The sequence below is a fragment of the Cervus elaphus genome, chromosome 18 (genome assembly GCF_910594005.1).
Source record: "Cervus elaphus chromosome 18, mCerEla1.1, whole genome shotgun sequence".
NCBI classification, from domain to species: domain Eukaryota; kingdom Metazoa; phylum Chordata; class Mammalia; order Artiodactyla; family Cervidae; genus Cervus; species Cervus elaphus.
The window spans coordinates 107,390,721-107,652,547 of record NC_057832.1 but is presented as its reverse complement, the minus strand read 5'-3'; the positions used below and the strand labels follow the sequence as shown (position 1 = coordinate 107,652,547).

General features: G+C 42.7%; 2 protein-coding genes across 10 annotated transcripts in view; both read left to right on the top strand.

The window, feature by feature from the left end:
• The first annotated feature begins 44,717 nt into the window (after positions 1-44,717).
• Positions 44,718-176,017, top strand: CREB3L2 (cAMP responsive element binding protein 3 like 2). Its single transcript, XM_043872774.1, has 12 exons — positions 44,718-45,242; positions 122,484-122,700; positions 140,649-140,824; positions 142,265-142,352; positions 147,056-147,240; positions 149,249-149,395; positions 150,541-150,599; positions 152,342-152,410; positions 166,045-166,144; positions 166,424-166,550; positions 168,218-168,434; positions 170,356-176,017. Exons 1-12 carry the CDS (start codon positions 45,141-45,143, stop codon positions 170,429-170,431), a joined length of 1,563 nt encoding a protein of 520 aa, XP_043728709.1. The 5' UTR covers positions 44,718-45,140; the 3' UTR covers positions 170,432-176,017.
• A 29,523-nt stretch (positions 176,018-205,540) lies between these two features.
• Positions 205,541-261,827, top strand: part of DGKI (diacylglycerol kinase iota) — a 489,355-nt gene continuing 433,068 nt past the window's right edge. For all 9 annotated transcript variants that reach the window (XR_006334812.1, XM_043871570.1, XM_043871568.1 and 6 more), the window contains exon 1: positions 205,541-205,950. Coding sequence is in view for 8 of the 9 variants with exons in the window: in XM_043871570.1 (XP_043727505.1) it covers positions 205,556-205,950 (395 nt within the window). In the remaining variant the exon portion in view is untranslated. The remainder of the gene's footprint in view (positions 205,951-261,827) is intronic.

Below are 261,827 nucleotides of genomic sequence, written 5' to 3'. Positions count from 1 at the left end.
TCTGAAGACTGTTAAAAATGGAAAGAAGTAGCAGTTAGCAAAACAAATAAGTTTATTATAGTCTTCCTCCAAAGGATTGTGCTGTGTGTGAGAGTTTGGACCTGGTGATCTTAAAGATGACTGTCCATGTGGTTAAGTAGCTTGAAGTTTGTCTCTAACTGTCTTGTCTTCTCTCTAGAACAACCTAATTCTTGCTTACATACACATGATCAGCCAGTGGACACAGTAATTTCAACTGGGTTGGGGCAGGGTGGAATATGGGGAGTAGTTGTCTGCAATAATCATTTGTAATTTAATCCAACAAACATTTATGGTGCACCTTTGGGTGCTGAGATGTTGACTATGTATATGTTTCTTTTGTAAAAATAGTTTATTTTATTTCTGATTGTGCTGCGTCTTCGTTGCTGCGTGCAGGGTTTCTCTAGTTGCAGTGAATGGGGGCTACTCTTTGTTGCAGTGCAAGGTCTTCTCATTGTGGTGGCTTCTCCTGTTGTGGAGGTACAGATCGAGGTACCAGGGCTCAGTAGTGATGGCACATGGGCTTAATTGCTTCAAAGCATGTGGAGTCTTCCTGGACCAGGAATTGAACCAGTGTCCCCTGCTTTGGCAGGTGATTCTTATCCACTGTACCACCAGGGAAGTCCCCTATATATATCTTTATTTATTTTTCTAATTTTTGACTTTTTTGGTGTTTAGCTCTATGAATTTTAGCACATATACCAATTTTTGTAACCACCATCACAACTTGGATAGTGAAAAGATTCTATAAACCCAAAGAACTCCTCATGCTATTTATTTGTAATCATACTCTCCCCTACCCCCAATCCCTAAAAATCACTGTCTTCCATTGCTATAGTTTCATCTTTTGCAGAGAGGGCAATGGCAACGCACTCCAGTACTCTTGCCTGGAGAATCCCAGGGATGGGGGGAGCCTGTTGGGCTGCTGTCTATGGGGTCACACAGAGTCGGACACAACTGAAGCAACTCAGCAGCAGCAGCATCTTTGGAGAATATCATGTGAATTGATCATATATAAATAGTATATATGTATTTTTTTAACTTTTGGGTCATCCCGCATGTGGCATGTGGGAGCTTAGTTAGGGAAGTCCCAGTATGTGATCTTTTGAGATTGGCTTCTTTCACTTAGCATAATGCCTTTGAGATTCATCCAGGTTGTTGCTAGTATCAATAGTTTATTTGTTTTTATTGCTGAGTAGGAATTTATATATACAGTACCTATATGTGTGACAGTTTGTTTCTCTATCTGATATACATTGGTTTGTTTCCAGTTTTTGATGATTGTGAATAGTGCTGCAGTAAATATTTGTGTACACACTTTTGTATGAACACTAGTTTTCATTTCTCTTGACTAAATACCCAGGAGTGGGATTGCTGGGTCATGTGATATGTTTAACTATGTAGGAAGCTGCCAAACTGCTTTTCAGAACAACTACATCATCTTGCATCCCCATTAGCAATGCATAAGAATTTCTATTTTTCCATATCTTTAAGCATTTAAGATTGTCAGTGTTTTTAAATTTTAACCATTCTGATAGCTTTGTCATGGTATCTCATTGTTAATGATGTTGAACACTTTCATATACTTATTTGCCATCTACATATCCTCGTAGTGAAGTGCCTGTTCAAATATGGGTTCAGTGCCCATTTTTTAATGGAACTGTTTGTCCGTGTAGTCTCGAGTTTTAAGATTTCTTGGTAAAGTCTTGAAACATGCTCTTTACTGAATACATGGTTTACAAATATTTTTTTCTCAGTATGTAGCTTGTCTTTTCATTCTCTTGACTGTGACTTTCATGCAGCAAAAGATTTTAATTTGATAATGTTCAGTATTTTTACATTGTATTTTGAATTTCATATAAAAGAACTCTTTGAACTCTAGGTCACAAAAGTTTTATTCTGTTTTATCCCTAAAAGTTTTAGATAGTTTCATCTTCTCCATTTAGACCAATAATCCGTTTTGAGTAAATTCTTGTATAATTTAGCATATTTAAGTAGAAGTATTTTGTTTTACATAAGGGAATCCTACTGCTCCAATTCCATTAGCTGAAAATATTGTGCTCTTGTCACTGAATTTCTTTTGCCCTACTCTTAAAAATCAAGGGTCATATTTGGGTAAATCTACTTTTGGACTTTCTACTTTGTTTCATTGATTTATGTATCTTTTCTTTCACTGACACCACATTGTCTAGATACTTTTAACTTTATAAAAGGCCTTAAAATCATGTGGTGTAATTTCTCCAAACTTATTCTTTTCCAGAAGTGCCTTAGCTATTCTTATTTATTTAATTCCTACATAAATATTAGAATCAGCTTTTATTTGTCTTCAAATGTCCTGCTAGAGTTTTTTTTAATTGAGTTAAATCTGTAGATCAATTTCTTATTCTTTACTACACTGAGTCTTTGAATCCATGAAGACAGTATTTCTTTCTATTTATTTAGGTCATCACCATTTTGAACTTCAACATACACATCCTATATTTGTTAGATTTATATCTAACTATAGGTATAAATACTTATTTTTTAGAGCTATTGTACATGGCATTTTAAAATCCTGTTTCCAACTGAACATTGCTAATACATAGAAATAGGATTAATTTTTATGACTTCAATCATTTTGAGTTTATTGAAACTTGAATTTGTTTTTGTTGCCTGACATACTATCACAAAGAATATTCCATATGCACTTGAGAAATATATGTAATCTGCTGTTTTGGTCTTCTGTAGATGTCTTTTAGACATAGTTGGTTCATAACATCATTCAAATCTTCTATTTTTAAACTGATCTTCTGTCTAGTTGTTTTATCTATTTTTTGGAATGGGGTATTGAAATTTCCAACTGTTACTGTAAAACCATTTCTTCTTTCAATTACATCAGTTTTTGCTTCATATATTTTGTGGTTCTTTTGTTAGAGGCATATGTTTATAATTAGTATATCTTGACATGTTGACCTTTTTGTCAATATGTATTGATAATGCCTTCCTTTGTCCTGTAACAATTATTGTCTTCAAGTCTATGTTGTCTGATATTAGTATAGCCACCCCAGTTTTCTTTTGGCATTTTTTGCATTGCATGGAGTTTATTTCTTATATTTTCAGTCTACTTGTGTCCTTGGATTTAAAGTGAGCTTCTTTTTAGCAACATATATTTAGATCATTTAAAAAACTCTATTCTTCCAATCTCTCTGTCTTTTTTTGAATGTATTGATTGATTTATTTTTATTTTTGGCTGTGGTATGTCTCTGCTGCTGCACTGGGGCTTTCTCCAGTCCTTGCAAGCTGAAGCTACTCCGGCTACTACAGCTACTTAGTTGCGACGCAGTGGTTTCTCTTGTTGAGCACAGGCTCTCGAGGCAGGCGCTTCAGTAGTTGGAGTTCTCAGGCTTAGTTGCCTGGAGGCATGTGGAATCTTCATGGATCAGGGATAGAACCCATATCCTCTGCATTGGCAGATGGATTCTTAACTACTGGACCCCAGGGAAGTCCACTAATCTCTTCTCTTTCACTGGAGGGCTCAATCCATTTACAGTTCGAGTAATTATTGATAAGAAAATATGTACTTCTGCAATTTTGCTGCTTGTTTTCTTTCTGTCTTATTGTCTTTTTATTCTTCAGTTACTCCACTACTGCTTTGTTCTGTGAGTGATTTTTTTTCTAGTTTACTGTTCTGATTCCCATCTTGTTCTTTTTCTGTATACTTTAAAAGGTGTTTGTTTTTATTTATTTATTTTTGATACCCTTTAGTCTGCTTGAGCTGCTATAACAAAACCTCATAGACTATATGGCTTAAACAACAGCCGTTTATTTTTCACAGTTACAGAGACTGAAAAGTACAATGTCAAGGTGAAGATACTGGCAGTGAGTTTCTGATGAGAGTTCTCTTCCTGGCTTGCCGATGTCTGGCTTCTAGTTATTTCTTCACACGGTGGGAAAAAGAGACAGAGAGAGAGGAGAGGAGAAGGAGCACACTCTGGTCTCTTCTTATAAGGATATAAACCTCATCAAGAAGACCTCATTCCCATGACCTAATTACCTTCCAAAGATCCCATCTCCAAATGCCAAACACATTGGGAGTTAAGGCTTCAACCTATGAATTTTGGGGAGACACAATTCAGTCCATAATAATAGTTACCCTAGGGTTACAGTTAGTAGCTTAACTTATAAGAATTAAGTTGGAAAAAACCCTGTAAGAATCAAGTTTGAATTAGTACCAAGCTACTCTCAATAGTATATAAAAACTCCAGTCCTTTAAAACTCCATCTCCTCCCTTTATGCTGTTATTTTTACAAATTACATCTTTGTAAATACAAAGATATTTTGTATCTTGTATCTTTGTATTTGATAATACATGTATTTGATAATGTATTTGATAAGATGTATTTGATAATACATCTTATACATCATGGATCAATTAACATGCATATATAATTATTGTTTTAATTATCTTACAGTCATGTAGAAAAAAAGAGAAGTTATAAACAAAACATGCAGTTCTACTGGTTTTTATATTTATCTGTTTAATATGTAGATACATTTACTGTTGTGTTGTTTATTTCTTCATTTGGCTTCAAGTATCCCTTTATCTTGTAGCCTGGAGGACTCCCTTCAGCATTTCTTATAGTGCAGGTCTACTAGTAATAAGCTCCCTCTGTCTTTATCTGGCAATGTGCTAATTTCTCTTTTTAAAGGGTGGTTTTGCTAGATATAGAATTATTGGTGAAATTCTTTTCTTTCAGCCCGTTAAATATTTCACCCTGGGACTTCCCTGGCAGTCCAGGGGTTAGGACACTGTAGTGGTTGCAGGTTCAATTCCTGGTCTGGGAATTCAGATCCCACATACCACCTGGTATGACCAAAAAAAAAAAAAGGTAAATATGTCACCCCACTGCCTTCTGGCTTCCAGTTTCTACAGAAAAATGGGCTATTAATTACACACAGTGTTTCCTGTATGTGATGAGTCACTTTCTCTTGCTGCTGTCTAGATTCTCTCTGTCTTGGGGATTTGACTATTTGACGATCCCTGGTGGCTCAGATGGCAAAGAATCTGCCTGCAGTGCAGGAGACCTGGGTTTGATCCCTCAGTTGGGAAGATCCGCTAGAGAACAGAATGGCAGCCCACTTCAGTATTATTGCCTGGAGAATCCCATGGACAGAGGAGCCTAGCAGGCTATACAGTCCATGGGGTCACAAAGAGTTGAACACGACTGGGTGACTAACACTTTGACTTCTTAAACTGGATGCCAGTTGATCTACCTGTACTTTTAATCTCCAAATTTTCTATTTTTTTCATTTCTATAATTCCTACTAATATTCTGTATTTGGTGAGACACATTCTCCTCTAGTTCTTTCTCCATGATTTCCTTTGGTTCTTTGAGCATATTTAAGAGAGTTGATTTAATGTCTATGTCTAGTAAGTCTAAATGCCTATGTGTCCTCATGGAGAGTCTATTAATTTCTTTTTTCTCCCCTGTAGATGAGCCAGGCTCCCTGTTTAGTCACATGCTTTGGATTCTCCTGGTTTGTTTAGACCTGGAGATTTTTAATGTTAACATGTGGCAACTCTGGAAATGAGATTTTCCTCCTCCCCAGTGTTTGTTTTAGCTGCTTCTTGTTGGCTGTTGCTGTTTGCATGTTTTGTGACTTCCCAGACAATTTTGGTGAAGTTGGTATTATTTGGTATGTGAAGAAATCTGTGTTCCATTAATTTTGGGGTCACCTGTTGTTTTGACAGCGTTTCTTTCAATGTTTGGAGGAAAAAGAAAAGAAGAGAAAATACTCTCTTAGTCCTTGCAGATTGGTTCTGTATTACAGCACTCCTTCAGTGCTTGGCCAGGTTGCTTACAATTTTGCCTCAACCTTCACTCAAGGCTTGCTCAGAGCCTGAAGGCCAGTCAGAGGTGAAAGCCTGGAGTCTTTTCAGGCCTTTTTTATCTTTAGCACGTACGCAGTACTGACACCATGTATATCTGATTCCCTGGTATGCACAGGAGCCTTTAAAAATTCCCTTACCCCTAAATATCCCTTTTCCCAATCTGTTGTTTCCTAGGCTTTTCAGTTTGTTTGTTGCTTGTCCCTTTAGCTCTTTGAGCCTGTCGAAGAGAGTTGATTTAATGTCTATACCTGGTAAGTCTAAATGCCTAGGTGTCCTCATGGACAGGGTCTATTCATTTCTTTATTTTCCCCTGTGGACAAGACATTAATTGTTAATTGTTGTTTGTTACTATTATCCCTAGCCCATGGCTGCTACAGCCAATATTTCTGCCTTGAAATGCACATAGCAAAAGCCTCCTGATTAGCCACCTTATCGCTAGAAATGCTTTGAATCAGGCAAAATAAAGGCAAGCCCTTCAGGGAGCCACTAGACGGGCTGGAACTCCACAGCCAAAATTCATTTGAATCAGTTCTAATGAGATGGATGAAACTGGAGCCCATTATACAGAGTGAAGTAAGCCAGAAAGATAAAGACCAATACAGTATACTAACGCATATATATGGAATTTAGAAAGATGGTAACGATAACCCTATATGCAAAACAGAAAAAGAGACACAGATGTACAGAACAGAATTTTGGACTCTGTGGGAGAAGGCGAGGGTGGGATGTTTCAAGAGAACAGCATCGAAACATGTATATTATCTAGGGTGAAACAGATCACCAGCCCAGGCTGGATGCATGAGACAAGTGCTCAGGCCTGGTGCACTGGGAAGACCCAGAGGAATCGGGTGGAGAGGGAGGTGGGAGGGGGGATCGGGATGGGGAATACATGTAGATCCATGGCTGATTCATGTCAGTGTATGACAAAAACCACTACAATATTGTAAAGTAATTAGCCCCCAACTAATAAAAATAAATGAAAAAAAAAATTCCTAGAAAATTCTTTGAGAAATTCTGCAGTGCTCCCTCTGGCCATCCTGTACCCAGAACGCGGGTGCAGTCCTCACAGCTGGCATCACACATGGGGTACAGGGCGTGGTAGGTAGGAATTTGAATCGTCATCACTGTATCTTCCTGCAAAGCAGCCGCTTCTTTCCTTATCAAGCTTCCCCCTGGTTGTAAATTTTGACTAGACACCAGAGTTCTGCAAAAAAAATGATTCTGACAGCTTTTACCAGCTCATCTCAGTTTTGTTTGTTTGTTTGTTTTTTATAAAGGGACAGCATTACTGTGGTATTTCAGTCTATTCATTTTTAAAAATCTTTTTATTTATCTGTTTGAGATTGGATTACTTCTGTTTTTCAAGTTCACTTTATCTGTCCTCTGTCATCTACTCCATTCTGCTACTGAACTCATCCATTGAGCTTTTTCTTAAGTAGACTTTCTTTTTCAGAGAAGTTGTAGGTTCACAGCAGAATCTAGCAGAAAGTACAAGTTTTATGCTTCTCCTTCTATCAACACCCCTCCCCCACCCCAGAGTGGTACATTTGTTACAATCGAGGAATCTGTTTTGACACATCATTATCCACTGAAGTCCATGGTTTACATCAGGGTTGACTCTTGGTGTTGTACATTCTATGGGTTTTGAAAAATATATAATATTATGTGCTCATCATTATAGTATCATACAGAATTGTTTCACTGCCCTAGAAATCCTCTGTGGTTTGCTTACTCACCCCAACCTCCTTCCTAGTCCCTGGCCACCACTGATCTCTTCACTATTTCTGAAGTTTTTGCTTTTCCAAAATGTCATATAGTTGGAATCACACAGATTTTCAGATTTGGCTTCTTTTATTTAGTAATACACATATAAGAGTGTTCTACATCTCCCCCACACACCCGGTGTCTTTTCACGGCTTGATAACTCATTTCTTTTTTAGTCAGTTCAGTTCAGTCTCTCAGTCGTGCCCTATACCTGCTACTATTTACTCTTCAGAGTCCTGGAATAACTTCCTCACATACTATTTCATGTTTGAAAGCTGTTTTCAGTGGGAGAGTCAGATAGAATATGCTTACTTCATCTTACCTAGAGTGAGAACCCTCACCTATTCCTAAAATTAATTTTTAATTTATTACACATGTTGACTAAATTGATGTGAATTTACATATTGGATTGCTTTTCTTGTGAGAAATAGCTGAAGCTACTCTTTATATATCGACACTTTCAAAATAAATTGACCTAGTTTAAAATAACTCATTTTCATTCAGTAAAAGAACTGCTTGTGAATTATTACTTTGCTGTTATGAATTCATGAATAATTTTACTGATTACAGTAATGGTTATTTTTGAGTATTTACTATGTCCTTTACATGGGTTTTCTCATTATTTAATTTTCACAGTTTTATGTGATGTGTGTCCTGAGTTGTACAGAATCCCCCAAAAGCTCATGCTCACCCAAGCCCTCAGTGTGTGACCTTATTTGGAAATAGAACTTTTGCAGATATGATTCATTTAGTCATAATGATATAAAATAACTTATTTACAAAACAGAAATAGACTCACAGATATAGAAAACAAACTTCTGGTTACCAGAGGGAATAGTGGGATGGGGGGAGACAAATTAGGAGTTGAGGATTAATGTACACAACACTACTCTGTGTAAAAATAGATTAAAAAAAAACAAGTACTTGGTGTATAGCACAGGGGACTATATTCAATGTCTTACAATATTCTATGATGGAATATATATGTACATATATATATATGAAACTGAATCACTTTGCTGTATACTTGAAGCTAACACAGCATTGTAAGTTAACTATGATTTTTAAAGTAGTAAAGCAAAAAAAAAACAGAGAGATAAAGTCATAATGGATTTGACTGAACTATAATCCAATGACTGACGTAAGAAAACAGTACAGACACTTGAGAAAGAATGTCATGTATTGATAGAGGCAGAGATTGGAGTATGGATCTACAAGTCAAAGAATACCACAGATTGTTGGCAATCCTCCCTCATAGCTCAGTCGGCAAAGAATCTGCCTGCGATGCAGGAGACTCGGGTTTGATTCCTGCATGGGGAAGATCCCCGGGAGAAGGAAATGGCAACCCACTCCAGCATTCTTGCCTGGAGAATCCCATGGACAGAGAAGCCTGGTGGGCTGCAGTCCATGGGGTCACAAGACATGACTGAGTGACTTTCATTAAGAAGAAGAAAAGGGTTTCTATCTAGAGCCTTCAGAGGGAGTACAGGCCTGCTGATATCTTAGTTTTGGACTTTTAGACTGCAGAATTCTCAAAGAATAAATTTCTTTTGTTTTAAGCTACCCAGTTTGTGGTAATCTATAATGGCCACCTACAGAAACGAATGCAGTTGGGGATATTATTATAGGAAGGATCTTGAGGTCAACACAATTTCCTTGTCAAAAACTGCTGAATAGCAGGAAGAATTGTCAGTGTGTCTGACTCCAGAGCTCACACTTTTGTTTAATGCCCTCTGGTAAACCTAAAGGAACTGTACTGTTGACAAATCAATCAGCCACAGAAAGTCTTTTAGAGACAGTGTGCTAATAACTAACTTATCTGACAGAAAAAATGCCTGAAGAACTATGGACAGTGGTTCTTAACATTGTACAGGAGGTACTGATCAAAACCATCCCCAAGAAAAAGAAACGCAAAAAGGCAAAATGGTTGTCTGAGGAGGCCTTACAAACAGCTGAGAAAAGAGAGTGAAAGGCAAAGAAGAAAAGGAAAGATATACCCTCCTACATGCAGAGTTCCAAAGAATAGCAAGGAGAGATAAGAAAGCCTTCATAAGCGATCAATGCAAAGAAATAGAGGAAAACAATAGAATGGGAAAGACTAGAGATCTCTTCAAGAAAATTAGAGATACCAAGGGAACATTTCATGCAAAGATGGGCACAATAAAGTACAGAGATGGTATGGACCTAACAGAACCAGAAGATGTTAAGAAGAGGTGGCAAGAATACACAGAAGAACTATACCAAAAAGGTCTTAATGACCCAGATAAACACAATGGTGTGATCATTCACCTGAAGCCAGGAATCCTGAAGTGTGAAGTCAGGTGAGCCTTGGGAAACATCACTATGAATAAGGCTAGTGGAGGTGATGGAATTCCAGTCAAGCCATTTCATCCTAAAATGAAAGATGATGTTGTGAAAGTGCTGCATTCAGTATGCCAGCAAATCTGGAAAACTGAGCAGTGGCCACAGGACTGGAAAAGGTCAGTTTTCATTCCAATCCCAAAGAAAAGCAATGCCAAAGAATGTTCAGACTACCACTCAATTGCACTCATCTCACATGCTAGCAAAATAATGCTCAAAATTCTCCAAGCAAGGCTTCGACAGAACATGAACCAAGAAATTCCAGATGTTGAAGCTGGATTTAGAAAAGGCAGAAGAACCAGAGATCAAATTGCCAACATCAGTTCAATCATCCAAAAAGCAAGAGAGTTCCAGAAAAGCATCTACTTCTGCCTTATTGACTACACTAAAGCCTTTGACTGTGTGAATCACAATAAACTGTGGGAAATTCTTCAAGAGACGGGAATACCAGACCACCTGACCTGCCTCCTGAGAAATATGTGTGCAGGTCAAGAAGCAACAGTTAAAACCAGAGATAGAACAATGGACTGATTCCAAATTGGGAAAGGAGTATGTCAAGGCTGTATATTGTCACCCTGCTTATTTAACTTTTATGCAGAGTACATCATGAGAAATGCTGGACTGGATAAAGCACAAATTGGAATCAAGATTGCCAGGAGAAATATCAATAACCTCAGATATGCAGATGATACCACTTTTATGACAAAAGGCAAAGAGGAACTAAAGAGCCTCTTGATGAAAGTGAAAGAGGAGAGTGAAAAAGTTGGCTTAAAACTCAACATTCAGAAAACTAAGATCATGGTATCTGGTCCTGTCACTTCATGGCAAATATATGGGGAAACAATGGAAATAGTGACAGACTTTATCTTCTTGGGCTCCAAAATCAATGCATATGGTGACTACAGCCATGAAATTAAACGATGCTTGCTCCTTGGGAAAAAAGTTATGACAAACCTAGACAACATATTAAAAAGCAGAGACATTACTTTGCCAACAAAGGTCCAACTAGTCAAAGCTATGGTTTTTCCAGTAGTCATGCATGGATGTGAGAGTTGGACTATAAAGAAAGCTGAGTGCCGAAGAATTGATGCTTTTGAACTGTGGTGTTGGAAAGGACTCTTGAGAGTCCCTTGGACTGCAAGGAGATCCAACCAGTCCATCTGAAGGAAATCAGTCCTGAATATTCATTGGAAGGACTGATGCTGAAGCTGAAGCTTCAATACTTTGGCCACCTGATGCGAAGAACTGACTCATTGGAAAAGACCCTGATGCTGGGAAAGATTGAAGGCGGGAGGAGAAGGGGATGACAGAGGATGATATGGTTGGATGGCATCACCAACTTGATGGACGTGAGTTTGAACAAGCTCTGGGAGTTGGTGATGGACAGGGAAGCCTGGTGTGCTGCAGTCCATTGGGTTGCAGAGAGTCAGACACGACTGAGGGACTAAACTGAACTGAGTGACTAATTCAAATTCATCAGTTAAAATCAGTCAGCCACAAAGAAGTATTTTAAATATACCTGGCAAATGACTATCTCAAACAAGTCTTAGTTAAATGAAAATAAATTCAGACCTTCATATATATATATATATATATATATATATATATATATATATATATATATATATATAAAAGATGCTTATAATGTGAACTAGAAACTATTATCATTGTAGTCTGTTGATAGAAAAATCCTTGCATTTGATCAGATCAAAGTTTCCTGGATAGCTAATATCAATAATCATTGTAACAACAAAAATGGTGATAAAAATATCTTGTGTATATCGTATGTCAGGGGCTTTGAAAGTTGCTCAGTTGGGTCTGATTCTTTGCGACCCCATAGACTATACCATCCATGGAATTCTCCAGGTCAGAATTCTGAAGTGGCTAGCTGTTCCCTTCTCTGAGGGATCTTCCCAACCCAGGGATTGAACCCAGGTCTCCTGCATTGCAGATGGATTCTTTACCAGCTGAGTCACCAGGGAAGCCCAGTGAAAGTTGCTCAGTGCTTTACATGGTCCCATTTAGTAAATTATTTAGTGGTGCTATTGGTCAAGGACCACTAGGAAAATATCTGTAGACAAATGAAGTCAGTATCATAAGCTTCCTGTGGCAAGACTTGCAATCTGCGGGGAAGCACAGGATATATTAGAAAGGGCTCATTGTAGGAACTGGGCATCTGCTAGGTAATTTGGGGGGCAGGCTTGAGGATGCAGGTGTGTGTCCATGCGTGCGTGCACCTTCATAAAGGCAGTATAGTGATTGGGTACTTTAACAGTTTTTTTCTAGGAAGCAGAAGGAACAGAACGTGGATAGAGCTGCCATTGGAAAAAAAATAAGAGTTGCTCATTAGCTGAAGATGGGATATTTGGTAGTTTTTGTGATTGCCTAGTGACTCTGTTGTTATTGTTCGGTTGCTAAGTCATGTCCAACTCTTCGTGACCCCATGGACTACAGCATGACAGGCTTCCCTTCCTTCGTTATCTCCAGGAGTTTGCTCAAACTCATGTCCATTGAGTTGGTGATGCCATCCAACCATCTCATCCTCTTTTGCCCCTTCTCCTCCTTCCCTCAATCTTTCCCAGCATCAGGGTCTTTTCAAATGAGTCAGTTCTTCACATCAGGTGCCCAAAGGATTGGAACTTCAGCTTCAGTATCAGTTCTTCCAATGACTATTCAGGGTTGATTCCCTTTAGGATTGACTGGTTTGATCTCCTTGCTGTCCAAAGGACTCAAGAGTCTTCTCTAGCACCACAATTCGAAAGCATCAATTCTTCAGCACTCAGCTCTAGCGTCTCTTCTCAGGCATAATTACGTGATGAACTTAGTTTCTTCTTATTCCATGAAGAGTCCTCATTTGGTTTTGATAATCTGAAAGTATTTAGATTTAGTAGGAGAGCAGTATTGCCTAGCGGTAGAAATAGGCCAGCTCACAACTGATAGGTATTGGGCTGGTTTTTGTGTTTTTCTTTCTTCAGTCCCTACTTCTTGACAAGGACCAACAAAGTCAGGCTATTGTAGTTGTTCAGTTGCTCAGTCGTGCCTGAGTCTTTGTGACCCCATGAACGGCAGCATGCCAGGCTTCCATGGAATATTAATCTTTGACATTCAGAACTTCCCCACTGTCAAAATTCTTCTGGTTCGATTGTTTGGGGAATGTTACCTCTAAGTTGGACAAGGGTTGATCCCTCCTGATCTTCTGTTGTAGAATGAATTTTTTAATCATCTGATATTAAAGCGCTATACAGTTTCATTTAAGACTCTAGACAGGATGCATTGATCAACTGGGATTCAGGCAATTATCAGAAAAATTTTTATCAGTTTGTTATAAACTATTCATCAAGGGGTCTAGATGACTAAACCCAAGTCTCAAAAAATGTGCTTAAAAATCTAGTTGGACAGAGTGAAGTAAGCCAGAAAGATAAAGAACATTACAGCATACTAACACATATATATGGAATTTAGAAAGATGGTAACGATAACCCTATATGCAAAACAGAAAAAGAGACACAGATGTACAGAACAGACTTTTGGACTCTGTGGGAGAAGGCGAGGATGGGATGTTTCGAGAGAACTGCATGTATATTATCTATAGTGAAACAGATCCCCAGCCCAGGTGGGATGCATGAGACAAGTGCTCGGGCCTGGTGCACTGGGAAGACCCAGAGGAATCAGGTGGAGAGGGAGGTGGGAGGGGGGATTGGGATGGGGAATACATGTAACTCCATGGCTGACTCATGTCAATGTGTGACAAAATCCACTGCAATGTTGTGAAGTAATTAGCCTCCAACTAATAAAAATAAATGAAAAAAAAAATCTAGTTGGGTCTATTGTAGCATTTATGTATTTGCATCATGATATATTTGTTCTGACATAAACCCTCTCTTGGTTAGTCAAGAAGAAATCAAGGGATATGTGACTGTCTCTGAATTTAAACCATTTAAATTAAGGGACATGAATTTGAGCAAATTCCAGGAGATCGTGGAGGACAGAGGTGTGAGGCATGCTACAATCCGTGGGGTCACAAAAAGTCAGACAAGACTTAGGGATTGAACAAAACAATGGGCCTCTAGTGGTACTAGTGGTAGTATCCACTAAGGAATTATACTTTGGGTGGGGGGCGGGGGGCACAGGTTCTATGGACAGTAAAATTTTGCTTATCTCAACAGGAGTGCTTATCTTAACTGGGCCCTAAGGGCAGACATATTTTGAGTGAAGTTAACCAATTTCTACCAAGCAGGATACAGCGACTCTGAAGAGAGCACACTGACCTTTGCAGTGAGGGTGGTTCCTATTTCTCAGTAAACTAGGTTTGGTGGGCAGGGTTCAATGATCTCACAAGAAGTGTTTGTTTGTGTGGATGTGAAGTCCAGTTTTTACAAGGTTGATGGTTGGATTCATAGGATGAGATTCATATTATGAACATGGATTCATAGTATGAGATTCATATTATGAACATGGATTCATAATTTGAGATTCATATTATGAACATGGATTCTCATGAGTTCTCTAGTGTGAAAGAAATTTTAGATGAAGTCTGCATAAGGAAGTCTATCCTGATTAATTTTTTTTTTTTTTACAAATGGCTATTGATCTACCAATTAGATTTACAGCAGTGCTATGGTCTGAGAAAAATGCATAAGAATGTTTTGTCTCTCCTTTAATGGCACCAAAAGATCACAGGGGTTTAGAAGGAAGAAAATGAAATATTAGGATGCTTTTGTCATTTTCCAGGGAGCTACAATGTATGCTATGAGGCAAGATTAGTGAAAAAAAATCAGACTCAAAGAAAAAGGGCATGAGTTCCCTGAAATTGAATCTTGTTTCAAAGATTTGAGCAGAAACTGTCTACTGTGTGTAATCATTAGTTTCAGCTGAGGGTTTTGAGTCAACTGTTATTTGGGGGGATTGTCTACTTCTGGGAGATTTCAAAGAACTCTCAGCTTGAGGTCTACCAATGAAATGGAAGTCTGATGATTTAGAGTAACTGGGGTAAGTTTTTTTAATGAAAAATATGAATCCAAGGATCACTTCCTTAGAGTTTTATTATTGTGTTAATCATTAATGGTGACTGATAAGGACCTATTTGTTGGAGCCAAGGCAAATCTCCCTTTGTTATCTTTTCCAGAAGACTCAGTCTTCAAATTTCAAGTCATTCAGAGATTCCTTCTGTGGTTAATTCGGAAAGGCCACTTTCTGTTTCTGTTTAATGATAAGATTAGTAATATCAGCTTGCCGTAAGGCAAAGACAACGATTAGAGTGAAATTTCCAGTCTTTTAAAATTTCTGACAATTTTCAGTTTTAGAATTCCTTGGCTTTCTCCACATTTTTGTAAAGATGAAGGATAAAGATAATGAGTAAAAAGCAAAATTCTTCAAAGTTCTTAATTGTCTAAGAAGAAAAGTTTAGTCTATCTTAAAATAAGCAAATAATGATAAAAGCATAGTGATCAGATCAATATTTGCTCTTTTATTTCATGCTAAAACAGTTACCAGGATGGCCCAGGTAACTGTTATTTGAAATGAATTTTCTTATTGAATCTGGGTGCATAACTTGCTTAACAACTGCTAATTTTTGTGTTTAAGTATGAGATAGTAATAGAAAAAAATTAAATTAGGGTTACCAAAAGGTTCATTATTATGTTTGTTTGATTACTGAAAGGATTCACAGGGCTCAGTTTATACTCACAGGCAACAAATATAACAAAATAAAAGCTATATGTATTATATATTATAGCAATAACAGCAGGAGAAGTATATGCACTGGGGGTTGGGTAGGCTGGGGATCCTGGTTGCAGGCTTCCTTTCCTCTTCCACCACTGAGTTGCCCAGGATATATTTTGTCTTTAGGTTTTGAACCTTCACTGCCATGTGTGTGAAGCACCTTGGTGCCACCTCGGTGCCAAATCCTGTCCCAGCTAAGCTGGTTGGTGGCCCAGGCATATTCAAGCAGCATGATCACTCTGAATTGGCAACTCCCAAATCAGGCACAAGTTATAAATCCAATTATTGCTGAACCCTGCTGATAGGCTGGTGTCTCTGTCCCCAAGTTACTCAAATCCATGGTTACAGAAACTTTACTAGGTTGGTACAAAGGTAATTGTGGTTTTGGGCCATGAAATTTGAATCATTATAACTAGGCTCAAACACATCTTTATTAATCAAGATGGGAACCATTACAATCAACACATTTTTTGCCAATGAGAAATAATCTTGTTTATTCCTGTAGCATAAAAAAATCTATGCTTTGGGATTTGATGAACTCTTGGAAAGCGTTTTTTGCCTCCTGTTGGAAGTCTTTTCCCTTCAAAAAATTGTTGAGATGCTTGAAGAAGTGGTAGTCAGTTGGTGAGAGGTCAGGTGAATATGGCGAATGAGGCAAAACTTCGTAGCCCAATTTGTTCAATGAAGCATTGGTTGTGCAACATGCAGTCATCAGGTGTTGTGAAGAACTGGGCCCTTTTCTGTTGACCAATGCTGGCTGCAGGTGTTGTAGTTTTCAGTGAAGCTCATCAATTTGCTGAGCAGACTTCTCAGACATAATGGTTTCCCCATGATTCAGAAAGCTGTAGTGGATCACACGGGCAGCAGACCACGAAACAGTGACCGTGACCCTTCTTGGGTGCAAGTTTGGCTTTGGGAAATGGTTTGGAGCTTCTTCTCAGTCCAACCACTGAGCTGGTCATCGCTGATTGTTGCATAAATCCACTTTTCATCACACATCACAATCTGATCAAGAAATGGTTCATTGTTGTTGCATAGAATAAGAGAAGATAACACTTGAAAATGATCATTTTTTTGATTTTCGGTCAGATCATGAGGCAGCCACTTATCGAGCTCTCTCACCTTTCCAGTTTGCTTCAAATGCTGAATGATCATAGAACGGTCAATGATGAGTTCTTTTGCAACCTCTCATGTGCTTCTAAGAGAATAAGCTTCAGTAATTGCTCTCAGTAGGTCCTTGTCAACTTCTGATGGCTCACCCCTGCACTTCCCATCTTTAAGGCCCTCATCTCCTTTGCAAAATTTCTTGCAACAACACTGCACTGTACACTCATTATCAGTTCCTGGGGCAAATGCATTGGTGATGTTGCAAGTTGTTTCCACTCTGCTGCTTTATGACCTGTCTTGAACTCGAATAAGAAAATCGCTTGAATCTGCTTTTTGTCTAACATCATTTCCCTAGTCTAAAATAAATATAAAATAAATAGCAAGTAATAAGTCATTAAAAAGACAAAAAGTGAGAAACACGCATTAAAATGATCTATAAAACAACCATATTTATTTAAGAATGTATTCCAATACCAAATGGCAAAGTTGAACACTGCAAAACCACAATTACTTTTGCACCAATCTAATACATCATAGTCCATCCTAAAGGAGATCAGTCCTGGGTGTTCATTGGAAGGACTGATGCTGAAGCTGAAACTCCAATACTTTGGCCACCTCATGCGAAGAGTTGACTCATTGGAAAAGACCCTGATGCTGGGAAGGATTGGGGGCAGGAGGAGAAGGGGACGACAGAGGATGAGATGGCTGGATGGCAACACTGACTCGATGGACATGAGTTTGGGTAAACTCCGGGAGTTGGTGATGGACAGGGAGGCCTGGTGTGCTGTGATTCATGGGGTCTCAAAGAGTCGGACACGACTGAGCGACACTGAACTGAACTGAACTGAATACGTCATACATCTCTTAGTGTTGCCAAGAGTCACTATCATGCTCCCAGCAGTTTTGGAAATAAGCATTTGGCTAATTCAGATCACCTGGGATTAATCCAAAGGGACTATTCAAAGGTCCAGATAAGGCACAGGTAATCCTTACACAGATTAAACAATCAAGGGATTTTTCTTGGGAATTCCCTGGTGATCCAGAGTAGGATTCTGCCATTTTACTGCTGAGAGTCCAGGTTTAATCCTTGGTCTGGGAATTAAGATCCCACAAGCTGTGGTGCATGGCCAAAAAACAAAACAAAACAGTCAAGGGATTTTTCTTGCTCAAGTGTGGAAGGGGATTGCTGGGTTCCAGATGCTACAGTTATGGATAGTTTGATATGTGAAGAAGAATCAATGATGACAATAACTTGTCTCTGGGCCTTTAATTTATCCTATAAACATATTATAATTATTTCCAACTGACAAGTCATTAAAATCCAGGAAATCAATCTTTTAATACAGAATTACTAAAAAGCAAAGATATCACTTTGCCAACAAAGCTCCATATAGTGAAAGCTATGGTTTTTCCAATAGTCATGTATGGATGTGAGAGTTGGACCATAAAGGAGGCTGAGTTCAAAATTGATGCTTTTGAACTGTGGTGCTGGAGAAGACTCTTGAGAGTTCCTTGGACAACAAGGAGATCAAACCAGTCAATCCTGAAGAAATTCTACCCTGAATGTTCATTGGAAGGACTGATGCTGAAGCTGAAGCTCCAACACTTTGGCAACCTGATGCAAAGATCTGACTCACTGGAAAAGACCCTGATGCTGGGAAAGACTGAAGACAAAAGGAGAAGAGGGCAGCAGAGGGGATAGCATTAGATACCATCTCCAACTCAATGGACATGAATCTGAGCAAACTCTGAGAGACAGTGAAGGACAAGGAAGCCTGATGTGTTGTAGTTCATAGGGTCGCAAGGAGTTGGACATGACTTAGAGACTGAACAACAACTTTACCAGCCCTCTATTTAATAATATGTATGTTTCTTTTAGCCTGAAAAGTATACAATTATTGATATGTACTAACATTAATACATTTTATTTATTCATAATTAACCTGGGAATGCAAATTTTCGTTTTGATTTATTAGATTCCCTCCTACCCCCCACTTTTTATTTTAAGTTTTGTAAACAAGAGTTTGTACAGTTGTTGCAACTTAATGAAAATTTGGAGAATGCCCCAGCAAACCTTACTATTTTTATCCAGTTTTTAAATTAAATTTTGTGGTACTCAGTGGTCTTTTCAGGAAACTCAATGACACGTTAGTCATCAAAAGACATTTTAATTGAAAAAAAAGTCCCAACTTGGTACATCGGAAAGGACTCATGAGACCCCCCAGAGTCAAGTCAGGTGATGCTTTGATTTAGAGGTGAAGGACAGAGGGCAGCAAGCAGTGCAGGCAAGAACGACAGGTCGGAGAAGCAGCCCCCCAGACGCAAGCTCCCCAGGGTACACATGCACACACATAGCATGCCTGGTGTCCTGACAGAACCACCAACATCTGAGGGGTATCTTAGCCTCGGCTGGAGCTCAAGACCAAAATTCCAGAATGGATGTTTATGACTCTGGCCAGCTAACTTAGCTGATTGGGCTAGTTGCACATCATCAGTAAAGAGACTGATCTTGGGGATAGAGCTGATTTCTAAGTGAGTTTCTTTCTTTAACTCACAACCATAAAATTGACCCCTTTTTTGGCCAAAAGTCAAAAATATCATCCAGGACTTCCCTGGGTGGTCCAGTGGTAAAGAATCCTCCTTGCAATGCAGGGGACATGGGTTCCAACCGTGGGTCAGGCAGGGCAACTAAATCTATGTGCCACAACTACTGAAGCCTGTGCGGCCTAGAGCCTCTGCTCTGCAACAAGAGAATTCAAGGCAAGGAGAAGCCTTCACACTGTAACTAAAGAGTATCCCCCGCTCTCTGCAACACAGAAAGGCCTGCACGCAGCCAGGAAGACCCAGCGCAGACCAAAAAACAAAAAAATGTCATCCAGGAGATCGAGATAAAAATAGCTTTTCCATTCCATCTGTAAAGCAATTGTATTGTCCGTATAGTTTTATTTTTCTGAATTTGGGACCCACATTTGAGAAAGGCAAATCAAGAATGTCTAGAGGATAAAAGTTCTAAGCATAAGACATAAGTTTCTAGAAGCAAGCACAAGTTATAGGGAATGTTTTATATTGTCCAGGCATTATTTTTAAAGCAAATCACAACCAGAAGCAACCATTAATAGAAACTGTAACCCCTTATAAGCAATAAGAGACTTTTTAAAACAATGGTTTCAGGGTTTCCCTGGTAGCTCAGTGGTAAAGAATCCTCCTGCCAATGCAGGAGACACGGGGTTCATTCTCTGGTCCCCAAAGATCCCACATACTGGTGAGCAACTAAGCCTGAACGCCACAGCTATTGAGCCTGTGCTCCGCAACAAGAGTTGGCACTGCAATGAGAAGGCCCTGCTCACCGCAATTGGAGAAAAAGCCCACAGAGGAACGAAGACCCAACACAGCAAAAGTAAGTAAGTAAATAACATTTTAAAAAATGGTTTAAGAACATGCCAGAATTAATGAGGGCTGACAGGGAGGCCTGGCGTGCTGCAATTCATGGGGTTGCAAAGAGTCGGACACGACTGAGCAACTGAACTGAACTGAACTGAACAGAATACTATGACAATAAAAAGACATTTTTAATAGGAAAAAAAAGTTCCTTTTTACTATGGCACAAAATAACAAGTCATTTTACAGAAAGACAACACACATTGTAATTTTCTTCTTTGGATCAATATTCATGTAATAATTTGTAATAAAATAACAGATTTATTAACATGTAAGTATTTATATGTAAGTATTAAGGAAACTATAAACAAGGTGAAAAGACAGCCTTCAGAATGGGAGAAAATAATAGCAAATGAAGAAACAGACAAAGGATTAATCTCAAAAATATACAAGCAACTCCTGCAGCTCAATTGCAGAAAAATAAATGACCCAATCAAAAAATGGGCCAAAGATCTAAACAGACATTTCTCCAAAGAAGACATACAGATGGCTAACAAACACATGAAAAGATGCTCAACATCACTCATTATCAGAGAAATGCAAATCAAAACCTCAATGAGGTACCATTACACGCCAGTCAGGATGGCTGCTATCCAAAAGTCTACAAGCAATAAATGCTGGAGAGGGTGTGGAGAAAAGGGAACCCTCTTACACTGTTGGTGGGAATGCAAACTAGTACAGCCACTATGGAGAACAGTGTGGAGATTTCTTAAAAAACTGGAATTAGAACTTCCATATGACCCAGCAATCCCGCTGCTGGGCATACACACCGAGGAAACCAGATCTGAAAGAGACACGTGCACCCCGATGTTCATCGCAGCACTGTTTATAACAGCCAGGACATGGAAGCAACCTAGATGCCCATCAGCAGACGAATGGATAAGGAAGCTGTGGTACATATACACCATGGAATATTACTCAGCCATTAAAAAGAATTCATTTGAATCAGTTCTAATGAGATGGATGAAACTGGAGCCCATTATACAGAGTGAAGTAAGCCAGAAAGATAAAGACCAATACAGTATGCTAATGCATATATATGGAATTTAAAAAGATGGTAACGATAACCCTATATGCAAAATAGAAAAAGAGACACAGATGTACAGAACAGACTTTTGGACTCTGTGGGAGAAGGCGAGGGTGGGAAGTTCAGAGAGAACAGCATTGAAACAAGTATACTATCAAGGGTGAAACAGATCACCAGCCCAGGTTGGATGCATGAGACGGGTGCTCAGGGTTGATGCACTGGGAAGACCCAGAAGGATGGGATGGAGAGGGAGGCGGGAGGGGGGATCGGGATGGGGAACACATGTAAATCCATGGCTGATTCATGTCAATGTATGACAAAAACCACTACAATATTGTAAAGTAATTAGCTTCCAACATATAAAAATAAATGGAAAAAAATAAATAAAAAAAGACACATAAAGATATTAAAATATACCAATAAATGATAAATGTAAAGGTTTTAATTTTAGTCTTAATATATAATTAATTTATAAGCATATTAAATAAAATTATGTTTATTATATTGAGTTTATAACCTTAATCTTGTGCAACAATTTCTTTGATGAATAGACAAATTAAATTTATTATCCTGTCTTACTATTTGTGTTTTTCTACATTTACTGCTAAGCCTATAAAGATTACCTCTACATAAAAGGCTGTGTGTGTGTGCATGCTTAGTTGTGTCTGACTCTTTGGGACCCCGGGGACTATAGCCTACCAGGCTCCTCTGTCCATGGCATAATCCAGGCAAGAATACTGAAATGGGTTGCCATTTCCTACTCTAGGGGATCTTCCCAAACCAGGGATCGAACCCACGTCTCCTGCGTCTCCTGCATTGGCAGACAGATTCTTTACCACTGGGCCCCATGGGAAGCCATAGCACACATCAAAGCCTAGGAAACCAGAATAAAAACTTGTCAATATTATGTGACTGATCAGTTTGGGTGGGCATCTGTTATTTGCCTAGGGCACTTACCATCTTTGGGAGGCAATCTTCCCTCTATCTTTTTGAAGTTGGCTGCTTTAATTAGTCACGTGGTTATTATAGAGGCTGCTAATCACAGTACTTTTCCCATTTTCCTGGCCAGTGTCAATTGGTCCAGAGTGTAGGCACATAAAAGTAGCTGCAGTCAGGATCACTGCCACAAAGAGGAAGATGATCTGAGAGAATGTAACCGGCAAGCAGAGAAGAGCAGTGACAAGCAATGGAGAATGTCCCGCTTGTGTCTGCACTCCATGAGTCAGGTATTCCCAAGGCCCACCCAGCCCCTCTTGCTGCTACATGAACTAGAAGAAAGTATGGAAGAGGACTCACAAGGAGAGAGCTGTGAAATATAGGAAATGTACTTGGCAAAAAAAATATATCAGGGTGGTTTTTTTTATTAGTAGACAATATAAACATAGACAAGGTTTGAAAGATTCAGAAAATATTTTTGCATCATACAGGATATAACCCATTACGTATGATGTTTGTTGTTGATTAGTTGTTCATTCATGTCCGACTCTTTGCAACCTCATGGAGTACAGCCCTCCAGGCTCCTCTGTCCATGGATTTCCCAGGCAAGAATACTGGAGTGGGTTGCCATTTCCTTCTCTAGGGGATCTTCACAACCCAGGGATCAAACCAGCATCTCCTGCATTGGCAGGGAGATTCTTTACCACTGGGTCACCAGGGTGGTCCATGCATGTTACCCCTATGCAAAATTTTCTTCCTGATTTATTCCCAGGTATTTACAGCAAGGGCAAAAAGTAATTCTACATGATTATAACAGTAATGTTTATGTAGCTGCATTGTGATAATGCAGTGTGACAATTTCCCTGGGCATTGTTAAGAAAAGTTACATAAAACTTGGAAATCGTATGGGAATATTGTTTAAAAGGGGCTTCCTAGGTGGCGCTAGCACCAAAGAACCCACCTGCCAATGCAAGAGACACAAGAGACATGGATTCAATCCCTGAGTCAGGAAGATCCCCTGGAGGAGGTCATGGAAACCCACTCCAGTATTCTTGCCAGGAGAATCCCATGGACAGAGGAGCCTGGTGGGCTACAGTCCATGGGGTCGTGCAGTCGGGCATGACTGAAACAACTTAGCACACGTGCACTGTTTAAAAATTTCCTCCAAGAGTTATTTTATTTTCCATTTATTTTTATTAGTTGGAGGCTAATTACTTTACAATATTGTAGTGGGTTTTGCCATACATTGACATGAATCAGCCATGGATTTACATGTATTCCCCACCCCGACCCCCCCTCCCTCCAAGGGTTACTTAATTCTCTAGGACTCTTTACTATTTGATAAAAAAAAAAGTCTAAGAGTTGAATTTACATGTTAACTTGTAGATTTCTGTTAGAAAAAATAACTCCCAAAATTATAGTTGTATTGCTCTGTGGGACATTAACCAGTTTTGTGTCTAAACCAGCAATTGTTTTCCTAATTTTTTAAAATGTCTCTCCTCATGGATTACTTAAACCTTTGTTTTTAAAATCTTTGTGGACTGAGGAAACCAGATTTGAAAGAGACACGTGCACCCCCAATGTTCATCGCAGCACTGTTTATAATAGCCAGGACATGGAAGCAACCTAGATGCCCATCAGCAGACAAATGGATAAGGAAGCTGTGGTATATATAAACAATGGAATATTACTCAGCTGTTAAAAAGAATTCATTTGAATCAGTTCTAATGAGATGGATGAAACTGGAGCCCATTATACAGAGTGAAGTAAGCCAGAAAGATAAAGAACATTACAGCATACTAACACATATATATGGAATTTAGAAAGATGGTAACGATAACCCTATATGCAAAACAGAAAAAGAGACACAGATGTACTTTTGGACTCTGTGGGAGAAGGCGAGGGTGGGATGTTTTGAGAGAACAGCATATATATTATCTATAGTGAAACAGATCACCAGCCCAGGCTGGATGCATGAGACAAGTGCTCGGGGCTGGTGCACTGGGAAGACCCAGAGGAATTGGGTGGAGAGGGAGGTGGGAGGGGGGATCGGGATGGGGAATACATGTAACTCCATGGCTGATTCATGTCAATGTATGACAAAACCCACTATAATATTGTAAAGTAATTAGCCCCCAACTAATAAAAATAAATGAAAATAAAATAAAATCTTTGTGGAACCAGCTGTACCATTTTATTTGTTCCCTTCTTACTAGGTGAAAGAATCTTTGATATTATACTTCATATTATACTTATATATTATATATAATATATATTATTATAGTTCATATTATACTTGTATGAGTCATATTTTCAACATTTTAAAAATTATAGTTTGACAGTATATTTGTGGAAAATCAGTTCAGTTCAGTTCAGTTCAGTCACTCAGTCGTGTCCGACTCTTTGCGACCCCATGAATCACAGCATGCCAGGCCTCCCTGTCCATCACCAACTCCCAGTGTCTACCCAAACTCATGTCCATCGAGTCGGTGATGCCACCCAGCCATCTCATCCTCTGTCATCCCCTTCTCCTCCTGCCACCAATCCTTCCCAGCATTAGGGTCTTTTCCAATGGGGCAACTCTTTGCATGAGGTGGCCAAAGTATTGGTGTTTCAGCTTCAGCATCAGTCCTTCCAATGAACACCCAGGACTGATCTCCTTTAGGATGGACTGGTTGGATCTCCTTGCAGTCCAAGGGACTCTCAAGAGTCTTCTTCAACACCACAGTTCAAAAGCATAGTCCTGTCCTTAAATTTGGTGCCCAAATTTAGGGGTAAAGGTAAATTTGTTTTAAGTAATACACTCAACAAGTGGTCACTCATTATGTAACACAAGGCTCTGGAAATTAGAAGGGCTTTTTTAGCCACTTTACTCAAGATTTTATGGGAGACTACTAGAAAGAGCAAGACCATGATGCTAGTGTAGCGTTTGAGTCTCTCCAAATATAGAAGAAAAATTCCCCATGTTCAAAATCTAAAGACAATAAAAATAAAACTCTTGTGTGTCATCTATTTAGGACATTAATTAGGGTTTAGGACTGATGTTCCTAACTAGGAACAGTTTCTCAAAAAGAATTGAAGAACATAATAAAGGGCTTGAAACAATGAATATTCTTTTTAGAAAATGATACAAATGAACTTATTTACAAAACAGAAACAGACTCACAGACTTAGAGAATGAACTTATGCTTACAGGGTAGGGCTGGGGGGAGGTGGGGAAGAGGGATAGTTAGGGAGTTTGGGATGGACATGTACACAATGTGATATTTAAAACAGATAACCAACAAGGACCTACTGTATAGCACAGGGAACTCTGCTCAGTATTGTGTAACAACCTAAACTGGAAAAGAATTTGAAAAGAACGGATAATATGTGTGTGTAACTGAATCACTTTGCTCTACATCTGAAACTAGCACAGCACTGTTAATCAATTATATTCCAATATATTACAAAATAAAGTTTTTAAAATATTGAATATTCAGATTAAAAGAAATTAAAATGGCCCTTAAACATATTAAAAGTAGTTCAACTTCTCTCACAATAATAGAAATGCAAATTAAAACTAAATCGATATTATTTTTCACATGTCAGACTGGAAAACATCTGCCCCATGAGAGGCTGTGTCTGAGAGGCAGGCACTGCCACACTTTGATGAAGGGTATACAAGAGGCACACCCCTACGTACCTCTAGGGAGGGAAATTTGGCAATGTCCAGAAAAATCACATACACATGTACTCATCAATCTAGCAATTACTGTCCTGGGAATATAGCCACAGATACAATGGCAAAGACATAAAATTATGTGTGCATAAGTGTATGAATGTGAGAGTTGGACTGTGAAGAAAGCTGAGCGCTGAAGAACTGATGCTTTTGAACTATGGTGTTGGAGAAGACTCTTGAGAGTCCCTTGGACTGCAAGGAGATCCAACCAGTCCATCTTAAAGGAGCTCAGTCCTGGGTGTTCATTGGAAGGACTGATGCTGAAGCTGAAACTCCAGTATTTTGGCCATCTCATGAGAAGAGTTGATTCACTGGAAAGACCCTGATGCTGGGAGGGATTGGGGGCAGGAGGAGAAGGGGATGACAGAGGATGAGATGGCTGGATGGCATCACCGACTCGATGGGCATGAGTTTGAGTAAACTCTGGGAGTTGGTGATGGACAGGGAGGCCTGGTGTGCTGTGATTCATGGGGTCTCAAAGAGTCGGACACGACTGAGCGACTGAACTGAACTGAACTGAACTGAAGTATTCACTGCATAAATTATTCATATTCTCAAAACACTAGAAAAAAATCAAAAGACCTATGTGACAAGGACTATTTTGCTGGCTCCATGGCTGAGTCTTCAGTTGTCTATTCCATCTTTATTTAGCTAGATGCTTCTGGTTGATGATTAGACATCAACCAGAAGACCATGACTTGTATGAACATAAATCTATTGACATGCTTTCTTTCCAAATAAATATGATCTTTGGTCAGAGGCACTGCTGTTTGGTAAGTAATTACAATACAGGAAGATTCTGTAAATATTTCTATTCTGGAAGAAGTGCTGTGAGCAAGGAATGCATGTCTCAGCCAAAGTGTCAAATTTCAATGAGGACACTGTCCCCTCTTTGGTAGAAGTGGTCTGGTGTAGTCAATCCATTACCGATAAAACCAACACAGTCCTCCAGAGAATAAATTAATTTCTGCCTTTGTCCTGTTTGGTACTAAGAAATAGCAGCTCATTCTCTAGGCATCTATACAACTATACAACATCTAGACATCCCTCATGAGACTGTTTCTCCTTTCACACAAAGTGGGCAACTAGATATATTTGTAACATTCCACCCACTGGGAGGATTTTCTTTCACCTATATCTTCAGGGCTACTCTGGAGTAAGACCATAGTGTAGCAGTCATCCTGTAAGCAGGCATCTTAACAAGGGTGCATTTTACTGTATTTAAATTACACTTCAATAAAATTGATTGAAATGTATCAGTTGTAACCTCTTCTAAGAGGTTTAATTTTACTCCATTTACCACTCTTGTGATTTTTATATCATTGTTATCATGTATTTAGAAGATTCTTTAGAGGCCCTTGAACTGCAAGGAGATCAAACCAGTCAATCCTAAAGGAAATCAACCCTAAATATTCATTGGAAGGACCATTGCTGAAGCTGAAGCTCCAACACTTTAGCCACCTGATGTGAAGAGCCTGCCTTTTGAAAAGATGGCATTTACCTTTGCTTTGACTTTATATGGGGCTTCCCTTGTGGCTCTGCTGATAAAGAATTTGCCTGCAATGAGGGAGACCTGGGTTTGATCCCCGGGCTGGGAAGATCCCCTGGAGAAAGGAAAGGCTACCCACTCCAGTATTCTGGCCTGGAGAATTCCATGGACTGTAGAGTCTGTGGGGTCACAAAGAGTTGGACACTACTGAGTGCCTTTCACTTGGCTTTATATGATGTGTATTAAGTAAATGTGACATTGATCTGGGAGTAAATGTGACCCTATTCCAGGATTTTGGGGCCAAGGGTCAGGTAACTGAATAAATATAATTGTGAACACTTTTTTTTTATAAACTCTGCTGAATAATGCAATGTTGTAGAAGAAGGAAATGTTTTGTTGAACAGGACCTATAATAATTGACTTATGTCTATGTCTTTCTTAGAAATGAACTCTTAGGGGTGAGGTACACGGTCTGGAAAGTTTTGAATCCTCATTGAGTGGCATAGTTTCTACTATATAAAAGAGGCTGGAAAAAAGATTTATTTGAATTCAGTTTACACAGATGATCCAGCCTTTGAATAATGAAGCTTAGAACTTCAGAGTTGGAATAAACTTCGAAAACATGTTGCAATATTAACAGAATAACACAGTACTAATGTCCTAATTGTTATTCTTAAAATTTTTGGCCTCCTGAATGGTTACAATTGGTTGCCTATACGCAGTCAGTGCCTTTTGATTTTGGAAGAGTTGTTGTTCAGTCATGTCCAACTCTTTGCAGCACCATGGACTGCTGCACGCCAGGCTCCCCTGTCCCTAACTATCTCCAGGACTTTGCTCAAATTCACGTCCACTGAGTCTGTGATGCCATCCAACCATCTCATCCTCTGTCGTCCCCCTCTCCTCTCGCCTTCAATCTTTCCAAGCATCACGGTTTTTCAAATGAGTCAGTTCTTCTCATCAGGTGGCCAAAGTATTGGAGTTTCAGATTCAGCATCGGTCCTTCCAATGAATATTCAGGACTGATTTCCTTTAGGATTGACTGGTTTGATCTCCTTGCAGTCCAAGGGACTCAAGAGTCTTCTCCAACACCACAGTTCAAAAGCATCAATTCTTTAGCATTCAGCTTTCTTTATAGCCCAACTCTCACATCCATACATGACTACTGGAAAAAAACAAAGCTTTGACTAGTTGGACCTTTGTTGGCAAAGTAACGTCTCTGCTTTTTAATATGCTGTCTAAATTTGTCATAGATTTTCTTCTGAGGAGCAAGAATCTTTTCATATCATGGCTGCAGTCACCATATGCATTGATTTTGGAGTCCAAGAAAATGAGGTCTGTCACTGTTTCCATTCTTTCCCCATCTATTTGTCATGAAGTGATGGGATCGGATGCCATGATCTTAGTTTTTTCGAATGTTAAGCTTTAAGTCAACTTTTTCACTCTCCTCTTTCACTTTCATCAAGAGGCTCTTTAGTTCCTCTTCAGTTTTTGCCATAAGGGTGGTGTTATCTGCATATCTGAGTTTATTGATATTTCTCCTGGCAATCTTGATTCCAGCTTGTGCTTCATCCAGCCCAGCATTTTGCATGATGTACTCTAAATATAAATTAAATAAGCAGGGTGACAATATACAGCCTTGACATACTCCTTTCCCAATTTGGAACCAGTCCGTTGTTCCATGTCTGGTTCTAACTGTTGCTTCTTGACCTGCATACAGATTTCTTAGGAGGCAGCTAAGGTGCCTCTGTTATTCCCATCTCTTGAAGAATTTTCCAGTTTGTTGTGATCCACATAGTCAAAAGCTTTAGCATAGTTCATTAAGCAGGAGTGGATTTTTTTTTAAATTCTCTTGCTTTTTCTACGATCCTGTGGATGTTGGCAGTTTGATCTCTGGTTCCTCTGCCTTTTCTAAATCCAGCTTCAACATCTGGAAGTTCTCAGTTCACGTACTGTTGAAGCCTGGCTTAGAGAATTTTGAGCATTACTTTGCTAGCGTGTGTGATGAGTGCAATTGTGTGATAGTTTAAACATTCTATGGCATTGCCTTTCTTTGAGATTGGAATGAAAACTGACATTTTCCAGTCTCATGGCCACTGCTGAGTTTTCCAAATGTGCTGGCATACTGAATGTAGCCCTTTCACAACATCATCTTTTAGGATGAAATAGCTCAACTGAAATTCCATCACCTCCACTAGCTTTATTCATAGTGATGTTTCCCAAGGCTCACCTGACCTCGCACTCCAGGATTCCTGTCTTCAGGTGAATGATCACACCATTGTGGTTATCTAGGTCATTAAGACCTTTTTGGTATAGTTCTTCTATGTATTCTTGCAACCTCATCTTAACATCTTCTGCTTCTGTTACGTCCATACCATTTCTATCCTTTATTGTGCTCATCTTTGCATGATATGTTCCCTTGGTATCTCTTGAAGAGATCTCTAGTCTTTCCCATTCTATCGTTTTCCTCTATTTCTTTGCATTAATCACTAAGAAGGCTTTCTTACCTCTCCTTGCTATTCTTTGGAACTCTGCATTCAGATCAATATATCCTTCCTGTTCTCCTTTGCCTTTCACTCCCTTTTCTCAGCTCTTTGTAAGCCCTCCTCAGACAACCATTTTGCCTTTCTTTTTCTTGGGGATGGTTTTGATCAGCACCTCCTGTACAATGTTACGAACCTCTGTCCATAGTTCTTCAGGCACTCTGTCTATCAGATCTAATCCCTTGCATCTATTTGTCACTTCCACTGTATAATCGTAAGGGATTTGATTTAGGTCACACCTGAATGGTCTAGTGGTTTTCCCTCCTCTCTTAAATTTAGGTCTAAAGTTGGCAATAAGGAGTTCATGATCTGGGCCACAGTCAGCTACTGGTCTTATTTTTGCTGACTGTATAAATAAATTTTTTTTTTAAAGGACACACCTTGAAGGGCTCCACGGGGAGGTCAAGGCAGGATGCAGGCCAAGAGGGCAGGGCAGGACCTGGGGCACATGTCCTCATTAGGGTCTATGGGTGGAAAGCTTGGGGTTCCCAGGCTGAGGCCAGATTGGTCAATTCAAACACAGACAAGTAAGGTTTTGGTAAGCTTCACAAGGATCTTATGTAATGGGCACCCAATGGGAAGGTGCTGGGAGGCAGGGAAAAGTGCTTAGTACAGGGTAGTTGGGGAAGTCATATCAAGAATTTACTTTGCTTGTGATTCTGCAGGCTCTTATCTAAGGCGTGCACTCACAGGAAGGGCTGGTGCTGGTTCAAAGCCTGTGCAGCAGCTCGGCCAGACATAATGGATGCGTCAACATCACGGACTCCTTTAGACTCAACACCTTCTCTCTATTTTCATTACCCATCTGTTTTCCATCCTTCCCACTTTTCCCTTTAAAGCCTTAGCATGTTAATATAGGTGTTTTAAACTCCCGGTTTGATCATTACAACATCTCTGCCAAGTCGGAGCCTGGTTCTGATGCTTGCTCTGTCTCTTAAAAATGCGTTGTCTTGTCTTTCGCCTGCTTTGGAATGATCTGTTGAAAACTAGACACAATGTGCTGGGCTAAAGGTATGGGAGTAAACAGGCCTTTAATGTGAAGTTTTAGGTTTACCTGGCCAGGGGTTAGGCTGTGTGTGCTATTCATTGTCCCTGTAGCTGTCAGAGGCTAAAATTTCCTCAGTGTCCTTGTGTTTGCTTCACCTACTGTCTTTGGGTTCCAGGTCTTCTTAAATAAGGCCTGAGGCTTGAAGCTGTAACTTGTTATTACACAAGAGCCTTACTGATGTGGAGATAAGGTACTGGGGGAGAAAAGTTTCTTTTTTCCCCCCAAAGATTTATTTATTAACGTCTTTATTTTTGCTGTGCTGGGTCTTCACTGCTGCGGGCAGGCTTTCGGACTTGCAGGGAGCTCTGGCTACTCTCTGCTGCGGCGCACAGGCTGTTTGGGTGCAGTAACCGCTGCTTACCGCCTCTAGAGTGCTGGCCTGGGAGCTGTGATGCTTAGTCGTCCCACAGCAGGTGGGATCTTCCCAGACCAGGGATCCAACTTGTGTCCCCTACACTGGCAGGTGTTTTTTTGTTTTTGTTTTTGTTTTTTAACCACTGAGCCACCACGGAAGTCCAAGAGAAGCTTTCTATAGTGCTATGACTAGGTATCCATGTTTTAGAGAGCCTGTGCCCTGGGGATGTGACCTTCACAAGTACATCTCAGTCTCCCTTCCTCCTTGGGTAAGACAGGAAAGCTAGAGGGGCTGGAATCCGTTTCCCCAGGTCAGTTAGGCTCTGATAGAACAGTTTGTTTTTGTTTTTTTTTTTTGAGATCAGGCCTTGTTAGGAAACACAGACTGCTTTCTCCCTTGCCTTTTGCCAGGAGCATGAGAGAATTTTTCTCTTACCTTCACTGTAAGAATTTGGTTGAGCCTGTGGAAGTAAAACTCATAAAAATGTGGGGATTCCCCAAAGATTCCTCTCCTGCTCTGAGTTTTTAATTCTTAAACTTGTCCACATTGAGCCTCCAGAAATCCACAGTTACAGTGTAGAGTTTCCCAGGACTGTTTCCTGTAAAAGATTTTACTTTAATAATTTGTGGTTGTTTGCATTTGCCCCTGTCTCCAATTTGGAGGACAGCAGTTTGCCCCTCAGTTCTTTGGTAGATATAAGAAGACTTGTTGAATTTCAGTTTGTTAAGCTTTTCTTTTTTAAAAATCCTTTTAAAAAACGGTTGTACTTTTAAAAAGCTCAACATTGTGTTAGCATCAGGTGAACAACAAAGTGATTCAGACATGTATGAACATATGTATATATGTATGTGTATATATATTTCAGATTCTTTCCCATTATAGGTTATTACAAGACACTGAATATGTTCAATAAAGTTCCCTGTGCTACAGGTTAAGCTTCTTCTTGTGTGGCTAGGAATGATGACTTCTAAGCTCCTTACGTGCTAGACTGGAAACCAGAAGTCTCTCCACAATTTTTACTACAGTGGGACATTACATACTGTGTTCTCTTTAGCAATTCCATGTTGCTCAAATAGGTGGCAGTCTCACACATTACTAAGAAACATGAATAAGAATATTCACAAGAGTACACAAAATAGGGGACTTCCCTTGTGGTCCACTGGCTCAGATTCCACGTTCCCAATGCTGGGGGTGTGGGTTCAATCCTTGATCAAGGGACTACATCTCACATGACTCATCTAAAGATCTCGCATGCCTCTACGAAGATTGAAGATCCCAAGTGCGGCAATTAAGACCCAGCATAGCTAAATAAATAAATAAGCCTTTTTTTTTTTCTTAAAAGAGAGTATCCATAACAGGAAAAACACTGGAAACAATCAAATGTTAGTGACAGAAGGATAAATGTCTTGTGGTATACTCACACGATGGAATAGCACGCCTCAGTAAAACTGAGTGAACAGCAGCTACACGGAGCTGCATCACGAGTCTCAGTAATATAAGAGAACGGGGGGAAAGAGCCTCAGAGAAGAACAAATAGTAAAGATATCCTTTTTCAGAAGTTGAAAAGCCAGCAATACTAGAATGTATATTACTTGGGGCAGATTATCTGTATTTCATTGATTGTAACATGCAAATTGAGGGAAAATTTTTGAAAGAGAAACACTGGAACAACAAACTAGAAACAAAAAAAAATAGTTCCCTCTAGTGGAGACAGTGATAGTTTGGTGTCATGGTGAAAGGCTTTGGAATAAAAGCAAATCTCCTGTGAGTACGTATGTATTTTTTTCCACAATACAAGCTACTACACAAGAAAGAGGCTCTCATGGTACTAGGGCAATTAGATAACTATATTAAAAAATTAATCTTTATATAAAAAATTATTTTCCTTATTTATTTGTTTGTCTTTCCCCAGACTTTAAACTTTTTACTTTGTATTGATGTGTAACCAGTTAACAATGTTGTGGTTGTTTCAGATGAACAGCTAAGGGACTCAGCCATACATACACATGTATCCATTCTCCCTCAACCCCTCCTCCCATGCAGGCTGGTACATAATATAGAGCAGAGATCCATGTGCTATACAGTAGGCCTTTGTTGGTTATCCATTTTAAATAGAGCAGTATGTACATGACCTTCCCAAAGTCTTCCCCCCCCGGCAACCATAAGTCATTTTCTAAGTCTGTGAGTCTCTGTTTTATATGTAAGTTCATTTGTATCATTTCTTTTTAGATTCATATGAAGACCCTGATGCTGGGAAAGACTGAAGGCAGGAGGAGAAGGGGATGATAGAGGATGAGATGGTTGGATGGCATCACCGACTGAATGGACATGAGTTTGAGTAAACTCCTGGAGTTGGCGATGGACAGGGAGGCCTGGCGTGCTGCAGTCCATGGGATCGCAAAGAGTCGGATTCAACTGAGCAACTAAACTGAACTGAGCTGAACTGTTGGAGAAGACTCTTGAGAGTCCCTTGAACTTCAAAGAGATCAAACCAGTCGATCCAAAAGGAAATCAACCCTGAATATTCCTTGGAAGGACTGATGCTGAAGTTGAAGCTGCAATACTTTGGCCACCTAATTCAAAAAGCCAACTCCCTGGAAAAGACCCTGATGCTGAGAAAGATCGAGGGCAGGAGGCGAAGGGGATGACAGAGAATTAGATGGTCGGATGGCTCAATGGACAAACTCAATGGACATGAGTTTGAGCAAACTCCAGGAGACAGTGAAGGACAGGGAAGCCTGGCGTGCTGCAGTCAATGGGATCTCAAAGAGTCAGACCAAACTTAGCAACTGAACAACTCTCCGAACCCATCACTGAGTTTGCTGGCTGCAATGTTCTTCTATAGCCACATGGTGGCAGTGTTGTAGAAGTAAACAAAATTCTGACTGAAACTTCAATTCTTGTCCTTTGGAAAGATTGAAGGCAGGAGAAGGGGACAACAGAGGACGAAATGGTTGGATGGCATCACCGACTTGATGGACATGAGTCTGAGCAAGCTCCAGGAGTTGGTGATGGACAGGGAGGCCTGGCGTGCTGCAGTCACTGGGGTTGCAGAGTCAGACATGACTAAACTGGGTTGAACTGTAGTTCAGAGGTTTAGTTTCAGGTTGATTGTGTCTTCCATCTTCCTTCTGTCAATCTCTGGCCTCCACCACCTTCTCTTGTGACATATCAGAAAGAATATCCCAAGGTAAAAGCCCCTACACTGGTTTGAGGCAATAATCAGGTCAGTTCAGTCGCTCAGTCGTGTCTGACTCTTTGCCACCCCATGGACTGCAGCACGCCAGGCCTCCCTGTCCATCACCAACTCCCGGAGCGTGCTGGAGTCATGGGGCAATAATATAGCATAGCAAAGTCTTATCTTTTAGGCCTCCGTCTCTTCCCCATCCCTTCAAGACCTTTTATTTCCCTGCTCTTTTCTGTCCTCCACACCTGGCACCCCATCCCCTCTCTCTGGGAACTGGGCGCTCTGTAGGCTGTCAAATGCAATAATCAGAGCCTAGTCTTCCAGTACTAGGAGAAGGTCACTTATTGGGAAATTCAAAAGAGAAAGCCATGTTAACCCATTTAATATATGGAAATGGAATAAATGCTCATCAATTGGGGAATAAAATGTGCTTTATCCTGTTAAAATAAGACAACAGGCCCCAAATGAAGTCACTTATGCTAAGGTCCACCAACGTGAGACAACATAGATAGAGTTTCTGCTTACCCAGAAATGGAATCTCCTGATTAGCATTCGTTAGGTAAACTGCCTTAAAGTAACCTCACCATAACCAACCTGGTTTTTGGCCTAGGGTAACTTCCTTGTTCCTGCTCCCTTTTGTCTATATAAGTCTTTTGTCCTGTAGAGCTCCCCGGAACTCCTTCTTATCTGCCAGCTTCACTAATGCCAGGTTCAAATCGCTTTTTGCTTAAGCAAACTCTTAAAAATTTTAAATATATTTCAGTTATCTTTTAACAGTCCTGTTTTTGTAAGTCATTAACAAAAATACATTAGATCTGTATTGGAAGAGTAGGAGGGTTTTCAAGATCTCTTGTTAAGTAAGAAAAGCAAAATGCAGGGAAGTGCGCATAATTCAACAATGACCAAGTTCCTCCATATGCATGTGTATTTGTACAGAACTATATGAGCATAATGTAAAGTGTGGAAAGGTACATACAGGACTGTAACACTGTTTACATATGATGGTATGGGAGTACAGGGAGAAACAATTTTAAAAGACCTTCAGTAGAAAAGATTCAGGTTAACAATAGCATGTATAACATCTTAATGACATTTAAGTTACATTTTCCCTGTGGATATATATATATATGTGTGTATGTATATATTAACAAATATATGTATATACATATTTTTGAGCTTCCCTGGTGGCTCAGATGGTAAAGAGTCTGCCTGCAATGCAGGAGACCCTGGTTCGATTCCTAGGTCAGGAAGATGCCCTGGAGAAGGGAATAGCAACCCACTCCAGTATTCTTGCAGGGAGAATTCCATGGACAGAGTTCTGGAGGGCTACAGTCAATGGAGTCAGACACAACTTAGTGACTAACACTTTCAGTTTTCATAAATATATTCATGAGTGCATGTGTGTGTGGCTTAGTCAGTTGTGTCCAATTCTGGAAACCCACGGACTGTAGCCCACCAGACTCCTCTGTCCATGGGATTATCCTTGAAAGAATACTGGAGTGGGTTGCCACTTCCTTCCCCAGGGGATCTTCCCAACAAGGGATGGAACCCATGTCTCCTGTGTTGGCAGATGGATTCTTTACCACTGACCTCCTGGGAAGTACACATATACTCAAACATACACACCTATATCTAGGTATACACACATCTAGCTTTTCCTATATGTTTTCTACCTTTTATATTGTGTCCAGCTCTCACACTGAAATTATAAAAGTATTTTATCTTGAAACAGCTGTTTCCTTTTACACTCATGTCCTTCATCCATCTGAAGTTTATTTCCACATAAGTTGTAAGGCAGGGCTTATAAAATTTTATTTTCACACAGTTATCCAGTTGGCTGAGAAAACATTCTCTCACGTTTTAAAAGAAGCTGTAGTTTATTAGCCAGTTCAGTCTCAGTGGCAAATTACCAGGAGCATGAATTCAGACAGTGATTGAGAGGGAGGGTGTAGCTAAGATCTGAGGGGAGCAAAGTATAGCAGGGCCAGTGACACGTGGCTGCAGCTGCCCGCATCTCTAGCAAGTCCTCTTCTTCACAGTGGCTCTGCCATCTTTGATCTTTCCAGGATGGGAAGAGGTTTACAGATTTACTAGATTTTCCAAGGGTAGCCTGCTCTCTAGGCTTTCCTAGCCCCCTCTCTCAGAGTTGAGAGAGAGAGAGACAGAGAGGAAGAGGGGAGGGGGAGGGAGAGAGAGGGAGGGACTGAAGAGGGGAGGGAAAGAGACACTGTTTCCTAGGCTTCAGGCAGAATGGCAGCACCCAGGACCCCCCTCAGGGACTATTCTCTGTCAACAAGCAATTGTTTCTAAGGGTCTTATATCCTCCAACCCTTTCTAGCTCACTGTCTCCTCAGGGCTGACTCCTGTGAGGTTTACAGCGTCTCCCTTCATCTCCTCCTCTTGTGTGATTCTTTATCTCAGTGCTCAGGATTCTCACACCACTTTTTTTTTTTCAGGATCCCTCAGGGCTAAAGGACCCCATAACCAATCCTGTAATCCCTGGTTTTCTATGGAGAGATTCTCCCAGATATCATCTCTCTTCTGGGTGCTATGTGCAGGAAATAATAATGACTGTGAAATGGAAAGACATCATTTCTAGTTAAGTAATGATAACTGAAAGAAATCCTCAAAGCTGGACACTGTCTTTGTCAAACTGAATATGATTCGAACAGGGAGAAGTAAAAGAAGGAACATCAAGTAGCAGTAAAAGTTTGCTCCCATTCCAAACCAGAGTTAAGGGATAGAACAAATTAAAACAGGATGAAAACTCTCAAAGGATGGTTGAAAATCAAGAGTATTATAGAACAAAAAAGACGCTTCTTCAGAAACTTTAAAACCATTAACATGGCCTATTCAGAGATCATTTATTCATCAAGAATAGATAGGAACAAGATAATATGGGCTAAGAATGCGTGCATGCTAAATTGCTTCAGTTGTGTCCTACTCTTTGTGATGCTAGGGACTGTAGCCTGCCAGGCTCCTCTGTCCATGGGATTCTCCAGGCAAGAATACTGGAGTGGGTTGCCATGTCCTCCTCCAAGGGATCTTCCCCACCCAAGGATTGAACCCATTGTAAGATGTCTCTTACATCTCCTGCATTGGCAGGTGGGTTTTTTACCACTAGCACCACCTGGGAAGTTCCATGGACTAAGAATGCCCCTGCCTTTAACAGCAAAAAGGATAATGTGGCCATCAAGCCATCAGCCAGTACAGCCCTTTATGGTAAACACTGAGGGAACTCAGGATGGGAAAAAAACGAGTTACTGGCCTTAGATAAGGTGCATACCAAAGGAAGGATTTCAATGAGTGCCGACTCGCATCTTCCCACACATAGAAACGTGCTAAAGTCATTAATTTGAGATATCTGGTTTTCTTTAATGGTAATTTTTTGATGTTCTGACAGCCTAGTTTTTGTTGTAAAACACCTATGTATTCTGGCTCCTCCTTTGCCTCTTCAGAGCAGTCCCACAGAGCTTTTTGAGCGGTTGCCTCTCAGGTGTATCCTCAAAGTTTGCCAGATAAAACAGGATTATCAACTTTTAGGTTGTGCATTGTTGTTGTTGTTGTTCAGTCACTAAGTCATGTCTAACTCTTTGTGACCCTATGGACTGCAGCATGTGAGGCTTCCCTGTCCTTCACAATCTCCTGGAATTTGCTCAAATTCATGTCCATTGAGTCAGTGATGTTATCTAACCATCTCATTCTCTGTCACCCCCTGCTCCTTTTGCCTTCAATCTTTCCCAGCATCAGGGTCTTTTCCAGTGAGAAGGCCCTCTCATCAGGTGGTGAAAGTATTGGAGTTTCAGCTTCAGCATCAGTCCTTCCAATGTATACTCAGGACTGATTTCCTTTAGGATTGCTGATTTGATCCCCTTGCTATCCAAAGGACTCTCAAGAGTCTTCTCCATCACCACAGTTCAAAAGCATCAGTTCTTTGGCACCTAGTTTTCTTTATGGTCTAACTCTCACATCCATACATGACTACTAGAAAAACCTATCTTTGACTATAGGGACCTTTGTTAGCAAAATGATGCCTCTTCTTTTTAATGTGCTGCCTAGGTTTGTCTATGGCTTTCCCTCCAAGGAGCAAGTGTCTTTTAACTTCATGGCTGCAGTCACTGTCCATAGTTATTTTGGAGCCCAAGAAAATAAAATCTGTCACTGCTTCCACTTTTTCTCTTTCTATTTGCAATGAAGTGATGGGACTAGAAGCCATGATCTCGTTTTTTGAATGTTGAGTTTTAAGGTGACTTGTTCAGTCTCCTCTTTGACCCTCATCAAGCTCTTTAGTTTCTCCTTGCTTTCTGCCATGAGAGTGGTATCATCTGCATATCTGAGGTTGTTGATATTTCTCCTGGCAATCTTGATTCTAGCTTGTGCTTCACCCAGCCTGGCATTTTGCATGATGCATTCTGCATGGAAGTTAAATAAGCAGGGTGACAAGCATTATTTTTCAGTCAACAATAACAACATAGGAGGATCCTGAACTCACCTCCTCTTATGTATGCACCAAATCTACAGCTACACATGGAACAACTTCCTCTGAAAGAAACCCCAAAGGAGCTGAGTGACTCCTGCATGTTGAGCAAACAAGAAAAAACCCACATCAACATGGACAGGAGAGGCTGAGACACAATCTTCTCATAAACTCACACCCAATGCAGTGACCCACAATCAAAGGTTGGGGGGTGTCTCACAACCTGAGCTTCCCCTTGAGGAGTGAAGGGTTTGAACCCCACATCTGGTACCCCAATTTTTAAGACCAGCATCTGAGAGATGAGCCCTCTAACATCTTGGCCTTGAAAGCCAGTGGGGTTTGTATCCACAAGCCCCACAAAATTATAGTGAACTGAGAACCAGTCATTAAAAGGCTCACATGAACTCCCCTGGCTCCCCTCCAGGACCTAATGTTAAAGCAGCTCCTGAAAACAATCAAGCAGCTCATGAAGCAGTCCTATTTGCTTATCTTAAAGCTTTGGAGTGAGGGGCAGGCATCTCATCTAATACTCATCTAGGGGGCTATGAAATACTTTCCAAGGACACTGGTCAGCAGGCACCATATTTGAGTTTTTCCTCTGCTTCACTCCAGCTGCCAGTATCTCCTGGAAAGCAGTTTGTGAACCTGTCTGATGGGTGCCCCAAATTTTGTGGTTGCACTGAGGAGAGACCTCTTGATCACCAGGCTTTGGTTGCTAGTGAGTCTTCCACTTTTGGGTCCCACAGAACTGTGTCAAATAGACAGCAAGTTCATAATCAGTTATGGCCTTCCCCTATGAGGGCACAGTGAGGTGACAGCAGACTGGAATGCATCTCCAGTCTTTCTAGGAGTTTACCTTGATAGCTATGGCCGGAGGAGTAGGTTTCTAATTAAACACGTCTAGGGACTGATTACAGAGACTAGGGAGGCCAGCAAGTGCCACCTTCACACTCACCCTCTGCTCCTCCCCAGGCTGTCTAGTCTCTAAGCAAAGAGCTGTGTATATGTCTGTCTCACTGACTTTCTGTGGTTGTTAACCAGAAAACACATCCCTTGATAGCCAGCCCGAGGGGAAAGTGGGGCTTGTATTCTTGGATTCAATGAAATGGTACCAAACAAAGAAACAGTTCTTAACTGGCGATTCCCCAAGGATCAGTGTACAGAGAGCAGACAGAAATGCCCATCTCCGGTCTTTCTGTGAAATTTGCATACTTTACAAGTGCTGCCTGAGAGTCTGACTTCCAATCAGCCTGCATCTAGGTGCTGACGGAGATCCTTCCCTTTGATATTGACAGGGCTTGGCACAGCTTCAACCACTGTGAACTACTAAGAATAAAGTATGCTGCTTAGACAATCATAATGGTTTGAGAGACATCCAAGAGTTAAGGCAGAGTTGGATAATAACCTTCCTACAGGAGGCCACTCCTTCAAGACTGGGAGAGATGGCTGCTCTAGCAAATGTATAGAAACTCGTACAGACTCACACAAAGAAGAAAGAGTATGCTCCAAACACAAGAATAAGATAAGACCTTAATGAAACAAAGATAAGTGACTTGTCTGATAGAGTTCAAAATAATGGTCATTAAGCATCTCACTGAGCTTAAGAGAAGAATGGATAAACTAGAGTAAGAATTTCAACAAAAATAAAATATAAGAAAGCACCATATTGAAATCACAGAACTAAGAATACCTGAACTGAAAAGATACAATAAAGGGCTTCAACGGCAGACTAGATCAAGTGGAAGAAAGGATCACTGAACTCAAGACAGGTCAATGGAACTCATCCAATCAGAGCAGCAAAAAGGAAAGAAAAAAAAAAAAAAAAGAGTGAAGACAGTCTAAGGAACTTATGGAACAACAGCAAGTGGACCAACATTTGCATTATGGGGACCCAGAAGGAAAAGAGAGAGAGAGAAAGGGGCAGAAGCACATGTGAAGAAATAATTGCTGAAAAATTCCCTAACCTGGAAAAGTAATAAGACATCCAGATCCAGAAGCCCAGAAAGTTCCAAATAATATGAACGCCAAGAGACCCACATGAAGAAACATTAAAATCAAAGTGTCAAAATTTAAAGACAAGGAAAGAATCTTAAAAGTAGCCAAGAGAAAATCAATTTGTTATATACAAGGTAACCCCCATAAAAGTTTTAGTAGATTTTTCAATAGAAACTTTGCAGGCCAGAAGGAAGTGGCACAATATTCAAAATGTTGAAAGAAAAAACTTCCAATCAAGAATACTCTTCCTGGAACAACTGTCCTTCAGAACTGAAGGAGAGATAAAGAGATTTTCAAGAAGCAAAAGCAAAAGGGGTTCATTGACACTAGACTGGCCTAACAAGAATTATGAAAGAAATTTCTCTAAGCTAAAACAAAAGGGTACTAACAGGAAAACAGAAGACAGTAAAAGCACACCGGTTAATCACTTAAAAAGCTAGTATAAAGGTTAAAAGACAAAAACAGTAAATAATTGCAACTACAATAATTTTTAATGGACACATAAGATTAAAAGATGTAAACTGTGACCAAAAACAAAATGGGGGGGGGTGGTAAATGTAGAGATTTAGAAAGAATTCAAACTTACATTGTTATCTACTTAGCACTGCTTTCTGTAAGCCTGATGGCAATCACACAGCAAAAACACAAAAGATAAAGGAATCTAAGTATTGCTGTTGTTTAATCTCTAAGTCATGTCCAAATCTTTTTTGATTCCATGGAGTGCAGCCCACCAGGCTCCTCTGTCTATGGGATTTCCCAGGCAAGAATGCTGGAGTGGGTTGCCATTTCCTTCTCCAGGAGATCTTCCCAAACCAGCGGCTGAACCTCTTTCTCCTACATTGTAGGTGGATTCTTTACCACTGAGCCACCAGGGAAGCCCCATCTAAGCATGCCATTATAGAAAACCAAATAAAGACAGACAAATACTGTATGACCTTACTTATGTAGAATCTAAAGAAACAAGCAAATTCATGGAGACAGAGAATAGGCAGGGCTTTTGAGTGGAGGTCGGTAGTGAAATGGGTGAAAGGGGCAAAAGGCACAAAGTTCAAGTTATAAAATAAGTAAGTCCTGGGGATATAATATACAGTGTGGTGACTGTAATTAAACATTGCGGTGATCCTTTCACAATAGATACAAATATTGAATCATTATGTTGTGCTCCTGAATTTGATACAGTGTGATATGTCAATATTAATTCAAAAAAACAAAAACCAATAACAAAACCCAACAACAACAGACAGGGGAGCAAGGGCTGCTACTTTTTAAGGGATGCCAGAGAAGCTGAAAAAGAGTCAGCTAAATTTTTTAAGTCCTAAGAATGAGAGGGAAAGGGACAAACTCTAGACTCAAGATGTAGAAGAAAAAATGTGCCAGTAAGAAGTCTTCTATACAGTGAACAGAAGGGTACATGAAATAAAGGAGGCTGAAAAATCTCACCACTGGGGACTGTGCTACTACTGTGGCAATAGAGTTAAATTTAATCAAGCATTTAGGACACCAACTATTATACTACTGATTTTATGAAGGAAAAACTCCGTGGCTTAAAACAATATAAACTTACTGCCTTTAGTTGGTGTGGGTCAGAAATCTGGGCATGGCATAGCTGAGTCCTCTAGATCTGGGTCTCTCACAAGGCTGTAGTCATCTGATGGCTCAACTTGGGGAGGATTTGCTTCCATATTTACTCAAGTGGTTATATTAGCAGGATCCAGTTACTTGTGGTTATTGGATTGAGGGACTCAGTTCCTTGCTGGCTATTAGATGGACATCTTCCTCAGTCCCTTGCTATGTAGGCTTCTCCATAGGGCAGCTCAGAGCAAGCAAACAAAAGAGGACGAGAGAATGAGGAAGCCAGGAGCCAGAATGTTTTTTGACATCTCATCACTTTTGCCATATTCTCTTTGTTGGAAGGAAGTCCCCAGGTCTGACCCACACTCAAGGGGAGGCAGTTATAAGAGGGTGTGAACACAGACAGGCTGGATCATTGGAGCCATCCTAGATTCTGCCAACCACATGGGCAAAACCAGGGTCTGACTCTGCCTAGAATAGAAATGTTTGACAGATAAGTGTTTGTATTCCAGCATTAAGGAGGGTGTACATGTTTCTTACCTTGCTTGCTTATGTTGAGTGTTATGCTAAGAAAAATTGAAGAAGTCCTTAAAAATTGAATAGGTGATCTAATGAAAATGACGTGGTGAAGGAGTTAGCAGATTGTAAAATAAAAACCAAGAACTAAGAGAAAGAAAAAGAAAACTATTATACAAAGGAAATGTGGGCCAACAAAGTAGAATTCTACTTAAGCACTGTTATATTAATTAATTTATATTTTAAGCATTAAAATATTCTCAAGCGACCCAAGAGATAGGTCCAGACAAATGGAATAGTTCCCATGATAAACTGCCTTATAAGGACACCCTAGAGTCCTAAGACAAAATTAGAATGATCCTATCCACCAAAAAATATTTGTGAAGGTGACAAACCTCCACACTGGAATGTGTCATTGTAAGAAACTTTTAGGGACAATTTGCAAAGACTCCCTTATATTTAAAATGAGCAAACTATGTACGCAAGCACTTTGTTTCTTTAAAAGGAGGAGTCTGAGAGGAGGAAGAAAAATCACAATGTTGGGGGGGGAATATTTTAGAAGAGGCTTTTTCTTTCCCAATCTAGGCCTGTTGGCCTGGGCCCTGCCCATCTCTGAGGCCCCCTCTCCCCGCACTCAGGGTTTAGCACCTCAAACTGCAGCCACATGTGTTTCCTTGCCTGTCAATTAAAACAGCAGCTTCTCCCCTAACCTCACTTCATTCAGGTCTGTGCTCAAACCTCACCTACATACAAAGAACTTCCCCGACTACTATCTAAAATATCATTCGCTTCTGTGCTTTTGTTTTTCTTTATAGGAGTTACCACTTTCTGACATGGGTTTCTTTACTTGTTTACTGCCCGTCACTTCCACTGAGTTAAGACTTATATCACCTGGAAAAGAAAGCCGTTGGCTCTCCTCAATAATGTATGTAGGGTAAATAAAAGAATAAAATAAAATAAGAGCCCATAAAAAACACGACAGGAGAAGAGCCTAACAGAAAGTGGGAGGAAAATGTGAGGAAGGACGAGCAATTACAGTTTGCCAGATATATGCTAATCTAAATTCATGCACGAGAGAATATTTGTATTTGTGTGCAACGTGTGACTTATTTTTTAAATGTTCTGAAAGAGTCAAATAAGCTAATCTACTTGAAAATACTTAAGACAGAATTTAAATCTGCGCTCACAGCACCACGGTCTTCCAGACGCGCGCTCATTTCTCTGATTTTCTCAGGAGACTGAGCGCACCCTCCCTCTTATAAAATGTATTCTTGTCGCTATCTGATTGGCTGTCCCTCCCAGGCTCTCCTTTCTCGTTGGTTGTTCCCCCTGTCCTTCACTTCCGGATCCAAGCTCTTCATTTGTCTGCTGCCGCAGACCGTGGCTGCAGGCGGCACTTCAGCCGGAGTAGTTCCCCGGTGACGTCAAAGGCGCTGTCTGCCCACATTCCAGGGCATGGGCGGGGACTTCCCGCAGTCCCTGCCTTTGGGCGGAGAGCAAGACTTTTGATTGGATAGGGCAGCGAGGTGATCATCCGATTGGTCCCCGCTCTGGAGGGAGGTGGAATCTTAGCTGCGTCCTGGAGCAGAGCTGAGGAGCCCTGGGGAGTCTCAAAGTTTTGAGTCTGGAGCAGTAGCGGAGAGTGGGCTTATTGAGAGGGGCTTTTCTTGGGATGAAAACTGATCTCCTGCCTTTATTTTGGATAAACACCCTGGTTTATTCTCCTCAGCCTACGATCTGATCTCTGGACAATCTGTCTCCTCAGGAGATTCTCAGATCTTCGAGGACACTGGACCCGGAGCCCTTGGCAATTCTCTCTGAGGCAGAGGAGCGAACGTTTTGCTTCCTAAGTGATAAGCTACACGCATACGCACGCACACACAGGCACACACACAGGCACACACCCTCACTCGGAGGCGGATCTCGCCCTCCGAGGCCGCGCAGTCCGCTCCCCTCCTGCGCTCAGCATCCTCGGCCCAGCGCGCCTCGGACCACCATGGAGGTGCTGGAGAGCGGGGAGCAGAGCGTCCTGCAGTGGGACCGCAAGCTGAGTGAGCTGTCAGAGCCCGGGGAGACCGAGGCTCTCATGTACCACACGGTGAGGACTCGGCGGGCCGGGGAAGGGGCGGCTGGAGCGGGGGAATTGTCATCAACGGAACAGCTCGGGACCAGGAACTGGGAAGGGAGTGTTTGGGAAGAGCCTTCCCAGAATGGAGCAGTCTGGGAGAGGTGTGGTTTTTCTAGCTGAAAGGTGAAGGTGGGCCGCTGGCCCTTTAAAATTTTTGATAACAGTAACGACCCTTTGTGTTCCTTTAGCAACTTATACTCTTCCCCGAGGGCTTTTCACGTCTGCTATTTCATTTCCTATTGCTCCATAAAGCTGGGGTAGATGGTTTGATCATCTGTTTCGTTTGCTACTGATTTTTGTGGGAAGCTTTAAAAAAACTGGACAAAACAAAGTAGCAGTTTCTTTCCTTCGCGGTCATATTCTCTCCCTCTCCTTTACTTTTTGGTTTGTATTTTAAGAAATATACCTCTGTGTATGTGTGTGTGTCTTGAAAAAAGGCCCCTTCCTTTTAGAAGAAAGACTGCTTTATTTGACTCCTTGAACCATGCAGCCAAGAAGTCTGCTTCCTCCTCCTTCAGAGGAAAGATCAGCAAAGGGGTATGGAAAATCTGAGACAGTGCACATTTCGGAAAGGATTTGGGGAAGGTGGGACAGCTCATCAGTTCCTTGCTCAGCCTTATGCCCCAGTCGACCCCTTTGGGCATTAAACTCTCATAGAACACACACATTTCTTTAAAAGTTTTCAATTTTGAGTGTTCAGTATTAAATTTGCAACATGAAATTTTGTTTACAACAGCCAGCACTGAGACTATGACTTTATTGTGAGATCTCTTTGTTTCTATTTTCTTTTTACAAATGCAGATTTTGTATTGAGAGAGGGAGGGAGAAATACTAATAAAAGGAGAAGCTTGGCTGTTGCCTCTTTATGATTCTTTTAGTGGGGTCAGTGCCAGGATATTTGAAACTTTTGCAAAATGGCCTGCAGGCTCCACCTCTCTGGCCTTGGCCTCTGGCTGACGTTATTTTGGGAAAAGGGAGGAGGGCCTCCCTGTGATTCCCACCAAGGCATTTGTGGTGGCTGAGAATGGCTTGTTGAAAACAGGCCAAGGGCAGGCTGAGAGGGAGTGGAAGCCCATGCTGGCTCAAAAGCCAGATGTGTGGTGTGATCTTCTGGGCTGGGCTGACCAGCCTGTCCCGAGCAGACCACGTGGGCTGCGTTTGGACTAGGGGGCCCAGATGTGCTTCCTGTTGCCAAGATAGAACTGAGAGTGGGTTGGCCCTCAAATATCTCCTGATAGTATCTCCAGATGTTTCTCCTGAGGAGGGCCACACTTTAACCATGTGCGAGGGGCAGCTCTTCTCTTTTGTCCTCATGAATGCTGTGAAAATGTCTCATCCAGCAGCTGTAATGCTTTGGGTTGTCTTTCTGCTGGTGGGATAAATTATGTGCAGCGTCCACATTCCCTTCCTTGCGCCTCAGGACTTATTTGTGAGATCTCAGGGTTTGAGATGCTACGTGTGACCATGGCATTAACTCCAGGCAGAACTGCTCGGACTGGCTCACATCTTTATGCACAGTTTCAGGAGTAAAGACCTTACCTTTTTCTTTGTAGTAAGAGCTTCGTTTTTGTCTGTCATTGTGATGAAGCAGTGACGGGTGATTATTTTTCTTCTAATTTGATTTTTTTTTTCAATTATTTTTTATGTCTGCCACTTAGGGACTTGTCTCTCTTCTGGGCAGCTCTCATATAAAATACCACTTGTCATTGTTGCAAGTCATGGCCCACAAACTGAGTATATGAATTAGTGTTGAAAGATGAGATTTAGTAGCACAGAAGACTGGATTATATTCCTTCTAAACTAAGGGGAGTTTGGCAGAGATTTCAAAATAGATAACTTTCCCATCTGTTTCTTGAACTCTGTTGAGTATCCAGTTGCAGAGCTGGTTATTATTGCCATTAGTGAAATGGCCTGACCTCCAATTGGAAAAAGGGTGGCCTGATTATGCATTCATTCAAAGATTTATTTGTTCTTTCAGTGAATGGTTGTTGAGTCTCTTCTATGTGCAAAACACTGCTCTAAGCAGTTGTTGTTCAGTTGATAGTCATCTCGGAGTCTTTGCAACCCCATGGAACTGCAGCACACCTGGCTTCCCTATCCTTCACTATCTCCCAGAGTTTGCTCAAACTCATGTCCATTGAATCGGTAATGCCATCCGACCATCTCATCCTCTCTCACCCCCTTCTCCTCTTGCCCTCAAGCAGCTGGGGATTATCAGTGAACAAAAAAAAAATCTCACAGTGCTTGACCTTGAGAAGCTTACACTCTATGCGCGTGTGTGTGTTCAAGGAAAGATAAACAATGAACAATAAGCGTAAGAAGTAAGAGATATAGTATGCCGGACAATAAAATACTATGGAAAAATGAGAGTGAGGTAAGGGGGACAGAGTGAATTGAGTGATGACAATAAGCCTCCCATGCAAAGTGGATCTGAACAGAGGCTTGAAAGAGGGGAGAAGGATCTCAGCAGGTTGAAAAACCAGAGCAAAGGCCCTCAGGTGGGAGTGCATCTGGCATGAGCTTATGGTATCATCACCTTCTGTTTTAGATCCCCCCATTTGGGTCAGTTTTTTCCTTGCAAATGCAGGTTACTCCTCAGGCAAAGTGCCTGTTTTTGGAAAGGCCCACTGAAACTTTGCAAGTTGAGTAGATTAGGCATCACATAGGGGGTAGAGAGCCTGCAGGGAGGGAAAACTGGTAAGGTAATATAGTTACCATCTATTGAACATTTATCATCTGAAAGGGAGGGCTAGCTTCATAGGCCTGCCACCCGTGCTGTCCCACAGGGCCCCGCAATCTGATGCTATGCTGTCGCCATCTTGAAATCCTTAATAATCTTTGAACAAGGGGCTCCACATTTGGATTTTGTATCAGGTTCCATAGATTATGTAGCTAGTTCTGATGAAAGGCATTGTACTTAATGCTTTACAAAAATGATATCTCAATGGAACTTCCCTGTCAGTCCAGTGGTTAAGAATTCCTGCTTCCACTGCTGGGGCATGGATTTGATCCCTGGACTGGGAACTCAGATCCTGCATGTCCTGCGTTGTAGCAAAAAAAAAAAAAAAAACCAACAAAAAAAACCCTCAATGTTCTAATGAAGGAGTTGTTTTACAGATAAAAAAGCTGCAGCTTAATGAGTTGAAGCAAATTGGTAAAGGTCATTTAAACAAACTCAAGTCTGCCTGCCTCCAGCACCCAAGTTCTTGCCCACTGTGCTATATGAATGAAGGATCTAGACTTAAAAGGAACTGAGTCAGGGGATGGGAAAGGATATTTGGGGAGTCAGAAATTGCTGAGTCTGAAGGCAGCTAATATTTAACCAAGGTGGCAGTGCAGCCACCAGCCCTTCCTAGTGTGATCACTCTTTTGCTCTAAATAGGGATTTAGCTACTACATGCATGATTGCTAATGTCTGTTTGGCAAAACTGTCACCTACCTGATTTTAAAAACAGAAGTTGCCAGAGGCTGGGATTGTCACATCTCCCAGGCACCTTCTGTGAGCCATCAGGTGCAATGAAAGGAGTACATAGATTGAATTTGGACTTGCTCATTAGATCCTGAATTATTAGAGCCTTGCAGTTCCTCTTGAAGCTTAAAAATTAGTTCCCATACAGATGATGAGATATAATTTTAAATCAGTGAGTACTTCTTTTGCTGCTGCTGCTACTGCTAAGTCGCTTCCGTCGTGTACTTCTTTTGGATACAGGCTAAAAGTGATTTCATAAAAGATGGCAGATATGAAAATGAGGAGTGTGTATTTTATGGTTTCAAATCATTGTAAGACACCTTGTCAAATTCCCCTTAACCTGCTGGAGTATTGGACATTTTTAACGTTGATGTTGTGTTTCCTCTAAGATTCTGTGCAGATTACACTTCTGGAAATTTACTGTGGGATTTTGCAATTTAAAAAGCAAAACAGTCTATAAATCATATCTATACATATTATTATATATACCAACTATATCTGGGATATAGTCCCTTGGACTGCATGGAGATCAAACCAGTCAATCCTAAAGGAGATCAGCCCTGACTATTCATTGGAAGGACTGATGCTGAAGCTCCTATATTTTGGCCACCTGATGCAGAGCTGACTCATTGGAAAAGATGCTGATGTTGGGAAAGATTGAGGGCAAGAGGAGAAGCGGGTAACAGAGGATGAGATGGTTGGATGGCATCACCGATCCAATGGACATGAGTTTGAGCAAACTCCAGGAGATAGTGAAGGACCGGGAAGCCTGGCGTGCTGCAGTGCATGGGGTCGCAGAGAGTCGGACATGACTTAGCAACTGAACAGCAACAACAATATCTGGGAGGATGCTCAAGAAACATAATTAATGATTTTCTAGTAAGGCGACTTGAGGGACTAGAGGTCAAGAGAGGGAGGGAGAGAGAGGGAGTTGTTTTCACACTATTCCTTTTTTTTTTTTTTTAAAGGAAAGTTATAGTAACCATAAAGTATCATTTATTAAATGGCTATTTGTATTTGATATCTAGCCAAGATCTGGAATATTCTTTGGGGATAGAGTGGATTTTGTGGGTCTGCTAGGTCATGTTGTCTTTTTTTTTTTTTTTTTTAATTAGTTGGAGGCTAATTACTTCACAACATTTCAGTGGGTTTTGTCATACATTGATATGAATCAGCCATAGATTTACACGTATTCCCCATCCCGATCCCCCGTCCCACCTCCCTCTCCACCCGATTCCTCTGGGTCTTCCCAGTGCACCAGGCTGGAGCACTTGTCTCATGCATCCCACCTGGGCTGGTGATCTGTTTCACCCTAGATAATATACATGCTGTTCTTTCGAAACATCCCACCCTCACCTTCTCCCACAGAGTTCAAAAGTCTGTTCTGTATTTCTGTGTCTCTTTTTCTGTTTTGCATATAGGGTTATCGTTACCATCTTTCTAAATTCCATATATATGTGTTAGTATGCTGTAATGTTCTTTATCTTTCTGGCTTACTTCACTCTGTATAATGGGCTCCAGTTTCATCCATCTCATTAGGATTGGTTCAAATGAATTCTTTTTAATGGCTGAGTAATATTCCATGGTGTATATGTACCACAGCTTCCTTATCCATTCATCTGCTGATGGACATCTAGGTTGCTTCCATGTCCTGGCTATTATAAACAGTGCTGTGATGAACATTGGGGTGCACGTGTCTCTTTCAGATCTGGTTTCCTCAGTGTGTATGCCCAGAAGTGGGATTGCTGGGCCATATGGCAGTTCTATTTCCAGTTTTTTAAGGAATCTCCACACTGTTCTCCATAGCGGCTGTACTAGTTTGCATTCCCACCAACAGTGTAGGAGGGTTCCCTTTTCTCCACACCCTCTCCAGCATTTATTGCTTGTAGACTTTTGGATAGCAGCCATCCTGACTGGCGTGTAATGATACCTCATTGTGGTTTTGATTTGCATTTCTCTGATGATGAGTGATGTTGAGCATCTTTTCATGTGTTTGTTAGCCATCTGTATGTCTTCTTTGGAGAAATGTCTGTTTAGATCTTTGGCCCATTTTTTGATTGGGTCATTTATTTTTCTGCAATTGAGCTTCAGGAGTTGCTTGTATACTATTCCTTTTGTACTGTTCAAAGTTTTACCTCCTGAAAGTATTTAGGGATTGAATAATGACAACTTAAAGGCACCACATAAAACTGGACTAGAGGTGATTTTAGCTTCCATTTCCTTGTAGGGATGGGGATCTGATGCTCGCTTAACACTCCCAGAATTGGGGAAGGCCTTGGGTAATGAATAGAGGAAGCAGGTGTGCTTGGGGGAAGAAGGGCTTTGAGGCTGGAAGATTAGCAGTGGATTTGTGTATGATACTCCATGCTCCTGGTAACTTTCTTATGGCTCAGTTTAGCAGTCTGAAAAACAGGGATTTTATCAATGTTTACAATGATTTTTTTTTTTTAAAGGTATATAGTTGGAAATACCAAGTGTTTGCAAAGATAATGACAGAGGTTCTGCTTGGTATTTTATTATCTTACTGAGATATTTCTGAGCTTCCCTGGTGGCTCAGTAGTAAAGAATCTGCTTGCCAATGCAAGATTGGTGAGTTCGATCCCTGGATTGGGCTGATCCCCTGGAGAAGGGCATGGCGACCCACTCCAGTATTCTTGCCTGGAGAATTCCATGGACAGAGCAGCCTGAAAGGCTAGGGTCCATTGGGTCGCAGAGTCAAGACACAGCTTAGGGCCTAAACAACTACAACAAAATAGTCGATTTACAATGTCGTGTTAGTTTCAGGTAGACAGCACAGAGATTTATTTATATATATAATTTTTTTTCTTTCTTCAGATTCTTTTTTCTTATAGGTTATTACAAAATACTGAGTATAGTTTCCCATGCTATAAGTAGATACACACTACTGTTTTATTTATAGCAGTGTCTGTTAATTCCAACCTCCTACTTTAGTTCTGCTCATTTTAAATGCTAAATTTGTGTAAATCGAGTTCTTTGTAGAATTATTTAGTGGTTATAGTGCTTAAATTTTATATCCAGTTGGTTCTTAAAGTTAAATGACTGAGCCCATCAGATATCTGTACCACATCTTCTTCATTCATTCATCTGTCAGATGGCCATCTACCTTGCTTCTATGACCTGGCTATTGTGATACAGCCAATTCACTTTGTTGTACAACAGAAACTAATTCAACACTGTAAACAGTTATAATCCAATAAAAGAAAGACTGAGCCCAGAGGGTTGTAGGTGGGGAGTGAGTTAAGAGGAGGGTCCTCCTGCCTGGGGTGAGAGTGTGAGGCCATCTGGCTTCCACAGCCACAGTGACTGCTGGAAGGCAGGTGCTGACCTCAGAGGCTGGTGCTTTCCCCTCCCTTCTGGTGGCCCAGAGACTTGATAGGGCTCCAGTGGGATATGGGAGTTTTTACTGTGATGTCCATCTCTAACTGTTGGTCCCTGGTCAGATTCTGTGCGAGACTCTGGGTCCTCATGAGTGAGAAGTCATTACTTCTGGTCATCTGACCTCCACCAGCTGAAGAAAGGTAATGAATTCCAGTAGGAGACAGAATTGTGAAGTCAATAGATTATGTCTTGGAGGCCGTATGTCACCTTTCTTCACCTTCACTCCTTTTGTGTTTCCCTCACTTCTTGGACCCCAAGTGCTTGCAGTAATGGTGTTCCCTTTCCAGCTCCTTCTCTTTAATTTTGCTCTCAGGAAAGATTTGATAAGCTTAACACTAAAAATATTAATATTCATAACACTTAACATGTGACCCTCTAAGTGGGCATTTATATTTAACAATAATTACTTCAGATTAAAAGGGTGAATCTCTAAATGCAGAACCCAAGGCAATAGCCAGGTAGAGGAGGGGAGAAGTATTTGGGGAACTCCCTCCACAAGGCAGCCTTGCATTGTGTTACTGATTTAGTGATGATTTAAAGAATTTTCTTTGACGTGGTGAAAAGTTTTTGACTCAATTATATTATTTCCTACAACGTTGTTGTCATGGGGTTGACATGGGTTGGGGGAAGATGGGTTTGGACACGGTTCTAGAAGATGAGAGGGTAATGCTGAGTTTTGTACTTGTTCACTTTCTTGAGAGATCCCTGAGTGATAATCTTCTCTTGAACTGTGATGTGAAGTTGCTCTGGCAGGAGAAATCAGGCCTTGCATCTAGATTAATAATCAAATTAAAGGACAGTGCTTGTAGCTGTGAGCAACTGAAAATTGATTCAGATTGCTTACATAATGAAAGTGAAAGTAAAAGTTGCTCGGTCGAATCCAACTTTTTGCAACTCCATGGACTGTATAGTCCATGGAATTTTCCAGGCCAGAATACTGGAGTGGGTAGGCTTTCCCTTCTCCAGGGGATCTTCCTAACCCAGGGGTCAAACCCAGGTCTCCTGTATCGCAGGAGGATTCTTTACCAGCTGAGCTACCATTTCCTACATTATAAGTGATTAATTATGTTCTGTTGCAAGATGCCTAAAAGTATAGCTACATGTTTGGCTGATTTGTGAGCTCCTCAGTGTCATTGTGGACCTAGATTCCATCTCCAGGTTTCATTTTCAAGTTGTTGGTGACTAGAAAGCAACTCATACCCATATGAGTCTCAAGTATTCAAGATGACAATATCCAGAGGAAGAAGAGAGGTCGTGCCTTGCCTGTGTCTGTTTTTGGGATGGAAGAAACTTTTCAGAAGCCCACCAACTGATTTCTTTAAACTTTATTATCAATGGTTGGCTGACATCATCATTTCTAAATCCCAATGGCTAGAAAGGGATTTACCTGATTGGTTTAAATGCAACCAGCATGACCATTTGTAATGATCATTGCTAAAATAGTCTGAGTTGCTAGACCTTTCCTTCATGAAAAGGTGTGTTCCTTTAGCCAATGGTTGTTTTCCTCATAAAGATGGGCTAGCAAATGTAAGAAGTTTTGAGACTTTTAAATATGAAATAGCTCTGCATGCATGGGCTTTCCAGGTGGTTCAGTGGTAAAGAATGTGCCTGCTGATGCAGGAGACTCATGTTTGATCCCTGGGTCAGGAAGATCCCTTGGAGAAGAAAATGACAACCCATTCCTGTATGCTTGCCTGGGAAATCTCATGGACAGAGGAACCTGGTAGGCTATAGTCCAGTGGAGTTGCGAAACAGTTGGATACAACTTAGCAACTAAACAACTGCAAGGCATGCAAAGGCTGTCATGGAGAGGGTACTGCTGTGTTCCAACTCAGGAAGGAGGAAATGTAGAATTACCTATATTATCTGAACTCTCTGCGTCATGGTCAAATATCAGGGCTGGAGGGAACTAGCCGAGCCTTATTCATGATCACCGTGCAGGACAAGAATGACTTGCTCTGTTTGAGGTCCATGTAACCTCATCTCTGCAGGCAGGAAGCTGGATGTGTTTTCCCAAAGAAGTGTTTTTTTCCAGGTGCACATGGCTGTTCAAACAGGGATAAGGTCAGAGTGTGCTTGTTTGCAGCTTAAACTGCCTGCCTCATCCTGGCATGACTCTGAGCTCTCTGTGGACTGTCTTGGGGCAAATGGCCTAAGGCCTTGGATGGGCATTTGATAGGATTGAGGGCCTATGGCTGCAGGGTGTCTGAATTGCCCAAGTGAGTGAGTTTATGAATGAAGGAGTAGTGTTTACATCCCTACCTCAGTAGAGGCAAGACTGAAAGGAAATGGTGAAATCCATCATTGGTGGCAGCCTTGAGTGTATTCCCCCCATGTGGCTCACCACATGCCCTTCATGGCTCTTTCAAGTGAAGTACCACGTGACCTCATTTTTTCCCCAAATGGAAGTGTCTGAGTTACTCGCGAGGCACTTAGGAGGTGATGGCCCATTTATCTGGGGAGAATCTGAGGCCTTGAACCAAAATGAGAGATGCTTAGCTGTAACACAAGTTCCTTGAAGGCAGGGGACATGACTGTTTTTTCTCTGCTCCCAAACTGATGCTTAAATTGGAGCTCTAGTGCTTTGGCCACCTGATGTGAAGAGCCGGCCCGTTGGAAAAGACCCTGATGCTGGGAAAGATTGAGGGCAAGAGGAGAAGTGGGTGACAGGATGAGATGGTTGAATGGCATCATTGACACAAGGGACATGAGTTTGAGCAAACTCCTCAGTAGTGAGGAGTGAAGGACAGGGAAGCCTGGCATGCCACAGTCCATAGGCTCACAAAGATTTGGACGTGACTTAATGACTGAACAACAGCAACAACCAAGTTCACAATGCTCAGAGATTTGTGGTACTTGTTTAATGCCTGGTTACATAGAGGGAGGCAGTCTTGGAGAAGCTCGATGGCCTTGGTCTCTTCTGTTAATGTATTTTTTTTAAAACTCTGGATGCTTGTGAAAGCCTCTGCAAGTCTGAAAACTTAATATGAAAGTGAGTTGGGTAGTTTGATGTCAGTGACTTTTCTTGTTTAGTTTTGAGAACAAGATGGGAGGTGGGGGGTGATTGTGTAACAGCCCCAGTTTCCACTAGAGTTGAAGGCAGCGTTGTGAAAGGGGTGGGCCTTTGAGCCAGGCAGACTTGGAACCCAGGGCCACTGTGTCTGGTGACCTTGGGCAAGTTCCCTCTCCTCTTTGAGGCTGAGTTTCTTCCCACATATCCGCCAGGCCCATAGTGGGCACACTTTTTCACCCTCTCCCCAGAGTCAAATGTCTTCTTTCTGGGGAGGAGGTGTTCCCATCGCAGGAGTCTGACATCATTCAGGAAGCTCAGGGACCTGTAATTATTCCCTCTCACGCATTTTCATTTCCTCTCCTCCTCAGTTTCTGCCTTCTGCTGTAAACACAGGTCTCTGCCTTGAACACATGTTTGCCAGATGCTATTGGCCCCCTTCCTCTGCTCAGTTTTTCTCTGTTGTTTACTGCCAGGTTTTCTCAGACAAGGGCTGTGGCCTTCACTTCCTCACTTTTTACTTCGGCCTCCTGTATTTTCTGGTTCCTACTGCTGCCTCAGGGGTCTGCAACTTCTCTCCAACCGCTGGATCCACTAATCTCTTCATCCCTACCTGCAAGGCCTCATGGAGACATTTGGCGATATTGACTGACCACATGGTCACCTTGTAACTCCTTTTTGCTTTGGCTTTGGTGACACCTGGAACGCTTCGTGTTTCCTCCTTTGCCGGCTGCCTAACCATCTATTAAATGTGAGCGTTTGGTACTTGATCTTTTGTGCTCTCTTGGGCTCCTCTATTAGCTTCAGTACAGCTGGTTCTCAGATCTTTACATCTGTTAGTTGTCAGTGGATGGAAACTGGGAGATCTTTGGAATATGACCCAAGATTCTTCTGGGCCATCATGAGCTGTCGAGCAGCTCTGGCTGGATGACTTTTGAATCTTCCTGTTGCGGGACTTTGAGAAGAGCTGGGGACACTTTGATCCCCCTGATCATCGCACCCCTGTGATCTTAGGGGATGTTTAGTGACCCGGCTCTACTGAAGAGTAAACCCATGAGACGCTCACAAGTCACCGCTGGGACCCAGCTGTTTCTCAAGTCAGTGTCACCCATCAGATGCAGGCTGGGATGGGCTTGTGCTTATTCCTCAGCTTGGGAAGCCCTTTGTGGTGTTCCACAGTGGTATGTCTAATTTTTTTCTGGGACTAAGTGGAAGGTCCATAAGAAAGTCAGACATCACCTCTTATATCGTGTGCCATTGATCCCTTGGGTGTGTGTAAATGCTGTCAAGCCCAGTTGCAGTTGCCCCGTGTTGAATTGCCTGCCTTTGAGTTGCTCTGTTCTTGTGTATCTAAACTTTATTGACATTATTGAAGAGCTTTTAAAGAGTTGAGATGGGTTACTCTGAGCTACTCAAACGTCTATGCCTCTTTCTTCTTAGAAGTATCTTGGGAAAAAAAAAAAAAAGAAGTATCTTGGAAGAGAGTTTTTCTTTGGTAAACTCACTATAGTACAAGTTACTTCATATCCTCCTCCTTGGGTTATGCTGCTCTAAAATGCAGCATTTGTATTACGGTCCCAGAGGTTCCTTTTAACTCCACTGTTCTGTGCTGAGTATCGTGCTCCCACTCTTGATCTTTAAAAAAGGGTGATTTAAAACAGCAACAACAAAGTTCAGTTGATTGCTTCTTTCGTTTGGGTAACTCAGTGGATATAGTTTTGCATTTCATAGCTTCTTGTCTTCTGACTTAAAAACCTTGCCTCAGTAAAATCCAGACAAAATAAAGAATGGAAAAACAGAGAGGCACAGAGGTAGGAACATTTTTTTTTTAACATCAGAAACACACACACACATAAAACCCTCTTCAGACTTCTTGGCAAGTAAGAGGAGTCTGGGGAAAAAAAAACCTACAAACAGTTTTCTAGTCGTCTGAGTGGAAAATCTTGTTTTTCTTTTTTTTTTAAATAACATTTCATATCTTGGAAATGTCTGAATAGTTTTTGTTTAAAGGGAAATTCCTTTTGGCTGAGAAAGAGCCTGCAGGATTCAAACTGATAGGGCTATGTTTTTAGAAAACTTGAAGGAAACAAGGATTCGTGATGAAAATGCTTTTTCACCGGCCAATTGTGATAAACAGAAATTTAAATCCAAGGTTACCAGTCATAGCATTTGAACGGTTCAGCCATTAACTCCTTCCTTCCCCTTTCTTCCTGTCTGTACATCCTGGGGAAACATCTCCCATTGCTGGTCCTTCCTAAAGGAACTTAGTGATTAGTGAACTGCTTTTCTAAGGCTATGTGTTCTAGGCAGGAGAGTATGCATTCTTGTCCTCATGGTTCTCCCAGCCGAATGGAAAGGAAGATATGTAAATAAGTAATTAAATCACAAGTCATTAAATACCTGGTGTATGCTTTGAAGCCATATTCAAAGTCTTTCTGGAGCATATAGGGTGGAGTAATGGATCTAAAGGAGATGAAGAATTGGAGAGCCTCTCATGAAAAAGATGATGTTTGCATTGGGTCCTGAAGTATAAATAGGAGTTCTCTGGGCCATAGGAATAGTAGGTACAGAGTAGGACTGTATAAAATGTCATAGTTGATTCTGTGACTTCCAAGTCATTTTTTTATCATTTCAGGTAGGTTGTTCTGTGGGGAGTGTTGGGAGATAACGATAAGATCGTACCAAGTTTGCCTGCTTTGTTAACCCATTTGGATATTCTTTTGTGGGCTGCAGGGTGGGCAGCTGTTAAGACTTTTAACTGAAAAAGAGGGGAAGAAATGTGTTTTCGCAAGGAAACCCTAGTGGTTATAAAGGATGGGTTGGAGGGGTGAATTTGTGGCAGCAAGATGATCTGCTGGCTGGTTGTGTCCTTCACGAAAGTAGGACAGGGCACAAGAGGGCCTTGACCTTGTCCATACAGAGCAGCGTACGGATGCAAGAGACGGTTAGGAGCTGGATGCAGAGACTTGGTGGCAGTGGGCCGTGAAGGGATATGGGCGACGTCCTGTTAGCTTTTTGTTTGTTGTGCCGCACATCATTCAGGAGCTTAATTCCCCTACCACGGATTGAATTCATGTCCCCAGCATTAGAAGCTCAGAGTCTCAACCACTGAACCACCAGGGAAGTCCCAGCATCCTGTTTTCTGATGTAGCAGACAGAGTTGATGGTGCTGCTCTTGGTCAAGAAAGGAGGAGTTTGGTGGGGAAGAAAAGGAGTTGAGTTGTGGACATGGCGATATGGTGTGTTCATGGAACATTCGGGAGAGATATCTAAACGGCGTTTGGAAACATGGGTCTGGAGTTCTGGAGAAGGGTCTGGTGATGCCGATTTGAGTGTTATGAGTCTCACGGGGGAGAAGTGAAGCCAGTAGTCCAGGGAGATCAGGGAGAGAGTGAGGAGTAGGAGAGCAGGGCTGAGAATGCAGCCCTGGGGACCTGGGGAGAGTTAGCAGAAGAGAAATCTGCAGATGGCACGCAGAAGGAATCAGCAGAAAAAGTGGAGAAAATCCAGGAAAATCCCATCACAGGGTCCAAAAGAGGGGAGGGTGGCTACAGAGTGGTCAAGATAAAGAAGGACTGTGTGTTCTTCAGCGGCCCGCCGAGCCCTGGACCACTGTGTGGTGTCAGCTCAGGGCGGGACCGTGTCCGGAGTCGCCAAGGCCCCGGGGGTCTATACCTGTGGGCGGCTCTGTGGCTTTGTGCCGATGGAGTGGAGGCCTTGCTGCCAGCCGAGAGCAGAAACTGCAGAAGGGCGGGCTCTGGGAGTAAATATGCGTGGTGGATAATCTATACAACAGTGCCTCTTTCTTTCCTTTTGTTTTTGTAAATTTCATCCTCAAAATTAGCCCTGGAGACTGTCCTGGTGCCTGCGCAGTATTACAGAAGTCCTCTCTTCATTCTCTTCTGACTGAATCCCTGTAGTCCTGACATTGTTCTCATCCTTGAGGAGGAGTTCATGTTGGCGTCCCTTTGTGCATCTGTCATTTACGGGTCTCAGGTTTTGGGGCGTGTAGAAGGAGGGTTCTCTGGACTCTTGATATCTGTATAAGAGGGTTAACAACTGCAACATTCGTTGCTCAGTTGTATCCAACTCGGGCTTCCCTGGTGGCTCAGCTGGTAAAGAATCCACCTGCATTGCAGGAGACCTGGGTTTGATTCCTGGGTTTGGAAGATCCCCTGGAGAATGGAAAGGCTACCCATTCCAGTATTCTGGCCTAGAGAACAGTCCATGGGATCACAAAGAGTTGGACACGACTGAGCGGCTTTCATTTCACTTCATCCAACTCTTTGCAATCCCATGGACTGCAGCCCGCTAGTCTCCCCAGTCCGTGGAATTTCCTAGGCAAGAATGCTGGAGTGTGTTGCCATTCCCTTCTCCAGGGTATCTTCCCCACCCAGGGATTGAACCCAGGCCTCCTGCATTGCAGGCAGATTCTTTACTGTCTGAGCCACCAGGGACTCAGAGAGTTTGAAATTTATCAAATGCCTGTGAAGTTTGAGCATTTTCCTTTCTATATTTCTGCTGACTCTTCCAAATGAGAAAGTATCACGTGGACACAGTAGTTGCCAAAGACGAGTTTGATCACAGAGACATCAACACTATTCACATGGTAGAAAAATACAAAAAAAACCAAATTGGCCCCATTTTTAATGACATAGTAACAGGGGGAAGGTGAGGACAAGTGGTTTTTGTAATAAATGTATGAACCCAAGGGCTTTCCAGTGAGAGGGACATTAAAATAAATGATGCCGCTTCAAAGAAAACATGCAGCTCCAAGCAGTGCCTGTTGTTTCAGGACCTACAAGGGGAACTCTGGGTGGGGGACATCCTCCAGTCCTCCCCATGCCCCCTGCATGCTGTGGCTCAATGCTGTCTTTACTCTCTGCTGCCCTATGTCCAGGATGTCATTTTCAAGGCCCTCAAACCTCCCCGGGAGGTGTAGAACAGGAATGGGAGGAGGACTCTGCTTCCAGGACTGAAGTTGGCCCAAGAAAGAAGAAAGTAGAGGAAAAAAAGAGAATTCTGCATCCTGACTGCACAGGGAAGAAGCAGTGGGGTTCAAGTTAAAAAAAAAAAATAGACAACTTTTTTAGAACAGTTTTAGGTTCACAGACTTCCCTGGTGGTCCAGTGGTTGAGAATTGCCTTGCAGTGCAGGGGACACAAGTTCGGTGCCTGGTTGAGGAACTAAGATCCCACATGCTGTGGGGCCACTAAGGCCATGTACCGCAATTAGAGAGCCTGGGTGTTGCAACTAAGACCCCCTGCAGCCAGCTAAATAGATAAGTAAATCATAAAAATAAAAAATTTTATGTGTTTCCCCAGTGGCTCAGATGGTGAAGAGTCTGCCTGTAATGTGGGAGCCAGGGTTCAATCCCTGGGCTGGGAAGATCCCCTGGAGGAGGGCATGGCAAGCCACTCCAGTATTCTTCCCTGGAGAATCCCATGGACAAAGGAGCCTGGTGGGCTACAGTCCATGGCGTCGCAAAGAGTTGGACATGACTGAATGACTAACCCACTTTAGGTTCACAGCAAAATTCAGCAGAAAGTACCGTTTCCATACACTCCCTGACCTCCGCACACCACACACAACCTACCCTAGCATCACCATCCCGCCATTACATACTTTTGGAATGTGGATTCATAAGCCAGAGTTACCTGTGACAGCTTTTGATTTTAACTTTGTTTTTTACAATTAGTCGCAGACAAGCTTCCTTTTGTAATCCCAACAAGAAGCCAGGTTGGTCCAAAGAGCCTCAAACCTGTATTTGTGAGAGTGTGTGTAGGCTGTTTTTTGTTTCCTTTGAATAAAAATTTATTTTAGACAAGTTAGGAGCAGATGTAAAGATTTCAGTTGTTGTTGTTCAGACACTCAGCCATGTCTTACTCTTTGTGACCCCATGAACTGCAGCACGCCAGGCTTCCCTGTCCTTCACTATCTCCCAGAGTTTCCTCAAACTCATGTCCATTGAGTCAGTGAGGCTACAATTAAAAACTTAAAATATGGTGTGTTTCCCTCCCCAACCTCTGCCTCCTTCCATTTACAGGTGGCTTAGGAGCTGGGCATTGGAAAGGAGGGTGGGATTGAGTGGGGGAAATACTGTAATTTTTGGTAACCATAGAACCTGAAGGCAATCTTTGTAGCTATGACTTTTAACTTCCTACCACCGTGAGGTGGTATTCATTTCTCAGGCATTACCAGGAGTTGTTCTGGTTCTGCTCTAGATTTTCAAGTTTTCTTCCAGGGCTTCCTTGCAGCCCATGACCTACATTTGGGAGCAGCTGGAAGGCCTAAGACTGTGGGCTGAGGAGGCCGAGGAGGTCAAGCCCAAACCCAGATAGAGACCAGCTGGACCCCCTGGGGTTCCAGGACATCATGTTCTAACTGAAGGAGCCAGTGACCCTGGCAGTCTTAATGTACACATACATTTTGTTCACATTTTCGTGTTTGATGAGAAAGAAAGGCAGAGAAGGAGAAGTAAAAAAAAAAAAAACTATTTGGTGTTTCAGCTGTGTTTACACCTTAGGAACATGAGGTGGGTTTTAAATCAAAAGGAACCCAGTGTTTCCTTTCGACTTATAGGAGGAAACTGAAATTAAGCTTGGCCCAGCTGAGAGGTGGATGGTTGAGCAGATTGAATATGATGAATTTTCAGCTTTCTTATTCCTGCTCTTCCTGTTTCTGTTGTAGATTCTGAATGTCCTGTTGTCTGCTGATTGCTCAACCACTGGGGCAGAGGGCTGGTAGGAAAAAACAGGGATTTTGTAGTCAGCACTGACTTCACTGTCCTCATCACCACCAACCAAATTATTTATTCAGTGCTTCCCAGTGCTGTCAACTTGGCACCAAGAGAAAATGATGTTATCCGCCCGGGTCCCTGAAGTAATGGAGGAGGCCCATCACAGCCCAGGGGCTCTGTGGGCTCCAGCCCCCACTCAGGGCAGTCCATAGACGCACTCTCGAGAAACTACCAGAACACTGGCAAACATATCATAGGGATCCAGTGAATTATTTGCTGAGTGCATGAATGAATGATTCTGGGCTTACGATCTGGCACTGCCTACCCTGGGTATCTTTCTGAGGCTGTTTCACAAGGCCATGATAGAGGATGAGTGATATGATGTAAATGAAGTGTCTGTCTCCAAGCCTAGTACATGGCCTCTGCTTAGGAGGTAATAGGTTCCTGTCCTCCATTTTTCTTTTTTAAATTAAAAAAAATTATAAAAAATTTTCTTTGGCCTTACCATGCAGCATGTGGGATCTTAGTTCCCGGATCGGGGATTGAACCTGTGCCCCGTGAACTGGAAGCATGGAGTCTTCACTCCTGGGCCACCAGGGAAATCATATTTTTCTCCTCTGGTAATTTCAGGGAGGCATAGGAAGGAAACACTTGTTAAATTCTAATCAAAAGGAACAAAATTAGTAAATAGAATAAAGCCTCTCTAATGTGACCTAGTTATTTTGTTTATTTTCTCTAGTTTTATTGGGATATAATTGACATATAACTTAGGAATTTCAGATGTACAACATAATATACATATATATATATTGCAAAATGATTACCAAAATAAATTTGGTTAAATCATCTCACAAAGTTACAATTCTTTTTTCCTTGTGATGAGAACTAGTATGATCTACTCTCTTAGAAACTTTCAAATACCTAAGACAGTATTGTTAAATAGAGTCACAATGCTGTAAATTATATCCCCAGGATTTATTTATCTTTTAACTAGAAGTTGGTACCTTTTGACCACCTTCACCATAATGTGGCCTAATTGTGATGACTTTTAGGTGTGGGGGGTGGGGGAGAACCCTAGAAGTTTAAAGGAAAAAACCCTAAAAGTTTTTTCAGTTCCTATATGAATCTTTTTAGGCTCAAGGCCTGGTTTTGATTTGCATGACTGGGTTCACACTTTGATTTTTCAGGCACCTGCTTCTGCAGAACTGAAATTCTGTGTAGGTTTTGAGGAGGTGGGTTGGCGGCAGGTGTTAACATTCTTCAAGTCACAAGAGGGAGGGCATGCAGGGGCTGGTCCGTTCGCTATTCCTGCCTTTGCCTGAAGCAGCCATCTGTGACTGAGATTGCTTACACTGCTTTTTAAAAAAAAACATAAAGAGCATTTCTGGGGCTGATTGTGATAAAGTTAGGAATTCATTTAATAGGAAGAGAGAGGGAAAGAACGGTAAGTATGGTGTGGGATAGCAGTAAGGCTGTCCACTGTGACACTGTCTGGCTTCTGGGCCTCCCAGCCGAGCCACTGTGAGTTCTGTTGGTAAGCTTCAGCAAAAGGTGTTTACGCCAGGGTCTCTCCTTCTGACCCATGACCTGAACTGACCTTCCAGAGGATTTAGTGTAAGTAGTTTAGCGAGGGAACTTCCTCTGACTCTGCTTTTCTGGGAAGCAGAATTCAAAGTTGGTTTTCTCTGACTGCTTCTTTTTAAAAAGTGTTTATTGGAGTGTAGTTGATTTACAATGTTGTGTTAGTTTCAGGCATACAGTAAAGTGAATCAGTTATACATATACATGAACTCATTCCTTTTTAGATTCTTCTCCCATATAGGTCTTTACAGGGTATTGTAAAGAGTTCTCTATACTGCACAGTAGGTCCTTATTAGTTATCTGACTGCCTTTTATGTGGACCAACTAGCATTCAGTCTATCAGAAGGTCCGTAGAGGTTCTGGCATGTGACTGGATTCACATCCATAATACCTCGTTATTTTTGGGGGTGGGGGGCAGCTTCAGTAGAACTTTGAGAGGGAGCTGTTAGAAAACCTGTGTCCAAATCGTCATCCCCTCTGGAAGGTATAATTTTTATTTAACAAACGCACACAAAACCCATGGCTGATGATGGAGTGAACACCGCAGAGAACAAAACCCTTAGTTGTAGAGGCTGACAAGTGTGAATGAGTTACCTGATGGTTCTTCTCTATAGAGCTGCTTTATTGCAAAACGGCTGGCAGTTTGGGAGACTGGTTAGCCCTTCACTGGTTTTTCATGAAATGCAGATGATTTTCATGGAGAAGTTTGTTCTTTGGTATTTGTCAACCAAAAGAAAAATATCCTGGTAGGTAGATTTTTATTTTTTTTTTCCTGTTGCCCTTTTGAGAAACTATTGCCTAAGCCAAATTTAGAAAAAAGTAAAACAAAACCAGAAACACAGGTTTCAAGATTGCAAGTATATATGTCACTTGGCTTCAAAATATAGTCATTGAAATGTGTCAGGGGGACCTTCTTATCTTATGAACCAAGAAGTCTTTTATTATTTGTTTATTTGTGGCTATTCTGGGTGTTTGGTGCTGCCTGTGGGCTTTCTCTAGTTGTGATGTGCAGGCTTCTCACTGCGATGACTCCTCTTGTTGTGGAGTGTGGGCTCTAGAGCCTTCAGGCTTCAGTCGTTGTGGTGCACAGGCTTAGTTGCTCTGAGGCATGTGGAATCTTCCCGGACCAGGGATGGAATCCGTGTCCCCTGCATTGGGGATTCTTAAGCACTGGACCACCAGGGGAGTCCCCAAGAAGTCTTGATGGAGGCCTTTTAAGATTGGTGTAGTGGTTGAACAGTGTCAGTGGGGCCTAGGATTGTCCCATCTTTTCATTCTGCCATCTTTTCATTCTACATTGCCTCCTGACTGCAAAATGATTACTTCATCTCCGGCATAACGTCAGCCTCCCTGGCAGAGAGAAAGTGAGAGGGCAAAGCAGAGGAGGGTAACACTTGTATTAGAAAAGCCAAGGCTGGCTGCACTTCCCTGGTGGTCTAGTGGTTAAGGCTTTGAGCTGCCAGTGCAGTGGGTGAGGGTTTGATCCCTGGTCAGGGAACTACGACTGCACATGCTGTGTGGCTCCACCAAAAGATAAATATGAGAAAAGAAAAGCCAAGGCTTGCTCTGAGGTCCCCAGCAGAATTCCTGTTAGGTTTCACCAGCCACCCCTCATTGAAGAGAAGCCAGGAAGGTGCCTTAGCTGGACACCTTGTTACCCTGAACAAGATTAGCATGTCTGACTGTGAGGAGGGAGGGTGGGATGGATACTGAGTGGTTAAGCAACAGTGTCTGCTGTACCACAAAAGAACATTTTCCCAGACTTATAGGATCCTAGGTCTGGTGGAGCCTTTGGGATGGCCGAGGACAACCCTTCTTGCCAAGATAAGGGAGCTGCTTCATTTTCTTCTGTAATACTTTGGCTCCATGTGCGCCAACCCCTCAGTTGGATTTTGGGCACTCCTGGGCTGAGCTTCGCATCCCCAGATGTGTAAACTGTGCCCAGAATGTGAGTGTCTGTGAAGTCTCTTTCACGGGAGAGGAGAGGGGCAGGGACAGGGTAGTGTGTGTATGGGAATCCAAAATTCTGATTATACCTTCTCAGGAAAAGCAGCCAGCCAACGATAATTACTGGGCCGCCTCTGAGTGAGGAACCTGGGATCCGGCTTCCTGGAACGCTCGCTGAAGCCATGGAAGACTCAGCTCTGCCCTAGGGGAGCAAAGCCTAGCAGGGCTCTCAGTTCAACGGCACATGTGTGATGAGTGGGGAATGGTCTTGGCAGACCAAGGAGCCGGGCCAGGAAGACAGCCTGGAGGAGCTGGCTTTGAGCAGGGCTTTGTAAAGATCTGTTATTTGGTGGAGAGCGATGGTATGTAAAAACACTGATTTGAGGGTAAACAGCTTTGCCAGGTTGGAGCCATTTAATAACACCAGCCTGTGTAGCCTGGTGTGTTTCCTTTAGAAGAGCAGCCTTGAGTCAACAGAGTTTATGGTGTGTGCAGAGAGGGTGTTATGTTAGGCAGATTTACTAGAATATGTCAGAAAGACCACTAGCTCTGTGCTGACTTTCCCTGTGCATTTTCAATTTCAGGCTTCCCATTTCCCAAGGACTGCCTGGCAGCCCTGACATTTCATTTCTGTCCTTGCTTCTCATTGCTTTATTATTCCTTCTTTCCGGGGTGCAGCCAGGCTCCACGGCACTGAATCTGTGGGCCCAATAGTGCGCTGGAGGGCATCCTGATTGGAGTCTCAGCCTCATCACCTCATCTCACCCTAATTACCTCTCAAAGGCCCTGTTTCCAAAAGCCATCACACTGGGGCTTGGGGCATTACCGTATGAGTTTTGGGGTGTCCACAGCACTGGGGGTCCACTGGAGTGTCACGAGGCTCCTACCTGACAAGTAGGGGGGACCAGGGCAGTGTGTTTCCTGCTGGAAGAAACCTGTAAGAGTTGAAAACCTGTAGAGTGGCAGTTCTTTACAGCTGAGGTCATGGACTCAAGTGGGTCTGAGAACCTCCTGGAATGCTCTTCAGGGTATTGTAGGTGTAGTGCATGATGTACATTTTTCATCACATTTTTAAAAGAAATTCAAGACCCAAAATGTTAAGAGCTACCGTCCTGGAGATTATGTTTCTAAAGTGAAGGCTGAGAGGAGTCAGGTCTGTGCACAGCCAGTGTCCACTGTCAGCATCCCGAGTGCACGGATGAGGACCTCTACCAACGCCACACCCCTGCCCCATGCTGCCCACCCCCGACCCCAGCATTCCAGAGAAGCCCTGCCTGCTCCTGCTGTGCACTAATTAGACGCTGGCTGCTGACAGGGGAGCTCTTCTCCCAGAAGCTGCATTGTTTGTACACTAAACCCTTTTTCTGTTTTTTTTTGGGGGGTGGGGAGAAAAGCCTTTGGGTTTTTTTTTTTTTTTTGGAGCATGTGTAAAAAATGAGTGGCTTGCATCATAAGCCAAAAAAAAATCTTGTTTATTATAAAGATATTTCATGGTATTCTCAAGATTCTGACTCAAAGTAGACAAAAGTTGAAGCAGTCTTTTCTGATCATAAGGGAAAGCCCATATATTCATTCATCATAGCCAATGCTAAACCCCACATTGCTCTTAATTTTTTTTCCTTCCCTACTTCCTGATCCTCCCAGGAAGGATTTCTTCTCTACATGTAGGAATTCTTCTCTACATCCATTTTGAGTTTTATTTGACTTCATATTATATATTTGTTTCAAGCCATTTGAATCATTTTGGAAACATGGTAAACATAAATACCTTTTAAAAGCACAGACCTGCCTAGAATCTGACTGGCTCACTCCTGACCTGGGCACAGTCCCTGAAGGATGCTGGTGGCATTGACCTGGGTCCTATTCCCCATCCCAGCTTCCTTCTTCTCATCTCCTTCTTGTCCTTCTTTTTCTCTTTCTATGTCCTTTGCTTTCCTGGGTCTTTCCTTTCTTCTCTGATTGTGCCCTAACTCTGCCACTGTTTCCAGAGCTTTGTTTAGCCCTGATGGTATGAGGACCGACAACTCAGGGTTTGGAATCTGTTATTTGATTCTCCTGCTTCATTGCCAGAACCTGTGGTCCCAGCTGATGGTGGCATTCGGGAGGCTGTCACATTAATGGTGTGCATTGTTAAAGGTGGACTGGAAATTGCAGTATTGACTTTCCAAAATATTCAGGAGCTGAAGACCCAGAAGGCGCATTGTGGAGTAACTGGACCAACATATAAATAAAGAGCAGAAGTGGTGAAGGGGGGAGCTGGTTGTTCTTAGAGGTCACTGAGGAGTTTTACTGGTTGACAGTGGAAAACTTCTTTCCTATTTTGCTTTTCTTGTTATTTCCCTCCACCCCCTTCAGTTGGGACACTGGGGACCTCTAGGTTTAACAGTTCTATCACCTACATTGAGCAAGCCTGGTCCCCTGGTTTTGGAAATCTGGATCTAGGTTTGCTAGTTACTGGTGTCCGTAATGCTTGGCCCTGGGCATCAGCAACCCTTCCCACTCCTTTCTCCAGATGTGTTCCTACAGACCTAGAGGTGTGGCTCACCAGTCTAGGTTCTTATGGGGCCACTGGCCACCTCCTTGGTTGGCCTCACTCCCCAAAGTGTTTTAAACCTGATGAACCCCTTGGAATCATGAGGTTCCTGCTGTGACCACCTCCATTGCCTGTAGCAATGGTTCTTGGTCTTCACTACACAGCACAATTACCTGGGAGCTTAGAAAATATCAACCCCTGGGTCCCAGCCTACGTGATTCTGATCTCCTTGGTTTTGGGATGAGGCCTGGGCAGCAAGATTTTTTTTAATAGCTTCCCTGGTGATTCCAAAATGAAACCAAGGTCGGGAACTGTTGACTGGGGGCCTTGCTGCTTGACACTTGGTCCATGGACTGGCGGTATCAGCACCTCCTGGGAGATTGTCCCCGATGCAGAATCTACTCCAGACTTTCCAAGTGATAATCTGAAGATCCACAGCTCCCGGCTGGTTCCTGTGCACGTTCAAGTGTAAGAACTATGGGCTACCTTGGAGGGGTAGGCTCCCCACCCAGAACACCACAGCAAGTGCTGGTGCCAGATCTGGTTAGAAGGACCCCAAGACACTGGCTTTCCCTCCATGAACCTTTCTTGGGGGTCGGTTCTATATGTGAGTTAGATTCCCTCCCATTCCTGACCAATCCCTTTTCTACCTGTCCCCTTGGAAGTCCCAGCGTATTTCAACAACAGGGATGCAAGGGTCTGGTCTGAAATTGGAGGCCAGTGGAATTGGTTGCAGTCTGTGCTTCGGGAAGCCTTGGCGTGATGGCCTGACCTTGTGGTGGTTTGCTTGGTCAGCCCAGCAGTCTGCCCTGTCCTGACCCTGGGGGATGGAAGTAGGGAAATCAGACTAAAAACAGAAGTTTCAGGAAAGACCAAAAGAGAAAACAAAAACATGCTAGAGCTGGGATGGTTAAAACAGAAATGACAGGTGCACAGCGGAGATGTGACTCTTCCCCGCCCTTGCCTGCAGCAGACATCGCCAGCTCCTTTACCTTCTGAGCTCACACGAGACCGACCCTAGTTTCCCTGCCTATAGGGCACTCCATGCAGGCAGTGCCAATTCCTCAGATTTTGCACTTAAGATACAACTACTGTGAATTTTCTTTTTCCCGGAGCAGCAGCATTTACTACTCCAAAGGTGATTCTTGGGTTTCTGAGCACAACTTTCGAGTTCTCACATATCTCCCGAGATGCTGTCAGCATCTTTGGCTTCAATTTGCTGCTCTTGTATCTCTCAGCCCTTACAGGCAATTGGTAGAACGAATGTCCATGTCTCTGAGATTGTTGTTCTTTTCTCTGTCCCACAGGTCTTTCTGGAGCAGCCCTTGCCGCAGGGCTGCAATGGGCTGGGACTTAAGGAGGCACACACTTAATGGGCACCCAGCCTCCTGCCTCATTGCCTCACCCCTACCTGGTTCCTTTCTTTCCTCATTACTCAGCGGGAATAGCAGTGGGTTGGGTCATTCCGCTTCCTGACCCCCAGCATCACTGCCTGACCAGGGTCCTCATTATTTGTGGTTTTTTTATTAATATTTATTTTTATTTGACTGTGCCAGGTCTTAGTTGTGACACTCAGGCTCTTTGATCTTTGTTGCTGCATGTGAACTTTTAGCTGAAGCCTGAGGGATCTAGTTCTCTGACCAGGGATTGAACTCAACACCCACCCCACCCCCCTGCCCCTGCATTGGGAGCTCAGAGTCTTAGTCATTAGACCACCAGGGTCCTCATTGTTTGAACACAGTGTGATTTGACTCACTAACCTTCATGTAGCATCAGTGCTGTCTGTTCCCACCTTTCTGGACCACTTGCTTTTATGTTGACTTGAACTCAGGAATCTGGCAAATAAAAGACTGAAGCTGATCAGGGAGACTGTAGGGGCTAGCCAGGACTGGAGAGACTGGGGGGCAGGGTGGCGGGTGGAATCAGCAGCCCCTCAGCTCCGATAGATGGTACCAGATGGGAATGTGGGCCCAGTATTGACAGATGATTTGGTTTTTAAAGAAGCCAGAAATACAGATTTTTCTGTAAATCTCTTGCTTTCTAGAAGTTGTCCTATACCCCACCACCAAATTAAACCAAGCAACAAACAAAAAAACACAAAATTGAGGTAAATCCTTATGGGCCATTCAGAGATAAATCTTGGACTCCCCTCAAATTCACAGAAATTGAGCAAAGGCTCTAACATGTGTAAACTGAGCTGCCTTGGTGAGACTGACTGAGGCAGGACTGTCCAGGTTGCAGTTTATCTGTGTTACATTTGAAAGTTCTGTTTCTGTACCCATGGGAGATGCTTCTGAAATCAGAACCAGAAATGACATCAGGACATTTTATTTGCTTTCTCCTGCCTGCCTTTCAAGCTCATCTTTTCCATTATTAAGTCTGTTTTAAGAGAGATTATTTATCTGACCTTGCTTTTGATTTTTCTTTAAAGTGCTTTCGGATTACAAAATGTGGCCAGAAACCAGGTCATTTATATTTTGGATTCATTAAGCTCAATAGTCTCTAATTTATCTTGGCCTCATTTGCTCCATTTATAAAGTGGAATGATAATGCCCACTGATTTCACAGAGTTGGCTTGAGGATTAAATGAGATTTTTATGTAGGATCATTTGAGAAAAGGTTGAGTCCTCCCTAATTGTAAAGTACCAAATTCTAATTAAAAGGCACTGCTGAACATGGTTTCTGCATTTCTTAAACAAAACAAAGTTTATTGGTGTTGTTGTTAATACATTTAATCAGCTTATCTATCTATCCATCCATCTATCTATTGTCTATTCTCTATCATGAAAGTAATATCCTGGTTTTTCTGATAACTACTACTGATTATATGATTAGATGTCCAGTGGGTTACACCAAGATTCTTGCCATAGTCTCTGTCATTCCTTTTCCTGGATTCCTATAGGCATGATCTACACCCACTGTTTTACTTTGAAACAGTCATGTTGCAAAACCATTTCCTATGTATGCTCTGGGCCTCTGTGAGAACAAAACTGGAGATGCTGCTGCTACAAGGACTGCTGCCCCCAGAGTCTTCTGCTCCTGGATCATCTGGACTGAAAAACCTAGCCAGGGTTTTTTGCTAATCCTCCATTCTCTCCTGTTGGTAGATTTTGAGAATACCTACAACCCCATCTCCAAGCAGACTTCCACTGTACATTGGAGGCAGAGTGAGGGGGAAAAGGATGCTATCAAGGATGAAGGGAGGCAGGGGCCATGGACCAATGTGCCAGCTCAGGGAGAGTCTTTAGACCTGAATTTCCCCTACTGCAGCCTCGGTTCTGGAGAAATTACGGCAAGTCCTTCCAACCCACCCCCACATCCTTTGCCCTTTGTGCTTGTCTATGCTTGGTTGTGTGTGTGGTGTGCTGAGGGTAGCAAAGCTTGTTGCATTCTTTTGCCCCTGCCCGCTGGCCTCTCCCACCCCCACCTGCCAGGGCTCATGGGAAGCAGATATATGCTCTCACCAGTCTTTTTCCTACATGTTTGAATTACCTGGGGAGACTGGAAAAAAAAAATACTGGTGTCTGATCCCCATCCAAGATTAACTAAATCAAAATTTCTGGACATGGGGCATATGATTTTTTTTGAAAGCAAAAACTTTTCATTTTTTTTTTTAAATGAATTTCGACTTGTAGAGAAGTAGAAAAAATAGTGCAGAAGTTAGTGTCAACAACTCATATGGCCATAGTATAATTATGGGAACTAGGAAATTAATATTGATAAAATATTGTTAACTCATGTGCAGATACTTTTTCAGATTTCACCAGTGTTTCTACTGATGTATTTTTTTTTTTCTGGTATAGGATCTGATTCAAACTTCCACATTGCATTTAGTAGTGATGTCTCTTTAGTTTCCTCCAATATGTGACCATGTTACATTCTTTCATGATACATTTCCTGACACTTTTGTGGATAACTGATAATTATTTTGTAGCACATTCTTCAATTTGGGCTTGTCTGATATTTTTTTTAGAATCAGTTTGAGGTTAGGGGCATAAGGCTTTTTAAAAATAATTCCCAGATCAGGTCTGTATTTATCCTGAAGGTCTGTAATTTACTATATAACACATAAAAAAAAATAGATTAGAGTGATCGATGAATAGATTGGTGGGTAGGTTTGTGGTCAGGCAGGAACGATGGAATGTTAATGATAGCATCAAAGTGGTAAGCATACAGTATTCATTATAAAATTCTTTCAACTTAGCTCAGATTTACATTTTTCAAATTAGAATACTGGGGGGAAAGTTCCCTGTTTCTCCAGATGATGATGAATTTGGGGCTGATGCCTCGCAAGGCTTGATGGTGAAGATGAGTAGAAAGAAACCATGTCTGTCCGGTGGGAAAAGAATGTAGGGTCAGCAGGTCTTAGCCCATGCCTGGTGGCTGGGTGGCCACTGTATATTTAGAGAAGTGACCCCAGCAAGGCCCCAGAGAGACGGGAAGTGAGAGCACACTCCTGTCTGAAAAAATACCCATCTGAACCCTGAACTTGGTTAATTGGAATTCTGAGTGGCATTGATTCACATATGAGCACAGAGAAAATAGATGTTTTTGAAAGATGCTGACTCTTTTATAAGAACATCTGGTTCTTAAGTTCAGGAGCAGAGTGTTGGAGCTGGAGAAACCATTGAGGGTCATCTGGTCAGCTTCCCACTCAATGTCTTTCCCAGCGGCCCTGCGCTGAATTGCATTTGATTTATGCAGCTGGATAGAATGAGTCTAAGGTCACTGTTTTGAGGATGAAATCACTTTTAATTCCAGCAAATGAATATAGTTTAAAACAGCTTTCCTAGGAGAAAAATAAAAGCTGTCTTGTGCAAAGCTTGCTCGCCTCTCTCTCTCCTGCTATTTTAAAATTGGGCGTCAAGGCAACAAGAAATGAAGAGTGCCTTAAGGAAAAGTGTGTTGTGTGATGCTTGTGTTTTACTTCTCACTGAGTCATGGGTCCCGGTCCTCCCTGAAACGGGCAGAATGAAGTCTCTCTCTAACTTCCCTGCTCCCCAAGCTTCATTCCGCTTCTAAGGGCTACAGAAGCAAAGGTCCTTCTGTTCTGCCCGTGGGGCTGGGGAATAAGTGACAAAGGCCCTTTAAGAGAGAGAGAGGGTGAGAGCCCTGCAGATGTGAGGTTACAGTGAGTCAGCCAGGCCCCTGGGAGCCGCAGCCAGCTTAGTGCAGAGGCCTGAGTACGGGGCTCATTTGTGGGTTCTGGAAAAGAAATTCCCTGCTGATTATGGGTAGTGCTGAGCTGCCTTCCCCAGCCTCTTGGGCTCACAGAGAACTCAGACAGTCTGTTCTCCTGGACTTTTTGAAGCTTTGTTATAGATTTTACTCCAGTCTGGTCCTGTCTGTACAACTCCTGGCCTCACTGAGCTTTATCTGTAACCTTTCTTTCAGTTTCTACCCCTATGAAATGCAGAGAAATTTAGTTGGAGAAATGTTAGCCTGGAAGAGTCTCCAACCTCTTCCAGAGTTTTTGTTATTGTTGTTCAGTCGACAAGTCATGTCTGACTCCTTAAGACCCCATGGACTACAGCACGCCAGGCTTCCCTGTCCTTCACTATCTCCCGGAGTTTACTCAAACTCATCAATGATACCATTCAACCATCTCATCCTCTGTCACCCTCTTCTCCTCCTGCCCTCAATCTTTCCCAGCATCAGGTTTTTTTCCAATGAGTTGGCTCTTCCCATCAGGTGGCCAGAGTATTGGAACTTCAGCTTCAGCATCAGTCCTTCCAATGAATATTCAGAAAAGATTGACTGGTTTGATTTCGTTGCTGTCCAGGGGACTCTCAAGAGTTTTCTCCAGCACCACAAAGCATCAATTCTTCGGCTCTCTGCCTTCTTTATGGTCTGGCTCTCATATCCATACACGACTACTAGAAACTTAAAGAGTTTACAGTAACTAATTTTTATAGTGTTTTACGTTTTAAAATCCATTCATAGATATTCTCGCGTTATAGTCACCCAACCTTTTCAAAGGGTTAGGGGGACTTCCCTGGTGGTCCAGTAGCAAAGACTCCATGATCCCAGTTACAGGGTGCCTGGGTTCCATCCCTGGTCAGGGAACTAGATCCCATAGGCTGCCACTAAGAGTTCAGATTACACAACTCAAGATGCCTCAACTAAAAATCCCACTTGCTGCAACAAAGATTGAAGATCCCTCATCCTGCAACTAAGACCCAGTGCAGCCAAATAAATAAATAATTAAAAAATAAATAAATATAAGGGTTTGAGTACCTCAGGGCTCAATGCTGAAACATCATCTCTTCCCACTCTGTAACCATTCCTTTGGCAACTTCTGTCTTGTCAATTACCATCTATATTATGATAGGACTGTCATTTATATCTTTAGCCTGGATCTCCCTCTGAGACCTGATTATCCAGCTGCCAGCTGTCTCTCCACTGAGCTATCTCAGAGTTTCCTCCATGAAATGCATCAAAGACTGAATTGATACTTCTGTCTCCCAGGCTCCACCCCAAACCTGTTCCCTGTCACAGCATGTGGTACAGCCATCCATCCATTGGGACAGGCCAGGAACCCAGGAGCCATCCTTGATGTCATCCTCTCCCTAAACCCTCAGATCCAATCTGTCACTCAGTCCTATGGACTTTCCTCCTAAACGTCTCAACTCCATCCACTTCTTTCCATCTCCCCAGCTGCCTTTTAAGACAGTGAAGCCCCCATCTTTTATCAGGACTACTGCAGCACCCTATTTACAACTCTCCTCACATCTCTTTTGCTCTCTTGCCTTCCCATCGTCCCTGAATTTGGAAGAAATCTTTACAAATTGCAAATCCAAATAGGTCACTGTCACTCCTTAAACCCCTTCATGACTTTATACTGCTGTTGTGATATAAACACAATCTCTAACAAGGCCTACAACTCTTTCTGTGGTTTGACTCCTGAAGAGCTCTGCCCTGGCAGTTTGCACTCCCGTTTTTAAGTTCTTTAAATATATTCCTTCCTGCCACAGGGGCTTTGCGCTTGCTATTTCCTCTGTTTGAAACGCTCTTCCTCCCCTCCCCACTCTGCCCAATTAACTGCTACTTGGCCTTTGTCATTGTTTAGTCTCTAAGTCATATCCGACTCTTTCGGCTGAGCTCAAGCCTTCAACAAACTCTCCTTGCAATTAGAGGTCTGGTTCCTTTCTTTCAGAGAAGTTATAACAATCTATCTTTCATATCCATTATTTTGATTGATTGACATCTTGTCTCTGAGTAGTGTAAGTTCCAGTTGAGTATGAATCAGTTTGCTTTTCACCACCATTCTACCCCAGTCTCTGTCACACAGAAATATTTGTTCAGTGAATGATCCCAGTAGGTTAGGTAGGACAAGCCTACTTATTCATATTTTTTTAACACAAGGAGATTTTTTTTTAAGGCAGACACTTGGCTTTATTTCTTTTCTAATCAGTTCCTTCTACCATCATTTCTTTTTCCCAGCTGATACCAGCTTCATCCCAGTCTTCAGTGATGAGCAATCATTGGTTTGAAAATGCTTCCCAGAACATCAGTGCCAACTCATAACATGTTTTTAGATTGCTGGAAATCTTGTGAAAACTTGCTTCTTTCACTATTGGAGAATTTATCTGTGACTATGGTTGGGAGAGTCATTAATTAGAAGTTCCATATGGATAATTGTTTAAGTTATGAAAAGTGGGTTTTTAAGAGGAGGGCTTTTCTTTTTTTCATACATTTCTTTCACTTCTTTTCTTCCTTCCTCTATCCCCCTCTTTCTTTCTTTCTTTGCAAATATTTGTTTATTTGGCTGTGCCAGGTCTTAGTTGCACCATGTGGGGTCTAGTTCCCTGACCAGGCATGGCCTCTGGATCCCTTGCACTGGAAACAAGAAGTCTTAGCTGCTGGACCACCAGGAAAGCCCCTTAAAAGGAGAGTTTTGAGACTGAATTGTGAATCTCTGGCTGACTGAGGCCTGACTTGCCATTCTCACATTTTGCCTGCGTCCAGGGTCTCAGATCCTTCCTATGAGCTCTCTGAGAGAGCACAGCGGTGCATCTGGTACCAGTCAGGCCCTCAGCCGCTGCCTTCCTGACTTTGGAACGTCTCCCATTATCTTTTGCTGCTGGGTCCCTCTGGAGACCATGGAGAGTAATTTACTCCGTCTGTGCTTTCTTCTAGCTCCCAAGGCCCATGCCTATCTCCATCGTGTTCAGAGAGAAAAGGTACCTGTGGACCACTGTCTAAGAAACTCTGTGTTTCTTGCTGTTGTACTACACTGACTTAGTAAAAGCTTATCGACTTTGAGCACACACCTACTGTGAGCTTATAGATTCAGAGAACAGGTGTGACCTCTACCCCTTAGGACCTAGGTCTTCTACCTAAGGACATATAGGGATAAGGCTCTTTATGACTGAGTTTGTCATTAGTTGAGGGGTTTCAAACCATACTAGCCTATTTCTTCCCATTTTTAGTGTGTGTTCATGTGTCTGTTTTCTCATGTATAAATATTTTTGCCCCTTGCATTGCAGTGTTTTTGGGGACATTCCCCAAATCAAACAGGTGGACTCTGTTGCCAGAGTGTCCATATGGGACCTGGCTGGTATGAAAATCCACGCTGTGTTGATTGATCCACAATGTGTTTATTAATGACTCTTATGGGTACCTGGTGTTTAGTTCCCTTAGGTGATTGTGGAATTCAAAATAAGAAATCTGCCCTTATTCTAGATTCATTGTTTTGTTTTTTCTTTTCAAGAATTATTATTATTGTTCACTACAGAAAGAATATTACCCCATTATAAAAGTTGAAATATAAAAACGACATCTCTTAAAAACTCACTCTCCCCCAACTACTATTAACTTCTGTTGCATTAGCATTCAGAGATGTTTTTCTATGAATATTTCTTTTATATACTACAATTCAAGTTTTTCATAAAACTTTTGTGTCATACTCTTTTATATTCAATGATAGACATTTAAAAATTTTAATACTTCTTATCTATTACTTTTTAATGCCGGTCTTTTTCATTGTGTTTATATTTTAGAGTTTCTTAACAAATATCCAAGTGTTTGAATTTTTTTCTCTTTAAAAGAGATTGGGGGACTTCCCTGGTGGTCCAGTGGTTAAGACGCCATGTTTCCACTGTGGGAGCATGGGTTTGATCCCTGTTCAGGGAACTATTAATAGAATCCCCACATGCCACACGGTATGGTCAAATATATATATATATATATAGAGGTTGGATTAATTTTTAAAATAATTTTAGAAAGGTTAAAAGAGACAGAATATGCATTATAAACATCCTATGGCTTTTTGTGACTGTCCAGAGAAGTCCATGATTAGGCTCAGAAGGACATATGATAAGGTGGTTTGCAGCCATAAAGGAGACCCAGGGTGTTCTGGTTGTAGGAAGTAAGGGCTAGAGTCCTGCACATACCCAGACCTCAGAGCCTTGCCTCAGAGAGAGTGAATTCTCTGTCCTGTATGATAACCTGTATGTCATCCAAAACTTTAAAAATATATATATTACTCAAATTCTGGGAATAAGTGGTCACCTTTAGGCTCTGTGTAGACTTGATTGTTTTCTTTTAGATTTGCGTGTCTCGGTATTTCTGCCAACTGAATTCAGGGACTCGGTTGGTTCTGATGTTGCAAACATCCCACTCTGGAGGCTTTTAAAAAGATATGGATATTCGGAAGAGTCTCACACTGCGGCCCTCAGTGTTCAAGTTAAGTGCAGTATAGGTGGATGTGCGCTGCCTAATAGCTCCTCTGTCTGCTGGAGAGATGGCTGGAGGAGAAGTCTGTTCTGAGAACAAGGCATGGGCTGTTGCTTCCAGACATTCTTTCTTCCTGGAGGACACAAACGTGGTGTTTAACGGCCACTGGCCACACGCCCACACTCCGGCCCGAAGGAATGTGCTCTGTCTGGGCTGCACTCCAGTCGTCAAGGCAGTTACTGTCGGGAGGGAGAAGCCAGCTCTCCAGGTCCTCGGCCTGAGCTTCTCCTGCCGAAAGAAGGAATGTGTTTTGACTTCGGACTTCCCACCCCGCCCTTTCTCTGGTTCCATGAACTGTCCTGCTTGCACAGGAAGCTTCAGTTTTCTTCCTTACAGCTGCTCTTTCTTCACTACAAGGGCTTCACCTGAATATAATGTTAAAATACAGAATTCAGAAGAAACACAGTTTGGTAGAGACACCACCCTACCCCCCTGTTAAGAGCTGTAACAAGTAGATCAATTCCAGTATCTGGCACAGGCTGTCTTTCTGGGCTTGCTTCTCTGTGTTTTACTTAAGAGAAAGAGAGAGAAAGAAAATTTTAAAACAAAATAGTTTATTTTTTATTTTTATTTTTTCATTTATTTTTATTAGTTGGAGGCTAATTACTTTACAATATTGTAGTGGGTTTTGTCATACATTGACATGAATCAGCCATGGATTTACATGTATTCCCCATCCCGATCCCCTCTCCCACCTCCCTCTCTACCCAATCCCTCTGAGTCTTCCCAGTGCACCAGGCCCGAGCACTTGTCTCATGCATCCAACCTGGGTTGGTGATCTGTTTCACCATAGATAACATACATGTTTCGATGCTGTTCTCTCGAAACATCCCACCCTCACCTTCTCCCACAGAGCCCAAAAGTCTGTTCTGTATATCTGTGTCTCTTTTTCTGTTTTGCATATAGGGTTGTCGTTACCATCTTTCTAAATTCCATATATATGTGTTAGTATACTGTAATGTTCTTTATCTTTCTGGCTTACTTCACTCTGTATAATAGGCTCCAGTTTCATCCATCTCATTAGAACTGATTCAAATGAATTCTTTTTAATGGCTGAGTAATATTCCATTGTGTATATGTACCACAGCTTCCTTATCCATTCATCTGCTGATGGGCATCTAGGTTGCTTCCATGTCCTGGCTATTATAAACAGTGCTGCGATGAACATTGGGGTGCACGTGTCTCTTTCGGATCTGGTTTCCTCTGTGTGTATGCCCAGAAGTGGGATTGCTGGGTCATATGGCAGTTCTATTTCCAGTTTTTAAAGAAATCTCCACACTGTTTTCCATAGCGGCTGTACTAGTTTGCATTCCCACCAACAGTGTAAGAGGGTTCCCTTTTCTCCACACCCTCTCCAGCATTTATTGCTTGTAGACTTTTGGATAGCAGCCATCCTGACTGGCATGTAATGGTACCTCATTGTGGTTTTGATTTGCATTTCTCTGATAATGAGTGATGTTGAGCATCTTTTCATGAGTTTGTTAGCCATCTGTATGTCTTCTTTGGAGAAATGTCTGTTTAGTTCTTTGGCCCATTTTTTGATTGGGTCATTTATTTTTCTGGAATTGAGCTTCAAGAGTTGCTTGTATATTTTTGAGATTAGTCCTTTGTAATCTCAAAAATATACAAAATAATAGCAAAATAATAGCAAAATAGTTTATTTTTTAGAATTCTATTTGGGCAATTTGAGTAGGGATAGTAATAGTAATAATGGTCTTCCCAGGTGGCCAGTGGTAAAGAACCCACCTGCCAATGCAGAAGACATAAGAGACATGGGTTTGATCCCTGGGTGAGGAAGATCCCCTGGAGGAGGGCATGGCAACCTACTCCAGTACTCTTGCCTAGAGAATGTCAGGGATAGAGGAGCCTGGCGGGCTATAGTCCGTGGGGTTACAGAGTCAGACACAACTGAACATGCAATAATAATAAAATTAGTAGTAGTGGTAGTGTTAGTTGCTCAGTCGTGTCTGACTCTTTGTGACCCCCATGGACCATGTAGCCCACCAGGCTCCTCTATTGATGAAATTCTCCAGGCAAGAATACTGAAGTGGGTTGCCATTCCTTTCTCCAAATAACAGTAATAGTTTTGTGAATAGCTAAATTTCATTTAGCTCTTGCAATCAACCCCTGGGGTTAAGTCCTAATTTTGGCTGCATTTTACAGGTGAGGAAACTGAGGCTTTGAGGGGGTTAGGTACCTTGTTCTGCTCATTAGTGATAGATGGTGTCCTAGCCCAGGCAGCATGAATCCAGGGTTGGATGAGCCTTTAATCCCCACAAAATAGTGCCTTCAAGGCCAGTAGGTAAGGCTTATGGAAGTTTTGCCCCTTAGGTAGGGGCTAATTTGTAATTTTTCCCCCTACACTTCCTGTTTTGAAAAATTTCAGACCTGAGAAAAGTTGTAAAAGTAGTATGATAAAGTTACCAAGCATTAATATTTTACCCTTTTAGCTTATTTGTCTTTCTGCATGTGTATGTGTGTGTATGTTTTGTTTTGTTTATGCTGACCTTTGAAAGTTAACCGAGACATTGACATTGTCTCTCTAAATACATTAGCAGGTATCTTTGAAGAATAAAGACAAGCTTCTAAACAACCTCAATGAAAATCCTATCACTCCAAAACATTTAGCATTGATTTACTGCTGTTTTCTAATGTGTCCATGTTTAAATTGCTCCGGTTGTTCCCCAAATGACCTTTATAGCTGGGTTTTTAAAAAACCCAACATCCAAAGAAAAATCAGACTTTGCTTTTATGGTTTGTAATCTTGATATCAGGCACATTCTCTTCTCAGACTAGGAACAGTTTGCTTTGGCTTAACTAAAAGACCAGGGACTCTGCAGCACTTCCAGATTTTCCTGCCTGTCCTGACTAAGCAGTCTCACAAATGACCTTACTTGACACATGTTGTTTTACTGGGTACCCTGTCCCCTTCTTCCTGCTCTCTCCTCAGGTCTGCTTTTGTTTTATTTCTTCTCCTTCTCTTTTTGCCTTCCTCATTTTCTTTTCTCCCTTCTTCTCCTTTTCCCTGACGCTTCCCCCACCATAATGTACACAAGATGTGGTGTTAAGAACTATAATTATTTCGTGCCTCAATCTAGAAGCTGATCGTGTGGCAGGTAGGAGCCACTAGATTGGATCTTATATATGGGTTGGGATAGAGACCAGATGATGGGGTCAAGGAGGGTGTGATGGGGGACTGACCTTGGATAGACCCTGTTGCAGGGGCTCAGACAGCCTCTTGGCACCACATGAGGCTAAGAGGAGGTGAGAAGGGTCAACTCCAGTCCAGGGAAGTGTCAGCAGTGGGAGATAGGAAGAGGATGGGGTGTGCCAAAATGGGAAGAAATAGCATGGTTGTGAATTGGGAGGACTGTAGACTTTAAAGTCAGACAAAGAGCTTAAAATAGCAAGACTTTACCAATGAGCTATGTGATTGTAGGAACATTATTTAACTTTCTAAGTCTCATGTTCTTTACCTACAAATGGGAACATAGAGCTATCTTACAGCTCTATGTTGAAGGTTAGAGATAATGCATGTTAAAGCCAAGATCTAGCATAGAGTTGTTACTCAATAAACTGCATTTAAAAAGCCCACCTGACAATGCAGGAGACGTAAGAGATGTGGGTTTGATCCCTGGGTTGGGAAGGTCCCCTAGAAGAGGAAATGGCAGCCCACTCCAGTATTCTTGCCTGGAGAATCCCAGGGACAGAGGAGCCTGGTGGGATACAGTCCTTAGGATCATGAAGAGTTGGACACAACTGAAGCAGCTCAGCACACCGCACGGGTATTTACAAGGTGGTCGTGTAAATGGAGTTCTGCAGTGAAGGGAATCCCTGCTGGGTGACAGTTGTTACGTTCAGGCAGTTTGAGGCTGAGCTGTCAGTGGGTAGAAGAAGGTCATTTGGAATGGAGTTCATGGCAGGCTGCCTGTGATATAAGGCAGGTTCCAGTGATCAGAAGCACAATTCTTTGGGGCCTGGGGTCCAGAAGAGAATCCTGTTGCCAGAACCAAACTGTCCCATTAGGTTCAAATGAAGGGTGAGGGTGATTTGTTGTTGAGCCTTCTGGAGCATCTTTTGTTTGGGGTTAGCATTAGGGAGGAATTGGGGCTTTGGGTGGAGCCACTGTGAGGGGGCTGGGACTCACACTAAGCCTGGGATGTATTCTCTTTTAGAACTGCTGTTGATGGGATGACACTATTACATTAAAGAGGCTCTTCTTCCTGGGTACTTGGCCCAAATTGCCACTAGGTCGATGATGATACCTTGATAATGAGTCCAGAGCCCAAATTGTTGGGTTGATCTAGGTTTATTCCCCTTCCATCTTAGTGAGAGCTGCCATAATGAAATACCATAGTCTGGATTGGTTAAACAACAGACATAATTTTCCCTGGTTAAGAGAAAGAGAACAAGCAAGCAGGCTGTCTGGTCTCTTCTTATAAGGGCACTAATCCCATCATGAGGACCCCACCCTCATGACCTCATCTTAACCTAATTGCCTCCCAAAGGCCCCATGTCCAAAAAACATCATGTTGATTATTAGGGCTTCAACATATGAATTTTAGGGGGATGCAGATATTCAGACTATAGCCCCTGTCTTCCACACTTCCCAGACACTTGAGAGTCTGTATATAATGAGAGATGTTACCTTGTGAAGAGTGCTACTCATAGTGTTACATGGAAGCAGAAAAATTATTCAGAACCACAGTTCTTGCAGCTTGTCAGTAAAAAGCCTTTAGAAGGAAGCTCCAGTTAACTCTGATATAGGTTCTTTACTCCGATCTCTCTTCTTATACTTTCCTTATTTTTATTAGTATTCATTCCAGAGTCATGAAATTGTGGCAAAACATGTTATTGCTTGTTCTTTGTAAAATCTCCAGATTAAACTTTCTATGGCCCAAAGTGAGGCATTATGCCACTTCTCTCCAAAAGATTAGCTTATTCCAAGCTTTCCCTCTTCTGTTTGAGGCTGGCAAGAATAAGCAAGCACTTATGTTTTTAATTTAAATTCATTTATTTTTAATTGGAGGATAATTGAATTGCTTTACAAAATTGTGTTGGTTCCTGCCATATACCAACATGAATGAGTCATGGTTCATATATATGTCCCCTCTCTCTTGAATCTTGCTCCCACATCCTACCCCTCAAGGTTGTCACAGAGCACCTGATTTGAGCTCCCAGCATTATACAGCAAGTTTGCTCTGGCTAATTTTGCATATGGTAATATATATGTTTCAATGCTACTCTCAATTCCTCCCATCCTTTCCTTCCCCTACTATGTCCACAAGTCTGTTCTCAAAGTCTGTGTCTCCATTGCTCCATTGGCAAGTGGGAGCCAGGATATACACTTGCTGGTCCATTAAGTACAAGTTTGCTTAATGGTAATTTTAAAGAAGATAAGGGGACTATTTACACTTTATAGGATCTGTTTCTGCTGGAAATTGTGATAAATTTTTATTTTGATATTGTCATCATTTGCTGACTTTTATTTTTTCTTTCTTCAGCAAATATGCCAAACAATGAGCAAATAGTCTAAAACAAACACCCCACCAAAAATAAGAGGGGAATGATCATTTCTATTTTAAGACTATAAAAACACATCAAGTAATACTTGAACATAATTTTGCCCGTATCAGAAATTACATAGTATTTCTAATGATCCAGGGGAAAAAATTAGGTAAGCTCCATGGCCAAAGACTAATATAAATAAAATTTGTGAATAATTGGATTAGAAAACAATTTGAATTTAATCTGTAAAAAACATGAACAGGAAAGCACAGATAGGGAGTCATGTGACACCAGAGAGTAGTTAGAGAATTTCAAAGAATGTATCCAAAAGACAGAAGGATTGCTGCTTTATCTTAGGACAAATACAGGGAGGACCATTAAATTGTAATGAGGATTACCAAAGTAAAGTATGAGTTTCTAGAGCGCTAGAGAGAGGTAAGTCCACTATAGATGTTTGAAAAGTGAAAAGCTTAACATTTATCGCTGGGAAATATCTAGAGCTTATGATTAAGCAGGTTCTTGAGGAATGAAAGAAAGCAGTGCTGGCTGAGTAGTTGCATGGATTTGCTAAGAGATAGTCAAGAGAATGTATATGTGCCACATCTTTAGCTATTCCTCTGTTGATGGACATTAGGTTGCTTCCATGTCTTGGCTATTGCAAACAGTGCTTCTGTGAACCTTGGGGTGCATGTTTCTTTTGGGATTATGAGTATATGCCCAGGAGTGGGATTGCTGGGTCATACAGAAGCTCTACTTTTGGTTTTTTAAGGAACCTTCACACCGTTCTCCGTAGTGGCTACACCAATCCACATTGCCACCAACAGTGTAAAAGGGTGGAATCTAGAAAAATGGTACAAATGAACCTATTTGCAAAGCAGAAATAGAGACATAGATATAGAGAACAAATGTATAGGCAATGAGGGGGGTGGGGGGGATGGGATGAAAGGGGAGATTGGGATGGATGTATATACATTATTGATACTATGTATAAAACAGATAACTAATGAGAATTTATAATGTAGCCCAGGGAACTCCACTCAATGCTCTGTGATGACCTAAATGGAAAGGAAATCCAAAAAAGAGGGGATATATGTGTAACATATGGCTGATTCACTTTGCAATATATCAGAAAGTAGCATATTGTAATATAACTATACTCCAATAAAAAATAAAAATTTACATCTAATACAAATTTTTTTTTTAAGTAGAAGAAAAAGAGAATGTAGATTCTGGCTTATAACTAAAGATGAGGAGGTTCTTTAGGAGGGCTAAGTCTATGCATCTTTCGTATCAGTAAATCAGAAGACGACGTAGACCATATGCTTTTTACGACTTTCTCTGGGGTAGAAGGTTCTGGATCAGGAAGAGGAGTAAAGGAGGGGGCCGGTGTGAGGGAGGGAAAAAAGGAAGGAGAATAGAGGATAGAAGACCCAGGGACTCATAGCGAAAAGGGACTGCTCATGTCCCAGAATCAGTGTTCACAGTTTCCTTGCTGGCTTGGCAGGTGGGATACACAGGCCCGTGGGAGAGAAAGCAGATGTGTATGTGAGTGACGGGGAATGGTGAGCAGGGGAGGGGTGGGAATTCACCTATTGAATAAATATTTATGGAGTACTCACTTTGTGCTGGGTGCTGCATTCTGGATGCTGGGAGTGCAGCAGACAGAGGTCCAGCCCTCCTGGAGCTGACACGCCAGTGAGGGAGAGAGAAAAGAAGGGAATTAGATAAGTACTTAATTTCTTGGGCTTTCCAAGTGGCTCAGTGGGTAAAGAATCTGCCTGCAATGCAGGAGACCCAGGCAGACACGAGTTCAGTTCCTGAGTCAGGAAGATCCCCTGAAGGGGGGCATGGCAGCTCACTTCAGTATTCTTGCCTGGAGAACCCCATGGACATGAAGCCACTTGGCATGCATGCATGCCCCTAATTTCTCAGGAGGTGCTAGTGTTATGCAGAACAGTAACAGCAGGGTGGGCAGTGGCTCATTGCCCAGGGTGGTCTGGGAAAGCCTCTCTGAAAATGTGGCCTCTGAGTTGGAAGCTGTGAGGATGAAGGAACACTCAGCCTGATGTGTGTTTCCCCAGAGGAGCCACAAGATCAGAGAATAAATACTGAATCTTTCTGTAGGGCAGTCTTCAAAGACATTCTCAAGTCAGAACCACAGCCAGAGTTAGAGGGAGATGGCTTTTAGTTTATCATGTGACAGTGAAATAATTCATGTTGCTCTGCTCAGCCGTGGTCCCCTCAGCTGCATGAGGGCTTCGTCTTCAGGCTCGGCATTGGCACTGAGCCTGGGTTTACATTGGAAAACTGCAAGAAGCCCTTTGACCTGAGCACTGTCTGGTTCTTTCCCATTTGGAGGACCAGAGTTCCTTGACTTTGGCGTTGACTTTTGATGTGGTGGCAGATGGGAAAGTGGAGTGGGGCCTGGAAGTGAGTGGGGGTGATGGGAAGGAGAAATGAAGAGCTGGAGACAGGTTTGTGGAGCAGATTGAGTTTCTGAGAAAGGGGCTCTGTGGGTCAGATAAATTAGAGCGTCAGGCATAGAGGGATGGAGTGAGCTGAGCAATCCGGGTGTGAGGAGGGCGTCACTGTCATCGTAAGATCAGGTGAGAGAGGCCTGGAGAGTGTGCTGCGTGGGAGGGGCATGGGGGTGGGGGTCTTTCAGCAAAGGATGAGATTCCCCAAGGTTTTGGGCCCTTGATGTGGGCAGAAACAGTTGACTCAACCAGAGAGACTCAGACTCATCTTTGCTTTGTCCATAGAGGGGGACATCCCCCTTTGCTCCGCCGGGGTGGTATTCTCTCCCTGGTTTTAATTCAGAGGATTTGTATACTTTCCCCCATATATGCTGGCCTGATCCCCAGAAGACTGGACTAATCAGTTAAAATTGGGAAAATTGGGGACAAACATTTAAAACGTTTACATCTTTCCCCTCTGGTTTATAAACAATTTGGAAGAAGGAAATAAATTTAATACAGAACATAAGATTCAGTTATGTTATTGTTTAGAGGTAGATTTACTTTTTTAAATCTGCCCTTCTTTTGGAGTAAAAGAGATAATTTACTTTTAAGTTTAAAATAGTTAATAAAGAAGTTTCTTTGTTAATTTAAATAAAATGTATGTTTGACTTTAGTAGTGGTTGTGTTATGCAATACCTTTCATAAATGTGCATAGTCAGCAGGCTGCATTTTTGTGAATTTTAGATATTCCCCTTCTGATATCTTCACACAAGTATACTTCACGTTCAGAGAGGATTGGGCCAATGATGTCTTTTATTGATGGTTTCAGACAAACACACCATGAATTCTAACCGTTGTATATTCCTGCTTCTTTCTTTCTAAGTGATAAAAAGGTTTTGGCCAAAATCAGTACAATTCCAGTTCTTTTGGTAGAATTTCAGTTTGCACAGCCACTTCTTTCTCTTTTATTCTTTTTCACACACACTCTCTTCCCCTACATTTATGCGTATATCTAAATACATATTTTGAATTGATTTATAGTCACTGAATTTTATTTATTTATTTACTTTTGGCCATACCACAGGGCATGTGGGGTCTTAGTTCCCCAACCAAGGATCGAACCCATGTTCCCTGCATTGTAAGGGTGGAGTCTTAATCACTGGACCACCGCTATAGTCCCTGGATTTCAAGCTTCCTTTCTCATGAGAAGCCTATAACAGGTCTCACTGTCCCATGGAGGCAATGTTACATAATGGAAAACTCATGAGCTATGTAATCACACAGTTAGTGGTTTAAATTCTGACTCTCGCACCTTCAAACCAAATGACCTTGGCAAGGTAATTAACTTCTTTGAGCCTTGCTTTACAGCTCTATAAAATGGGTCTAATTATACTCACCAAAAGGAGCGGTTGTGTGAATGTACAATATCATGTTTTTAAAGCATCTATTGAGGTGCCTCCATAAGTGGAAGTTACTGCTGTTCCTTTTGTTCTCGTTAGAAAACTACAATGGGGAATACAAAGTAATGGGAATTAGAAAAACTAGGGAGAGGGAACACAGAAGAGCACACTTCTGAGAAATAAAGGGAATGGAGTGAAAGTGAAACGTTATTGAAGTGAAGTGGTTTACTATTTGATTTTCTGCTGCACTGGTAAATTAGTAGTAAAATTACTTAAAATTTTAAAATGTTGTACCTTCTTCCCTCACTGGATAGTGAAGGAAGCACTTTCCCGAGGATAATTTCATTTGGTCTTTGTGACTTTGATTTTCATCATGATTTCATTCACCTAAGTTTGTAGACTGTCTGAGAAATCAATGGTCTGGTTGCCTGTTTTCAAGGAGTTGAATGCCATTCAGACATATGTTCATCTCTCCTAAAAAGTTTTTGAGACTGATATATGAGTTTTTGCTGCTAATAACTGGTCAATAAATTAAATGATTTAATAACATACAGCCATTTTATTTAGTCCACAGTTCTGTGGACCAGCTCAGATGGATGGTTCTGCTGATCTCAGTGGTGCTTGCAAGTGAGCCCATGTCCAGTTGTTGGTCAGCTGGGACGCTCTCCTTCTGGATGACTAGCTGGAGGAAAGAGGAAGGGAGTGGTGGGGACACTGGACCATGGGTCTCCCATCATCCAGCAGACCGGCCTTGGCTTGTTCATACAGTCGATCGAGTTTCCAAGAAGGAGATTGGTGGTACCACAGATTCTTGAGTCACTTCTGTCCAGTTTCAGAAGTTGGACAGTATCACTTCTATCACATGCTCTTGGCCAGAACAACCTAAGAGGCCATTCCAGAATCAATGAAGAGAGAGTGCTTGCTTAGTCGCTTCAGTTGTGTCCGACTCTGCGACCAAATGCACGGTAGCCTGCCAGGCTGCTCTGTCCATGGGATTTCCCAGGCAAGAATACTGGAGTGAGTTGCCATTTCCTTCTCCAATGAATGGAGAAACAGAGGCCATTTCTTCATGGGAGGATCTGCCCAGTATTGACATTTTTGCACCCCTCCCCAGATGAGGACGATACAGTCCTCATTAATAACTCAATTACAATTCCTTGGAGTCAGTAGGTTTTCTCAAGTCTACCACACTATCTTCTGCTTTACTTTTTGTCCTTTCTGGTTTTTTTTTTTTTTAATTATTTGTTTATTTCTTTATTTTTGGCTGTGCTGGTCTTCCTTGCTGGAACTTTTCTCTAGTTTTGGAGAGTGGGGGCTGCTCTCTAGGGTTGCAAGCACTACTCATTGTGGTCCTTTGTTGTTTCTCTTGTTGCAGAGCACAGGCTCTAGGACACCTGGGCTGAGTAGTTGCAGTTTCTGGGCTCTAGAGCACAGGCTCAATAGTTGTGGTGTATTGGCTTAGTTGTTCCGCAGCTTGTGGGATCTTCCCGGATCAGGGATCAAACCCTGGTCAATATCTCCTGCATGGGCAGGCAGATTCTTTACCACTGAGACACCAGGCATGCCCACTTTTTGTTCATTTTGGTTTTTGCATGAATTGGTATTCATGAAAAGACTGAAAAAAGATGCTGAAGTGATTACTTCCCTTTGATTGCGGCCAGAGCTCGAGTTTGTAAAATTCTGGCACCGGGAGATTTTGACCCTGACCCTGCTTGGATTTCATCCCTGAGCAGATCCGCTCACCCGTATCTAAGCGGAGGTGGGGCAGAGCGGGGGCAGAGTCAGCTGGATGGCCTTGCTGGAGCCGCTCAGGTGGCCCAGGTTCAAGAGCAGCTGTTGCATTGTCCTCTGATGCAGGAGGTGTGTGGGCAAAAGAGCCTCCCTGCATACTTTACTGGCTTTCTTGGAATGTCTAGACATTACTTTGCAGCAAATGCTAAGCAGATAAGTTAGTGCCTTAAATAAAGTTATTTTGAGTTCTCTTAAATCCATCAGATGATCTCAAGCTGCTGGGTGTGTTTTGAGTAGCTAAAGAGTAACTTTCTGATTACTTTGAGGGAGTAGAAACTCCATTCATTTTCCCCAAATACTACACTTGAGTGTAGAACCAAGCAAGAGCCAACTTGCTGATACGAAGAGCCGACTCCTGGGAAAAGACCCTGAGACTGGGAAAGATTAAAGCAAAAGGAGAAGAGGGTGGCAGAGGATGAGATGGTTGGATGGCATCACCGATTCATTGGAGTTTGAGCAAACTCCAGGAGATATGGAAGGACAGGGAAGCCTGGTGTGCTGCAGTCCATGGGGTCACAAAGAGTTGAACACGACTTAATGACTGAACATCAGTACCACTCTTGAGATCTCAGTGGTTTGTCTCTAAGTCCCAAACTTAATGGAGTTCTGTTTGTTTTTTTCTTAAGCAGGAATGCACTTTTCTACTTTGTATTAGACCATCAAGTATGTTAGCTGTGGCCTTGGCCTTGTATGCCTTGGGTAACTCAAACCCCCTGATTGTCTACTGACCTATAAACTCGAAACTCCATGGTATTCCTACTGACCCCAGGGAAATTCATGAGCAAGGAAGGAAGAGGAAGGATCAAGGAGTTGCTTGAGTCTCTCAGTGACCATGTGGGTCAAGTACACTGATGACCTGGATTTAGGAGAAAACCAGGAAGTGATTGATTCAGTTTAACAGCTTGTCAAGAGGGTAGGGCCAAATATAGAACATGCCAAACATTGCACTTTGAACTTTCTGGGAGGAGATGCTATATTGTGATCTTTATTCCTCCTCGTATGACAGCAAAAGTTAGTAAGCACTCATCGGAGGTGTTTTTACTCAATGATCATTAATTCCTTTGCAGAGAAAAGAGATACAGGTCATTGCATTTACCACTCTCCCTTTATGCCTAATTGTCCTTTTACGGGTGTGTTCTTTGAAGAAAACTTATGAGGCAGGTAAATTGAATGGATTAAAAATTATTTGAATTAGCAAAGTATTCTTCACTTTCCAAAAATGAAGAAAAACTATCTGTCACCACTTGAATTTAAGGGTTCTTCATTAGTTGAAGGAATGGCCTGGTTGTTTAGGTCGCAATTGCTGTACTTCTTTTCTGGTGGGAGGTTAGTCAGGACTAAGTCAAGATTTTCACGGTGAAGGGTAATACCCACTTGTAGAACTAGGCAGTTCCGTAAATGGTCAGGAGGCGGTACAGAAAGTAGGAAGACAACAGGGCATGACTTTTATCGGGTTTATCAAGCATTGATTCTGCCCATGTCTAGGCAGTGTGTTAGATCCTGTGGTCACATCCTTGAGGTGGGGTGGTGGGGAGGAGGGGGGTGGAATAGTAAAAATGCACAAATGATAAAGGTAGTAAGAGAAGTATATGAGGGGCTCTGTGTGCACTTTGATTGCGACAGGGGTGAGTGGGAAAAGATTGGGTTATAAAGTCAGAGTTTCCCAGGAGAGGAGGGAGTTCTGGGCTACAGAAATCTTGTGTCTAAAGTCAGACAGATGGGGGACTTCCCCGTCTTAGTCCAGTGGCTGTCTCCAATGCAGAGGGCCCAGGTTCAGTCCCTGGTCAGGGAATTAGATCTCACAGGCTGCAGTGAAGATCAAAGATCCTACGCACCATAGGTAAGGCCCAGTGCAGCTAAACAAACACATTTAAAACATAATAATAAAGTCAGACAGATTTGATGAGCACTGTGCTTGGGAAAATCCACATCACTCTGGCCGGCTAGACCAGAGCAGGGCCTGTGCCAGTGGAGGGGCAGGAAGAAAGAAAGACAAAACATTCTGAGAATTTTAATGTGTATAGGAGTGGGGGAGGCAGGGGGAATTGGATTAAATTCACATACACAGTTTATAGAAAGGTCTCTATTTTACAAATTGAAATGCTGCTCACTTTTAAAAGCAGCTCTTCAACAACTAGGCTAATTGAATTTAACTGCTTCCCTGTAAGCAGAGAATTCCTTTTCCTAGAAAAAGGGGAACAGATTATTCTAGCCCCGGGGAATGTTATTTCATCCGTTAGATGGCCTGACTTTTCAGGTGAAGCACTGTGCTCTATGTACTGATTGTAACATTCACAACCTGGATATTGTGAAATATGAATTAAAATGGAATACCTGTCATTGTTAATTTTTGCTGTTTCGATGTGGCATTTCTGGGTTTGGGGCTTCTCAGAAAATATTCAATGACACTCTGTTTGATGGCTTGTCAGGGCCCCCAGATGAAAAATGTAGAGGGACATGGCAGCATGCAGTGGACCGGGTAGGCCTGAGAGCTCTGGTGAATAAGAGAATGCTGTTTTATAGAGAGGAAATTTGAAAAATGGTTTTATAGTTAAACCATTTGAAAAATGATAAATAATTGAACCAAAACATTTATTTATATTGAAACTGCACACACCTAGCAATATCTTTCTGTGGGGTGGCACAGAGTCGGACATGACTGAAGCGACTTAGCAGCAGCAGCAGCAATATCTTATTCTCTTTACACAATGACTGCTTTTTCGTTTTCCACTTACATGCAGGAAACAACTGTGTGTAAGTAATCATAAGGCCTTTTGGGGCTTTTCTGACTCAAAATTTTACATTCCTGAGGTGAATTGACTGTTCCGTCTCGCCACCAAATACCTGGCATCTTTTGGTATTCCGTGGCAGCAGAGTCTGAGTCCTGGAATCACATGCTTTGGTTTGTGTTGGAAGCATCCAATCAGGAATGCTTTCAGGTAAGGAATCCGCCTGCCAATGCAGGAGACCCGGATTCAATCCCTGGGTCAGGAAGATCACCTGGAGGAGGAAATGGCAACCCACTCCAGTATTCTTGCCTGGAGAATCCTATGGACAGAGAAACCTGGTGGGCTATAGTCTGGATTGCAAAGAGTTGGACATGTCTGAGCACGCACACTCCAAGTGAATTGCAAAGTACAGCGAGAGAAGAGAAATCGTACTTGCAGCTGGGATGTGAGTGTTCCCAGAGACCCTTCCTCTAGCTTCGGGGAGTTGCTTAACCTTTCTGAGCTCCTGTTTCCACTTCCTATGGCCTCTGCCTCTTTGAGTGGGGATCTGGTGTTACCTGCCACATTTCTGTGCTTTTTTGAAAATCTGAAGCCAACACAGCAGATTGGAAAATATGGCGGTACATTGTTCATCAGCTATACCCTAGTACAAAATGTTTTTGATGTTACAAAAAAAGAAAAGAAAAATCTGGTGGTGGGTTTCAGGGGTGCCCATGACATTATTTTCTGAATTACTCTTTTTCAAATTATTTCCTAATTAAAATAAACTTTCATCAGAAATTATAAGTGAAAGTGACGATACCTTCATTCATGTTTCTAGGCTCAGTAAGGATTTTTGGATCCAATGTTTATGTTGAGCTTGTGAGCCTTTAGGAGATGAGAGAGGTGGCAATGCTGAAGAATCAATTCTGTAGTTGTCATTGTCACACTTATCCTGTGGCTCTTAAGAAACTACTGTGAGGCTTTGCTTCTATCCATCAGGCTTTTGCTGCTTGCTTTTTAAGGGAAATGTCTGTGAACATGTGCTTTTTCCGTGCCTGTTTGATGGCTTCTTACTCTACAAAGATGGAAAATGAGCAAAGATTGCTAAGAGAATTTCTAATGATGGCTTGGTAGTGTATATGCTTATCCATTTACAAGAGACTTGCAGAGTGAGAATTAGGGGTCAGGAAGGTAGTTGGTTTCTCATGGCCGTTGATGGTTTACCTCCAAGTATAGAGTATAATGGGCTTCCCTAGTGGCTCAGTAGTAAAGAATCTGCCTGCCATTGCAGGAAACGCGGGTTCCATCCCTGAGTCGGGAAGATCCCCTGGAGAAGGAATGGTAACCCACTCCAGTATTCTTGCCTGGGAAACCCCATGGACAGAGAAGCCTGGTGGGCCATAGTCTACAGTGGGCTATAGTCTAACGGGGTTGGACATGACTTAGCGACTGAAGAACGATAGGGTAAAATGGTGAAAGAATGGTGTCTTTACCAGTGGCTTGGTCAGAGGAATGCTCTGCTTTATTTGATATCCAGAAAGAACCCAGATGCCAAGTGTGGGGAGCAGGGTGGGGCGGCTCCATCGTTGCAGATGCCGGCTCCCTGTAGTATTAGAGCAGGGACACGGAGGAGCGGGCTTTCCTGAGTCTGCGCTCTCTGTGACTCAGAGTGTGGGGTGACTAAGTACCTCTGCTCTTATGCAATGTCTGCAGTGTTCTTTCTGCTTGTTTGTAGGCTGAGCCACTGTCCCAGTCTGCCTGGGATTGAGGAGTCTTCTAAGAGGCAGGATTTTTAACACTAAAACCAGGAAAGCCCCGGGCAAGTTTGGGCAGTTGGCAGTTGGCTCTCCTCCCTTCCGGCCACACTGCCAGCCCCCTCTCTCTGGCCTCCCGTCACTGCCACACCGTGCAATGAGCCTCCCAACACCTCTGTTCACTCTTCCAGGGGCTTTGCACACGGCGGCCTGGTGGTGGTTGATCAGTCACTCAGCCGTATCCGACTCTTTGTGACCCCATGGACTGAAGCGCGCCAGGCTTCCCTGTCCTTCACCATCTCCCAGAGTTTGCCCAAACTCACATCTGTTGAGTCAGTGATGCCATCCAACCATTTCATCCTCTGTCATCCTCTTCCCCTCCTGCCTTCAATCTTCCCCAGGCCTGGAGAGCTTGATAAAACACACAACCCGTTTTTAAAGATGGGGTGCTCCTTAATAGTTCAGGTTGAAGTCTGACTGTCTTTGTAGGGGGTGGCACCACCCTGTGATGCTCTAGTTATTTCTTTGCAGTGCTTTTCCTACTGCTGGGCATTTGTGAAAATAGAAAACTGCAGTTAGAGCAGGGAGCACACAGGTCCCTGTTCCCTTCCTTTTTCTCCTGGAGAACTATCCACTGTCCCAGCTGCAGGTGCAGGTAGAGTTGTAAACTGTGAATTCTGTCCCTAGGATTGATGACTAGTCTTTTCCTCTCAGGAAAAGGAATATGCAGTTGTAAACCTGAAAGTCCTATACTCTGTCCCTGGTGACTGTTAAATGCTACAGGTCATTTCACAATTTTAGTTGCCATTTTCATTATCCCTCAAACTTAAGTAGAACAAATACAACCTGCATCTTGAGATCAAAGGGCAGAATCTAGTTATGCTTGTGGAACTTTAAAATCCGAGTCCACAAGGGGCCTCTCAAGGGTTTGATCTTCTCTCTTTTGAGAGGGACTGGATTTTTTCTTTTTCTCTGTATATGATTCATCAATTAAGTTCTGTTTGTTATTCCATGTTTGCTGCTCACAAACCCCTGCTTCTTTTTTCCTCCTGGCAAAGTGACATGGCTGTGTGATCTTACTGGGCCATGTGAAAACCCATGATCTTATCAAGCATTAAGCAGTTGCCTAGAAACCATCATGCAAACAGGATTAAATGAAGCATTTTTTTCTATATTACAGCTGCTTTCTGACTAAGATGTGATGTCAGGAATAGCTCAGTGTACACCTCTTTATGGTCTTAAAACCCAGATAAGTGAAAAACATTTTTTCAACAGAGGTAAAATGATTGCTTCATACTCACATCTCAAGATGGTCATCACCAACCCTAATCTCACCTTCTCCACCTCCCTCTCCCCCGACAGACCTCCCTTTCTGGAGGGTCACGTATTGGAGATTATGGGCCCGTTTTAAAGAACATGAGCATAAACCTACAGAAAGCTCAGACTCTTACTGGCCCATCGGTCCCTTGGACCTCAGCCAGACTGGAGTGTGTGTAGAAGAGTTTTCAAAAGCCTGTTGCAGGAATTTGGTCATGAGGAAGGAATGTGTTCTGTGGAGCAACTCAGTGATAAGCAGGTTTTCAGCAAAACATCACCAGGAGCTAATCCTACTTTAAATCAACTGCAGTGAATTAGAGAGAACTAAATCTCTAACTCTGGACCCTGTTGTCTCCCAGGAAACAAACTGGGATGGAATCAAGCAACATGGAGAAGTATAAATTGAAAGGACTTGTTACAGGATTGAGGTATTCCTAAACTCACTTTGGATTAAGATAGACAAGCAAATGATGACGGCTGGCTTGGGGTTAAAGGAGAAAAAGGAATCAGGAAAGCCTGAGTCAGTAAGTCAGCAAATATTTATTGAGCTCCTCCTATCTACCCCTAGGCCCTTCTAGGTGTGGTGGGGGGTGGGGTGGGTGAAGTGATTATCAACAGTGAGTAAGATGGACAGTCCTGTATGTTCCAGTGAGGGGGCAGGGGTCAAGCAATAAAAGCTGGAACAGATAAATAAGTTCAATAATTTCAGATAATGGTAAATGCCATGAAGACGATAAAACAAGGTCTGTGACTACAATTGGAAGTTATGAGCCCTGCCTTTCCAGGGTGATATTTGAGCTGAGGGGCTGAGAATATGAAGGTCTTAGAGCGATGCCATATTGACAGTGGGGAAGCAGAGAAGGAGGTTGAGTATATAACAGTGAATAATTTGTAGAAATCAAAAACACCAAAAGAATCTTCAGCGTTGTTGGATAATAAATCAGGTCCCCATACTAGGAACATCTTTTTCCAGCTTCTCAGAATAGTGAACCAAACTCACCAGTCCTCCAGATGGTTTTAATTACCTCTGCTGCTGCTGCTGCTGCTAAGTCACTTCAGTCGTGTCCGACTCTGTGTGACCCATAGACGGCAGCCCACCAGGCTCCCCTCTCCCTGGGATTCTCCAGGCAAGAACACTGGAGTGGGTTGCCATTTCCTTCTCCATTGTGTGAAAGTGAAGAGTGAAAGTGAAGTGGCTCAGTCGTGTCCGACTATTAGCGACCCCATGGACCGCAGCCTACCAGGCTCCTCCATCCATGGGATTTTCCAGGCAAGAGTGCTGGAGTGGGGTGCCATTGGCTTCTAATTACCTCTGTGGGCTTGCCTCACATAGATTAGTCTCAGAATTGACAATATGGACTTTTGTGTTTTTCTCATAGATACTAATGGTGGGAGTTTTTTGTATTTAAAATTTTATTATTAAACCATGAAAATAACATATTACCAAAGTTGGAGAAACAAGAAAGCTCTTTTATAATTATGCAAACCCAGAAATAGTTTTATGTTTTGTATATTCCCTCCCAGTCTTTTTTCATGTATCTGGTTTTAGATAGTTAACAAGTAGCTATTTACTTGTAATGTATGACATGATAAATATAAGTAACAATGAGGTGTGTTATATATGAAACTTGAATCCTGAGTTCTCATCACAAGAAAAAAGTTTTTCTGTTCCTTTAATTTTGTATCTGTATGAGATGATGCATATTCACTAAAATTACTGTGATAATCATTTCATGATGTATGTAAATCAAATCATTATGCTGTATATCTTATACCTATGTCAATTATACCTCAATGAAACTGGAATAAAAAATACGTAGTCCTGTAAATACATAGCAGACATTTTACCACTCTTCCTCAAATTTATGTTAATATTCTATATTTACAGATTTTAGTGACTAAATATAATCCATTCTTGTTTGGGAGGCGGTTATGTTCTATAAAGTCCCTGTGAATAGTGAATCAGTGAATACTGAATTACTGCTCCTAGGGGAAATACTAGGTTAGATTCCTGAGAGCCTCTGGTCTCACATTTTCATGAACTGATCAATACATTGCCTTGTTTCCTGTGTCTGTTTAAAAAACCACCTTACTCAAAACACATACATGTATGTTCTTCACTTTTTTTCCAGATCAATTATTTGGCTCTGCTGGGTTTTAGTTGTGGTATGTGGGATCTACTTCTCTGACGAGGGATCAAATCCGTGCTCCCTACATTGGGAGTGCAGAGCCTTAGCCACTGGACCACAAGGGAAACCCCCAAATACATATATTTTCGATTCATTAACATTGAAGTCATGCCAAGAGAACTATAGCTCATACCTGAACAAAGCTTATCTAACACAGGCAGTTTTTCCACAGGGAACTTTGCAGCTTTCTTCAGTTTAGAAACCCTAGCCAGTACTTCAGCATTCTACATGGGGGCCATTTTAAACAGTGTCATCACCCAAAAAAAGAACAAAAGTGTGAAAATGTGGCACTGAATAGACCGTGAAAAGGATACTTGTTTATAGTATGAGCCGAAAGAAGGCAGAGTGTAGCCTTGTTCAACCTCAGCTGAGAATGTGCACTTCAAGAAACTCAGATTTCTGTTTCTCTGTGCATATTAGTGAATGATCATGAAAGCACCACAAGTATTGATTCGGGGGTTACAAATAAATGTTAGCAGGTAGGCAAATTTGCAAACATGGAGTTTGTGAGTAATGAGGGTCGGCTATATGCTGTTCTCTTGACTGACCGTGCCATGATTAACTGGACCATAAATGACTCACCGTAGACGTATATACAGACGTGCTTCTGCTCTGGCATTTATGGAGCCTCCCTGTTTCTCCTTACTCTCCACCCCAAAAAAGCCAAATCCTGGAACAGTCCTGCTAAAGAATAGCTCAGAAGCCCGGGATAGGTGAGAAACAGCCCCCTGTCTGAGAGAGGATAATGGTAATCATATCATCTTACAGTTACAAGGGCTTTACAGTTTGTGAAGTTCTTTGATGTGGTCTGTGTAATTGGATCTTTACAAGGACCCAATAAGGGAAATGGAACTGTTATCTTCATTTTCCCAGAAAGAGACACAAATGTGAATTGATGGTACACATACTTGGCCTTACCTGGCTTTCTGAAATGACTCAGGCATTTTGCCCTCACCAGATGCCCAGAGAAAAGATATCTCGTTGGAAAACAGATTCTGTTCTGTGGCCTACAAGTGCATGACAAATCCACCTACATTTTCACCATGGAGGGTTGAGAGGCAGATAGTGTAGCGGAAAGAGTGTGGCTTTCACAGTCGGAGGAAGCGGTTTGATTCCCTGATTCTGCTCCTTCTTCACCTGTGCAACATCAGCTAAGTTGTCGGACCTCTCTGAGCTTACATTTTTGCATTGGTAAAATGGGGTTAATGACATTACTATTACCTAACTCACGCATTTGTTGTGAAGATTTAATGAAATAATATATTTAGCCACTTTCCTCATTATACCTCTGATGGTAAGAACTGTGTTGACAAGACATTTATTGATAGATCCTTAGATAAAATCTATAAGTGTCTTGACAGTAACCTCTGTTTCCTAACAATTCTGCCTGGAGATTACCCAACCACTAATAGACCCATTAGCAAATAAATAGTGCGCATTGACTTCTGTATCAATGACTGTCTTAACTAATGTCATTTCCATAACACAACATTTTCCCCCTGTGGAAGAAATATAAATGTTTCAAAATAAACATTAATGAAGTCTCCCTTAGATTTTTTTCTAATCTTGATTGGGATGTTGATAAGATTTATGTACATGTAAATTTGTGTACATGTTGAACAAAGTGATGGGAGAGGCTTGCTGCTCATAGCAGACTAAGGTTAGATACATGATATGGGAAGAGGTTTGTGCAAAACTGGTAGCTGTTTTATTGATGGGAAAGTGACATAAAGGGAAGTGACTTGTACAACAAGACCCCCAAAGTAGATTAAGCTTTCCCAAGCAGCCAGTCTTTTGGAGTATTAGAGTTGGGGGGAGGGGGAATAGGAAAAGATTCTTTTCCTGATAGCTTTGCAATGAAATGAATATGTGGGTGCTTTGTAAAACGTTTTGAGATCCATTTTACACTTGCAGCACAGTTTCCAGCACATTCTTTTTTAAACGTTTGTGCCGCATCAATAGAAAAGGAAACCATAAGGTCCCTGTTAACCCCGCCATGTCAGGGGTGATGGGGTCAGCAGTCTGAATGCTAAACTCCACGTCCAAGTGGCTGTTTCTTTCTGAACTTTGATAGCTAGTATCTGCCTAAGAGAAAATGACGTCTGCTTTTGCTAGTTTGGCCTTTAAGATTCCTCTAGGACCAGTGATCTCTGGACCCTGATGTGAGCTCTAGATTAGATAGAGGAATGCCTTCACGTATAACTTGTTTGAGATTTTTCCAATTTTTGCATGGCATGTGCAATCTTCCTGGACCAGGGATCGAACCCATGTCCACTGCATTGGCAGGTGGGTTCTTAACCACTGGACCACCAGGTAAGTTCCTAGGGAATTCTTGTATTGAGGTTAGTACACATTTGAATAACCGAGAAGACCCTCTTAGAGGTTAATATTTACCTCTATGGATTGACGTTGGCCAAAGCAAATCATTATCCTGTTTTCTCCTGTTACGTTCAACGGGATTCTGCAAATAAACAGTGATAGTGAGAAGTCTAGTAGGGAGATGGAACTTAGACACTGAAGTTTTATTACATTTATTTTCTTACAACTTTATAGGGTATAATTATATAGGAGACAGAGGAGCTGCAGGTAAGTTTTGGTCCCTACCATGGTGCTCCTTTGGCTACTAGCTAGATGCCACTTAAGCAGTAGCCAAGAAGAATAGGTTGGGCATGAATCTATTAGTACCGGTTATAGAAATCATATAGAACCTTAATGGACTAGTAAACATGTTTTAAGCAGTTTTCATAGGCTTTGGGCTGCATGATAGCATCTGTTATGCAGAGTTCTGGAATTCAGCACAGCTGCTTGACACACAGTGAATTCTTAACCTGTCTTAGGTGAATTGAAGCCATGGGGCAGAAAGTAAGAGTAAGACACAGGAGCACAGAGGTCTGGAAGATGGTGAGTGAAGCACAAATGTCTTCTAAGGTCCCTAGCATGAGGTCTCAGGGAGGAATCATTGAGGTCAGATGGGGAAGTTCCTTGTTCATCCCTGGAGCCAGAAACCAGAGAGGGAGGACCTGGGAGGGAGGCTCCAGGGCTACTAAGGTGCCAACTCAAATGCAGTTCAGGCCAGAGGGAACCTGGCACAGTTGCAAACCTCCTGCAAAGACCCGTCTGGGGAGGGAAGCGGATGTGGACATGAACGTTCCAGGAGTGACACCAGCCAAGCCAGGCTGTGCCCAGCCTTTAGTTAGAGCAAGAAATGTGTCCTGTATGTGTCTACTTTCATTGCAAAAATTCCTTCTTCTTCCTTCCCTTTATTTTCTTGTAAAAGTTTCTTTAAAAAAAGAAAAAAAACTTCTAAAAAAAAATCAATTTGACCTTTGCCCATCTATCAGGAAAAAGAGATTTATCCAGACCTAGATCCGTGATCTGGGAGGTCAGGTATGAATTCACAGCCACTGAAATCTAAGCCTGACTTCCCAAAAGGAGTGTACAGAGGGCGGGGAAGCAGAGCATTGGGTTCAAGAAACCAGGGTGGAGTGCCTCCGACAAGTCATCACCGAGTGGGCCTCACTCCCTCGTTTGAGGCTGCCTCCAAGGATCACAGAGGATTCTTTCTTCCTCCACATAAATAGCCTCACAGGGGGTAGACAGGAAGAAGAGAGAGCATGGGTGAACGCGTGGACAGCCACGTGAGCATGGCCAAGCGGCAGGGGTATTTGTTTTCTATTGCCATGTAACAAATTATCACAAATTTACTGAGTTAAAACAGCAACATGTATTATCTCACACTTTCCTTGGGTCAGGAATCTGGGTACCACTTAGCTGATTCCTATCTCTGAGACTCACTTGCCACACTGCATTCAGATGTCAGCTGGGAGCTGGGCTACAGTCCCTCTGAGCTTGTGGTTGTTGGTAGAATTCAGTTTCTTGGATCCGTAGACCTCTCGGTGGCCTCTTCTTCCAGGCCTGCCGGAGAATCTCTGACTTCTAGACCTTCTTTGAAAAGGCTTGCCTGATTAGGGCAGACCCACCCAGAATAATCTCCTTTTCGAGTAACTTAGAGTCAACTGATTTGGGACCTTACTTACATCTGCAAAATTGCCTTCCCCACAGTGTAACCTGGCACTCACAGGAGCCCATCCATTATATCCCTGGGCCACATCAAGAGGACCTTATGAGGTGTGTCCAGCAGGGAGCAGGAATCTTGGAGTCATCTTAGAGTTCAGCCTCCTACAGAGGGCAAGAGAGAAAGTGAGCAGTGCTTGTCTGTTCTCTCCATTTAGTGACTGTAATTTGGGAAGGGGTTGGAGAGCAGGATCAGAGATATTATTTTAGGTGTTTGCAGCCCCAAGTCATGAGAGAACAGAAACTACTGCTAAGTACAACCTAAGGATAAAGACTTAATTGTGGTAGCTCCCAGTGGAAATTTTTATTTATAAAAGAAAAATTGTTATTGATTAGGCAAATTGTTAGGAGCTGTTTCAGGGCCCAGCCTGGTAATGAGAGGAGCTCTCTGCAAGTGTGAGGAGGTTTTATTGCATACAGAGCTCCTGATGAGAGCTGTTGTTAAAGACAAACCCTGCGCATGACTTGTGGGTAACCACGCTCGTTGGACAAAGGCCCAGCTGTTGTGGGTCCTAGTTATTCTCAACAAGGAGGATAAAATTAGAGAGGTGGTTTCTGTCCATTTAACATGTAAAGTGTCAGGAAAAATGGGGTATGACTGTCCTGCATATGGGTTCATCTTTTAAGCCTGTGCCTGCCAGTGGGTTATTTTTTTTTTTTTTAATCAGGAACAAAATATAAACTATCTATCTTCTGTGCAGAAAATGTTGTCTCTAGTCAGCTGTCCTTACTATTCTTAGTTCCCTGAGAACTATTTAAACCAGTTCTCACTTAATTTGATTAAATAGAGTCTGTTTTTTTTTTTTTAAACAAACAAATGCTTTGTCCCTCATTAGAAACTCATAGGTTTCTATTATACAAAATATATCTAAGAACAAAAAACCATGTTACACTCTGCAGAAGAACTGTCAACATTTTGCCGGATATTCATCCACACATTTCTGCATTCTAGCATTTATAGACAATTCTACTATATAATAAGAAATGGGAAATTCAGTTTTTGTAATATATTTTCACTTTGATATATATGATGAACATTTATTAACAGCCTTCCACAGTAATGTTTTTAACAACTACTTTAACAACTGCAACTAACCAGAAATACTGTAATTTGTTGAAACAATCTTACATGGGCTATTTAAAGCTTTAGGTAGATAGATGAGCGCTCTTAAGTCAGGGTTATCCACCTTGGATCGGTAGATGCTTCTTAGAGGTTGTAATGCTGTTGTCTTCATCCAGCGTTTACTTCGTTTACCTTCATTCGTTAGGTGCTCTAATGTCGTTGATGCTGCGCTTGCTGCTTACAAAGGCAAAACTTGTGCTTTATGTTTACTTTTCCCCGGGTCTGTTCCCAAGGCTACGTGTAGAGTTTTTAAAAAGCTCTTTTGTGAGCTAGAAGCCCTAATAAACAAACCGCTTTGTTGAGACTGGAGCACTAGCACTGGCACAGTTTATTAATTTTACTGCACGTTACAGACATCACGAGTCAGCGAGGTTGTCCACCTGCACCTCCGTCCTCCGCACAGGCTGTGTGCAGCCGTGTGAGTTGCTGTTTTTCTTTCCCCTTCCCTTCCAAAAATCTGTTTAAACAAAGGTGAGGAAAGGATCGGTTTATTACAAACCCAGACTTTAAAAGTCAGTTACAGGTTTAACCAATTAGAAACCTGAGCTTTGCAAATGTTGAGAGTATTAGGATGAATAGGGAAAGGGGCACTCAGATCTTGGTGGGGCCTTAGGCAGGGGAGGGAAGACAATTCAATGACCCAGATGGTTATCAAGAGAATTTTTTATAGTAATGTAAACAGAGCCATGGAAAGCTCTTGAATCGACATAGAGTTTCCTCATAATCCAGCTGCTATCTATTGAAAGTCAGCTTGTTTTGCTTTTAGAAACACATGGTAGCATTTTTGGTTGGCATCATGATGGGGAAAGGAAACCATTAGCTTTTGGTGCCCAGGGACCTGTGATGGTCAGGACAAGGCCAATCAAGGAAGAATCTTTTTACCTAAAAGTCCAGCATGGTCTGGTCGAGAGCCTCAAGCCCTTTGGAAATTTGATTTCTTCAAAGGAATGGAAAAGAAAACAAGAATTTATGGCCATACATTTTTTTTTTTTCTGGAGCTTCCTAGAAATTGTCTGGTCCTTTCTCTCTCTCCCCCATTTCTCATAGATGGCCTGCAGAGCTAAGGTTAGAAGGATATTGGTCCGTTAAAGGAGATGTGGGTCAGGAGAAAGCAGCACAGATCTTTTTAAGTCTATTTTTCTCCATCTATACTTGGCCTGTAAAAGTTGAGTCATATTTTCTGACAAAAGTCTGTCTAGTTGTTTGTCTCATAGACCAGCTGTTCAAAGGCAGAAATCAGCCAATACTGCCCAGCTGTTAACTCAGCCATCCTCAGGGGAACTCATTCTTTGCCAAAAGAGTCTCAGAAAAGGCCAGAGAGAGGGGAGTTGCAGGGAACACTGACTCAGGCTCAAAATTTGTTTTCAGGCTATTTTATTCCCTTCGGTATGTGAAAGCAGAGGCCACCTACATCATAGCTGGTCTCAGAATTTCTGTCAGAGCTACGGGGGCTTGGGATACTAGCTGGTCCTCCTCTTTTATTTTATATTCTAAGAGACCCAGAGAGGTTAAATGACTTGCCTGAGGTCACAGAGCCATGTAATGTTACAGAGCTGGATCTAAACCCAGGCTTTTTGATTCCAAATAGAGTGTTCTTTCTACTACACCAGCAGCTACCCTTTTGACTTTTTATATTGTTTATTCATGAAGCTTTGCTGACTTCCTTTCTAAAATATTCCTCCACCCCCACCAAGGCATTGCATCATTGTTTCATTCAAACCTTATGTCATTTCTGAGACCATTGGGTTCATGGGCAACAGAAAAGAATCTTTTAAGACCAAAAGGCAAAGGCTCCCTGTTCAGGATGCAGTAAGCAGTTATCCACCACTGTCCAATCATGAAAAAAAAAAAAGTAGAAACATTGTTCTGTATTCTCTGTGGGAGAAAAGGATTCAGTTAAGCTATTTGTTTTAATATGTGGTGTTTGTACAGTTTCCCACAGGGACTGCAGAAAATCTTCACTTTGCTTATTCTCATAACAACTGTTGACTGGGGGAAAAAAAATGCACAACCTAAAAATTGAGAGTTATGTTTTATTCGGTGGACAAAAGTGAGGACTTAAGCCCAGGACACCGCAAGAAGAGTCAAGAAAGGGAGTTAGGGTATTCAGGAGATTTTTTGCAGCAGAAGACCAGGTAGTTGAACATCAAAAGATTACTGTTAATTAAAGAAAACCGGAAATCTCAAGTTAAGGAATTCAGACTTTTCTTTGTGTGGGAAGATGCAAGAGTCTGGGCCAACTGAAATCACTCCTTTGATATGCACCTCAATGACTTGGGGCCAGTATCCTGTGTTTTCTCCTCCTGGGTTTCCTTGGGGGTTCTGCTGGAGATGGCTGCAGCAGCTGGCTGCTAGATGGGCTTGGCCGTGAGCAGCCCATTTGTTTCCACCCAGGTTTGACCCCTGGATTGGGAAGATCCCCTGGAGAAGGGAATGGCTACCCTCTCCATGGAGAATCCCATGGACAGAGAAGCCTGGAGGGCCACAGTTCATAGGGTTGCAAAGAGTCCGACACAACTGAGTGACTAACACTGTCAGTTTCACTTTTTTTTTTAGTTCCTTCAGGCTCAGTGTGCGGGCAGCTGTAACATGATGTCTTGATGGCTGCAACATCCTTACTTTACTGATAGGGCAGGCGACGTTCTGGTTCACACAACTCTGAGATCACCTGATTCCACTTACGGTCTTTCTTAGAAAGAGAATATAATATCCTCTTTTTTTTCACCTTCTGTAGATGATCTTCAACTCTTACAAGGTCAGTTGAAGAGGAGGAGCAGGGCTCTAGCTGGGTGACAGGGACTATCTTGGTGGCAAAGGTACTTAGAGGGATTCCTTTTGGAGCACCTGGACTCCAATTCCAGAGCAAGATGAGAATCTGAGCCTAGCCATCTGTTGAAAAGGATTTGGCCGGCTGCTGCTTAGACCAGGGTCAGGAGTCTTTGAGCATGTCCAGGATGTTTTCTCACAACCAAGATGCTCTATTTTTCTCCCTCTCTGTTGATGCTTCATCATCAAAGACTCTCAGCTGCCCACCGGCTGATGATCTCATTCTTCTTACTGGCCTACTTGGGATTTTCTTTTTATTTTTTCTTTGTCAATAGTACTACCAAAGGGGGAACTTGATAATTCATTTTGACTGTGACCAGTTTTCTTATAAACATTTGAGTGAAGGTTTAAAAAAAAAAATTGTAATTGCTGGTTAAAAATGAAGAAAAGGCACTGAAGAAATATATGAATGTGATCAAAATGTTGATGATGGTCTACGGTGGACTTACAAGGAATGTGAGAGGTGTTTGAGACTGGAGATATGGGCTTGGTCTTCAAAAAGGGGAAAAGGAAGAAATATCAATTATGAATGATGGGGACTTTCCTGGTGGTCCAGTGGCTAAGACTCTGCACTCCCAGTGGAGGGGGGGCTAGTTTTGATCCGTGGTCAAGGAACCAGATCCCACATACCCCAACTAAAAGAATCCACATGCCACAACTAAGACCTGGTGCAGCCAAAGAAATAAATTTATAGAAAGTAAATATTAAAAAAAAATTTGAATTGTGAATGATGAACTGAACTTTAACCCTCTTAGTAAGCAAATGGGAAAACTAGAATCTAGGATGAGATCACTAAGAATAAATGGTATTTAATGAGCCTCATAATCTTTTACAGTGTTAATAGGCTGATCAGAGACATATTTAATAATTTGTCCCAATTTTACCAGGGCATGTGTTAACAACCACAATAAAACAGCTATCATTTACTCAACTCTTATTAGTGAAGGGAACTTTTCTAAGTGAGTAATGTCAAATTTCGTTTCATTTTTGGGAGAGGAATGGGTGATTTAGAACCTAACTATGTCTTTTTTTAAAAAAAATAGTGGAGCTTGCCTTTCTAAATGCTCTGGTTTCTAGTGATGGGACTGGCCCAGCTTGAAGTAGACAGTGTGGGTAACAGAGAGCTATCCGGTGATTTTTTATTCCTTACTGTCCCCAGATGCCCTGTCCTGACCAGGCTGTTGAGTTTCTGTATTCTAGTAGCATTTGGAGAGGAAAAAAGAGTTGGTTACCTCAGTTGGTTGAGTTTTATAAGAGGAAGGAACAAGCAGGAGCAGACGGCCAATGGGAACCATGCTTCGACTAGTGGCCATTGCTAACTGCCTAATCAAGATGGACATAACTCTGTGGATGACCGTGAAGTAACTTTCATGTTCACAGCCCACTAATGGTTCTCTGCCAGTTTTCACTTACTATGGTACCATGTTGTGTCTGGATCAGACTATATCTCCATTTTATCTTCACAACAATTTTGAAAGGCAGAATGTATTCTCCCTAATTTTGGGTGGGGCAGGAAGCATGGGTGATGTGCCCAAAGTGATTACTGATAATTACAGAGCCAATCCAGCACATGCGTCTTCTGACTAATTACTCCAGCACATAAAATATTCCTTCAGATGGTTAAGATTCTCTGATGTGTTTCAGCAGGCCAGCAGGAACATGAGTGTGAGATCTGACAGAGAGAGAATCTAAGTGGCTTTAAGCCAGAACCTGTCTGGGTCTCCCAGTTTGGATTTTTTCCTTGCTCTTATCTCAGGGTGAAGGAGTACTTTCTGGCAGTGAATCATCCCTGTGCATTTATGAAACAAGGCAGACAATTCCTCCTACGTCTGAAGTGCTTTCTCTTTTCTCCTTCATGCATTCTAAGGATGAGATTACCTCAGTAATTCTTACGACATAAGAATAACATCACAAATAAACAATAGCTTTCGAGGGAGTATGCCATTTCTTTTCATAAAAACTTTATGGGCTCTTCTAATTTTTCATATCTGATATCTTTGGCATTGGATCTTGATTTGGAGACAGAATTCTGTAATTGCAAAATATATGTCCTATTCAGAGAATTCTATGGAAGACATTTATGGGACCCTCTTCAGTTATCTATTTGGTAATTCTTAATGATTAGGCACCATCTTTCTTACTACAGAATCTATAGTATCAAGGAGCTTCCCAGGTGGCACAGTGGTAAAGAATCTACCTGCCAATCCCTGGGTCAGCAAGATTCCTTGGAACAGGAAATGGCAACGCACTTCAGTATTCATGCCTGGAATATTCCATGAACAGAGGAGCCTGGTGGGCTACAGTCCATGGGATTTCAGAGTCAGACATGACTGAGCAACTGAGTACCCATCACACACACACACACACACACACACACACACACACACACACACACACACACAATTAAGAGTTCAGCCTTCCACTCTGATTTCATGTACCACCCTGCACCTCAAGGTCATTTCTCAAATTAGAATGACCAAGAAGCCTCAGATGACTTCATGTTTCTTCCTGCTTTGTCAGTCCATGATTTGGAACCTGTTATAATAATAGGAATTGTTCGTGGAATAGCAAAATCCCAAGTTTTAGTTATTTTAGAGTAGGACTTCCGTTCAGTTCAGCTGCTCAGTCGTGTCCGACTCTTTGTGACCCCATGCACTGCAGCACGCCAGGCCTTCCTGTCCATCATCCACTCCTGGGGCTTACGCAAACTCATGTCCATCGAGTCGGTGATGCGATCCAACCATCTCATCCTCTGTCGGCCCCTTCTCATCCTGCCTTCAGTCTTTCCCAGCATCAGGGTCTTTTCCAATGAGTTAGTTCTTTGCATGAGGTGGCCAAAGTATTGGAGTTTCAGCTTCAGCATCAGTCCTTCCAGTGAATATTCAGGACTGATTTCCTTTAGGATGGACAGGTTGGGTCTCCTTGCTGTCCAAGGGACTCTCAAGAGTCTTCTCTAACACCACAATTCAAAAACATCAGTTCTTTGACGTGCAGCTTTCTTTATAGTCCAGCTCTCACATCCATGTATGACTACTGGAAAAACCATAGCTTTGACTAGATGGACCTTTCTTTTAATTTCACGTCTGTAGTCACTATCTGCAGTGATTTTGGAGCTCCAAAAAATAAAGTCTGTCACTATTTCCATTGTTTCCCCATCTGTTTGCCATGAAGTGATGGGACCAGATGCCATGATCTTAGTTTTCTGAATGTTGAGTTTTAAGCCAACTTTTTCACTCTCCTCTTTCACTTTCATCAAGAGGCTCTTTAGTTCTTTGCTTTCTGCCATTAAAGGTGGTGTCATCTGCATGTCTGAGGTTATTGATATTTCTCCTAGCCATCTTGATTCCAGCTTGTGCTTCCTCCAGCCCAGCATTTCTCATGATGTACTCTGCATATAAGTTAAATAAGCAGGGTGACAGTTTATAGACTTGATGTATCCCTTTCCTGATTTGGAACCAGTCTGTTTTTCCATGTCCAGTTCTAACTGTTGCTTCTTGACCTGTGTATAGATTTCTCAGGAAGCAGGTCAGGTGCTCTGGTATTCCCATTTCTAGGGTAGGACCTAAGAAGGTACAAACAATGAATATCTTAGCCTTCACTGAGGAATATGAGGGAGTGTCCTGGGTGTTTCCTGGTGGAGTAAGTGAAGTGTTATTTATGGAAGGTGTGTGATGAAGGAGGGAAAACGGAGTTGTTTTCTGCTAGGAGAGTGGAGAAGGTTATGTTTGTAGCGGGGGCAGGAGACCCAATTAGAAGAGCCTGACTAAAAGCAGCCTCTGAGTTTGCTCATGTAATGAGAACATAAAAGGGTTGAAACCTGCACATTGAAGGTAAAGGACAGGAGGAGTATCAAGCAAAGGATAAGACGTCAATTAGGAAGAAACTCTTCAGGGACTTCGGGAGAGAGTGAGTAAGAAATTTAAATCTATTTTTTAAAATCTTTTTTGACTGTGGAGAGTTTGGACTCTTGAGTTACATTGGAGAGTTTTAAGTGTGGGAAGTTAAAATCAAACGTTTTGTTGGCTTTGGCATGTAGGATAGATCAGGCAGAAAGCCCTGCTGGGTCACCAGCACTCTCATTGAGAGTATGCAGGTAGACTCTGGATTAGGGGTCAAAGTGGAGAAGGCAGAAGGGAAGACTCATTTGTCAAGACGGCTGCCTCTCAACATCCCAGGTCTTTGCTCTCCCACTGCAGCTGGAGAGAACAGAAGGGCAGACTTTGTACTGCCTCAGCCTTGAATGGTTTGCTTGATCATGGTTGTGAAGGGCTTGTGTTTGTCAGAGGAATTCAGCTGTTTAGCATAAGAGGCAATAGAAGGACTCTGGAGGACAGTTTGAGTTTCTCAAAACAAATCCAAGATGACTACTCCATCTGATATGGACCATGATTTATTTCTAGAATGGTTCTGTCTGCTCTGAAAGGACCCTCAGGATTTCCTCCCTTAATATAAGGAGGGGATTGCGTTGATCTCAGCCTCACATTGCCGTTCAAGAAGCATTTGACCATCAGGAATCTGATCCCTGAGTTCTCTGTGTTAGTGATGGGGGAGGCAGTGGGCTGTGCTGAAAGTATATGGGCATGGGACCCAGAAAGCAGGAATCTTGCCTTGTTGCACTCTGCCTGACAGTCTCCAGCTGTCCACTCTGGATAATCCTTGATCTTGCCAAGATCGGATACAACAGTGATGTGGAAGTGTTTTGTCATATGTAAACCATTATGTGTTGAGCATGGGAGATGATATTATTATTATTATTATTATATTTTCTTGATTTTTTTGTTCCTATGAGGACTGGTTAGATACTGTTAAGCCACAGAAGGAGAGACCTTTACCAAGCTAAGTCTAGTTTGGGTTCAGAAAGAACAAAGAATTCTATTTGGGGGCATTTGCAGCAGTATATATAAGTAAGTCAGGAAGTAGGTAGATTGAGTTTCTTTGTGCCAGCTAACTCTGAATCTCCTAGTTTTCTTTTGCCAGCAGGAGCCACCCATTGGTGTTTTTCTCTTAATCTCGTTAACTGATTTGTTTGTATAAAATGAAATGATGAATTTTTTTCACATTAAATGTTAAGCTAAGAGCTGCTGTAGACCATTCAGGATTGATTGCATTTGGAGAAAGGGCATCATTACCTTTGTAATGATGAAGAATGATGTTCAAGAGGAATTATTTAGTAGTATTGGTGCATCTCCCTTGACACACACAGTGTATGTAAAACTTCATACTTCCATAATTAGTAAATTAGGGGTAACTCTTTTTGGAAAAAAAAAAGAATATATTCTACCAATGGATTTATAGCAGGTTTCCTTTTAGTAAGCCTCCCCAGTGCCTTTATAATTTGATCGACCTTTTCCACATACTTCTTTTACAAAGAAAGCCACATCTGGATATGACAAATCAAAATAAGCATGTTATGGATTTGGGCTCTTTAAAAACCAATTTTTGCTACTGCTTGTAATATTTCAGTAAAGGCAACATCACTTCATCAAAGAAATAAAAGCCTCCCAAACCTCTTGTGTAATAGAGTTCCAAGGCTCAGCTCCCTCCTTTTTTTTTTTTTAACATATAGAGAAATATATAATGTACCTAAATTTTGGTATCAGAAAAAAATTAAGTCCCCTTGAAATTTTACTGTAATAAGGTTTGACTTGTGAGCCTTTTTTTTTTTTCCTGTGACTTTGAACAAATGGCCTTTTCTTCTTCGGGTGGTCATCTGGCCCTTTCCTGTGTATGTGTGCAGGGCAGGAATCCCCTCATGTCTAAGGTGGCTTTCCTTGAAGGTGGACCCCTGGCAGAGGAGTAGACTTTGGACTTGGTCAGTAGTCTCTCCTCTCGTCCCTCCCTGCCTTCCTCCTCTCTCCTCTCCCCTTCTTCCCCCTCTCTCCTTCCACTCCCTCCTTCTCTCGTCCCTTTTCCCTCCTCCACAATACAGGTGAACAGCGTTCTGCTGGAGAGAAACCTTCGTTTCTAAAGTGAATTTGAGGTGTGCCGTCAAAATTACTTCCCTGCATTTCTTTGAGGCTTTGAGGGTTGTCAGCATGCTCACTATATCCGTGACTGATGTTTTTGTAGCTTGCTGTGCTCTGGGCAAGGCTTCTAGCTACGATTTTTCAGTAAAAACCCTCTTCCCCTGCCTGAGATGGAGCCTCCAGCCAGAGGCCGGCAGCGGAGGCAGCGGGTTTCCAGGCGGGCCTGGAGAATAGCATCTTTGTGGGGCGCGGGCAGCGAAGCCCGAGCCTTGGACCAGGGCCCCTCGCAAGGAGCGGTCAACTTCTGCTTGCAGAACCTGCGCCCCGCCCGATTCACTGCCCACGGGAAGGGGAACAGGCAAAGCTGAACAAACGCAGGGAGCAGCAACAGGGCGTTTCCCCTCGTCTGTCCTTTTCCTAAGTTGCAGAGCTTTTCCATTTTAATATCGCCTGCCACATTTTAGAAAATTAGTGTAGCAGAGCCGAATAGATTGTTAGCAACAACCGATAATGCTCCTTGTGTTATTACACTCGCTCTGCTGGGAGTGTCTGCCGGGAATCCATGGAACCCTCCTGTCCATGGAACCCTCCTCTCCATGGACAGGCTCGGGGGTGAGTGTTTCCCACCCTTGGCATGTAAAGCCCGTGGACATTTTTCCACCAGGAAACTTCCATTAGATTCATCAAAATGGTGAGAAACTACTGACCAAGTCCAAAGTCTACTCCATCACTTCCCCTCACTTTCCAACACACACACACGCACACACACACACAGGGTCACATAGACATGCACACACATAGAGTTTTACGGACGAGGAAAAAGAATTCAGAAGAGATGGGGGTGGTAACCAGTCAGGTGTAGGCTGGGACCAGATCTCCTGTCCCTACTCTGATCTGGCACAAAATTGAACCCACCTCTGGGGGACAGAATTGCATTAGAACCTGTTCTATGAGCGCAGTAGTCACAGGATATAGCTAGATAACTCACATCACACTTCAGGACAGTCCTCTCTTTATAAATGCCCTTTAAGCGTCTTCTGTTTCTCCCTTGCCCAGCCTGGGTCTCACTCACAGTAGCTGCTCTCTCTGTTGACTGAGTGAACCTCCGTGGTGATAAGATTCTTATAAAACTAAGATAGATTCTTAGTTTTATACAGCCAGTTCTTTGAGCTCAAGAATTATGAATCCTTCATCTTCCTCCTGCTCTGCTTGCCTTCCTCACCCCATAATCCTGGCTCCTGGGGCAGTTGCCAGCAGGAGACAGTCCAGACTTAAAATCCCTCACTCTTACCTTGTAAGTTCCTTCTGACAACTACTGACCTGCAAACACAAGTGTCAATGCTTAGAGCTAAGGGTAACTTTGCATAAAATTAGCAATTTATGTAAGATTACTTCTTGAGAAACCTATATGAAGATCAGGAAGCAACAGTTAGAACTGGACATGGACCAACAGACTGGTTCCAAATAGGAAAAGGCATACATCAAGGCTGTATATTGTCACCCTGCTTATTTAACTTATACGCAGAGTACATCATGAGAAACACTAGGCTGGAAGAAGCACAAGCTGGAATCAAGATTGCTGGGAGAAATATCAATAACCTCAGATATGTAGATGACACCACCGTTATGGCAGAAAGTGAAGAGGAACTAAAAAGCCTCTTGATGAAAGTGAAAGAGGACAGTAAAAAAGTTGGCTTAAAGCTCAACATTCAGAAAACTAAGATCATGGCATCTGGTCCCATCACTTCATGGGAAATAGATGGGGAAACAGTGGAAGCAGTGTCAGATTTTATTTTTGGGGGGGCTCCAAAATCTCTGCAGATGCTGATTGCAGCCATGAAATTAAAAGACGCTTACTCCTTGGAAGGAAAGTTATGACCAACCTAGATAGCATATTAAAAAGCAGAGACATTATTTTGCCAACAAAGGTCCGTTTAGTCAAAGCTATGGTTTTTCCAGTGGTCCTGTATGGATGTGAGAGTTGGACTGTGAAGAAAGCTGAGTGCCGAAAAATTGATGCTTTTGAACTGTGGTGTTGGAGAAGACTCTTGAGAGTCCCTCGGACTGCAAGGAGATCCAACCAGTCCATCCTGAAGGAGATAAGTCCTGGGTATTCATTGGAAGAACTGTTGCTGAAGCTGAAACTCCAATACTTTGGCCACCTCATGTGAAAAGTTGATTCATTGGAAAAGACTCTGATTCTGGGAGGGATCAGGGACAGGAGGAGAAGGGGACGACAGAGGATGGGATGGCTGGATGGCATCACCGACTCGATGGACATGAGTTTGAGTAAACTCCGGGAGTTGGTGATCGACAGGGAGGCCTGGTGTGCTGCGATTCATGGGGTCACAAAGAGTCGGACACGACTGAGCCACTGAACTGAACTGAACAACTTTAAAACATTTTATTTATTTATTTATTGACTGTGATGGTCTTTGAAGCAGAAGTAGATGTTTTTCTGGAATTCCTTTGCTTTTTCTATGATCCAGCAGATGTTGGCAATTTGACATCTGGTTCCTCTGCCTTTTCTGAATCCAGCTTCAACATCTGGAAGTTCTTGGTTCACATACTGTTGAAGCCTAGCTTGTAGGATTTTGAACATTACCTTGCTAGCATGTGAAATGAGTGCAATTGTGCAGTAGTTTGAATGTTCTTTGGCATTACCCTTTTTTGGGATTGGAATGAAAACTGACCTTTTCAAGTCCTGTGGCCACTGCTGAGTTTTCCAAATTTGCTGCCACATTGAGTGCAACACTTTAACAGCATCATCTTTTAGGGTTTGAAATAACTCAGCTGGGATTCCATCACCTCCGCTAGCTTTGTTCGTAGTGCTGCTTCCTAAGGCCCACTTAACTTTGTACTACAGGATGTCTGGTTCTAGATGAATGATCACACCATCATGGTTATCTGGGTCATTAAGATCTCTTTTGCATAGTTCTTCTGTGTATTCTTGCCACCTTTTCTTAATAGCTTCTGCTTCTGTTAGTTCCATACCATTTCTGTCCTTTATTGTGCCCATCTTTGCATGAAATGTTATCTTGGTACTACTAATTTTCCTGAAGAGATCTCTAGGCTTTCCCATTCTGTTGTTTTCCTCTTTTTCTTTGCATTAATCACTTAGGAAGGCTTTCTTATCTCTCCTTGGTATTCTTTGAAACGGCATTCGGATGGATATAGCTTTACTTTTCTTTTTTGCCTTTAGCTTCTCTTCTTTTCTTAGCTCTTTGTAAGGCCTCCTCAGACAACCATTTTCCATTTTTGCATTTCTTTTTCTTGGGGATGGTTTTGATCACCACCTTCTGTACAGTGTTACCAACTGTCTGTAGTTCTTCAGGCACTCTGTCTGTCAGATCTAATCCAATAAATCTATTTGTCACTTCTACTGTATAATCATAAGGGATTTGATTTAGGTCATACCTGAATGGCCTCATGATTTTCCCTACTTCTTTCAATTTAAGTCTGAATTTTGCAGTAAGGAGTTCAAGTTCTGAGCCACAGTCAGCTCCCAGTCTTGTTTTTGCTGACTGTCTGGAGCTTATCCATCTTCAGCTGCAAAGAATATAATCAATCTGATTTCAGTATTGACCATCTGGTGATGTCCATGTGTAGACATTAAACCCTATTTAATTTTGATGGTTTTTATTAAAAAAAAGCTTTTCAAAATATTGACTGCTATGCCAGTGAAGCATTAGGTGCTTTACATGCATTATTTAATTAAATCATCATAACAGGAAGCTGGTACTATTGTTATCCTCACTGAGGAGCAAACTGAAGTTTAGAGAACTGAAGGATCTTCATCAGGTTTGCACAACTAGGAGCCAGGATTCAAATCCAGTTGTCTGGCTTCAAAGCTGTGCTGCTTCAGTATCATATGGACACTGTTAGGACTGGAATGAAGGTGTTAGGTATTAGAATAAAGGGAAAGAAGACTTCACAGGATGATTGGGGCCAGGTTGCATTAATTTAATGCAGGAGCATTAAATGTCAGGTCTTCAGTAATGGGGAGACAGACTTTGAAATGAATTCATAAAAGAACTCGCATGCATCTTCACTGAGGAGATGAGGAACGCTCATGTCATGAGACAGAGGTTTGACCCAAGCAGGAAGTTTCTTCCAACTTGGAGAGTCTGTGACTTTGAACCCTTTGGCAGAACTATGCTCTGAAGCAAGTACATACGTCCATCTTTATTGCTGACACCCCATGGAAGTGATACCAGGAGACTCTCAATCTAACAATCCCCTGACACAGTTCTAGACTTTGAATGTTGAAGACTGTTCATAATGGGTGAGGGAATGGGCTATCAGTGAGTCTGTCTGTCTGTTTTTAAACTTCAGTCTCTGCTATGTGTCAGCTTTAGAGGCTGGCCTAAACGGTGGGGCATTCTGTGGTAGAAAGGGTGTAGACTTGGGGACTGGCTAGACTAGGGATGGAATAGTAATTCAGCTATGCAGTGCTAACCGTGGGCAAGGTACCTAACCACACTGAGCCCTAGTTTTCTCATCTATAAATGGGGACAAGCCTATCTTATCAGAAAGCACCTACCTTATGTTCCAAAAGTCAAGAACTTAGTCCGTAGGATGAGCCTACCACCTGATCCTGTTAGCATCTTCATTAATGATCAGCATCAGCATCATGTTTTCACCCTGGTTAGAATTTCTCCATGGGGTTAGATTGTGAAGCTTAGACACCTCTTTCCTAGGAGAAGCAATGTGGGGAAAGTTTGTTCAGTTTGCAGTAAGAAGATCTATGTCAAGTCCAAGCTCAAATAGTTCACGACTCTGACCCTGGACAATAGGTTTAAAACCACCTTCCCAGGATTGTTGTAAATGTTGGTTGAGGGAAAAGCTGTGAAAACATTATAAACCCATAACCTCTTAGACAGAATGGTAAAACTCCATTATGCCATAGCTTTGAAAGAATTCAACTGACATTTCATAACCCTTGATCTACTACACGAGTAGTCCTTTGCTCAAGTGTTTCTCAGCAGAAAGCCTCCATCTTTGAGGCTCACTTTGCTCGTTTCTCTGGTGTTCAGCCTCTAGGACTGTATGCCCTTCTCTCATTGGCGTTAAAGTGGTATGATTCTGGCCTGATCCCTGCATGGCCTATGGTGTCTTGACCTGTCTACTGAGTCTTGGGCCCACTGCTGCCAGGGGGACCCAGCTGGAGCTAATTTGCTGGGCTGAGTCACTGCGTCTGGTTGGGACAAGTTGGGCGTATTTTTTCAATCTCAAGTGTCTCTCTGGGACCTTCTCCTGCTTACCCCTTTGCTGAGTGCCTCGGCGTAGGTGGTGGTTGAGCACAGTCGCTCCCTTCTTTTGGGGAGCTTCGTTTTCCGGGGTGAAGGTTGGCATAATGTGCTTGGTAACAGCCTTGAGTTCTTCAGGACTCCCTGTCATTTAGGGCTAAATTGTTTGGTGACATGATAATTGCTACAGAATCCAATGTGAAGGGAGGTCAAGGATGGTTAGCCCAGTGAAAGAAGGTTTATTACTGCTTATCCAGGGGATGTTCATGAAAACATTCATTAGTGCTGCTCAGGAGAAAGAAAATAGTGTCAGCAGAGTAGTCCAACCTGGCAACTTCCATGGGAAAGCACGGACAACCAAAGAGAGCCTTGCCTCAGGATAAAGTGGGATTCCAGAGGCTTAGCTGGGCTCGCACAGCCGGCCAGGGCTGACACTGCAGCGCAAGGATGGAATTGTGGCTTGAGAATGCAGGGGTTGTGAATTCAGGACTTGCTTTTGCATTCTCCATTGTGTCATTTATTTCTCTTTTAGTTTCCTTAATTTCCGTCTTGAATTCTGTCAGATGCTTGCAGAGTATTTGCCATCAGGCAACAAGTAAATTTGTCTTTGGGGATCTGCTAGGGAATCAGACCCTGGCTTCAGGTCATCAGTGAATCAGAGAACCTGGGTTCTAGTCTTTTCTCTTCTTTTTTTATGGCTGTGTGGTGGCTTCTCTTGCTGAGGGACATGGGCTGTAGAGTAGAAGGGCTTCAGTAGTTGGGGTGTACAAACTCATGTCCCCTGCATTGGAGGCAGATTCTTAACCACTGGACCGCCAGGGAAGTCTCTGGGTTCTAGTCTTAACCTTAAAGCTGTTCCACTCCTTGCCATGCAAGGTCTGGTCCATGGGTGAGCAGCATTACTTGGGAGCTGATCTTGGGCCCACCTGCATTTGTGAATCATCTTCTATGTCTTAACATCCCCAGCTGACTCATCTGCACATAAAAGTTTGGTCAAAGTGATATGGCTAGAGAAGGCAGGGCTTTTTCTATCTTCTTCTTTTTTTTAATATTTAGCCTCAGGTCTTAGTTACGGCCCTTGGGATATTGCATTGTGGTGCCTGGGTTCTCTAGTTGTGGTGCGCAGGTGTGTTTGGGCTTAGTAGCCCTGAGGCATGTGGGTTAATAGTTCCCTGACCAGGGAACCAAGAACTTCCAGATGTTCAAGCTGGATTTAGAAAAGGCAGAGGAACCAGAGATCAAAATGCCAACATCCACTGGATTGTAGAAAAAGCAAGAGAATTTCAGAAAAACATCTACTTCTGCTTCATTGACTACACCAAAGCCTTTGACTGTGTGGATCACAACAAACTGGAAAATTCTTAGATTGGAATACTAGACCACCTGACCTGCCTCCTGAGAAATATGTGTGCAGGTCAAGAAGCAATGGTTAGAGCCAGATATGGAACAATGGACTGGTTCCAAATTGGGAATGGAGTACATCAAGGCTGTGTATTGTCATCCTGCTTATTTAACTTATATGCAGCGTACATCATGAGAAATTCTGGGCTGGATGCAGCACAAGCTGGAATCAAGATTGCCAGGAGAAATATCAATAACCTCAGATATGCAGATGATACCACCCTTATGGCGGAAAGTGAAGAGGAACTGAAGAGCCTCTTGATGAAAGTGAAAGAGGAGAGTGAAAATGCTGGCTTAAAACTCAACATTCAGAAAATTAAGATTATGGCATCTGGTCCCATCACTTCATGGCAAATAGATGGGGAAACAATGACAGACTTTATTTGTTTGGTCTCCAAAATCACTGCAGATGGTGACTGCAGGCATGAAATTAAAAGATGCTTGCTGCTTGGAAGAAAAGCTATGACCAACCCAGATAGCATATTAAAAAAGCAGAGACATTACTTTGCCAACAAAGGTCCTTCTAGTCAAAGCTATGGTTTTTCCAGTAGTCATGTATGGATGTGAGAGTTGGACTATAAAGAAAGCTGAGTGCTGAAGAATTGATGCTTTTGAACTGTGGTGTTGGAGAACATTCTTGAGTCCCTTGGACTGCAAGGAGATTCAACCAGTCCATCCTAAAGGACATCAGTCCTGAATATTCATTGGAAGGACTGATGTTGAAGCTGAAACTCCAATACTTTGGCCATCTGATGTGAAGAACTGACTCATTTGAAAGGACCCTGATGCTGGGGAAGATTGAAGGTAGGAGAAGAAGGGGACGACAGAGGATGAGATGGTTGGATGGTATCACTGACTCAATGGACATGAGTTTGAGCAAGCTCCTGGAGTTGGTGATAGACAGGGAAGCCTGGCATGCTGCAGCCCATGGGGTTGCAAAGAGCTGGACATGTCTAAGTGACTGAACTGAACTGACCAGGGATTGAACCGTCATTCCCTGCACTGGAAGGAAGATTCTTAACCACTGGGCTACCAGGGAAGTTCCTTTATCTTCTTATTTATTATTTTGTATCCACAGGACCTATCTAAAGTTTAGCATACAGTGGTTGCAAAATCCATGAATCTTTCTCTGACTTTGAGCATGTCCAAACTGCTAGGGACTTTGTAAACTTTCAGGGACTTAATTGTAAAGTGGTGTAAAGAGAGGGCTGGTGAATGGAGTTGGTGTCAACCTTCAGTGTTTGAAAAACAGACATGAACATTTGAATGACTGATGATGGCAGTGGTGGTTTTATTTTTTTTAATTTTAATTTTTAATTAGAGGATAATTACTTTACAATATTGTGATGGTTTCTGCCATACATCAACATGAACTGGTTTTAATATGGCTATCTTTGGCCTAATAAGTCAAAAGCTCTGAAGATGGGTCATAGGATTTCTATGTTGTAAAATTCCCTGTTATGTTCAGTAATATTTATTACAGTATCATACATAAAAACAATCTTTAAATGTCCCTTAAGAGGAAATGAATAGATATAATGTAATACAATTCAAAAATCTAAAGTAAAGAATAGAACTACACATATAAACATTAATAAGTCTAAAGAATTTTTTTGAGAGAAGAAAGTTCCAGAGGAGGTGTAAAGTATGGTACTATTTAAAGTTAAAAAAAAACCTGTGTGTATGTAATGGAAACATACTTATGTAGCAGAAGTATCAAGTTCTAGATGGGAAAAATAAACACCAAGTTCAGGGCATTAGTTAACTTTGGGAGAGAAGGGGATTAAATGGGAGCTTCATGTTTTATTTATTTATTTTTTAAATAAAGAGTAAAGAAATAAAGGTTGTAGTAGCAAACTTGGAAAAAAAGCAACATGGAAAAAAATATTTTTTTGAAAAGGTATTATCATCATTATTACTCATTATCATCATTATTCATGTTACTATTCTCTATACTTTTTCTGAATACTTAAAATATTTCATTATAAAACAACTAAAGCAAAATCCTCCTGATAATTGTGATGCAGACAGTTGGCATTCTTTCTAAGGGGATTTTAAATATGTAAATATTTTTTCACTTGGCTGCATCAGGTCTTGGTTGTTGCACACAGGATCTTCACTGCTGAGTGTGGGATCTGTTTCAGCATCAGAATCATTTTAGTTGCAGCCTGCAAACTCTTAGTTGCTGTATTGTTGTTGTTGTTTAGTTGCTAAGACATGTCTGCCTCTTTTGCCACCTCATGGACTGCAACCCACCAGGCTCCTCTGTCCATGGGATTCCCCAGGCAGGAATACTGGAGTGGGTTGCCATTTCCTTCTCCGGGGGATCTTCCCGACCCAGGGATCGAACCTGCATCTCCTGCATTGGCAGATGGATTCTTCACCACTGAGCCATCTGGGAAGCCCCCACCTTGTTGTTCAGTCGCTCAGTCGTGTCTTACTCTCTGCGACCCTGTGGGCTGCAGGCGGCAGGGAAGCCCTCATGCTTACTCTTAGTCGTAGCATGTGGGGTCTAGTTCTGTGACCAGGGAATGAACCCGGGCCTTCTGCTTTGGGAGCTTGGAGTCTTATCCACTGGACCACCAGGGAAGTCCCTCTCAGGGAATTCTTGCCTTAGATATGTCTAAGGACCTTTCAGTTTTAAATATGTTTGTGCACAGAGAACTCTTACCCAACCACCCTCTCTTGTTCTCTTACATGACACATGCCTATTAGGATGTACCCGAGGTCTGTGGCTTCTCTGCATTCTGTCCTGATGAAATGCAGCTTTTCTCATGTTTGTGCTGTTGGTGAAACCCACCTATCTGACGCTGCTTTAAGGACCTCGCCTACAAGGCCTCTTCTCTGTTGTCTTCTGTTTTTTCTGGAAGGGGGCGGTTCTGACCTACAACTATCCTAACCTTAGAGCTCTAACCTTAGGGTCACCTCCTGCCCCCACCTTCCCTAAGCCACATTCATTTTCATAACACCTTCACTGACCCTTCAGTTCCATGGTAGGACTTAGTTGCCCTGTGAATCTTACAAATTTTCATCACCTCCCCCCAAGTATCATCATTTGCAATCAGTTCTCTTATTTCTCTACCTGCTTTCCAAACTTCCTTAAGTGTCCCTGAAGTTTAATCAGTAACGATGACACTTGTTGGTCTATGACTCAGGGAACGTTTAGAAGGCAGAAGTGGCTGTAACAGCTGGTGTCAACCAAACTTTTAAATTAAATTAGTTTAGAATTATTTTTAATATACTCTGCCGCATGAGTTCTAAACCAAGGGTAGGGACTTCCCTGCTGCTCCAGTGGTTAAGACTCTGCGCTTCCATGAGGGGCTCACTGTCAGTTCCTGGTGTGGAGCTAACATCCCACATAACCTGTGGCCAAAATATTCTTTAAAAAATTATAATAAACCAAGGGTGAGGAACTTCCCTGGTGGTCCAGTGGTTGAGACTTTGCCTTCCAAGGCAGGGGGTGAGCGTTCAGCGCCTGGTTGGGGAGCTAGGATCCCACATGTCTTATGGTCAAGAAACCAAAATATAGGACAGAGACAATATCGTAAATTCAGTAAAGACTAAAAAAATGGTCCACGTTAAAAAAATAAATAAATAAACCAAGGGTGGTCTTCCCCTTACTCCCCCCAGGGCTATTTGACAGTGTCTAGCAGCAGCAGCAGCAGCAGCAGAGACATTTTTGGTTTTCACAACTAGGGGAGTGCTACTGGCCTGGTGAGGGTAGAGGCCAGGGATGCTGCTAAACACCCCAAGGCACAGAACAGCTGCATCCCCCATAACAAGGAATTTGCCATCTAAAATGGCAGGAGTGCTGAGGTTGAGAAACTTGGCTCTATAGACCCTCATATGATGAATATCCCTCTATCAGTGAGGCAGAATGGATGGGGCTACAGTCCTATAAGTGTGGGGCTGTGGAACAGGGAGTGCGGGATTCCCTGCGGGGCTGTGCAGAGACCATTCCTGTTTCATCATCCTGGCAGGGTGGGGGCTAGGGGGGTGATGCTGTTGGAGATGGAAGATGGGAAGAGATGAAGTAGATTAAGGAAAAACTAGAGAGGAACAAAGTCCAGGTACTTGGGAGAATAGAGGAAAGCTTATTCGGATGCCTTTGAACTTGGCACTTGGCTATGAATAACACTTTCATGCTAGAGAAATGCAGGATAGCTTGCTTATTTTCAGATATTTCCAGTGTGAAAGGTGGTAGATAGTTGCAGTCATGGCCCCGAGTGACTCATGCCATCCTGTTTCCACCGGCCTGCAGTGTGATTCTTGCCATTCCTCTGTTCAAGAGGTGGTGTCTCTTTTCATCCCATGAATCTGGGCTGGCCTTATCACTTGCCTTAACCTGAAGAATGTGGAGGGAGTGATGTTGTGTGACCTCTGGGGCCATTCAGCTTTGGCTTTCTCCCTCCAGGAACATTTCTACTGTCATGCGAGAACTCCCCGCCTGATAAAGCCTCTTTGCGGGAAAGGCCCAGGCACCCAGTGTCCCAGCCCAGCCCAGCCCCCGCCAAAATTCCAGCTCATTGCATCTCTGCCAGTGAACGCAGATGAATCAGCGTATCCACCCAGCCAACCCATAGCATAGTGAGAAACAATAAATCGTGGCTATTTTAAGCCACTTGTCTTTGGGGTGGTTTGCTACACAGCAATAGATAATTGGACATTGTGCATGAGTGACTTCATTTGGATGTTGTTAGAAGTTGTGGATATTTTGGTGTTAGAACATGTGCGAATGTGCTAAGTCACTTCAGTTGTGTCCAACTCTGTGCAACCCTATGGACTGTGGCCTGCTAGGCTCCTCTGTCCATGGGATTCTCCCGGCAAGAATGCTGGAGTGGGTTGCCATGCCCTCCTCCAGGGAATCGTCCTGACCCAGGGATTGAACCGCGCCTCTCATGTCTCCTGCATTGGCAGGCAGAATCTTTAGCACTGGCACCACCTGGGAAGCCCTTGTGTTAGAATATGTGTGTAAATATCAGACCATGGTTAAAAGACACTGAGTTCTTCCTCCTTTGCACTTGTAGCACTTCTCGGAGCTTCTGGATGAGTTCTCCCAGAACGTCTTGGGCCAGCTCCTGAACGACCCTTTCCTCTCAGAGAAGAGTGTGTCGATGGAGGTGGAGCCGTCCCCGACGTCCCCGGCGCCCCTCATCCAAGCTGAGCACAGCTACTCCCTCTGTGAGGAGCCACGGGCCCAGTCGCCATTCACCCACATCGCCGCCAGCGACAGCTTCAATGAAGGTAAACCCAGAGTGGGGGAAGCGGCTGGGACCTTGGCACCTTTGGCCCTGAGCTCCTTGCGGGTGCGGAGCGTGTGTTACAGTATCATCAGCACGCGCTTCAGCCACATACCTGCTGTGTGTGGCCTGTGCTTGGGCCCTGGGGAAATGCAAAGAGGCACAGAATGTAGCTCTACCTGAGACTGTGTGCTCTGGGAATTTGCTAGAACTGAATGGTACTAATTGCTCTTTTTGACCCTGTGGACTGGGCATCAAAGCATCCTTTCACATGTCAGGTTGGCCTCTCTGGTTGATAACTCCAGTACATCCACCATTTCAAGAGATCATGCCATGTTTGTTTTTTTTCCCTGAGAAAGAATGTTTATGACCACTCTTCTCCATAAACACTTCTTGGGTATCCTCTGGACCCATTTCCAACATGTTTCCTTAACCCCATGTATAGGAGATCTTGGCAAGCATTCCTAGACTTTCTCGTTGGTTACCCTTTCATGCCCATTATCAAGGCCATTAGCTTGGTATGTGTTGAGAGTTTAGTTTTCCTGGTCTTAGAGATGTTCACATGTTTTTACCATTACTCCATAGGACTTTAGTTGGTACAGGCTCTATGAAACTTTTAAAATTGAATTTTCTATGTTTGCTTTCCTAGAAGTATAACCACCTATTTTAGTATCTTGAGTAAGTTTTGAAAACTGTATCCTCTAATGCTAGTTTGGCATATGCTCTCTTCTCCCGGCAGGATGGCAGAGTGCAGGATAGTCCCTAACTTGATGTCCTCTGTCTTGACCTAGATGTCCCCTCCCCTCCTATACCGCTCTACACATGACATGTCTTGTGAAGTGACTACCTACAGGATAGGGTGCCTCCTGCTTCCTTGGGTTAAAGGCACATGCCTGTGTTCACTTCACAAAGAGGCCATTAGCTTTGTGGGGGTTTCCCTTCTCCAGTTGGGGCTCTTAGATCTATCACATGCATGCATGTGCATGCTCAGTTGTGTCTGACTCTTTCAACCCCCAGGCTGTAGCCTGACAGCCTCCTCTGTCCATGAAATTTTCCCAGCAAGACTGCTGGACGAGGTCACCATTTCCTCCTCCAGGGGATCTTCCCGAGCCGGAAATTGAACCCACGACTACTGCGTCTACTGCATTAGCAGGCAGATTCTTTACCATTGAACCACCTGGGAATCCCTCATAGATCTACTACTGTGCTGTATGTGGGAAACCCAGGTTTCCCATATTGCAGATGGGTTCTTTTACCAACTGAGCCACCAGGGAAGCCCAAGAATACTGGAGTGGGTAGCTTATCCCTTCTCCAGAGGATATTCCCAACCCAGGAATCAAACCAGGGTCTCCTACATTGCTGGCAAATTCTTTACCAGTTGAGCTGCCAGGGAAGCTCCTTAGATCTACTAATGACCTCTAACAGAACCAACTCTGGGATCAGTAAAACATCTTATCTTGGGACGGAGAATGCTGCAGGTTTTTTCTTTCTCAGGCTTATTCTTCTTTTGATTAGAGGTCTACCCACAAACAGCCCAGAAACTTTGGCCTTCTGTCCTCAGTGAAGGGATGGTCCCAAATCTGTGGGTGAGTTCTTTCCTGACTGGACCCTTTGGAGCCCTAACTGTATTCTCAGATTTCTCCTGATGAGAGGTTAGATGCATGATGATCTAATCCTTCTTCTCTGTGGTTTCTCTACTGTCCCTGCCTCAACAAGGGAACAGGGTGAGGGGAAGTCCCCTGGGAGGGACGGAAGGAAATACAGCTGAAATAATTCGAGGATGTGGAGCTGTTCTGAGGGTAACATGAGATGATGTGTTTAAAGAACCTGGGACAGTGCCCACCACATAGTATTTCAGTGACTTAGTGTTTCTTCCTTCTCTCCTCACCTCCTCTTTCTTCCTCTGTTGTTGCAGAGTTGTTATTGTTCGTTTTCCTGATCCCCTTCTTTTCCTACTGCTTCTCCTCCTTTCACTCTTTCTTCTCCCCTCCTCTGCTCTCCATCTTTTTTCCCCTTTCAGTTTCTTATTAAATCATTTCCAGGAATGACCTCTGTTCAAATTCAGGGATATGGTCTCTGTTATGACTATATACCCTTCATTTTATTATAACGTGGAGGACAACTATAGAGAGTCAGCCTTTTTCTGCATTTTAGCTTAGATAAACTCATGCAGTCCCTGCCTTAGTTGCTTTTTTTTTTTTTTAATGGACTGTAGCACTAGATGGGAGATTAGACTAAATGACCTTTAAGATTTCTCCCAGTGCTGAGGTTCTGTGTGGATGTGGTTTCTGTTTAATGTTTGTAACTGCCTTTGCATATGGTTTTCCCATTCTCTCTCTCTCTCTTTTTTTAATATTCTTTTTGATATGAACTATTTTAAATGTCTTTATTGAAATTGTTACCATATCGTTTCTGTTTTATGTTTTGGTGTTTTTGGCAGTGAGGCAAGTGGGATCCTAGCTCCACAATTAGGGATTGAACCCACATTCCCTACATTGAAAGATAAAGTCTTAAACACTGGACTACCAGGGAAGACACTACCCATATTCTCTTTACTGGTTTGCCTCTGTTATTTCTACAGTTCCTTTGATGCCTCTATTTCAAGCCCTACTTCCCTTTGTGGAAGTCATTTCTAATACCTCTTGTATAGTTATTTACTGCTGTGTTAACAGATCTCCCAAAATTCGTGGCTTAAACTAGCAATAATCATTTATTACCTCTCATGATTTCTGTGGATCAAGAATTCAGGACTTGCTCACATAGGTGGTTCTCGCTGTTGACTGAAAAAAACTCACAACTTAAAAGTTGAGAATTATGTTTTATTTGATGGACTTTCTGAGGACTGAAGCCTGGGATACAGCTTCTCAGATAGCTCTGAGGTTCTGTTCCAAAGAGGTAAGGGAGGAGTCAGGTTATATAGGAGTTTTTGCAACAAAATCCAGGTAGTCAGAACATTCAAAAATTACTGTTAATTAAAGAAAAACCAGACATCTCAAGTTAGTGAATTTAGCATTTTTCTCTGTTTCGAGAAGATGAAAGATCCTGGGCTCATTGAAATCATTCTTCTGATATGCACCTTAACTATCTAGGACCAGTAACTTGTTCTTTCCCATCCTGAGTTCCTTCATGGCTCACTGTGTCCTCAGATGGTAGAAAGTACTGGAGCCCTGTGGGGACTCTTTTACAAGGGCATTAATTTCATTACGGAGGGCGTCACCCTCATGACCTAATTATCTCCCCAATGCCCAACCTCCTATGACCATTACTTTGGGCATTAGAATTTTAGCATGTGAATTCTGGGAGGACACAAACATTCAAACCGTGCTAGCAAAAGGAGAGTTGACATTTTAACTAAGATAGACAGGGAAGGCCTTTCTTTAAAGGTAGCATTTGAGCAAAGATCAGCAGATGAGGAAAAGAACTAGGTGTATGTGCAAGAGGCTTCTAGGCAGAGGGGATGGCCCTGTGTCAGGGGTGTGATAACAACATAGCAACACCTCTGTTGTATTCCATTATCTGTGGAGCTAGTCAGCCATGCAGCAGCCTTGGTTCTAGAATATGCAGATCAGAGCTGGCCTAAACAATCTGGGCAACTTTCCGCTTCAAATCCATGTTTGCTGAGCACTTACCATGTGTTCTAGATACTTGTGAGACAATGATAGTAAAACTTGGTGTGTACTAAGTCCTTCAGCCATGTCCATCTCTTTGCAACCCTATGGAGCCCGCCAGGCTCCTCTGTCCATGGGATTCTGCAGGCAAGAATACTGGAGTGGGCTGCCATGTCCTCCTTCAAGGGGATCGTCCCAACATAGAGATCGAACCCACATCTCTTTATTTCTCCTGCATTGGCAGGTGAATTCTTTACCACTAGCACCACCTGGGAAGCCCAGTAAAACTTAGATTCTTACCTCAAAGTAGCTCAGAGTCTAGGGAAGATACCATGTACCCCAATACTTGATCAGACTGAATACAAGCAGTGTCCTGAGAGGAAACTGTAGCAGCTCAGAGAGAGAGCATGCCCAGTGATGATCACAGGAAAAGTTGCAGGAACAAGGCAGAATTTCATTTGAGCCCTAAAGTGTTGAGTAAAGTTGAAACAGCGGTGATGGTTGGAGGGAAGCAGATAGTGGACAGAGGGCTAGGACACTGATTCTTCTAAAACAAAACCCTGAGTAAAATGATTGCAAATAAGCAGGTTTCCAAAAGTTCAGGATCCCCTCCTCTTCCTGATAACACTTTTTTTTTTTTTTTTGCTTTCTAATGCTAATCAGTATACATGTAGCATAAAGGAGCCACCTACTTATAGCTTAGCGTGGGGAGAAATGATCAATATTTTTCAGGAAGCTTTCTTATCAGACCAAAGCGCACAACATTCACCTCCCCCATCTGGCCTTTCCTATTTAGAGGTGCCATAATGCCATACACAAGGAATGTTGCCTGCCGTATCAGTCAACAAAAGGTGTTGTGGCCATCAGCCAGACTATGCCCATTAAGGAGGTTCAGGATGGAAAAAAGCAGGATACTGGCCCTAGATAGTTAAGGTGCATATCAGAGGAATGATTTCAATGAGCCCAAACTCTTGCATCTTCCCATATAAAGAAAAGTGCTGTATTCATTTACTTCAGGTGTCTGGGTTTCTTTAAGTCACAGTAATCTTTTGATGTTCCGACTACCTGGATTTTGTTACAAAAAATTCCTGTACATCCTGACTTATCCCTCACCTCTTTGGGGCAGTCCCTCAGAACTGTCTGAGAGGCTGTCTTCTGGATCTAAGTCCTCAGAAATCTGCCAAATAAAACAGATTTCTCAACTTTTTGGCTGTGCTTTTTTTTTGGACCGCACTGCAATAGGCTGTGCTGGTAATTTGCTGAGAATAGGTACAGTGGGTCAGATATATTTTGCAAAGAGTTTCTGATCACAGTTCATCTTAAGTATCAGTTTTTCTCTGAGTAAAGGCTTCCTATGCTAGCAAAACCCCTTTTGTATGCAGGGAATAATGAGTGTGAACAGTAACCGTTTGGAGTATGTGAAATCAGAGGTAGGCAGTGTGCATGAAGGAGCTGGGGAACTTGCTGAGGAAAGCATTGTGCAGGTCTTGGCTTCAATTGTTTTTCTGAGTTTTGTGTGGATAGGCAAATGTTTGGGAACAGAACGATTTGATTCATTTGAATCCCAGTTGGCATCTGCCTTAGGGAGGATTAATTCACAAAGATCCCTCTGGAGTCTGTGTTCTGTTAAGCAGATTGCTTTCCTGATCCAGGAGGATGATATTTCTTTAGGAGACGCATAAATAGGCAGCAATTTAAACATTACTGTTTGCATTAAATTTAATATTCTTCATCGTTTGCACTGTCTAAACAGCCTAAAGCCCAGAACTAGGAATCCTTGTTTCTAGTGATGGTTAGTATTTCATTGTACCTTGCAAAGTCAGTGATTCGAATCTTCTTGTCCTGTTTTAAAGATTAAAGGGAACTCTTCTGTAATTGCGTCCAAGCCTGAAACAAAGTGATAAGCTAAACAGTTCAAATGAGACTCTCAGTTTATTAGGATTTTTCTTTCTCCTTCTTCCTCCCTTTTCCCCTCTCTTTTTCTCTCTCCTACCATCATCCTTCTTTCTTTCTCCCTTTGTTATCTCCCTACTAACTCTTTCTTTTCCCTCTTCCTCCCTCCTTGAACCCTGAGCCAACTATATTGGGCAAATGTAGGTGCTTTTATCCTGTTTGTCTATCATGTTCTTCAGTTGAACAGTTTGAGACCCACCGCTAAAATTGTATGCAAAATTTGGGGCTGACAATATTTGTCAGTTTTTCTGCTGGGGACATATATAACCTTTTTTTTTTTTTAGATCCTCAACAGAGCCTGTGACCAAAAAAAGGTTGAGAAACACTAGTCTAAGATTACATTGGAGTCATCTGTCTTCGGGGCTGAATTTGACTGTAGACTTCTCTGAAACACTTGAACTAAAGAACTTCACATGGTTTGGCAACCACAGGAGCCGGTTCTAGGAATGTGGGCTCGGCCTTTTAAACCACCAGAAGAGACATCCTGCATTCAGCTTGTTCATTTCTGCCCATGATTAAGGCTGCTAAGCAGGGTTTTCTGTTCTTTTTTTTTTTAAAGTGAAGACTTTATAAAGAGATAAGCAGAAGCACCCAAGTAGATTGAGGAATGAAAAGCTTATATTTAAATGACCCAAGTTTTGCTCCTTACCAGCTGGAGGATATCTTCATGAGCTACTCTATTTTGTTCATGTTCCTTTGTAATTGGGGGGCTAGGTGTTTATTTACTTTTGTTGGTTAATTTCAGTCTTCTTCCCAAAGAGGAAACCTAGAGCTGGATGAAGGCTGTACAGAGAGAACTAGACATGGCCCCTGTCCTCCAAGGTGGTATGAGAAACAAGTTAGAAAATATACAAAATGTCAACAGACTCAGAGGAGAATATACTAATCCAGAAGTGATCTATTAGCACCATGCACAAGTCAAGGTAACTTTATTTTGGGTGCAATAAAGAACTCTAACTGTGAATCTTCCCGTTCTACAGACAGTGGAACCAGAACATGAAAAATAATCATCTTCCTTCTGGCTGGCCTGGCTAGGCTTCTAGAGCCAGCAGGGCATGGAGTGACCGGGTGCACTGGCTTAGTATGGATATTCTAAATTTATGGTGTTATTTCACAGGTGTCTGTGAAAACAATAGTCTGTGAGCTAAAGATGAACAGATGCCTGATGGAAGGCGGAGACTCAGCAGTTGATGAGAAACAGGGCCTTAGTAAAGTAGAGTGGTGTTTTTTCAGAGACTTGAAGAAGAAAAATGATGGCTGATGATGCCAGAGCAGGGAAGATATGCTTGATATAGCAGTCTGGGGAGAAACGGAAAGGTGTATGCCATGCATGGCAAAGAAAAAATGGATTTTGCAAGGATTCGATGAAACCCAGAGCAGGACTAGCACAACATCGGGTATGCTGAGTAAAGGGTAGAGATGAGTCACGGGTGACTTAGGTTTTCTGTTTGCAGTGGTGAAGACATCTTGATGTTGAAATGTTCCAAGGCCTTGGGACCTGGGAAAGAAATCCCCAGAGAGATGACAAAGAGCTGTATCTTCATCACATTTGATTAGAGCTGCTGACAAGAGCATGGGTCTAAGCCGTCTTAGAGGGCATAGATTCTAGGGTAAAAAAATGCAGACATATCTGTCATTTACCTACAGGAAGTAGCTGGGTCCCCTGGCAAGGATGAGGTACAGAAAGAACCTGATGCATTTGGGGTGGACAAGCAGAGGAACAGTCTTCTTTTCAGAGTCTGAAACCTGGACTAGTGGTGTATGTTCTTTTGCTTTTCATCATCCATTTGAGATTACCTTTTATTTTCTTTTGCTAACTGGTATGGGAAATACCTCCTCAACTTTTTAAAAGTGAAATAATGACTTCTTTGTTTGCTTGGTCATTGAAATGTTAGAATAGTATAAGAAAGCAATATTTATAGCTCAGTTCAATCACTCAGTTGTGTCTGACTCTGCAACCTCATGGATGGCAGCATGCCAGGCTTCCCTGTCCATCACCAACTCCTGAAGCTTGCTTAGACTTATGTCCATCGAGTTGGTGATGCCATCCAACCATCCCATCCTCTGTCGTCCCCTTCTGCTCCTGGCCTCAGTTTTTACCAGCATCAGGGTCTTTTCCAGTGAGTCAGTTCTTCCCATCAGGTGGCCAAAGTATTGGAGCTTCAGCTTCAACATCAGCCCTTGCAATTAATATTCAGGACTGATTTCCTTTAGGATAGACTGATTGGATCTCCTTGCAGTCCAAGGGACTCTCAAGAGTCTTCTCCAACACCACAATTCAAAAGTATCAGTTCTTCAGCAGTCAGCCTTCTTTATGGTCCAACTCTCACATCCATGCATGACTACTGGAAAAACCATAGACTTGACTAGACGGACCTTTGTCAGCAAAGTAACGTCTCTGCTTTTTAATATGCTGTCTAGGTTGGTCATAGCTTTTTTTCCAAGCAGCAAGCGTCTTAATTTCATGGCTGGAGTCACCATCTGCAGTGATTTTGGAGCCCAAGAAAATAAAATCTGTCACTGTTTCCACTGTTTCCCCATCTATTTGCCATGAAGTGATGGGACCAGATGCCATGATCTTAGTTTTCTGAATGTTGAGTTTTAAGCCAGCATTTTCACTCTCCTCTTTCACTTTTATCAAGAGGCTCTTTAGTTCCTCTTTGCTTTCTGCCATTAGGGTAGTGTCATCTGCAGATCTGAAGTTATTGATATTTTTCCTGGCAATCTTGATTATAACTTGTGCTTCATCTGGCCTGGCATTTTGCATGATGTACTCTGCATATAAGTTAAATAAGCAGGGTGACAATATATCTAGTTCTAACTGTTGCTTCTTGATCTGCATACAGATTTCTCAGGAGACAGATAAGGTGGTCTGGTATTTCTATCTAAGAATTTTCCACAGTTTGTTGTGATTCACAGAGTCAAAGGCTTTGGAGTAGTCAGTAAAGCAGAAATAGATGTTTTTCTGGAACTCTCTTGCTTTTTCTATGGTCCAGTGGATGTTGGCTATTTGATCTCTGGTTCCTCTGCCTTTTCTAAATCCAGCTTGAACATCTGGAAGTTTTCGGTTCACATACTGTTGAAGACTCACTTGGAGAATTTTGAGCATTACTTTGCTAGCATGTGAAATGAATGCAATTGTGTGATAGTTTTTTGTTTTGTTTTGTTTTGTGTGTGTGATAGTTTGAACATTCTTTGGCATTGCCTTGCTATCTAGCATTAAACTTGGGAAAGACTCTGATGCTGGGAAAGATTGAGGGCAAGAGGAGAAGGGGTAGACAGAAGATGAGATGGTTGGATGGCATCACTGACTCAATGGACATGAGTTTGAGCAAAATCCAGGAGATGGTGAAGGACAGGAAAGCCTGGCGTGCTGCAGTCCATGGGGTCACAAAGAGTCAGACATGACTGAGCAACTGAACAACAACAAAGCATTAAACTTACTCTGTTCACAAGTAAGAGTCATAATTTTGGTGAAGAAAAGTGTATACAAGAGGGTTTTTTTTGGCATGTATACACTAAGTAAATCTTTTGAAATCAGCCATTTGCTCCACAGATATTTGTTTAATGCATACTCTAAACACAGTTTCCTATGGGAGGACCTGAGATACCAAATGCAGACCACAGATAGAATTTAGCAGTTCATCTCTGGGATCAATTTGTTTGAATTGGAATCTGGGTTCTGCCGCTTACTAATGGTGTGAATTTGAGCAAGTGGCTCAACTCTTGTGTTTCTTTCCTGATCTTTAAAATGGAAATAATTTTCATTATACTCAACCTTGTGCTATTGTTGTAGGGATTAAGTTATTATATATTATACATTTATAACAGTGCCTGGCAATTAGTAAGCACTAATAAATATTAGCTCTTGTCATTATTGCTTTGCTCTTGTTATTATTGCTTTATGCAGATTGCCACATAATTCAGTACATAATTTACCAACTGACCACAATATTAACAACCAGAATAAGTGAAAGAAGCTGTAAACACAGGCACAGAAAGAACACGAAATCAGGAAGGTAAACATGAAGAACGGGGCCTGGCGCGCAGCTCTCAAAACATTTGAGCTATTACTGGCTGCTCCTAAACTGGAATGCTTCACCTTAGCAACAGTGGATTAGGAGTCCATATAAATGAAGGTGAGAAGTATAGGAAGAACCAATATTGCACTTTTTTTAGTGGCTAATTATGGGCTCAAAATGACGTTAATTGAAGAATACTCACTTTTAGCAGAGATGTTTCATCACTGATCTCTTGCAAAGCATTATGCCAGAGGGAAAAAGAGCCCGGGCTGTGGGACTGGTTGGCCTGGGTGTGCAACCCTATGCGGTTGGCCGCATACGTGCTAGGGGCTGTGTACCAGCCCCCAGGGGTGACATAGGCTGAGGGGTTTAATCTCTTAGTGTCCTTGTCTATAAAACGAGAACGATCATAGTGCTTGCCTTCCAGGGTCACTCTCAGGGTTAAATTAATTACTATATATCTAAAGCACTTAGAACAATGTTTAGCACGTAGTAAACACTCATAGTTAAGTGTTCGCTGTTTTCACTGTTTTCAACACTTCCCCATACAACTCACACTGGAGGTGATTTCATTGTCCAGGCACTCAGGGAGGGACCCTGGGCAGGCAGGCGTCTACCTTCTGTCTGAACAGTGGGCTGCAGTTTAGTCTGGCTCTTTGATACATTCACCTGCTTTCCTCCCCTCTCCTGGCTTCCGGAACCCAGCCTTGGCGTTTTTCCTTTAAGAGATGTTTACGCCAAAAATGGGTCAAGATTTGCCAATTCTGTTGAAGAAATTCACAGGGCAAATGGTGAAGTATGAAATACTGAAGGATTTAGACGAGGCATACTTACTTAATTCACAGACATTTCTTTTTTACTTTAGACATATAAATAGCTAATGGGTGCATATGTGTGTATATCATTTAGGTGGTATTTGCCCTATGTAATTTCTCTTTTTAAGAGTACACTGACATACCATATTGATAAATATAGTGGTATTTGCCCTATGTAATTTCTCTTTTTAAGAGTACACTGATATACCATATAGATAAATGTATATCTGTGTGTGTGTATATACAGATATATATGTATTATTTATATAATATATAAAATGACACATATATAACTCATATATATAAAATATAAAGATACTTTCTACTCCCAATTTAGAGTTTAACCTCTTCTTTCCCCCTCCCAGGAATCAGTTTCAATTCAGTGCAGTTATTTATGGAAATGATTGAGGACCTGCATTTTGGTGTTACCTCTAGGTTAGCTTTAGCTTGTGGGCTTTTTAGCTGCTGTCTTGGTAATCTCAGCATCCAGCCCCAGTGCTCACAGCTGCTTCCTTTCGTCCTTGAATGTGAAGGACTGGTCATCACGAGACAGCAGCCTGTTTTTGTTTTCTTGCTGACAGCTGAGTGGTGATCCCCAGGAAATCTGCCAGTCGAGCTTGGCCTTTGATAGCAAGCTGTTTAAATAAAATCAGGAGATGTGTCGGCTGTGCTTCTTACTCTCCACGGTGCACTACTGGCCTTATTGGGTCATGTTTTCCTTCTTTTTTCTTTTTTTTTTCCTAGCTGTGCTACATGGCATGTGAGATGTTAGTTCCCTAACGAGGGATTGAACCAATGCCCCCTGCAGTGGAAGCTCAGGGAAGCTCAGGGTCTTAGCCTTTGGACGGCCAGGAAAGACCCAGGTGATGTTTTCCTCCTGAAATGAAACTTAAAAGGCATATAGATATAGTTTAGGGGAAAAAAAAATTTTTAATCAATATCTGAGCTTTAGAAGTTTTACAAATTTGAGTATGTATAGAGTGTGCACTGACTCTTATTTTTGTAGTTTTATCAATAACTCAGCCATCTAAGTTCTATCAATAACTCAGCCATCTAAATTCTAAGCTATGGTGCTCTGCTGATCTTTTGCCAGTGAAATAAGACTGCGAAAGTAAGGTCATATGGGAAAAGTGTAATACATATTCTACTGATTCCCTTTCACTTTATCTTCTGTCATACCTCAGAGGTTATATGTGTCATTTTGTTTTCTCAGATTTGATATTTATTTCCATTGACAGACAGAGTACAAGCTAACACCTAGTAGTTCAGAATGACAGCTACTTTTTTCTAATTTCAACTGCTGCTGGAATGTTGTTCTCAGCAAACTTCTTACTGGCTGACCTTCTTCACCTGAAGTCATTTATTTTATGATTTAACTGGTAGATCGGATCAATCTACAAATATTTATTGATATGGTTTACAGTTGGTGGTTTAGAGGAATTATTATGGGAATATGGTTCAGCTATTGTGTTGCCATAGGGTCTGATGTGATGGATTTAATTTCTTGTGTATATTGATACTTTCAGCTGTGTTATGTCAGCCAGCTATATTCCTGAAAAACAAACCACTCCTAAAGTCATTAGCTTTTGTGAAAAAAAGTTTTTATTGGAGTGTGGTTGTTTTACAATGTTATGTTAGTTTCTGCTGTACAACAAGTGAATCACTTGATTCAGTGATTCACAAGTGAATCACTCGGGCCCCTCCGTCCATGGGGTTTTCCAGGCAAGGGTACTGGTGTGGGTTGCTATTTCCTTCTCCAGGGGATCTTCCCTGACCCAGAGATCGAACCCTGGTCTCCCGCATTGTGGGCAGGCGCTTTGCCCTCCAAGTCACCAGGGAAGTCTGAATCAGCTATAGGTATACACACATCTCCTCTTTTTTTGGATTTCCTTCCCATTTAGGTCACCACAGAGCACTGTATACAATCCCCTGTGCTATACAGTAGGTTCTCGTTAGTGATTTATTTTATATATTGGTGGCTCAGATGGTAAAGAAACCACCTGCAGTGCAGGAGACCTGGGTTCGATCCCTGGGTCGGGAAGATCCCCTGGAGGAGGGCATGGCAACCCACTCCAGTATTCTTGCCTGGAGAATCCCCATGGACAGGGAAGCCTGGCAGACTGCAAGTCCATGGAATCACAAAGAGTTGGACAGGACTGAGCAGCTAAATACACAGCACACACATCAATAGCGTATATATGTCAATCTCCCAATTCATGGCACTCCTTTTTCTCCTTGGTATCCATACATCTCCATCTATATCTCTATCTAAACTCCTTAGCTTTGACAACAATTGTTTATTATTATAGTTCACACGTTTGTGCCTTGACTAGAGGTTGGCTCATTTAGGTGGGGTTAGGGGCAATGACTGGTTTTTACTGGCTTCAGCTAGATTTACTCACATGTCTAAGGCTGAGAGTTGGCTGATTTTGGCCAGGCTTATCTGGGGACAATTCTGTTTTATATGTCTGTCCTCCTGGGATCGGTAGATTGTCCTAGCACATCTGTCTCACTGTGATGGCAAAGGCACAAATATGTGAGTTCAACTGTGCATTTCAAAACTCCACTTGTATTAGGAAGCTCATATCCTTTTAGCCAGAGCAAGTCAGGTGGTCAATCTCAGGCTGGGAATTAGTCCCCAGTGGGAGGGCACTGCCAGATTACATGGCAGAGGATATGGATAAAGGGACAAATGAAGAACTGTGGAGCCAATTATGTGATTTATAACATATGTTAAGGTGCTCACTGACTCTAAGTCGAGGGGCTCTGAATGGGCCCCTTGACCCACTAAGGCTTCTAGTAATTACTGTTTTGTGGTATAAAGTAGAGCAGGCAGAAGCAGGCCATGTCCATGTGCAGTCATCCAGTGATGATAATATTCCCCGTACAGGAAATTTAGAAATAGTATGAAATTGGGGGAAAAAATTATTCATGTTCTGAGTTATTCTCCAGAGATCTTTCTATCACTTTCCTCATTGAAAGTGAAGTCGCTCAGTCATGTCCGACTCTTTGCGACCCCATGGACTAATGTAGCCCACCAGGCTCCTCCGTCCATGGGATTCTCCAGGCAAGAATACTGGAGTGGGTTGCCATTTCCTTCTCCACTTTCCTCATTAATAGTGCACAAATCTATATGTTTTTTCTTAATACTCTGTCATAAATCTTTGCCTTGTTATTAAAAAGCCTTTAACATGTAACATTACTGGCTGCATAATATTTCCATGGTATGCTGCTGCTGCTGCTAAGTTGCTTCAGTCATGTCCAACTCTGTGCGAACCCATAGACGGCAGCCCACCAGGCTCCCCTGTCCCTGGGATTCTCCAGGCAAGAACACTGGAGTGCATTGCCATTTCCTTCTCCAGTGCATGAAAGTGAAAAGTGAAAGTGAAGTCACTCAGTTATGTCCAACTCCTAGCGACCCCATGGACTGCAGCCTACAAGGCTCCTCCGTCCATGGGATTTTCCAGGCAAGAGTACTGGAATGGGTTGCCATTGCCTTCTCCTCCATTATATGAGTACACCCTAAGTCATTAACCTTGCCCTTCCTTTTTACTGTTTTGGTTACTTTCAGTGTCTTGTGATAATAAATAATGCTGCAATGAGCATATTTGTGCAAAAATGTTTATGTGTTTACTTGTTTCTTTCATGGATCGAGAGACCTGAATTTTGCCACTCATTTGCTGTGTGGTCTAGACCTGCATGTTAGGTACCTCATTGTAAGATCACATATCGAGCTTGATGGCCTTAAACTTCTTTCTAATTCAAAAAAATATCTTTCAAGGGAGAGTAATAAATTGCTGTTTTGAACTGGAAGCAGGCAGGCAACTCCAGCTGTTTGTCACCAAAAAGCTCAGGAGAGGAGTGGAAGCTTCTTTGGGCTTCTCTCTTGGAAGAGTTCAGGGAAAGTTTTGTTTCATAGTTCACATAATTATGGTTTGTCCTTCAGTCTCCATCTCTGATACAATAAAGATTATATTTACATAATTTTTTTTTTAAAATAGGAGTGTAGGGCACTAAGCATTAAGAATATAAACTATCTTGACCTACTTAATGGATATGTGCTTTGAGAATGGTTTAGCTTATTGGAAGAGCTGACTTCATGACCTGTCTTCATTTTGCTTGTCATTTTGTTTATTTTTAAATAATTTTTTTTATTTATTTATATTTGGCTGTACTGGGTTTTCATTTCTGCACGGGCTTTTCTCTAGTTATGGTGAGCTGGAGTAACTCTCCAGCTGAGGGGTGTGGGCTTCTCTTGTTGTGGAGCATGAGCTCTGTGGCACATGGTCTTAAGTAGTTGTGGCATGTGGGCTTAGTAGTTGTGGCTCCCCGGCTCCAGAGCACGGGCTCAATAGCTGTGGCACACAGGCTTAGTTGCTCTGCGGCATGTGCAATCTTCACTGATCAGGGATCGAAACCATGTTTCCTGCACTGGCAGGCGGATTCTTTAGCCACCAGGGAAGGTGCGCTTATAATTTTGTCTTTGCCTTTTGTATTTATGTTTGTCTTTTCTTTTGTGCCTTGTGATTTACCTGTCATCACAGTGATCATAACTGCACACCCATGGGGTCTGGCCTTATTTCACCATTTCCTGGTAACTGCATGTGACCTTTTTCTCAGTGATGCCTCCTTACTGTTTATTTTCATATGTACCGAGGCTGTGTTTCATCTTGCTATCTCTCTTCCAGCCTCTGCTGGGGATAAATATTGCTCAGTGTGGACAGGCTGTAAGTGCTGACAGGTGGAGGTATGAACACATCACTGTTGAGTGGAGAAAGTGTAATCTATGCTCTCTCTGTCTCTCTAGCTGCTCCCCACATCGGTCCTGAGCATGTCCTCCTTGCAGCTGACAGAGACTCCCCATTCCTAAACTCCTCCTGAGAGCAGTGTTAGAAACTTTATTTGGGACTTCCTTAGTGGTACAGTGGATAGGAATCCGCCTGCCAATGCAGGGGACACAGGTTCAATCCCTGGCCTGGGAAGATTCTGTATGCTGTGGAGCAACTACGCCCATGTGCCGCAGCTGCTGAGTCTGTGGGCCCTAGAGCCTGTGCTCCTCAACAAGAGAAGCCACTGCAATGAGAAGCCTTTGCACCACGACTGGAAAGTCGCTCCTGTACACTGCAACTTGAGAAAGCCCACACGCAGCAATGAAGACCCAGTGCAGCCAAAAATAAAAATACATTAAAAAAAAAAAAGATACTTGGTTTGGCTCCTCATCCAGTTGCCCCCGCTGCCCCCAAGCTGAGCTGGGGTGCCCATCTGGCCAGCAGGACTCTGCGTCCAGTACAGTGTGGTCTCCATCCTCTGACCACCTTCAAGAGGCCTTTTGTTTCCTGCCCCTCCCGCTCAGCCAGGATGTGGTCCCCAATCCCCTGGGAATGATGGGACTCCTCCACCACCCCAGAGCGCTCAGCAGCTCTGGAAAACCAGCTCTAAAAGTGAAACGTCATCAACCAACTGAAACTTTGCCCGTCTTTATTTTACCCCAGGAAATATTAATACATTGGGGCTGGAATATTTAATCGAGTCAGTTATAAATTGGATTTGGGGGAAAATCATTTTCCTTGATGCAGATGAATCTAACTTTCCCCTGAAGGAAGTTACTTATGAAATACAACCTTAATCACTGCAAGCTGTAGTTTTTGGCTTCCTTGCCCACCCTTCCACTGCCCCTTGATGGTTGAGTGATGTGATGTTCATGTACCTTTTCATAAGAAAACTTGAGCTCTACTCTTAAGTGTGAAATAATTCATAATGTGAATGACTTTGCTGCCCTCTACAATAACAGTTCACGAGGGTGTGAATGTATATGTACATTTTAATAAAGCGAGGGAGCATATCTTGGCTTTATTTCAGTCTCGTTTTAGTTAACTGGCATTGGGTGAGGAATGCCTCTGGGAATCTCTGACTTGTTTTCTCTTGTTCCACACCTGCTTGCAGCCTCCTTGCTATCCCCTGCCCTGCCCTTCCCACTTCTTTTCCAGGGCTGCGCTGAGGTACCTGCTCTCAAGTAACTTGGTAGAAGTGCAGGGTACCGTGCGGGCTCCTGGGAGAGTGTTGCTGAGTGATGGAGGTGCTTCTGTCCCATCACTGCTGTTCCTTTGTTGCAATCCCCAGGCCTGTGATCATTGCAAAAGCCAGAGGCCAAGACCAGACTCGGCAAGGGGCCGCTCTTCCCTCTGGATTTCATGCATTTCAGCAACATGTTTTACAAACTCTGAAGTTTCTGAGAGGGCTAAGTACAGTTCTGGAAGTCTAGAGCAGGTGTAAGTGCAGTTGTTAGGGAAGCAGACTGGGACCAGCAGTGGGGAGTGAAAAGAAAAAAAGAAACAGATAAGCATCCGCTGGGGAGAAGGGCAGAGACCTTCTAACCATTGTCTCTGGTCCTGTGTCCTGAGACCCTGGTTGCAGTCATTCACTCTTTCCTTCTTATTTATATTTTTTAATTGTAGAATTGGCCAAGAAGTTTGTTGGGGTTTTTCTGCAAGATGTTATGGAAAAACCCAAACAAACATTTTGGCCAACCCTATACATATATATATTTCTTTTTTTTTTAATATAGTTGCTTTACAATGTAGTGTTCGTTTCTGCTGACAGCGAAGTGGATCAGCCACATGTATACATGTAACCCCTCTTCCTTGGATTTCCCTTCCGCTTAGGCCAGCACAGAGTCTTGAGTAGAGTTCCCTGCGGTATGCAGTAGATTCTCGTTAGTTACCTGTTTTATACATGGTAGTGCATATGTGCCAATCCCAATTTCCTGATCCACCCCCCTCTTCTTTCGTATTTTTAGATGTACTCATTTATTTATGAATAGATAATGGATTCATTTGGTTTGAAAACCAGAAACTATAAAACACTACACACTGAAATTGTCCCTTTTATCCTGTTCCCCATCCTCCCAGTCTCCTTCCCACGGTGCCCAGGGAGCTTAGTTTCTTTCATATGCTTGCTTCCAGAGTTGCCTTAGGCGTCCTTACACTCAAGTGAATGAAAGCATAGATTCTTACTGTGCCGGTCGTTTGTTCATCCATTGATCGCCTCTCTCATGGTCTCATTTTATTTCTTTTAATTCTACTCTCAATAATTATTTTTTTTATTAATTTGTCATAGTTTTGGTTGTGCTGGGTCTTTGCTGCTGTGTGCGGGCTTTCTCTAGTTGCAAAGCACAGAGGCTGGTCTCTGGTTGCGATGTGAGAGCTTCTCATTGCGGTGTCTTCCCTTGTGGAGCACAGGCTCTAGGCACACAGGCTTCAGCGATTGCCGCACATGGGCCCAGCAGTAGAGGTTCTCAGGCTCTAGAGCACAGGCTCAGTAGTTGTGGCTCAGGGGCCTAGTTGCCCCGAGGCACATGGGATCTTCCTGGACCAGGGATCAAACCCGTGTCCCCTGCATCGGCAGGTGGATTCTTATCCACTGAGGCACCAGAGAAGTCCCTCAATAATTCTTTGTTGGAGGTGTTTTTGAGGAGAAAGGTCAGTGGTCACTTGTTTTACTTCTTCCTGATGCCCTCAGCAGATTTCACGCAGTGTGCTTGTCTTTTTCCCACAGATGAGGTGGAGAGTGAGAAATGGTACCTGTCTCCAGACTTCCCACCAACAACCATCAAGACAGAGCCCATCACGGACGAGCCACCCTCAGGACTCGTCCCCTCTGTCACGCTGACCATCACCGCCATTTCCACCCCGTTTGACAAGGAGGAGCCCCCTCTGGAAATGAACGCTGGGGTAAAGTCACTTTTCTTCATAAAAACAGATTGGATCAAGAGATAACAGAGCCTCATCCTCCAAAAAGGCATTTAATCTTTTTGGAGCCAGTGGTTGGCTATGTAACTATATATATATGTAAAAGTGCGTTTATGTCTATATCCAGAGCATGTCATTTTGGGGTCAGCATTGATTATATCGCTTCCTTTAAAGGCATTGTCCAAAAAAACTGGTAGCAAGTCTCATTTCGGTTTTTCTGTGAATGCTATTACAAAATTGAAAAAGTTCAGGGATATCCATGTTGGAAAAACATTCTCCCTGGAATTGATTTTTGAGCCAGTGGAAAGGGAGTGGTTACAGCGATGGTGCTATTCATAGCTTTCTGGGCTGCGGCAACGAGGAATGCTTGCTCCTGTGTCATGCTTTATTTTCCTAGTGCTGTGCAAGCTGCCCTGAATTCAGGGGTTTCCCAGCTACCAATTCTTATTGTATTACCCGTGGAAAGTGTAAGAAATTGGGAGTTGCTCAGTTCCATACTTGTAGCAAGTAGGATTTAGTTTTACTCCACCTTCTCTCTAGGTATTTTGATGTCTGATGATGGACCAGGGTGATACTTGTACATCTTCTTCTGGATATTTGGAATCCAGTCCTAACTTTCCTTATGCTCAAAGCCACAGGTTATATTACAGTGACTCCACTGACATTCTCTAAGTCGTTTCTCCTCTGAGCGAGGTAGAAGAGTCCAGGAAAAGGTAACACACCAAGGCTTGGCTGCATCCTCACCCCTTGTGCTGTTTACCTTCCATCCATGGGGGAGATGAGGGCAGATGAAGATGAGGCGGACAGAGCACCTCTATGCTGCCCTCCATAATTCCTTTCTCAAAAGCTACCTGAGTCTGTTTATAGAATGAGGTTTCTGGAGTCTATTAGTCTCCTTGCTCTATGAGATTTTAGTTTGGATTTTATGCAAGTCACTAAGAAAGGTCAGAGTCATGGCCTTGCTCCTATGCATGGGCCAGATACCTTTCCTCCTTTCCCTACCCAGTGTTTTCATGGTGATGTGTTGTCGGTTGTCAGGAACCTGGAGAGAACGCACGCAGCTGGATTCACACAGGTCCTCCTGCTGGAGGCCTGTGACCTTTTAGGAATGTGCCAGACTAGTTTTGTGGTAAAGTGCCTTTACAGTACCATAGATGCAATAGAATGAAGCGCTGACAAGTGAGCCCTGGGTTCTTTATTTGAGAATTCTGAGGGCTCCATCACCTGTACTGCCAGGTTTGGCAATGGGGGAGGGTTAAGGACTAAAATACCTCCCGGTCCAAGAAGCAGCCTGTGCTCAGCCAGACCTCACCAGCCCTAGCACAGCCCTAGGAGGGAGACAGGATGACGAATAGATCCCCGGGGTATTGCTTCGGGTTTGTTATTGGCTTTTAAAAACTGTGTTTGAATTTCTTTCTTTAGGTTGATTCCTCATGCCAGACCATTATTCCTAAGATTAAGCTGGAGCCTCATGAAGTGGATCAGTTCCTAAACTTCTCTCCCAAGGAAGGTCTGTCTCCTCTCCCCTTTGGATTAACAGGCGTGGGTGAGCCACCCAGGGAAGGTGGGGACTGTTGACTGTACTGAAGGCAGAGCTTGTTTTATGAAATAGCTGTTCCTGACTCTAAATACAAACTTTGAAAGCTAAATTGTATTTTCCCATATATGTGTATGCTTAATTTTCAAGTAGATCAACTTTTACTCCAAGCCAGGGTGACTTTACAACATGTTTATAGACTCTTGTGACTCCGGTGTTGACAAGGGAACACGGGAACCCCTGCCCTCAAGCCATCCTATGAATAAAAGCCAGCTCCCTGCTCTGGCGTGATGATCAGTACGGACCTAATGGGCATTTACAAAGCCAACTTGCCGGCTTAAAACAAACTCTAATTTTAAACCCTGTGTGAAGTGGATTCACAGTTTATCTGTCTGGCAATTCAGTATTTTTAAATGTTGATTTTCAGGTGGCTCAGCTGGTAGAAAATCTGCCTGCAATATAGGAAATGAAGGTTCAATCTCTGAGTCAGAAAGATCCTGTGGAAAAGGGAATGACAACCCACTCCAGTATTCTTGCCTGGGAAATCCCATGAACAGAGGAGCCTGGTGGGCTACAGTTCCATGGAGTCATGAGAGTTGGACATGACTTGGCAACTAAACCACCACCAACCAGCACCACTCCTCTATTCCTGCGTCTCTTCAGGCATCTTGCATCTATTTAGAAATAAGTGGTGTCAATACTTGAAATGGTCACACTCTCACTTTTTTCTTTCCCTGTGTCAGTTTTTTCCTTGTCCCCTGTGAAACCCATGGGTAGGAATTCTGAATGCAGACCCCTAAGTCTCATAGAGTCTAGGAAGCTCTCTCAGCCTTTTTAATTGATATACTTTGCCCAGCTCCTTAATTCAGTGCCTTAAGACACACCATCCCCTCCTTTTTTATTTATACTTTCAGCCCATGGTTAAAAGGATAGCTCATCGATGTGATAAACAAATAAGAAACTAGTATACGCGCTTGTCATGGGAAAGGTATCCATGCTATGTGGTGGACATAATGTGCAGATGTTACAATGTATAGGAGCAATGCTCACATAAACAAAGTCTACTTCATCCTACCAGAAACATACTCAAGATTTATCCATGACACTTCAATCAAGGTTGGCACTTAGCTTTGTCATCAGTAAAGAAAGGATTCAATTTTTTTTTTTTTTTTTTTTGGCCATACAGCATAACATATGAGATCTTAGTTCCCTGACCAGGGATTGAATCCACACTCCTTACGTTGGAAGTGTGGAGTCTTAACCACTGGACTGCCAGGGAAGTCCCAGGATTCAGTTTCTATAATTAGTAATACTGACTAAAATCCATATTGAGACAATATTTATTTTCATCGAGTGATACACATTTTAGTGCTTTTCAGCTTTAAAGAAAGTCATTCCTTTCATTTTTGTGACACTGGTTACAACTGTCAAATACATTTTGCTCTTTCAATCTGTTTTGCCATATGCTTCTGAAAATGTCATCACCATACCAGTGAACCTCATAGTGGCTTCAGAATCTCGGATCTCTAGAGGAGAAAAGTTTCAGGGTCCTTCCTTGAAATGGCCATCTTTCCTCATCATCCTAGATGAAGAGGGAGGAGGAAATTCAATATCCTTGAATGCAGCGGGGCTTCTAGGCAAAGTGGCTTGTTGTCCCCACCCCGTCAGGAAGTAACCCAAGAACCACATTTCAAGTGAATTTAGAAATCTGATACTGAGGCCCTTGTGACCAGGGCAGTAGCTCTCAATAAATGCGTAAGAGGCGATTCGAGTTTGCTTCACTTTTCCTGCCGTGCCATTTCCATTTTTTTTTGGTGGAGCACCTTCTTCTTGGAAAGGAGAAAAGTAGAAGAATACTCTGGACTGTGCCCAGCCCGGAGAAGTAAACTCTGGTACTCTTGACTAATTCTCCAGACTAATAGCTCTGCATGGCAGACACCAGGAGCCCCTGTGAGGTTTTTCTGCTCCTGGGTTTTGTTTTGCCTTTGTTTCTTATTTGCTTGTTTGTTTATCATGGCTAAAAGATAAACATTGTTAAAATTCAGTTCAGTAGCTCGGTCATGTCCAACTCTTTGTGACCCCATGGACTGCAGCACACCAGGCTTCCCTGTCCATCACCAACTCCCAGAGCTTGCTCAAGCTCATGTCCATTGAGTCACTGATGCAGTCCAGCCATCTCATCCTCTGTTGTCCCCTTCTCCTCCTGCCTTCAGTCTTTCCTAGCATCAGGGTCTTTTCCAATGAGTCAGTTCTTCCCATCAGGTGGCCAAAGTATTGGAGCTTCAGCTTCACCATCAGTCCTTGCAATGAATATTCAGGACTGATTTCCTTTAGGATGGACTAGTTTGATCTCCTTGCAGTCCAAGGGAAAAATTGTTAAAAGATAAACTCTAAAAAATTAAAAATTTCAAGCGCTATTTGAGCAAAAATTAATTAGACTTTTCAGCGCCAAACTGGTTAGAAGTTTCCACTGACAAGAGCTGGGGGGAGACTTTTATAAAGAGAATGTGGAAGCAAAGTAAGGAGATTATTGATTGGCTCTAACTTAAAACTTAGTTGGCTGTTTGTGACCAGTTGTCCTTAGATTCCGGCCTGGTAACCTTGAAGCATTTACAGGTTTGGATTTTGGTTTGCCTGTGTAAGTGGCCAGAGCACTGGAGACAACCCAGGGAACAGCTTCCTTGCTTATTAATTGACCTGACACTGCAGAGTCCCACAGGTCATCATGGTGTTGGGAAACCTTACTTAACACTCTTAGGACTCCTTTCTAGGTGAACACATATTTAAGACGCCTACCTACCCTCCTTACCTGCCTGGAAGCATTGGCCAAAGAGTTGACAATAGAGATGTCTGGGATTGTTTTAGAATATTCTTTAGCTTTAGGGAGTGCCCGTGGACTCTAAAAAACCAGGGAGCTCTATGGCAGGGTAGGTTAGAAAGAGAAAAGAGACGGGTTAGCATAAGAAAGAGGAAAAAGTATGTGCTGTGAGTAGGGGTGGGACAAAGTGAGGAGGTGACTGAGAGAGATGCATCACCTGTGATTCCCTGGGACAGTCGGTGTTTCAGTGAGCAGAAGAGCCCCATGCTTCCAGCTTCTCACCTCCAAAGGCAGCTCTGGGGGTGCTTTTTCTGAGGTGAGTAGCTGTGTCTCAGAAAGGCTCCTTCCATCTACAGTATCTCAGGCAGGAGGCCTTTCCACGGCCCCAGGCTGTTCTCTGGTCAAGCAAGTCCAGGTGTGTATGCACCGGCGCCCCACCCCCCCCACCCCCCCACCCCCGCCTCCCGCCCCTGCCCCCGGGCTCCTTGCCCAGTTCAGAGCCGCTGTACTTGGGGCTCTGTTGTCCTGGGGGTCCCAGGAGGGGTGCAGGGTGAAAGGCTTACCCAAGGTTGCATCCCTTGGCTCAGTAACGGCTGTCAAGGTATTCCAGCGCAATGTGAAGATTTGCAGGTCAGAAAAAGAGTGAGACCCCCAAAGCCCGTTTGTCAGGTTGAACTCAGAGAGGATTCTTCCTTTGGAACCCGTCTCAGCTGCCCTGAAGGTGCATGAGCAGCACTGACCAAGGCTCCAAGGCCTGGCAGAGATGGGTGTCTCCCTGGGGAGAGGTGAGGGATGCTTGATGCTGGGGGACGTTGAGGGAACACCCTCCTCCCCTCATTTATCTTCCAGTGCCTACTTTTCTATCCACAGATGGATTGGGTGTTATCTGAATCAAGAATGCCTGGCATCTGGCCTGTGGGCCCTGCCATGCACATTCCTGCAGAAACAAATGAGCTTTTCTCAAACCCTCATGGGCTCCTTGCTTCTGCTAGTTCTTTTTTGTTTTTTTAAGATCCTGATGCATTAAAGTGGATTACAATCTAACTATGGAAACTATATGAAATGAAGAGAGGGAACGTTATGTCAGCATCATCCCTGCCTATTGTAATTTCCCGTGTCCCCATTTTGTCATAATTTTATTACTTTCTTACATATTTTCCCGAGTTTCTTTATGTAGTTACAAGCAAATAGGGTCTGTATTCTCTCTCTCTCCTTTTTCGTACAAAAGGAAGGCTACTTTATACACTGTCTTGCACCTTGATTTATTTCTCTCATCTATAGGTTGAGACCAGCACACAGTTATGTCACATCTACTGAAACCCCTATTGACCAAAGTAAAACTCAAAAATCCACTCCAAAAATTTATCCACAACGTGCTAAGTCGCTCAGTTGTGTCCGACTCTTTGCGAACCTATGGACTGCAGCCCGCCAGGCTCCTCTGTCCATGGGATTCTCCAGGCAAGAATACTGGAGTGGGTTGCCAGGTCCCCCTCCCGGGGATCTTCCCAACCCAGGGATCAAACTGAGGTCTTCTGCATCGCAGGCGGATTCTTTACCAACTGAGCCTCCAGGGAAGCCCATTATCCATAATAAAGCCAGAAAATCAAGCCAAGAAGGCACCTGCCTTAGACTGTATCAAGAACTTCAGAGTTAGAACCCAGTAATTCAACCTACTGTTTTTCAAAAGAAACTCTTAAATTTCACCTTAACGGGACATCTTGGAGGCCGTTCCATGTCCACTCAGAGAGATTCCTCATCCGTTTGTTTGACTGTCCTGGGCTGGATGTTGAATGTTTGAGTGCCCCCACATCCTGCTTCGTTGCGCCCTGATGGATGCAATCCGTTCTTCTCCCCTCAGCCTCTGTGGACCACCTGCACTTACCGCCCACTCCTCCCAGCAGCCACAGCAGCGACTCCGAAGGCAGCCTGAGCCCCAGCCCGCGCCTGCACCCCTTTGGCCTTCCGCAGACCCACAGCCCCGCCAGGGCCCCGGCACGGGCTCCCTCGGCGCTGGCCAGCTCCCCACTCCTCACTGCTCCTCACGTGAGTGTCCCCGCATCCCTGCAACCCGATCCCCCCATCCTGTCATTTGGAGCGTCACCCAGCGTGGCTGCCATTCAGAGCCACTTGGCTTTTCTTCCTGTGGGAAGTTTTCAGTCTGATTGCTAAAGCTGGGGGATGACAGACTTAGAGAACATTTTCTAAAAACTGCCTGTGATCTCATCGTGCTAACACATTCTTTTCCTTTTCTGTGCATGCTTCCGGTTTTTATTCATGTGCTTATTTTTTATAGCTACAACCATGAGGAATAAAAATGTTGTCATTCTTCTCAAAATTATATCACAAATATTTATCGTCAACTTAGGCAGTCTTTGTGACCTAGGATAGGAAATAGCTTATTTTTTAAATAAACAATCTTCGATGAACTGAAAAATTGCTCTGAGATTAAACATTTTGATGTCTAAAGCACAAGCATATAATTTAACCCTTTTGTCTGTGGTTCAGCTCTTAACCCAGTGACTCAGGGTGGAACTCATGAGTCATTTTTCATCCCTCACATATATAATTTCTCCAAATAAGAAATAGGGATATATAATTAATTTTGCATTATTCTGAATACTCAATTGATTTCTCTGAGGCTTTAAAAATCAGTCAACCTTACTGAGTTTATAATATCACATAGAGCAAATTTGAATGAAGTGAGATATGTAAAAATTCTAGAAGAGCTGTCTATCAATTAGCATAACTTTGAAAAGTTGAATGCAGTCTGTCTCAGAAACTCAGCAAGTTCTTAGATCTATGGCCATGTTCTTATTTATCACTATTACTGAGGGCCAGTGGGTTACCTCTTTCCACTCCATCTTTACCTTCTCACCATTAACCCTTCACTCTTTTGATTACTGAAATAGTGTTCATTCTATGGGTCTGTGGGTCCTGCCACAATGATTTCACTATACATGGTCATGGATGAAATCCTCCCCATGTCAGACCTTGGTTCGGCATCAGTGCTGTGCTTCCCTACTATCTGTTGGCATCAAGCCCTCATACCTCTGCTGGCTACTAACACCCTCTGTATGTGCCCAACCTGCAGCAGCTTCAGGAACTCACCCCCTCCAGGCAGAGTGGCTTCTTCTGTTACTCTTTACAAGGCTGCCTTTTGTTGGAAAGTCCTTCTCTGTGTAAATTACCCCTTCTTTCAGGAGGCCCAGTTCAAGTCTTATCTGCTACCCTAAGCCTTCCCTTATCGCATAGACTCACACAAGTGTTCCCTTTCTTCATATTATTAATGCACCTGGAGTGAATATCACAGTCTAGCATTTAATTGCTCTCATTCTTTCACATGTTTCAATTCAGTCTTGGTCTCATTAGCTACTTAAGAGATAGAGTTCATTTTGATTCCTCCATGCATTTAACACAGAGCTAATATGCAATAGGTACTCCATTTATTGACTGATTGTAAACACATTGTCCTAGTATGGATGACGTGGGATGAGCTACAGTTGTCATCTCCACTGACAATGGATAGTCTAGGACAGTGCTGACCAGAGACTGTCGTGGAGCAAGCCTGACAGTATGTCCCTGGGAGTCCTAACCCTTTAGCTGGAAATGGAGGTTGAGAAGCGGCTCCTAGTGTGTAGAGAGCAGCTTGCAAAATGGCCTTTTCAGGAGAACAACAAAACTTTCCACAGAGCTCCAAGTGAATTCCTCATCGCTCTGAGGACAGGAAACCTCCAGGGATGTAGGAAATGGAATTCTATCCTTTAATTTCCATGTTTTAGCCAGTGGGGTACTTCGTGGGAAATAATGGGTGGAGGTTTCTTTACCTGTTCCCTTAAATTATAATCCTTGGGTTGTAACACTCACATGGGCATCTTTTCCATTTTTTTGCTTCCACTTCAGAGTGCCCATTTCTCACCCAAACAGACGGGCGTCCTTTTCCCTTAGTTGTTTGCAAGACATCATAACAGACCCTCCTTGCCCCTCAGGAGGCTTCCCTCCAGTGCACCCGGCTGCTCCTTTTTGACCCTTTTCTGCTCCTTGGTCTGCACAGAAGCTGCAGGGATCAGGCCCCCTGGTCCTGACAGAGGAGGAGAAGAGGACCCTGATTGCCGAGGGCTATCCCATCCCCACCAAGTTGCCCCTGACGAAATCGGAGGAGAAGGCCCTGAAGAAAATCAGGAGAAAAATCAAGAATAAGGTGGGTCCCTCAGATGCAGGCACTTCTGTGAGCAGTGATGTGAGCAGAACCAAGCCACGTGCCTGTCCTCCCTTCCTGGTGGCCAACACTGGCCTGGCCCTTGGTGTCAGGACCAAGGCTTGGCCCTTTCTTTCTCCAGCCCTGCCATCCATCTTCTGGTCAGTGGGCCCCCAAATCGGGTGTGCACACTCCATGATGCTCAAGATAATCTATTCAGGCATGGGAGGAAAATATTAGAACTCCTATTTACATTTAAAAACATCTCAGCCTTTAAAATTTCCATTTTATGATATATACAATATTCCCCCAGTAGGCGTCTATGCAATTTATAAATATTTATAAATGATAATATTATAACTAAATAAATATCAATACATTATGGGTGTTTGCTTAATTTTTTTTCTTGATAGATGTTTTTGTTAAGAAATTCTGCAGGCTCTTCTATACCTGGATTTAGCAGTTGCCTAGTCTTGGGCTACTGTTGTGGGAATAAGGGACACAGAGGTCCTGGGGCATGGCTCGGGTGTGGATAGAGCAGGAGAGGGGAGACTAAGAGGAAGAAGGAGAGGGCTTAGAGTCATAATTCTTCACCCACGTGCAGAACCACAAGGGAATTTTTGTGTAACTAACCCCGACTGGCTTATATTATGTATTACAGTGACCCAACTAGGTCCGCAGAATTGAAATCATTTTTCTGAGACTATAGAGATGGTTCATGATGTACATGTTCTGGTCTGACTCCTGGACTAATGTCCTTCTCATTGGGGGCCTAGTTTGTTGAAAAGTAGATGAGAACATAGACCAGTTGAAACCAGGGGGGACAGAAGAGGTGATTAGTAGATGAGCCAGCAGTTTAAAGAAATGGGAAGTGGCCACGGAAGTGAGCAGGGCTCCTGTGATTTCTGTGCTCATGGCCTCCTGTCATGTGGGTTTACTGCTATGTTGCTGTTCAGTTGCTGAGTCGTGTCCAACTCTTTGCAACCCCACGGACTGCAGCACGCCAGGCTTCCCTGTCTTTCACTCTCTCTGGAGTTTGCTCAAACTCATGTCTATTGAGTCAATGATGCCATCCCACCATCTCATCCTCTGTTGTCCCTTACTGATACAGCTGGAACATAATCCTTTCTTCTCCCCTTCCATTGCAGATTTCAGCCCAGGAAAGTAGGAGGAAGAAGAAAGAATACATGGACAGCTTGGAGAAAAAGTAAGCCTCCTGCCAAACTTGTTGTGTGTTTTGAGCAATTCACATAGAGCAATGTGAGTGCCCGGGGCCCCTGATTTCCATGACAAGAGGGTTCAGTTTCTCACCTGGCTCCCAGCGAAGGCTGTTGGTTTTTCAGCTGTGTTTTGCCTGCCACCTAGTGGTTTTTAGGGGAGAAGCTTATAAATCTAGTAAGAAAGAAAAAGTACAACTTCCTTGATGGCTCAGATGGTAAAGAATTCGCCTGCAATGCAGGACACCTGGGTTTGATCTCTGGGTTGGGAAGATCCCCTGGAGGAGGGCATGGCTACCCACTCCAGTATTCTTGCCTAGAGAATCCCATGGACAGGGAAGCCTGGCGGGCTATAATCCATGGAGTCGCAAAGAGCCAGACTTGACTGAGCGACTAACACACTTCCACTTTCGATCTTAGTAGGCATTTGTACAGCACTGTTTCCAACCAAAGGCCCATAAGACCTTGAAGGCTTCCTTTCAAATAAGTACAAATACAAAACCGTCATGCACATTCCTGGACTCCTCAGAGGAGAGGTGCTGTTTTGGTAGAAAAGAATCCAGGGCTAATTAATGAATTACCCTTGGCCACACTCCCTTGCACACTAGAGAAAGCAGCAGGGGATATAAGACAAGTTGGCGTTCTTATTTTCTGCCTGCTGTGATTCATGTTATAGGTGAGTGGTTTTGCACAAAAACATTTGAAGATACCTTGTGTTATTCTGAATAGCCTGGAATATCAGGAGGGCTGTTAGAAAAACAAATTAAAAAACAATTTTGTATTACCCTAGAAAATAGTTCCCATCTGACAAACTAATATCATTTTAAAATGGGAATGAGTCCCTGGACCTAGAAATGAATCTTTAAGTATATCTGGTGAGAGGTTGGTGGATCCTGGCTGGTTTTTGAAGTTCCTGCTGAAAGTCAGTGTTTCTTCCTCTTGATTTAGGTTTTGCTAATAAGAATTATTACCAGTCATTGTTGAGGTATCCGGGGTCAAGATGTTTCGATGAAAATCTCTTTATGGCCTCCTTGGGGCATGCCTCCTTGAGCACCTGGGTTCCTTATCCTGAGGTCCTAGGGTCTTGTCCTTTCCTCTCCCCCTGCCCCAAGCCCTGTCAGTCTTTCTGGTCAAGAGCACAGCTAGCAGAATTCAGTACCCATCACATGGAGGGAGAAGTGTGATGAGCATTGAGAGCCATAGGGAAAAGTCAAGAGGAATCAAGTTTGAAAAACCCTATAAGAAGTTCAGGCTTCCCTGGTGGCTCAGATGGTAAAGAATCCACCTGCAGTGTGAGAGACCTGGGTTCAATCCCTGGGTTGGGAGGATCCACTGGAGGAGGACATGGCAACCCACTCCAGTGTTCTTGCCTGGAGAATCCCCACAGACACAGGAGCTTGGCGGGTTACAGTCCATAGGGTCGCAAAGCGTCGGACACGACTGAGCGACTAAGCACAGCACATAAGAAGAATACATTGTGTATCATCCCTATTTATTTCCCATTATTGAGCCATTTGTTACTAATCTCTTTCTCTCTCTCTTTTTTTTTTTGTGTGTGTGTCCTCACCCTTTTCCCCAGCTCAGATTGGCCTAGCTCTCTTCCTGATCTCCCTAGAGTAGTTGCTTCTCTGTTTATTTTTTCTCTGAACCCCACCTGCCTCCATCCTAGCTCCTGGCTTAGTGCTTGTTCCCCTGATAAACTCAGGTTTCCCTTTTTCTCTCTCCTCTGTAGGGTAGAGTCTTGTTCAACGGAGAACTTGGAGCTTCGGAAGAAGGTGGAGGTTCTGGAGAACACCAACAGGTGAGGGTCCCTGGAGTGAGGAGGCCTGATGGAAGGTGGGGAGAGAGGGGCAGATCAGAAAGGGAGCTGGGGAGAAAGCAGGGCAGATGCCATTGAAAGAGTAGTTGTCCCAGGGTGCTCAGGAGGGCCATGCTCCATGCACCTGTTCCTGCCGCCTGTGTGCATGTGCACACGCATACACACACAGTGCATGTCCTTTACTTTGCCTAAAATACGTGAGATTGATGAAGAGGCTGACTCTGACAAGGGCTTTCATGAAGAGGGAGTTAAGGAGGAGGCTTGGGAGAGAATATGGTCAAGGAGTCTGATTCTCCTGAAAATGACATCAGACTTTATAGAGGTGGCTAAGGGGAGAGTGGCTACTTTGTTGTCACCCAATTTGAGTAAAATGAACTAGTGCTTATTAGTAAAAAAAGAAAGGAGAGAAAACTAAGTTTGTTGTTTAAAAAGTTTCTAATTGCTGTGTTTAAAAGTTAATTAATTGATTACATTTTAAGTCCATTTTGAAAAATCACTGTAGGAAAGATGGATTCATGAGTTCATCTAGCACCTCTTGTGTCAGGTACTGTTTTCAGGACTTTATAGATATTAACTCATTTAACCTTCTGATGACCCTACGACCTAGTCCTGTTACTATCCCTATTATATAGAGGAGGTAATGGAGACTGACTCAACAGGGAGGCCTGGCGTGCTGCAGTCCATGGGGTCGCAAAGAGTCGGACATGACTGAGCGACTGAACTGAACTCAATGGAGACTCAGAAAGGTTAGGTGACTTGCCCAAGGTCACACAGTAAATGCCAGAGCTGCATCTGAAGGCAGGCAGTCTGGCCCTAGAGCCTTGATGAGCTTTATCCTGGGTCATGTTAAGGAATAGGGCTGAGAAGTGGTGGTTGAGAAGTTTCATCATGTGTGTGTGTATTCAGTCTGCTCATGCTTTGAAAATTAAGGTATTCATTAGTCAAGGGATCCTGTTGCCCTTAGCTATTATAGATCCAACAATCCAAGCAGAGAAAAATTGACTTTTAGGTAAGCAAAATATTAATTCATCATTTTAAGGCTTAGCATTAATGCTTAATAACAATTTTGCAAATGTTAAGGGATCAGGGTAAATCTATTTGCATGTCATCTGATAATAGTGTAAAATTTGGCTTCCATTTCCTAAATCTTCATGGTCTATTGCTCAAACAGCAGGCTAATTGAGTCATCAGTTAAAAATACCGTCAGTAGGAAAAGTGGACATTGTGACCCCACTGGGTTTCTCTCTGCATTTCTGGGAACGTGTGCTCATATGGCAGGTCAAGGACAGTCACCTCCAGCACTCTATAGACAAACAACGGAAGTAAGTAAATGTCACCAGCTCCATGTGATATCACCTTGATCCTCCATGCAGAGGAACTGGTTTCCAGTGGTACTTCAGGGTTCCGGTTTCTCTGTTGTCTTTGGCCATTAGTCTCCTGAGGTTTCATCCATTCTTATCTTGCCAGAGTGGTTCTCTGGGTCCTAAACCCCCACCAGAGTCTGTATCCATTTTGTAAGCATCCTGAGCAGATACTAGTCCATCCTACCTCCTGTCTTAGCCATCGCTACTGCAAAGATCCCATGTTCATGAGTGGGACAAATCCAGGCCATGAAATGGTGCAAAGGGAAAGAGGAATCCATCCAAGATAGTGGAGTTTGGTCCAGATTGGGTCTTGTCTAGGGGTTCCGGATGTCAGGTCTTCCTGCAGCCACACGGGGGCAGCAGAGGCGCAAAGAGCATTGGGTGCTTGTGATGAGAAGGGCTTGCTGCCTGTCCCCTTTACTGGGAAAGGGTCTCTCCTCCCCTCTCCAGGCTGACCCTGCTGTATCATATATTTTAAACCTAAAAAAGAAAACCCACACACATGTAATATATGCCCATTGTAAAAAAAAATTTAGAAAATATAGTTTAAAAAGAAAAGAAAATCCCCCCAAATCTTTTCACCCAAAGAAATGTTTCCATTTTGAAATGGAATATTTTATATGTATGTACTTATGTTGTACATCCTCTTCTGTTAAGAACCTTTCCCATTTAACAGAAATCACTGGCCATATATTTTCATATCAGTTAATGTATTTCTACATAATTTTATTTCTGTCAGATTTTGATAAAGAGCTGTTATCTGCAGAGCATGGACATCTGATTATGTGTGTTTCAAGAACAATCTGTGCTTCGCCAATTGTTTTTATCTTTTAAAATAATAGAGTGTTAATTGCTTAGTCGTGCACAACTCTTTGTGACCTCGTGGACTGTAGCCTGCTAGGCTCCTCTGTCCATGGGATTCTCCAGGCAAGAATACTGGAGTGGGTTGCCATTTCCTTCTCCAGGGGATCTTCCTGACCCAGGGATCAAACCAGGTCTCCAGCATTGAAGGTGGATTCTTTACTGTCTGAGCGCCATCAGGGAAGCCCTTTAAAATAATGACCATGGCTATATTAATATTATGTCAATTATTGTACAATATGAGTTAGAGAGTCCCTGTATATTTGAGCTTGGGTCAGTATGTCTTGAGTTCTTCCCTGAGAGCCAATGGTAGTTTTCCTTCTATCTTTTTCACTGTGGGAGCTTTTGCCAGCAATTCAGCCTGCAGGAAATTCCACTGAAAAAGCAATCTATCTTGTGCGTGGTGCTCTGCTTGCCCCTTGACTGGCAGGAGCTTCCACTGTAGCTCCCCCACAGGCCCTGTGTTCAATCTCCTCCCTTTTCCAAACTCCTGGTAGACAACCAACCCTTTATGGTGAAAATGGTTAATACTTGATTAACCTGCCATCTTCCCACAAGTAATCTGATGAGGGGCCTCCTAGGTCATAGTCTCTCAGTCCAGCAGCTTTTTGTGTGTTTTGGCTTGAGAAGCCAGGGTATAAAGCAAAGCTGCTCTTATGCAAACAGGGAAGGGCCTGCCTTCCCCCCGACTTCCTCTCCCTTCTGCTGCCAAGAGCCTCTCCTTGCCCGGAGGACACCGCGGCCGGGGTGGCCAATGTGAACCTTGGCAGTCTCTGCCCTAAACTGGTCAGGAGGAGGTGGTGGTGTGGGCCTGGGGTAGGGGGAGACGTTCGGACCCTTTATTCATGGCACCAAGTGAGTGACCCAGTGTTTGAACTAAGTACAGGGCGGGGCCCAGTTAACGCACACCTGTGTTTGTATCCTGTTCGTGCTTTTTATATTACCATCCTTCGGAGGTAGGTGGGCGGAGGCAGAAATGCTTACCAGACGTGGACAGGATCCTGGCTACCCAGAAGTGGGTGGGAGACCTGGGGTGCCGCTGTTTCATTTGGCATGACCTGGCAGGAAAGGCAAGTGGGTACTTCGTTGTTGGCCAAACTAAAGAAAAACTGTACCTCTTTACATCTTACCACTTCCGTGCTCCACCCCACAAGGACTTGCATCCATCCAGATGAGAACGAGCACTCGAAGCCCGAGTCAGTCCTGAATCTTCGGGTAGAACTGGCCCCAGCCGCGGCCAGGTAGCACGTTCCTGGCTTCGAGGTGAAAAGGCCCTTTTGCCTGAGCTCAGCAAGCTGGAAGGGGGTGGGGACGGGAGAGGAGACTTCTGCAGCCTTTCCCACAGGAACCTTGGGCAGCTGGAGCAGTGGGAAGACACCTTCACACTTGTCTGTAAGGCGTTTTGCTAATCACCTGCCGCCAGGAAATGTGTGAGCCAGAGAGAGCTGGTTTCCCAGGGGGCCTTCCTCCCTGTGCTCGGCCAGGAAATTCTTTTGCTTTTACAAAGTCCCGGCGAGACTGCGTGTGACGCCTCCTGGCCTTCCTTGCTTCTCATTCGTCTCCAAGCTGCATGACTCGTTCTTGGGAGACCCTGCCTTTCCCCCACTTTATTGCCTTTTCTTCTGCACAGGTGATCTGACTAGCCCATTTGTTGTAGGCGTCTGTGGCTCAGTTTGCTCCGTTCATGTCTAATTTTGCCCTTGAACATCCATAGGGCTGATCTGTAGATTCATAGGAGCTTAGATGTGAGAGCTTGTTTGGAGGTTCTAGCTGGGGAGTGCAGCCACTCATATATTCTTGATCGAAGACTGATCCTCCTCCATCGGAGATGGTCGTCCTCTTCGACGAGCACGCATCTTTGAGAGGGTCGCACGTGGAGCGATGAGGGAGGAAGGGGACACCTGCCTAGCCAGCCAGATCGGCCGAATCAACCCTGGCAATCAGTGGAGAGACAGATGTTGCAACCAGCTCCAGATATGAGAGCCCTCGTATCCAGAGCTCAGACTTGAAACATACTTTAGAGATTATCTCATTTAACTGCTAATCACTTCATTTCATAGAGTGGGAAACTGAGGGCTGGTAAGGTTAAGGTCATCTAGATGTTTAGAGGTAAGATGGGAACTGGGACTCAGGCAGTTCATTTTTCCACTGGTCCCTACCGCAATCACTCCTACCCCTGTTGTGCACTCTCTCCAAGGACCAATGCCTTCCCCATCACAGGGCCAGCCTTGGATCTGAATGAGAGGGCCCGGCTTGGTATCCATGTTTTAGGGGGCCTGCTCCGGTTTCCCCTAGCACACTCCTCCCGGTGGGATGAGGAGTCAGCAGGCTCTAGGTGATATGTCTGTCTGGAGCTCTTAACCTGGCCCAGGGGGAGCTCGAGGGAGCAGGCCTCGGAGGTACCCGTGGGCAGTGTTTGCTGGCTGGGGCTAGCTGGGGTGAGGAGAGGCCTTAGGACATATGACATGGGATGTGGGCCTCATTGATTCCCTTTCCCTGGACCTCACAGAAGTAAAGGATGTGCTTGTCCTGACCTATATTTGTGTTGTTATCAGAAACAAGGATTCCTTAGTTTTCCTCTTTGATCTTCCTCTTAACTCTAGTCCTCCTCTCCGTCTCTGCTTTCCATGTTCTTTACAGGCTGCATGCGATTCCTGAGAGAGGTCTTTCCGGCCAAGCCCACTGGGCTTTGATCGTGTTCTGCCTCTCCTGATTTGTTTGTTTAGCCACACAGTCATTTCCCTTTGCACCAGTTTTGTCTGCTGGCTCCCTCTGAGCTATTATGGTTTTCCATGTGTGATGTCCTCTCTTCTCTTCCACTGTCTGTAACCAGCTGGTCCCCCCTCCTGCTGTGCCCAGAGAGGCTGTTAGAGTGCTGACGAATGACCCGAGTCCAGGAATGACCCTCTGTAGACCCATATCTTGGTTTAAATCACTTTTCATTTCTCCGTTATCTCTAACTTCTGGCTGTGTGAAGAGTATAAACTTCTTTTTTTTTCAGGTGAAAACATTACAAACTTCAAAGGTTTGTTGATACAAGGCTGAGTTTCCCAGAGAGCTTAGAAAGGCATTTTAGTATGATTTCATGGTGGAGTTAGACATTCCTCAGCCCCAGAAAACATTCTAGAACTCTCTTTTTTGTGTTCTTGGGCAAGTAGATGATAGAATATTTCAAAAGTGTCCCCTGGTCCCTGAGAAATAAAGCTCCTTGGAATGTGGCAATTGCACAGTGAGAAAAAGGAGACAATTTGTATTTTTAAAAATTTAGACCAGAACCCCATAAACCACCTTCAAAACTTAAGTAAAAGGTCATAAATAAATGAATGTTTATTCAGAGTTTAGGATTTTAGCAGAATGTGATTATCTTTTGTGTAAGAGTTTGCACCTTAGTATTTAAAAGTCTTTGTGGTAGTTCATGGAGAAGGCGATGGCACCCCACTCCGGTACTCTCGCCTGGAAAATCCCATGGACGGAGGAGCCTGGTAGGCTGCAGTCCATCGGGTTGCGAAGAGTCGGACACAACTGAGCGACTTCACTTTCACTTTTATGCATTGGAGAAGGAAATGGCAACCCACTCCAGTGTTCTTGCCTGGAGAATCCCAGGGATGGGGTTGCACAGAGTCGGACATGACTGAAGTGACTTAGCAGTAGCAGCAGTGGTAGTTCACAAGCCTCCTTGGAGAAGGAAATAGCAACCCATTCCAGTGTTCTTGCCTGGAGAATCCCATGGACAGAGAAGCCTGGAGGGCTGCAGTCCACAGGGTCACAAAAAATTGGACACGACTGAGCAACTAACACACACACGAATCTCCTTAAATATTGTTATGCAGTATTTTGCATTATTATTAACAATAGAGCCTACCAGCTCATCTCTCTCCACCTAAGGACTTTGTGGTACATGTTTCAGCTTTGTAACACCTCCCTCCTAACCCCCAGATCTTTGACACTAATTCTGGATGATTTGGGTGGATGGGGAGGGCTTTAGGTGGGATTTTGCTTCAGAAGAACATGGATGCCTACCTCTTCCATCATGAAGCCACATAATAGTCACTCATAATAATTTTTTTTTTTGCATAAGCACTGTAGTTAAATAACACTTACAGTTTTTGATCGTATCATTTTACATGTTGTGTAATGACCCAGATACACCACACATACATCACATACATGACTAATATGAATGTTTCATAGATAATTACTTATTTACTATGTGTGAGGCCCTCAGAAAGTGTGTGTTTTATTTGATTTTGTTTCATGGAGAAGGCAATAGCAACCCGCTCCAGTACTCTTGCCTGGAAAATCTCATGGATGGAGGAGCCTGGTAGGCTGCAGTCCATGGGGTCACAAAGAGTCGGACACAACTGAGTGACTTGACTTTCACTTTTCACTTTCCTGCATTGGAGAAGGAAATGGCAACCCACTCCAGTGTTCTTGCCTGGAGAATCCCAGGGACAGTGGAGCCTGATGGGCTGCCATCTATGGGGTCACACAGAGTTGGACACGACTGACGCGACTTAGCAGTAGCAGCAGCATTAGAAAATACATCAGTCACACCCCAGTTGTTTCCACAGCCCACAAATGGTTCATGATTTGGAATTTAGAACTTACTGCCCTAAGTCGTTCCATAAGGGTGTAAACAAAGTTTCTTCATCCCCACGGGAGGCTGATGTGCCTGGAGTGGTTCACTCACACACACAAATGTGCACACACATCCTAGCACGGCTGGTTTCACATCTGAGAAAGGCGTGTCACAGGATTTGATGGAAAGTGTTTTTATAGAGAGGACCTGGTTTGCAGCTCCTAACACAGCAAGTAATTGGGAACCACCAGTTTATCCTTCTTCCTGGGTCCTAGTTTCTGACTCCAGTGGGAAATCAGATACTAGAATGTTCAAAGCGTAAGATGCAGTCGCTGTATCCCTCTTGTTCTCTCTTGCTCCCTCCTTTCCTCACCCCCACTGTTTCTCTTAAATAACAGAAACAGAAGAAAACAAAACGAAACCAACTACAAGAAAACGCATGAGGCTGTTGATGCATTTCCCAGTTTTTATGAGACTGTGTCTCACACTGTCGGCTACTTTTGAATGTTTTGCCCAATTTCCTTTGATCCATCTCCCAAGATACAGGGTGATGCTTTATTTTGGGCGAGGCTGGCAGCTGCCTTCGACTGCTCTTTTCCTTGGAGCCGTGCGAGCGCAGCCGTAAAGTTTATTTTTACATCTCACCGCAGGACAAAAATCCACATTCTCAATTGAGCTTTGGACAGTCCGATTTAACAAATTGTGAAAAATTTCTTGGCCCAGATAAATGTCTCTCTAAATTAAGACCTTGCTCCCGGAAGCCCAAGAATTCATTAAGCCGTAATTAGCCATGATCACTGATGATTTAAAGTACAGTAATAAAGGAGAAGTTTATACTGAGCTCTGAATGCACAGTTGGAGAGTCTGTCCTATGATTGACTTTCTATAGCTTTAGTTTTAAAATAATTCTTTCATTTCACCTGGGGCCTGCCTTTTCTCCAGCCAGCCCTTTATGGAAGCAGAAAAACAGCTGTCATCCAAGCTCCCAGTGCTTCAGGGCATGGCATCTGTCCAGTGTAACCAGGGAAAGTACCACGTCGTCTCAGACCAGCACATCAGCCCTGAGGTCCCAGGCTTTCCCATGCAGAGACTCATCTGTCGTCAGAGGAAAGAAACAGCAAGCACTCTGCAAAGGTGTATTTGTTCCAGCAAAGCTAGAGTACCCCAGACAGGGATTCTCTCATTCTTCTGTTAGCTGGTCAAGGGAATTAACTTTGACCATATTATTCAAGTCCTGAGTTTAGGCAGCAGTTCAGAGGACATTGCTAAACATTGAACTGCTGCCTAAACTCAGGGCTTAAGTAATATGATTAAAAGCACATAGCCGTGGTACTGAGATCTAAATTCAGGTTTCTTGTCCTGAGAGCTCATTGCCCTATTCTGGTGAATATTACTGACTTAGTAATTCTGGTGGCACCCCACTCCAGTACTCTTGCCTGGAAAATCCCATGGATGGAGGAGCCTGGTAGGCTGCGGTCCATGGGGTCGCTAAGAGTCGGACACGACTGAGCGACTTCACTTTCACTTTTCACTTTCACACGTTGGAGAAGGAAATGGCAACCCATTCCAGTGTTCTTGCCTGGAGAATCCCAGGGATGGGGGAGCCTGGTGGGCTGCCATCTATGGGATCACACAGAGTCGGACACGACAGAAGTGACTTAACAGCAGCAGCAGTAATTCTAAAGCCATCTCATCAGCTCTCTTGGTATCCAGTGGAGAGACAGGGCTTATAATTTCCATTTTCCTAACAAAGCTCAGGTTTGACTTCCTGACGCTTGACTTAGGCTAAGGAACACCCATTATTCTCTTATCCATCTCTTGCCTTTTATCTTGTCATTTCCTGAGATCTGCCAAGAAATGTATATTTTACCTTATTGCTTTTATTTGTATCAACATCACTGAAGCTTTGTCAGTATGTATCTCATTGCCATCAGAGACATTCTGGCCCTTCTGTCTGCAGTTTGGTCACTGCTGAAAGTAATCTTTTCTTGTTTAACAGTGGACACATCTCTTGACTGTGCTGTTGTCAATATGATATTTTTTTCAGGGGCCATGCCATGCAGCTTGCAGGATCTTAGTTCTTTGACCAGGGATCAAACTCAGGCCTCAACAGTGAAAGCATTGGGTCCTAACCACGCGACCACCAGAGAATTTCCTCAGTGTGATATTAATGTCATTGGATTTAAGAAAAATCTACTTAACTCAGAAGTCTTTTGATCATTAATTGTATTAGCCTATAGGTTTGGGTACCATGCTGTACTGAATTGGAAAATACGTGAGCTATGGAGTCAGATAGGTTTGTGTTTACATCTTTGGTCTTCTAGTTACGGTTACGTGTCTTTGAGACATTTATGTAGTACCTCATATGAAGTTCTAGAACTCAGTCAGTGGAACTCAATCACTGATAATTTTCTTTGGTTTTGACAAAAAAATGAGTGTTTCTGTTGTGTGAATGTCTATGAATTTCCCAAACTTTATCGCATCGTGGAAATCTGTTTTGATTTTGGGGATGGATGAGCCAACCCACTTTCCTTGGGTAGAATCCCTCTGTTGCTGATGGATGGGGCCTTCAGAGCGTCAGCCTTCCCACCAGTTTACCTTCACTAATCTGAGCAGGAGAAGCAGCAGCAAACAGCACGTTGTAAATTACTGTTGCTTTCCACAGAAATTTTAAACTGAAAAATCTATTTTAAACTACATGTTTGCTCATCTTAAAGAGTTGCATTATAAACTGTTAGAAATCAGGGGCCATTAAACAACGATTTTCATTTACAGTGGATTCAGCACATAATTATTTTGAGTTTGGAAAGGATGTGCTGGTGAATGCCAAGTAAAGCATCGTACACCTCTAAAGATACAGGCCTCCCTGCTCACCCAGCCAGACCTAGATGGTCCTTCTTTCAAACTGGTAGCACTTTACACCTGTAGCTGGGGGACCCAGCTTGAACCTCAGGGTATACCCCGGGGCTTAGGTGCGTCTGCCTGTTAGAAGTCTGCCTTCAGGATGAACTCTGGAGCCTCCTGGGAGACTCTTCATCCTAGGGAAAGGGTACCAGACCTCGTGATCTCAATCAGAAATTGGAAGTGAGGAGTGATTCCAAGTATTGCATGGAACTGGTTTCCTCAGTGATTCATGCTCTCAAGACTGGACAAGAGGCAGGGAATGGGCAGGAAGGTTGTAGGAAAACGGACTGTTAGTAAAAATGGAAATGGTGGTTTCACTTTTAAAAACACCTTAAGAGGGACTTTCCTGGCCATCCAGTAGTTAAGACTCCATGCATCTAATGTAGGGGGCACAGAATCGATCCCTGGTGGGTGAATTAAGCTTCCCCATGTCTTCCTCCTGGTGCAGCCACCCCCCAAACAAAATAGAATAGCAGGACATTAAATTAAACACACACACACACGCACACACCTTAAAACTTCAGAGCAAAAATGAATGGCTTTGGTAACATCTGGAAATCTGCTGTCTAATGGAAGTCTGGATGCTGGGATCACCCCCCCACCCCACCCACACACAGAGCACAGCTGAGCTTCAGCAGGGTCCCCCGGGGAAGCTGGGGTGCCCATCAGGAGTGGCAGCTAGCAGTATAGACATGGCCTTCAGCAGGCCACCAAGGAAACAGCGATGCCTCTTTCTGTAGTGTAGCTGCTGACAAAGAGCCTGTTAACTGGTACATGAGAGGAGGCCAGGATACAAGAGAAAAGGTTTGTGCCATGCAGTCAAACGTGGTTCTTATCGGCAGGCTCGCCTTTGCATCTGCCCCCAGGATTTCCAGAAATACAGCAGGGAGAACCCAGAGAGGGCTTTGGGGCTGGCACGACAGACGGTCGTCAATAAAATGCGTGCCACTGCCTGCCAGATGTCAGCTCTGCCGGAAGGAACGTTCATCCAGGAGGAGCGTGTGTCAGAGGTCACTCAGCTCTCAGCTTTGAAAAGGCAGCCGTGCAAGAAGGCGGTGCTCTTGGGGAGAAGAGAGAAAGCGTGAGGAAAAGAACTTGTGGCATCATAAGATCCTTTAGCTGCAAACTTCTGATTTTTTTCCCCATCTTATTGACGTATAATTGACAAGTAAATTTGTGAGATATTTAAAGTGTACAGCATAATGATTTGATATATGTATACATTATGAAAGGATTCCTCACATTGAGTTAATGACCATGTCTGTCACCTCACCTACTTGTTTTATTTTTATTTTTTGGTGAGCACATTTAAGTTCTACTCTTAGCAATTTTCAATTATATGATACAGTGTTATCCTCTGTGTGTGTGTGTGTGTGTGTGTGTGTGTGTGCACACTTGGTCACGTCTGTCTTTGCAACCCCGTAGACTGTAGCCTGCCAGGCTTCTCTGTCCATGGGATTATCTTGGCAAGAATACTGGCGTGGGTTGCTATGTGCTCCTCCAGGGGTTATCACCTGTAGTCACCATATTTTGCACTAGATCCTCAGACATTATTTATTTTAGAACCGAAAGTTTGTACCCTTTTACCAAACTTCCTGTCTCCCATTCCCCCAGCTCCTGACAACCACTTTCTACTATTTCTATGAGTTCAACTTTTTTTTTTTTTTTAAAGATTCCATGTGTAAGTGATTCCATATGGTATTTATCTTTCTTTATCTGGCTTGTTTCACTTAGCATAATGACCTCCAGTTTCACCCATGTTGTCACAAATGACACAATTCCCTAAAGTAGAATTTAAAGTCATCACCCCATTAGTATTACTCAGCCCTGAGTAACACACAGAATTCTTTTAAAGAATATATTGCTGGAATATATATAAATGTAAACCAGTCTATACTACTTTTGATTATACTTCTAGATTACTATAAAGCAAGAAAACATACAACTATGTACTAAAAAGACCTCCATATTAATAGAATTTAATGATATTAAATAATGGGGTGAATGATTTTGTTTTGCTTACATTAAGACCACCGTTGGGGCTTCCCTGGCGGCTCACAGTCAAGAATCTGCCTGCAGTGCAGGAGACCCGGGTCTGACCCCTGAGTGGGGAAGATCCCTTGGAGAAGGGAGTGGCAGCCCACTCCAGTATTCTTGCCTGGAGAATCCCATGGAGAGAGGAGCCTGGTGGCCTATAGTCCATGAGGTCGCAAAGAGTTGGACACGACTGAGCGACTAAACACACACACACACACACATACACACACACACACACACACACACACACACACACAGGACCACTGTCCCAGGTAGAAATAGGATGTAGATGGAACCACACAGGGGTTGTTAAGTTCAGAAGGCCTTTGCTGCCTGTGCTGTGGGCTCCACTTCTGGCCCTACTCTCTTATCCATTTAACTGCTAGAGCAATATCATTCTTACAGCCAACCTGTCCCTACCTGGCTTAAACCTGGGAGAACTCATTTCACTGGTACTGGTCATGGGTGGGGAGGTTGAGGGCAGCTGCAGACTTGGGAATATTTTGCCTGTTCTCCCGTCCCCTTGAAAGCTGTTCAGAGGATGGGCTGCAGTGGGTGGTAGGTTATCTGCAAATGCCCAGAATTCTTCTGCCAGTGAGTGATTTGCTGATGTTTTCCAGTGAACTTGTCTGGCTTTCTCATGTCCCCCTCACAGCATGAATTTTCCAAAACTCTTTGAGACTCAACAAATCATCTGCTTGAAAAATGAAAAATCTCTCCACTTTGCCGAGTGCCCTGGGCTTGGAGAAGAGGGGTGAAGGTGGGGAGCAGCCTCAGCTCTTTACGCTACTCACACAGAATTCATCCCCAAGGCTCTAATTTGGGAGCCTAGTCTGGGAGATCCTTTTCTGTGGCTGCACTGTTCAGAATTTGCAAAGAATGTCACCATCTGCTCCTTTTGTGACCTGATGTCACACAGAACAAAACATACTATTCTCATCCCCAACCCTTCCCCTTTTAAGGCTGTGTGCAGTTGTCCCATTTGGGGCAGAACAACTCCCTTTTTTTGTCTCTTACTCTCTGTCTTTCCCTGGAGAAACATCAAAACCTGCATCAGAGCATGGCTTCTGGGGTCCTGGCTCTGAACCTGTGTCCAGCTGAGCTGGCTTCTTTGCTCCTTCGTATCTGGGCTTCATGTCTGCCTGTGGAGGTGCTGGGAGCCTTCAAGGACCACAGTCTTCAGGGGCCCATGGCTGTTGGCCTCCCTGCCCTTCCTGTTTTCTTCTCTGTCTCTCCCCTTCTCTTTAGATCTGCCATCTGAGCACCTGCTGCTCAGTGATGCTGCTGGCCACCCCTTCACTTGTTCTCTGCTGGGCATCTCCTTCTCCACGCTTTTCTCCTTTCTTGCATCTTCTTCGGTATTTCTCTTCTTTTGGGTAAATGAGTTCTTCTGTGTCGCCATCCCCAACAATTCTTGCTTCTTTTTTTCTCTGTTGCTGCTGCTAAGTAGCTTCAGTCGTGTCCGACTCTGTGCAACCCCATAGATGGCAGCCCACCAGGCTCCCCCGTCCCTGGGATTCTCCAGGCAAGAACACTGGAGTGGGTTGCCATGTCCTTCTCTTCTCAGTGGCTGACAAACAGATCCCAGGATGATCAGGGGTGATTGGGAGCACTGAGGTGCCTCTTAGAACAGCATAGAATGGACAAGCTGCTCACGGGGGTGGATTCTGAGCCCCAGTAGCTCTGCGAGTCTGGTGCTGGAAGACAGTGGTGTCTGTGTCTTCATCAGAGGAACCTTTTTCTTGGTACTGTGTTCCGATTCAGACACAAAGCCACAGGAGCCTCCCTGGAGCCCGGGGCGGAGATCACTGACAAGCGTTCTCTCTCATCTCTGAGACGCCCTTCATGGTTTTGATTTGTTGTGTTTGCAGAACTCTCCTGCAGCAGCTGCAGAAACTTCAGACTTTGGTGATGGGCAAGGTTTCTCGCACCTGCAAGCTGGCTGGCACGCAGACTGGCACATGCCTCATGGTGAGTTTCCCAAATGAACAGCACCGTCACCAACCCGGCCCACTCCCCAGGCTCCAGCCTCTCCCCAGCCTGCCACATCCAAGTGCTGGGGGTTGGAGGAACCACAGCCCGCTCCGAGGCTGTTTCTCTCCTATGATGCGACAGTGATTGATCTGGGTGCGGTCTGCTGTCCTGACAGAGGAGAGTCGTCTTTCCAGACCTCTCAGGAGTTGCAGGTCTGCAGGTTTGTTCTGTGCATCTTGGAATTGATGGCCCCCACGTTCTCTCCTCACCCTGCAGGTCGTGGTGCTGTGCTTTGCCGTAGCATTTGGCAGCTTCTTTCAGGGCTATGGGCCCTATCCTTCTGCCACCAAGATGGCCCTGCCCAGCCAGCATTCCCTGCAGGAGCCCTACACATCCTCCGTGGGTAAGACGGCACTCAGCAGCTGAGGAGATGTCTTGTTTCTTTTCTCTTTCATTTCTCAAAACTTAACTTTCTGAAAGAAGTCTTATGTGAAAGTCTAAAATTTTTGTTGTTGTTGTTGGGAGGACTGTATTAAATCACTTGGTTTGAAATGGCTCTATGATAAGGTTCCTTGGGTACAGAGCAGTGGTCTCAAAATCATTTCTCTATAAAAACACATATATATATCCCTTCCTTGGGAGGAGACAATTCAATGTCACTGTTCCCTCTCTCCCATAAAAAACATTGATTGAATAGCATCAACAGAAGCATCTGCCCCCAAATTAGTGAGTGTGTAGTTAGCTGTCATCACTCTGACCTCCAGGACTTTGCAGGTAGTGTTCTCGGCTTCTGCTTACATATGAAAGCCTAATGTCTAAAGAGTGGTAAAAGTGTAACTTCTCCACTGAAGGGAGGAAGGGGGCCATGGGAAGAAGTGCCCAGTCCACTTGTTGGGTCTCCCCTTGGGGTCCTCACGCACTGGGATTTCTCTAGAGCTCCACAGAGCATGGCTTGCAGACTTCTGCTCTAGACTGTGTTCCCTGGCAAATTCTGACATCTTCTTTTTGAGTTCTGACACGGGGAGGGATGTGCATTTGTAGGGAAGGGGTGGGAGAGCAGTAAGTTTTCCATTACATTTTAAAGGAATTCTACTCAGTGGAAATGTATGTTACCACAGTAAGCATCTGTAAAGTGACGTGAGACAATCAGCCTGTGTTACAAAATATAATGCCCAAGATTTAGAGAATTTGGAGACACAGGTATTAGATGTGATAGTCTCATCTAGATCAATGATCTCTTTTAAGTATGTGGTAAATAAAAGAATGGTATGTAGGGATCGTGAAATAGATACATACACTAGTAAGAACAAATATGGAATTAGGGGTACTGGATTTTGAGGGTAGGCATAATTTTGTGGTTCTGAAACATCTGAAGTAGGTGTGTCTCTGCCAGGTATATGACAGAAGGTCCAGCATTTCAACAAATAATTGCAGTGGTCTCCTGGGGAATTCTTTTTTTTCTCCAAGGGAATGTATCTCTAAATTTAAATGGAAGTTGATGAGAGCAAAGTTTCTATGTTGTAGAAAATTGCTGCTGAGCCATCTAGCTATGCAACTATTCTATAAAACAAAAGAGTGTGTCTCTGTTGTTTGATTTATGGCTTTAGCCTTGTGTCTCCTCTCTAGTTTCTAAATGAAAGAAAACACAGTTTTCTGCCCTTGTATCTTCTCCCTATGCAAGACCTACTCATTGAGGATGCTTACTTTAGCTGAGTCTGGACACCTCCAAATATTTGACTCCTTTTCTCCATGAATTGTTTCCTCCAGATGGTTGCAAGGGTGGGGGTGGCCTGGAGGGGAGTTTTATTTTCAAAGCAGTGGGGGTGGCAGTTTTCTTCCTGTGTATTTGTTCTTCTGTTGTTCTTCCAGCACTTTATAATTGGTATCATTTTTCAACACACCAAACTCTGAAATCCTGAAGCCTTTATAGAAAGCCAACTCCAGTTGGCACCCTCAGTCCTGGGCAACAGGAACCCATGAATTGTCATCTCCCTGCCCTGAGCATCTAGGGGGAGGCGTGATGTACCCTTGTGGTCTCTTGTAACACCTGTTACTTTGCTTTGTTCTCAGTGAGATCCAGGAACCTGCTGATCTATGAGGAACATTCTCCCCTGGAGGAGCCGCCCAGTTCTGCCTCAGCTGGGGAGCTGGGGCGCTGGGACCGAGGCTCCGCTCTGCTCAGGGCAAAAGGGCTGGAGTCCAGGCCGGACGTGGATCTTCCCCATTTCATTATCTCAAATGAGACCAGCCTGGAGAAATCAGTGCTGTTGGAGCTGCAGCAGCACATGTGAGTCAAACAGACACAGGGTCACCTCCTCTAAGGCACCCGTGATGGGTTATGAGTCAGCCAACTGCAGTGTGCAGAGTAGACTTTCCCATTGGTCTGGTCCAGCCCTCGGCTTTTTCAGGACCTATTTCCAGCACCTGGGCTCTGGAGAGTCCATTGTTTGCCAACAGCTGGCCCTCACAGAGACTGGAAGAGACACGGTGAGAGCTGGCCCCGTGTCTGCTATGCCACTGGGGAGCTGGCAGTGCAGGCTCCAAGAACTGGGGAAAGGGCTTGACTCCCTTCCTCCCTGTCTTCTTCCTCTCCTCAGAGTCTCACAAGTAAACATACAGTCCAGCAACAGCAGTGTACTTGCTATGCAAACGCTGCCTCAAGGCACATTTCCAAGCTTCCTTCCAACTGAAGATACATATATGTCAGCTTATATATCAACATGTAGTTTTATGATTTACATGTAAATAAACATGCATTAGGGCTTCCCAGGTGGCGTTAGTGGGAAAGAACTTGCCTGATGGGGCAGGGGGCATAAGAGACCCAGGTTCGATCCCTGGGTCAGGGAGGTCCCCTGGAGGAGGGCATGGCAACCCACTCCAGTATTCTTGCCTGGAGAATCCCATGGATAGAGGAGCCTAGCAGGCTACAGTCCATGGAGTCACAAAGAGTTGGACACGACTAAAGTGACCTTAGCACACATGCAAATATGTGTTAATTATACTTAGATAGTTATATATTCATACTAAAGGACTTTGAGAGGCACTGTTTTTGTGTTTCCATTATTGAAAGTAACATATATTTGCCTCCAGTTCTCCATGAGTTGTTTCCTTTAGATAGTTAGAGGAAGAGTCCTTGTATAAAGACTTGTATAACTGCTGGGGATTGTTACCCTGTGGGGGGTGCCTGGGTACACTAAAGGACTCAGGAAGGAGTGTCTGCATACAGTCCTGGCTATACGTGGTGTGGTTGGTGGTCTAGCTGACCTCGTGCCTCTAGAGATGATGCTATTCCAATACAAGTAGGAAAGTTTTTGTTTCAAAGTTTCGAGCTTTCTTCCCCTAATGCTGCAGGGGAAAGTTTGTAATTATATATACTTTTATATGTTTATATTCTACACACATATTTAACATTTATAGCACTTATTATTTTAAGAACTATGTAAGTGTGACATATATATCTTTTGAAATACTTTACAAGGTTAGATATTACTATTATTTCCTAGAGAGTTGTAGAAGCCAGAGCAGACTACTCTTGGGAGCCAGAGAAGACTTAGCCATTCAATAACTTGGCTCATGACAAAAGTCTTCTTTCCTCTTGTCTCAGCTATTCAAGGCCCCATTGAAATCCCTCTTGTTCTGGGATGTCTCCCTGATACCAGAGCCCTCATTGCCTTCCTCTGAACGTCTAGGAGATGTTCTAGGCTGTTACACAATATAATAATATATTTATTTTCTATGATATATTCATTGTTATTTCATGATAGTTTGGGGTTTGTTTTTTTAACCTTCATCTAGAATCTTTTAATCTTTAAAAAGGTTTCATCTTTATCTAAAATTTTTTTTTAAAAAAATCTTTATTCTAGACTAAGGATCAGCCTTTATCCTTTTATTTTCTCCTTCCCAGGGTTTAGCATGGGGTATTTATCCTCAATGAATACAGTAATTTTAAGTGACGTACAAGGAATCAGTATCAAACCACCATGTTTATCCTCTGGGTTGCGATGACTCCTTTGGCATGAGGATAAAGGCAGGAATGTGGATGGTGGACAGGCGGGTAGTAGGAGACTTTGGGAACAGAGAAGTGCTGCTGGGAGGGAAGAAGACAAGAGGCATGTGTGGGCCAGCCTGCTAAGTCCAGTCATGGGGTGATTGCGTCATCCCGCCAAGCATGATGGTGAGACTTCTTTCTCCTTCTGATGCCTCCGCAGGGTCAACACCAACCTGGAGGGGAATGAGACCCTAAAAGTTGTAGAACTCGACAGAAGAGTGAACGCCACCTTTTAAAGAGGCTATCGCCACCTCCCTCTGTCTCTTCACTTTGCCTTTACGTCTCCAAACCACCTTTTGTCATAAGCTTTTCCTTTTTGCCCACCCAATCTGGACGAAGCAGCGGTCCTGGCTCTGGATGGGAGGATGGCCTGGGATTTCCGCCTGCGGTGAGAGAGCGCCTCCCCCGGTCCCATGTCCCTCCCTGCGCAGGGGAGCTCGCCCCGTCCCTCGCTTACTGCCAGAGGCAATTATCTTCGGTCGGGGTGGGACAAGCAGGCTTGTTTCTACCGACAGTGCCAAAAAGATACGGCCCGATTCTCACCGGGGTGGGTGTGACCGCCTCCTTGAAGCAGAGCTGACTGTTGTTCACCCCACAAAAATTTACCAGGATGCTTGTTGGAATCTGGCGAAGCACTGACTGACGTCCTGCCTTCCTCAGCCTGGCTCTGCGGTGCCCTGCGGGCGCCCCCTGCCGCTCTGCCCTGGGCCCCGGCCTTGGGCCCCTTGACTGGAGCAAGGCGCCCCCTTCGTACCCTCAGGCCGCAAGTGCAATGCCTGAAGCAATCAGGCTTCTCTACTCCAGGCAAACCTGCCCCACCATGTTGCTTGTAGGATTTCTCCACAGTCTGTGTCCCCACACACCCCTAGTTCTGCCTCCCTGGCTTCTCCTCCCCATTTGTAAATAGTATTTATTAGCTTGCAGAGGCTTCCCCGGCGACCACTGAAGACATCTGGACGCCTCCCCTCCAGGCTCACAAGGTCCCCTGTTGGCCTGTGGAGCAAAGAGGGCAGCCTGGACTCTGGGATTCCCCATTCTTCCAGGCCGTGTTTTGTCTTGTGTTTTCTTTTTTTTTTTCTTTTTCTGGAGGCTTCTAATTATAGTTGGGGAACCTCCCTAAGCATGTGTCCTTCTGTAGCATGAACTCAGAGGGGAAGGTGGAGCCGGGCTCAGGTCTGAGGCTCTGTGGACGGGGGCTTTTTTGGTCCTGTACCCATGCCAGGGAAGCCCTGACCCCAGGCGTTTCAGACAGCCATGTTAGCCCAGTTTTCCCCACCTCCCCCTGACCTGTCTGCTTTCCCTTCCTCTTCTGCCTCCATACAGAGGCGGGGCCTGAGGCCTGCTCCTGGGGTCAGAGCAGGTGACATTTGTGTATGTGTGTCTTACCTTTTCTAATCAGGTTTGGCCACTTTGCAGCTCACCCAAAGAGACACGACCTAATCCCCCAACCTACTTTTTTTTTTTTTTTTTTAATGATTAAGAGTAACTTTTGTAGTTTAAAGAAAAAAAAACAACTTTCCTCTTTCATACAAATAAGAAATAGAAATAGACTTTTTATTGTATAATGTAGAAGACTCCCCTTAAATGTTTTTGCCTAGCTTGTAAAAGATTTTGTGTAAGAAATTTGCTCACATTTTGTTTTTTATTTTTAGAAGTAGGTGAAGCACTTTTAGTTTGAAGTCTCTTGTCTTTGGTTTTCTCTCTCATCTCTGTTGTCGTTGGAACCTGTACTTAAGAGAGATTAAGCCACTCCTGGGCCCTCTGTTCCATATCAGCCACAGAATTTGGCATCATTAGCATTTACCATCAGACCTCATAAGCAGTGGACTCATTGGACATGCATCTGAGCAAACTCCGGGAGATAGTGAAGGACAGGGAAGCCTGGCGTGCTGCAGTCCATGGAGTTGCAAAGCATCAGATACGACTTAGAGACTGAACAACAACAAACTCATAAGCAGATCTGGTACCTTCAGGGCTCACCGTCGGTGATTCTTCTGTCTCCCTACTGTGATGGAGAAAGTTCCGACAGGGAGATGGCCAAGTTCCTCTTCTTGGCGCTGTGTAAAGCTGGATCAGGATCACAGTGGTCTCCTCTCACTGCCCCATCCATTGGCCAGCAAAGGCTGAGACCAGACAGGCTGGCTGTGTGGAAGGAGGGATGCTAGTACATTCCCTGTTCCCTTCTGTTTCTCTCTACTTTCCTCTCTCCTTCTCTTCTGTGCTAGACCTTCCTGGGTCTGACTGGTGTCTGCCAACCAAGGGCCGCTACTGTCCCATCCCTCTCTTTAGTATGTCATGTAATTATCAGGCACTGGCAGCCCATGGGGTGGGGTCAGGGGGGGCTAAGAAGGTGAGAAGGTAATATTAACTCTCGTATTTGGATGATTAGAAAGTGAAACTTTTCCTGTGTCGGAACCAACTCCTAGGGCCCATCCTTAGTGCCTTGAGGATTTTATTTCCTCGCTTGACCTCATTCTCACCAGCCCTCCAAACAGCAGGGCTTGATCTCTGGGCAGCCTTTCTTCCAGAACTGAATCTGTGTCTAGAGACAGAGGACATCAGCCTGAGGGCTCAAATGGCCATTGTAAGGGGATCCAAGGACCAGTTGCTGCTGTTTTGAGAAAGACCTCTGCTTCCCACTCCTTGCTCAGGCAAAGAAGAGGAACTAAACAGTTACCCCTTTAGGAGAATGTAACGGAGTCCAGAGGATGCTGAAGAGCTGGATAACACCAGATTGGTTCCAAATAGTTAATGTGCACATTTTCTCTTCCAGGGTTAAGCTCACAATGTCAGTGGATTTGTTTCCCCCCCAGAACCATCCCGTGCCATAGATGAGTCAGTAATACTTGGTTAGCCCTGAAGATGTTAGATAGTGGCAGGCTTTCAGCTTCGAAACCTCAGTTTTGGAAAGTTTGAGACTGTTAGCACAACTGTCAATCATAAAGAATCAATGTTCATGATAAATATATTAATATATTTTCCATTAGGTCAGCAGGTTTTCCCCTTCTCTTCTTTTGATTAGCCTAGTGGAGGAGATGTCTTGTAAAAAGTTCAGAGAACATATACTTTTTTTTACTGGGTGAGACCTGAGTAACCCAGACTCCCCAGTGTGGTTCTATTCACAGCTCTGGACTTTGCACTTAGAAATGGCTACTGTAAATGAAAGGTCTCAGTGCCAGGTTTAAGAAAGGATTTCTGTGAAGTGTTAGGACTCTGGAGCCTAGCTCACATAAAGAGAGTGTTATATAAAAATCTGACAGCTGAACTAGGTTGCTCCTTTTGGGCAGGAGGTGGGGATGAGTTTTGACACCAGTACAGGCAAAATTAGATAACCTTTTTATTAGTATAAATGATTTTGATTTAGAGACCTAATTTGTAGATTGTGAAAGCAACTTTTAGTGCAGCTTATTTACAAATCAACTATAAACACCGTGGGTTTTTTCCCTTCCTCATGCCTGAATGCCAAGAGAGGGCTGTGATTCTCATGTGTCCTTGGAGCAAGAGTGTTGAACTGGTTCACTTTTGTTCTGGCAGTGAGTCAGTGTCCAGAGTTTTTGACACAAGTGTTTTATTAAAAAAATATTTTTTTTGCACTTGTGTCTCCTTCCTCTGTGTTCTCACACTGACCAAAGGACAGGATGAGAGGACCCTCAGGGCCAGCTCCTCTGAACACACATGTCATTTGTGCAGGGTGCACGCTCAGAGACCTCCCAGTTCCCATCGGGGAAATGGAGCATCCGTGCCAGCCTTGCTAATGTGGGGAAATGGGAGATGGAAGAGAAGGCTGTAGCCTCCCCCTTCTCTGCCAAGTGCTCTTGTCAGTAATTCAGTTCTGTGGAGTCCAGTCTTTATTCCAGACACTAGCTCTCCTGCTTGCAGTGCAGACAGACCATTAGCAGGTAGTGCTCTGGTCAAGGTCATTTTCTTTGAATTCCTTTTTCGCTGAGACAGTTAGGAGACATGTGATCGGATAAGACCCTCTGGGAGGGCAGCTCCAGGAGAGAGTAGAGGCCTGTGAAGTGGCCAGAGACAGAGTTCAGATTCTTCTTTCACTCACTCATCCATTCATTGAGTTGTCATTCATTCCCAAGAAAGAGTGTTGCAAGAGGCCCTAGTGAATATTAGGGAATAAGGGGCCTGAGGAAGCTTCATTAATCAATAACTATTCGAAAGGCCCAAGTGCCAGCTCGCTCTTTGCCTCCCTTCCCCTACCCCTTGCATGGGCGCAAATATAGACGTATGTAGACACACACAAGAATACATTCCTCCCTTGTCTTGGACACTCATTTGTGCATTACATGTGCCTTATATTTGAATCCAGGATGACTGAGGGCCACCTTGTCATTGGGAGATTTTGTATACACCCTTGTAGTACTAAATTGAAGTGGGTTTGGGTGATGAAACTTCCAAAGGCTCAAAAATGGTTTCCTAAAAGTGAGTCTTGATCACATCTATACATCAGGAGAAAAGAAACAGAGTAACGTCCATTAGGAAAATCCCATTTTGCCAAGGTGAAGTCGCATCAAAAAATGACCAGCCAGGATTAAAGGTATTATAAATCCTCAGAGCAGAACATTGTCTCAGCACAGAAGAATCCAGTGCCTTTGAGGATTCAGACTCCATGTCTCCATGGCCAAAGGGTCAGTACCACCTACCACAGGACATGTTTCATGTTGTCATTTTGGGTAACAGAAAATTCAGGAATGCTATGTCTGGGCTTCTAGAAGGAAGGAAAATGATAATTCTTGTATCCTTACTAAATGCTGGGTGCTAAGTAAGGGATTCCCTGGTGACTCAGCAGTAAAAAAATCCACCAGCAATGCAGGAGCTGCCAGAGACATAGGTTCGATTCCTGGGTCAGGAAGATCCCCTGGAGTGGGGGGCATGGCAATCCACTCTAGTATTCTTGCCTGGAGTATCTGGGCAGAAGAGCCTGGTGGGCTACAGTCCATAGGATCACAGAGTCGGACGTGACTGTAGTGACTTAGCATGCACACACATGCTAAATGAGTCTTTTAGTGTTATAGAAGGAGAAAACAAGGGCAACTAATTATTGTGAGACGATAAACAGCTAAGTGATATGGGAGGTGCAGCAATTTGTGGCTTAGGTTGAGCAGATCTCTTTCTGCGTGAGCACGCTGTAAGCTTTGAAGTTCCTCTGGGCGGAGACTGCAGTGCCTCCTACCCCCGGGCTGGCCCCGCTGTGCAGAGTTGAGGGTTTTTTGCCTCATACTGGAGATGTTCATCTCCTGTTCGGTTCATCCCGTCCTCTGTGAGTTCCGGCTAGTAGCCTCTACATCCTGGGAAAGCAACACCAGCAATTTTAGCTGTTTCTCTGCTCCTTCGCTTGCTCACCAGATGGCTGAAAACATGAACTTTTTGCACCATGGACCCATGGCCTACAGTGTTCAGCAAATCTCTCTTTCAGACGGAATATTTTCTGAGTTTACGAAAAACACCAGCACTCTTTGACAAATTGTGGGCGACCGTTTTTAAACAATGCTGAGCAGACTCTGGACTATAATCAACCATGAGCTTTAATGTTTGTGCTGACAGGCTGGGCTTTCTCTCTTTGGTAACAGGTTATATAGACCAGTAATGTTTAAGTCTAATTACATTGTGAGTCTTATTATCTGTCAATTATCATGCTGTTTTTTTTAATGGCTTTTTATTCTTTATCATAGCTAAGTAAATACCAAAAAAAAAAAAGCAAATGCTTTGTAGGATACTTGTATTTAGTTTGGAAAAAAATGAATTTAAATTGTTATGCTTTTGTATTTCCATTTCTTGCAAATAAAAATATTTTTTCTTAAATAGTAAAACATTTTCCAGTCTTGAAAATCCTTGATATTCTGCTTTTAAATGTTTTTTTTGTATGAGCTTGGATCTGCCTATGTGTGCCTAGCCATTCTTTCCTAACTATCTAGTGCAACTGAAAAAAGAGCCTCAAACCAGCAATTTGTATGTTATCAAGTGCTGAATCCAAGTCTCAGTTGGAGGAATATTGAGAAATATAATTGTTTTTTCAGTCAGTCACAGGAAGAAAACCCATATTCTCTGGAGATTTATGCAGCCCGACTGCTTTTTTCGTTGTCTCCTACAACTATTCTTTAACTAGATTTCAGAACTCCATGGATTTGATTTTTCTTTCCCCGTCTCAGGATGCTTGAGAATGATGGCTTGGACATGAGCCAGAAGAGAAGGATCCTTTTTTATAGAAACAGTTGCAGAGGATGCCTAACATTGGATTCATGCTCCAGAAATTATGGTGAAATGGTTGATAAAGGTCAATGCACTCAAGCAGAATTACCTTCATTCCATTGCAGTCTCTGTATTCAAATTTAATTTTCTCCACTCAGAGAGAGTGGGGCTTCATTTAACCTTAAAAAAAGTAGCCAAGATGTTAAGAGACTAAGGCCATGGACCACACTTACCTGGAGCTCCACCCACCCCCAAGACTTTCTTTTTCCTAGCAGCATGCGGAAACTTTCTTTGAGTTCCTGGGTGCGTTACTCTCTTGCTGCTTTTCTTTTCTGGACACCTTGACCATATCTTCTATTTCTACACAAGGGTCCTTTCCCAGTGGAAGATTTTAATCACCCTCCCTCTTTCTTATTCTGCAAGCCTATTATGGAAACTTCCTCTGTGACATTCTGATATCTTTCCAGGGGTGTGGGGAGGGGACAATACTCACTGGTTTGAAGATACTCTGTATTAATCATGCCTTTGTATTTTCTGTATTCCTAATACTTTGACATCTGGGACCTTGGTGACCCAGAAAGGGCCTGACTGTTCCTCACAGCGGTAGCCAAGGCATAGTAAAGGACTTGCCTGTAAGCATAACTTTCATGTGCAAACCAGAGCTGGTTCCTCAAGCACCTCCCTTATGAGCTCTCAGGACCTCACTGTCCCCCTGCCGTAATCACCTAATCACCATGACCAGGTCCCAGACCACTAGAAACACTCTCTACACCTCAGAGCCCACTAAAGTTCTTCAAACTAGCCACCCCTAAACCTATTTTCCTTGCCTTGATGTTCCTTCCTGCAGAAACTACAGTTTCTGGCCTAATTTTCCTCCTGTAAAATTTCCTCCAGAAAATTAGGGCTAACCCTAACCCGCCTCTGCTTCTCAACCATCCCTGGTGCTTCTTGGGAACTGAGAGTAACAAACTACCTTTTCTTTTCTAAAAATTTTCAACAGCTTTAATTAATATTAATAATCATTATTGCATATTTATTAAGTACTCATTGTTTATTGAAATCTGTTAAATGATATAGAAAAATTATAATAATAGTATAAAACACTATAAAAATAGACTAAAACTTGGAGAAGCTAGCAAACTGTAAGACATAGAAACATTAGAAAATACTCACTATTTATTAGTGAATATATTGATAATGTTCCATATTCTTTCAACTTGATTCACCTCCCTGCTAATTAATATGTAATCTGAATCTTCTTGTAGATTATTTTTTGGATAAAGATGAACATTTTTTAAGCTCCTATTATTTTATTTCTTTACAAACTATCTTTTCAATAGCGATCATCTCTTTATCTGTTGGCCTCAGTGTATTTGAATAATAATAAAATCTATGTTTTAAAACATATTCCTTAGGCATCAGGATGTCAAATCAGAGGCTGATCTCAGGCTCACAGACCTTTTCATGGACGGGTTTCATGGATGGGCCTGCTATGATTTAGAGCAATGTGGGGCTTCCCTGGTGGCTCAGACGGTAAAGCGTCCGCCTGCAATGCAGGAGACCCAAGTTCGATCCCTGGGTCGGGAAGATCCCCTGGAGAAGGAAATGGCAACCCACTCCAGTATTCTTGCCTGGAAAATCCCATGGACAGAGGGGCCTGGTGGGCTACAGTCCATGGGGTTGCAAAGAGTCGGACACGACTGAGCCACTTCACTTCACTTCACTTCAACACAGATTTATTGTCTCGTTTTATACTGGTTGTCATTTTTGTTCCAGAAAAAATAAATGAGGCGTACACAGGTTGGTGGAGCTTGTTCTTGGGAAAAGAAAGAACCAGGAAGCAGGTGTCTAGTGCTGCCGCCATGCTCAGTTCCTAGGTAAAATCCTACCTCACATCTCTGAAAATGAGAGCTATCCAGGTGAAGGCATGCTGGGATGCAGTGGGGGAAAGAACCAGTGGATTCAGGAGGTAAAGGTTATGCACCCTTGCTTCATAACCGTTAACTTGTTGGCCTTGACGGAAAAGGAGACCCTGGGCTTGGGCTTCCCTGGTGGCACCGTTTCCTGCAGTGCAGGAAACACAGGTTCCATCCCTGGGTCGGGAAGATCCCCTGGAGGAGGCCACGGCAACCAACTCCGGTATTCTTGCCTGGAGAATCCCCGTGGACAGAAGAGTCTGGTGGGCAACAGTCCGTAGGGTCGCAAAGAGTTCGACACGCGAGCATGCACGCACGGAGTGCCTCTTATCTACCAGGTGATTTTCATGCATTATCTGTGATCTTGTTCACTTTCTCTAGAATGTTTATGGAGGATGCATAATTACCCCCCTCTCACAGTTGAGGAAACTGGGGTTCCAAAATTAAGACTCCTACTCAAATGATCATGTGGAAAATTAACTGCTAATGAGAGATTTGAGCCCCGGCCTTCACTGGTTCCAAGTACACAGTCTGAGCTATACTATGCTGTTTTTTAGGGCTTGAGGATTTGTACTTCTAAAAATACAGGTGTTAGCCTAGATCAAAGGCTACAAACCTTCAGCTCATGCACAAATGCTTCTGGTTTGGCCCTAAGATGATTGAAACATTTAAAAATTGTTGGTTAACCTTTCAACATTCAAAGATTTCTCATACAACTCCAGGTCTCCATATTTTCTTAAAAGACTTGAAGACCAGGCAATTAATTTTAGGAGCTGAGTAATGGTGGCCCCTTAGATGGTGTAGGCCATCTCTGTGTGGCCGCATTTCCCACACCCAGGCTAGTTCATGCGTTTATATCACTTGCCTGGTCCTTCTATCATCTGAATTGACAGCCTCTGGACTAGATGGAACCAAGGGAACATTTCATGCAAAGATGGGTTTGATAAAGGACTGAAATGGTATGGACCTAACAGAAGCAGAAGATATTAAGAAGAGATGGCAAAAATACACAGAAGAACTGTACAAAAAAGATCTTCATGACCCAGATAATCATGATGGTGTGATCACTCACCTAGAGCCAGACATCCTGGAATGTGAAGTCAAGTGGGCCTTAGAAAGCATCACTACAAACAAAGCTAGTGGAGGTGATGGAATTCCAGTTGAGCTATTTCAAATCCTGAAAGATGATGCTGTGAAAGTGCTGCACTCAATATGCCAGCAAATTTGGAAAACTCAGCAGTGGCCACAGGACTGAAAAAGGTCAGTTTTCATTCCAATCCCAAAGAAAGGCAATGCCAAAGAATGTTCAAACTACTGCACAATTGCTCTCATCTCACACACTAGTAATGTTCAAAATTCCCCAAGCAGGCTTCAGCAATATGTGAACTGTGAACTTCCAGACGTTCAAGCTGGTTTTAGAAAAGGCAGAAGAACCAGAGATCAAATTGCCAACATCCACTGAATTATCAAAAAAGCAAGAGAGTTCCAGAAAAACATCTATTTCTGCTTTATTTACTATGCCAAAGCCTTTGACTGTGTGGATCACAATAAACTATGGAAAATTCTTAAAGAGATGGGAATACCAGACCACCTGACCTGCCTCTCTTGGGAAACCCATGTTCAGGTCAGGAAGCAACAGTTAGAACTGGACATGGAACAACAGACTGGTTCCAAATAGGAAAAGGAGTACGTCAAGGCTGTATATTGTCACCCTGCTTATTTAACTTATATGCAGAGTACATCATGAGAAACGCTGGGCTGGAAGAAGCACAAGCTGGAATCAAGATTGCCAAGAGAAATATCAATAACCTCAGATATGCAGATGACACCACCCTTATGGCAGAAAGTGAAGAGGAACTAAAAAGTTTCTTGATGAAAATGAAGGAGGAGAGTGAAAAAGTTGGCTTAAAGCTCAACATTCAGAAAACTAAGATCATGGCATCTGGTCCCATCACTTCATGGGAAATAGATGGGGAAACAGTGGAAACAGTGTCAGACTTTATTTTTTGGGGCTCCAAAATCACCACAGACAGTGATTGCAGCCATGAAATTAAAAGACGCTTACTCCTTGGAAGGAAAGTTATGACCAACCTAGATAGCATATTAAAAAGCAGAGACATTACTTTGCCAACAAAGGTCTGTCTGGGCAAGACTATGGTTTTTCCAGTGGTCATGTATGGATGTGAGAGTTGGACTGTAAAGAAAGCTGAGCGCCAAAGAATTGATGTTGGGGGTGTTGGAGAAGACTCTTGAGAGTCCCTTGGACTGCAAGGAGATCCAACCAGCCCATCCTAAAGGAGATCAGTCCTGGGTGTTCATTGGAAGGACTGATGCTGAAGGTGAAACTCCAATACTTTGGCCACCTCATGCGAAGAGTTGACTCACTGGAAAAGACCCTGATGCTGGGAGGGATTGGGGCAGGAGGAGAAGGGGATGACAGAGTATGAGATGGTTGGATGGCGTCACCAACTCAATGGACATGAGTTTGAGTAAACTCTGGGAGTTGGTGATGGACAGGGAGGCCTGGTGTGCTGCAATTCATGGGGTCGCAAAGAGTCGGACACGACTGAGCGACTGGACTGAACTGAAATGAACTGAACTGGACTGAACTGGACTAAATGGTGCCTGACTTTCTGGGAGTCATGAGAGAGTGCATAAAGGAAAAAATACTGTGTTGGTGGCAGTGGGGACTGTGGTTAGTTTCACCCTGAGGGACAGGGAGAGGGCTGAGGAGGGAGGCACCTGGCCTATGAGCAGAGGAGGCGTGTATACAGCAATTGCCTTTATTTGCACACTATATGAAAAAATACAACCTGGGCTCTGTTCTTAATCCTAGAGAAAAATCTTCATTGTCTCAAAATTTATATGGAAAATCTTTTAAATGATCCCTCTTATATAAGACCCTGTGGTTTCCATAAAGCGCTTCCGTATGCCATCGACTGTGACTTGCTGATTGTCCATGGGGAAGGTGGAGCAATTCTTATTGTTTCTGTCGCTCAGCTGAGGAGGTGGGGGCTGGAGAGACGCGGATGGTCCACATTAGTTTACACAGTGAGTATGTGCACAGCAGAATCACAAACCAGCTGTCCTAATTTCCAACCTAGTCCTAGTTCCATGAGCTGTCCCTGATCTGGGGCAGGTGACAATAGCTGTCATCCATGACCCCTCTAATGGAACTCTGCAAGATGGCACTGGCTTACTCTTTCGCCTAGAATTCTCAGCACTGAGTTTGAATCCAGGATTTGGGACACTCCCAAAGGCTCCTGTCTCTACAGGGAAGGGAAAAGAAGGAAGATGACTCATCTTAGTCCTTTCCTGCAAAATAATCCAAGCCACCGTTTGCGACGAGGCTGGTTACAACTTGATCCCTCATTTTCTGATGAGTCTGGGCAGGTCGCACAAGTTGATGTTGTCTTCCAGTGGACACAGCTGTTGCTAGATTTTCTTTTTTGGCAATTTTAAAGAAGAGTTCTGGCCCCAGGAGGAGCCCATGTGTTCTCCTCCTCCTTCTATGCTGTTGTTTTTAGATGAAGGAACAAAAATAACCACTGAGGGATACCATGAAACCTGCCAGAGAGGCTGTTGTGCTGTTTTCCAAGAAATCTGTTTCAAAATGTTTAATGTTTCTTGAGAGGAAAGTATTTGGGAATCGGGGCTGCCAGCGTGCTCATAACTAATGTCCTCCCCAATATTTCTGGAAAAAAAAAAAGATGGCAAGTTGATGGGTATATGAGAGATGCCATGTGCTGAGGCTGGTTCAAAGAAAAAACCTCCCACCTGAAGAAGAAATGTAAATATACAACCCCCTACGTGTTTGGAGCCCACCAGGACAGAGAAGGTGCCTCTGATTCCCCTAATATTTCCTTTCTTGTCTTAACCATCATTTAAATGCTTTCAGTGGTTAATATAGCTTTTGAAATTCTCGTTTGAGATTGTTTAAATTGTAAATGAATGCAGAAAATAAAATACAGTTGAAATAGTATGTGCAGTATCGCATACATATTTCCATGGAGTCCTACCTCAGGGGCAGTATTTGACAGTGGATATAGGTTGAAGCAGGAAAGATGCTTTGGAAAAAGCCGCTTAGGGTAAGAGTCTGCATGTGTGACATCACAGGGTGGTGGAAAGAGTGCTGTTGAAACCCATGACAAAATTTTCCTGCAATATAATTAAATTTTGAAATACCGTTGCAGCGATATTGTCCATAGCTAAAAAAATTAGGGTACTAAAAAGCTTTTATTGAAAAACGGCAGTTCATTTTTCTGTATCTTTTCCATCCACCAGTCCTACTTCTTGGAAGTAACCAAATTAAATTTCTTCTTGCATCTATTTCTATATATATAATGCATTTATGCTTTCAGTTCAATTCAGTCACTCAGTCGTGTCCGACTCTTTGCAACCCCATGAACCGCAGCATGCCAGGCCTCCCTGTCCATCACCAAGTCCCAGAGTCCACCCAAACCCATGTCCATTGATTTATGCTTTAATACTTTATGTATCAATTTTTGACTCTTATGTTCTTTTGTGTATATAAGAAGTTTTCCACCACCACCACCACACACACATACACATTCTCTCCCAATTTGATCTCTCTTTCGTATTACCAACTCTTCTCAAAGACCTGAATGGCTTTTATTACCCATTCCCATACATAAAAGAACACTGATGATGTGCAGTGATTAGCTGTAATTTTGAAAGTTAGGGCAAGCAAATGTTTCTTTTCTTTTAGCCTAGTGTTCTTTAAACTGGGGGCCACAGGGCTGAGAAATCAATTTTGTGTATTTTTAATCACCAACTTACAAAAGAGAAACAATGAAATGGAGTAGCATGGGGTTGGAATGGAATGGAATTTCATAGAATAAAAGAGAAAATAGCAGATTGCATTTAGTGGAGTTTAATGCTGTTTAATACTGTTTAATAGCATTTAACACATATGACTTTAATTTTAGCTCTATTTGTGTGTATAAAAGTGCTGTTCTGGGTCACAATTTAAAAGTTATGTCTTTCTGAGGGTCACCATAAAAATGTTTTAAATTCTCAAAAAGAGCATTCATGTATAGCACATGAATTAACTATAGCACATAGTTAACTTTGTATGGAGTATAATCTATAAAAATACTGAATCACCATGTTTTAAACCTGAAACATAATATTGTAAGTCAGGGACTTACCTGATGGTCCAGTGGTTAAGAATCTGCCTTCCAATGCAGGGGATATCAGTTTGATCCCTGGTCAGGGAATTAAGATCCCACATGCTGTGTGGCAACTAGGCCTGCACACATCAACTAGCCAAACAAATATATATATATATATATATATATAGTAAGACAACTATGCTTCAGTTTAAAAAACTGATTGAATTCTCTCTATATAATGAGATAGGATGATAAGTTAGTGTTTCTTGTTAGGGTTCTCAAAGGGTAGTATGTGGATATCTAGAACTATTCAAGCTTCTTAAGAGGAGAGTGTTTCTGTGTCCTGACTGTGCAGATATTCTGGGATCATGGTGGGAAAGGGGACCTAGAAAGCTGATCATTCGGTATGTGGTTTACTTCATCGTGTTTTCACCCCATGCCTTTCCTCTGCTTTCCTGTCTCTGGTGGCTTAAGCTATGTTCTATTTGGATTATCTCCATTAAAGAACCTCCAAGAACCTTCTCGATGACTTAGCGCTTGCTCTAACCCACCATTGCCTAACTGATTTTATGAAAGGCTGGCACCAAGGACTGGCCGGGAGTGAGTCTTTCTTTTTCCTGCTCAAATTCCACCTCCCTCTGACATCGCCAAGCCTGCAGTGGTCTCTGATGCTGTTTTCATTGCTCTAGAGGTGCCTGAGATTTTGCACAAACCAAGGTCAAGTAGCACTGCATGTCTGAAAGGGTAGATGTTGCTAACAAGAGCCAGAACTTGGAACCTAAATTTTCAAACAATTTCCAAGCTGGGATTAAACATATATTTAGAAGCTGAACATGTCCTGGGTGAAAAGTGGGAGAGGATGCTATGGCAGAGAGGAGCCCTCCCATCAGGACTGCGTGGCATCTCGCATGTGTAAGGTTTGCTCACTTTGCCTTTCCTGGGTACCTGATCGCAGCAGCCGTGGAGGCAGAATTTAGAGGGAGGCTCAAGAGGGAGGGAGCCTATTATAATATATAATAATATATATTATATATATATATATATATATATATAATTATGACTGATTCACGTTGTTGTGCAGCAGAAACCAACACAACATTGTAAAGCAATTATCTTCCAATTAAAAAAGAAAAAAGGATAAAGTAGGTGGTAGCAGATAGAGGCAGAACACTTGGTATAATGGAATGTCTATTTTTAGGTCTAAAACCTTGCCTTTCCAATAATAGACTGAGGAAGCTCTGGCTTAGCCTTGTTTCTTAGAGTTTCTGTTGATGCTTTAGAATGTGGCTGTTGTGAAGTGAGTGCAAAGTCAGAACCTGCCTCAAGCCATAAGAAGCAAGAGCCCACTCTGCCCTGACATGATGGATTCCTGTGTGGAATAGTCCATCCCAGGGTACCATTCTGTTCTGGGTACCACACTGTAAAATACATATCATCAGCCTTCTTAGGTTATTGACAAACTTTGTCAAAGTGATTCTATCAATTTACACTTCCACTTGCAATATATGTGCTTCTGTTTGCGAATACTCTCACCAAATTCGTAATGTGAACTGATGTTAATTTTTGCTACTCTGACTGGTATAAAATGACATCTTGTGGTTGTGACTGTTTGAAGTAAAACACACTTTTTGTTCTTGACATACTGCTTTTATTCTTTTCATGAACGTTTAACTTGAACATTTAAAATTTTATCAGTATGGTTACTCTCCTGAGCAATCTAAGAACCTCAGCATGCCTTAATTCTGAGCAGCTCTCCAATTTTCATGAAATTTCTGTGCAGTAATTCACTTGTACAATTGGTTCTTGTGTTTTACAGAGTTTATTTATGAATTTGTCTACTCATTAAAATTTACTCGTATCCCTGAAATCAGTCTTCACAGTACTTCGATGATAATTCATGAACTTGTGCAGGACAGCGTGAAAATGGGAGTTGCCTGATGCATGCGAACAAGGTGACATTCTGCCTTCTTATCTCAGCTCTCATACTCTTAACTTGTCCTTTTTGAGATCTGTTTAGTGTCATGCTTTCCCCATTTTTGTTCTTTTAGGGGTGATTTTGTTGTTTAAAATGGCCCCTGGTGCATAGGGCTGAAGTTCTATGTTCCTAAGTGCAAAAAAAAAAAAAAAAAAAAGCTGTGATGTATCTTATGGAGAAAGTATGTGTTAGAAAAGCTTCATTCAGGCATGAGTTATCGTGCTATTGGTTGTGAAGTCAGTGCTAATAAATCAACAATACAGTGCATTCAGAAAAAGGAAGAGGAAACCCTGGTCTGGACATGAGTCTACTCTGAAAAGCACTAAAGTAACATCTATGAGTGATGGAGCTATGGAATAGGTGGAAGAGCAGCTAAGTTTCTGGATTCATGAGATGAGGATTGAATAATAATAATTTTAAAAAGTGGACATCAGTGTTATGAAGCTGGAAACCAAAGAAATTTTTGGTCACATTACCCAGGGTTATCCTCTCAGCTGATGCAGGGTGGTTCACACATTTCAAAAAGCTGTAAGGTGTAAAAAAATGTTTAAGTTGCAGGAGAAGCAGGTACTGGAGATGAGGCAGCTATGAAAGAATTTTAAAAATACCTGCTAAGAGTTATCCACCCTGAATCTTCATCGGAAAGACTAATGCTAAAGCTCCAATACTTTGGCTTCCTGATGCAAACAGTCCACTCTTTGGAAAAGACCTTGATGTTGGGAAAGACTGAGGGCAGGAAGAGAAGGGGACGACAGGATGAGATGGCTGGATGGCATCACCGACTCAATGGGCATGAGTTTGAGCAAACTCCGGGAGACAGTGAAGGACAGGGAAGCCTGGCATGCTGCAGTTCATGGGGTCATAAAGAGTCAATCATGACCAAATGACTCAACAAAACAAAACAATCCATCAGGGAGTGAATATTTCGCACCAGAACTGTCTTGCACTGGGATGGAACCATCAGGGTCTTTGTATGCTTCATTTGTCGCTGGATACAGGCTGCTCCAATGACATTGGCAAAGGCAGTTTTTGGCACCTGAGGCAAACTCTGAAGGGGATGACAGCTGGAGGCTGTCTGATGACCACACCCCTTGCAGCTGAGTTACGTCCTTCCTTAAAGGGGAATCTTGATGGCTCATCTTTGAATCTACCACATGTTGCTTAATCTGTTTACGACATTTCTAATTTCAATTATTATTTTTTCCTGAAGTGCTATTTAGTGTTTTTTGAAAATGTCTAATTGTTTTGTCACGTGTTCTTACATCACAATTTCAGTATCTCCTTTTATTTTTAAACATATTAAACATAATTATTTTATATTCTGCATTAAATTTCCAGATCTGAATTTTTGGCAGGATGATTCTGCAGTTTGCCCTTCTGTGGACTCTGGCTTATGGTGTCTTTCTTCTTTATGGGTTTTGTGATATTTGATTGTGAACTCACCTTTTTTGAAACTATCTGTGGAAATTCAGTGACATTTAGATTTAAACTGTGTTCCTCCAAAGAAAATCTGCTTTTATTTCACCAGGTACCAAGAAGCTACCTACCTGCAACTAGTTGAAACTAAATCTCCAGTTTGTGTTCAGATAATTATTAATTGCTGTGCTCATTTAATTAGTATGAATGCTGACCCCCAGTCTACATCAATGTGATGAGACATTTCTTGAGGAAGCTTTCTTCTTCTTCTTCCTCCTCTGCCACCCTTCTCATCCATTTTCTATTTCTCCTCCTCCTTCTTTATTGCATTTGGCTCCTCACCAAACATCTTTACAGTGAAGTCAACCCTACCAACTTCCTCTGCGGTGTGGATTTTTTCTAGATCTCTCACTGTGGATGCAATGTTTCAGGGATTTTGGCTGTGTGTGGGTCTTTAATCCAATTTATCAACCTGTTAGGGCTTAGTTTTCTGTTCCCCACTGCACAGACCATTAAACATCCGTTCTAGTTAACAAGGATCAATTTAATGAAGGATTTTAATGAATAAATCAGACATTGATTAAAAAATGTTATCTGTACTTTATCCAGAACTGTAGGCTATCTGTACCAAGGGAATGTCTTTGGAGAGTTAGTCCACCATATTGCCGGGAGTTAAGTTGATTAGCTGTGTAGTCTTGAATATAATATATCTCAAATGTTCTAGTCCTCAGCTTTGACATCTATAAAATGCAAAGGCAACACTGATTGTGTTGATTTATGAGGCCTTTCCGCCCTAATCCTAGATTATATGTAATCCTATAATCCTAGATATATAAATCCTTTATTACAGGTATACCTCAGAGATATTGCAGCTTCAGTTCCAAACCACAGCAATAAAGCAAGTTACACAAATTTTTTGGTGTGACCAGTAGATATAAAAGTTATGTTTACACTACTCTATAGTCTATTAAGGGTACAATAACATTATGTCTTTAAGAAAGTCCTTACCTTAATTAAAAATTACTTTATTGCTGGAAATTGCTAACCATCATCTGAGCCTTTGGTGAGTTGTAGTAGTAACATAACGTCAGAGATCATTGATGACAGATCACCACAACAAATACAATAATACTGAGAAAGTTTGAAATACTGTGAAAATTTCCAAAATGTGGCACAGAAACCCTAAGTGAGCAAATGCTGTGGGAAGAATATCACTGAGAAACTTGCTCCACACAGGGTGACCACAAGCCTTCCATTTGTGAAAAATGTATCTGTGAAGCACAATAAAATGAAGTATGTCCATATGTGAAACAGATTTGTCTTCAAAAGGCAATATTAGAACCCATTAGTAGAGTTTGAAAACAGAAAATGTTTAGCTCAGCTTAAAGAATCACAGATAATCAAGTGGTTCTATAATGGAATTTGGCCCCAGATCTGGTCTCTTATCTTAGAGCTATTTAGGGCAGAGATCCTGGAGACAGACAATCAGGGTTCAAAATCCTGACTCTGCAATGCACGACCTTTATTGTTCCAGGCAAGTCTCTTAGCCTCTCTGCTTCATTCCTTCATGTGCAAAATGGGGATAAAAATACTACCCACCTTACAGGTTATTGTGAGTATAGAGTGAGTTAACAGAGTATGTTAATAACTGTTACATAGTATTCCATACGTTAGTTGTAATTATTGTTATTGTGTATGCAAGGTTTCTAGATAGAAATTCCTCATAGAAGTAGAACTATAATTTTAAGCTTTCTATGAATGCCACTGCTGCAACAAAACTTTCCTTAATGACCCTACACACCACACAGCAGGGGCTCCCCCCCCCTGCCCCCCACCCGGGAATGACTGCAACACCCTTTTTTATGCTTCAAGAGCCTGGAAGAATGATGCTACTTTATCAGGTACCAACAATCACTTCATGGCAACTGCCAAGATTGTTGTGCCCAGGAGAAACCAACAAGCTTCCAGATCAATGGTTCTCATACCTGACTCTATGTTAGAACTGCCAAGGAAGTTTTTCTCAAAATATTGATGCCTGGACTTCATTCCAAGAGAGTCTGTGTAATTTGGTCTGGGGTGAAGTTCAACCATCAGTATTTTTTACATGCTCCACTGAGATACTCACATTTTGAAAATTATCAACATTCCTATCTAGCATAATGGTGATCTATGTGCAAAAACATAAGCAGATAGGAAGGAGGAAAGAATTTATGGGATTTTCTTTCTCTCTCTCTCTCTTTTTTTTTTTTTTTTTTTGCTTGAAAAAATGATTAGTTGAATGGATAGGTGGGTGGCACAAGAGAAGCATGAGAAAACGAAAATAGGTACGTGAAACTGTAGGTGGAACAGAAAATGAAAGAAACCAGTAAATTACTTAGGGTTACAAAGAATTCCTCAAAACCCATGTAAAATTTCCACATCATTTTCTCAAGCTCTGGGTTAGGTGAATGTGCTGAGGGGTTTAGGGATATGAAGACTTGAGTGCAGAGTTCAGACTTCCTGGTCTTTCTGGTTTTTGCATGGGCAATTCAGTGGCTAAAGTAACTTCGGCCAAACATTGGAACTTGGTGGACAGACCTGTTAGAACCATCCCCTAAGTTAGGGAGCTGGTGGACAGCTCGGATAGCTATACCAGATAGGATGGCCCCTAAAGAAGGAAGTTGCAGGGGAGGCCCTCCGTCTGCTTAGCTGCCTTGGGCAACCAACTGGCTGAGCCAATGGACCTTTTTGGAGCAGAAGTTTGCTGGCTGGGAGAGAGGCTGTCTGCTCTTGTTTACTCTGGCAGGATCTCTCAGCACTATTCCCTTCTTGAGCAGCCTTTTTGCTGCAGGCCTCCTGGAGGAAGAAATGATACATTCCTTACCTTTCACTTCTTGATTACTTATACCTAAGAGGCCTGACAGCCTGACCACACTGGTGTTAAGGACACCACAGACTGGCTAGCACAAGTAGGTGAAGAAGAAACATCATCAGATGTTTATCATTAGCCATTAAAGGAGATAGAAATGTTTGAAAAAGGGGCTTCAGGCTGAACAATCAGATTAGGTTCTTTCTGTGGAAGAACGGAAGACAATGTTAATGAAAATATAATGAGAGCTATTAAGGTTGTTTGAGTAAAGAACAAATTAGAGTTTGTGGAATCAAAAGAAATTCTGAATTTAATAATTTATTAGAGGAATACAGAAAGTTTGCTTTCTCTTGCTCTGTCCCCTGATGACTCAGAATGAAGACATTCCCACAAGACAGTAATTGAGTTAGCCATTAGCTTTATCCTTTTCAAACTCACAAAATATGTCCAATTTGTTTCATTTTCTCCACTTTTTAAGTAGTCTTCATTACATGCCTCTGAACTCTTAAATCTCTCCATATCTTCTCTCAAACATTACACACAGTGGAACTAGTGTGTTCAGTGTTGTTACATATCCCTTTAGAAGGGCAGAAGTTTCCAGCTCATCACCTGCCAGAGTAACCCTCAAAACAAATCAGCAAGCCCCTTTTGGGCTATGGGGAACAAATGCATCTCCTTTTGTATGAGTTACAGCTTTCTGTATGATGTGTTCTCTTCTCTCTCTTCCTCCTTCCTCCCATCTCAAAGAATTCTTCCAGAGTGGTCTTAATAGTAGCGTTTCTGTTATTGTTGTTTAATGCTTATTGAGTAATGGAGCAGGAAACACATCAGTGGACTCTTGACTACCAGACACAGTTACCCATTAGCTTTGATGAAGTGATCTTTTGGAAATCGTTCAACATTCAGATTGGCAAACATACTCATGAAATTACTTTCAGAGACAGAAAAACATCAAAAGAATCCATATGTATTTCTGAGAGAAGGGGAACACGTGAATATGTTTAAGAAGGTCTGTGGTTATACCCTTTGACTGCATTCTTGACGCCATTCCTCATTCTTGCCTGAGGTTGATCACCATCTGGAGGGGAAGGGAGGAAGAGGAGAAGGAAGGGGGAGAGAGAGAGAAAGAGAGACACTGGAGAGAAAAATGAGACAGCTGAGCCGTTCAGGTTGCTCTAGACAGCAAAACGGGCTTCCCCGGTGGCTCAGTGGGAAAGAATCTGCCTGCCAATACTGGAGGCACAAGAGACCTGGGTTTGATCCTTGGGTTGGGAAGATCCCCTGGTGTAGGAAATAGCAACTCACTCCAGTGTTCTTGTCTGGAGACTTCCATGGACAGAGGAACCTGGCAGGCTACAGTCCATGGGGTCTCAAAGAATCAGACACGACTGAGCACACACACACAGCAAAATATGTGATGAGGTGGCAGCCTACCTCAGCTCTTACATTTCCACCTCATACTTATTAGATTCTCAGAATGAGAAAGAACCTTATGGAATTTCTATTTCAACTCTTTCACTTTGTAAATAAGATAACCAAATATTAGAGGAGTTAGGTGACTTGCCTAAGGTCACATAACTTCTTGAGATAAATACAGGGCAAGAAGGGCTCTGGCTTTCTCACTCAGCATCCTGATTTCCGCTACAAAGGCCTTCTGCAAAGGGCTTTGACAATGGAAGATTTGGTATAGATTTTCCCATACTTGTCATTCTTGTCCAGCTCCCATTTTGTAAGTGAAAGAAGTCAAGAAGTTTGAGTGATCAGGTGGTATAGTCTGAATGCAGGTGGCCCATGGACACTATTCATGGTGAGCTGAAAGAACTTCTTTTCATGTCTCAAAATGGCCCACACATGGACTGAATGTATTTCCTGCTCCCAATAATAGTATATCCTTTAATTCAATAAATTGGTACCTATTTTAAACCTTAAGCATGGACAATGGTATATGTCACTTGTATCTCAATAAGCTGGAAAAAAATAAATTGGGTGGTATAGGCTCCAAAGGAGTGAACATTCAGGAAACCTTAATCAATCAGTTCAGCAACCTCTGAAGCTGGTCGGTTGTAATTTGTAGCAATGGGCACAGCTTTATTGGCTTCAGCCACAGAACCATAGGACTTACTGCCTTCAAGTTGCTACCACTTTAACTTGGTGGTGATACACAGGAAACAATGAAATACTTTATTTACCAATTAAGTAGATGCTAAGGGAAGCGTGCTGTAGACTAATGTTCCTCAACATATTCTGAGAATCTAAATCTTCTGTCATTTATCTTCAAAGTTACTTTTTTCATCTTTATTTAGATGGTTGTCTAAAAAATCAGTGGATATCAATTCTGCACAACCTCGATTACCTCTCATTACTAAATGACCTAATTTCAGGAGCCCCCGTTCACAATGATCACCAAGTAGCCCTATTTGGTAACTATGGGCTAATGAGTAAAGAATAAGGATGAAATTATCACATATATGATGCCCTTGTGCTAAGTAAGGCCAAGTGGCAACAGAACAGGTGGTGTGAGCAAAGGCTTCACCATAATTGGAGTCTAGAAATATGACCAGAGAGCTGAGTATTCACAAAACACCCATCTCAAGAGCCTGCTCTGAAGCGAACAAGACCATACTCCTGTTGAAGGTGGTGATTCATTTTGAGGACAACATGTCCATCATACGGATAAAGATTGTGATTTTGAATATTTGGATTGTGTCCCTTTGAATTGTATTTCAAAATTATTTGGGGTATTTTGGTCATTTATAACCAATATAAGGACTGACTTTTGGCTTATTTTGCGAAAACATAATTGAAATGACAATTGAAAGAATCTAAATGAATCTGTGAGAGTCTATAAGAATCTTTTTTTTCTTTAAGATAGTTCAGTATATGAGTGAAGATTGAGAAACAGTAGTGTAAACTATGAGTCGAATAAGAGCTCAGAGAAATGTAACAGGAGCCGCTTTCTCACCGCCTGGATAGCAATGTTGGATGAGGAAGGTTTCATTGACTGTGTGTGTGTGTGTGTGTGAGTGTGTGTGTGTGTGTGCGGCCTGCTCAGTTGTGGCTGATTCTTTGAGACCCCATGGACTGTAGCCCTGTAGACCCCATGGAATTTCCCAGGAAAGAATACTGGAGTGCATTGCCATTTCCTACTCCAGGGGATCTTCCTGACCCAGGGAGTGAACCTGCATCTTTGGCATCCTCTGCGTTGGCAAGCGTATTCTTGACCACTAGCACCACCCAACTGGCTAGAAACCAGAGGGGAAATGCCCATGTTCTCACGTGCAGTTCCATAATGGTGGATGGGCTGGGGGAGTACTGCTGACTGTATTCAGGTCACCAGAGGTACTCTGAGTAAGAACAAAACCAGACCTCTGAGCACTCTGTTTTTGCTGCAAGCAAATTCTGGTCCTAAGAGCAGACACATTTGTCCTTAGGGAACTTTTCTCATTACAATCAGCAGCATCTGAGGGAGGCAGAAAATGGAAAACTCTTTGGCAAGTAATTCCATCCTGTAATTCTGCATTATCTTTGATTAATGAAGAGGAAAGGGCAAGCTTCAATGTCCCAAAATCTGGTACAGGGATTGGCATCTTAGCACAGATGCTCCATCAAGAAATTATTTCTTCCCTTGCCTCGCAATTGCCCCTACCTGACTTCTATGCATTTAGACTGATCTTCACAGCAGAATTTTATTTTCCTTGCTCATGGTCTGAGGCATAAAGTCAAAGACATATTTAATAATTTGTGATCTCAGCATAAATTTATTTAAAAATTCCCCCCAACATAGTTTTTTAAACCCCTTGCTTCAGAGAATTTATACAAGTAGTTTTTTTAATTTATTATGATAAAAAACAATAACATAAAATGTACCACCTTAATCATTTATAAATATATGGTTCAGTAGTGTTAGTATATTCACATGTTGGCCAATCAATCTCCAGAACTTCCTCATCGTGCAAAACTAAGACTCTGCATTCATTAGGCAATAACTCCTCATTCTCCCATCCCACTAGACCCTGGCAACCATGATTCTACTTTCTGTTTCTGTGAATTTGACCATTCCAGGTACCTCGTATAAGTGCAGTCATACAGAGTTTTTTTGTGTGTGTGTGACTGGCATATTTTGCTTAGCATAATGGCCTTAAGGTTTGCCCATGTTGTAGCATGTGCCAGAATTTCCTTCCTTTTTAAGAGTGAATAATATTCCATTGTATGTGTAGATCATATTTTGTTTTTCCATTTATCCACTGATAGATACTTGGGTTGCTTCCACCATTTGCCTGTTGTGAATAGTTCTGCTATGAACATGTATGTGTAAATATCTCTTTGAGATTCTACTTTCAATTCTTTTGGATGTATACTAAACTCAGAGTTCCAAAAAATAGCTAGAAGAGAAAAGCAGGCCTTCTTCAATGAACAGTGCTTAATAATAGAAAAAACAACAACAAAAGGGGAAAGACTAGAGATCTCTTCAGGAAAATTGGAAACATCAAGGGAGCATTTCACCCAAAGATGGGCACAATAAAAGACAAAAATGGTAGAGACCTAGTAGACGCTGAAGAGATCAAGAAGAGATGGAAAGAATACAGGGAAGAACTGTATAAAAAAGATCTTAATGAACTGGATTACTATGATGGTGTAGTTAGGCACCCACAGCCAGACATTCTGGAGTGTGAAGTCAAGTGGGCCTTAAGAAGCACTGCTCTTAATAATGTTAGTAGATGCAATGAAATTTCAGAAGAATTATTCAGATCCTAAAGGAGGTTGCCATCAAGGTGTTGCATTCATTATGCCAGCAAATCAGGAAGACCCAGCAGTGGCTACAGGACTGGAAAAGATCAATCTTCATCCCAATTCCCAAGAAGGGTAATACCAAAGAATGTGGTAACCATCGGACAATTACACTCATTTCCCATGCTAGTAAGGTCATGCTTAAAATCTTGCATGCTAGGCTTCAGCAGTATGTGAACCAAGAACTTTCAGATGTCCAAGCTGGGTTTAGAAAAGGAAGAGAAACTAGAGATCAAATTGCCAACATTCGCTGGATTATAGAGAAAGCAAGGGAATTTCAGAAAAACATCTATCTCTGTTTCATCGACTACGCTAAAGCCTTTGACTGTGTGGGTCATGACAAATCATGGAAAGCTCTTAGATGGGAATACCAGGCCATCTTACCTGTCTCCTGAGAAACCTATATGTGGGTCAAGAAGCCAGAGTTAGAACCTAATATGGAAAACTGATTGGTTTAAGATGAAGAAAGGAGTACGACAGGGCTGTCTGCTGTCACCCTGTTTATTTAACCGATATTCTGAGCACATCTTGAGAAATGCCAGGCTGGATGAGTTACAAGCTGTAACCAGATAGACGGGAAAAACATCAATAACCTCAGGTATGTGGATGATACCACTCTAATGGCAGAAAGCAAAGAGGAACTAAAGAAACTCTTGATGAGGGTGAAGGAGGAGAGGGAAAGAGCCAGCTTAAGACTAAATATTAGTCTTTAATATTGGCTGGATGGCATCACTGATCCTATGAGCATGAACTTGGGCAAACTCCAGGAGATAATGAAGGATAGGGAGGCCTGACGTGCTGCAGTTCATGGGGCTGCAAAGAGTCTGGACGATTGAACAGCAACATGATAATTTTATTTTTAATTTTTTGAGGAGCTGCTACAGTGTTTTCCATAGTGCCTCTACCATTTTACTTTCCCACCAACAGTGGACAAGGGTTCCAGTCTTTCATATTCTCACCAACAACTTGTTGTTTTCTGGGTATAAACTTTTTTTTATAGTAGCCATTGTAGTATGAGACAATATCTCATTATGGTTTTGAGCATTCTGTAGGTTGCATTTTCACTTTGCTGATTATGTCCTTTGATATACAGAAGTTTTAAATTTTGACATAGTCCATCTATTTTTACTTTGTTGCTTTGACTTTTGGTGTTATATCTAGGGAATATTTGCCAAATCCAGTGGTGTAAAGCTTTTCTCCTGTGTTCTCATAGCATCAAGGTCTTCCCCAATGAGTCGGCTCTTGGCATCAGGTGGCCAAAGTGTTGGAGCTTCAACTTCAGCATAAGTCCTTCCAATGAATATTCAGTGTTAATTTCATTTAGGATTGACTGGTTTGATCTCCCTGCAGTCCAAGGGACTCCCAAGAGTCTTCTCTAGCACTGCAATTCAAAAGTATCAATTCTTTGGCATTCAGCCTTCTTTATGGTCCAACACTCACATTTGTACATGGCTACTGGAAAAACCATAGCTTTGATTATATGGACCTTTGTCGGCAAAGCTTGGAATGTAGTAGAACATAAAGCACTTATGTCAGTATAGCTTATAATTATTATCCTGTTGTTCACCCCCCAAGACTCTGATCCTTGCAGAGTAGTGCATCTTCCTCAGCTTATCTTTGAATACGGTGCCTAGCACAGTGCGCAGTATAGCACTACAGATTTACTGTTTAATAAATGCTTAATTAATGAATAAGTGTTTATTCTTGGGAATGAATAACATCAAAGAAGACCTGAACACTATCCTTGTTCTCACCTGACTACCTATGTGAACTTCAGTGAGTCATTTAGCTTTTCTAGATGTCAGTTTCTTCATTTGTGAAATAAAAGGTGGGGGCAGATAATCCCCTAAATTCCTCCCAACTCTGACATTATATTGCTGCCATTTTTATTTGTGCAAAATACAATTTTAATAATTTTGTATTTAACAGAATTTAATGATTTTGTTCTCCATGACTTGCAAGGGAAATGAAAACAAAACCAAATTTCTTTAAGTCATTTGACTCCATATTCTTGTTTATTCTTGAGAGCAACCATTCTAATCTTAATGAAATTTCCCAATATTATAAAACTTCACTTCTTTTCTGAGCTAAAATGTTTTATGCCATTTATTTAAGTTAAATATCTGTTTATATTTCCAGTAAGTCTAAGCCAAAAGTTTATGATACCTCTGTCCCTGGTAGGAGTACAAAAGGATACTTTTGAAAGAGTATGGTATTTAATAAAATAATATTTGTTATCTAAAATCAATTACAATTATAAGTATAATATCACGAGTATAAATAATTTTGAAAAAATTGAGTCATCTCAAAACCAATTATTTTTTAATTTGTGGCATTCCTTTTCTGTCTTATAGATCCATATTTTATATAGTTTCAATAATGATGTTATCCAACTTTATATCTCAATGTTTTTAATTTAGCACATCATCAGCAACTGGTATAACAAGTTGGCATGGATCCCTAAATATTGTTTTGTTGGCCTGCATAAACACTCCATCAGTGGACACTGGAAATTTTACTTACTTATTTTCTTATTGTTTATCTGTTAGGTCACTTCCTCATCATTATAAATCACTCTACAACAAATATTTTCCTTTCTTTACTTCTTCTTACTTGGGATTTTTAATTAAGATGCATTTTAGATGTGGAATGATTTGATTAAAGAGTAATATTGTTAATTTTATAGTTAACTTTGCAGATTACTCACAAAATACAATTGGAGGGAGTCTGTAACCAAAACTACCCCATTTGATTTAGGTTGTGAATATTTCAACCAGTGTATTATTTTTTTTTTCTGAATTCATTTGTTCCAGTTAACAGTTAGGGATGCATTTAACTGCAAGCTAAAAACAAAAAACCAAAACCAATCAACAGTGGCTTAAACAGATTGTAGTTTAATTTTCTCTTGTAATAAAAAGTCTAGTGGTAGATGAGCTGTCCTGAGCTAGCAACTATTCAAGGAAGTCATCACAGACCAAGGTCATTACAGCTGACTTTTTCATTCTTAGTAAATGATTTTTGTCTTCATGGTTGCAAAATGGCTATTACATGTCTAGGCACTGAATTGAAAAACAAAGGTGGGCAAAGACTGAAGAGGCATATAATCCTTCTACAGTTAATAAGACACTCTCCCAGTAGTCTCATATGGTTATTTTGGCTTCAATCTCATTGTTTAGAACCAGGTCACATAGTCACACTTTACCGTAGGGCAGTTTGGGAAAGAGTATTTTATCTTTTACATCTTTGTAGTCTAGGAAGATGAGGGAGAAAGGGGACATGAATGACTTTTGAGTAAAAAGACTTTGGAGTTGCCACATGACTTTCATCACTGTCAGTAAAAATGAAAGGAAATGGTTTTCACTTATTACAATTAAATACCAACCTCTTTCAGGGAATTTACTGAGTTGTATCCATCTTTGAATCCTCACCATTAGCTTACTGTTTATATAGGAAAGGGTCAAGAAATGTTGGTAAAATGTTGAAAAAGCAAAGATACGATCTCTGAAAACTAGGATGGGTTAATTAAAAAGTCACATGAAACTAGCCTTATTTTCTTGGATAGATTTTCTTATCTGATACTTTGGGGGAACGTGATAGAAATAGAGTATTGAACATAGTCCTGCAACTGAAATTTGTCCACAAATAGAGAAATGTAGATTCAGTAAAAGTTCAGCTCAGTGTTTTAATTTGGGTTTTAAAAACTACTCATAAAAGTTGTTGATGAATAGACCACTAGAATGTTTAGCACCAAGACAACAGAGAGATAGAAAAGTCTTTAGTTTTTCCCTGATATATCGCTAGTGCCTAGAACAGAGTCTATCACATGTAGACATTTAGTAGCTGCCTGTAAAACACTGTCAGCCTGAATTAAAGTTTCTAGACGTACACCATGCATTCTGACCATATCCTTTTTAGGAAGTTTATTGGCAACTTCATAGCATTTTGCAGATTGGATCTGCTCTTGATAATCAAGAGAGATTGTGAATACAATGAATGACATCTTTCAGATCCCCAAAATTCCTGGATGGGTGAATGATTGTCAGAGCACAGTAAGAGAAACTTCAATGAAAATAAATGTGAATTTCTTCCACTTGGCCCCAAACCAGCTGCTCAAGTACATAAATATTGTAAATTATATTATTTCTTTGAGGTGCACCAACCATTGGCAAACTTTGAGCAAACTCCAGAAGATAGTGAAGGACAGGAAAGCCTGGTGTGCTGCAGTCCATGGGGTGGCAAAGAGTCAGACATGATTTATGGACTGAACAACAATGAACAACAACAGAAATTAGAATAAGGAATTACAATGAAAAATGAGAAGAAATTTAATGAAATAGCCTGTTGAAAATGATTGAGTTGTATTAAGAAGTAATGACTCCTTATAACTTCAGTTGTTCAAGGCTGAAAAGGATCATGTCAAGGGATGCTGTGGGAGTACCATGCATGGACAGAAGCTGGAGTGGATAGAAGGCTGGATGGATGATTTTAAGATCCCTTTCATCCTGGAGAAAGAATAGTTCAATTTTAATTTAAATCTAGTTAGAGACTGCCTGAGCTAATAAATTCCTTTAATTCCTATCAGTAGAACCTAAAATATTGTTCTCCATTCTACACTTGATCTCAGCCAAAAGGCCAAGAAGAGATTGTTCTCCATTCTGACTCAACAGGCTCCCCCTTCAGCCTTATATTTTGTATGACAACGGTGTAAGCGTGAGAATCTTGGGCTTAACACACAGTCCTCATACAGATCTCTCCTCTCCTTATTGGCTGGTAAACATACAATCCTAGCACCCTCCTTACTGGCCCTCTGATTTTCTTTCTAGGCAAATGAACGTTAGATAGCATGTATTCATTCATCCAACGAGCATAACGTATCTACTGTATGCCTAGTATAGTTTCGTTGAAGACATTAGCTAAGAGAGCGCTCGTATTCTAATAAGAGGAGAAATACAAAGAAGTAAATAGACAATACAGTTTAGACAGTGGCAAGTTCTATGGAAAAACACACACATACACATACACATACAGAGATTTGTGTCAGCTTTGTCTGAGACGGACATTTTAGGAAATGTCAGAAAGGCTTCTCTGAAATGGTGACATGAGAAGTAAGACCTGAATGATGAGAAGCAGCAGAGCATATAGAACCCAGAATGGCTTGGCCCCTGCTGTCCCCTCACCCCCTTGTTTATTAATTGCTTAATGGAGAGCCCCCGTCATTGACATTGACGATGCCTCGTATCCTACCTCTGCCAGCTCTCTCCACCTCCCCAAGGAGGGCTGAACTCTGGGACTGGCAGGAAGCTCAACAACTTGATGCTCAGGCTCAACCAATCTCTAAATAGAGTTTCCTCCCATTGCTTCGAGAAAGGGCTGAGTCGGGCTCTGTGGCTGGAGGCTGGGTTCCCCGGTGACTTAACCTGGAAGTGAGGGTGAGTCAATTCCCTAAGGGACAGACCTGAAGCAGTGAGAGACAGAAGTCAGGAGACTGGAAGAAACCAGCAGAGAAATTTCCCTTCTTCCTGCAGACAGAATGTTCCCAAATCCAGTGATGATGTAAGTTCTGTCTGGATGAAGTCCTGGTGACCAAGCAACCAGGTATGTTTATTTGTGAGGATGTAGCCATCTCATACTCACCACTTTGAATTTATTTTCCCCTCTTTTTCTGACTCACTTCTCTTTTCCCTTCCTAAACTCCTGGAACTACAATTCTCCATCAAACCTTGGTTTGTAAGGTTTGCCTATGAGTCTGTTTTCTAGGGAACCCGGGCAAAAACAAACATCATGTAAAAATATTAAGGTGGAGACATGGTTTCTCAACTCCATGGAGGTGCTCAGGTCTCTGCCATGAATTCATAGGGACATGCAGGATATTTGAAAATTTCAGGGCAGACAGTGATCAACCTCTGTTAGATACCATGCAACTACCAGCTCCAAGTAGTTGATGGTTTCAATAGTATATCATGCTACATTATTTAAATGACATTATTGTGGCAGAGCTGGTTTTTCAGTGGTTGCTCTGATATGAAGCTAAGTAGTGTCTAACATCAGAGAAGGCAATGGCACCCCACTCCAGTACTCTTGCCTGGAAAATCCCATGGACGGAGGAGCCTGGTAGGCTGCAGTCCATGGGGTCGCTACGAGTCAGACAAGACTGAGTGTCTTCACTTTCACTTTTCACTTTCATGCATTGGAGAAGGAAATGGCAACCCACTCCAGTGTTCTTGCCTGGAGAATCCCAAGGATGGGGGAGCCTGGTGGGCTGCTGTCTATGGGGTCGCACAGAGTTGGACATGACTGAAGTGACTTAGCAGCAGCAGCAGCAGTGTGTAATATGATTCCAAGGTTTGCAAAGTTGTGCTGTGCCCATTACTGTCTCATTAGTAAGTCATTGGGGCTATTTAAGAATGAAATACAAACCTTTTTTACTTTTCAATTTTTATGTATCACTTTTTAAAAATAGCAACTGGAGTTGTTAAGACATAAATACTTATTAAATTGTTAGCACTTAACTACCTAATAAACCTTAATGTTAGGTTCTTCTTTTGGTCTAGAGGTGCCAGGAAAAATAATTTCTGAGATGCTAAAGTGTTCTGTGAACTGAGTAAGTTTGGGAATCTCTGGTGCATTCCAGGCAGCAAAAGTTACAGGTTTAAAGGTGGGAGGCAGGAATAGGCTTACGCATATCAGCTCGACCCTGTAAACTTCCATTTCTTCTTCCCTTTAGTGACAGTATTTTCCAATTAGATTGGTGTTTGAATAACCTAGACCCTAAATGGTGTGTGTATGGTTTACTGGTGTATGTGCATGGTTTATGTGTGTTACTTGCTTTCTTAAAAAAAAAATGATTCTGTGTTATTTCCTGAAAAATCTTAATCACTACATACATTAAAAAATTTTAGATATAATATTCTCTTTATTACTGGCCTTGCAGTCTAAACTCTAAAAATTTTTTTCTTTCTTTAAAATTTCATGCTTGAAGATTTTTTGATCAGACCTAGTATTGGGGAGACTTAAGTTTGGTATCTAAGACTGTGACGATCCCTGTTTTAGAATGAACTAATTAATAACAGAAAGATGAGGTAAAGAGCCCACCTAGAAGGGGCATGGCTTTGGGTCCAGTGATGGAAAAATTTTCTAGGGGAGGTCTGAGATGAGAAGCAGCATATTTCAATATATCCAGAGAAGCTCATTTTCTTGTTTATATACTCAACCTTGGTCAAAATCATACACTTTTTTTGGATACATTTTGAAATGCCAACATCAATTTCCTTTCTTGTGATTAGAGTGCTTTTGACCTATGCCCGCAGATTCCACTTTTCAGAGTCAAGGTAACTGAGAAGTTGAATGAATAATTATAAAGTTGCTTAGTGACCATTGAAAAACAAAAAGGAAAATAAGTTGTTTAAAAAGATAACTGCTATTTTAAGTAATTTCTCAGAAGGCCACCCCTCAACAAGAATTCATTTGCCTTATGCTGGAATAATTCCTTATTTGGAATTATGCTTCTCAGATGTAGGTTTCTCTCTCTCAGTCTTAAATTCAAGTGAATGTTCAATGATCTTTTTTAATTTACCCTATTTTCCTTTATATAGTAGCCCATCTTTGTTGATAGACTCTTTAAACATGCAAATACACACCTGATTGGTACAGATGGCTTTCCTGTTAGCCTGGGAGACAGTCAGCCTCCTGTTGGTATGTATTTATTTAATCAGGCAAAACTCAAAATTCTAGCTAAGGTCACTCAACTCTGAGAGATTATCACTATTTTTTTTTTAATGTATCTTTCCTTAAATCTTATATCTGTAGCTATTTTCTCTTTTTCTGTAAATGGTAGCATGCTCAGTACTCTGAACCCTGGTTATTCTTTTTAGTTATATTTTTGAGATTGTTTTTTATCAATATCTCATCAGTTTGCCTTATCCCTCTTAATGGCCGCAGAGAATGCTATTATTTGGATGAATGATAATTTAGGTAATTAGTCCTATACTAGCAAACATTTCCAGAGAAGGCAATGGCACCCCACTCCAGTCCTCTTGCCTGGAAAATCCCGTGGACGGAGGAGCCTGGTAGGCTGCAGTCCATGGGGTTGCTAAGAGTCAGACATGACTGAGCAACTTCACTTTCACTTTTCACTTTCATGCATGGAGAAATGGCAACCCACTCCAGTGTTCTTGCCTGGAGAATCCCAGGGACGGGGGAGCCTGGTGGGCTGCCGTCTATGGGGTCACACAGAGTCAGACACGACTGAAGCGACTTAGCAGCAGCAGCAAACATTTCAGTTATTTTTAGTATTAAATTTTTAGTGTATACTTTCAAGGATATCAGACAGCAAATTCCTAAAGCATAATTGCTAGGTTAATTAGGCTGGTGTTTCAAATATTGATGGGTATTTCCAATTCCCCTCAGAAAGACTATACCAACAATTTGAGAAAGTGTTGGTTTTCCTACCCCATCAACTAATTTATCATCTATTTTCAAATTGTTTATTCTAAAAATGGCATATTATTATAGTTTAAAATTGAGTTTATTTTTACTTTTAATTTAAAAGTTTTAAAATTAAAGCATAACTGATTTACAATGTTGTACCAATCTCTTTGCCATGAAGAGAAGTTATTCAGCTATACACATATAGACAGTCTTTTTTCTTTCCATTATGGTTTATCACTGGATATTGAATATAGTTCCCTGGGCTATACAGTAGTAACTTGTGTTTATCCATCTTATATATAACAGTTTACATCTGCTAATCCCACACTCCCAGTCCTTCCCTTCATCACCTCCTTCCCTTTGGCAACCACAACTCTGTTCTCTATGTCTGTGAATTTGTTTCCGTTTTGTAGATATGTTCACTTGTGCCCTATTTTAGATTCCACATATAAGTGATATCATATAGTATTTATCTTTTTCTGACTTACTTCACTTAGTATGATGATCACCAATTGCATCCATGTTGCTGTAAATGGCATTATTTTGTTCTTTTTTATTGTATGTATGTACCATATCTTCTTGATCCATTCATCTGTCAATGGACACTTGGGTTGTTTACATGTAGTTAGCTAGGCTAATATGAGGGATGGGAGGAGTTTGGAAAAGGAGGCAGTGGACCCATACATGCAAAGATGGGAGCAGAGAGAGCCTCAGGGATGGCTACATGGTGGAGTTCAGATTGGCACTATCAGGACACAGTGGATGGGAAGTGGGCAGGGCTGGCACGCCACCCACTAATGTGGCCTTGAAAATCAGGGAAGGGCTTGTTTGAATTTGGTCCTAATGACAATATGATGTAATTGGAAGACTTTTAGGTAGAGAATAACATAACAGAAGTACCTGGGGGGTTGAGCTAGAGACTTGTTTAGAGGAGGTATGGAGAGCAGTTAGGAAGCTGTCTAGTAATTCAGATAAGATGATGTTTTCTCAGTGTTAGCCATACACCAGATAGTCACGGATCTTATTTAACATGTCTGTTGAAGCACCTACTATGCCTCAGTCTCCTCTAAAGATGGGGCATGCTGCATTGGGTGAGGCGGGGTGGCAGTGGGGTGGGGGGCGAAGACCTACAACCAGGCAGCCTGGGTATAATAATTCCTGGTTCTGCCCATGTCTAGTTGCATAAGCCTGAGCAATGGGGTAGGTACTCACATTCAAGGGTTACTGTGAAAAGTACAGAAATAGGCAAGTGAAGTGCTTGGCACAATATTTGTCATGAAAATGAGGGCTTAATAACCACTAGCTGTTTTTTAAATTATTTTTATTACCTTTCCTTATGCCACTATGGAAAAGCCCTGACCCTGACTTATTATAATGTACATATGAAGAGATACAGAATGTGGCACTTGAGAGAGATTTGAGAAATCTTATTCGATCTAATTCTAGTCATGAGAAATAAAAAGAAAAAAGAATCAAGCAACTTGCTTGGAGTCGTGCAACACTGACCTGAAATTCGTCACTGGTCTAATTCTCTCATTGCCCGTCTGTATTTTGGTTACTCCACTTAGCCTTGGGTATGCATCTTCCCCGTGTTTATTGACAGCAGTGATTCTTGTGTGGAAATCCCTAATTTGGAAAACTGTCTCACACACTTCGTAGCACATCATTCAAACCTCATAGAGTTTCTGATAATGTTTAGAAACAAAAACAAGAGACCGCCGGGCAATTAAATCTGCAGAGCCTGCGAGCTTGGCTTTGTTCGGCAGCAGGGTCCGGAGAGGTTGGAAGCCCCCCTTCCGGCGGCCGATCCTCTCCTCCCCGCTCTGCCGCCCGCAGCAGCACCAGCGCTCGGTCCTCACTCTGCCTCCTGGTTCTCTCGGTGTTTCTACTTCGCTGAGTGGCCTGTGATCCGATTCAGTCTATGAACAGCTCTTTAGGAAGATCTTTCTATGTGTAAGGAAGGCTCTAGGCTGGGGGATTTAGGGATGAGGGGATCCCAGCCCTTGTCCTGAGAGAGGAGGCAGGATTGTCGCCTGTATGTTAAACTTACCTCCTCCTCATCCCTAATTTACCCTGCGCACGAATTCTCTCCCAGGTTCGCACAGACCACGCGCGCGTTGCATTCCCCACAAGGTTTCCCGCGTAGGACGGCTTCTGCAGGGCTCCGCCGTGCAGGGTCGGGCAGCGGCGGTGGGAAGAATGCCGTCCCGGACATCGGACGTCAGGCCTGGGGACGGGGACCAAGGTGGGCGCTAGCGCTCCCGGGCCGGCAGCCCGGGCAGGGCACCCCTCCCCTCCTGGTCTCCGTTTCCTCGTGTAATAACCAGGGCGCGGCACGCCGTCCTCCGAGTTTCCCTTCGGAGCCCTCCTCTCCTGCTGCCCCTGTCTGCGCGCCCAGCCGGGCAGCTCCTCACCCCGCCCCCCTCAGCCCCCCGCCCTCCGTCCATCTCTCCGGCCACCCGACGCCTCAGGGCGGAGTTCAGGTGCGGCCGTGGCAGGTGCTCCGGATTTCGGAAAAGGCCAGAGGGGCGGGAGGGCGCGGGTGTGCAGCGGGGAGGGTGAGGGGAGGTGGAGGGAGGTGGCCTCTGATTGGTCGGGGAGGGGGAGTGGAGGCACGGAGTTTCCCACAATGCCCCGGTGCGGGGCCGCCGCGGATGGATGCTGCGGGAAGGGGCTGCCATTTGCCGCCCCTGCCAGCGGCGCGCGGACCTGCTCGCTCTCCTGCGGTGGCAGCAGCCGTCAGCGCCGTCCGCCGGCCCGGCCTCTGCAGCGGCGGCGCCTCGGCTCCCTCCGCGGCCGCCGGAGCGGTCGCCATGAACCCCAGCTCCTCGGCGGGAGAGGAGAAGGGGGCGACGGGCGGCAGCAGCAGCAGCGGAAGCGGCGCCGGGAGCTGCTGCCTGGGCGCCGAGGGCGGCGCGGACCCGAGGGGCGCGGGGGCAGCGGCGGCCGCTGCCCTGGAAGAGCCCGGGGCCGCCGGCCCGAAAGAGAAGGACGAGGCACTGGAGGAGAAGCTGCGGAACTTAACTTTCCGGAAGCAGGTCTCTTACAGGTAGGCGCGCGAGCCTGGGCAACCGGGAGGCAGGTGCCTCTGCGGGGCGCGAGACCGACTCTACGCCCTCGGAGAGGCGCTTCTTCGGACTGGGGGCATCTCTCGCGCGCGCTCTTTCTGTCTCTCTCTCTGCTTCTTCCTCCCCGTTCTGGGCTGTGTGTTCACTTCCCATCCCATCTTTCTGGGCTGGAGGGAAGCTACGTCTGCCAGGTTTCCCCTCCGGAACTGGAGAGAAGACTGGTTCCCTGAGGTCAGAACAACAATAAAAATGCGTCTCTGTGTGTGTGTGTGAGGGGGTGCACACACAGGTGCTGGCTTTCTTAAGAGAGGTCCTCGAAGTTGTCCCTAAGCCTGGGTCATCTTCACCCACTCCCCCTTCATTCCTGATTTCACTGAGTGAACCTTTGGCACAGAGTTGATACTTGAGATCACAGACGGGCAGAAAAGAACAGCGCTCTACACTGGAGAGAAATCCTTATGGAAGTTGGTCTTGCTGCGTTGAGAATCTCTGTACGTACGCAACTGGTTCCCATTGGGGGGGAGGGTCACATGTACACGTACTCTCTCCCTCTCTCTCGGGTGTGCCCAGAAGGACGACCTGGGGAGCCTGTTGGTACGCAAGGGGTGAGGGCAAGAATGGGGCCATGCTTGTGCCCAGCATGGGTGTGTATTTGCAAGACAAGGACAGTGTGGAATAAATGCCCCCCAAATGATACTTTAAAAGACTACCCCACATTGTGTCAGGAGTCACAGATAAGAAAGGAGGATTCAGTAAGTTCTGTTCTCTGCCCTTTGCACTCCCCCATCCCAGGCAAGAATAAAGATATTGATATGTTTGGAGAGTTTGGGAGACTACCCTTACTGCTTGTTAATCTTAAAAGTTGAGGTGATAAACAAGCATAGAATTGCAAAGATGTTCACTTGCTCGGGCTCAGAGTATTTCTTGAAAAGAAAGCAAGGGACCCTCCTCATTTTGAATTAGCAGTCCTCTCCAGAAACCCATATAAAGTACTAAGGCTGTTACACCATGTGCTGTTATGTAAGCAAAAGCAGATGACAGAGGTGTGTGGGTTTATGAGGATGTGTGTTGTATTTCTGGGGGCATGTGTGTGAATCACCGGGATCCCCACGGGCATCGCCTGGACTGGAGGACCCGGTCACTAGGGCATGTGCTCTGTCTAAGTATTTAGTCCTTGCAACTCCAAAACCACCTTCCTGGGGTAAGTGTTGCTCCCCTGTCCCTCAAGGGCATTTTGTTCACTGTGCATTGAGGGAGTTTCCCACCTGACTTGCTCTTTTAGTTTCTCACGTAGATCAGGATAAAATGGATCTTTCTCTTGATATTTTTGGTTTCTAAAAATAGACAAGTGGTGGAGAGTGAGGCACCTCTGAGGAGGTAGGCTAGGACACAGGCAGTTCTACTTCCTAGCTAGGATGGTTTGTCTGGCCCTGAGGGGACCAGGGACTGCATTCAGCCTAATTTAGGAATTGTGAGTTGGAGGCTGTGGGGTGGTTGATTACATGAAACATATTGTGTGTCTGGGCTCCTGGGCCCAGAATCATTCCTGTGTTATTGGTATTCATCATCTGACTCCTCCTGGGTTGCAAAGCCAGAGTTTGCAAGGGAAATCATTTCAGCTTGCCTCTTGGCAGGAGTCATTCCTTGAGCCTCTCTCTCTTGGAGAAGAGTACTGTGTGGGACTGTGGCTTTCTGGGTTGCATGCTCACACATACATGTGTATGGGTGTTCACAGGCAAACACAGACGTAGACCCAGACAGTGTTTTTTTCTGTAGGGAAAGAATAAGACTGCATCTGCCTTACAGTCCACAGAAGTGGCTTCTGCCTTGTAAACATCATTTTTCCTTTTTAATAAAGCTTCACAGTCTCCAATTCAGGAAGCCTCCTGTATCAGCATCACCTCAGGAGGCTGCTTAAAGATGCCCACCACCCCACACTTTCAAAATCAAACTCTCCGTGGGTGGGCATTTTTAATAGGCTCCTCAGGTGATGTGTACACACACTAATATCTGAAGACTGCTGCTTTGTGTTCCCCCCTCTACCAGAGGCAAGCAATTGATCTTTAAACTCATAATCCATGCTCAGCCAAACATGGCTTGCAGTCCCAAAACCAGAGGAAAGACAGAGAAGGTTAGGTGTTTCATCAGCATGTGTTTGTGCTGGTAACCTGGAGAGTGTCTCTATTTTGATGATGATGAGGATTTTTTTTTTTTTTTTTTTTTAGATACATGGTGAATGGGTGGTGAATGGTGTACCTATTCATCATGGAAGCCATTTATACTGGACTCAGAATGGCAACCCACTCCAGTATTCTTGCCTGGAGAATCCCAGGGACAGGGGAGCCTGGTGGGCTGCCGTCTATGGGGTCGCACAGAGTTGGACATGACTGAATCGACTTAGCAGCAGCAGCAGATGTAGCTAGGCCTGGCCGTTTCACTGGTGGGTTGATGAATGGTCTGTAAGAAAAGAGACTTTGACTGAAGTTGAGCATTGGCTCCTCACTGAGGACCAACCACATCACCTCACTTCTGGGGGGGAGGGACCCAAGGACGGTGACTGGAGAAAGATAATGGATGGGGGTCAAGAACACCTCACAGAATGGAATCTAAGTGAAAGGGTTGAGTTAGGGTGTGGAATATGGCCACGGTGTTAGGGGGATCAGTTGAGGTGGAGAAGAAGAGATTTGCAGGTGGTCAAAAATAAATATCTTTTGAAGAACATGGATGTTTACAGAATGACACGACAGGAGAGAAGAAGGGGGCTAGGGGAGAGGGTGTGTGTGTGCGAGTGTGTAGGGGGTCTCATCTGCTCCTTCTGTTGCTAAGGAACATATAAGCTAGGGTTTAAAAATAAATGAGGAGTGGGTGGGCATATGCAATGACTCCTGTCTTTTTAGGAACCAGAGCCCTTTGCAAAAAACCTTTAAATAACCATTTCTGGAGGCAGATTATTCATTTTGCTTGACTTTTACTTTGTTAAGTAAAATAAACTCCTTTCTATACCCCTCGATTTCCCCTCATTATCTTCTCTTTCTTTTTTTGGGAACCTTTTTTCCCATGAGAATTTTTCCTTTATTTCACATTCTGCTCCCCTAGAGCAAATAGTCTCTGTAGACCATAAAGCTGAAGGCTTTAGAAGGCAGTGCAAGTGAGCTGGTACTTTTCTGTTAAAATTACTACTTCCTTTTTCTTTGCAAATTATGGTGCTGCAACAGATACATATGTGCCAATGACTATATAATGTGTAGGAACTGCTTTTTTAACCACTGTAAGAGTTCCCATTTAAGTCAGTAAAACAACAAAAAAACTCTTGTAGAAACACACAGGGGAGGGGAAGGAGAGGTAGCTGATGTTCACTGTCGGCTGTGTACCAGGAATGGCACTAAATTTGTCCTGTTGTTCAGTCGCTCAGTTGTGTCCAACTCTTTGCGACCCCATGTCAGGCTTCCCTGTCTTTCACTGTCGGCTAGAGTGTGCTCAGACTCTTGTCCACTGAGTCAATGATGCCATCCAACGATCTCATGTTCTGTCTTACTTACTCTTCATGACAGTCATGATGTGATTATTCAGTTCAGTTCAATGGCACTGTCATGTCTGACTTTTTGCAACCTCAGGGACTGCAACATGCCAGGCTTCCCTGTCCATCACCAGCTCCCGGAGCCTACTCAAATTCATGTCTGTCAAGTCGGTTATGCCAGCCAACCATCTCATCCTCTGTCATCCCCTTCTCCTCCTGCCCTCAATCTTTCCCAGCATCAGGGTCTTTTTAAATGAGTCAGTTCTTTGCATAAGTTGGCCAAAGGATTGGAGTTTCAGCTTTAGCATCAGTCCTTCCAATGAATATTCAGGACTGATTTCCTTTAGGATGGACTGGTTGGATCTCCTTGCAGTCCGAGGGACTCTCAAGAGTCTTCTCCAACACCACAGTTCAAAAGCATCAATTCTTTGGTGCTCAGCTTTCTTTATAGTCCAACTCTCACATCCATATATGACTACTGGGAAAACCATAGCTTTGACTAGATGGACCTTTTTGGCAAAGTAATGTCTCTGCTTTTTAGTATGCTGCCTAGGTTGGTCAGAGCTTTTCTTCCAAGGAGCAAGCGTCTTTTAATTTCATGGCTGCAGTCACCATCTGTGGTGATTTTAGAGTCCCCCAAAATAAAGTCTCTCACTATTTCCATTGTTTCTCCATCTATTTGCCATGAAGTGATAGGACTGGATGCCATGATCTTAGTTTTCTGAATGTTGAGTTATAAGCCAACTTTTTCACTCTCCTCTTTCACTTTCGTCAAGAGGCTCTTTAGTTCCTCTTCACTTTCTGCAGTAAGGGTGGTGTCATCTGCATCTTTGAGGTTATTGATATTTCTTGCGGCAGTTTTAATTCCAGCTTGTGCTTCATCCAGCCCGGCATTTCGCATGACATACTCTGCATATAAGTTAAATAATCAGGTGACAATATACAGCCTTGATGTTCTCATTTTCCTATTTGGAGTCAGTCTGTTGTTGATATGATTATGGTTATTTCTATTTTATAAACAAACCTAAGGATTAGAACTTGGGTAGGAGACAGAATTTAAATCCAGATCAGACTGTAAGTGGCATTTTCTTTAGACCCCTTCCTTTTCCCCTAAACATTCACTTCCGTTTTGAATGTGTCCTTTGGATGTCTGTGTTCACATGAATGTAAGCTATTCTTTTACCTCTTCCATAGTATACCACAGGTCATTATTTATTATCTCTTGTATAATTTATTCTTTGGACTGTGTCCCTTTGGCCATACAATTTTAAGGAACACCTCTACTCTTTCAGAAATAGAAATGAATCTAAATTCACGATCACCAGAAAATACATTGGTTTTGCTTCTGAGAACAAAACCACCTACATGACACCTGCTATCTCTGAAGATCTCCATGTTAAGAGTTTTATATGACTTTTAATAAAATCTACACAGGCGTTGTGTAGGTGAACCTTGATCCAGGGAAGAGGTGGCCTGTCTGTACATCTTTGAGCAGCACAGAATAAATGATCAAGTGTGATTTTGTTTGTCAGGAGGACTGGGCAGTTACTGTTACTTATGAGATATTAATGCCTATGCTTCAGTTTCTCTATTTATAAACCTGGATGGTGATATCAGACCCTCCTGAAAGGGAATTTGGGGTATGAGATAAAAGTCACAAAGAGCATTTAGCTTCTTATATTATATTGCATGGTAAAAATGGTTCTATTATTCTTTACATGTTGATAAGAAGACAGTATTTCCATTTTGAGTATTGCCCTGCAACACAACATTGTCTTATTAGGAAAGACTGTTGGCGTGTTGAAAGCTGAGTAGGAGAATATGGACCTTGTTTTTCCTTGCATGGGAATGTATAGAGTATGGGGGAAAGTTTTGTTTTCCTGAATATCAATACGTAGCATCCTCCTTTGTAAACCACTTTTATTTATATTATTTATTTTTGTCTGTGCTTCACATACTTGTTTGATATTTAGAGGCTTCTGGATTAGGTAAAACTTTGGTTATAAGTTACTGTTTCCTTCCTCAACAATTACTTAGGACTTGGCTAAACTTTCTCCATCTGGACATACACTCGGCAAGCTTGCACTTGAACCACTGTCCAGAGTACTTAATCTGCTCTAGCTGATCTTTTCAAGGCTTGGTTTTCACATGGCAGAGTGGTAACACTGGGTCCTGTGGCGTCAGGGTCAGATGGAGAAGTGGATGGGAGCTTTGCTGGCGTTTATTTCTGCTCTGGCAACTGCGATGTTGCCTCCTAGGGTCAGATTTAGTTAGACTAGAGCTAATTCTTTGGAACTTGTTACTTTTTAAAAAACTTTTTATTTTACATTGGAGTATAGCCAGTTAACTATGTTGCGATAATTTCAGGAGGACAACAAAAGGAGTCAGCCTTACATATGCATATATCCATTCTTCCCCAATTTCCCTGCTATCCAGGCTGCCACATAACATTGAACAGGGAACACTTTCCTTTCTAATCTGAAAAAATAAGGACTCCTCATGAGGGCCCAGGCTAGCTGCATCTTCCAGACTCTTCTGGGCTGGAATCTGGAATACGCATTCCTTACGCAACCTTGAGGTGTCCTTGAAGTGGGTTCAGAAGCACTTACCCTGAGACGAGAAGTATCCAAACCGTTTCCTACATGTTGGGCTGTGTGACATTTGCTTTCTTACAAAGGTTTGCGTTGGATAACATGGATCCTAATTCTTTTTTTCTGAGACCCTATAATGGTAGTTTCAGCACAGTATTAACTGCATTAATGTGGAATGTGAATGGGTAGCTCAGGGAAGAAGGTAAGGGGCAGAGTAAAAATCTGTTAGGCTTTTTATGTTTCTTTGAAGTTGAATTTGCTCAAAATCATTATAAAAATGGACTAATTTCAAAGTGTTTGAACTGGCTGTAACTGTTTGAACTTTTGAAATTGTTTGAACTGGTTGGAATGTTATGCCTATTGCAAGGCATAACAGGCCAGCACATTACAGAAGGAGATTAACAGAAGAAAAACTCCCAAGTTAGGTCTGTTTGCAGATAACGCTCCCCAAACTCATCTCTGGCTTGTTCCCCAGACACACTCCTTGTGAGGCTTGAGCTCAGGAGGGTCCACTTTCTGTGGTTCTCTCCTGTCCTCACATGATGCTTTCAGACATCTGTGTTTAGGGCTGAGTTGTAATTTTCTGTCCTGGGAATTAGACTAGGATTTGAACCTGGCACGTTCTAGCTGACCTTGGGAATGTTATGCTACCCCTTTGAGGCTCACGTGGTAATAGTAATACTTCTCTTAGAAGTTTGTTAGGAGAATTAAATGAGTTATTTTATAGTGAGAACTCAGCACAGTGCCTTGCACAGTGCCTTGTGCAGAGTTAACTTTAAATGTCTGTTTAGGCCCTCATTTTGGTTTATAATGTGTTTACAATATATAGAAAATATCCTGGAAACATGTACATAAACCATCATCATCAGTTACTTTTGGAGAGTAGGATCTTGGTTGGAGAGCCAAGGGGATAATACACTTCTGTGTCATTAGAATTTTTCATATATTTCTTTTGTAATTAAAAATGAAAGAAATATTGAAAAAAAGATGTCTTACTCTTCCCTGCTCGGTCATGAGCTCCTTTGAGGACAGAAATTGCACCTTATCCTTGGAATCTCTGAATCCTGTTCTTATTGCTCAGTAGGTGTTGGATAAATATTTATCAAATGAATGAATTTAATTGCCTTCTTTAAATAAGCTACTATGTTATGTGCTCCCTGTCCATCTCAACTGTGGTTTTTACCCTTTCTACTCAGAGAAGCGTCTGCCTTTTTCTCATTTGCACTTTGTCCAGCTTCCCAGGACTGTTTCTGTTTACAGCTTCCCGTGTGCATACCTGGGCCAGCCATTTAGCCAGCTGTTGGAGGCTGGAGAGGGTGGCAGAATATCTTGCTTAACCAGCTATTTGCAGCTTGTCACAGAAAAGGCCTTAATTTGCCTTCTGAGTAGCACTAATTAGCTCTCCGGCTCTCTGTCTGTCTCATCCTTTTCCAAGGGGCATTATTGATTTTCTCCTTAGGGAATCTTCTGTTGACTTTTCCTTCTCTGAGTAGAACTTAGAAAGATGGTTGCCCCACATTTTCGGCATCTGCACTGACCGTGGTCCAGCCAGCCTGACGTTACCCCCGTGGTTTCTCTTCTGTGTTACCTTACTCACTCTCTCCTCCCAGCTCTCTGGACTGACTTCGTATGGAAAAGTTATTTTAGGAAGAATTCCTCAATCAACTTTGTGGCTCTAAACTGAACCTCTGTTTTGTTTTTAATGCATTTAATCCCAAAGTCTTTGAGAAAGTACCAGCTACTTTTTATTCACATAACATATAAAGCACCTGAAGAATGGCTGGTGAGTTTTCTAAAACCCATAGTGTTCAGAGAGGTGGCATGAGCCACCTTTTTTTAGGTGGCACCTTTTTAGGTGGCACCTTTTTTTAGGAAAAAAAAAAATTAACCCATCAGAGGTGTGTGTATTGGCTGGGGAGGGGGCTATAGTTGGGTAGAGGTGGGAAGAAGGATCTTTGCAGATTAATTTTAGTTCTTTCCTTCCAGCCCTCCTTTGTGAGTTGTTGAAGTGGAGTGAATGCTGTTTTTTTTGTTTTTTTTTTTAAAGGCAACAGCTCTTAGGTAGGGACTTCTGGAGTTCTTGTGCCCAACTTCCATGAGTTTTGCTCCAGTGGAGAATGGTCTTTTAGGTTTTTCAGACTCATAAATAATGCTCTGATATGGAACAGATTCTGATTTAAGCTATAATATTAATGGTCTGGCTTTTGTTGGATGGAGGGGGAGACATTCAAAGCTTGAAAACAGTGACAGTTAAACTGCAGTCAGCTCTCATTCTTCTTCTTCAGTTCCTTGAGAGTCAGAGTAAAGTAGTGGCTGAGAGCCCTGGCTCTGGAGCCCTACCTCTTTGGTTCAGGTCTCTGCCTCTGCCTACTGTGGGGCCATGGACAAGTTATTTAACCTCCCTGTGCCTTAGTGTCCCTGTCTAATGGTAATGATAATAGTCTCTACCTTGTGTGACTATTTGAAGGCTAACTGATAACGGTCTCTGTAACAAAGAAAGCAGCGTGAGTATGTTTATTAGGGTGGTATCAGCCATACTTATGTCCAACAAAGGACCAGATTTTGTTTTTTCTTCTTCATGATATTGAACATTCATCGAATGTTGATAGCAAGTGATAAAATTATTCAGATGATATGAAAATGAGATTGATTATACACTTTAATGTACAGGTTTTGACATTCAGTGGGGGTAGAGAATATGTCCTTTTTCTTTCACAACTTATTAAAAACTAGTTCACCCTTCCTAGAGGATGTGAAGGCTGCTTCCGAGTGTTCTGGAAATCAGATCAGGCAGAAGGCCAAGGTCGGAGAAGACAGGCGCAGTGAGCAGAATGATCAGGGGGCAGTAGCCCACAGCCCAGCTGCCATCTGGGAGCAGGAAGCCAGCCGTGGAGGGAATGGGGGTCTCAGAGCTTTGTAGTGTCAGGAATAGATATGCAGATAAAGGCAGAGGTGCTAGAAACAGAGTTGTCGCCAGGGACCCCAGGACAGAGGTTATCCATCTTCTGGCCTGACTGGATGATGTCTTCTTTGTGTCTGCAGACAGTAGCTGGCCGCCGTGTCCTGGCAGGGAGAGAAAAAAGCTTCCTAGGGGCAACCTGTCCTGGATTATTTCAGAAATGGAAGGCTCAGCCTTCTGGCACATGCTGTCAGTTATCTCAGGCAGACCAAATAGCAGATTTTATTTTATTTTTTTAATTTTAGAAGATTATTAAATATTTGTTGAGCAAATAAAACTGGCTCAGGATGTTGAGGTAAGTATTGAGGAAGTAAATCCACTTTTTTTTTCTTTGAAAAGCAGTTTAATTGCTTTTGTGCATCTTGAAGATCTTCAGGAAATAGCCAGAAGATAGACTTCTTGCATGGTCCAAAGAACATTTTAAAATGTGTCCTTCTTTTGTATATAAGATGTCAAAATTCTGTGGCAAAATTAATTTTTCTCTCAAAAACACTTGAAAGCAATTTGTTTAAAGATTTTTTAAAAATTATTTATTTTTAACACCAAAAACATTTCGTGTTGAGGTATAGCAGGTTAACAATGTTGTGACAGTTTCAGATGACTCAGCTAAACATATATATGTATCCACTCTTCCCCCAGACTCCTCTCCCATCCACCCTGGCACATAACCTTGAGCAGAGTTCCACCTGCTTTACAATAGGTCTTCGTTGATTATCCATTTTAAATATAGCAGTGTGTGCATAAGCTTCCCAAAGTCCTTAACTATCCCTTCCCCCCAGCAACGTAAGTTCGTTTTCTAAGTGTGTGAGTCTCTTTCTATTTTGTAAGCTCATTTATATCATTTCTTTTTAGATTCCATATATGAGGGATGTCACGTGATATTTCTCCTCTGTGTCCGACTGACTTCACTCAGTATGACACTGTCTAGGTTCGTCCATATTGCTGCAAATGGCGTTATTTTATTCTTTTTAATGACTGAGTAGTATTCCATTGTATACATGTACCACATCTTCTTTAAAGTTTTTTTTTTTTTTTTAAAGAGCTTCATGTAAGCTTAACTGGAAGCTTTTGGAAAGGATCCCATGTATCACTTTGAGATAAACTTCTGGAACAGTCTGCAAACTGAAAGAACTGTGTTCTCATCCTTGTCCTTCTGTACATGACAGGGTTTCAGGCTCTCTCAGACAGAGCACTTCCTGTAGAGATTTTTGAGAAGAGAGCCTGGTTTAAAACAGTTTCTTCCTTTTAAATTGGCCCCCTCTCAGGCAATAAGCTGTAGTGTATTTTTGGTTTTCTCCAATGGGGAAACACTGTCCTCAGCTTCTGAAGTTAGAAGGAAAGCGGAGGAACGTTGAACCCCAGAAGCTGTAGAAAGTAGTCTTTCCTGGCAGAATGAACACCCAGAGAGCCACTGCTTTCCCAATGCACCCTGCCTTTTCTTCCAATGACCAAAAAGCAACACATCAGTGTTCTTGTCTTTCCCAGCAACCTCTGATAGACTGTTCCCCAAGTCCGCAGAGGCAGCCTATATACTTCCAAAGGTCTGGTAAAGTGTAGCTAAGAGAAGGAAAAAGTTTTTCTTCATTCAGATTTGGACATGTGTACATGCTCAGTCGTTCAGTCATGTCCAACTCTTTGTGACCCCAACCCACCAGGCTTCTCTGTCCATGGTATTCTCCAGGCAAGGATCCTGGAGTGAGTTGCCATTTCCTCCTCCAGGAGATCTTCTCTACCCAGGGATCGAACCTGTGTCTCCTGCATTGGCAGGTTTTTACCACTGAGCCCTTTGGGAAGCCCTCAAATTTGGACTGCAAGTATTAGTTTATTCACATACCTACTTGTGTGACTATTAATCAGTTCAAGTTACTGATTTTATGAAATGCTTAATCTGTGCCAAAAGCTGCTAAACGTTTTATAATAGTATGTCATTAAACTTTGAATTAAGTAGCCCTGGAGAAGGGAATGGCGATCCACTCCAGTATTCTTGCCTGGAGAATTCCATGGACAGAGGACCCTGGTGGGCTACAGTCCATGGGGTTGCAAAGAGTCAGATACGACTGAGCAAGTAACACTAATACACTTAAGTGGGGCCTATTATTTTTTCCATTTTACAGATGAAGACATGGGGACTTAGAGTGTAAGCTACTTGCCTGAGGTCACAAAGCCACTTAAATGGCAGAGTTTAGATCTATGCATGTATTTGCTTATTGTTTCTCTAATACAGTTTTTCAGCCTGGTTCTTTTTCACCTGTTTCCATTTCCTGTGTACAAATAGCCATATTTCCACCATCTCGTAGCTTATTAGACCAAAATCCCCTGAGAGGAGAGAGCTGTGTGTTTCATCTTAGTGTGCACAAGCAGTCTTGACATAGAAGAAGGTCTTAACAAAGGTTGACGGGCTAAGAAAACAAGAATTTCTTTCCTGTTCAAGCATGGACTCAGCTCTGTGAATAGGTCTGTGCTACTGGCAATGTTAAGAAGGCCAAGGTTGAGCTTTCCTTGGTGGTTCTTTTTCAAACTATATGAATTTTCCATTGCATGAATTGAGGACAAATCCAGTTTCCTGGGGCCAGGAAATGATTTGTAAGGGTTATAGCCTGGAACTCCCTGATTCCACCCCCAGTATAAGATCTTATGAGTTGTAATCAGAGTGGAACTTAAAGGGAGGTGGGTAATACAATACTTGAGGTGAAGAACTTAGGAACAATTCATGTGTACTTTGTGTGGGCAAAATGGCATACTAGGTACCATTTGATTTTTTTAAAAAATATCCGAAGAAGAGTCTTTTGCCGTTAACTAAAGGGCCTATTCAGGCTTCAAGTTCTTGCAATACAAGTTTCTCCATAGCAGCATACTTTAGAATTCATAGGTATATCTGTGTGCGTAGTTACAGACCCCTAGAAAGTTCCAAAGGATCAGTTAAAAAACCTGAGTCATTCTTTCACATTTGAAGAAAACCTTCAGAATTTCTTAGCAAAATAAATCTCGAGTTCAAAAATAAACGTCCAAGCTATTTAAAGATTAAAACAGAAGCTTTCTATGAGCCGGTACAGAATTATAACAAGATCTAAGGGATTTTTTTTTTCTACAAAAGACAAATTTCTGGATATTTCTTAAATTGTTAATACTGACTAAATTTAGGTACATATAATAAAGATGTGTGTGATGCTTTTTTAGAGCTTTACCATTTAAAAACTGCTTTCACATAATTGATCTAATTTTACCTTCCAAACAGGTAGAGCAGGTATTGTTTCCAGAACCCTTGTACAGTTCAGAAAGCATGCATGGCCGTAAGCACCTGCCCTAAAGCCACGTGCCAGCCACAGGCACTGCCAGGTTCAGCCTGGTTTTTGCATCTGAAGTCCCATGTTCCCTTCCCTTCAGCACCCTGCCTCCTCCCACTGCTCTTTGGAAAGATGGTTCTCAATATTTCCCCCTTGTTAATTTTACTGACTTGATCTCAGTTGTTCATTGTGATGAACAAAGTTGGACTCCACCGCTGGCTAGCATCCCAAATCTGTGTCTCATTGACGAGGACAATGACCTCATTGTCATTCTCATGACTCCCCCTGTTTTAAGTGAAAACCATACAGTGACACCACCAGTGTGATGGTAGACGTTTCATACTCTTCCTTCTGGGGTTGGGGGGAAAGATAGAGAACTCTGCAGGCTCTTCCCTTGCATTAGTTGCTAAGCAGCAGCCATTTCATTGTAAAGGAGATTCGGCTAAAGTAATGACATAGGTATTCCCAGAATAGCATTTCATTTTTACAGCAACTGCATTTCACGTCTCCATATAGCACATGCTCAGTGATTTTCAGAGGAGAAATAGGCGCCTCAACACATTTGTTGAATATAGGAGAAAATTCAGTAGAGCTGATCATCTATTAGCCACACTCCTACATCCTGTGATTAAGAGTGAGCAGCGATTTTAAGGATGAGGAAGCTTGACCACCGAACAGGTATGCTTTTTGAGGCCATATCTGACGTGAACTGATAACGTCTTGATGGAACACTCTGGAGAGTTGGCAGTTCTGTTATTTGAAGTAATATGGCAGAGAGCAAAATGTGATTGCAGCCAAGGGGTTGGATCTGGGCCAAGATCTCATTGTATTAAGATTTTTGTTGGCAACCCAAGACCCTTAAAATGAAGACAAAAGACAAGTGATGGATAGGTTTTCATTGCTTTAAACTCTGTGCAGTATTTTCTAAATTTTCCACAACCGCCACATATTCTATTTGAGATCAGCATAAATGTTTTTAACTGAAAACATAAAAAAATGAAGGCAAAAAAAAGTATTTTACAAAACTAACACATATCGTGGAGAGTATCAGGAAGAAGGGTGGGGGGTAGAGGAAGATATTGAATGATCTGATAAATGTGTGTGTGAAAGGGGAGATTCTGAGTACAAAGTTGGCGGGTGGTCTGTTTCTTCTGGTTGTACTGGCTTTAATTTGGCAGGCTGCATGGTGCAGGCGTGGGAGGTCATGATCCTGCCTTTTTAGGCACTTCCGCCATCTCTGTTGTAGCTCAGACGGTGGAGAAAGTTGTATGTCTCCTGAGCACTGCTTCCTGGGACTTACTAAGGGAACGAAGTTTTCTGTTTTCTGAGTACACTGCACACCCTTAGTCCCTCTCCCCAGGCCATTTGGGAGAAAGTCCCTTTTTCTGGGAGGAGATGGAATGCCTGGAAGCCGATCTTTCATTTCCAGTAAATTGTCCTCCTATTTATGGCAGAGTACCTCTTCCAGGAACTAAAAGTCATGTTCGGAAGAAATAACACATGGGTGAATCCACAAATGGTGAACAGTTATTCCCACTGAGGTGCTGGATTCTGTAGCGTGGTTGTTTTCAGCATTTCTCCGACAATTAGTGCTTCTCATATATTTCACTGTGGGCTTCTGACGATGACTCGAAATGGCTTTGGTGAAGCGTCTCTGGTGTTATAGGAACTCCTTATTCACTTGGAAGAGTCAAGTCAAGCAGGGCTGGGGAGGAGAGGACTAAAATCGTTGACGTCCTGGCCTGGCACTATAGAGAATTCAGATGCTCAGTGTCTCTCAGTAAAGCGCATCTGAGAGGTGCTCAGTGGAGTGCTCTCAGCATTGCTGATAGTGTGTCAGTAATAACAACTGAGGCTTTACTGTGTGTGCCAGGAACTGTGCTGAGTGCTTTACCTATTTCTTTCAGGTCATTCTTACAGCAGTCTTATGAGGTAGGTGTGATTACTGTTTAGTTTTACAGAAGCAGAAAGTCAGGCACAGAGGAACAGTTCAGGGTCTCACAGCTGATGAACCCTGGATATAAATGCCAAAAGAACTCCCCGGCTAGTGCACGTAAGAACTCCTCTGGGCCAGGGACTTCCCGGTGGTCCAGTGGTTGAGAATACGCCTTTCAGTGCCGGTGACATGCATTTGATCCCTGGTGGGCAGGAGGGGGTAAGATCCACACGCCTCAGGTCAACTAGGCCTGTGCGCCGCAACTAGAGAAACCCCTGTGCAGCAAATAGAGGAACCCCCGAGATGCAGTGAAGACCCAGTGCAGCCAGAAAAAAGGAAAGAGTACTCTGGGCTATATCCCAGTCTAAGTGTGTGCCTGTACCCTGATTGCCTGGGGAGTTGTCTCTACCCTGTTGTGGGCAGGGGTGTGGGATTGTACACTGCAGTGCCGGGCTCTGAGCCATGGAAACCAGTGAGGTCTTTGGGGGCTGTTGTAGCTGATTCCCCTCACCACCCTGATTCCTCCTTGGGACATGGGGCATGAGCTTGGACACCAGACTCTTCCACCTCACCTCTTAAAGGGCTGTCAAAGGAAGTGCCACTTTGTTCATTTCCATCAGTGGCCCCATAGGGCGGTTCCTCCTGCCCTGGTTCCTGTCCTTTTCAGGCAGGAATCACCAGCCTTCCTACTGAACTGTGATCTATCCAACATCTTCCCAGTGAGGTTCCTTTTTGTTTCCATTAACCAGGGTTGGTTTCTATTGTTTGAAGCTTAAAAAAAAAACAAAACAAAAAACCCCAAAAAACCTAACTGACAAAATATCTTTGCAAATGGTCTACCAGCCTCTATTGGCAAGTGTCTTCCATGTCAGAAGTTCTTGGCTACATTAGGGCTATCCCACTGGTCAGATTAATGGGTTTCCCCGGTGGCTCAGTGGTAAAGAATCTGCAGCCGATGCAGGATTTGATCCCAGGACTGGGAAGATCTCCATTCCAATATTCTTGCCAGGGAACTCCCATGGACAGAGGAGCCTGGTGGGCTACAGTCCAGGGGGGTCACAAAAGAGTTGGATACAACTTAGCAATTAAACAAGAACAATTGGTTATATCTAATTGTTAGAAAGTTTTGTTATAGAAAAAAACTAAAATATTATCATTTTATGTGTATTTAGCATGAATTAGATACTTTGTGCCTCTGTTTTGATTGTTCTCTTAAATATCCAAACTCTCTGAGTTAGTTATTTCTATTATACGGATGAGGACACTGAATCCTACAGAGAAGAACCAATTTGCTTCAAGTCAGAGAGGTGTTAACTGATGGAATCAGGAATTAGACTCAGTTCGAGGTCACCCAAAGCTCGCATTTTTTCCTATTATACCATGCTGCTTTTGTATTAAGTCCAAAACGGACTCCTTTATTTCTTACTTACTGGTATGACAGTTTCAGTTCTGGGAAATAGTCAGGATAATTCTCCCTCTTTTTCTGTATGATAGGTCTTCAAATATTTGAAGTCAGGTATTACATTTTTCTTTAACCTTCTTTCCTTCAGACTAAACCATCTCTACTTTTATTCTTCCTTTATCTTGTATCAAAGGTGATTTTCAGTCACCTTCATGGTTCTGGATATTCCTAATTTGGGAGCATACTGGTTTATCGATGGCCTTTTTCATAAGAGTTGAGCAAGTGGGACTTCCCTGGCAGTCCAGTGGTTGAGGCTGTGTGCTCCCAATGCAGGGGAACTAAGATCCTCCCTGCCACCTGGTGTGGCCAAAAAAAAAGAAGAGAATTGAGCAGTAAACTGGACATGTGGTCTAACCAGGGCCACCACTAACTGATAGGATGTCTTTGTTAGAGTTAGAAACAGGTCCAAGTCTGAGTGAACAAATGAGCAAGTGAACCTCTTTTACTCCCGAGCTCTGTCGGCCCATGAACTAGGACTTAGCATGTGGTGGGTGGTCCTTTGGCTGGATTTCAGTCTCCGCATGACCCTTCCTGTAGTAAACCATCTGCACAAGTGTAGGTATGGCTTTGGGGGACTTAGTTCCCTTGTTGTGGCCATTGTTTGCCACGAGTATATGGATTAGCCTGGGTGCAGGCCAATTGCTGTAAAACTCATTTCAAAAGCCAAATTTCCAGACTGCCAATTCAACAAATTACTGATGACATTTCCATAGTTTTGCTTAGGTTGCAGACATTTCACTTAAGATTCGTCATTTCAGTTTGGCTAAATGTTTATTTGGCACGTTTTATATTTACTTCAGACACCAGACACTTTTAGAACATTCCCGATTCCTCCTCCTGCCCTCCCTTTATTTCTTTCTTCTTTCCTAAATAAGAGAGGGGAAACTCTCTCTTAACTACTATTTACTGTGATCTCCATTTTTCAGACTTTATGCCTGTACTGCCCTTCTCTGGGCCCTGCTGCTGCTGGACAGATGCCTGTGTCCAACTCTTCTAAAACTGGCTTAAGCTATTTGTCTGAGAGGTTTAGGTGAGCTTTGTTTTAGTGAGTTGACACAGAGCTGATAAAGAAATCCATCTGTACTTTGGCTAAACCTATATTTGGTGGTCAAGGAGATCGCTTATTTTATCCAGAAGAGAACCTTTTGCTGTTTTAGGTAGGGTTGTTCAATGTGGTGGACATGAGCCATGTGTGTCTATCAAGAGAAAATGAATTAAATTTGAAATCCAGTTCCTTGGTCACACTCCCTGCACATTAAGAACTTATTTGCCATAGGTACTAGGACCCACACTATTAGACAGTACGGATACAGACCATTTTCATCACTGCAGAAGGTTTTATTGAATGGCACTGTTTTGAGGGATTAGTGTCAAAGCACTAATTTATCAGAACTACAGAAAAACCTCCAGCTTATCATCCTTAAACAACAACCTTGAATGGCACGTTTCTTGAATTAAGATGTCTAATTCCATGATTAAGAAATTGCATTTTAGGGGCTTTCCTGGTGGCTCGGTGATGAAGACTCTGCCTACCTGATCTGAGAGAATCCTACATGCCTTGGAGCAACTAAGCCCATGCACCACAACTGCTGAGCCTGTGCTCTGGAGCCCGTGAGCTGCAACCACCGAGCATATGTGCCGTGACTACTCGGGTCTGTGCACCCCTGAGCCCCTGCTCTGTGACAGGAGAAGCCACTACAGTGAGAAGCCCATGCACTACTAGAGCGTAGCCCCTGCTCGCTGCAACTGGAGAAGAACCCACACAGCCATGAAGACCCAAAACAGCCAAAATAAATTAAAAAAATTGTGTGTGTGTGTGTGTGTGTGTGTGTGTGTTAGGGCTTCCCTGGTGTCTCAGATGGTAAGGAATCTGTGTGCAACGCAGGAGACCCAGGTTCAGTTGCTGAGTTGGGAAGATCCCCTGGAGAAGGGAATGGCAACTCACTCCAGTATCCTTGCCTGGAGAATCCCCATGGACAGAGGAGCCTGGAGGGTTACAATCCATGGGGTCACAAAGACTCACTCATGGCAGAATGACTAACACTTCCACTTCAGGAAAAAAAAGTTATACTTAGAGGTACAGCTAGGTAGGAGAGAGCACTGTAGACAGAGTAAAAGAGAAAGGCATTCTGGCCGTTCCCCATCGGCCTGTTGTCCCCATCGGCCTGCTTGTCATGTGTCCCTCCTCTCCTCACTACAGTGGTGACTGATTTCCCTAACAGTAGAGATGGGAAGTTTGTCTTCGTTTCCTTTGCAGACTGCATCTGCCTCTGCCTTGCCAGACATACAGCGCTCTGTGTGGGAGTGAGCGTGTGACTTTGGGGTACCTGGGCTGTTTTGTCATCGAAAGTATCAGTACTTAGCTCAGTACTGGTTGCATCTGGGGGCAGAGTGAAGGATATGGAGAGAGCAGTGCTGCTTCTCTACAAGTAGATCCCTGAAATTCGGGCAAGGGCGTGGCCCAAGATACGAGGTGTAAACTTGGAGCGTGGACATGTAGCTTCAGGTTCTGTCTGTGTCACGGAAAGCGCTCAGCATGCCCTGTTTTAGTCTTAACGTTAGTTCCCCTTATGTTCGATAAATATTTATTGTACATTCAGCAGAGAGACATGGAAGTAAAAGCCTGGATTTAAACCTTTAATGTGGCGCACCTGGTTCCTACAGGAAAGACCTCAGAAAGCTATGAAAAGAGCTTCAAGGACAAAGCAAAAGCCCCAGGAGAATCCTTATGTGTTTGTGTGGAGTCTCTCTGGTGTTTGGAACTGCCAATACTGCACACAAGGGTGTTCTAAAAATAACCCGGGTAATGTGCATCTTCTGCTGAAGGGAGTGAGATAATTTCTGAGGATGATGAGAAATGGAAAAGGGGAGAAGCTTTAGAAGATGAGAAGCGAAATACATGAATCTCAATGGTCTCTGAGGCTCTCCCACGCACTGAGTGCTTTCTTTGAAGTCTTGATATTGAAAATCAAGAAAAAGTACACAAAAAAAAGTGTCACTGGGAGAAACATTGGGTTTTTCTCACCTATGTTGTATAATCCAAGTGGTTCCCTGGACAAAAAAATGTACCTGTTTGATAAGAAAAGTTATGGGATGCTCATACTGTTTATGGCAAACAGATGGGCAAAAAGTGGAAACAGTGACAGACTTTATTTTCTTGGACTCCAAAATCACTGTGGACGGTGACTGCAGCCACAAAATTAAAAGACACTTGCTCTTTGGAAGAAAAGCTATGACAAACCTAGACAGTGAATTAAAAAAGCACAGCCATCACTTTGCCAACAAAGGTCCATATAGTCAAAGCTGTCGTTTTTCCAGTAGTCATGTACAGATATAAGAGTTGGACTATAAAGAAGACTGAGCGCTGAAAAGTTGATGCTTTTGAATTGTAGTGCTGGGAAAGACTCTTAACAGTCCCTTGGACAGATCAAACCAGTCAGTCTAAAGGAAATCTACCCTGAATTCTCAATTGGAAGAACTGATGCTGAAGCTGAAGCTCCAATACTTTGGACACCTGACGTGAGGAGCTGACTCACTGGAAAAGATGGTGATGCTGGGAAAGATTGAGAGCATGAAGAGGAGGGAGTGACAGAGGATGAGATGATTGGATGGCATCACCAACTTAATGAACATGAATTTAAGCAAGCTCCCTGAGATACTGAAGGACAGGGAAGCCTGGTGTGCTGCAGACCATGGGGTCACAAAGAGTCAGAGGCATTTAACAACTGAACAACAACAGTGAAGCACAATTTCAAGCCCTCTGCCAGGAATCCAAAGTTAAACAATGTATCATTTCTCCCTTAAAATTGGTTCAAGTTGCTTATAACTTATTGGGGAAACAAAAACTGCTTTGAGTGCCTACTGTATGCTAAATACTATGCTAAATGCTAGAAATAAAAGAGAAATAAGAACCTTTGTTATCAAGCATTTATGTTCTAGGGAGAGAGAGGAAACGATTTGATCTGAAACAATACAGATAGATAAACACAGTTAGAAGGATGTTTGGGGCAAGGTGAGGGAGGCCAGAGGAAGGTTTTGACAGAGGTCTTATAGAATAGATGATGGTTAAATGTGCCCTGAAGAAGGAAGAGGAGATAGCTGGGTAGAGATAGCTAAGTAGCTTTGTTCACCAATTCAATGCAGAAAACATGCCTTAAGTTTGTTTTTTAAAAATTAAGTTTTTTGAAGTATAGTTGGTAAGGAATCTGTTTGCAGTGCCAGAGACCCAAGTTTGATCCCTGGGTCAGGAGGATCCCCTGGAGGAGGAAATGACAACCCACTCCAGTATTTTTGCCTGGAGAATCCCATGGACAGAGGAGCCTGGCAGGCTGCAGCCCATGGGATCGCAAGAGTCTGACGTGACTTACTTAGCAACTAAACCACCACATAGTTGATTTACAGTATTGTGTCAATTTCTGTTATACTGCAAAGTGATTCAAATATATACATATATGTATATAAACATTCATTTTCATATTCTTTTCCATTATCGTTTATCACAGGATATTGAATAGTTACCTGTGCTATGCAGTTGGACTTGTTTAGCCATTCTATATATAATAGTTTGCATCTGCTAATCCCAAACTCCCAATCTCTTCCTCCCCCATCCCCTCCCCCATGGCAACCACAAGTCTGTTTTCTTTGTGAGTGTTTCTTTTTGCAGATAGGTTCATTTGTGTCATATTTTAGATTCCAGAAGTAAGTGACATCATATGGTATTTGTCTTTATCTTTCTACTTACTTCATTTAGTAGGATTATCTCTGGGTCCATCCATGTTGTTGCAAATGACGTTATTGCCTTTTTTATGGCTGGATAAATTGATGCTTTTGAACTATGGTGTTGGAGAACACTCTTGAGAGTCCCTTGGACTGCAAGGAGATCCAACCAGTCCATCCTCAAGATCAGTCCTGGGTGTTCATTGGAAGGACTGATGCTGAAGCTGAAACTCCAATACTTTGGCCACCTCATGTGAAGAGTTGACTCACTGGAAAAGACCCTGATGCTGGGAGGGATTGGGGGCAGGAGGAGAAGGGGATGACAGAGGATGAGATGGCTGATGGCATCACTGACTCGATGGACATGAGTTTGAGTAAACTCCGGGAGTTGGTGATGGACAGGGAGGCCTGGAGTGCTGCGATTCATGGGGTCGCAAAGAGTCGGACATGACTGAGCGCCTGAACTGACTGACTGACTGAGTATTCCATTATATAAATATACCATATCTGTCAATGGACATTTATGTTGTTTCCATGTCTTGGCTGTTATGAATAATGCTGCTATGAAAATAGGGGTTCATGAATATATCCCAAGTTCTAAATGGCAAACTAGAAGCAGAGTCTCAAACACAGTCCATTTACTTTTAATCTCTTACAAGCAGCACCCTCACATTGATCATTTGAATTTTTTGAATGAGGGAAGCTTTAAACAGGTTCTGCTACCTGGAAATCCATGCATAAAGGACTTTTACTAAGAGTTCTGTCTACTCCATCCTTCTTAGACATCAGCTTCTTGGGCAAAGGTAAACAGCAGGCATGCAGTGATGGATGTGATCATGTCTGGTGGTAGGAACACAAAAGAGGGGAGAGTGGTTAGTTTTGATTGGAAGATGTTTTCTTGGAGTTTGAAGGAAGAGACGGGACACAGGAGGGCAGGTCTGGAAGACAGTCGGGCCACAGGAGTTGAATGAGAAAGGACTCCTTGGGTAGAAATGCATGAATATTTGGGAAGCAGTTTTGCTTTATGCGTGGAGGTATGTAGTAGAAGTTTAGACCAAGAAGATAAATTGCATGCTCATTACAGAAGACCTGGAAGGCCATTAGAAGAATTCGGACTTTGTAGTTATTAAATAATAGAAACCTGTTGGAAGTTTTGGGGCAGAGAGTTGACTTTGTACCCAAAGGTGAGGAAGTCCTCCCTGGATTCGTTGCCAGGGACCCTCGTGGAGCCAGTGTCCATACTGCCCTGCCTCTCAGCATCTAGGCTGGGCGAGAGCTCCCCTTCCTCCCACAGGACATGAAGAGTGGAGGGAGACCCAGTGGCCGTGGTGTCTCAGAAGCCTCTGGGACAACTGGAAGGAGAAAGGAGAGTGACTCTAAAATTCATGAGAGCTTGAGAAAGGAGAAAGGAAAAAAGAGAATGTGGGATGTCCTCAGAGTCTGAATGCAAACTCATTTTTACATAAAGTTGTGTAATACATGGTTAGATTTGATGTCATTCATTAATACTTTAGCTAAACAACCTTGTTTTAAGTTCAAAGCAGTGACTACACAGAGAACTTGAGAACTGGGCTTGCCTCTAAGCTGAGGACTTCCTCTCTAATCTGTTTGGAATAACTCTCCACATTAACATCATCGATTTTTTTTTTAATGAAGTGGAATGTTTTATCCCCCAGATTCCAAGACCTGGAAATCACTGAAGAAATTAATGGAGAAATCTGTGTTCTGAATGTATTAGAAAATAGTTGTCAAGCAGCTTAAATGTTGTTCCCTGTCAGAGGGCTATGTTCCTGCCTAACACTATTACATAAATGGCGATTGGTTAGACCAGTTAATACAAACACAGTTAATTTTGCAGCTAGGAAAGATTGGCTTTCGCTGCAGACTGTACACTCCTTTCAGACCTAATCTTCAGTAAATGGAGTGCAGCATTATGGTTGAAAGTCAGTGTGACCAATTCAGTCCCCTGGCTCTCACGCCTGTTCTTGGAGAATTAGGATGATGTCCAGCTTATACTCTGCATTATGTATGTTGCATTGCAACACCCGAGAGCTCGCTTGTGCCCTGCATTTTGGAAAATCATCATTTTTCTCATATAAATGGAAAATAGAGGAAATAGAGTAGAAGAGAGAGCCACTTGGAGATCAAAGTAATATTAACATGCAAGGAAAGAAGAGGATCTTGGCTCCAGGCCACCCAGAGTGATGAGCACTCTTGGGCTCACAGACCCACGTGAGCTGTCTGGAGGGGAGAATGCAGCCTGCAGACTAATTTCAGGGTTGAGATTAGGACCCTCTCTTTACTTTCCAACCACATTAAGTTATTCTTAATGTAGCGACTACCATGCAATGTCACCATTCTGATTTACTAAACTTTAAGATGCAGAGCTTCCTTCTCTGTCGTGTGTTACTTAGTGAAGCCAATTTTTTAGTACACAAATGTTCATCACAGCTTTATTTGTAACCACTGTAAACTGGAAGCAACCCAATGTCCATCAACATGAGGAGAGAAATAAATCCCAAAGTCAGTTTTGTTTGACATGAAATATACTACTTGCAGTTTCTCCCCCTCCAATAGCTTTCATTCAAAAATATTTACCATCATGCCCTAGATTAAACAAGGCATAATCAAAATTAACAACTACAAATAGGTTAATGTGTCCCTGTCCATTCATGTTAGAAAATAGTACTACCTGCTTCAGAATGTGTGTGTGTATGTGTGTGTGTGTGTGTGTGTGTGTATGAGTGTAAATGGGGTTTGATTGTTTATGTGTCACTTACTATCTCTCCTATAGGCCTCATTCTCTGCAATCCCCAGTGTCGTCGTCTGAACAGTAAGGCTGTTGATGCCTCATACACAGCATAATTATTGAATATATTCATTCCATTCCTGCATGGAATGATGAGTGTACCCTGTACACTGTAAGTGAGGTGAAGTGAAAGTCGCTCAGTTGTGTCTGACTCTTTGCAACCCCATGGACTACAGAATTCTCCCCATGGATTCCGTGGAATTCTCCAGGCCAGAATACAGGAGTGGGTAGCTTTTCTCTTCTCCAGGGGATCTTCCCAACCCAGGGATTGAACCCAGGTCTCCCACATTGCAGGCAGATTCTTTTCCAGCTGAGCCAGAAGGGAAGCCCAAGAATACTGGAGTGGGTAGCCTATCCCTTCTCCAGGGGATCTTCCTGACCCAGGAATCGAACTGGGGTCTCCTGCATGGCAGGTGGATTCTTTACCAACTGAGCTGTGAGGGAAGCCCTCTAAAGTCTAATGTAAATGCCGGAAATGGCTACTCTGCCACGGTGCTGAACTGTGCGTGTGCATCTTCCGTGGGGTGATGTGAAGACCTTGTGAATGTCTCAGGTGACTTCGGTTTCTTCATGATGGCCCTGGAGCTTTTGTCTGCTAAGGGTTCATGTCATTGTGGAGATGTGCAGATGTGGGCTTGTGAGGGTCAGCCGGCTTTTTGTTTAGTTTTAAAATATAGCACAGGGCTTCCCTGGTGACTCAGTCTGTAAAGAATCCATCTGCAATGCAGGAGACACGGGTTTGACCGCTGGGTGGGAAAGATCCTCTTGAGAAGGAAATGGCAACCCACTCCAATATTCTTGCCTGGGAAATCCCATGGACAGAGGAGCCTGGTAGGCTACAGTCCCTGGGGTTGCAAAGAGTCGGATACAATTTAGCAACTAAACCACCACCAAATATAAGACATATTTAATCAAAGTAATCCTGCAGCCATGAAATTAGAAGACACTTGCTCCTTGGAAGAAAAGTTATGATCAACCTAGACAGCATATTAAAAAGCAGAGACATTACTTTGCCAACAAAGTGCTGTGTAGTCAAAGCCTTGGTTTTTCCAGTGGTCATGTATGGATGTGAGAGTTGGACCGTAAAGAAAGCTGAGCGCCGAAGAGTTGATGCTTTTGAACTGTGGTGTTGGAGAAGACTCTTGAGAGTCCCTTGGACTGCAGGCAGTTCCAACCAGTCCATCCTAAAGGAAATCAGTCCTGAATAATCATTGGAAGGACTGATGCTGAAGCTGAAACTCCAATCCTTTGGTCACCTGATGTGAAGAGCTGACTCATTTGAAAAGACCCTGATGCTGGGAAAGATTGAAGGCAGGAGAAGGGGATGACAGAGGACGAGATGGTTGGATGGCATCACCGACTCAGTGGACATGAGTTTGAGTAAACTCAGGGAGTTGGTGATGGACAGGGAAGCCTGGCGTGCTGCGGTCCATGGGGTTGCAGAGAGTCAGACACGACTGAGTGACTGAACTGAACTGAACTGAATCCATAGCGTGGATTAATATGAGGCTCATAGTTAACTAGAACTGCAGGCTATAACCTAGCCCAGCTGTTCCCTTCTCCCTCTCTGTCCTGTACTCTCATTTCCCCAAAGCTGCTGTGATACGTTAGATGTTTCCAGTGTAGTCTACATTTGTGTTTTTAATAATATGCCGCTGAGTACTGTTTTATAATTTTTCTCAACCATTTTCCTACAAGAAGGTGGAAATTTAGTTCTCTTTTATCCCGTCTGCACATATACCTTCTTTAATCCTTCCGATTCATATCACAGTCTTATTTAAAGCATTCATAAATGCTTGTATTATTGGCATTATAAATCTCATGCACAGCTGAGCCACCCAGTGTGCTAGTGAAGGCATTTTCTTTCTTACATTATTGGTGTCATTTAAAAAATTATTTTCATATGAGCTTATTTCTCAATCTTTTAACAGAACCATAAATTCTCTATTACATTTAAATGTGTAAAGTAATATATCCGTTTCATTATTTTTTCTTGTCAGCAGTCCTCCTGGACTGTTTGAGAGCACAGTTCCCATCTCTCTCTCTCTCTCTCTTTAAAATGATTTTCTTGATTTCTCATTGCTGTTTCTCATAGATGCATCCCCTATTGTCTAGATTTCCTGGATTTCACATCATCTTCTTTGTTTTCTACCTTGTTTGGTGGAACACACAGCAATTTCAAGAACAATAACACCACGTTCCTGGATGGGTTTTTTTCCAGGAACTTTCATCATATTTTTAGATGACTAAGTTAAAAAGTTTCCCAGGAAGTGGGATACGTCCTGGGAAAGGGTACATAGGAGGGAGGTATTTTGAGTCCCTTCATGTCTGGGAATATCTTTTTTCTACCTTCACACACAATTGAGAGTTTTTCATGGTATGGAGTTCTGGACTGGAAAGAATATTATCCCAGAATGGTATAGACATTTTCTTTTTGCTGCTCTGCTTTCAAAATTGTAGTGGAGAAGGCCAGTTGCGTTCTGATTCTCAACAACTTTGTGTTTTTATTTCTCTCTGGGTTAAACGCTTTTTTTTCCTCCTTGGATCCTGGCGGGCAACAGTCTGTGGGGTCACAGGAGTCAGACATGACTTACTGACTAAACCACCATCACCATCTACTGTTTAGAAATATCAAAACTGTAGTGGTTTAGCATGGCACATTGATGTATGGTACTGCGGACTTTTTAGATCTCTTCAATCTGAAAATTTTGAGTTCTAAGAAATTTCCTGGTATTAGTTTTGAGAGTGGGAGAGAATATCTTCTTCCCCTCCATTTCACTGATTGCTTTTTTCTGGAATTGATATCATAAAGCTATTGTATCTACGAAACTATTCCTATTGTTTTCTTTTCTATTAAAGTTGTTTCTTCTCCTCTCTGGGCATTTTCCTCATTTATTTTCCATTTTTTAATTGGATTTTCACTGTTGCGTGATCGCATTTTAATTTCTAAAAGCTCTTGTCTTCTAGTGCTTGTTTTCCTGGCATTCCATTCTTGTTTTATGGCTTTAATATGTTCTTATATCTCTGATGACAGGGGATCTTCCTTACCCAGGGAATGAACCCATATCTCCTGCATTTCAGAAGGTTTCCTACGTTGCAGGTGGATTCTTTACCAGACTGAGCCACCAGGGAAGCCCTTAATGACATTTGTGGATGTTTTATTAACCCTAAAACAATTCTGTGTTCTTCAGATTTTTTTTTCCTATGTGATATCTTCTCTTCTTGTTGGAGACTTTATTCAAATGTCTGATTACCCACTCATATTGAAAAGAGCAAGCCCAAAGACTGAAAGGAAGCACCATGTGGTTATGTTTGTAACTCATTAGCTTATTCAACTCCACTGTGGAGTGACTGGTTGGGGATCTGGTTTGTTTTTCTGGGGAAACACTAAACATTAATATTTTCTGTTCAGTTTCCTCAGAGAAGAATGCTCCCCTTTCCTCTTCAGAGGTTGATGTCTAACTGTTATTTCTCTGGGGCTAGAATTTTTCATATTCAGTGTACAGATTTTCAGTTGATCTCTTTGCTTGCAGTGGAGGGTCTCCTCCTCAAACCAAGTTGTGGTTGGTGTTTCTAGTTCATCTCTGGCTTAACTTCTTTAGAAACTACATCTCCAGACTCCAGGCTGTGTGTGGCAAGAGGAGCCAGCAGGCTGGTTGAGATGGTACTCTTGTCTCTGAAAAGACTTTTAACCTCTTTTCACACCCTCCTCTTCAGTGGGACTGGGTGCCTCCAATTCCTGCCCTTTTCTGGAGGTCTGCGGGGTGAATCCACCTCTTGATTGCTCCTTTCTCCTTCATTCACTTATTTCCCAGCCTTCTCTGTCCTGCCTACTCATGGTTACCTTTACCCAGTTCACCCCAGCCCCCCAAATCTTGTTGTCATCCCTTTTGCTGTCATCATGCCTTTTTCTTTTTTCTTGTTGACATTGTGTCTTTTATTTCTTTTACTTTCACTTCAGTGGGAAGTTTTAGACAGAGTTGGGATAAAGGTGTGTGTCCATCTTATCATGGAGACCTGAAAAGTCTGTTTTTCTTTGGTAAGAACAACATAAAATTGTTCTTACTGAAGAAATCAGTGTATTCCTTTAGAATTTTTGAACAGACCACAATGTCCTTAGTGCCTCTTGTTTCTAAAAGACTTTTGGGAGTTTCACAGGTGTTTCATCTTTCTTAACTTTCTCTGTGCTGGAGGAGGAATGGGTAATTTCACATCATTTTTCAAGCCTCCAAGCGGAAGAGGTACTCTTGTGATCTCTGTCTGGCATTCTGCGCAATACTGTTGCATTCATCAGCTCGCCATTTGCCTTGCAGCCGTCAACTAAAGTTTCAGTCTAGCCCTTCGATTGCCCCTCCCAACCTGGAAGGGAAGTCTTGAAAGGAAGAACCCATCTGTCAATGCAGGAGACTCCATTTTGATCCCTGGGTTGGGAAGATCCCCTAGAGAAGGAAATGGCAGCCCACTCCAGTATTCTTGACTGGTAAATCCCATGGAGAGAGGAGCCTGGAAGGCTACAGCCCGTGGGGTTTTAAAGAGTTGGACACGACTGAGTGACTAAACAACAACCCAAGCTTGAACAGCTGGTTTCCGCCAGACACGCGGTTCCCGTCTGTCTTCCTTCTGTGGCCTGTCTTCCTTCTGTAGCCCGCTGCACTGGCTCTCTGGGAAGCTCTCAGACTTGTCATTCTCCTAGCAGCTCAGATGCCATTCTCCCCAAACACCCAGAGTTCATTTAGCACCAATGAGGTGCTCAGTCTGGGATTTCGGAAGACCCAGCACTGGGGAGAGACTGTTGCTAATGAGGTGCAAATTGGCAGTGACTGGGGAGGGGCTGCTCTCTCTGGGCCAGGCCCCAGGGGAGGCTGGCTGTGGGCTGTGAAGCCTGATTCCCGGCCAGGGAGGCCCTCGCACAGTGCCTGGAGGCTGGTCTGAGCTCACACAGGCCCAGCCCCAGAGCTCCTGCCAGCTGGCTAATCTCTTGGCTGGGTTTCCTGGCTGGCTTTCCTCGCAAGTAGCAGAGGCCGTGCTCATTCTTGGGGCTTTCCCAGACATTGGAGAGGGAGCCAAGAAGACCCGTGGTCCCCAGAGGTGCTGTCCTTGGGGTTGGTATGCTGGAAGGTTAAGGGGTTGGGGGTTTGGTGGTGGAGCCCTGGTTCTGGTAGGAACTGCTGAGAGAAGGGTGAGTGTTTTTTCCTCCCGATTATCTGCCCGGCAGCCTTGCTTGAAGACTCCCGAGAGCCCTCGTCAGCAGCTCTTCTTCTCTGCTTCCAGAAGGTTCAGGCTTCTCTTTGCTGTTGTCATTTGCAAGTGTCCCCACCTGAGTGTGGCACAACAGTGGGTGGGAAACTATGCTTAGAACCAGAAACTGTGTCCTGGTGGAGAGGACACGGGGAAGGTGGTGGATGCGGGATGTTGCCTAGATGCCAAACTGACCTTGCATCCCCTGGTCTCGGTGACCGCATGTGACAGGGCCCCTGATGTGGAATCCATTTGGGTGATCTTTAGCAAATTTCTTAAATTCTCCAACTTTCCATACCTTGCCTTTCTTTTTTTTTTCCCCTATTTCTCTTTACCTCATTTGTCTTATTTTTTTAAAGAGGTCCCTGAGTGCCAGCCTAGACACAGGGAGAACAAAAATGAATGAGCTAGAGCCGCAATCTTCAAGGAATACATCTTCCGGTGAAAGAAGACAGACTGCAAACAGCATAGTTGGACCATAAAGAAAGCTGAGCACTGAAGAATTGATGCTTTTGAACTGTGGTGTTGGAGAAGACTCTTGAGAGTCCCTTGGACTGCAAGGAGGTCAAACCAATGCATAGTAAAGGAAATCGGTCCTGAATATTCATTGGAAGGACTGATGCTGAAGCTGAAACTGCAATCCTTTGGCCCCGTGATGTGAAGAACTGACTCATTGGAAAGACCCTGATGCTGGGAAAGATTGAAGGCAGGAGGTGAAGGGGATGACAGAGGATGAGATAGTTGGATGGCATCACTGACTCAATGGATGTGAGCTTGAGTAAACTCTGGGAGTTGGTGATGGACAGGGAGGCCTGGTGTGCTGCAGTCGATGGGATCACAAAGAGTCGGACATGACTGAGCAATTGAACTGAACTGAGACAGCATAGAGTTCCATGATGAGAAATAAACTAGGTCAGAGGCATGTAAAAAGTGTCATGGGTGGATGGAAGAAGGGCTTCTGAAATGGTCAGAGAATGCTTTATAGTGATGATGACATTCGAGCCAGTTGCCAAAGCTTGATTGATGGAGGTTTGACAAAGTATGGTATGTTCTAGAAAAGGTTGGTTGTTTGTTGGTCCTCAGGTACAGGTGCAAAGTGGGCTGGCAAACTGGGCATCGGGAAGTAGATGGGATCAGAGGGTGGAGGGTGCTGTCCCCCGTACGGTGAGCTTGAACTTCTCCTTAGTGGTGGTGGTGGTAGAGGTGGGCTTGGAGAACTGTGCTGATTCTCTGCTAGATGAGGAGGCTGGCCTAGATGGTTTTAGGATCCCTTGTCGTCTGAAATTCTTGGATTCTCTGTGTGGGCATGAAGATGTGGGTCTGGGAACACAGCTCTGTTGAGGAGTGTTATCTGGTGTAGCGTCTGTGAGTAGGTGTTTAAATGTGGGCTGGACTCGGTAGCTATATTAAGAGGTAATGTCAGGCGGGGCTTGGAGCACCGGGTCCTGCGTGAAGCTGGAGTTGAAATTTCCAAATCTTATTTCAGCTTTTGATCAGGATTTTTGAACCCAGCTCAAGCACTTGACCTGTCTATGTCTCAGAATTGCCACATGTAAGAGGGACATTTTCACTTCCGTGCAGCTGGGAGGGTTTTGTTTTTTGAAATAGTTTTATATGATAATGTCTTGGCTGTGGGTTAGGACATTGGAGGGGAAAAATTTTATTTTAAAGCTTAGCGTTTTTTCTAATTGAGTTATTAGCTGTCAACAAGTATAGAAACAAGTAACCTGTACATGAATTTTGTGTGATGCACTTGTGTTTTTTCCTGAGTTTTGGAGGAGGAATCGGCTGAGAGTTGGGGATGACTTGAAAATGTATGCAAAACAACATTGCAGGATCTATCTTAGGGACGCACTTGGACAGCAAAGCCTTAGCCAAATGTTCCAGCCGGGCCATCTTAGGACGGCACTTGTGTTGATGACAGACACATCCCCAGACTTCCAAGCGTTAGCTTATGCTTGTTAAACTTTGAAACCCCAGGGGATTCTTGTTTTCTGGAACCACATGGCACTTTGACCAGACTCTACAGCAGTTTCCAATCTCTGAGGTGCCTGTTTTGTGTTTGAGATGGATTTTTTTTTTTTAATTTTTGTGTTTTGAGTTTTTAGCTCACTAGCCAAGTGATCCTCTCAAAATACTTTCCAGTTAGCTCATCTTTGTAATGGAAGGGGTAAAGGATTCCTAGGCGGTTCAGTTCATGGTTCAGTTTCTGATTCAGTTCTCATACTTTGAGACAATGTCACTGATCGTCTGATCGCTTAAGACAGGTGAAGCCAAGAAGGGTATTGGAATATGGAACAACTGGTAAAGTGTGGATGTGGACACTCACTGTCACTACTCTTGCTTTCATACATGTGTACACGTCAGTTGTTAGCGAGGCTTGGACATGCACACATACAGGGAAGAAACTTGGTAGCCATGACATCTTAAAGAGACTGGGCAAGAAAGAGATCAGAAGGTGCCTTTGCGCACTGGCCTCACTCAGACCTGGAACTCAGATGCCTACATTCTTCAGCCTCTTAGCGTTGAAACAATCGGCTGGTACCTGCAGGTAACAGCTTTCCAGTAGGCTTTCCAGTAGGAGTGAGGGTCAGTATGAACCACAAACATCCTCACACCTGGCCTGTGAGGCCTTTCTTGGGCACTCATAAAATTATGACCATAGTTTGTGACTATAGGACCATGTTGAGGGCGGGGGTGGGGGGAAATCACAATTTAACAACATATAGTATTTATTTTGTTGTATGCAAATGAATGAACTACCTAGTGGAAAGTCAGTTTTCTTGACTGTGAACTCTAACAAGTTATTTCTATTTATGTCACATATCATTTTTGGTATTCCTGGAGAGTTTTGTCTGTACGTATCTTGTTGGCTTCAAAGTGATGGTAATCTTCTTGAGGACACAGCAATTAATTCATTCAACAGATGTTTCTTAAGCATCTGGGGTGTGTCAAGCAACTAGTGTGTGTTTTAGGCACCAAACAGAGATGAATAAGGTCCATACCCTTACCATGAGAATCTCACAAAGAGACTGATAAACAGACAGACAATTACAATATATGTGTTGGTTATTAAAAGATGAGAAGGAAATTATTCAATTAAAGAGGGTTGGGAAGGGTCTTCCACAAAGGTCAAGAAGTCAATACAAGCAAAGATGGAGCTGTGGGAAATGATTGTATAGAAAATTAAAAGTGAATTGAGAATCCTGGACTATAAAACAATAGATTGGGTCAAGAAATGAGACCAACATGGTAACCATGTTGTCATTGTATTTCAGTGTTTTTCAGTGAGGGTGGTCATGTCTTGACTTTGGAGATGCTGCTGGCATCAAATGGTTTGAGGTCAGGGATGCTGAAGAATGTCCTATGGTGCACAGAACAGCCCCTCACAGCAGATAATTCCCTCGTCTAGAATGTCAGGGGTGTCAAAGTTGAGAAACCATGCTCCTGATCTTTCCACCATGTCTGGGTTGAATCATTCAAGTCTTAGCTCAAAAGTTCTTTCTTCAGTGGCTGTGCTACCCACCCCATCTGTCACAGATATGTTTGCCTCTTCTTCCCTGTCACTCCCTGTTACATAACCCTATTTTAATTCCTTTGTGCCTTTTGATGCCATCTGATATCACATTATGTATTTTTTTCACTATCTGTCTCTCCTCCCTAAAATATGAACACCATGAGGTCTTTGATTTGTTGGCTGTTATTTCCCTAAAGCCTAGCATAGCGCAGGACACATAGGCAAATGCTTGGAAAAATTTGATATCTGGAAGTTCTGGGTGGAGGAGGGCTGCATGTTGGATACAGATTCTGTGGTGCTAGAAGAATAAGACCAGGGAACATTTATTTTTACTGTGTCTACCAGGCACTGTTCTAAGTATTTTACACACATCAGCTCATTTATCCCCTAACAACCTCAGGAGGTAGGTATCATGATTATTTTCCTGAGATTATGCATCTAGCAAGTGGCAATACTAAGGCGGTATAATACCTCTTGTTTATTTGCACATGTATGTGCATTATGGCTTTTAGTCTGAGTTTTTGCTGTGGGGGGTAGATAGGGGACTTGTGATTGGATTTAAGAAGTTTCAAACAGTGTGCCCCAAATCAGAGATGCCAGGTTGGATAGCAATCAAGGAGTGGGGTAGTTGGTGGACATAAAAGATTTAATAGTGAAAAAATTGGAGTCTTACCAAGGATGGAGTGTGCTGTCCTAGTGAGGGTGTCTAATGACCCAGAGAGATCAAAGCTGAGGACCAGGATGCTCTGACTTAAGGGAGCACTTTGGTTTGGAGGGAGACACAAGCGGCCCTGGCCTCCAAGGCGTCCTTTGGGTCGTGTCCCCTGTGGCGGTGGTGGAGGAACTTCTTCCTGATTGTAAGACTGCTCACCCTCACACCTCCTGTCCTGGTGGCTCTGGCGCTCCCAACTCTTGTCTAACTTGAGTTTCCAGAAGCTGGAAGACCACACCACAGGGTCTTTTTCTAGTTCCTGTCCAAACAATCCAACCTATGCTCTGCGGGAGCCCTGACCTGCCCCCCACAGATACCATGGCTGGCCTCATGTAGCCAGGCTGGGGTGCCAGGTGGTTCCACTGTCAACCTGGAAACGAGGGAGGGAGACGACTACCCTGTTTCTTTCTCTCTCTTCTTTCTTTCCCAGTGGTGGAACTCTACATTGGAGCTCAAGGAGTCTGCTGTACACACACCTTATGGACGAAATGGGGGAGGATCTCTAGGTTTTGAATACGCCTCACCACTTGTGGGGAGGACCATGGGCATTAATGGGGGCAGAGCATGTTGGGTTCTGAGCTTATGGTTTCTTCACATGCAGTTGGATTTCCTGACACTGGAGAGCACTTTTAGGTTATGAGGAGTGGGGTGGGGATGGGGTTGCTGTGCTTATATCACTGGGGGCTGGCATAGAGTTGAAATAGAAAGAGCTTCAGTTCAGTTCAGTCACTCAGTTGTGTCTGACTCTTTGAGACCCCATGGACTATACTACACCAGGGTTCCCTGTCCATCACCAACTCCCAGAGCCTGCTCAAACTTAACATCTATTGAGTCAGTGATGCCATCCAACCATCTCATTCTCTGTCATCCGCGTCTCCTCCTGCCTTCAATCTTTCCCAGCATCAGGGTCTTTTTCAGTGAATCAGTTCTTCACATCAGGTGGCCAAAGTATTGGAGCTTCAGCTTCAGTATCAGTCCTTCCAAAGAATATTCAGGAGTGATTTCCTTCAGGATTGACTGGTTTGATCTCCTTGCAGTCCAAGGGGCTCTCAAGAGTCTTCTCCAACACCACAGTTCAGAAAGAGCTTGGGGACCTGTTGTTGAAGGCTTTGGTTTCCTCTACATCCAGCACAGGATGGTTCCAGCTGGGGCAGTATGTAGATGCAGGTAATAGCAGAGTGCTCAGGCTACCATATTAGGCTGGAACCCAGAAAAAAGTGGTCTTGATTTTTTTTTCTTCCATAGTAGGGACTTGGCACTCTTGTCCATGTTGAGTTTCCAGAAGCTGGAGCTGGCATGGGATTGGCTGGAACTGATGTCTAGCACAAGACGTGCAGGAGAGGCTTCTAGTTTGAGTTGCAGGTGAAGCTGTGTCTGGACATAATGACTTGAGTTCAGTTGAGTTTGTGAAACAGAGGTTGGAAGAGTAGAGTTGGGAAGGAAAGACTGGATAGGTCTCATGAGAAAATTATGCTGAGCGAGAGGACCTTCATGGGGGAAGCCATGGGCCCTGGAGGCTGATGCTTAGAGCAAGAGCCAGTGCTGAAAGTGGAGGACTTGTTGCCATCTTATGATGAAGAACAGGGAAGCCTGGCGTTCTGCAGTCCATGGGGTCACAAAGAGTCAGACGTGACTGAGTGACTGGACAACAAATGGATTGATACTGACAGGTTTTAGATAAGGGAGTGAATTTCTCAGGCTTGTCTTTTTAATTAGACTATTCAAATGACTGCACAGAATATGGGTCAATAGAGACTCTTATGCTAGTCTAGGTGCAAGAAAAATGGGTAAGGCAGAGTTAGGAGATAGAAGTCTTTAGGATTTAAAATTAAGAGGACTTAATGATTGAGTGTGATTTTTTGGGAATGAATAACAAATCAAGGATGACTTCTGTGTTTCACATTCGGTTGGTTAGTGGAACTAGCATGTCAGATAAAGAATAGAAGATGATGAGCTCCACTGGATGGGGAAATGATGACATTTCAGTCTTATTGCATACAAGATAATGTGAGCCATCAGGACACCAAAAGCCAATGTGAAAGGGACTCTGATATTCAAGGGAGTGGTCCAGGCTGGATGTGTAGACTGTACAATGGGAACAGAAATCATGAGAGCGAACAGGATAATCAACAGATAATCTGTAGGATAAGAAAAAAAGAGGACACAAGGGAGACTGAAGTCACATCCCATATAAAGTCCCATAAGAAGGAGTAGAGTTATCTTTCAAGGTCTGTGTTCGATGTGTGCTTCTGTCTGAAGTCATTCTGTTGTAGAATTACTTCTTTCTCACTCTGGTCCTCTAGTTGTTGCTGTTGTTTAGTTGCTAAGTCATGTCTGACTCTGTGACCCTGTGGACTATAGACTCCTCGGTCTGTGGGATTTACCAGGCAAGAATACTGGAGTGGGTTGCCATTTCCTTCTGGTCCTCTAGTATTTTTAATTTTCGATGTGGTAAGTGATGTTACAGAGGCAACAGTTGATAGCTAGTGCTATGACTGCCAGGCAAGCTATAAGCTTCTTTGGCCTAGATCCTCACTTCTTTTCGCATCCGTGTCCATAGTGTGAACTTCAGTGGCTGATGTATTGTAGGATTTCAATAAACAGATGGTATTGAATACATGAATTAGAAAATATTTATTGAAAGAAATAGTGTACCATTTTGTTAGAGAAATTGCTTTTAACCCATGTCAGAGGACGAAGACATTTGTAGACCATTGGTTTTCTTCTCTATTTCACAATAGACTGGACCCCCCAACTTCTTAAGCAAACAAGTTCACTTATTTCTGAAAGTGAGCACTTACATTGGTGCCATAGCCACCTGCAGAAGCTGGACCCATAACTTGAGAAAATATTTGCAAATAATACAACTAACAAGGGATTAATCTCTAAAATATACAGACAGCTCATGAACTTCAATATAAAAACAGAACAACCCAATTAAAAAATGGGCAGAAAACCTAAGCAGACATTTCTCCAAAGAATACATACAGATGGCCAACAAGCACATGAAAAGCTGCTCAACATCACTCATTATTAGAGAAATGCAAGTCAGAACTACAATGAGGTATCACCTCACACCTGTCAGAATGGCCATAACAAAAAGTCTATAAACAATAAATACTGGAGAGGTGGTGAAGGAGAGGGAGCCCTCCTACACTGTTGATGGGAATGTAAATTGGTACAGATGCTATGGAAAACAGTATGGAGGTTCATTAAAAACTAAAAATGGAACTACAACATGGTCCAGCAATTCAGCTCCTGGGCACATACTCAGAGAAAAAACATAATTTGGAAAGATACATATACTCCTGTGTTCGTAGCAGCACTATTCACAACAGCCAAGACATGGAAACAGCCTAAAGGTCCATTGACAGAGAATGATAAAGAAGATGTGACCCATACATACAATGGAAAATTACTCAGCCATAAAAAGAGTGAAATAATGCCATTTGCAGCAACATAGATGAATCTAGAGATTATCCTACTAAGTCAGACAAAGGCAGATATCATATGATATCACTTACATGTATACTCTAAAAAAAAGAAGATACGGATGAACTTCTTAAAAGTAGACCCACAGACCTAGAAAACAAACTTACAGTTTCCAAGGGGGAAGTTGGAGGGAGAGATACATTAGGAGGTTGCTGGGGGTCGGGAAAGCTGGACCAGTAACTCAAACAATATGATTTCCTGAGTGGGTCAGCTGTATGGACTTCACCTGGGGTGTCTGTGGTGGGGACGGCTCTTGCCTTCTCCTTGCTCTCAAGTGCACACACACAGATCCTCATGTCTGTGCTGCCAGGGAGAAAAAGGAGGATGACTCTTTGAAAGACTAAGGAAAAGAAATGCATATTTTATAGATAGCCAACAAAAGTAATAAAACAATTCTACTTTTATGAATGGAAAGCCAGTGTTATTTACTACCATTTTTCAGTGGGAGGCAAAAAGAGAGCAAATCTTTTGGATAATTATTGATATTTCCGTGTTTGCAGTGGAATTCGAGATAGCAAAGGAGAAGCTCCATTGTCCAAACTTGGAGATGTCTTGAATAACCCAGAGACAGGAAACTGCTGCCCAAGGATTTTCAGTTTATAGACCTGTTTGACCTAAAACCAGTGTGCTATTTGTTTTTAAGTGTAAGTGACATATTCACGTAGTTCATCCTACCTCTGGACTATTTGTGGGCTCAGAATTTTCTCTATACTTGTTCTGTAGGGAGTTTTACACTACTAAATAATGCTTAGGCCAGGGCATTTCTTATCTAATTCCAGGCCTTGGTTATGGGTCAGGTTGCTTGGAGCAGCTCAGATCCACATAGCCAGAGAAGCTGGAAGCTGTCCAGTGTTCAAGAGTGTGAGAGACTCACCCCTTCTAAGAGGGATGAAGTTGGTGATGGAATTTGAATGCTCCTTTGTAATTTCCCTCCTTTGTAAGAACACTTGAAGGTGTTCCATTCCATTGTGGAGAGTTTTTCTTAACCCTTGAGCTGAGAGTCTTACTAGAAAAGGCCTCGTAATGGCTTTTGTGAGTGAGGGTCATTGTGCTCCGCTGGTAGCTCCTTGTCCTTCTTTGTCTTCATCCCACGCGGAGAGCTTTAAAAAAGGAGGATTGAAAGGACAAACCGTTGATCAATACAGGTAGCCAGAGCTGCCCTTTGGGGTTTAATAATGTGCGCTGCACTATTTTTGTGTTTAGCAGAAATCCATTTTGCCTCATTATTAACGTGTTTTTCCCTTGGGCTTTCACTTCAGAGATTATTTCAAGAAAAATTATATCCAGGTATTAGCCTCATTTGCCCATATTGCACTCAATAACGATTAGAGTTATTAACTGTCTTGAACCAAGAAGTTGCATTTGGCCAGCATTAAATGCACAGCGTGAAACACTAAGATTCAGTTTGGAGAAAAATGACTACATTCGAGTGGGTTAGAATCTTGCCAAAAATGCATTTTTTCCGTCTGTCTCATGGTAAGAGCTATCGTATCAGCTATCGTACTGATTTGAAATTTATAGCTAAGACTTTCCACCGTCTTTGCAAAGTGGTCTGGAACTGGGGAGTGCAATAAACAGGTTGAGTCCTTGGGAGCAGTCCTTAAGGTGGAAGATGAAGTTGAGTGGAGGTTCGTTTCTTTCTGCTTCAGTTCCTTGAATGGTAGACATCCTTGGTGTCTCATGAAGTCAACACCAGCACACTCAACACCTGAGGCTGTGGTTCCCAAAGTGTTGACATCCGCAGCCCTGCAAGCCCCAATCTGACATGACACAAAGTGACAATCATGGTCCCTTTTGTCCCTTCCCCTGACCTGAATCTGCCCTGGGAATATGAGCATTGGGTTCATCCTTATTCACTCACTCTAATACATACAAAGAAGACTTTAAGTTTGCCGAAGCCAAATAAGAAATCAAAGACCAAGCTAGGATTGGTTTTCAGCTTTTTCTCTCTGATTTGGGCCCCCGGGCAGTTGCTCTGTATTTTCTGGGTGCTCCTAATAGAACTCTCTTCTGTTTGTCTTGGCATTGATGATGAGATCCGTGAACTGGCATAGTCACTCATGAGCTCTGTAGATGGTCTGCCCAAGTCTCTGTTCTTATGTGGATGGTGCCTATCCTATCAGCACCATCCTCGGCCTATTTAGTTTGCTTAAAAAGAGGGGCTTCCTTCCTTCTGATTGCTTGTTGAGTTGTGTCCCTTGCATGCCTCCCCAGAGCCATTGTTTGAGGCCTTGTCTTGAATTCTTTACATTTCTCACAACTCACGTTGACTGATCTCACAATTGTACTTGCCTGCTTCAATTCATCATGCATCAATGACTTGGGAGGCTGCAGCCTTTCTTGTAACACACATAACGCATCCTGCATTGTTAATGCCTCAAATATGACTCTGCACTTAATTAATATCACACAGGGCAGTGTGACTTAGTGGGTGGCGCACAGGCTTTAAGATGAGGCTTCTTGGGTTTAAGTCTTGACTCTACCCCTTCCTAGGTCTGTGGAGTTAGGCCAGTTATTTAAGCTCTCTTGACCTCAGTCTCCTTATCTGTAAAATGGGTGTGTTAGTAGAATCTGCCACATAGGGTTATTGTGAGTGAGGATTAAATGAATTAATGAACACAAAGGGCTTGGAATGGTGTCTTTTTATTATTTATTTAATTTTTATTTTTAGTTGGGGGATAGTTGCTTTACGATGTTGTGTTGATTTTGAAATGGTGCCTTTCACACATTATGATACCAAATTTTAGTTATGATGATCATGCTAGGGGCTCAGTATCATGACCTTGATGTTGAAAGAGCAGGGTTTCTTCAGTAGTCATTTTCATTTGGCATTTTACTGTCTTTAAGACTCCAGGGAAATATATGTGAAATTGCTTGAGAGGTTGGGAATAACCTTTGCTACAGTTAAATGCCTCTTGGCTTTATAGGATGTAGAACCTGGGTGATGATGATGATAGCCAGCATTTATTGAGTGCCTATGAGGTGCCAGACCTAATTTTACTTATTCTTCATAAAAACTATATGATGGCAGGCTTATCTCCATTTTACAGTTAGGCTGAAACTGTGACATAAATGGCAACTCAAAGACTTGGAGCTGGGTTGGTTTCCAGACCCATCTGCCCAGAGCCTGGACTACTTATCATTATTATAAGCTGTCTCTTTTACAACAACTGACTGATTCTTTTGCCAAGGAGAAGCCTTGGGGAATGGAAAGTAAAGAGGATTTTCCTGGGATCTACCACTTATGAGATATTGGACCTTGAGCAAGCCACTCAGCTTGCTTGAAGTTCAGAGTTTTCATCTGTAAACTAAACCATGACAGCTACCACACAGGATGTTGGGAGAGATTCACAATGAAGTAAAATCTGTAACAAAGCAAGCCTAGAGAGGTACTTTGAGAGTTGCTCCCTACCTGGCTTGGCCGGAGCAATCAGGGATGATGTAGATTCCATTTTTTAATATGTGTTTAACATGTAATGAAGGAGGGCCCATTCATTCTGAGATTAGGCTGCTTTTCTCTTTACTATGCAACCAGAGCTTAATCACTTGTAACCAGTGTGACTTGGTCCAAACCGGTGTATATGTCATTCTTGTCCTGCACAGTCTGATTGATCTGAAAGAGTGCATCATAGTCTTTTTACTGAGTCTCAGTTTATCCCAATGTCAAAGGGGTTTACATGGCAGATTTCAGTTCTTCCCAATAAGCTTTGCAAAATACTGGCACTTCATGGTCTTTCTAACACAGTAGTTTGTGCTTATTTTCTTCTGAGTTTGGTCAAGAGATTATTTTGGGGGGAAGTTGTCTTCTGCAGGCTGTGATTATGGGTGGGAATGATGGGAAGAGGTATATAAAATCCTTTTAGTCAGTTCTTGGTCAGAATGGTGCTTAGAATTGGACCTCATCATTTGAGAAACCCCATAACTCTTCCAGTGTAATGCCATTAAGGAGCCTCCTGACAGCAGTAGGTAAGGAATAGCTCAGGGGTGTTACTGTTTAATCACTTTAAGCTCAATTGCATGTGTTATTAGATCCCCCTTCTTTATCACTTCATCTTTGGGTAGCACACCATTGCTTCAGGAGCAGAATTCAGGAACAATTTTAGTTTATCTACTGAAAATAATCATGTTAGACTGCCTGATCAAGGCTGATGCAAGAGCTCAATCTCTGGGCTCACGGTGAGTTAAAGCAGGGCCCGCTCTGCCATATGTCTGTGGTGGCCACTGGTGCTGTTCTCCAAATATTCCTGCTCTTCCCACTTAGGGAGTGTGGTTGGTTGTAATTCCCGGATCCCTTTTATTTGGGTGACTAGTTCTGGACATATGTTGCTATTCAAAGTGAAGCATGCCACTTTCTGGTTGGAATGTTTATCATCTTTCAGGGATGTCTTTTTCTTCTGCCACAGTTACTGGCAACATTCCCCATCATCAGCTTGGGTCCCAGAGACTCCTGGCCAGCCCTGTATAGACAGACAATGTGGGCTAGAGATAAATTGTTGTTATTTTAACAAATGAGACACTGCTTATGTGTCTGCAGTGTATCCTCCTCCCTCCCAGTTAATGCAATGATCCAGGTCCAGGACTTGCACTTTGGGTGACCAGTCAAGATGAAACCTTGAGGGCACTTGTTTTCTCTGTTTTAACTTTATTATAAAGTCTGTCTAACAGTCTGAGAAAATGTAAGGCTTTAATAATAAATGTTTTAGAGGGGGCAATAAAACTTGTTTAGTAGCTTCAAAGTCTAGTTTCTCTTCTTTTTTCTTTAATTTTTTTCCCCCTCTATTTTCTTCTTGCCGAAGCCCTTAATGTTTTGCTTGGTGCATTGTGTCTACTCAAAAAATGACTGATGAGTGAATTTTATATAAATCCAGTAATTTGAAGGGAACTTGCCATTAGCTTTATAGAAATATTTTGACTCTCTCTGAACTCAGTGTTGCCAATTATTCTTTTATTTCAACTCTAAGTCCTACTGTTTTCCATCATCATCAGGGCTCCCCAGTGAGAGATAGTCCCTGCCCCCCCTTATCAGTGGCTGCAGTGTGGTCACTGAGAGAGCACCACAGGGCCCCCAGCAAACCCAGAAAATGCCTGGGACTCTTGCTGGTGAATGCAGGAGATCTTTTTATCCCTGCATCGTTTTTGGCCAGGGCCATAATAGCATCTAACTGCTGCTGGCTCTGAAAAATTTTTTCACTTTCTTTTTTTTTCAAACTTAGGTGGTTTCAAATAAACTGTAGTTTTTCTGACCCTGGAGACTCTCCCCATTTCTAAACTTCAACCCTTCAGGACATGCCTAAGATATCTCTCATCATTATTAAGTGCTGAAAGGGCAAGGGGCAGGATTTAGGACAGCCTGAGACTAAAGTTTGATACCTGTTGACAAAATAGCCATCTTTGTAACTCTAAGCCCATATCCTACCCAATTAGACATCTCTTTTGAAACAATTTCTTCTCTTCATTCCTCCAGACATTGCTTCCGATCAGGCTCTTAAATCTGTGATTACACCGTTAAATTAGAACAGTGCCTGGGACATCGATAAGAATCTGCTATTATTATCTTTATTATTGCTATTTTGGCAGCTTCATGTTCTCTCTGCCTCTACATTTTCTCCACTCCGATCCGTACTCTGCATCTTTTGAAAAGAGATTCAATCCTGTCACTTCCCCATTTCCAAAGCCTTCTTTCTCCATAGCCCAGGAGATAAAGCCCTCGATCCTGAGCCCATAGCCCCTCCTCTGCCATGGTTTCCCCTCATGTTCGCAGTATCTGAATCACTCATGGCGCTTGCCCAACTCCCATTCCCAAACTCGCTTCCCTGGAAAATTCTGATAAGCTGATGAGTGATGGGGAAGGGAGACAACACACTCCTGGGGTGGGGATGTGCAGTTTAAGAAGGGTCGCCCGCCGACTGAGAGGCTACTTCTTCCCGCCTAGTCATCCCCTTCTTCCCAGGAGAGATTCACCACTGTCATTTTCTCTCTCCCACCATACCAGCGTGGGCAGTGTGGGTTCCAGACACCCCAGACTTCCCGGGCTTCCTCAGCCCTTCCTCACCCTGTTATAGCCTCCTGCTTTTCGTACATGCATTCCCACCCCCTTTCCTACCCTTCCTTCTTCCTCTGCTTGAGTCTGTGTTTTTTAAGACTTAGTTTAAAAGTCAGTTCTTAGGCCTTTTCCAGCATTCCCAGATGGCTCGCTGTCTTCCTGTGGCAGGTTGCATTGATCTGTATTATTACTGTTGTTATTATTTATTGAAGTCTAGTTGATTTACAATGTTGTGTTAGTTTCTGGTGTATAGCAAAGTGATTCAGTTGTATATATTCTTTTCCGTTACAGGTTATCACAAGATATTGAATATAGTTCCCTGTGCTATACAGAGGACCTTGTTTATCTCTTTTATATATAGTAGTGTGACTCGATGGACATGAGTCTGAGTAAACTCTGGGAGTTGGTGATGGACAGGGAGGCCTGGCGTGCGGCAGGCCATGGGGTCACAGAGAGTCAGACACGACTGAGCAACTGAACTGAACTGAACTGAACTGAGTGTGTATCTGCTAATCGCAAACTCCTAATGTATCCCTGTCAACCCCTCACCCCCTGCCAGCCTTCCCACTGGGTAACCATAGGTTTGTTTTCTATGTCTGTGAGTCTCTTTCTGTTTTGTAACAATATTCATTTGTATCCTTTTTTAAATTTCACCTGTAAGTGTTGTCATATGATCTTTGTCTTTCTCTGTCTGACTTCACTTAGATAATCTCTAGGTTCATCCACGTTGCTGCAAATGGTGCTATTCCATTCTTTTTTATGGCCCAGTAGTATTCCATTGTGTATCTATACTGTGTCTGCTTTAAGCATTCATCTGTCAGTGGACATTTAAGTTGCTTTCATGTCTTGGCCATTGTGAATAGTGCTGCCATGAACTTAGGGGTACATGTGTCTTTTTGAATTAAAGTTTTCTCCAGATATATGCCCAGGAATGGGATTATTAGGTCATATGGTAACTATGTTAGTTTTTAAAGGAACTTTCATACTGTTTTCTCTAGTGGCGGCACCAATTTACATTCCCATCAACAGTGTGGGAGAGTTCCCTTTTCTCCACACCTTCTCCAGCATTTATTGTGTGTAGACTTTTTGATGTTGGTCATTCTGACCAACATCAGTCAGAGGGGTGAGGTGATACCTCATTGTAGTTTGGATTTGCATTTCTCTAATAATTAGCAATGTTGAGCATCTTTTTGTGTGCCTTCTGGCCAACTGCATGTCTTCTCTGGAGAAATGTCTGTTAGGTTTTCTGCCCACTTTTGATTGGGTTGTTTGGGGTTGTTTTTTTTTTTTGTTATTGAGCTGTACGAGCTGTTTTCTATTTTGGAAATTAAACCCTTGTCAGTCTTACCATTTGTGTATATTTTCTTCTAGTCTGTAGGTTGTCTTCATTTTGCTTATGGTTTCCTTTGCTGTACAAAAGCTTCGAAGTTTGATTAGGTCCCATTTATTTATTTTTGCTCTTATTTCTGTTGCCTTTTGACCTGTATTATTGTGCTCGCCATATTGCAGCCTCATTACTTGTGCCTGCAACTGCCTGGAGAACAGGAGAGTGTTTTGTTCTCTGATCTTATACTAGGTTTTAAGTGTGTTTTGGTACCTAGGAGACACTTAATGAGAGGCAGCACTCTGTTGACCTATGGGCTTTGGAGTGTTCCTCTTAGGATCCTTGTGACATTAAATGAGATCATGTAAAGGGCACTTTGCTCAGTGGCTTGACTCTAAGTGCTCAAGAAATGGCACCTATTATTTTTTGAAATAAATATTAGTGATTAATTTGGGCATATGTTTCTTTCACCCACATGCCGGATTGTTTCATATTCATGTCCATACCAGGCTGCATCGATTTCTCACTCAGAGACTTTATTAACCAGCCAGCATTTACTGAGCAAATGTTAGTGACTGTGGACATATATACTACTATGTCATCCTTGCTCTCAAGGAGATTGCAACTGAATACCATCAACATCCACGCACATGCATGTAAAACAGCAGTGAGATAGTCCTAGGCAGAAAGCTTAATTGGCTGTGTAATAGCAGTCTGGTCTGCAAGCGAAATGGGAGTGAATGGGATTTAGCGAGGCCCAGGAGATGAGATTCACTTCTTGGGGAACCATATTCACATACACACACTCATAGTTACTGTTTAGGAAAAATGGTGGCAAGAGGGTGTATGACTTGATGAGTAGAGGAAACATGGTTGAGTGGACAGGTGGGTGGGTGAGATTCGGGGTCAGTGTGAGTGGCAGGGTTGTTCTACTCAAAGTGTGTCCACATGAAGTAGCAACAGCACCGTCTGCTAAAAGTGCAGAGTCTCAGGCCAGGTCCCTGGCCTGCTGAATTAGAATCTGTGCTTTAAAAGGGTCTTCAGGGTCACGAGTGGGGAACGTTTGAGAGGCACTAGCCTAGAGGATGCTTGGGGACTTCACTTTCACGATGACTCACTTAGGCCTCTCCTGTGAGCCGCCAGATCATTCCAGGGGGTCCATCAATCCAGCTGCACTTCCAATAGAGTCTGAAAACTGCATAAACAGTGGAGCTCATGCATAAATGTAGTATTTCTTTGTTCCAAATGTACCTAGATGCTATTATGACAAAATACAGGATTCATTTGGAAGGGTTACTGATTCCTAGTAGCTTTTTTCATCATTATGTATTTCTTCAGGCATCTAAACCTGAAAGCAAAGAGCTCTTCAGTGAGGGTTTGGAACATTTTATATTAAAAAGAAGTCCCAGTATTTGCAAACCAGCATTTGGCAATAATATACTTTTAGTATTGCATGATGCACAATATTTTGGGTCTTCACAGATAGGATCAAAAAGTGAAATGCACCTCTTTTAAACTGAACAAATCAGCTGGCACAGAACAAGCTATTCCAGGGACCCGGGGTTTAGAGGTTCGGTGTGGTTCTTACATTGTGCCTTGTATGGTGTGAGCATCGTCTTCCCTGGGACTTGTAGGTTAGGGGAAGCTAGTACTTGTAGTTCTGTTTGTTCCCTTTTCCCACATCCCTCTGCAAATAGGCTGCTGGTGATGATTGATGTGTGGGGTGGAAATTGAACCCTGTAGTGATTTTATACAGTTTTTATTCCGGTGCTTGGCCCCTGCTGGGTTCCTAACTTGGATGAAGTCATGCCTGGTGAGGAGGAAGGCAGATGAGAAGCCTGGCTCTGTTACTCGTCCCAGTCTTGGGCACAGAAGCAAAGGTCCAGTGCCTGGTTCCTCCTGGTCTAGTGTAGCATTGGCTTTGGAATCAGCTAGGTCTGGATTCCAATCCTGTCTCCATCACTTTGGGCTGGTTGCCTAACCTCTCTAGGGCTTGGTTTCTTCATTTGCAAATGGGGGGGACAATAACCCCTGACTATTGCAATGCTGAGAATAAAAGGCAGGTTGCAAGTCACTGGGCGTACGCTCCCCATCAGTGAGAGCCCCCTCGGCTGCTGTCCCCAGTGTCACCGTTGTCCATCACCTGTCTTTCAGGTGAGGAGCTTCGTCTGGTAAATCAGAGTGCTGAAGAAGGGGTGTTCAAGGTGGGTGGTAAAGGGAGGCAGCACCATTGCTCTTGCTCACGTGTGGTTCATCATAGATGAGGTCGAGAAGAGGAAGCGAAATCCCCTGTTTTCTTGCTCTCACTTAATTCAAGTGCTGCCTGTGTTATCACTTAGCATCACAGAAATTAGCTTATGCTTTGTTTAGCTCCCTCTAACTCAGGGCCCCAGTTCTGATGTTGACCCAACCTTGGCTGACCTGTGGGAACGCCAATGAGTCCCTCCAACCTTTCTTAGCCTAAGGTTTCTTATCTTTAAATTGAGAGCATCAATCTTTGTGATCTGGAAGGTACTTCCATTTATACAATTCTATGCGATTTGGCCCATCTGAGAGCAAGTGGAATGAATTATGAAGGGCAGAGAGGGGAGGGCTCAGAGGAGAAACACTGAAGACAGGAGGAAGAATAGATGTAAATCATTTCAGTTTTTGAACTCAGAAGAACTTACAGCAGGTGTTTGGATCCATCTGCCTGGTTGCCTGCTTATGCATTCCCCTTGTTTAACCTTGAAGAACGTGGTTTTTTTCCATTGTTTCTAGTAGGGACAATATTGTATGGCCACAAATCATTGTCTCACATCTGCCGAGGAACCAACCACAGCTGCTTTTCTTTGGAACCTTAGCCAGGAAGCTCTCAAAGCAGCAGGTTGTCTCAACAAAAATTCATGATGACTCTGGGTGGCTGCCTTTTGGCCAGGGCCTGTTTTGCCCACCCCACTGGCCACCATAGGGATGATAGATACTTTCTCTCCATTCAAACCCTCGCCAGGAGTGGCACCGGAGATTGTCAGACAGGGAAGGGAGAATGCTGTTACACTCAATAGGGATGTCAGAACCCGACGTGAGTCAGCGTTTGCTTCCCCCAAGCACAGCTGAAAGACGAAGAAGCAGATCTACTAGAGACATACACAAGCCAGCACCTATTATGTTAAAAAACATAAATAAAACAAGAGAGGAGGCATACAGAGTGAAATTATCTTTGTAAAACATCTTGGCAAAATAGCACTCGATACACATTAGTACAATAGTGGAGTCATCCGTGTGTGTCAACCTGTAGTTTTTAATGACAGGGATGTGTAAACAAGTAGGTAATATACAGCCCAGGTGCTTCTGGGGTTTTTATTAACTTACTCTCTTTGAGAATGAGTTGGTGGAAACACAGCTGAGATTTAGAGAACAAGTTATATAAGTTGAACACAGAAAAGGAGACATGGATGAGGGTTTGAATAGTCAGCTCCACAAGCCTACAAAGTAAGATTAGACTAAACAGACAGGCATTTTGCTTTGCCCCCAAGGGATAAACATCATTTTCCATTTCTTTTGGTGGATAGGCAAAGCCTTGCTGTGAATAATTTTTTAATGCATGATTCTTTAAGAAAAATACACCTCGTTTCCTCTCCTTATATCTACCCAAGCCCTTAATCCAGGAGATTTTGTTGTTGTTGTTGCTCGGTTGCTAAGTTGTGTCTGACACTCTGCAACCCCATGGACTGTAGCACGCCAGGCTTCCCTGTCCTTCAGTATCTCCCAGAGTTCACGCGAACTCATGTCCATTGAGTCAGTGATGCCATCCAATCATGTCATCCTCTATCACCCCCTTCTCCCACTCTCAGTTTTTCCCAGGTTCTTTTCCAATGAGTCAGCTCTTCATATCAGGTGACCAAAGTATTGGGGCTTCACCTTCAGCATCAGTCCTTCCAATGAATATTCAGGGTACAATTTCCTTTAGGATTGACTGGTTTGATGTCCTTACACTTTCAAATCCTAAAAGATGATGCTGTGAGTGTGCTTTACTCAATATACTAGCAAATTTGGAAAACTCAGCAGTGGCCATAGGACTGGAAAAGATCAGTTTTCATTCCAATCTCAAAGAAAGGCAACGCCAAAGAGTGCTCAAACTACTGCACAGTTGCACTTATCGCACACACTAGCAAAATAATGCTCAAAATTCTCCAAGCCAGGCTTCAACAGTATGTGAACCGTGAACTTCCAGATGTTCAAGTTGGATTTAGAAAAGGCAGAGGAACCAGAGATCAAATTGCCAACATCCATTGGATCACTGAAAAAGCAAAAGAGTTCCAGAAAAACATCTACTTCTGCTTTATTGACTATGCCAAAGCCTTTGTCTGTGTGGATCACAACAAACTGGAAAATACTTAAAGAGATGGGCATACCAGAGCACCTGACCTGCCTCCTGAGAAACCTGTATGCAGGTCAGGAAGCAACAGTTAGAACTGGACAGGGAACAAAGGACTGGTTCCAAATCAGGAAAGGAGTACTTCAAGGCTGTATATTGTCACCCTGCTTATTTAATTTATATGCAGAGTACATCATGAGAAACGCTGGGCTGGAGGAAGCACAACTGGAATAAGATTGCCAGGAGAAATATCAATAATCTTAGATATGCAGATGACACCACCCTTATGGCAGAAAGTGAAGAAGAACTAAAGAGCCTCTTGATGAAAGTGAAAGAGGTGAGTGAAAAAGTTGGCTTAAAACTTAACATTCAGAGAACTAAGATCATGGCATCTGGTTCCATCACTTTATAGCAAATAGATGGGGAAGCAATGGAAATAGTGAGAGACTGTATTTTTTGGGCTCCAAAATCACTGCAGATGGTGACTGCAGCCATGAAATTAAAAGATGCTTACTCCTTGGAAGAAAAGTTATGACCAACCTAGACAGCATATTAAAAAGCAGAGACATTACTTTGCCAACAAAGGTTCGTCTAGTCAAGGCTCTGGTTTTTCCAGTAATCATGTATGAATGTGAGAGTTGGACTATAAAGAAAGCTGAGTGCCAAAGAATTGATGCTTTTGAACTGTGGTGTTGGAGAAGACTCTTGAGAGTCCCTTGGACTGCAAGGAGATCCAACCAGTCCATCCTAAAGGAAATCAGTCCTAACCGTTCTTTGGAAGGACTGATGCAGAAGCTGAAACTCCAGTACAAAGTCCACCTGATGCGAAGAATAGACTCATTTGAAACGACCCTGCTTCTGGGAAAGATTGAAGGTGGGAGGAGAAGGGAAAGACAGAAGATGAGATGGTTGGATGGCATTACCAGCTCAATGGACATGCATTTGAGTAAACTCCAGGAGTTGGTGATGGACGGGGAGGCCTGGCATGCTGCAGTCCATGGGGTCGCAAAGAGTTGGACATGAGTGAGCGACTGAACTAAACTGAACTGATGTCTTTGCAGTCCAAGGGACTCTTAAGAATCTTCTCCAGCACCACAATTCGAAAGCATCAATTCTTCAGCCCTCAACCTTCTTCGTGGTCGAATTTTCGCATCTGTACATGACTACTGGAAAAACCATAGCTTTGACTCTATGGATCTTTGTCGGCAAAGCGATGTCTCTGCTTTGATTTCATATCCTCTCCCAGCCAGTGTTGATGTTAAACATGCAGCATACAAACACCAAAAAGTTAAAATTTTTAGTTTTTTCTTGAAGAATCCAAAATTTCCCTGCTTCTGTTCTTATTTCTTTTTAAATTTTTTGGGAGTATATTTGCTTTACAATATTGTGTTTCTACTGTACAGCAAAGTGAATCAGCTATACGTATGTATCTCTCCCCTGTGGTTTGGGTGTCTTTTCCATTTAGGTCACCATTGAGTAAAGCTTCTGTGCTATACAGTAGATTCTGATTAGTTTTCTGTTTTATTCATAGTAGTGTATATATATCTCAGTTTGAATCTCCCAGTACCCTGCCTTTGTCCTTATAGATAATTTATAATAGCAGATATTGTTTTATTTATGTTCAATGAATGAGCAGGGGGCCTATGAGATTCCTTAAAAGGAGAGAATCAGTGTTTCCAGAAAGGAAACAGGGCAGAGAGCCGATAATTAAATCCTATTAAAGCACAAAAAGCTTGCCTTTATGTATATGCCTAGAACATTCTAGATGCCTTTTTTTTTTAAATAGAATCTCTTTACAATACAATCTCCTTTTGAAAAGGAGATTGAGGCTCAGAGAGACAAATTGCTGAAGCTTACACATCCAGGGGGAGAGAGAAGTCCAGAGTCCATGTTCCATTGCTTCCTTCTTGTCCGACAGTATCAAAATCAGGCATGAAGTGCCCAGTGTACGTGAGGCATTTTGCTGGGCGCCGCAGACGTGAGAGAAAAGGAGCCGGGCACTTCTCGTTGAGTGCTTCACAAAGCCTTTGCTGAGTGCTCGCTGTCAGGTGTGTCATCAAGGAGGTACGGCAGTCGGGTCTCAGATAATACTGCGAAGTGGACTTGCTCTTTAGCTTAGTTTTCAGATAATGGAAAGCACAGACTGTGCCTCTCTGACTCTGTCCCTTATTCAGCTAGCATCAGTCAGTGAGTGTTTGAACCGGAGTCTGGACCCAGGTATGTCTCGCTCTTAAGCCGTTGTGTTTTTCTTCCAGTGTACATTTCATGCTTACTAAGTTCTCCAAAGTATTTGATATGGACTTAGCATGTTACATCTGCAGAAGTGTTTGTATTTTAATAGGAGATCCTGCAGGTAAAATGGCATTTGTGGAAGAAATTCATTGGTAAATGGGGGAAATACTTTTGCTCAGGGAAAAATTTCCAGAGCCTTCAATATGGCATTCTATGTTAAATCTCTGTCTATAAATGGGAGAGGCGAATGTCTTTAATAGGTAGACAGCAGAGAAAAAAATAACATCAATAAAAAATGAAATATTGGTACTTCCCTGGTGGATCCAGTGGTTAAGACTTCACTTTCCAATGTAGGGGATGTGGATTCCATTCCTGGTTGGGGAGCTAATATCCCATATACCTCATAGTCGGAAGATGAAAACATTAAAAAAACAAAAAAAACAGAAGCTGTTTTATAATAGATTCAATAAAGACTTTAAATATGGTCTGCCTTAAAAAAGTCTTAAAAAAGTAAAATATTGTACAAATAAACTTTTGGTTATATAAACAGTATATTTAACTCTTGAAAAAAATGTGAAATCAGTGCTGAGGATTCCTTTGAGGATGGGTTTAGTACACTTATTAATACCAGAATCACAAATCAGAGTCCCAGTTTTTGTTATTTCCTTGTATGAATACGTGATCTAACTCTCTGTTACAAAACTCTGTCTCATCACTGTGACCTGAATTTCATTTTGTCTCACTGGCGTTCTCTGCTAGAATCCCTCCATCCCATCTCTTCAAGTTAGGCAGTATTTTAAATGTCCGATATGTTTGCAGAATGTCTTGGCTGAAATTTCCTTAATTCAAGTGACCTGACCCACATGTGGACTTCCTTGTGTGGTGTTCTTGTTGTTCGGTTGCTAAGTCATGACTTTTTACAACCCCATGAACTAGAGCAAACCGGCTCCTGTGTCTTCCACTATCTTGTGTGTAGTATTGCTCTTTATCTTGTGATCCTTATTTTTCTTTGCCTTCCTTTCCTCTTTTTTTTTTTAATTTATTTTTGTCTTCTCGCTTATATGTTCAAAACAACATCAAGAATGTCTTTGAAGGTTAAGAGAATTATAAAAGACACTCCATGTGAGTAGTAGAGGATGAGTGTTGTTCAGTCGCCAAGTTGTGTCTGACTCTTTGCGATCCCATGGACTGCAGTTTACCAGCCTTCCCTGTCCTTCACTATCTCCTGGAGTTTACTCAAATTCATGTCCATTGAGTTAGTGATGCTATCTAACCACCTCATCCTCTGCCACCCCCTTCTCCTTTTGTAGGAGAGTATGAATGTACAAGTAGATAAAGAAGTCAAAATTTGACTCTAAAGTTGGGGAGTGTTGGGCCTTCTAGCTTTTTAAGCACCATCTAATACTTCCTTCTCTTCTCTTTCTGACCCATGAATCATGTCCTTCCAAAAGTTTCTCAGGATAAGATGGATAAGAGTGATGGAATAAGAAATACAAGGTTTCATTAGACAGAGTAGAGGGCTTCCCTGGCGGCTCAGCAGTGAAGAATCTGCTTGCAGTGCAGGAGACCCGAGTTTGATCCCTGGATCTGGAAGATCCCCTGGTAAAGGAAATGGCAATCCACTCCAGTATTCTTGTCTGAAGAATCCCAAGAACAGAGGAGCCTGGCAGGCTACAGTCCGCAGGGATTGCAAAGATTTGGATACGACTGAGTGACTGTCACACACATGATACACAGACAGAGTAGAATGAAACACTTTGCAAAATGAAAAATTGCGAAGAGTACTGACACATGTACTACAGAAAGGACATCAACTGGATTGGGCATCATGGGCCCTGGATGGGGGCAGAAACATTAAAGTAAAATGAGTACACAGTCCAGAAGTAAGACTTGAATACCAGCAAGCATGAGCTGAATCTCTGCTCTGCCAGTCTTATCTGGGTCTAGTTTTTTACCTGTTAAAAATGAACATCAGTCTGTTTTACTCCTTTCATGAAACCGATGGGAAGCCACCTGGGTAGTGTATCATTCCAGCTTGTCTTAAGGATGTAGTAGCTGTCTTTGAATTCTCTTGAGCAATAAGCTCACTTCCAAGCCTGCCATCTTCTCCAGTGGGGAAACCTTGGGGCACCTGAGAGTTCTCATTACCCTTACGAAGGTTCTGGAACAATTTGACTAAGACAACCTTGTCCTTTATTCCTGCTGCCTTTGGTATTTTCTTCCTGCTGTATTCCTAACAGTCATCTGAATATAAACATGCTGAAGAATTGAACCAGGCATTTTCTAATGTCATTGAACACTTGGAACTAATCGGTACAGAGAGAAATGTTTTTTAAAATCCTTTTTTTAAAAAAATAATCATAGTTTGAAAGCTAGTTGGAGGTTCAAAATGGATGTATCTGATGCAGCAGCAGATAATGCAGCAGATAATGAAAGTGAAAGTGAAGTCGCTCAGTCGTGTCCGACTCTTTGCGACCCCATGGACTGTAGCCTACCAGACTCCTTGGTCCATGGAATTTTCCAGGCAAGAGTACTGGAGTGGATTAGCCATTTCCTTCTCCAGGGGATCTTCCCAACCCAGGGATCGAACCCAGGTCTCCCACATTGCAGGCAGACACTTTACCATCTGAGCCACCCAGGGAAGCAGTAGACAATACCAGTGTTATATGGGAGGTATTATAACTAATCTCTGATTTGGTTGTTCTTTAATTCAGGTGTTCCTTTGAGATAGATGAAGCTGATTGCCTCACTATTTTAGATTGGGTTCCTGAATGTTCTGGCTTCAATTCTTGGAGGTTTAGAAATGTTTTTTTATCATTTTTCCTTAGGAAAGTAGGTGATTGATTTCTTAACAGTATAGCCAAGAGCTGATGAACCATAATGTCAAAGTGATTACTTTCAAAGGAATAAATTCTAGGCAGGATAGCTGAACTCAGTATGTTCTTAAGAGGAGTTGGACTGCTTTTGTTTTTATAACAGCTTTATTGAAATATAATTTACGTACCAGAAAATTCACCTTTTTAAAGTGTACATTTTAGTAGATTTTATAATACTCACAGAGTTGAGCAATCATCCACACTATTTGTGGAACATTTTAACCATCTCCCAAAGAAATTCTGTACCCATTAGCAGTCACTCTCCATTTCCCTGTTCTGTGCAGCCCTTGGCAATCACTTCTCTACTTTCTTTCCATGTATTTGCTTATTTTGGTCAAATGGAATCATACAATATGTGATCTCTTGTGACTTTCTTTCTTTCTTCCTTTTTCTCTTTCACCTAGTGAAATGATTCCAAGGTTCATCCATGTGGTAGCATGTATCAGACCTTCCTTCCTTTTAATTGTCAGATAATAGTCTATTGAATGGATATATTGCATTTTGTTTGGCTATAAAGAATAATGCTGCTGCAAACATCTGTGTTAAAGTTTTTGTCTGAACTTATCTTTTCATTTCTCTTGGTTTTAAGCCTCAGAGTAAAATTGCTGGATGTCGATGTTTACCAGTTTGGAGAACTAGCAAGCCGTTTCCTAGTGTTGCACCCTTTTATAATCCCACTAACAATGAATGAGGGTTCAAGTTCTTCCACATCCTTGGCAACTTGTTATCCAATTATCTGTTTGTCTGTCTATCTATCTATTTATCTCTCTCCTATTGTTTCTATTTCTCTGGAGAACTCTGACTAATATACAGGGTAATACTAGACATAAAGAGTATGTTGGAAAGTGTTCTTTATTCTTCTAGTTTTTAGAAGCATTTCTGCAAGATTGGTATTAATTCTTCCTTTAAATGTCTGGTAGATTTCATCAGCAAAGCCATTTGGGTCTAAGGGTTTCCTATATGAGAAGTTTTAAAATTATTAATTCTGTCTCTTTACTTGTTATAAGTCTATGTCGGTTTTTTATTTTTTCTTGAGATAGTTTCATTAGTTTGTTTCTAGGAATTTTCCTATTTCATCTAGGTTATCTATTCATTGGCATAGAGTTGTTTATAGTATTCTTTATATTTCTGTAAGATTAATAGTGATATTCTTCTTTTATTCCTGCTTTTAGCAATTTTCCCTTTTTTCCCCCTTGGTCAGCCTAGCTGAGGGATGTTAAATTTTATTAATCTTTACAAATAAACTAACTTTTGATTTTGCAAGTTTCCTCTATTATATATAGTTGACTATTCCCTATTTCATTTATTTCTACTCTACACATTATTATCTCCTTCCTTCTGCTCACTTTTGGTTTATTTTTTTTTCCTTTCCCTTTTTTAGTTAAGATGGGAGGATAGGTTACTGACTTGAAATTTGTCTTTATGTTTTTTTTTATTGTTGTTGTTCTTATATTTCTTCAATACTGCCTTCTTTTTTGTTAAATATACATTCTTTGCCTGCCATTTTAATTACTACCCCTTTTAATTATACATTTTTGGGTTATTTTCTAAATGGTTGCCCTGGGGGTTACCTTTGACATATTTTCTTTTAAAAAATCTAGTTCTGATTAATACTAACTAAATTTCAGTAGTATGAACAAGCTTGGCTTACATGTAACTCTGTTTCCTCCCTCCTCTGTGCTATTATTGTCATAAAAATCATAAAAGTTATATCTACACCAGGACCATTTTATCATTATTAGCTGATGCAGTTATCATTTAAATCTGATAGAAGAAAAGAGTTAATAAAAAACATTAATATTGCCTTTTGTATTTACCTATGTGATAGCCTTCAGCACTGGCCTTTATTTCTTCATGGGTATTCCAGTTACTGTATAACATCCTTTCATTTCAGCCAGGAGGACTCCCTGTAGTATTTCTTGTAGGGCAAGTCTGCTTGTAAAGGATTCTCTCAAAATTTGGTTATCTGGGAATATCTTAATTTGTCCTTCAATTTGAAGGACAGTTTTGCTAGATTTGATATTGTTGACATTTTTTTTCTTTCAGTTCTTTTAATAATTTGTCATCTATTAGCTTCTGGCTTCCATATTTTCTGATGAGGAGTCAGCTGTTAATGTTATTAAAGCTTGCTTGCATTTGATGAGTCATTTTTCTTTTGCTGCTCTTGAAATTCTGTGTTTTTTTTTGCTTTGTTTCATTTTGTTTTCTTTGCTTTTGACAGTTTAGTATCTATGTGGATCTCTGAGTTTATCCTACTTGGAGTTCATTGACTTTCTTGAATGTGTCATTAATATTTTCCATCATTTGAAAACCTTTCAGTCATTACTTTTTTTTCAGCTATCCTTTCTGCTCTTCTCCTCTTCTGAAACTCCCTTTTTGTATATTTGAGATGCTGTCATGTCCCATGGGTTTCTGAGGCTTTATTTTTCTTCATTTTTTTCACCTCTTTCTGTTCCTCAAATTGAATAATTCCACTTGACTTATTTTCTCTCTGTTCAGCTGTGCTGTTGATCTCGTCCAGCAAATTTTTCATCTATATTATTGTATTTTTGAACTCTATAGAGTTTCTATTTTACTCTTTTTCATAACTCTTTCTCTTTGTTTATACTGCCTATTTGGTGAGTCATCAATAGTTATATTTTTCCTTTATTCTTTAGGCAAGGTTTCTTTTAGTTCTTTGAATATACTTATAACAGCTCATTTATAACTTTGTATAGTAAGTTCAACATCTGGGCTTTTTCAGGGAGAGTTTCTACTCATTTATTGATTTCTCTTCCCTGTTTCATTATGTGT

What these genes read in the sequence shown, in the direction of transcription:
- CREB3L2 (XM_043872774.1), top strand. Translation starts at nt 45,141, where the DNA reads ATGGAGGTGCTGGAGAGCGGGGAGCAGAGCGTCCTGCAGTGGGACCGC. An exon ending in CAGCGACAGCTTCAATGAAG is followed by an intron (nt 122,701 to 140,648) that starts GTAAACCCAGAG and finishes TTTTTCCCACAG; the next exon opens with ATGAGGTGGAGAGTGAGAAA. An exon ending in CACTCCTCACTGCTCCTCAC is followed by an intron (nt 147,241 to 149,248) that starts GTGAGTGTCCCC and finishes TGGTCTGCACAG; the next exon opens with AAGCTGCAGGGATCAGGCCC.